The following is a 286,458-nucleotide window of genomic DNA, read 5'->3' as shown; positions in this document are numbered from 1 at the left end:
ACGCAGGCTACCATGAGTTTACATCAGGTTGCTGCTAGACTCGAGAAGCTCCAGGGAGCTCCATCAGGGTGTCCTGTCTTCCCAACTAGCAGGAGAGCTCTTCAAATTCATGGATAGATTCTTACATCCTGACTTTTCTCCATAGTCCCCAGGACCATGCTGACAGCATCTCCAACTGGAAACCCAGGAGGCAGCTCAAACTAACATGCCCAACACTGCATTTCTGAATTTCTCCCAAACTTTCTCTTCTCAAACATTTTTTCATCTCAGAAGAGGCAACTCCACCCTTTCAGTTGCTCATTCCAAAACTTCAGTATCATCATCGCTCTTCTCTTTGTTTCATTTGCCATGTTGGACCCAGCAGCGAATCCTGTTAGCCCTACTTTCAAAATGTATCTGGGGTCCACTTACTTCCTACCACCTCTGCTGCTGCACCCTGGTCTGAGCACCATTCTACCCGCCCAGGTCACAGCGATTGCAGCCTGCCTGGGGCCTCTCCTGCCCCTGCCCTGTACAGTCTGTGTCCACACAGCAGCCAGGTGCGTCTGTTAAAAGCAGTTAATTCCTCTGCTTCAACCCTTGCAATGGCTCCTAGTGACAGAGTAAAAGCCAGTCTTCACGGTGGCTTGCAAGGCTCTGTACCATCTGGCTCCCAGTTCCCCCACCTTCACGCCCTCACTGACCTAATTCTTCCCCTCTGCCCCTCACCCACTGCTATAGCCACACTGGCCGCCTCCACACGTCAGGCTCACTCCATTTTATTGCCTCTGGGCCCTCCCTCTGGAACCTCTTCCTTCAAAACCATCCGGGGCTCACTTCCTCACATCTTTTTTAAATTTAATTTTATTGATTGATCGATTTGAGAAAGAGCAAGTGAGAAAGAGATTTGTTGTTCCACTTACTTATGCACTCATTGGTTGACTCTTGTATGCGCCCTGACCGGAGACCAAGCCCGCAACCTTGGTGTATCGGGGTGATGCCCTGAGCCACCCGGCTGGGGCCCCCTCCCATCTTCAGGTTTTATCTCAAACATCACTTTCTTATCTCCCTATTTAACCCAGCAACTCTCACACCTCCCGATTTATTTTCTTCCCCTGCACTCCCCATGTGCCATTGTGAGTACATAGCTTGTTTATTTGTTTACTGTCTCCCCCTCGGGAATTTTTATTTTTATTTTTGTATTTTTCTGAAGTTGGAAACGGGGAGGCAGTCAGACAGACTCCTGCATGCGCCCGACCAGGATCCACCCAGCATGCCCACCAGGGGGCGATGTTCTGCCCATCTGGGGCGCTGCTCTGTTGCAACCAGAGCCATTCTAGCGCCTGAGGCAGAGGCCATAGAGCCATCCCCAGCGCCCGGGCCAACCTTGCTCCAATGGAGCCTTGGCTGCGGGAGGGGAAGAGAGAGACAGAGAGGAAAGAGAGGGGGAGGGGTGGAGAAGCAGATGGGCACTTCTCCTGTGTGCCCTGGCCGGGAATCGAACCCGGGACTCCTGCACGCCAGGCCGATGCTCTACCACTGAGCCAACAGGCCAGGGCTCTCCCTCGGGAATGTTAACTCAGTGAGAGCTGGGTTTCTTGTCTGTTTTGTTCACTCTCGTATCTCCAGAGCCTAGAGTGGTTGCTGGCAGGTACTCAGGAAATCTTGTGGAATGACTAGCAGATTCTCAAGAACAGTTTTTGAAAGAACCAAAGAAGGGTCATGATAGATCATGAACTATTTACCAGCTGTGTGGCAGTAAATGAGTCACCTCCCCTCTCTGAGCCCAGGTTCTACACGACCAGACGTCGTTGAGCCTATGGTTGTTAGACCAGCCTCGGGCTGTCTGGAGTCCCAGCTGTGGTGGCTTTGTCACTTGCCCTGTGAGACCTTGGGCAGGCTGCGGGTCTCCCCAGAGAGGAAAGTGTCTTGCCCTGCACGCTCCAAGTCTTTCTGCTCTGGTCATGGTACAACTGTGCACCCTAAGCTTTGGCTTCTGGGATTTTCCAAGACCTGGATCAAGATCTGTTATGTCTGCCAGTATTTTTCCACAGTGAAAAACCAGTCCCTCTGAGCTCTGTCCCCAAGAGTCAGGGAAAGCTGCACAAAGGCTCACAGGGGGGATTCTGTTAAGAGAGGAAGGAACTCGGAGGAGCCTTCACTTCGTGTGACTTGCAAGCTCTTGAGCAACAATCCCATCACCCACCTAGTAAATGGTCAAAATTATTCTTTCTATCTGGAGACACCTTAGAGATAAGTTTGTCCAGAGGCTGCAAACTGGCAGCCAAGTACTGGATGGGACTCAGGGACCAACTGTTCTGCTTGGCCTGAAACACATTTTGAAAGCAGAATCTGGTCTATGGCCATAACACCCTGAGCGCACCCGATCTCACCTGATCTCGGAAGCTAAGCAGGGTCGGGCCTGGTTAGCACTTGGATGGGAGAACAGAATCTGAATGCCTGTGAACAGTCCAGGGAAATCAAGGTCCAGAGACCCCACCACTCCCAGCTGCCCCACACCCAGCCACATTAGAATATATGCTTTGTTTGCCTGAACCCCTGAGTGAGCCATCTGGGCACGTCACAGGCAAGACTCTGGGACAAGCTGACTTCTTGAGAAATCATGTCAGCCTTCTGCTACCAGAATCATTTTGGATTCCTACCGAGTCAGCAGGCAGGCACACAATAGGCTGTGTCATTTAAAAGCATAAAGTCATTAGGCCTCTTCTCTTTGGTTCTTGATCTGTCCCCTTGTTGTTGTATACTCACCCCTAATCGTGTCCATTTGGCTGTGACCCCTCATTTGGCTGCTCCTTCTGCCAGGAACGTTTTCTCTCCATAGCCTGCCTCATTGGCATCTGCTTGCAGCCCTTGGTCCTGCGTCACCTCTCTTGAGGGGCCTTCCCGGATTCTCCCCCTGCCCTGCCCTGCCCTGGTTCCCACCAGCCCGCTCTGGTCATATCGGTGCCTGGACTGATGATGTCTCCCAGGGCCCATTCCCTCTGGGTTGCCCTGATTCCTTTATGAATCTGCCCCCCCACACACACCCCAGACTACGAGCTTCTCGGGGACCAGGGCTGTGAATTACTTAGCTTTGTGTACCTAGGGCTTGGCTGCTGTGGGTGCACAATACATGGATCTTGAAATTGTAATGAAAGAAAGAATAAATAGATGAAGGAAAGGAGGAGGGAGAGAAAGAAGGAAGGAAGAGATTCGTCGATTAAATTGCTCTTTGCCTCCCACACATCGGCCGGTCAGGGTCCTGCTATTGTAAGCACTCACCCCTGTCTGCTGGGAGGGTGTCACCCCCACAGAGAGGACCCCCAGGCCTAAGCCCGCTGTATATGACACTCATCGCACCCCACCCTGACCACAGCATCATCCCCAGTGTCTGCTCGTGCTTGTTGTTGTAAATTTTATGATATAATATACATGCCAAAAAGTACAAATAATCAGTGTACAGTTGGGTGAATTTTCACAATGTAAGCACTGCCCAGATCAGGGGAGAGAACACAAACAGTTCCCTTTGTGGCCTCCTCCGGTTACCGTCCTGCCCAAGTGTGACCATTACTCTGGCTCTTATCCCCAATTCCCGCCTTCTACTTTATCTAAATGTGACAATATATACTCTTTTGAGTCTGGCTTCTTTTACTTAATGCCCTGTTTGTGAGATCGATTCATCCTCATTGCTGTATAATAGTCCACGACATGCCTATGCCACAACTTATTCATTCTGCTGTCGAGGGACATTCGAATTGTTTTCAGTTTTGGGCTATTCAGACTAGTGCTCTTACGAGCATTCTTGACACGTCTTGGAGAGCACGTGCACCCTCTCACGCTGGGTACCACCTAGCTGTGGAATAGCTGGGCCATAGGGCAAGGTGTCTGATCTATTTTAGTAAATACTTGCCATTTCCCAAAGTGATTGTGGCCATTTTCACTCCCACTAGCAAGCAGGGCGTGAGAGTTTCGTTTGCCCCACATTCCCACTGATGCTTGGCCTTATCTGTCTTTCTTCATGCAGGTATTTTGGTGAGAGGGTTACTTCATTTTGACCACATATTCCATCGCACTGGCAGTCCACTCCAGCCCCGTCAGTGTGGGCGGGTTCCAGAGAAGCAGCTTCTCTTGTTCTTGACTTTTGCCCTGAGTTTTGGTCTATAGCTCGTGTTCACCCCTGCAGATCTATACCAGGCCTCTTAGCTGTGGTCAAGAACTCCCTTCCATGAGAGGTGCCCCATTGTCAGATAATAGCACCCCACAGAGTGTGATCCACCAGGGGTGAGGATGGGAAGGGGAGGAAAGGCATATGGAAACTTTTATTTAAAGCCCTAAAGGCTCTTCCATTGACCAGAGCTTACTTAGTTGGCCACCTGTGGACCCTTTCCAAGTGTTATCAAACTCAAAACATTGAGTAAGCATAAACATTAGTTGAATATAAGAGTTAAAACTATAAAACTCTTGGACCCTGGCTGGCTAGCTCAGCAGTAGAGTGTCGACCGGGTATGTGGAAGTCCCAGGTTTGATTCCCGGCCAGGGCACACAGGAGAAGCGCCCATCTGCTTCTCCACCCCTCCCCCTCTCCTTCCTCTCTGTCTCTCTCTTCCCCTCCCACAGCCAAGGTTCCATTGGAGCAAAGTTTGCCCGGGTGCTGAGGATGGCTCCATGGCCTCTGCCTCAGGCGCTAGAATGGCTCTGGTTACAGCCGAGCAATGCCCCAGATGGGCAGAGCATTGCCCTCTAGTGGGCATGCCGGGTGGATCCCAGTCAGGCACATGCAGGAGTCTGTCTCTTTGCCTCCCTGCTTCTCATTTCAGAAAAATAAAATATAAATAAATAAATAAATAAATATTAAACTCTTAGAAGGAAACATGGAATAAATCTTGATGACCTTGGATTTGGCAATGATTAGATGTGACACCAAAAGCACAAGCAATCTAAGAAAAAAGGTAAACTAGATTTTATCAAAATTAAAAACTTTTGTGCTTCAAAGGACACTATCAAGGGAGGAGAAAGACAACCCACAGAATAAAAAAAAATATTTGCAAACCATTTATTTGATAAAGGATTTGTATCTAAATATATATTTTTAAAAACTCCTAGAGCTTAATAACAAAAATACAGATAACTAATTTTAAAAATAGGAAATGAATGTGAATAGACATTCCTCCAAGGAAGCTATACAAATGGCCAAAAGGTACATAAAAAGATGCTTAACGCCTTAGTCAAAGGAAAATGCAAATCAGCACCACAATGAGATACTGCTTCACACCCACTAGGAAGGCAACAATGGAAATGGCAGATAACCGCAACTGTTGAGAAAGATGTGGAAGAATTGGAACCCTGATACTGCTGGTAGGAATATAAAATGGTGCAGCAACTTTAGGAAACAGCTCCTTAAAAAGTTAAACACAGTTATCATTTGATCCATCAATTCCATGTCTAGGTACATATCCAACAGAAATGAAAACATATGTCCATCCCTACAGAAACATGAATATGAATGTTTACAGCAACATTACTTATAATAGCCAAAAGGTAGAGACCACTCAAATGTCCATCAGCTGATGAGAAGATAAGCAAAATAGGATATATCCATAAATAGAATATTATTTATTTGTGTGAAATACTGAACCATGCTACAACACGAATGAACCTTGCAAACTCTACGCTTAAGTGAAAGAAACCATTCACAAAAGAGCACACGACTCAGCCCTGGCCGGGTAGCTCAGTTCGTTAGAGCAGTGTCCCAATACACCAAGGATGTGGGTTCTATCCCTAGTCAGGGCACATACAGGAATCAACCAATGCATGCAGAAGTAAGTGGAACAACAAATTAATGTTTCTCTTTCTTTCTCTGTCTCTATTTCTCTCTTCCTTCCTCTCTCTCTCTCTAAAAAAAAATCAATAATAAAAGAAAAAGAACACAATTCCATTTATATGAAATGTCCAGAATAAGTAAAGCTATAAAGAAAGCAAATAGCACAGTGGTTGCATAGGAAGGACTGGGGGAGATGGGAGCACTGAGGAGGACAGCTAAAGGGGACCAAAACCCATTCGGGGATGATGAAAATGTTCTAAAATTGTAATGAGGGTTGCACAACTCTGTGAATGTACTAAAAACTTGAATTTTACACTTTATATGTGTGAATTATGTGATACACAAATTACATCTCAGTAAAGCTATTTGAAAAAATAATTTAAAAGTTCTTGAGGCCCTGGTCGGTTGGCTCAGTGGTAGAGCATCGGCCCGGCATGTGGATGTCCCGGGTATGATTCCTGGTTGGGGCACATAGGAGAAGCACCCATCTGCTTCTCCATCCTTCTCCCTCTCCCTTATCTCTATCTCTCTCTTCCCCTCCCGCAGCCAAGGCTCCACTGGAGAAAGTTGGCCCGGGTGCTGAGGATGGCACCATGGCCTCACCTTAGGTGCTAAAATGGCTCTGGTTGCAATGGAGCAACAGCCCCAGATGGGCAGAGCATCGCCCCCTAGTGGGCTTGCAGGGTAGACCCTGGTGGGGTGCATGCAAGAGTCTGTCTCTCTGCCTCCCTGCTTCTCACTTAGAAAAATACAAAAAAAAAAAGTGATCGAATATTTATTATCCTTTGAAAAAATGCTGAAAGGAAATGCATTGGTTAAATCAGGGGCCCCCAAACTTTTTACACAGGGGGCCAGTTCACTGTCCCTCAGACCATTGGAGGGCCGGACTATAAAAAAAAAACTATGAACAAATCCCTATGCACACTGCACATATCTTATTTTAAAGTAAAAAAAAACAAAACAGGAACAAATACAATATTTAAAATCAAGAACAAGTAAATTTAAATCAACAAACTGACCAGTATTTCAATGGGAACTGTGCTCCTCTCACTGACCACCAGTGAAAGAGGTGCCCCTTCCGGAAGTGTGGCGGGCCGGATAAATGGCCTCAGGGGGCCGCATGCGGCCCGCGGGCCGTAGTTTGGGGACCCCTGGGTTAAATGGTGCTCCCCCCCATCCCAAATATGTCAACATCCTAATCCTTGGAATTTGTGATTGTAACCTGATTTGGAAAAAGGGTCTTTGTAGATGTACTTAAGATAAGAATCTCAAGATTAGATCATCCTGGATTATTTGAGTTGGCCCTAAATCTAATGACAAATGTCCTTATAAGAGAGATACAGCCACGAGCCAAGAACACCTAGAACCCTCAGAAACTGGAAGAAGCAGCACGAATTTTCCCTTAGAGTTTTGAAGGGAATGTGGCCTTACTAGCACCTTGATTTCAGACTTCTAGCCTCCAGACAGTGAGAAAATACATTTTGTTGTTTTAAGCCAAGTTGGTGGTCATTTGTTATTTTGGCTCTAGGAAACGAAGCTAGGAAATTACACTGATAAAGCAGCAAAACTTTAACAAGCTTGTTTCTTCAAGTGTCTCTCTCCTTCTCTGTCTTTTTATGTGTGACTTGTTATATCTCATCTCTTTTCTCTTTGTCCTTGCCCGTGTGGCAGCTGTCACCAGTCTTCCTGTCCCCTCCCTCCCAACTTCCCTGCTGAAATGACCTCGATTCCGCTTCTGCAGCCGCCTCCTCCTTCTGTTTCACCCCTTCCCCCTACTCTTCACCTTTCAGCACTTTCCATGGAAATCCAGCTCCCCAACCTGTCCCTAAAGCCCAGGACTTACACGGACTGAGCCAGACCTTTTCTTAGTTCTTGGCAGAGACTGGAGGAAAAGACCATGAATGTCCATCTTTGCTTTCCCTGTCTAAATTCTCCTGAGGAAACAGCTGCATGGTTCTCCCAGCTGCCCTTAATTCTTCCCTTTCCCTCACTCTCAACAATCTATCACAATTTTCCCGGCACTCTGTTTTGTGTCCAAACAACCCTGGAATCAGCCTACCTCTCTCCATCCCCTTTGCTTCTTCCGCTCAGGACACCAGCATCTCCCCCTGGACCACTTGCCACATTTTTTGTGTGCAGCCCCCTTGACTTATCCGTCTCAGTTTATCCAAGGTGACAGAACAAAAATACCATGGACTAGATGGCTTAAATAACAGACATTGATTTCTCATAGGTTTGTAGCCAGGGAAGTCCAAGATCAAGGTGCTGACAGATTCAGTGTCTGGGTTCAGAGATGGCCGTCTTCTCGCTGTGTTCTCACACGGTAGAAAGGTCCAGGTGCTCTGGGGTCTCATGTATAAGGCCACTAATCCCATTCATGAGGGCTCTGCCCTGAGATCTAATCCCTCCCAAAGGCTCTATCTCCTAATGCCATCACATTGGGAATTAGAATTTCAACATAGGGATTTGAGGTGGGACACAAACATTTGTTTGATAGCACTATTTTTAATTTTTATTTTTTTCCATTGACTTGAAAGAGAGAGAGTGGGGGAAGGGGTGATAGAGAGAGAGAAGCATCAACTCGCTGTTTCACTTAGTTGTCCCATTTAGTCGTGCACTCGTGGGTGGCTTCTTGTACATGCCCTGACTGGGGATTGCACACACAACCTCGGTGTGCCAGGACGATGCTCTGTCCACTGAGCAACCTGGCCAGGGTTACAGCACTGTCCTTTACACTTCAGCCAGGAAGAGGGTTCCAACAGTGCCAGTCTGAGCAAAGTCTTCGGCGTGGGTCATGAGGGCCTCCTCCAGCCTTCAAGCTTGGGCCCGCTCCTCTCAAACGAGGCTGACTTAGGTTCCTCAAATAGCTCCTGTGTTTGCAAAGGCCGTTTCCTCTTCCCTGAGCGCTCTCCCACCCCACCCCAGTTCCCAGAACTCCTCCTCTGCCTGCAGCCCCCAGCAGTCACTTTCTTGGAAAAGCTGCGTCTGATCCTCTAAGTCAGTGTCAGCTGCTTCTGTTTTGTCCTCACGGTACTTGCATTCATCTTATGGTAACCTTATCATATACTACATATAATCGCTGGGACTTCTTGAGAACAGTTTTTATGTCGCCATCTTTGATCATTACTGGACTACTACTTGCCCAGCTTGGGAACATACTAGGCAGTCAACAGATATTGCTAATTTAATTATTTAGTTATTTGGGGGAGCCATCTGGCAATTATTGATTCCCTGTTTAAATTTAGGAGAAGGGCAATATAGAACAAGAATAGATGATAGGATTAACTTCGCTGGGATAATATTAGCTGACATTTATTAAGACTCTTATAACCTTTAGGGGCTTTTAAACACATTCATTCATTTTACAAACCTTTGAGCAGTGACTATGGGTCAGCTACTAAGAACACTCATATGGATAAGATACAGTGCTTGTCTTCATAAAGCTCATAATATAAAGATCTGATTTTGCTGAGTCCTACAGTAACCTGCAAAAGGGAGTGTTATCAATCTAGGTTGGTTAGGACATTTTTGTTCCAAGTGACACAAAGCGCAACTCAAACAGGCTGGAGCCAAAAAGGGACTGAAAAGTTAGCGGAGCAGATTTGCTGCAGGCATGGTGGGAGTCTAGATTCAGCAGCGTCTCCCAGACCAGACTGCCCTGCGTCTCGGTTCTTCTGCATTTAGGTCGACACTATGTTGCCGCCCCAGTGACCCCAGGTCCTCCTCTCCCAGTCTCTGTATGGATGCAGGTTCACATCCCCGTGGCTCTAAGGCCAGCAGGAGAGCAAAGAGCTCTTCCGGGAGCTCCTGCCAAAGCCCAGTCATCCACCCTGATGACCAGCTCAGGTGACTGGTCTGTCCCTGAGCCTCTGACTCTACCAGAGGACAGTGTCCTTCCGGTTGAAGGTCCCACCAACTGCTCCATGTCCCATCCAGATATACCACCTAAATGAGGTGTGGGCTTCCCCAGGCCTCATGGACTGAGAGTAGAGGGGAGGGATGGACCCTCTTAAGTAACAATCAGGGGTGTTGTTGTAAGAAGGGGGAGTAGAAGCCAAATAAGAAAAAAAATTTAAATTTATTGATTTCAGCGAGAGAGGAAGGGGGAGAGAGAGAGAGACAGGAACACCAAGCTGTTCCTTTATGTGCGCTGACCAAGGATGGAGTCCACAACCTTTGCATATCGGAACCATGCAATTGTAATAACCTGGCCAGGGCTATTTTTTTTTTTTTTTTGTAAGAGAGACAGAGAGAGGAACAGACAGACAGGAAGGGAAAGAGATGAGAAGTATCAATTCTTCATTGTGGCACCTTAGTTGTTCATTGATTGCTTTCTCATATGTCCCTTGACTGAGGGGGCTACAGCAGAGCTAGTGACCCCTTGTTCAAGCCAGCAACTTTGGGCTCAAGCCAGCGACCAAGGGGTTGTGTCTATAATCCTGCACTCAAACTGGCAATCCTGTGCTCAAACCAGCGACCTTGTGGCCAAGCTGGTGACCTTGATGTTTCAAACGTGGGTCCTTCATGTCCCAAGTCAACACTATCCACTGCACCACCACCTGGCCAGGCTAATTTTTTCTTTAAATAACTACATTTATTTAAAGAAATAAAGAGAATCATTTTGTATAGTTAACAAGATATTTACCATTTCCACCATTCTTTATTCCTTCCTGAAGATTCAAATTAAAAAAAATTTTTTAAATTGATTTCAGAGAAAGAGAGAGAAAAGGAGAAACATCGATTTGTTGTTCCACTTGTTTATGCATTCATTGATTGACTCCCATATGTGCCCTGACCAGGGATGGAACCTGCAACCTTGGTGTATTGGGACGATGCTCTAATCAGCTGAACTACCTGGCCAGGGCTCACCTTCATTCTTAAAGGATAGTTTCACTAGATATAGAATTTTATACAGAAGTTCTTTATTATTTATCTATTTATTTATTTTTTAGAGAGAGAGAAGGACAGACAGACAGGTAGGGAGAGAGATGAGAAGCCTCAACTCATAGTTACAGCATCTTAGTTGTTCATTGATTGCTTTCTCATATGTGCCTTGACTGGGGGGCTATAGCCGAGTGAGTGACCCCTTGCTTGAGCCAGCAACCTTGGGCTTCAAGTCAGCAACCTTTGGGCTCAAGCCAGTGACCATGGGGTCATGTCTATGATCCCATGCTCAAGACGGTGACTCTGTGCTCAATCTGGTGAGCCTGCACTCAAGCTGGTGACCTCGGAGTTTTGAACCTGGGTCCTCTGTGTCCCAGGTCAACTCTCTATCCACTGTGCCACCACCTGGTTAAGGCTAGAATTTCTTCATCATTTTAAATATGTGGTTCCATCATCTTCTGACCTCCTCAGATTTTGATTCAGCAGTTAGTAGAATTCTTGCTGTGTGTACATAGTGGGTTTTTATATATTTTTTATTATCCTTTTAATGTCCATGGGGTTGGTATTAATGACTCCTCTTTCATTTCTGATATTAGTTCTCTTATGTGTACCCTTTATTTGTTAGTTAACCTGACTAGAGTTCTATAATTTTTTTTGATATTTTCAAAGAACAAGCTTTGAGTTTCATTTATTTTTTCTACTTATTTCCTGTTTTCAGTTTTATTGATTTCTGCTCTAATTTTTTATAATTTATATTATTTTTTTTCTTCAGCTTGTTTTAGGCTTATATTGACCATCTTTCTTCAGTTACCTATAGTGGAAACTTACATGATTTATTTTAGATTTTTTTTTGTAATATATACATTCAGTGCTATAAATTTCTCTCCAAGCATTGCTATTGCTACATCCAACAAATTTTGATAATCTGTATTTTTATTTTCATATTGTTCAAAATATTTAAAAATTTCTCCAGAAACTTCATAGACCTGTGTGTTATTTAAAAGTATGTTGCTTGATCTCCAAACACTTTGGAACTTTTCAGGTATTCTTCTGTTATTGACTTCTAGTTTGGTTTCATTGCGTTCTGAGAACATAAGCCCCGAGGAACAGGACTGTGGCCTAACAAAAGGCATGTTATGTTATGAGGGTTCTAAATTCTGTTATATTCTCAAAATGTGTTCATTTTTTTGTTTTATGAGGCAATTACCTTCAAACTCTGGCCTTGGATGGCAGCCCAAATCTCAGTTCTGTTTTTTGTTGTTGTTTGTTTTATTTCTGTCTTTGCTGAAGTCGTTTCCATGCGTGTGTGGTTCAGGGATCAGTCAGAGGTTTCAGTGGCATCTCTATACAGGACCTGGGGCTCTTCTTCCGTGCGTGTCTCCTTGCTGCCCACTCCCACCCTTTCCAGTTAATGAGGTTAATACGAATTTTGTCCTCTGTTTCTTCCAGCCAGAAAGGCTGAAGCTTTCCTATCTGTGTTGCGCTGACTGTGCTTTGAAGATTAAAGCCATAAAAATTGGGTAACTTCCCCCATGCTATTCTTTTTTTCCAAGTGTTAACTCCCATCCAGAGTCTACTTGCTTTTGTTCACTCTAGTGCCTTCAGGTTGCGTGCGTGTGTGTGCGCGTGCGTGTGTGTGTGTGTGTGTGTGTGTGTGCGCGCCCGCGCGCGCCTGCGCCCGCGCACATGGTCTATGGGAGCGTTAGTTCAGTAAAGTCTTACTTGGTTATACTGGAAGAGAGCAAAGCATAGAGAGGTAACATCCCCAGCTCATGGCCACCCAGCTAGCAAACAAGACCTGGCACTCAAACCAAGGCCTGACCAGCTCCAGCTGTTGCCTGTACTTTCTGTTTCTTTGATCTGTCTTCCCCTAGTCACCAACTGAGTCCCAGAACTTATTGTTTAGGTGACGATGATATGGTGGTGACTTCCAGAGTCTCTGACTTTTCCATTGCATAAAATCTGTTAAAATTAAGAAAGGGATTTTATTTATTGCCCCCCCCCCCCGTTTTTTTGGTCTGTACGTTTTCTGTCCTGAGAAAGGAGGGTGAGCAGAGTGCCTCAGCTTTGTAGCTAGAGATGTGTGTGTCCTAACCCTGCCGCTGATATACACGTAACCTGGACAAGTCATTTCAGTTTCCTCATCTGTCAAAGGTGGAGAAACAATGGTACAGACCTCAAAAGGTTGTGGTGAGGATTAAATGAGATACTTCATGTAAAGGTCAAAGCACAGTGTCTGAAGTATACAGTAAGTTCTCATAAATGAGAGGTTTTTCTACCCTGAGGTAAGGGTGGCCACCGCGACATATTACACAAGGTATTTTTCCCAGGGAAAGGACACACAGGGGCCTGAGTCCAGGTCACTGCTGACATTCCTGGTCGGGAGGGCTTCTGTTACCTCAGCCTGAGTGGCCTAAGAGCCTAGAGTGCAGTGGGTGGGTCGGCATTTGTGGGAAAAGACAGAAAGCCCGGAAGGATTCAGCTCTCACCTGAGAGCCATAGCAGAGTTGGGAGGTCAGACTAGCTTCCCAGCTCTGCTTCAAAAACCAGCGAAGTTCTCAGGCTGGTGAACACCACCCCAGCTGAGCCTGTGCACAGCGGGTGAGCAAGGGAGGCACACTGCCGGCCACACGTGGGAGTGCTTCTCCGCGTCAAGGAGCCCCTGAAGGGGCTCTGCCACAATAGGAAGGCATGAGGAAGAGGCTTCCGTTTTATTTTTCTCCAGGGGGCTGGAAGGTGTCTAGAAGAAATACAAAGAGAGGCGGGGAAGTCACTGAAGAAAGAAGGAGAGGAAGGGAGGGTAGGAGGAGGACTGGGGAGGGAGGAAGAGAACGAGAGACTGCTGCTTGGAAAGGGGCTTGCGGTTCTGATTCGGGCTTGGCTGTGGGCCAGCAGCCAGGCAGCAGCTGCCAGCCCCTCCTGGGGAGCTGGCACCGCACCGCACTGCCACAGGAAGAGACAGCAGAGGCATGTGCTGGGTTGGGAGGGTGAGTCTGCCCACCCACCCTTCCTGCCAAGGACATGCCCATGAATTGAGCACTGATCATGTTATGCCCATTACCCAGCTAAGTTATTATATTTACCTCTCAAAAAACTCTTCCTAGATAGCCTTAGGATCTCTTTTTCATAGAGATGAGGATCATGAAGCTTAAAGAAGTTAAATGAGAAGCCTGTAACTAGCAGAGCTGGGGTGCTCCGTGCCCTACACCAGTGGTCTCTGATATCCAGGCTGTGGCTTGGCCAGGTGTGGGAATGGTTGAGGACAACAGACCAAGGCCTTCTCGGTCGTGTGTGTGTGTGTGTGTGTGTGTGACAGAGATAGAGAAAGAGGGAGGGATAGATAGGGACAGACAGACAGGAAGGGAGAGAGAGAGATGAGAAGCATCAATTCTTTGTTATGGCACCTTAGTTGTTCATTGATTGCTTTCTTTTCTTTTTTTTTTTTTTTTGTATTTTTCTGAAGCTGGAAACGGGGGAGACAGTCAGACAGACTCCCGCATATGCCCGACCGGGATCCACCCGGCATGCCCACCAGGGGCGACGCTCTGCCCACCAGGGGGCGATGCTCTGCCCCTCCGGGGCGTCGCTCTGCTGCGACCAGAGCCACTCTAGCGCCTGGGGCAGAGGCCAAGGAGCCATCCCCAGCGCCCGGGCCATCTTTGCTCCAGTGGAGCCTTGGCTGCGGGAGGGGAAGAGAGAGACAGAGAGGAAGGAGGGGAGGGGGGTAGAGAAGCAAATGGGCGCTTCTCCTATGTGCCCTGGCCAGGAATCGAACCCGGGTCCCCCGCACACCAGGCCGACGCTCTACCGCTGAGCCAACCGGCCAGGGCCTGATTGCTTTCTCATATGTACCCTGACTGGGAGGGCTACAGCAGAGCAAGTGACCCCTTGCTCAAGCCAGCGACTTTGGGCTTAATCTGGTGAGTCTTGCTCAAACCAGATAAGCCCGCGCTCAAGCCAGCGACCTTGGGGTTTTGAACCTGGGTCCTCTGCATCCCAGTCTGATGCTCTATCCACTGTGCCACTGCCTGGTCAGGTTTCTTTCTTTCTTTCTTTCTTTCTTTTTTCTTTTCTTTTCTTTCTTTTTCTTTTTTTTTTTTTTTTTTTTTTTTTTTTGAGAGAGAGGCAGGAACATCTAGCTGCTCCTGTATGTGCCTTGACCAGGGACCAAACCGGCAACCTCTGTGCTCCAGGAGGACGCTCCAACCAACTGAGCTATCTGGCCGAGGCACGTTCCTCTGCTCACACCTGGCTGACTCTCCCTGAAAAACATTCTCTCTCAACATTTATGCATGCATCCATTCATTCCTGAGCATTCTAAGCCGTGTGTTAGATCCTACAGAGACCACCTGAACAAGCTAGACAGAGTCCTTCCTTCTCAGAGCTCATAGGCTGCTGGGGCCCCCAAGGAGACTCAGAGTGATTTGGAGTGCATTTTAAATTCACTCTCCTCTCCGCCCCCCCCCCCCTCCCGCAAACCTACATACACACACAGAGTCCACCTGTTCTTTGAGTGTAATGAGTAACATAACCCTTCACCTGGGCCAAGCAGTTGTCCTAGGCCAGCTGGCCACAAGGGGGCGCTGTAAGGGCAGCGAGCAGGAGTCCTCAGGCTGCCCCTTGTAGCCCTGCTAGTAATGGCCCTTAGCCAGCTCTGTTCTGCATGTCCTTCAGGGCTTTCTGGGCTCCCCAAATAAGCCACATGCTGACCTCTTGTGCCACCATTTTTCTCCCCTCCTGCTTCAGTCCTGTGGGGAGGGCCTATTCACCTTCACTATGTCTTGATGTTGCCAGAAAGCCACTTGGGGCCCGTGTGTCACCTGACAAGGAGGGCCTGGCCCTCAGCGCTCAGCTCTGTCCTGTGGGCCTCCACAGTCCCTCACATAGACACTCCCCGTCCCTCTCTCCTCAGAGGCCCGCGTTTCTGTGGTCACGGAGGCCTGAGCTGGGGCTGCTGTTGCCCTTTATTAATAGAGTAGCTTCAAGTCAAGCAGTTTGGCGGGGGGCGAGGGGGAGTCCCCAACCAAGGCCTTTTCCCTCAAGTCGATTCCCTTTTCAATGGCCAATCCTGTGAAAAGAGGAGGAAGTACAGATTCAGATCTTTTGGCTTTTGGTGGTCCAGGAATTGGTGTTTCGGGGAAGGTAAAAGGAATACAGACACAGCACTTCTCAGTCCTGACAGTGACCCTGCAGTGGGATTATCTTCTGTATTTTACAGGGTAAGAAATGGGGGCTCAGAGAGGTTAAATAACTTGTCCAAGAACACACAGCCAGGAAGCAGCAGACCTGGGATTTCAGCACCTGTGCTCCTGCGCCTTCACCGCGTGGCTTCTGGTCCTCTCACTCCCCTCTGACACTGCAGACAGCACAGTGCCCTTCTGCCCTCCCTTGACACTTCCATCACTGTACCTCACCCCCAAGCTATTGGCCACTGGTCCTCACCTTCTCCTCCACTTCCCAGTAGGCAGTCAGGGCTACTTCCCCCTTTAGTGAGAGACAAGCGCGGCACCTAGGGCCACCACCAGGCCAGGATCCCCTGCCCCGCCTGACTCCACAACAGAGTTCTTGGTATAGGTGAAATGATCTCTTATTGAACCATGTTGCCAAAGCTACGGAGATGCTGGATGGTGACCAGAGGGAGTCAAGGGAGGAGAAAGAAAGCCAAAGAGATAGTTTGGAAAATAAAAATGCTCTGATGGGAGCCAGGGACCTCTGGGGCTGCTCACGTGATGGCAGGCCAGATTTCTCACCGCCCATTCGGCCCAGCCCTGGCGACTCTAAGCCTGGGTTATAAATAGATGGGAATATAAATGTTGGGCAGAAAGAGCAGAGCCCAGCTTGCTCTCTGGCTGAGAAACATGGAGAGCAGTGGGGTGGGGTGGGGTCGGGGAACAGTGGCTGGTCTGGAACAAGACTTGCAGTTTGAAAGAAAGATGTTTCCTCTAGCAGCAGCTGTGAGACAGAGCTGGGTCTTGAGCTGCCTTGGGTGGAAGCCTCCACAGGACCCTGTACTTGGACCCCAAACATGCCTAACTCTATCCTAGATGACCATGGATACTTTGCTGGGGTCAGGGCGCTCTGAGGTCTGTGTAGATGGGGAGGAAACTCACATGCATTGAGCACCTACATCTCATAATGCCATCACTGAAATAAATGCGTTAATAGCAACCGCTTCTTGAGTAAATGTTATATCAGGAAACATGCTGATATAACAGTTTACAATTGTTTGTGTTCTGATTAATGTCAACAGTACCACAATACCAGTAACTTCGACTTCTTGAGCCCCTTTTATTGATCCAGCCAATAGCTTGGGCTTCACAGATCATCAACACCATCGGGCTGCTCTGCGTCTGCTTACAGCTGCTGTGTTTAGCATTCACTAAAGGCTCTCATTTGTCTCACTGAACTTAATAGTGAGGTAGCTATTCTTACCCCCATTTTGCAGATGAAAAAACTGAGGCACACCGGAATGAAATAACTTGCTCCAAGTCACATGGCTTATAAGTGGCAAGTGGGGATTTGAATTCAGTTCTCAGACTCCAAAGCCTTAGCTCTTCCCACCACATATTCCTTTCCAGAGTGATATGTTTCTTGGATGCTGAGAAATATTTCTTGGATGAATGAATGAATGAATGAATGAGCCAAAGAACATGTGTTTGTCGAAGATGACGGGTGGTTAAGCCAAACAGCAGCGAGGGAGGTAAGTTGTCAGTGTCAGCTTCCCTCGCAAATCTTCTTACTACTTGGAGGAGAAACAGCTCTTTTTGGCCACCGTTTTGCCCTTACTCATACCTAGGATGACAGTGGATTCCAATTTCCAGGCCTACTCATTTCCTACCCTTCAGGAAGCCTGGCAAGAGGCTCAGGCCTCGGCCCTGCCCCTCCCCTCCCCCAAGCCATAATCAGGGCAGCTGGCCAGCCAGGCACGGGAGAGTCATTTTATTATCTCTCCCTTTTCTTGAGGTCCTTCCAGCTGGAGTTCCTGCTGGGTGGGTTGATGTCTCCTGGGTTCTGAAGACCGGCTGGGCATCACTTCCCTATTCAAGCTTTCTGGGAAGTTTGCCACCGAGGGTCTGTGCAGTGGTGTGGGGACAGCTTTGTGGCCTTGGGCAAACCAAAGGCTCTTCGCCAGGTCTCAGTTTTTACTCATCCCCACATGGGGGCACTTGGCAGGGTGGCCTCCCGGTCTCACTCTGCTTCCTGGGCTCTTCCTAGATGAGCCTGCTGGGAAGCGTCTGTAGCTCGCCCAGCCTCCCTCTTGCTTGGAAGGGGAGGGGGCAGTGAAGGCATTGGGGCCTCCTTCCAGGCTCCCTGAAGGGTGGGAAATGAGTCGGCAAGGAAATGAGAATTTGCTGTTAATCCAAGCATGAGTAAGGGCAAAACAGTTGCCAAAAAAGAGATAGCTGCTGCTCCGAGTGAGGGAAACCGGCATGAGACCACAGATAGGACTCCCGACCACTGAGCCGCCCGCTCCTGCTCCTGGCCCACACCGTCCTCTCCTGGCCCTGTTCTCCTCAGGAACGGACCCCTCTTTCTCTTTAACTTTTTCAAAGAGTGTCCACAAGCTCTGCCTTTCCCTTCTCATCATTTACCCTTTCGCCTCTTGCAGCAGAGCTCCTGAACGCTGCTCTCCTGCCCCTTGTCTCGGAAACGCTGCTCTCCTGCCCCTTGTCTCGGAAACGCTGCTCTCCTGTCCCTTGTCTCGGAAACGCTGCTCTCCTGTCCCTTGTCTCGGGAAACGCTGCTCTCCTGCCCCTTGTCTCGGAAACGCTGCTCTCCTGCCCCTTGTCTCGGAAACGCTGCTCTCCTGCCCCTTGTCTCGGGAAACGCTGCTCTCCTGCCCCTTGCCTCAGGTCCCCCCCCCCCAATGCCGGCTCCATGACACTTCATCCTTCTGACTGTGCCATTATTGTCATACCCTACACTCCTGTCTTTCTCTGTTCTCTCTGGCCACATTCTCTCCACCCATTCCCACGAATTCACTCTTAAATAAAAGTGTTCTCCAGCCTGGCCAGTTGACTCAGCGGTAGTGCGTCAGCCCGGTGTGTGGAAGTCCTGGGTTCGATTTCCCATCAGGGCACACAGGAGGAGCAACCATTGGCTTCTCCATCCCTCCCCCTCTTCCTTCTCTCTCTTTCTCTCTCCCTCTATCCTCCCCTCCCTCAGCCATAGCTCCGATGGTTCGAGCAATTTTGCTCTGGGTGCTGACGACGGCTCCATGGCCTCTCCTCAGGCACTGAAATAACTTGGTTGCTGAGCAATGGAGCAGTGGCCCCAGATGGGGATGGCATCGATGTGTAGGAGGCTTGGTGGGTGGATCCCCTCTCAGGGCATATGTGGGAGTCTGTAGAGAGAGAGAGAGAAAAAAAGCAAAGCCTGACCAAGGCGGTGGCTTAGTGGATAGAGCATCGGACTGGGACACAGAAGACCCAGGTTCAAAACCCCAAGGTCACCAGCTTGAGCACAGGCTCATCTAGTTTGAGCAAAGCTCACCAGCTTGAGCCCAAGGTCGTTGGCTTGAGCAAGGGGACACTCGCTCTGCTGTAGCCCCCACCCCTAGTCAAGGCACATATGAGAAAGCAATCAATGAACAACTAAGGTACCGCTACGAAGAACTGATGCTTCTCATCTCTCTTCCTTTCTATTTGTGCCTCTCTCTGTCTCTCTATCTGTCTCTGTCACACACACACACACACAGAAGTCTTCTCCAAGATCGTGTTCCTAGCTCTTTCCTTTCATGTCCCACCCTCCCGGAGGCTCTCATCTTTCCCGAGGCCTCACTATGACTCCCCAGGATCTGTATTCAGCCTAGGTCTCTTTCCTGAGCCCTGGACCAATAACAACTCCCATTCCCAACATTTTTTCAGGACAATACACAGCATTTCAGGCTCAAGATGTCCCAGCCTGAGCTCATCCTCTTCCCCAACAAACCTGATTGCTTTCTGAAGACACTGTCATCCAACTGGTTGCTAAGGCAGAGACATGAGCAGCATTAGGCCCTTTCTCTGTGTCCCCCCCTTACCCCTGTCACTTCCCAGGCCCCTCACCCATCCATTCTAAGCTGTATTCAGAGCCTCTCTTACCACCCACATAGCCCTCTGCTCCAGCTCCGCCTTCTTCCTCAGCCAGGGCCTTCTTTTTTCTCACCAGATGACACCCCTGCTCCAAACCCTGTGTGGTCCCCATTGTCCTCCAGCACAGGCACAGCTCAGAACCAACTCCTTAACCTGGTTTACTGTCCCCTGAGCTAGTCTATCTTCAAACATAGTTTTGTGGAAGTATAATTTATGCGTGATAAAATTCAATTATTTTAGGTTTGTGTTTGGTGAGTTTTGGTGATTGTATACAGTTCCCACTGTCACCAGCCTTAACGTTTCCCGGAGTCCCTTTGCAGTGCATTTCCCAACCCCAGGCAACCATTGATTGGCACTGTATCATTATTATTTTGTCTGTTCCAGAATTTCATAGAAACAGAAGCCTATAGTTTGCAGTCTTTTGTGTTTGACTTATTTCATGGAGCATAATGTTTGTGAGGTTCATACATATTGTTGCATGTGTTAATATTTCACTTTTTCTTTGCTGAGGAGCATTCCTTTGTGGTAATATACTACAATTTGTTTATTCATTTACTGGTGGACATTTGAGTTGTATATAGTTTCTAGTTCATATAGATAATGATGCTGTGACCATTACAGTAACAGTCTTTGTATGTGCATACATTTAACTTACTCTGGGGTAAATATCTAGGCGTCTAATTGTTGGGTCATACGGTTAATGTGTGTTTAATTTTATAAGATACTGTTATATTGTTTTCCAATGTGGCTGTGGGATTTTGCCTTCCCATCAACAGCATAGGAATGTTCCAGTTGCTCCACATCCTCTCCAACATTTGATATTATCAGCTGTTTTACACTTCAGCCATTCTAATGGATGTGTAGTTATATTTCATTTCCCGATGAGTACTGACGTTAAGTGCCTTTTCATGTGCTTATTGGTCATTAATGTATCTTCTTTTGTGAGTGTGTGTTAAAATCTTTTGCCTGTTTTTTGAATTCTTCTTGATCTTGTTGTCCATTTTTCATTTTAAAAAATTGTATCAATATTTTATATGCTGAATACAGCTCTTTGACAGATATATGTTTTGCAAATATTTTCCCCAGTCTATAAGCTTAGTGGTTTTAAAACTTCAGATTATTATCTATGAATGAGTTATGAAATCAATTTAATGAGTCAAAACCAATATATATTTTTTGAACAAAGTAGATAGAAGAATCACTTACAGGAGGCATTGCACATTGTAAGGCAGAGCATTGCTTCACGCACTTTCAGTGGGGTCTGTGTAACACTGAATCGTGAATTAAGATGCATTACTTCCCCTGCTCATAATGTTTAAAAGCCTCTGCTCCAGACCCATAGGTGCTCAAACTATGTAAATTTAATGGTCAAAGAAGCAAATGAAGAGACTGGCAAAGGCCTGTCAAGTTTCCCAATCTGCTGGATTTCTCAGGATTAATGGCATTTTCAGCTCATCCAATAGTCCCTTCTGTGGCAGCAGTGGGAGATAGGGCTGGATTCTTTTTATAATCAATTTCCTTTCAGGAGAGATTCCATATTGGCAGTTTTTCTTCAGCCAAGTCACTGTTTTTCTATGTGTGCACCTTGACACAAAAATTCCTGGCATTCTCTGTGTGAAGGATTGTGAGGGAAGTCTAGATCGAGAAAAGATAAACACTTGACTTTATTACAGGACTTCTCAGAGCCTTAATGTGCTAAGGGATATTGTGAATCTCCAAGAGGGAGACAGAGGTAATCTCACTTCCTAAATTTATTTGAACACAAAACCTTTCCTTGCCTGACCAGGCGGTGGCACAGTGGATAGAGCATTGGACTAGGATGCGGAGGACCCAGGTTCGAGACCCGGAGGTCGCTAGCTTGAGCGCAGGCTCATCTGGTTTGAGCAAAGCTCACCAGTTTGGACCCAAGGTCGCTGGCTTGAGCAAGGGGTTACTCAGTCTGTTGAAGGCCCACGGTCAAGGCACATATGAGAAAGCAATCAATGAACAACTAAAGTGCCACAACGAAAAACTGATGATTCTCATCTCTCTCCGTTCCTGTCTGTCTGTCTCTATCTCTCTCTCTCTCTGACTCTCTCTCTGTCTCTGAAAAAGCAAAACCAAAAACAAAACCTTTCCTCAATCATAATAGCTAAAATGTAGAAATAACTCAGTTGTCCATCAACTGATAAATACATAATCAAAATGTGGTATATCCAAACAATGAAATATTATTTAGCCATAAAAAGAAACGAAATACTGACACATGCTACAAGATGCCTGAACTTTGCAAACACAGTTTGCAAAGTGTAGGCAAGTGAAGGAAGCCAGACAGAAAGTACCCATATTGTATAGGCAAATCTATAGGGACAGAAAGTAGAATAGTGGTTGCCTAGGGCTGGGGAGGTAGGAAATTAGAGGGTGATAGCTGAGAGGAACAGAGTATCTTATTGAAAATTTTTTTATTGATTGGTTTTAAAGAGAGGATTGATTTTAAAAGGAGAAAGAGACAGAAACATTGATCTGTTCCTGTATGTGCCCTGACTGGGGATCAAGCCCACAATCTTCATGTTTCAAGATGATACTCTAACCAACTGAGTTATCCAGCCAGAGCAGGAACAGAGTATCTTTTAGAAATGATAAAAATACTCTAAAATCGATTGCGATGTTTGCACAACCCTGTGAATATGCCAAAAACCATTGAATTGTACATTTTCAATGTGTGGATTGTATGGTATGTGAATTATATCTCAATAAAGCTGTTACAAAACACACACACACACACACACACACACACACACACACACAACCTTTTCTCAAGATGCTTATTGAATGATTTGTGTTCCAAGGAACTTACTTGGAAATGAAAGATCTAAGCCAGGCCAGCTGGGTCCCCCTAGTGGCCTGGAGGACAAGGTTCACCTGTAGATTTTGAACTTTTCCAAACGAAGTCAGTGTGGTTTTTTTCTTTGAGAGCCACAGCATGTAAATAACCGGCACAGTTACATTTCCTCCTAAGGGGGCAGAGACAGAGCCAGGGCTGGGCAAGCGTGTAGCGTGTTTTTCTCCCCTATACAACCTGGACAGGCGGAGGACAGCCCTTTGGTGCTCTCTACCAGTCTCACCTGGGAGCCAGCAGGCAGTGCCATGCCTCTCTGGTAGACGCCCTCTGTACTGGTATAGGAGCCAGCCCAGAATAGCACAAGCTGAGACACCAATTGGGAAAGCAGATGGGAATGTCTGGGGTTTGGGAAGGAGCAGATGTGGGTTTTGTTCCCAGTTCTGCTGCCTTTCTCTGTGACCTTGGGTGCAGCGTTCAGTCTGGGTCTGAGCTTTCCTATTCGGGAAGAGAGGAAATAAAGTTCTGCTCTTCTGTCTCAGTAAGGATTCTGAAGGAATCCAAGACAAAGACCATTAAGATCGGAAGGGACATTGGTGCTTGAATCTGCTCTCTATTCTCTCCACCAAGCCGAACTGCTTGAAGCCTTCTAGTGCCAGGGAGTTTACTGCCTTCCGTTTCATTGCTCAATAGCTGTGGGTGTGGCTGTGAGGAGCTCTTCTTTACATTGAAATGACTTCTGCAACCTTTTCCTGGTAGTCTTAGTTCTCTCCCGAGGGCAACATGGGATGTGACTAATGCTTCTGCTATGATGCCCAGCGGAGCGCACCTCATTGGGCTCTCTGACCTCCCTGGGTGCCAGGAGGCCACTCCCCACTCAGAGCCAGCTTGCACATTCCTGCCTTGCTCAGGGCCAATGTTCTGCTCCATCCCTCTTCCTTATCTCCCCGGCCTGGGCCACCTGTCCCAGGCTCCCTTCACTTCTCAGACCTGCTGTATGAGGCCTGGGCAGTTTCCCTTCCAGCTGCAGCTTCTACTTGCTGCTTGGATGAGCACTCCTCTTACCCTCTGCAAGGGACCTCAGCACCCGCCTGGCCCTGGAGGGCCCCGCCCCACCCCACTGATCCTGTGGCTGGCAGTCCAGCAGGATCGTTCGAGCCTCTGCAGATCATGAGCGTGGCCATCTGTCTCAGTGTGCTCATTCAGTGGTGAGCCCCAGGTCCACCCACCCCCTCTGTCTGCCCACCTCTCCAGGAATGCAGTGCCTCGAGGTGGCCGCAGGCTTTCTGCAAGCCTGACCAAGGCCAGGCAGGCAGAGCATCACCTGTCTCTCTTTCTCGAAGCCACCTGCTAGTAATGCCCAGATGTGTAATGTCACAGAGAGGGAAAACCCTTTGCATCTGGGAGTGCCATCCTCCTCCGGTGGATTGATGTACCCACATGGCATCATTGTCCCCTTGTTGCATGCCCTGCTGGTTGTGAAGTCCCATAGGATAAAGTTCCCAAGATGGTTCCCTCCCTCACTGTGTGACCTCACCAGCTCCTCCCCCTTGCTCTGCAGCAACTCCTGCACCAAGCCCTAGTTTTCCTTCTCTGTGCAGAGAGAAGTGAGGTTCCGCCACTAACAAGCTTCTCTGGCTCTGTGGGGCAGCCGATACCCTGGCCGTACTCACCCCTACATTGGACACCGCCAGTGGTGGGATTCAGCCGCTTCGCCCAGTTCAGCAGAACTGACATCTAAATTTTTTGTTGAGTTTGGCAGACCGGTGGTTAAAATGGCACTTGTCATCAGGGTTCTCTCTAAGGTGGGCGCAGAGGCAGCTGCCCAATGTGGAAATCACAAGTTTACATTCCTTACTCTTTTTTAACATTCATCTGCGCAACAGCGTATTCCGAGCGCGTAGGTGAAAAAAATTGCAAGTGAGGGCGCCAGTCAACAAGCAAAATGGGAATATCTTAATAGTTTTATTGGCTTTTGTTAGGTATTATTTAACGTATTTTCATTCACACTTTAAAACTCTTTCTTGTAACATAATCTAGTTTTGTGTACCTCTTTGATTGCTCTTATTTATGTATTAAACGCATGAAATAATAAACTACCTTTTGATATATCATTTTTATATACTTCAGATGGTCATTAGGGCAGAGAACCGGTCATTGAATTATTTGAACCCCGTCACTGGACATCTCTGCTGGTTGGGAGTCTCAGCCCACCTGGGTCCCTTGTCTGGCTGGCTGAGGGAGCCACGTCCCACACATGACTGCAGTCTCTGTGAGTCACGGCATCACGGCGTGTTTATTAGCACGGCACGGGGCTCATTTTGCCAACTTTGGAACCACGGGAACTGGCTAAGTTTAGAACAAGCCTTGAGCATGAGGACGCCGTGTTCCTTCTCCTTCTGGCAAAACACGAGTCTTGAGCTATTCTTTTCATCTTCATTCTCCCAGACAAGTCCTAAGCTTCATGTACCACTAGGTCTGTCTTCTTCCAATACAAACTTGTCTGTAATTAAGGGGAACCACCCCCAGTCATCTAAAGTTTGGAACACTTCAGAGCATTGGAATAGTTTAAGGAATATAACAAAAGCTCTGAAAAATAGGATGCTCAGATATTTAAAGCAGATGTCCTCAACCTAGTCCTTGTGGGTGGGATTTAAGGAATTTGGGACCCCCTAAATTCTCATGCGAATGTGTTTCTTCTCAGGAGGAAAACACCCATAGTTTTCCTCAGGTTGCCAAGGCATGTGTGACTCCTGCTGAAAACGACACATCTCAGATTTAGGGAAAGAGGACCACCTTGCGCTTGCACTGCAGAGCCCTCTCCACCCCAGGGTTTTCATTATTAGATATTGGATGACCGTTCGGGATCTGAACAGGAACAAAGCCCCTAGAATGTGCATCAGGCTGGGCATGCTGAAATAGCATTCCTGGGAGGAGAGTCAGGTCCAGGAGAGGGGGAGAGAGAGAGAGAGAGAGAGAAAGAGAGAGAAGTCTGGAGCATTTGATTTGGAGGGTAATTATCAGAGGAACTTGGGGAGTAAGCCAGATGGGTTAGGGAGAGTGATTCAGAATTAACAGGGCAGTAAGAGGAAGTCAGATGCCAGCTGGGTTGTGTTACAAGCTCAGTCAGACACTGAGACAGGTCCAATGTTAGCACTCACCTTCATTTATTCTACTCACAGCGATATGCCACTTTTCATTCTGGAGAATTTGCGGATTAGACTGTGGCACGTGTTTGTTCTCCTATTGGCTGCCTTCAGTCAGCTAAACTCCTCCCTTTCTCTAATCCCACTGTGTAAAATGGGAGAAGGGGAGTCTACTTGGCTGGTATCCATTAGTGGTCAGCAAATTAGTCCCTGTTCTAACACCACTGCCTTGCATTGTATAGTCTGGCATTTAACCAATGGCTGCTGTTCGCGTTAAGGGCCATTCGGGATAAAAAAACCAAGACTCAATACTGAGATCTGCTGCTTGAAGGGTGTTCCTGGGAAAATCACTAACCATTCAAAATGTTATTTTCTGAACTTAAAAAATGGGGGCAAGGATAAAGCCAAGCCTACAAACTCTAGGGAAGGGTTTGGAAGATAAAAGAATCCACATTTATTGATGACCGTGTCAGGCCTTATGTTTATTTTATAACCATTATCCTTTTTAAACTTTACAATCTCCAAAAATGTCCCAGGGTCGCTGTGAGACCCACAGAAACCAAATACTCAACAAATGTCTAGTGAGCACTTCATTCCATGGGCTGGGGATATAGCAGTAAACAAAATGGAGTCTCTGCCTCATGGAGCTGATATTCTGGTAGAGGAGACAGACAGTAAGCACCTGGCAGTGCCAGGTGGTGATGAAGGCAATGAAGAAAAATGAAACAGAGAGGAAAGAGAGAGAAAGAAGGGAGGACTTGTGTGCTGTTTTCTGATAAGGTGACATTTAAGCAGAGAACTGAGAAAGTGAAGGGGCAACCAGACTCTGGGAGAAGGGATTCAAGACAGAGAGAACAGCGAGTGCAAAGGCCCTGAGATGGGGGGCATGCTTGGCTTGTTTAAGGAATAGCAAGTGGTCAGTGGGGCTGGAGCTTAGGGACCCAGGGGAGGAACAGTAAGGAGAGAACTTGGTGAGAAAGTAGACACATGGATAAGGACTTTGGATACTGGGACCATGGATATAAAAACGTACTGCAAATAGTCAAGTACTATGCGTAATAGATGCATCTCTCCCTTCATCTGTCTTTCAGAACTTGGGAGTCTTTACATTAAAAAAAATTACATTCTTTTCCGTGTAGAGGTGCACTTTACATACAGGGAAACACCACAGATTTTTAAAGTACCATCCAATGCAACCACCATGCAAATCAAGATCTAAAACCTGTCCATCACCCCAGAAAGTTCCTTGGTGTCCTTTTCCAATCAACACATTACTCCCCAGAGGCAACCATTGTCCTGATGTCTGTACTGCTGATTCATTTGCCCTGTTCTTGAACACCATATCAATGAAGTGGAATCATACAGTGTGTACTCTTGTGTGAGGCTTCTTCCCCTAAGCATAATATGTTTTGGAGATTTATCCATGTTATCACATATATCTATGATTCATTACTCATTATTGTTGAGTACTATTCCATCCATCCAACAGTTGGAATAGTCTTTCTGCTTTGAGTCATTCCCAAGGATGTAAGGTTGTAACTCGTTGTGATGCTTGGACAAGTTGGGTGGACTGAGACGGTCTCACCTGGACGTGGAAATGTGGAGACGTTCAATTAGGACACAGCAGAGGACTGCTGACTGTGCAAATGGCCTCAGTGCTGGTCAACCATCTGGCCACAGACCAGCCTTCCTCAGCCCTTCTCTGATACTGGAATCATAGGTGCTTTTGGTATCTCAGTGCCCTAGGCCTAGGTAATACTAGTACCAACGTCTTTGAATATAAAGCTTCCATCACTCCATATTGAGATTATTTTCTTAAAACAGATTAGCAAGAAGAGGATTTACAGAGTCAACGGTTATATGCCTTCAAGTGAGTAAATTACTTTCCAAAGGTTAATAATTGAGTGTAATGTGAATTCAGTAGACAGCTGTTACCTTTATTTTTTCTATCTTGAGTCCTCTCCTTAAGGAAACTGCTGTTTTTCAGTTCACTGGATCCTGTTGGGCTGTCACTCTCACTGTCCATCCAGGCTTCCTGGGTCAGAAGTGGGCATACCACCCAAACTAACCAATCAGAGAACCTCAAGCCTTCGGACACAGTCACTGGTCTACAGTAGATATGTGACATAAGCTGAACCTATCGGAATCCTTTTTGGGATATATAAAACATTCAGGTGGAAATGACTTTAGATTTATAAAAAAGTTATAATACAAAGAAAAGTGTACAATACAAGGAAACTTCTTTTCTCTGAACTGAGAATAAGTTGATGACATGATGTCCTATCACCATGTATTTCTTACAAATAAGGACATTCTACTACATCAACTATCAGAACCAGAAAATCATTGCTGATACATTATTACCATCAAATCCTCAGATCCCATTCAAGTTTCACCAGCTGTCCCAATTAGATCCTTTATAGCAAAGGTATCAGTTCAAAATCACACATGGCATTTACTTGTCATGCCTCTTTAATTTCCTTCAATCTGAAGTTTTCCTTGATCTTTTAACTATCATGACCTTGACTCCTATGACGATTACCAGCCAGCTGTTTTGTAGAATGTCCTCCCTTTGGGTTTGTCTGATGTTGCTTTATGATTCGATTCCAATTGTACATCCTTGGCAGGAGGATTACAGAAGTTCAGCAGTGTTCTTTTCAGGGCATCCTATCAGGCGATGCAACTTTGTTTCACCCCATTACTGGTGATGTGCATTTTGTCACTTGATTATGGTAATGTCAGCCTAGCTTCTCCACTATGAAGATACTCTTTTCCACTTTGTGATTGATACGTATTTGGAGGGGATTTACTTTGAGACAATTTAAATACGCCATTTCTCACCAAGCATTCAATTTATTGGTTTAGTTATTTATTTCTATCACCGTGGGCTCCTTGCTTCCTACTTTATGTAGTGGGTTATTAATCTTTATTTTCATTGTTTATTTTGATGTCCAAATTGTCCCAGGTTTGGCTAGTGGGAGCTCCTCCAGTCAACTCTGTGTCTTTTTTACATGTTCCCTTTATTCTTTAATTGCTTCTTTGCCTTCTGATTTAATAAGATGTTTTAAGTTCACCTTGTACTTTTCCAGAATCAGCCTTGGAGTCAGTCATTCTCCTTACGGAGTTCTATTTCCATTTTAAGTGCAGAATGCATTTAAAAACCAAGCTCTGCACCCCAAGTGTGCTCGCTGGGATTGGGGGACACTCTCTTTATCTCTAAATATTAAACATGATGAGTTTACATCTTTTTGGAAGTTTTATCATGGACTCTGTAATGGAGAGTCTCTCTCTCTCTCTGGAATGACAACTTCTAAGACCATGTAAACCTAGAGCTACTAGGAGCCTGAGTAAGATCCCGCTGGGGAGTGAAGTCAGACAGAGGTGAGTGGATTTGAGAGGTAGGAGACATAGGGTCCCATGCCACTATTAGATCCAGCCATGCTTGAATTCCTTGAATGTCTTGGTTACATGAACCAATATACTTCTTTTTTGTCTAAAGCTAATACAAATCAGGTTCCTTGCAACTGATCAATATTCTAAGTAGCTTATGAGTGGCCAATATGTGTCTTTTTTTAAAAAAGATTTTATTGATTGATTTTAGAGAGAGGAGAGAGAGAGAGAGAGAGAGAAAGGGGAAGGAGCAGGAAGCATCAACTCGTAGTAGTTGCTTCTCATATGTGCCTTGACTGGGCAAGGCCAGGGTTTCAGACCAGTGACCTCAGTGTTCCAGGAAGATGCTCTATCCACTGCGCCACCACAGGACAGGCATCAGTCTGTGTCTTTATGTTTTTGGAATCTAGGCTTCAACTCTCAAGGCTTGTTCCCTGTATTACGGGGGAGAGAGGAGAGTTATCTTTCTGGTCCCTGGTCTATCAGTGCTTAAGACTATGACTACACAATTATCTGGCTCCCTAGAGTCTCTTTCCACTCGACACAGACCTCTGTCACCTTGCTGCTAGTTTCCCCTGAAATAAGGCCTCAACAAGAGACTATGGGGAAGGCCATCAGCCCCTCTGTGAGCCTGTCCCAAGCATAAACAGTGCTTACCCTTTAACATTCCACAACAAAGACCAGGTTGTACTGGTCAACGCGGTGTTACTGAAGGCTTGGTGATAGCAGGAGGGAACTGCAACGCTGGAAAAATAAACTTGAACCTGGAAGATAGCAATGGCTGCTCTGGCGAAACCTGGCCTAAGCCCCGCCCAGCCCCACTGCTGGCCTCCTTCACTCTCAGGACCCTCCCCTTTTCCTCTTCCCAGGGAGAGAGGTGCAACCTCTAACCTCTCTGCTTTGGATCTTTACCCTCTGCCCACAGATTTGCCCTTTTCTCGGGTGACAGACTGGTTGAGGGACTGGCTGGTTGTTAATGAGACAGGATAATAAGAAGCTAGGAAAATTCCTGGGCAAGTGGAATGGGGAAACTGAGGCAAGAGAATTAAACAAAGCCGAGCAATTTGACCAATTTACATCCAGGTAGTGAATTACAAGACCTTATCTTCCCTAGCCAAGGACACTTGAGGGCAAATGGTTTTTTACCTCTCCTCTCTGACCAAAGAACAAATAGCTTAAATCACCCTGGTCAGCGAGATACAGAGACCCAATTAGTTCCATTTGTGACAGCTAAACCCAAGGACGAGGAAGTCGGGGAACAAATAACAAAAACCTGATTAGAGTCAGATGACCCAGGATAAAAGTAAAGCATTGAAGCTGACCAGAGAATGATCCCGAACTCCCCTCTACACCCCTATTAATTCAGCAGCACATTAAAGAACGCACCTGGGAAGCTGATGAATATTCTACTGAAACCCTCCCCTAAAACCTCCCCGAAGATTCCTGCCCACAGAAAGAGCTAAAACCCTCAAGATAAAGAATGCCAGTGTGGGCTCTCTCTGGAGACACCCATGCCTTCCCTTCTCCTAACCTCTAAGGGCCCCTCGAGACTAGCAACTAGGGGAGCAGTGGGCAGCAGCTCACCTGGGGCTAACCCCCTGAACCTGTGCATAAGTGCTACTTTTCTCTGACTTCTCTAAACGCTACTTTTCTCTGACTTCTCAGTGAGCCGAAGCAGCCCTGCCTAGGCTCTCCCCTGTTGCTTCTTCTACCTAAGTCCTTCCTTTGTTTCACTGTCTCCAGCTTTAATTAACATGCTCTCAAAGTCACCTGGACTCATGTTGTGAAATCTTTCCTACATGAAGTCAAGAACCCAGACACTACAGGCCCACCTGAGGCAGACCCCCTCCAGGCCTGGTCCCGTTCTGGTGACGCTTCAAGAAATTAAACTCTATTCCCAAGACAAGCTCGGAGAATTCAGGTGTCTGCAATCATATATGACCAAAAGCCTAAGTGTTTCCTTCTCCTTCCAGAAGGACATCAGGGGGCTCAGCATAATAGTCCAGAGGGGGCTCAGCACTTGCTACCCAGTCCTGATGGCTTCTGTCGCCAACAGGAAATTAAGATGAGCCTCTGCATCTTGCTTGTGAATATGACCTTGATCCCCCGGGGACTCTACGAGGTAGAAAACACTCCCCCTGAAAACACACACATGCTCACACTTAACCATGCATACACGTTCTTCTCTCAAGAATGAATATTTTTACAAGCAGTGTGGTCCATATCTATATAAGAACCAGGATGGAGGTGGGGCTCTTGTTTCTAAAGATAACACCTTTGAGCACAATATTCATCTGTGCACATTTAAGGCAGCCCTTTCTGGCCATCTTGGGCCACTCCAGAATCAGATCTGTTCTACCCCTGATAAGCTAAGGCCCATAGAAGTGTTTGTCCCAAAACAAGAGGGACTTGTGCCCTGGAGGCTAATTTAAGACTTTCCTTCCCCCAACACTTAGAACAGGAAGTTTTGAAGTTAGTATTTATTTTTCCCCTAAACAAAACAGTTTCAAAACTCTCAGATAGCCTGACCTGTGGTGGCGCAGTGGATAAAATGTCGACCTGGAATGCTGAGGTCACTGGTTCAAAACCCTGGGCTTTCCTGGTCAAGGCACATATGGGAATTGATGCTTCCTGCTCCTTCCCCCTTCTCTCTTCCAAAATGAATAAATAAAAAAATCTTTAAAAAAACCCACAAAAAACCAAAACTCTCAGATAAGTGTTTTAGTGACTGGGCTTCAGGCCCTCTTCCCCTCTTTCCCCGCTAGGGGGGTCTCTGGAAGTAGAAAGTTGTCCCCAAGCCCAGCCCCACTTGGTAGGGGGGAGACAGGGGAGTAGGAGAGACTGCTGTTCTCTCCAAAGCAAACTCCAGCACGTAAGTTTTCAGCTCCTCTCGTTTTCCTATTATACCCACTCTGTGCCAGGCTTAGTAAAGGACTGTGCTGATTCTCAGATGCCAACGGAGCCTCTGAACAAAGTGACCTAGGGTCACACAGGGACAGGCAGAGCTGGGCTCCAACCAAGGGCTGGCTTACCCCACAGCCTAGAGCCCTTGTATTGAACGAGAAGCTTTTTTCACACAACTGCTCTCCATCCAGTCTGCATGTCTGCTCATCCATTCTGCCCACAGCTCCCTCGCTCTTGCCCCGAAAAAATCTTCCTCGTATCTACCCCAAGTCTCTCTTGCTGTCCCTCTTGCCTTATATCCCTAGCCCCAAGTGTGTGTGTGTGCACACGTAAGCACACTCTCCTCTGGCAGTCTCAGGCACTCCCAACCACAGCCATCTCTCACCTTCTCTCCTCCTTCCCCAAGAACTCCATCCTCAAAGGCAGGAGTTTCAGGTACAGCCTTTATTCCTAGTCTCTTCCTGCTATCACTTCTGGTTTCAACACCGGCTTCTTTCAGCCTCCTGCCCTTTCCCCTCCTTCCAGTTCCCTCCCCTCCCCCCAGTCCTCCTTAACGCCAGCCTGGTTGCTGCCATGCCTGTGCCTTCAGTGTGTCTTTCTCCTGCTTGTTAGCAATTACACATCCTTCATCCTCTAGTGTTTTCCATTTTATTTACATAAGTTGTGTAATTCAACCCCTTTCTGTTTGCTCTGTTCTAGCTTCCCCGCTGTGGGCTTGTCCTACAGAGGTGATGATTTCTGTCCGACTCGGGCAATGGCAAGAATGCACGTTCTCAGGCTTGTAGGATGTGCTTTGAATTCTGCCTTGGCCACTTACCAACTCTGGGGCTTTGAGGGAGTTTCTGACCCTCTATGAAAATGTTTCCTCGTCTCTCACTCTCTTCTCATTTGGACTCTTGTGAGGATTCACTGGGATAATTGTTCCATTCATTGCAAAAATGTGACCTTTGTGAGTGAGTGATATGCATTAAGTATCAAATGTTGCAACCCTACCTTCAGTTTAGTAACTTACAGTGAAGCAGGTAAGGCACCTAGTGGATGTGCCTGGCACACACTAGGTACTCAGCAAGTGTGTGGTCCCTCCTCTCTCTCCAGAATGGGAAAGATTTCTTTATATTTATTTCACTGGAAAATTTCCCATTTCTCTACCGTTTCCCCAGAACAAGCAGTCTCTGGGGTGGTTTTGCAAACCAGCAATTCCCTCTGCAGATGGCAGGCCTGATCAGAGAAGTACACCGTAGGTAAAAAGCACATGGCAGGGTGCTGGGTGGGTGACAAGGATGGTGCCAAATGGAGCTGGAAGACTGTTTTCTCCTGCTTCCCTGTCCCCTTTCTTCTTCTTCTTCTTCTTTTTTTTTTGTATTTTTTTCTGAAGCTGGAAACGGGGAGAGACAGTCAGACAGACTCCCGCATGTGCCCGACCGGGATCCACCCGGCACGCCCACCAGGGGCGACGCTCTGCCCACCAGGGGGCGATGCTCTGCCCCTCCGGGGCGTCACTCTGCTGTGACCAGAGCCACTCTAGCGCCTGGGGCAGAGGCCAAGGAGCCATCCCCAGTGCCCGGGCCATCTTTGCTCCAATGGAGCCTTGGCTGCGGGAGGGGAAGAGAGAGACAGAGAGGAAGGAGGGGGTGGGGGGTGGAGAAGCAAATGGGCGCTTCTCCTATGTGCCCTGGCCGGGAATCGAACCCGGGTCCCCCGCACGCCAGGCCGACGCTTTACCGCTGAGCCAACCAGCCAGGGCCGACCTGTCCCCTTTCATTTGCTGGATAGTTCCAGGCTTTGCTGAGCTCCCAGGCGCCCGCTTGTCTTCTCCATCCTGGTATGCCTACCTTACTCTAGCTTATACCTGCTCAAGTGAAAATGAGAATTGATTCATTTGTGCATCTGGGACATCCCAGGGCAATTTAGGCACCGGCTAGAGCCAAAGATCAACCTACGTCTTCAGGGTACTCCCCATTGTACATCTCTTTTCTGTTTCCCGTTCTCTGTTGGTTTGAGTCCACAGCTGACCTCTTCCATGTGGCAACAAAGATATCCCGTGGCAACCCAATTCTGTTTCCTACACACTTGGTAGGAAAGACTGTTTTTCTCAGTAGATTTGTTTGTTTGTTTATTTTAAGTGAGAGGAGGGGAGATAGTGAGATAGACTCTCACACGCACTCTGACTGGGATCCACCTGGCAACCCCGTCTGGGGCTGATGCTGGAGTCAATTGAGCTATTTTTAGTGCCTGAGGCTGATTGATACTCAGGCCAACCCAAGGCTGAGCTTGAAACAATTGAGCCACTGACTGTGGGAGGGGAAGAGTGAGAGAAGAGGGAGAGAAGCAGATGGTTACTTCTGTTGTGTGCCCTGACTGGGAATAAACCCGGGACATCCATATGCGGGACCAACACTCTATTCACTGAGCCGAATGGCCAGGGCCTCCCAGCAGATTTAGCACAAACATCCAGGGAAGGCCTCTGATTGGCCCTGCCTGAGTACACACTTATTCCAGAACTAGTAGCATGTTCTCATAGGGTGTGTGTCCTTTGGCAGGGTCAGCTCACCATAACCTTATAGAATGAATTTCCTACTGGAAAGAGGGATGGGTTGCCACAGAGGCGGAGGGCTGAGAGACAAAACAAAAATAGCAGGTATTGCCTGTCGAAGCCCTGGACTTCCAAAGCGCCAGTAGTGTACCCACAGCTTCTGACACAGTGCCTGTGCCTCTTACTCAGAGCAGCTACAAGGAGGAAAGGGTGTGGGTGTTGGGGTCAGGTGGATCTGGGTCCAGATTGAAGTGCTGTACCCAAAGCTGTGGACCTATGTGACACTAATAAAGCCCCCAATCTGTTGGAAACTCAGTTTCCTCATCTGTCAAATAGGGAGAACAGTTCCAGCCTCCCAGACTTTCAGATTTAAACAAGTCAACCATCAAGCCCAGTGATGGGCATGGAGGAGATCATTCTTCTACCTCTGATCTCCTTGCCTTTGGTTCCTGACCTCCAGCTTGGCTTCTGGGTCCCAACTCCTGGATCCAGAACAGGTCTGTCTGTAATGGGGGCCTCCCTGCTCCTTCTATCAAGACAGAGTTTGCAGAGGGGCTCACTCTGATCAAGTGGCTGAAGGTCTCAACGGGAGATGGCGCATGCGGTTTTGTGTCTTTGTCGTTTCCATCCTGATAATAAACATGCAGGTTTTACACAGTCTAGAACAAATAGAACCTTGTCATATGTGCCTCTACTCGTGTGCTTGATTTAATTAGCTAGGTTTCATGTTCTATCATCTTTTTGTTGTTGTTGATACATGAAATTTTATTAGAAAATAGCCATGTCCATTGGTTTGCAAATTTGCATTTGGTTACAATAGGGACATGGGGCTCTAAGATGCCGACTCTCTGGCCCTTTATGGAAGGCCTCTTCTGCCAGCCCCCCCACCCCCAACGAGGGCCCTGCTACCCCTCAGAGCATTGTCTTGCCCAGTCAAGGTGTCAGTGTTCTGCTTTGGGACTGATGACACCAATAACTGCACTTACCATGTTTATATATGCATGAAATTACTAACCACAGAGCCTTCGCTGTTCCACCTGTCATCCATTGCCGGTCACCCACATACAGCTGAAGTTCTGCTGCTTCAGCTCCTGTGTGGTGCTCACCACTATGGCCAGGAAAAACTTGTCCCTCATGTACTTTGTGGGAGGGAGATCAGGCCACCCTCATACAACAAGGCTCAGGACAACCAACTGCAGCAAAGGGAAAAAGAAGCGCCATCAAAACCATCCTGCAGCCAGAGTGAAGACCACGTGTCCCCCGACAAATACAAGCCATGAGGGTCACCAGGCACTTCCCAAAAGAAACACTTGAGTTTAGAGGAAAGGAAGAAGCCATTGGTGACAGATGTACATAGGATGTTCTTCTGCCCCGTGAGCATTTAGGCATATTTGAGCACATTGTTGAGCTTCAGACCTGCATACCGTTTGTGGAGTTCAAGCTGAGTTCAGCCTGGACCCTGCCTGTGTGCGCAACCTGGGGGACGGCAGAGTACTCGGGGCCTGGGCCCCTCGGGCGCATGGTGAGAGAGCTTCACCGGATTGCCCGGCGCAGGTCTGGTCATTTCAGTGACACCAGTGGATAGCCAGGTCCCCTCCTCGGGGGCTGACATGGAGACAACTGAAACCACCCAGGCATGGTGTCTCAGTGGGTGCTCTGATCCCTATGGGTACCTGGCAACCTCAAGGCACCCCTGATGGCACACCCGGCTCTGACGCTGTCTGTGGTTGTTATGACTGACAGCAGGGGTCACACCTCTCACTGCCAGTTCTCCCCAGCCTGCTGATGTCTATGCCCACCCCACCCCAGCTCTGTACCACTTCAGTGAGGCACAAGTCAGTCTCCTCTGCCATCCGTTCTGTGTTTCCTGCCTTCACCCCTTCGAGTTAAGGAATTGATGTTCTCTAAACCTCCTCTGGTTCCAGATCATCAGAACTCTGAGTTAGAGGATTCTCAAAGAAGGTCTAATCTAGCTCTTTCTGGGAACCCTCGAAAGGATTCCTGACAAGGTGCCATCCAACCTCTGTTTGCATGCTTCACCTTGCAAGGAGCTCACCCCTGACTATACTTGTAGCGCGGGCTTGGATGAAAAGCCCTTACTTAAGAAGAGAGGAGACGGCACCCATCTGCCTGTCTGTCTGGAAGTTATTTTGGCTAGCTCACCTTCATTACCATCTAAGCTCCCTTTTTAAAGTCCTCCCAAGATACATCAGGGGAGAGGCAGCTGCTTAGCTTCCCAGAGTCAAATCCATCTTCTTTACCCTCTGAAAGAAACCGTGTCTTCTACTGTACCAATCTAGGCCAAACCCGTCCCCTCCCCTACAAAGTCTGGTCCCCTCTCTTCTTCCATAAAGCCCTGCATCCCAGGAACTGGAACAGAGACAGGGATGACCTGGAAGTTATTGGGATGCTGTTCTAAGGACAAAGTGGAGGAGTCTGCCCATGGGACCAGCAGTTGGGGTAACCAGGGGTCTGTGGCCCTGGCCCATCTTCTGCCTGCTCACAGTGAGTTAGAGAAATACCCAGCCTCTGCCATGGCGTCGGCCTTCAGCCCCTCTCGTCTGCACATTTTTTTCTTTGGCCTCTAGGATGCAACCACACCATCCAGGGATGACTGCTCTGCCCCTGGGGAATAATTTGGGGATCACCCAGGGAACATTTGCTTTCTCAGAGGTCTTGTCACCACTGATTTCTTTGAAGGTGATTGCTGCTGAGGCAGACAGCCTGTATGGAAGGTTCTGTTCCTTTAAGTGACCATTTACTGGCAGAGAGCTTGCCATGTGCCAGGCCTGTGCCCAGCACCTGGGATGCAAGAGGAATGAGGCTGGGCCCCCACCTTCAAGGTGCTCACAGCTTGGGAGGTAACCTAAGTGGGAGATGACCAAACAGATGCCTACAGTGTCCTATGATAAGTGCTGTGAGGTGTGTAAGGTTCTGAGAGGCCAGAGGAGGAGCCTAACTCTGCCTAGGGAAGCAGGGAAGGCTTCCAGGAAGAGGTGTCCTTGGACCTGAGTTTGGGAGGATCACTAAGGGTAGGAGGAAAAAAGAGACACAGTCAGAGAACTGGGTTGAGCCAGAGAGAGTCTGGTACAATTGGGGAAGCACAAAGAGTTATGGAAAAGTCTAGGGCATAAAAGCAGCCCTGGGGTCTTGCTCTTTGCTTGCAGGCTGGAGATAGCAAGGTCTTCTTATGGAGGCACCAGGCTTCTTTTCTGGGCCTTCACTCATGTGCCCCCTTTCGCCCTGGGGCCTGCTGATCTCCCACCCTTCCTAAATCTAGGCTGAAAGAGTTTAGCCATTATGTGCAATTCAGCACTGAGGATGGGGAGAGGGGAGGGGAGGGAGAGGAAAGGGAGAGACTTACGACTATTAATGTCTGACCTGGGCCTGGAACCCAGGGCTCCTGACTCACAGCCCAGGAATCTCAAAGAAAAACAACAAGTGATTTTTGAAGGCTCATTCTTTAAAAAGAAAAGTACAGATAAGCACAGTAAAGAATCTGGATGATGTCACTAGTGGACAAAGCTGGGATTGTGGTTATTCTTCATTTTCTTTTTAAAATTTGCATTTTGTGAGTTCTGTGTAATTTGTTGGTTACTGCTTTTGTGATTAGAAACAGTACGGGCATAGGAAAAACTTCACAGTAAAAAGTAGGAAAATCAAACCCCATCTATAGTAGAATCCTAGCTTTTTAATAAAATATGCATAGAAAGAAGATGGAGAAGAAATATGCTAAACATTAATAGCGGTTGTCGCCGAGGGCTGGGTTATTAGGACACTTGCCTCTTCTACCTTTCTAACTTATGTATGTTCATATCCAGATTTTAATGTATTTTGTGAGCCTATCCATGGAATAGTCTCCAAATTGGTCCCCTCGCTTCCTTCCCTGAGCTATATAGTGGCTTTCCATGGCACCATGCTAGAGAACACATGTTGCCCCTGGAAAAAGCCCCATCCCCTGTGCTCAGTTAACCCTTGCTCACCCATCAGTACTTAAAATCCACCCCCATTTCTCTAGAGAAGACTTCTGGAGTGGGTACTGGGCATGTCACCCACAAGTCCCCTTCAGGAGCTGCTGAGAGGGTTGGTGGCTGGCAGTCACAGAGGAGTCTCTCTCTGGGATACACCCAGGCAGAAAGGAACCGCCTGTGGGCAGCCTACATCCATTGCCTCATTTGGGGGAGAAGAGGCACGGGTAATGGAGGCCCAGACCCCTGGCCTTAACTCAGAGCAACTCTCAGGGGTCATCTCCACTCCAGAGGCCCCTGTGGGCTGGCTGAGTCTTGTGCTGCTACTACAATACAGGGTTCTCTATCCAGTCCTGCCTCTTCACTCCCCCACAGGTGCTGATTCTGAGAGCAAGTCCCAAGAAATGTCTCCAACCAGTGATGCTATCCTTGACCTCCCAGGTTTCTTTTTTATTTATTTATTTATTTATTTATTTATTTATTTATTTATTTATTCATTTTTAGAGAGGGAGAGAGAGAGAGAGACAGAGAGAGAGAGAGAGAAGGGGGGAGGAGCTGGAAGCATCAACTCCCATATGTGCCTTGACCAGGCAAGCCCAGGGTTTCGAACCGGCGACCTCAGCATTTCCAGGTCGACGTTTTATCCACTCTACCACCACAGATCAGGACCTCCCAGGTTTCTTGATGATGTGTTCTCTCTGAGCGCAAGTCTCCTTGACAAGTTTGACATTCATTCATGTTATTCGGCTGCTGTCTGTCTCCTCCATTCCCTCACACTGACAAACGGTTGAGAAATATTTGTTGAGTATACAACTCTATTAATTATCTAATCTAAACCCTTAGGAGGCCATCAACTTTACTTAGGGCTGCAGAATGCCTCATTCATTTATTCATCCATTCAATAAATATTTACTAAGAAAAACAGGATCCCTATCTCTCAATACCAAAAGAATTCCAGATGCTCCAAAGATATTTACATGTAAGAATATAAAACAAATAAAGTTCTAGAAAGAAGATGAGTGAGTGTTAGAAAATAATTTTGGAATATTGATGGCCTTTATAAGTGTGATACACAAAACTTTTTTTGGGGGGGGAAGTTATTACATATGATTACATAAAATTCTAAACCTTTACAAGGAAAAAATAAAGATAAAAACAAATCAATAAAGAATATTTGTAACACCTAGATAAGATGGGAAGCTAATTCTTCTAATACACCAAGAACGTTTACAAGTCTAAAGGGAAAAAACACACACAGAAAAATGGGCAAAGAATATAAAGAATGATGAGAAACCTTATTTATATTCTAAGAAATGCAAATTAAAAACAATAATGAAATACCATCTTTCTATCAGAACGGACCAAGTTAGAATGTTTGACAATATCCAGTCTTGGCAAGAGAGTAGGTAAACAAGAATTTCATTCACATTTAGTGGCAAAAATTGTCGCGAGTTCTTTGGAAAGCAATTTGGCACTATCCATTAAAGCAAAAGTGGTCACCTCTTTTGACCTCACAATCCTACTTCTAGGAATATACTAACTAATCATGGTAAGGACATACGGTATTTCCCCATGTATAAGATGCACCCTTTTTTGAAAAATTTGGGGTCTAAAAACTGGGTGCGTCTTATACAGTGGTCGTGGCATTTCAAATGCCATAGATGGAACTAAGGATGAGGCCTTAATTCAGGGGTCTCAAACTCGCGGCCCGCCCACCAATTTTGTGCGGCCTGCAGACTAATCAAACTTCGTGGATTAGTCTGCGGGCCAGTCTGCAGGCCGCACAAAATTGGTGGGCGGGCCGCGAAGAGTTTGAGACCCCTGCGGACTTATATGAAGACAATGATTCATCATCAGACACAGGTGAGGACAAGCTAATGGATGGGAGTTTTGACAGTGATGAGGAGTTATATAAATTTTCTGATGAATAAAACTTGAGTTCAATAATTTTATGTAATACATTTTTTTTTTCTTCAAATTTTGGGTCCCAATATTAAGAAGCGTCTTATACATGGGGAAATACAGTAGGCGTCCTATGCGATTGGTCCGTTAGGGGAGGGTATTTGGCTTTCACTAGTTGGTCCTAAATTAGAAGGAGAGGGATGCTTGACCTGTGGTGGCACAGTGGATGGAGCGTCGACCTGGAGCGCTGGGGTTGCCGGTTCAAAACCCTGGGCTTGCCTGGTCGGGGCACATATGGGAATTGATGCTTCCTGCTCCTCCCCCTTCTCTCTCCTCTCTAAAATGAATAAATAAAGTATTTTTAAATTGGAAGGAGAGGCAAAGATTAGGGAAGCTGGCAGTTACGGTTCCAGTCCTGGCTTGTCTGTCAGAACTCTGGCCACTTGGGCTGATTGCTGCAGGGCTTGTGGTCTGGCTTCCTGGGCTGGTTGCTGCAGGTTGTGGGTCAGAGTTCTGTTTCTGTATGTGACCTGGCCATTGTCTGCTGTATACTCAGCCTCGCAAAGCGACCACCTGCTTTCTCACAGTAGACTCCTGTAGCCCCCGTCGGTCCTCCTTGCTTCTCTTTTCCCTTTTAAAGCCCACTCTGAGGCGGCTAAGCTGTAGAGAGCACCTCTAACCTTCTCACGGCCCTCCGATGGCCACCCGTGGGACTCAGAGGAAGCCATCTCCCATGTGTCCTATCTCCTGGCCTTCTGAGGAGTCCCCACGTGCCTAGTTTATTCGTGCCTTGGGGGCTGTGTGTGTGTTGTTTTCTCTGCCTGCCTGCTTCCTGAGCCCTGTCCACTCGGTGGCTTTCATCCTCCCAGACTTAGATCAAATGCCACCTAAATCGCCTGACCAGGTGGTGGCGCAGCGGAGAGAGCGTTGGACTGGGATGCGGAGGACCCAGGTTCAAAATCCCAAGGTTGCTTGACCTGTGGTGGCGCAGTGGATAAAGCGTCGACCTGGAATGCTGAGGTCGCTGGTTCGAAACCCCAGGCTTGCCTGGTCAAGGTACATATGGGAGTTGATGCTTCCTGCTCCTCCCCCTGTTCTCCCAGCATCACTGGCTTGAGCAAGGGGTCACTCGCTCTGCTGTAGCCTCCCTGCCCCCAGTCAAGGCACATTTGAGAAAGCAATCAATGAACAACTAAGGAGACAAAGGAGCTGCAACGAAGAATTGATGCTTCTCATCTCTCTTCCTTCCTGCCTGTCAGTCCCTATCTGTCCCTCTCTCTGTTTCTGTCACAAAAAATAAAAAAAGTGGCGCTGGGGATGGCTCCTTGGCCTCTGCCCCAGGTGCTAGAGTGGCTCTGGTCGCGGCAGAGTGACGCCCCGGAGGGGCAGAGCATCGCCCCCTGGTGGGCAGAGCATCGCCCCTGGTGGGCGTGCCGGGTGGATCCCGGTCAGGCGCATGTGGGAGTCTGTCTGACTGTCTCTCCCTGTTTCCAGCTTCAGAAAAAAAAAAAAATAATAATAATAAAATAAAAATAAAAATAAAAAAGCTACCTGAATCTACTAAATGGTTGCGCGTTCTTTTCTCCAAAGCACCTCTCCCTCTTAGAGGGTATCCTAGTACTTTGGTGTTTCCTTGTTTATTGCCCGTCCCCCACCAGAATGTTGTCTCCATAAGGGCAGGGACCATGTCTGTCCCTTTTTACACAGAGGCCCCAGTCCTTGTACTGAGATTGGACCACGCTAAATCCTTGTGTGTGTGTTTGTGTGTGTGTGTGTGTGTGTGTGTGAAAGAGAGAGAGAGAGAGAGAGAGAGAGAGAGAGAGAGTGTCTGGCTAACAGGATTTGCTAGTGCATTGAATGTGGGGAAGAAAGAGAAGAATCAAGAATGACTTGAATATTTTTGGCTGAACAAGCAGCAGTATGATGTTGCCATGGCGTGGGGGGGGGGGGTGTAAATCGCAGGAGCAGTGGGCTGGGGGCGGGTCAGGAGCTGTTTGGACACACTGATTTTGAATTTGTCTGTTAGAACTCTGTACGGAGATGTGGGGATGGAGATGTGGAGAGGCAGGTGGAGTCTGGAGCCCAGGGGCAAGGTCCGCTGACAGATGAGCTGGCTGGGTGAGCCCAAAGAGGAGTTGAGACCAAGGCCTGCCCCTGGCCTCTGCAGTTAGAAATTGGACAATGAAGGAGACCCAGCAAGGAAACTGAGAATGAGTACCCAGTGTGGTACCGTTAATCTTCCTAAACTTCGGTTTCCTTGTAGTAACCAGGGATTAGTGGTTAACAGTACTTCCCCCACAGGGTGGGTGTGAGGATACTGGGAAATGTATTAAAGGTGTTCAGAACAGTGTCTTGCACACTGTAAGTGCTCAGTACATGTTAGCTAAAGATAAGCGTTGTATCTGACCCTTCTAAAGAATTGCTAAACCTTGCATGCTGGTCTTCGCTGGGAGATGAGAGCCTCTAGGGGAGGGTTGGAGCCCATCTTGGCCAGGTTGTCCAAGCGCCTGACACCTAGAGCTGGCCGAGGCTCGTCGCCAACCCAGCAGGTACGTGCCACAGACTCGGCTCCCAAAGGGGAGGCTTAGACACCCTCTGGGGAGACCCTGGAGGGGAGGGAGTCTGAGCAGAAGGTGGTTGACCTCAGACTGGGACAGAATGCCTCTTCTTTGGTTACAGCAGGAGGAGAGGCAGGAAGCGTGGGCACAGGGCAGGGCGCTGGTAGATTTGGTCTGATGACTTTTAGTTTCTCAATGAAGGATGAGGAGTACAGGGTAGTTTGTAGAGATATAGGAATGTGTGAAATAGCCATCTCTCAGAACAGGAAAATGAACTTTCTAGGAAAGGCTGGCGGGCTTGCCAGGCGTGAGGAGTGCCAATTTGAGGTTTGTGGTCATGAATTTAAAGAACAAGCCATCAGCCGGGCTGTGTGCTTTTCTCTGGCATCATCCAGCTGCTCTGGCGCAGGCCTGGGGAAGCTCGAGGGGGTTCCACAGGGGCTGGGACTCAGCCAGGTGCATCTGATGGGAAAAGGGGCAAGTTTATGGAGGGGGTTAGCTATGGAGTGAAAGTCACGATGCAGCGTGGAATCGGGGAAGGGAAGGCCCTGAGCCCGTGGCAGCGGGAAAGGTGATAGTAACAATGAATGGAAGGTTTCTTACTGTTATTTTATAGGGGGTGGGGGTAGAGGGATACATGAGAAGCATCAACTCATAGTTGTGGCACCTTAATCATTGATTGCTTTCTTATATGTGACTTGACCAGGGGGCTCCAACTGAACCAGTGACCCCTTGCTCAAGCCAGCGACCTTCGGCTCAAGCCAGCGACCATGGGGTCATGTCTATGATCACAGGCTCAAGCCAACAAGCCTATGCTCAAGCTGGTGAGCCCACACTCAAGCTGGTGAGCCGATACTCAAGCTGGCGACCTTAGAGTTTCAAACCTGGGTCCTCAGTGTCCCGGGCTAATGCTCTAACCACTGTGCTACTGCCTGGTCAGGCAAGATGGAAGGTTTTGATGAAGTGTAGGGGTGGAGAGAAAGCTGGAGCCCACAGTGAAAGAGTTGAAGTGATTGGGAGATTGATATAAGACGCCACCAGATGAGGGAGCATGAGGTATGCCCTGATGGCTTCAGGGGGGCAAGACTTGAAAGTGGAGGAGAATAAATGATTTGAAAGAAGGACCTGGGAGCAGAGAGAGTGCCCATATCATGTCACAGCCTTCCCTGGACTGGTTTCCCTCTGCATCTCCCAAAGAAGTTCTCTCTTGCCCGTTTGCCTAAAGAAGCCCATGACAACATGGGTGTCTTCAGTTTTAGAGCCAAGAAGGCCATTTTTCAACTCAGCTCCTTCCTGTGACCTGAGCCAGAGCTAGTTCTGACCACACTGCACAGCTGGTGGTGATGTGTCTTTTAGAACGAGCAGCTAAGCCACATAGGGGTCATTATCCTTCGAGAGAGACCTGGTTTCATCACCTGTAAAATGCAATCCATCACTTGTTTATTGAAACACATGTTAAATTCTGTTGTGTCCCAGGCCTATCTATTCTATTTCCTTTATCCCATTCAGCCAACCTGGAGGGAGAGATGATAAAACTCATTTTTATAGATGAGGAAATATAAACTCAGAGAGGTAAAAACTTTTCCTAGATAAGATAGAGCAGTGCTTTTCAACCTTTTTATACTTGGGGACCGATGCAAATAGGAGAATTATTTCAGGGACCACTAAGGCAGAAATCAACTCTAAGCATAAGCAAATATGACTAAGATCATTGGGTCTGTAATCTTCATACAACATCAGGGTGGTTCACTCTTTTGTGGACCAGCACGAAATTTCTGGTGGTTGATATAGAGCCTGACCAGGCAGTGGTGCAGTGGCTAGAGCATTGGCCTGGAACACAGAGGACCCAGGCTCAAAACCCCAAGCTCGCCAGCTTGAGCACGGGGGGGCACTGGCTTGAGTGTGGGATCATAGATATAACCCCAAGGTCACTGCATTAGCAAGGGGTCACTGGCTCAACTGGACCCCCACCCCCAGTCAACTCACACGTGAAAAGCAATTAATGAACAACTATGGTGCTGCAACAAAGAATTGATACTTCTCATTTTCTTCCTTCCTGTCTGTCTGTCCTTATCTGTCCCTCTCTCTGTCTTTCTGTCTCTCTCGCTTTAAAAAAAAAAGAAAGCAAGAAAGAAAGACAGAGAGAGAGAGAGAGAGAGAAAAGAAAGAAAGAAAGAAAGAAAGAAAGAAAGAAAGAAAGAAAGAAAGAAAGAAAGAAAGAAAGAAAGAAAGAAAGAAAAGAAAGACGCTGATATAGACTCTATGTGAGTCCAAGAAGCTCACTGTACAGTTAGGGAAACAGGCATGGAGGAAATCAGTTCTCTGGGACGATGGAAGTTAGACTGATTCTGTTGAAGGTAGGGTGTGTGTGTGTGTGTGTGGGCATTTGAGCCAGATCCACAGGATGATTAGGAGTGAATGCGGGGAGGTGGAGAGGAAACAGGACAGGCAGAAGTGACGGCCTGAGCAAAGGCATGGAGACTCAACACTCCATAGTGCAGCCCAAGATTATTGATTAGAGACAGCAGGGATAGACAACAGTTAGGCAAGGTTCCTAATCTTGTCTACTGTTCTGGGGTTCATGGATACCCGGAAGGGAGCCCACAAACCCCTGAAGCTGTGTCAGAATTGTGAGTATGTGTCACTTTTCGTCAGATTTTTAAACTGAGACATGGATTTAAAAAAGCCTTGAGTAGCAAAGGAGCTTGGAGAGGTTGGTGGGCCCAGAGTGAAGGACCTCACAGGCCTTGTTCAGGAATTCCTACTTCCCTCTGAACCCGGGGGGTGTTCTAGCTGGGAGCAACATGAGAAGGGTCCTAGGAAGACAGCACAGGTTACTGTGAGCTCAAATTAAAGTCTTTTGTAAACTAGAAAGTGATGTACCGTTTGCTGCTCTAATCTCAGTCTAGCACAGTGCTGAGCACATATTGGGGGGTTCGTAAATGTTTGCTGAATGGAAGAGCACGGGTGTATGTAATAAAAATAAAGTGCCTCTCTCCAGGGTGACAATTTAACTGAAGGAGAAATCCTGGGCACCAAAGCTCCCCCTGCACTGCTTTAGGATCTTTCTAAGAGGAACTTGCCGAGTCCTGAGATGATGCTGGGGTGGAGATGGGAACTGGGGGACAATGACTGTGGCACGTGAGGGTGTGGCCACACCTGAGTGCAGGGTAGGGCTCCTCCCGCAGTGCTCTGCTTTATCTTTGGAGAAATAGTGGTGATACAGCCAGGATGGCTAAAATTATTTTTTTCCTCCTTCCATTTTCAACCCATTGGCTTGTCCTATTGACTCTGTCGCCAAAATGCGACCTCCACCCCCTTTCTTTCTCCATCACCTCCTCTCTCACCTGACCTACTCCTGCCCCTGCTCCTCACCTTGGCCACAGCAACAGTCTGAAAAACCAGGCCCCTGTTTCTGCCCTAACTCGCTACCATCCACTGTCCTCATGGTGGCCAGCAGGATCTTTTCAGAAAACACTTCCCTGGCAAGGAATGTAGCCTTCTTTCTACATACTTAGAGAGCTATGCTTCTAAAACTTTAACATATATTCAAGTCATAAGGGGATTTTGCTAAAATCCAGATTGTGATTCAATTGATCTGGGATGGAGCTCAAGACACCGCATTTCTAACAAGCTCCCAGGCAATGCAGTAATCATGGACCACATTAGAAGTAACAAAGACTTAGGGAAAAAAATCCAAACTTTCTGCCATGTCCTACTTTTTCTGGCCCTTGCCCAGCAATTCCACGTCATCTCCAACCTCTGTTCTCTCTCATCACACTGTAACCACACTGGCCTTCATTCTGTTCCGGGAGTGTGCCAAGTTGTTCCTGCCTCAGGGCCTTTGCACGTGATGTTCCCATTGCCTAGAATGCCCCATTCTGAGAGCTCCACATGGCTTGTTCTGTTTCTTTATTTAGATCTTACTTCAATAACCAGTCAGAGAGTACTTCTCTGACCACTTCATCTAATGAAATACCTTATCTCCTGGGAACTTGCTATCACTATTTGCCTTTTCCCCTTCACAGTACTTGTCACTCTCTGAATTGATTTTGGTACTGTATTTGTTGACTCATTAACTTTCCATCTCCACTTTCATGTTTGTTCCATGTGAATAGGACTTGCTTTCCTATACTCTGGGCCTCTCCCAGAGCCTGGCACATGGTAGGTAACCTTTTCATGTCTGTGAAGCATGACACATGAACATGAACATGCTTGCACGGCTTCTGTGGTATTGAGCTATGTGCAGGGGAGTCCACTCCAAGAAAACTTAGAGCAGTGATCCTGGAGGTGTCTGAGGCAGAGGGGGAGAAGGAGGGAAGGAGCAAATTGTCTGTACTGTGGCTGCCACACAGAGCCTCAAGGACCTGGAGCTGAAGTTGGACCTAAAAATCAGCACATAATGGGTGAATTCATCTAACTAGAAGAGACTCACTCTGGAAGGTGGGAAAGAAAAGTAATTAACATTAGTTCAATGAGTTAAGTAAGGTATTGGGAATAGTGCCCAGCTCATAGTAGGTGTTTATCAAATAAATAAAAAGAAATACGTCAAACTCTGACTCTGTGACCATTGCTTTGCATAATCATCTTTGTTCACCCTCAAACATATATATAATCTCTATCTTGCAAATGAGGAGCGGGAACTATGAGATTAAAAGGCTTGCCCAAGGTCAGACAGCCATTCAGGGACAGAGCTGAGTACCCCACTTTCTAAAACAGCTCTAATGAAAGTTGATAACACTGCATTTCCTGACCCCCCCACTTTATGCTCTGCCATAGCGCGTGCCATCACCTAATATCCTGTGCATTCTACGTATTTGTTTCTTTTCTGTCTTCTCACCATAATATAAATTCCTGGTTTTGTTCACTACTGTTTCTCAGAGCCCAGAACCCAGAGACCTGCCGCTCATATATGTAGATACGTAATGAATACTTATTGAATGATGAAAGGGGTTATTTAAAAATCTTCACTTTCTGCACCTCTAAGAAGCAGTTCTGCAAACGTGTGGCTGACAGGACACCAGAGAAGGCTGGGGTGCATCTGAGATGAAGAGGGCAGGAAAGCTGTACCTAACTGTGTGCCTTCAACAGATCAGAGGTAAGACTGTGTCCACAGAAGAGGGACTGGCTGCATGGAGGCCGGCAGGATTGCAGCCACGGAGCCGGGGTTTGTCCAGTCTCCAGCCCTGACACCATTGCCATGGTGGTACGGTAGGTGTCGATGCTACAGGCTGGCAGTTGTCCTCTCTGGATATGACTTCCCACAAAAAGGGGCCCTGGGGGAAAATATGTTGACCAGGCCCCTGTAGCAATGACCTGCCTGCTGTAAATGCACAAATAGGCACTTAATCAGGAAATCTCTTGTGAATTGAGTTAGAGTGAGTCAGTCGCTCAAGCCTGGCAGCTCTGGCTACTGAAACAAAGGAAGGCTCTAAACTAGCCAGGCTGCACTGTGGACCTACCTACCCGACCTTCCCCTGCACCAAGGCTTCTTACAGTTTGGCCTCCAGACCTGCAGCATCAGCATCACCTGAGAACTTGTTAGAGCACAAATTCTCCAGCCTTGTCCTCAATTTACTGAATGGAAAACTCTGTGGGTGGGGTTCGTCACTCTGTATTATGGAGCCCTCCAGGAGATTTTGATCTACTGTCACGTTTGAGAACTACTGTCAAGCAGTTATTACTCTGCTGCATGGGGGTGGGCGGGGTTAAGGGAACAGTCAGGGTTGGGGGGCTTCATAGATACAGCACAGAGAGTCCTGTAACAAATTAAGTGATGACTGGATCAGTTCTCCCTAGTGGGAAGGGTCAGGAATTGGGGAGGAATCGAGGAGGAAGACACTTGTGTTTCAGAAAATCTCCAGAGGACGGGTTGGTTTGCAAAAGCACATTTTATTATATTTTCTTTAAATTTTTTTATTTATTGAAATTTAGAGAGAGAAGAAGTGGAGGAAGAGAGAGAGAGACACAGAGAGAGAAACATTGATCTATTCCTGTATGTGCCCTCATGACTGGGGATCAAACTCACAAGCTTTGTGTATTGGGACAATACTTTAACCAACAGAGCTATCCAGCCAAGACTGCAAAAGCACATTTTAAAATTATCATGGTTTTGTTTTTCAAACCTAATATTTAATTTATTTTAAAATTTCAAATGACATTAAAGGAAGGTGTAATATAAACTGCCAGCCAGTACTGACTATATGTATAGTTTAGGTGGAAATAAAATGCTGAGATCCTACCTCTTGTTCAAACCTCATTCTGAAAAAAAGGGGGGGGGGTTGAAAAGAGCAGGAGCCTATTAAGCTGGATAGAAGAAGTAGAAACTCGGCATGCCTGAAGAACTCATTAAATGGGCTGCACAACTTATGGAGTTCCTACTGTGTGCTATGTACTGTATTTGGCTCTCTGAAGAGGATACAATGATAATTTAGCCAGCTGTTTGGGCAGCCAAGGAGCTTAGGAGAGAAATATTTCCTCTGGTTGGCAGACTTTGGGCAGACGTTGGAAGTATGGGTGTGTGGGGCCTTTGATCAATGTCTTGGCTTTTCAGTTTAGTCTGATAAATAGAGAATGTGTGACCTGGTAAGGGGTGGGAGGCATGGGTGGGAGGCATGTGTAGGGATGGGATGGGCCCTGGCCAGTTGGCTCAGTGGTAGAGCGTCGGCCTGGCAGTGTAGAAGTCCTGGGTTCGATTCCCTGCCAGGGCACACAGGAGAAGCGCCCATCTGCTTCTCCACCCCTCCCCCTCCCCCTCTCCTTCCTCTCTGTCTCTCTCTTCCCCTCCCGCAGCCGCAGCCGAGGCTCCATTGGAGCAAAGATAGCCCAGGCGCTGGGGATGGCTCCTTGGCCTCTGCCCCAGGCGCTAGAGTGGCTCTGGTCGAAGCAGAGCGACGCCCCGGAGGGGCAGAGCATCGCCCCCTGGTAGGCAGAGCGTTGTCCCCTGGTGGGCGAGCCGGGTGGATCCCGGTGGGGCGCATGCGGGAGTCTGTCTGACTGTCTCTCCCGGTTTCTAGCTTCAGAAAAATACAAAAAAAAAAAAAAAAAAAAAAGGGATGGGATGAAGTTTGAATGCTGGAGGCACAAAAAGGCTACTAGTCCAGGAGCCGTACTGCACCCATGCCCACTGCTCAGACCTATGAGCCACCTTTAAGAGATCTAAGGTTGGATGGTAATAACTGCTAACATTTTTCCAGTGATTACATGTGCAGCAATCAATCTACGTGCTGTACATACATGAACTCATTCTTCATGTGAACCCTTTGAGATAGGTACTGTTATCACTCCCGTTTTACTGATGGGGAAACTTGAACACTCAGCAACTCAGAGGTGAGTTAACTTTGCCCAAAGTCATAGAGCTAGGCTGTACTAGAGACTAAATTTGAAACCAGGCGTTGGCTCTGGAGCGCAGGACAAATCAATGTGCTGCCCCAAGGTCTGGGCTGTCCGGCTAGGCTGGGGTGGCAGAGGGATGGGACACTTATTTTGGTGGGTGAAAAGGGTCCAGAAGAATGCTCTCCTGTTTTTCTCTATGGCTAAGCATGTCCGTATTTCCTTTGGCATAGACAATCGGGAGTCCTGTGCTTTGCGAACCTGCCACAGGACAAGCACTTTAGGCCCCTTCCCACTAGATGGCGGCCCCTAAAACCCACAGAGAAATTCTGGAACCTCCACTGTCCCCATCTTCAAGGGTTTGGCTGCAGCTGAGGAATGGCAGGATACAAACGCTCCTCGGTTCCCAGGGGCACCCGGCCCCTGCCCCGCCCCATCCGGGGGTCGCGGGAAGCCCCTAGGCTGGAGGCGGGAGTGGGGGGACAGGGATGGGCGGGGAGACGAGGCTCCCAGGCTCTGGACGCCCGGGGGAGGAGTCGGCGCGGAGCAGCCACTCCCGGGACATAGAGGCCGTCGCTTCCGCACCGCCTGCGTCCACCGCGGAGAGGAAGGCCGGGACCCCGGGCAATAGGAGGAGGGCGCGGGCGAGGATTCCGAAGGCGCAAGCCGGGGGGCAGGTGCGCGGCGCCGACTACAAGTCCCAGCATGCCCAGCTGCCCTGACCCGGCCTCTGCTGCCACTTAAAGGCTCCGGGAGTCGCAGCCGTCGGGTAGCCGCGGCTTTCGCTTTGCTGCGGCGGCTGGGCGGGAGCAGCGGGCTGAGTCGCCGGCTCTGCTCGCGTCCCAGCTCCGGCAGCACCGAGGGGCGCTCTTCGTGCAGCCCGCCCGTCTCGGGGGTTTCCCTCCGAGTCCGCGCCCCCGGGCTCCCCGCCTCGGCCACCCCGCGGCCCCGATGCCGAGGCATGGATAGAGCGGCACGGCGCGCGGCAGCGATGGGAGAGAAGAAGGAGGGCGGCGGCGGGGGGGACGCGGCGGCCGCGGACGGGGGCGCCGGAGCCGCGGCCAGCCGGGCGCTGCAGCAGTGCAGGCAGCTCCAGAAGCTCATCGATATCTCCATCGGCAGCCTGCGCGGGCTGCGCACGAAGTGTGCGGTGTCCAACGACCTCACCCAGCAGGAGATCCGGACCCTGGAGGTAAGGCGGCCGGGCTGGGTGGGAGGACGCGGGGGTCGGCAGCCCGGGGAGCGGCCCCTCATATCCCTCTCCATACCTCTGTTCGCTCCTCTCCTAGTTACATCGTTGAACGCAGGTCGCCCCGTTTGAGGCTTCCTCTCCCTCCTTTAGGTGATGCGGCAGGTTGGGGACCTAGAACTAGCCCCTCACCTTGGGCGGGCTTTGGGGGGAAGGGCGGAGAGGAAACTGGGATGGAGGCTGGGGGAGCCTGCGGGAGGGGTGGGCTGCGCGCGGACATCCCCCGCCTCCTCACCTCCGCCCCAGCCCCATTTCCATCTTGCTTGGCTGCAAGGACTCATTCTACCACCGAGTCACACGCTGGACTTTTCCCCGTGTGCCTGAGCCAAGCATCCGTTTGCCCGGGTGACGGGGCGGGGGGAGGTCCCCTTGAAGTGTGAGCAGAGGCCTGTCGTTCTCTGCTTTCGCCTCATGCCCCAGACTGTCTGTCCCTTCCTTTCCTCTCCTCCAGGTTCTCGGGTGCGGCTTTTCAAAAAGTGTTTGCTGAAACTGCATTTTTGGTCTTCGGGCATTTGGTGCTTTTCCTTTCGCACTGCCACAGCGTCGTCTCCCCCCCCCCCCCGCCCCCCATTGGATTTTGGTTTAGCAAGGATTATGCCGGGGAACGAGCGTTTGGTGAGAAGATGACGCTAGTCAAGGGCTTCTGGTAGAGACAGCCTCCAGTGTAAAGAAGAAACAAGCTATGCCTGCCCTCCTCTCCGAAATTATAGCTGGGAAGTGCAGTATTAAAAGGATTTGGAAGAAGCAGCCGAAAGGGTTGTTGGGTTCTCAGAAGGGGGGAGTCTCCCCTCCCCCATACACAATAGAGGGAAACTAGTGTATTCCCAACTTGCTTTTGTTCAGAGGCTGAGAAGGCTGTGGAATCCAGAGACCAGTTAATAGCTAACTGTGACTTGAAGAAGGGGCTCCACCTTGCATGGCCACATCTGGCCTTCTGCAGATCTGGGGATGTTTTGTTTTATTAGAATCTTAATTTTTCATCTACCCCCCCCCCCCCTTTATTGCTCATTACCTCTGCCTACTGTCATAGGGCCAGTGGTGATTTGTCGTAATTATTACAAGACCCAATCCTCTGTGTACACCATAAACCTGAATTCCTATTTGATCCAAAGTGCTCAGGGGTGACTTCTTCCTTTTGTTTTATTTTCTTAAAAGCTGTAAAACCAGGGACATTGGAAGCATCCAATCAGTGCTGGTTATCATGATTTTTATTATAGTTGCTATAGCAGTACTGACCAGGGTTTTGCTTAAAAAAAAACCAACCAACAACACCCCGCACAACTGTCCCTTCTGCAAGCATGCTGCTGTTTTCCAAGTGGTGAGAGATACTGGTTTCTTGAACACGGCTGAGTGTGTTTTTGGCCAGCAAGGTTCAGTTTTTAAAGTGACACGGTAGGGGATCTATGTGGCTTAGTTTTGGGAGGGGAGGGGTCCTTGTCCGGTAGCATGTGTCTGGCTGGACTGCTGTGTTGTTGGGATGAGAGAATGTTCTCTGTGTTGGCCTCTCTCAGATTGTCCTCATGTTGCTCTGAAGTGCTCGTGGTTCACAGAGGAGAACCATTTGCTGTTTGTTCTCTGGAAATGGAGCTTTACCCCCTTGGTACCCTGACTTCCAGAGTCACTCATTTTAACCAAGGTGTGGCATCATGACACCCCAGAGCATCCAGCTATATTTTGTCTCTGAGCAGGTTTATTCAGTAGCCTTCCTCCTGAATATTTATTGGATGATCCAGCTAGGCAGCCAGAAACCATCCTAAGGCCTGAATGGGATTTGCATGGTAAACTGGAACCAAGATGGAACTCCCTGTCCTCTCCATTGTGTTGTGGATTCGTGTCCACCGTACTCCATTAAAAGGTGGGACCTCAGTTGTTTTGGGGGATAGGAATTTAGACCCAAGAAGCTGGTTTTATGGAATCACTTCAACCCAGAGACCTCAGCCTCCTCACCTGAACAGAGAGCTTGGAGTGGGTCTCTGTGGACTTCTTTGGTTTAGTGAAATGGTCTCAGTTGGTGAATCAGTGTTTATTATACAAACCGCAGTTTAAGAATATCCTTGTTTAGCCTGACCAGGTGGTGGCGCAGTAGATAGAGTGTCAGCCTGGGATGCTGAGAAGCCAGGTTTGAAACCCTGAGGTTGCCGGGCTTGAGTGTGGGCTCATCCAGCTTGAGCGCGGGGTTGCCAGCTTGAGTTTGGGATCATAGACATGACCCTGTGGTTGCTGGCCTGGGCCCAAAGGTTGTTGGCTTGAGCCCAAAGATCACTGGCTTGAAGCCCAAGGTCTCTGGCTGGAGCAAGGGGTTACTTGCTCTGCTTGAGTCCCCCCCCCACCCCCACCCCCAGTCAAGGCACATGTGAGAAAGCAATCAATGAACAACTAAGGTGCCGCAACGAAGAATTGATGCTTCTCATCTCTCTCCCTTCCTGTCTCTCTGCCCCTCTCTGCCTCTCTCGTGCATGAGCTCTCTTTTTCACTAAAAAAAAAAAAAAAGAAAACAAAAGAAACATTCCTGTTCAAAAACAAAAGACAAGACTCATAGATACAGAAAACAGAATGGTGGTTACCAAAGAGGAAGGGGGTGGGAGGAGGGCAAAAAGGGTAAGGGGGTCAAATTCAATGTGGCACTCTCGTAGTGAGCACATAATAGAGTATACAGATGTTGTATTACAAAGTTGTACAATTGAAATTCGTTATTAGCTAATAAATGTTACCCCAATAAATTTAACTTTTTACTAAGGCTACCAAGAAAAGGAAAAAACTCATTCCCTGCTTAAGAATGATTCTAAAGTCCAGATTTACTAAGCTGATAAAATAGGGGAGAAGTTTATTACTCTTTGAATCCTGATGATAGGGGCAGTGTGGCAAATGGGAAAGCCCAGGGTTTTGATTTTGGCCCAGTTTCTGTCTGTGTGACCTTGGACAGGTCTCAAGACTTCTGAATCTCAAGCTTTCCCATCTGTAAAACAGATATGAGACCACTTAAACCTGCAGTGTTGTTGTGAGTGTGTAAGTTCACATTCTTCCTAAGAGGTTCTGCTTATAAACGTTTCCTACTGAGAGTCCGTTGGCATTCATTCCACAGGTCACCTTTAGGGGAAGCTACTTCTATTGCTGGCTCTTATTTCCTAGAGGTGGGTGACATAGGCCCGGAAACCATCCCAGCAGCATGTGATGAGGTCACACAGGACAGTGGTGCTATCTACTCTGGTTTTCTTTCCTGTTCTGCAGTCTCCTCTCACATACCAGGGCAGGGCCCCCCAGAGGCAGTGCTTGCAACATTGGATTCCTGGCTTTTGAAGAAAGGGTTGACCAGAGGGCTTGGCTTACGCAACCCCGCCAGACTTCTCCCAGAATCTTAGCCCCAGCGCACTCTGGCCCTCATTAAATAAGCGCTCAGTGGGAGAACCAGCACGTGAGATGCCCCTGGAAGCCCCTGATGCTGATGAGCTCAGCTGCTGGGGCCTGAGACTGCACATCGTGACGGCCTGCAGGCCTCCGTGTGGCTGGCTGCTGGCGCTAACTTGCTCCATGTGGCGGTCCAGTTTGGATTCAGAAGAGTGGAAGGAACCAAGGTTTAATGTTTGCCTCCCTCCTGCCAGCCAGTGTGCCAGACCCTCCTCAGTCTGATGAGATTTCCTGGAAATCCACCAGTGTTTGTCACACATGGTTCTTTCTCTGCGTGGAAAGAGGAGGGAGATAAAATCTGAACCCGGTGTCTGAATCTGTAAACAGAAGTTGTGAGGCTACTTTATCCCAGCAGAACTTGGTGCCCCGGCTCCATCAGACCCTCCTGGGGGCTCTGAGAAATCTACCGAGGCAGGGTCGAATGTTCTCCTTCTGCAGGTGTGCTCTCGTAGGGACACCTAGCTGGCCTCGCAGCGAGGCCTGGAGCCCCACACCAGTTCATGCCCTGTTTGGGCCGAGTCTGTGTCGGCCACTCGGGAGAAAGTGGCACCTCACGAGGACTCGTGTTTGGTGGGCACTGCAGTTTTGCCCTTCCCTGTCCGCCTGCTTGTCCTCTGCAGGGACAGGCCTTGCCACACTGAGTCTCCCCACCTTCTGCTCTTCTGGAGGAAAATCCCTCCGAAAGAGGCTGACCTGGAGAAAGGGTCCCCAAAGGACCTTTCCGATTGGCCTTGCTGGTGAGGGGACACTGAGAAGCTGGCTACTTCCCCGCTGCCAGTGGGAAGACCGGGAAGGCTTGACCTTCGCTCAGGTCAGTTGTGACTGAGGTCAGAAACCTGCTGTGTGGAGGCCCTGAGCTCTTCCTGTGGCCTCCGCCATGTCCCCAGATCATCTGGATAGTGGAGCTGCTGGGCAGGGAAGGGGGTGCCATCTGTCCTCACAGATCAAGTCGCTGGGGCAGGGAAGGGGGTGCCATCAGTCCTCACAGATCAAGTCGCTGGGGCAGGGAAGGGGGTGCCATCAGTCCTCACAGATCAAGTCGCTGGGGCAGGGAAGGGGGTGCCATCTGTCCTCACAGATCAAGTCGCTGGGGCAGGGAAGGGGGTGCCATCAGTCCTCACAGATCAAGTCGCTGGGGCAGTCAGCGCGGTGCATTCACTTGGCAGACCTGCAGTTATTACTGATTAGCCGGCGCTGAGTTCCTAGCGACAGCCTCCCTGGCAAGGGTTCTGAGGTAGGTAGGATGCTGTCTAGGTCTTTGGGGACATTTTCAGTCTAATGGGGGAGCTGAGTAGGCAAACAGAAGCAACTCCAGTACCCTAGCTTGCTGGCTTGCTAAGAGTGCTTAGGAATTGGGAGTGGGACCGGATGGTTGGCCAGTCCCACCTCCTGGTTTTATGAGAAAAATTCCCAGTCTTGGTGGTGACTTGTCCCAAGTCTCAGGTCCCTGGCAGAACTGAGAGCGAAATCTGGTTTCCCTTTCCCCGCCCAGCCACTGCCTCCAGTGTGGCTTTTCTCTTCTTTCGCTCCATCACCACAGTTTTAACTGCCTGGTAGAGGTTTAATGTCTGCAATCCCTGAAGGGATGCAGAGCTGGGGCACTGTCCCCTTTGGTGTCACCTTTCACTTTGGCAACAACTATTTCCTTGATGAAATTTGCCACCAGCATACCTCCACCTGGAGGCGGCCTGGAGCTTCCCTGAGACTGCGGAGGGCTGGGTGGTGCTGGAGGGAGACCTTATCAGATCTGCAGCCCAGGTTAGCGAGTGCCGGGAGCCCAGGGACAGTGATGCGAATGCCTCCTTCTCCTCTGGGTTGGCTCATTCCCACCACAAGTATGCTGGACCTGCCTGCGGGCTGTGGTCTGGAGGACTGCAGAGACCACGGGCTTTGGTGGCAGTGTCTGCACTGGTGGGGGGAAGTAACAAAGTCTGTGGCCACGTCTCTAAGCTGTGCATTTTAATAAGGGCATCCTTTCTGAATAGGCTGGTTAGACTCTTTCCCTGCCTTCCATTCAGAAGGAAAGCAGCAGAGATGCCCTGGGGGTTATGGGAATGACTTTTGTGCATAGTGAGGGCAGATAAGGGACAGGAGACATTCTTAGTCACCTTCTGTGTTGAGTGCTTTGCTAGGCTCTTGGCATATGTTGCCCCGTTTAACATTCACAAGGACCCTAAGAGGTTTTAACCCCATTTTGCAGATAAGGACATTGTGGCTTAGAGGGATTAAGAGACTGAGTTGGTAGGTGGTTGAATTTGGGTTGACTGGTCTTCAAACCTTCTGTTCTGAACTTCCCAATTCCCTCTAGAAGCCATGATGGGGGATTCTGGTCAGGGTCATGGCTGCTGAGCCTAAGGAAGTGGCCAGTAACAAAAAGGGCCTGCTCAGGGGCGCTTGGCTCAATTCCAGATGCCGGGGCCTTCTGGTGGCCACCCCAGGCTGTGCAGCCTCTGAGCCCAGGCTCGGGGCTGCTTCTGGAAAGTGCATCCAGCACACTTTGAAAGACAGGTCTCTCGCAACAAAGCCATGAGGCTGCCTTGTGTTGGTCTCATTCTGAGAAATGAGAAGCTGCCTAGCGATCAGGTTGCTCATAATTTTTTTAATGGATCCCTGCCTTATTCTTTTTGAATAATTCCTCTGGTTAGCAGTATATACTTTCACTTTCTGCTTTTATGAAAAAATACATAACGATACATGTTTACCATAAAAAATAAAATAAAGATGAATAAAAGAAAATAAAATCACCCATAATGCCACCTCTCTGAGTTAATCTTTTTTCATGATAGCTAATATTTAATATGTTCCTGAGAAGTAACTATGTATATAACCTTAAGCTAGGTTTACAAAATATTTATCAATAGATCATCTGTACACTGTTACTCAAGATTCCTTTTTTTTAATGACAAGACATATTTGTTGACTGATGGACACAATGCAACAGAATGAAGTTCTTCAATCATTGTAAATTTGGGAATTTAATCCAGGTGTTTCCATTCTCAGTCCAAGGTTTAAGAATAGCAAAATAAAAGCTTGTTTCTCTCTCCTGTCACAGTCCAGTTTGCGGGTTGGGCATCTCTCTTGGTAGCCATCCTCCAGGCGGAGCCTTGGAGATGGGGACTCCTCCTACCTGTGGCTCTGCCCTCTGGGATCCTTCGTTTCCAACTGGTATAACCCTCCTCTATTGGAAAGATTTTAAACTTGCATCAAATGGGGTCTGACCTTTTTCTTTGGCTTCTCGGAGGTAATCTCTACATCTTCGGACTATCACACCTGATAGCAATCTCTCTGTTCTTCAGACTTAATTCTTATTAACACCTGTATTCTTCCAGTGTTTTTATTCTCTGCTTTGCATACAAATGTAGGTGCTTACCCTGTGCATTGTCTTATACATGTTTTCTGCCTCCCATCAGAAGAGAGATGTGCAGCATCACTGTTAGTGACTGCCTCTAGCGGTCGTACCACAGTCTCATTGAACCAGTTCCCCATAGTCAGCCCCTGAGGGTGTTGCTGTGTTGCAGTGATTGCATGAGTTCATGCCTGGAAGTGGAATTTGCTGGGTCAAAGTATGTGAACACATTTACCGGCAGTCCTATTCTTGAAGGTCTTTAGGGCCTCCTGTGTTCCCACCTGCCCGTCAGGAAGGCCAGAATTTATAAAAGATAGCCTCTGCGCACTTTCCCCTTTGCTGCTGCTTCGGTGTCTGCCCTGAGGTCAGGGAGTGTGAACAGGAGTTAGGACATGGCCCCCGTGGCTGAGGTGTCAAGGAATGAGGTGTCAAGGTTTCTAATTTTGTGGGGCCCCTGGATCACCCAATTAGGAGAGGGTCCCTTTCTTGCTCCAAGATAGCGGGGGAAGGGGAGGTAGATGTCAGGTCTCTCTGTGTCCAGGGACTGGTCCCGCCTGGGCGGGGCACAGCCATATGATGAGGTCTTCATCACTTGAGGCTAGGTTTCATTACCAACAATAAATATATTGATCAGACAGCTATTTGGGGTGTCTTGGCTTTGGGGTTGATTTAGTGGAATCCTAGATTTCTAAGAGGGCTACAAAGAATCTTGGGATTTCTATCAGGTTCAACCCTCTCTGCAGGTGAGGAAATGAAAGACCCAAAGGGGAGTGACTTATCAGGTACACATACTAGGGAATAACCTTAAGAAAGAATGGAGAAGAGACAGGTGGTCCATAAAGTTGCACTTATCTTGGAGTCAGACCTTAGGGCTCCCATTCCACTGATGGCAAGCAGCAGCCTACTGGTCTACCCTCCTGTGTTAAGGCATGGCCCTTGGCCTCAAGGAGTTTCCTACAAGAAGAAGCAGATGGGTTTGCTTTCCCAGCCCAATCTCAATGTTTTAGGGACCCTGTGGACTGGAGAAATTCTTGGAGATCAGTGTAGGGTGTCTTGTGAGTGAGGTCTTGTGTGTGTGTGTGTGTGTGTGTGTGTGTGTGTGAGAGAGAGAGAGAGAGAGAGAGAGACAGAGGGAGGGACAGATAGGGACAGGCAGGAAGGGAGAGAGATGAGAAGCATTAATTCTTCATTGCGGCGCCTTAGTTGTTCATTGATTGCTTTCTCATATGTACCTTGACCTGGGGGTGGGGGGCTTGAACAGATTGAGTGACCCCTTGCTCAAGCCAGCGACCTTGGGCTCGAGCTGGTGAGCCTTGCTCAAACCAGAGGAGCCCAGGCTCAAGCCAGCGACCTCAGGGTTTCGAACCTGGGTCCTCCACGTCTCAGTCCAACACTCTATCCACTGCGCCACCGCCTGGTCAGGCATGTAGGGTCTTTTTTGAAAGCTAGTCTGCCCAATGGGCTGGCTCAGCCTGAATGGACTCTCTGAGTCCTTGAACCAAACCTGACTGTGTACTTCCAAGGGCTTTTCATCTTTCCACGGAAAGATCCCCAGGGACTTGGGTGAGTGAACCTTTATTCCTATAGGGACCAGTGTTTGTCTTAAATTTGTGTAGGTTTTGCCTTCTATACTATGATACATTGTTGTTGGTTTTAATGTCAAGATAATGTTTTAAGTGGTTTACTGTTGGTTTTTTTTTTTTAGATTTTATTTCTTGATTTTTGGAGGGGGAGAGAAAGAGAAAGAGGGTGAGCAAGAGGGGGGAGAAGCGGGAACCATCTACTCGTAGTAGTTGTTTCCTGTATGTGCCTTGACCAGGCAAGCCCAGGGTTTCGAACAGGTGACCTCAGCATTCCAGGTTGATGCTTTATCCACTGTGCCACCACAGGTCTTGTTGCTTCTAGAAGATACAACCTTTTAATCTGGTGTCTTTGCATTCATCTTGGCTTGCTCCTCTATTCCAGACCCCAGGTGGAGACGCAGGGCATAGGCTGGGATCAAAATATTTTGTTGTTTCTTCCCAGGCATGACTGTTTCTCATCTGCATTGAAAAAGTCTTAATTCAAACTGCCACCATTTTGAATTAAAAGCTATATATTTATGTATATCTGTGTTTGTTGTCCTGGCTACTGTGGGCAGCACTGTGTTTTAACTGGGTGGGTTGCTTTTCAGTGTCCTAGAGCTGAAGCCATCCTGTTTGCTTGCTGTTTTTCTCCCTCTTTCCTGTTTCCACCTTCAGAATAGAGACAAGAATGAAATAAGGCTTGTATTTAAAATTTTAAAAAAAGGGAAAGAAAGCATAATGCAGTATGTGGAATAGCCCAGATATGGTTAGGACAAATAACTCTTCATACAGCATAAATTATAGACTTGGGTCTGCAGCATTGATCACGGGAGTTTTGCTTTGTGCAAAGCTGATGAGATAATCTGCTTATAGAGTGAAGGGGCTTTCTTCGGCAGGGCACCTGGAGGTTTTGAGTCCCAGTTTAGCCAGTTAAATTTGGTTTGGTTTTGATATGGATTAACAGGACCAGCTTCACTCATGGTGCACACAGAGTTTTGCTGTCCAAGAGAAATAAAAGATTACAAGTCCTATTTAAAAACAAACCTGAGCCTGACCAGGTGGTGGCACAGTGGATAGAGTGTTGGCCTGGGACTCCATGGGCCCAGGTTTGAAATCCCAAGGTTGTTGGCTTGAGCACGGGGGCGCTGGCTTGAGTGTGGGTTCATAGACAGTGGTGGGAATCAGCCACTTTGCATCTGTTTAGGAGAACCGATACCTAATTTTTTGTTGAGTTCAGTGAACTGGTTGTTAAAATGGCACTTGTAATCAGGGTTCTCTCTAAGATGGGCGCCTGGGCAGCTGCCTAATGTGGAAATCACAACTTTACATTCCTCACTCTTTTTTAATGTTCATCTGTGTAATAGCGTATTCTAAGCGCCCGTAGTTATGTTTATTCTGTCCATAGTTGAAAAAAATTCGATGGAACTATGCTTATAATATTTATTGATTGATTTCATAAAACTCACTATACCTTTGATGAAATACTACATTTTAATTCCCTTGTGTTTTTTATTTCAGTAGGAAGTGAGGACGCCAATCAAGAAGCAATATGGACATATCTTAACAGTTTTATTGTTTTTTGTTAGGTATTATTCAATGTTTTTTCATTAATATTTTAAAACTCTTCCTTATAACAATCTAGTTTTATATACCTCTTTCATTCTTATTTAAGTATTAAATACATGAAATAATAAACTACCTTTCAGTATATCATTTTTTATACTTAAAACGGTTAACAGTCAAGGGTTGTTAAATTATTTGAATCCCACTACTGCTCATAAGCATGACCTCATGGTCGCTGGCTTGAGCAAGGGGCCACTGGCTTGGCTGGAAACCCCCTCCTCCCCCCAAGTCCCCTTTCCCCTACCCCCCTTCCGTCAAGGCACATATGAGAAAGCAATCAATGAACAACTAAGGTGCCACAAGTATGAGTTGATGTTTCTTATCTCCCTTCCTGTCTGTCTGTCCCTGTCTCTCTCTTTCTCACTAAAAAATAAAATAAAATAAAAAGTGTTCTCATGCCGTAGGCACTATCTGGAGGATCCTCTCACCCCAGACTCAGACCCTTGAAAGGGCTTAGTGCACCTTTCCCATGCGGTCTTATGCAGGATGCTCTTGTGAAAGAGGGCCTCAGGTCATTGAGAATGTGCTGCCTCAGCCGTCTCGCTCCTGGAGACTCCTGAAGATGGAGACTAGTGTTCAAAAGGCCCTGAGAAGTCCTGCAGCGAGCGTTCCCAAACCTCTTTGTCCAAGGGAGCTTTTTCCCACCCGAACATAGTTGGGAAAAGATTGTCTGAAGAGGGAAAGAGACGAGAAATATTAGGCTTCGTTTCAGCTATTGTTTTTATGATACTGAGGTCGCATTTGAGGTTCCAGTTTAAATTGGGTGGATTGCGAAGAGGCTGGTGACCCTGTATGCTTACCCAGCAGTTCAAGGTTGCCTTTCCTTGAGGGAGGTGCTTTCCAAAGGGAGGCCGAGTATGCTCTGGGCACTACACTAGCTGTTAAAGACGCGTTTCACTCAGTCCTTTCAACAAGGTGAGGAAAACGTGCCCAGAGTGGTCTCAGTGCCTGTACACCCATGTGTGTCCTGCCCTCTCCTGGTCTTGTGTGCCAGTGAGCCTGGTACCAAGGGCATGCTCACTCAGGGTTGGCCAGGAGCCTCCTGACCCTGCTGGTGGGAAGAAAACAATCCAAGAGAAATGCAGATGTCCGTGGGTGTGTTTGAGCCTGGGGCTGCCCAGGGCAGGGGAAGGGCTGGGCTGTAGACAAGGAATGCTTTTTAAAACAAAAAAGGAAATGCTGGCTCAGAATGGAAAGGAAAGGAAGCAGCTTCCTGTTTCTGGTGCCGGCTTTTTGAAAGGAGGAGCTCTCCGTAGCCCCTCGGCCAGTGGAGGCCTGGGCTGGCTCGGCCACTCGGGTGCCCTAGATGTGTGTTCCCAGTTACTGCCTGAGGTCTCAGACATATTCCCAAGGTCACAGCTCCACCCCATTTTATTTTCCAGTGGAAATGCCAGCTCCATCCCTTTTTATTTTCTCCAGATAACTGATCAAGTAGATCTGTGGTTTCCAAAATGAATATTTATGGATGTTTACAAAATGAATGTGTCATAATAATTCACTTTTACTGCGAGCTTACTCCATGCCTGGGCCCCTTGTTTGGAGTTGATATGGCATTTACTTCTCACAACAACCTTGTGGGGAAGGGTCTATTGTTATCCCCATTTTATAGTTGAAGAAACTCAGGTGCAGAGAGGTTAAGTGATTTGCCCAGAGTCACACAGCTAAGGAGAGAGTAACTTGTGACTTGATGCCAGGCAACCCTGCCTGACTTGCATTTGTGAATTCATGTCCCAAGCTGGAAGATCTGTTAGCATAGAATACTTTTTTTTTTTTTTTTTTCATTTTTCTGAAGCTGGAAACAGGGAGAGACAGTCAGACAGACTCCCGCATGCACCCGACCGGGATCCACCCGGCACGCCCACCAGGGGCGGTGCTCTGCCCCCCAGGGGGCGATGCTCTGCCCATCCTGGGCGTCGCCATATTGCGACCAGAGCCACTCTAGCGCCTGAGGCAGAGGCCACAGAGCCATGCCCAGCGCCCGGGCCATGTTTGCTCCAATGGAGCCTTGGCTGCGGGAGGGGAAGAGAGAGACAGAGAGGAAAGCGCGGCGGAGGGGTGGAGAAGCAAATGGGCGCTTCTCCTATGTGCCCTGGCCGGGAATCGAACCCGGGTCCTCCGCACGCTAGGCCGACGCTCTACCGCTGAGCCAACCGGCCAGGGCTAGAATACTTTTTTTAAAGACTGGTGGCCTTTGTCTGGCTCCGTAGTGTAGACCCATAGCGTGGGCCGGGCCCTGGTGATTCTTAGGTGAAATGCCTAGGTATGGATTTACATTTTTTTAAAAGCGGTATTGTGGAAACATTTCAACATGTACAAAAGCAGAGAGCATCGTATGGAGCCCCTGTAGTGAACCCCTAGCTTCCTCAATAATCAGCTCTGGCCAGTCTTGGGTCATCCATGGTGTTTACACTCTGAGTAAGCCTGGTGGTTGAGGACGGTGGCGCTGGGCAGTTGGTTGTAAGGAGGCAGAGTGACCTGGGAAGGTCTAGTCCGGCTCTCTGCCTCCAGGCAGAGGTATATCTACTCTAGCAGACTGGGAGGAATCTACACGTTTTCCCATGAAAGACTGTTTCAGTTTCCTCCTGAAGTTTCCTTAGGCTTTGGGCAGCCTGTACATTACAGGAAGGCCATCTTGTTCTGTCAGCTGAATCTCCTGCTGCAGCTGGAACTGGTTCTCAGGTGGCAGAGTCACAGTATGGTGCACGACCGTCCTTATTCCCACAACCTCCCTGAGACAGACGCGTGGTTTTAATGGAGGCAGGCCCCTGGGCCCCGCAGGGTCATACTCTGCGGTCCCAATTTCCAGCCCACTCTTCTTTTGGCTCCTCTTCGACCTTCCTTGTTGTTTTACCCACATGTCATGAGTGTATTTCAGCCAGTGTGTATTGGGCGCCACTGTGTGTGTGCCCTGGGAGGAGAGTCTGAGTACAGGCAAACCCTTGCCCCAGGAGCTCCCCGCGAACCCCTGTCCCAGCGGGTCCGGCCTGGGAACGGGAGCCAGCATCCGCTAAGGGGCGTCCTTGCCCTTTTGTGGTTCTTCTTATGGTTCTGCTCTGTCCTTCCCGAAGTCTGACCTTGCTGACTGCTCTCTCTAATTTTGTATTTTCTGTGGACTCTTGCCGCCAGCAGAGGTAGTTTTCACTGTTGTTTTATTTTGCTTTTCACTGTACTTCTCACAAGTTTCTCAGGTGCAGGGTCACTTTTTGCTAGCTGCATCCAGTCTCTGCACTGGGCTTCCCAAACACAGTCATGATGTCACTGCGGGAAAGGATGGTCCCGAGCACTTAGTAGGACGCTGAGGGTGGCCGTGAGGACTTCAGGGTGTGCATTGGCTCTGGGTGGAGAAGGTCACATTCACATCCTGACTCTGTTCCTTGTTAGCTGTGACCTTGGGAAAGATTCGCAGCTTTCTGAAACTCAGTTTTCTTGTTAGGTAAACAGGGTAAGACTCTTGTGAGGAGTTGCTGAGATACGGAGGGTGTGCTGGACAGGGCCTGGAAAGTCAATATATTTTTTAACCCCCTCTCACTTAGTGTTATTCTAAGCCACTTGTCCATGTTTCTCTCTTATCCTACCTTCAGTTGTTTTAATTGCTGCGTGATACTCCATCCAGTGGATATGTTGTAACTTGCCAAAGCATTTCCCCTGTTAGTGGACATTTCGGTTGTTTCCAGATTTCTGCTGTTATAAACAACGTGACTGGACTCATCTTTCTACAGGCGCCTCTTTATTTTTGTTCCTGTTCTGAATTCATTTCCTTGGGATAATTCCCAGGAATGGAATTACTGGGTCAAAAAGCACGGATATTTTTTTGTGGTGGTGGTTGCTGAGGTAATCTCCATTTTATGCTTTTTGAATGACAGCTGTCTTAGAAATTGTACTCCTGGTCAGCGTTCGAAACCCCAGGCTTGCCTGGTCAAGGCATATACGAGAAGCAACTACTATAAGTTAATGCCCCTCCCCACACTTCTCTTGCTTTCTCTCCTCCCCCAAACAAAACAAAACAAACCAGGTTGTACTCCTGGGTGAATAGCTCATATTTTCTTTGCAGTCCATTTTGGCTTCTGTGACATTCTCCCCTCACCCCCCCCCATTTTTTGGCCTTGTTAAATCACCCCCCCCCTTTTAAAGCAGCTTTATTGAGATATAATTGCCAAATAAAATGATAAGATATTTAAAGTGTGCAAATCATTTCCCATCTCAAATTGGCTATTTATTTATCTCTTCTGTCCATTCATTCAATGACTATTTCTTGAGTATCTACTGTGTGCCAGGCACTGTTTTAGGCACTGGAAAAAAAAGAGCAGCGAGGAAGACAGAGGGAGCTTGGTTCCTTTAATGGAAAGAGAAAGATAAAAAAAACTAACAACCAGACAGAGAAAAGTGGCCTGAGAAAAAGAAAGCTATAAGTGAGTTAGAGCGAGGGGGGTGGGAAAAGGCGGCTACAGTACGTTGGGTGTTTAGGAAAGCCTCTTTTCCAGGGAGGGTGACCTTTGAACTGTCTTAAAGGGCGAGAAGATAGCAGCCTGGTAAAAACCTGGGTGAAGAAAGAGCATTACAGGCAGAGGGACCAGCACATGCAAGAGCCCTGAGGCAGAAATGAGCTTGGTGTGTCAGGGAAAGGAGGCCCGCATTGCCTGGAACACAGTGGGAGTGGTGTTCCATGAGGACTGTGGTGGGCCATGGGCTCGGAGAGGTAGGTGGGAGCTTGGGGCTGTTTCCCTAAAGTTGAGCCATGTTAAAGAATTAATGCTCCAATTCATCAAATAGTTGTTGCCCCCCAGTTTTGTACCAGATTCTGTTCTGGGCTGAAAGAGTGAATGAGAATGTCAGCTTAGCTGGGGAGTTTGTAGATGACTAAACCAATAGAAGGTACTGGTGAGGTGTGAATAAAGGCCCATTCGTGGCACACGGCTGACTCATCTCTACATCCTGAGGTGTGCAAGACCTCGGGAAATGTTTCTTGGTTTGAACCAAGTTGTGCTCTGCGCTGCCAGCTTTCATCGTGTTAACTGAAACTCAGTTCTGTCCCGAAATGCCTGGCAGCCTCAGCCTGCTAGGCAAGGGTACCCTGGGCCTCTGCCAGGGAAGGGGCCCTGAGAACTGAGGTTGTCAGCTCAGAAGTGGGGTGGCTGATACCAGGTATGAGTATCTGGGCATCATTTATGGGAAATAAGACTGAGAAATAGAAATGGGAAACCCCCTTCTTACTGAGCTGCTCTGCCCTGCCCCAGCCTTCCCTGACTCAGGACTCTGATTTGTGACTCTTGTTGGGAGCATAGGCTTGGGGACATTGTGATTTTCATCATTTTCTTCTCTTAGGGTAGGGCAAAGAGAGGGGATGTGAGGTCTGAGTAGATGCTTCTAGATTCTCAACTTTGGGACGGCCTAGAATGTCTTCATCTAGTGAGCTGTGACCCATGGCAGGTCCAGGAAAAGGGCCTGGTGGAAGACGTTGGCTACCATTTTGTGTGGAGGAGACTCACAAGCTACAGAGTAGTACCCTGGTGCCACTGAGGTGGGGGCCAGCTTTGGCCAGAGGTAACTGGCTTTTTGGGTTTTTTGCATGTGAGCTCATTGCCAAATGGGCAGGGAAGGCCAGAGCCTAAGAATACAATAATTTGGGCTCCCACGTCCTCTGCCCGCAGTTATGGCTGACTTGAGATAGACTTGCCCAGTTTTAACATATCAGACTTTTCTCAGGAGATCCCTTACTTGGCTCCTCAGTCATGATAACCTTATTAGCCCATTTTGTGGGTAAGGAAATAAGTCCCAAAGTCACAGTAATTGGTGGATCTCGGTTCCAAAATCTAGAATTGTCTGAATTCACATCTGTGTTCATTTCATTGCCCTTAGAAATCCGCTTGACCTTGGGTCTTGTCTGGGTAGAGAGAGATCAGAAAAGGATTTGGTTGCTCAGCATTTTGGAAGAAAGGATGCTGTGTGGAAAAGAGTCTGAAAATGCCTGCTTTTCTACAGCGTTTGTCCAGGATTACCTCAAAGTGGTCAACAGGATGAGACGCCCAGAGTATTGGAGTCCAGGTTAGCAGGTGATCATTTGCAGAAGAAAGGAGGTGAAGCGGGCGGAAGGCTGGTTGCTGAGACGGAAGATGGGGAGAGAAGCCTCCTTGGGTGGGGAGAGGGTTTGCTGGGTTCAGAGCAAAGGCCTTTTATCTGTTTCCATCTCCAATAACTTGGCTTCTGTTTTGAAGCACCCTGGTTAGAAAGACGCCGTAGTCCAACGTAGTAGCACTGGGGCCTGATGGAGACTGCTTGCAGGCTGGGTTGCATTTTAAATATCGGTGGTGAGTCTTAGGAGAAAGAAGGTGATAAGTCGTCCCTGAGGGGATTCCCCTTGGTGGCCCTGACTCACCCCGGCCAAGGGGACTGAACAGAGCAAGGAAGAATCCATCAGCAAATGGAAACTCGTCTTTTCAGGGGACAGGAAACTTTTTTTGTGTGGTTGGCTTGGTGGTTTATGAGGAGAGGTAAGCATTTGAGACAAAGTGCTGGGCCAGTCTTGCAACTGTGTCTTTGCGAATTGTTTTAAGAGGTATTAAAAAAAAAAGAAAAAAAAAGAAAAGAACCAAAGAAACCAAAGCCAATGACATCGTTCCTCGCAATACCTGTGTGTAGACAGCCATGTGGGCTATGATCTGCCATGTGACTAATGGAAACTGGCTCATCTCTACCAGTTCATTTCGCACCCTCCCCCACCCTGTGCCCCTAAACCAGAGGGCCTTTGGACTATTCTTAGAAAAAGACTTAGGTGGCCTTAAATGACCAGATCTTGTCTCGGGCATCTGACAGCTTAAACTAAACTTCCTCTCTGGCCCTGTTTGGTTTAAGCAGTTTCCTGGTCTGGCAGGATTTGTTTTCTTAGCACCCAGCTTGTCAAAGCACCAATCCCACTTGTCACGGTGAACTGGCCCCTGTCACCCTGTGGCTGCCAAACTAGGCTGTGCATGTGTTCTAAAAGTCAGACTTACTGTTCTTCAGGGGAAGTGGAACAGAAGCAGGCTCACAGGGTCAGTCCAGTGCGGGGCTCTCTGCTCTGGCCTCCTCTTCCCAATTTTGATCACAGAGTGGGTGCTTGGCCTTGCTTTGGAAAGCTCTGTGGGCTTATCAGCTGCTTCTCTATTTTGATGAAAGGCCAAGAGGGTGAGCAGACCCTGTTGTAGGTGAGAGTGCAGGTTCTGGGCCTTGAGGGGTTTCATACTCCCCGCTCTTCCTGGCTAAACTGGGTGTATCTTTGGGCAAGTTGCTTTATTTGTCTGAACAAGAGTTTCCTCATCTGTGAAATGGGGACTTTATTAGGATTGTTCATAGCTAGTGAGATGAGCCATGCCAAGCACAATGCCTGACACAGTAAGAATCTTTTTTTTTTTTTTACAGAGGCAGAGATAGACAGGGACAGACAGACAGGAATGGAGAGAGATGAGAAGCATCAATCATCAGTTTCTCGTTGCGCGTTGCGACTTTTTAGTTGTTCATTGATTGCTTTCTCACATGTGCCTTGACCGCGGGCCTTCAGCAGACCAAGTAACCGCCTGCTGGAGCCAGCGACCTTGGGTCTAAGCTGGTGAGCTCTTTGCTCAAGCCAGATGAGCCTGCGCTCAAGCTGGCGACCTCGGGGTCTCGAACCTGGGTCCTTCCGCATCCCAGTCTGACGCTCTATCCACAGCGCCACCACCTGGTCAGGCCAGTAAGAATCTTTTTATATATTATTACTGTTTGTTTTTCAACAAGTATTTAATTAGCATCCGCTGTGGTTGGCTACCCACTATTGGTGGGGCACTCTTCTGAATGTTGTTGATTTAAGTAATAGTGAACAGAATGGACAAAAACATGGGCCTTGTGGGTCTTAGGTTTTGGTGTTCAGACAGTAAGTGAATGAATACCATGTATTATTAAATGGTGAATGTGCTATGGAAACAATAAAAAGCAGGGAAGAGTGCCAGCGGCGAGGAGCGGTGTCATTTTAAATGAGGGGTCAGGACAGCTTTGCAGAGAAAGTAATATTGGGGTAAAGACCTCAAAAGGGGGGGGGGCGTTGGGAGCTGAGGACCAGCAAGCGCAGAGGCCTAAAGTGAGCGCAGAGGCCTAAAGTGAGCGCTGGGCCTGGGGGCACCAGGAGATTTCCCGGGTGAAACACTCAGGAGAGGCAACCCTCAGGTGCCCCCTGCACGCATGAGGCCCCGAACCGGAAGCCTTGGAGTGCGAAGGAAAGAGTGATGAGGACAGAAAATTGAGAGGTGTGTGGGCTTTTCAGCATTCCCTGCCTCCATCCGCTAGAGCCCAAAAGGGATTTTGAAACACAACCCTCATTTGTTATTAAAACATGGAGGTTGGGATGGGTCCACTCACCGACTTGCTGTGGAAAGCCCTGTTGCTGACTTCACCGAATGTGCACTTGGGAGTGAGACCTGTTGCTGACCACGTGGGCGGGTGGCAGAGCCCTGGCTGGGGCTAGCTGCGGCTCTCCACCAGAAGGGGCATCATGCGGGCGAGCTGCTTGTATTCATTCCAGGAACATTTACTGAGCTCCTGCGAGAGTGGATACTGCTGTGCCCCCTCATATTCCTCTCCTGATCTCTAATACCAGCATCGTGGCTACTCTTTGACTCTGTCCAGCCTTCCGAGGCTGCTTATCCTAAGGCAATCATTCAGTAAAAAAGAAAAGCAAAATTTATGAGGATATTTGCATGATCTGTAATACAGAAAGAAATGGAAAACAAGGTAGATATCCATTGGCAAGGGGATGGGTGTATTATACACAATGGGTTTTTGTGCACGCAGCTATTAATTGTGAAGACTGGGTAAAAATGTAACCATATTTATGATACCATGTTAAGTGAAAATATATAGAGTGCACACTCTGTGTGTAGCACACGTATGTAAATACATAAAATATGTCTGCAGATGGGAAAAACTAGAAGAGAAATGAGTTGTGTGGGGGGGACTGTTTTTGGAAAAATTCCTTTATTGATGTTATTGTTTCCACTCATTCATTTATTAAAGTAACGGATACGCAAGTGCCCGCCACACTGGAGGCACTGCACGGTGCTCAGGGAAGGTGGTGGACGGGACCAAAAAACCCGTGCCCTCAACGCCACGCTGGTCACCCAGCCCCAGCCCCTTCTCCGTGCTTACGGATCTAAGGCTAATGTTGGTGTGATGCAAAACTCAAATCTGGAGGCCCTGGCCAAGGTTGGCTCAGCAGTAGAGCGTTGGCCTGGCGTGCGGGGGACCCGGGTTCGATTCCCGGCCAGGGCACATGGGAGAGGCGCCCATTTGCTTCTCCAGCCCCCCCCCCCCTCCTTCCTCTCTGTCTCTCTCTTCCCCTCCCGCAACCACGGCTCCATTGGAGCAAGGATGGCCTGGGCGCTGGGGATGGCTCCTTGGCCTCTGCCCCAGGCGCTGGGGTGGCTCTGGTCGCTGCGGAGCAACGCCCCGGAGGGGCAGAGCACCGCCCCCTGGTGGGCGTGCCGGGTGGATCCCGGTCGGGCGCATGCGGGAGTCTGTCTGACTGTCTCTCCCCGTTTCCAGCTTCAGAAAAAAAAAAAAAAAAAATCTGGAATAAAAATGAGATTGGTCCTGCAGCTTCACCCAGGCTGTTCGAGCCTTTGTTGAGCCAGTGTTAGATTTGGTTGAGAAGCAGGGAAATTTCCAGAGCTGCTACCCCTCCTGAGGGAACTGCTATTTCTAGCACGTAGTCTGTGGGAGCAGAACCTGCCTGGTGCCAATGGGGCTCCCCAAATCTTGGCTGCCCGACTTGAGCAGCCCCGGGGCACCCCGTTAACAAGTTGGGACCCAGCAAGCCGTCCAAAGGAGCACCCCTGCCCTCTGGCCTCGAGGTCCTTTGCATGAGGGGCCAGCCCTGTAGGAGAACCGCTACTCCGGGCTCTGTGTCCTAGGTGCCAAACACTCACAGGGTAAACACGGCCCGTGGTGCTGCCCCAGGAAGCTGGGGTTGGCTCAGAGAGACTCGTGTGGAAATGTTGGACAAGCACGTATGGTTCCACTTATGGTTCTTGTTGCCCACACTCTGAGAAAAGTCCTGTGGGTTTTAGGGCAGTGGTGGTGGTGGTGGTGGTGAGGAGGAGGACATTTATGACTAGAGCAAACATTTCTTTTTCAAATTAAAAAAAATTTTTTTTTAATTTTTCTTTCATTAATTTTTTTAGAGAGGAGAGAGAGTGAGTGAGAGAGAAAGAGAGAGAGAGAGAGAAGGGGGAGGGAAGAGCAGGAAGCATCAACTCCCATATGTGCCTTGACCAGGCAAGCCCAGGGTTTTGAACTGGCGACCTCAGCGTTCCAGATTGGCGCTTTATCCACTGCACCACCACAGGTCAGGCCCCAATTTTTTTTTTTTCCATTTTTCCGAAGCTGGAAACGGGGAGGCAGTCAGACAGACTCCCGCATGCGCCCAACCAGGATCCACCCGGCATGCCCACCAGGGGGCAATGCTTTGCCCCTCTGGGGTGTCGCTCTGTTGTGTCCAGAGCCATTCTAGCGCCTGAGGCAGAGGCCACAGAGCCATCCCCAGTGCCCGGGCCAACTTTGCTCCAATGGAGCCTCGCTGCGGGAGGGGAAGAGAGAGACAGAGAGGAAGGAGAGGGGGAGGGGTGGAGAAGCAAATGGGCGCCTCTCCTGTGTGCCCTGGCCGGGAATTGAACCCAGGACTCCTGCACGCCAGGCCGACGCTCTACCGCTGAGCCAACTGGCCAGCGCCCAGGCCCAAATTTTTAAAAATTTTTATTGAATTGATTGGGGTGGCATAGTTAACAAAATTATATAGGTTGCAGGTGTACAATTCTAAAATACATTATCTGTATATTGTACTGTGTGTTCACCACCCCAAGGCAAGTCTCCTCCATCACCATTTACCCTCTGTGATATCCCCGCATTCCTCTTTTCCTCTGGTAATCACCGTAGTGTTGTTTGTGTCTAAGCTTCTCTTTTTTTTTGTTTTGCTTAATTAATCCCTTCACCTTTTCACCCAGCCTTGCAACCCCCACCCGTTCTGACAGCTGTCAGTCTGTTCTCTGTATCTCTGAGTCTGTTTCTATTTTGTTTGTTAGTTTATTTTGTTCATTAGAGCTCACATAGAAGTGGAATCATATGGTACTCATCTTTCTCTGACTGGCTGATTTCACTTAGCATGATGCTCTCCAGGTCCGCCCATGCTTTTGCATGAGGTAGCATTTCCTTTTCTACGGCCAGGTAGTAGTACTCCACTGTGTAAATGTCCCACTGCTTTTGTATCTACTCATCTATTGATGGGCACTTGGGCTGCTTCCAAATCTTGGCTATTGTAAATAACTCTGCAAAGGACCCAAATAGATAGACACTTCTCCAAAAAGGACATATAGACATATGAAAAGATGCTCAGCGTCATTAATCATCAGAAAAATGCAAATTAAAACCACAGTGAGATATCACCTTACACCCGTCAGAATGGCTGTCATCAGTAAATCAACAAACAAGTGTCGGCAAGGGTGTGGAGAAAAGGGAACCCTCCTGCACTGTTGGTGGGAATGCAGACTGGTGCAGCCACTATGGAAAACAGTATGGAGTTACCTCAAAAAAATTAAAAATGGAACTGCCTTTTGACCCAGCTATCCCACTTCTGCGAACAGTATATCCGAAGAAACAAAAACACTAATTCGAAAGAATATACGCACCCCTAGAGCAAACCCTTCCGAATGCTCTCTGTTCTGGGCTCTCGGATAGCTCTGAGAACACTGGACCTCACTGCTCCTTCCACCTGCCCTGGGAAGTTGGTGTCGTTCTCACCTCCATTGCACAGGAGGTAACTGAGGCCCAGAGAGGAGGTTTAGTCTCCCAATGTCACGGTGATGGTGACAGAGCTGAGACCCTGTGGGGTCTGGCTGATGACAGAGCCCACGCCTTTACAGTTTGTGAGTCACAGCATGCTCAGCCTTGGAGACGGGCCACATCTGGCTTCACAGAGTAGTGTTGTCAGTGGCTCCCTCTCTGTCCCCCACACTCACTCCCCACCCATCCCTCCCAGAATACCATTGCCTCTCCCCTTGGCACCCCCTCTACCTGCCACACCATGTGCTTTGGGAGAGTCTCATGTTCTCTAAGAAGGGTGACCAGGGAGCCCTTGTGCTATAAAAGAAGGACTTCCTGTCCCTTTAAGTACAAAGAGTATGTGTGACCTCTTTATTCAGAAGTTTCAGGGCCTAGTTTAGTGCTTGGCAGATAGTAAGTGCTGAGTAATTAATAGGGTGTATTGTAATCAGCGCTAAATTAACCTCTTGACATTTCTAGAGAAATAATCGAATCAATGGAAAGGACCATATAGGGCATGAGTTGAAAGTATGTCTTCTGGGGTCAGACACCCTGGGTTTGAATCTTGCCTGTGCTATTAATGGTTTCTAATCTTGGTCAAGTTAGTTTACTTTTCTGGGCATCAGTTTCTTCATCTATAAAATGGAGATGATCATAGTACCTCCCATTTAGGGCTGCTGTGTAGATTAAATGAATAAACATGCAAAGCTGGTGGAATAGAGCTTTGCACTTAACAAATGTGAGTTGTTTTTGCTATCGTTATTGTCATACACAAAGCTTAGGCACGCTGGTCTGTTAGGGAGACTGCAGCTCCCAGGTTTGGGTTCTTACCCTGTCTGTGGCTGCAGAGTCCAGACTGAATGCCACCAGCCCCTCTGACCTTCCTCTTCCATTGTCGTGGAGCTCTGTCCGTAGTGCAGAGGGGGGCGCTTAGCTGCCCAGGAAGACTGGATGCACGTGGAAGCTGGAAAGTCTTGGGCAGAGTCCCCTCGCCTTCAGGAGCCCATTTCCTAACGTGGGAAAGGAGACCCCTCGTAGTTACTACATGGGGTCATTCCTGGGATGAGAACGGGATCAATGCCGTAAGACACAGGGTGTCACCAGCACTCATCCTGGAAGGCAAGGGCCACTCTCCAAAAGACGTGCATTGCCCAGAGCCTGTAGCCGTGAGGGGAGGATGCGGGGACAGCTGGTTTCTCTTTCTAGCTGCAGCACCCAAAGCGGCACTGCCTTCCCCTTACCCACCTCTCTCTTTTTGTTCTTCCTTTTGTTCGTTCTGACGCAGGTACTGCAAGCTAAGGAAGGTGTCTTTCTTAGTGCAGGGGACAGAGGTGGGCCACTCTGGGCCACGCTGGCATTCCCCTGGCTTCCCCTGCTCAGACCCCACCCTCTTCCTCTCAAGAACTTCCATAGGACACGAATGACAGCGTTGGATTGTGGTTCAGGCTTCTTGTTAAAGGTGGTCACCCTGCACCAGTTTGAAACCCCAGGCTTGCCCGATCAAGGCACATGGGAGAAGCAACTACTATGAGTTGATGCTTCCTGCTCCTCCAACCCCCCTTTCTTGCTCTCCCCTCTCTAAAACTCAATAAATAAAATATTTTTTTCCTTCCTTTTTTTCCCAAGTGAGAGGAGGGGAGATAGATTCCCACATGCACCCACAGTGGGATCCATCTGGCAGCCTGCATCTGGGACTGATGCTTTGCCCATCTGGGGCCATGCTCGCAACTGTGCTATTTTTAGTGCCTGAGGCGGAGGCTCCACAGAGCCATCCTCAGTGCCAAGGGCCAATGTGCTCAAATCAATTGAGACATGGCTGTGGGAGAGGAAGAAAGAGAGAGAGAGAGAGAGAGAGAGAGAGAGAGAGAGAGAAAGGGGAGCAGGAGGGGTGCGGAAGCAGATGGTTGCTTCTCCTGTGTGCCCTGACTGGGAATTGAACCCAGGACTTCCACTAGCTGGGCCGACGCTCTGCCACTGAGCCAACTGGCCAGGGCTAACAAATCTTTAAAGGCAGTCACCCTGGACCTCTGCTGGGGGATTTCTCCTGCTAGGTCCCAAGGATGGAGGGTGGGTTCTGGTTGGAAGGGGGAAGGCTGTGAACAGCAAGTACAGGAGGAATCGCAACCATTGCTAGGTGTGAGGATCCCTTACTGATAAGGATGCGCTGAACCACATCAGCCCAGACTGATGGTTGGGGTTACAGCTGACAATAGTGGTGACCTGTGCTGCTGGGTATTGGGCTCAGAGGACATTTTCTGCAGGATGCTGGCCATGCTGACAGTGTGTGTGTGGAGGGGAGAGGTGGGCGTCCTGGAGAAGAATGCAGAGCATGGGACCCTTTTAGCCTACCTTCATGTATGTGTGTGCCAGCTCTGAACAGAAATGGGATCTTGGTAAAGTTCAGGGAAAGATTTAATGCTAAAGGGTTGTTTTAAGAACGTGAGTCAGCTCATGTCAGTCCTCTGCTGAGAACCCTCCAGTGACTCCCATCCCACTAAGTGTCAAAGTCAAGGGCCTGGTTTCTCTCCTCCCCATTCTCACCACGCCCCAGCTCCACTGGCCTCCTTCCTGTGCTTGGAACACACCAGGCACATCCAGTGTTCCCGCTTTGCAGCCTTTGTCGCTCCTGGAATGCGCTTCCCGCAGGTGTGCACAGGGCGCTCCCACTCTGTGAGGTCTCTGGCCACCACGTGTGAAAGGGAACCCTCCCTGCAGTCTAGCCCCTGCGTGACTCCGTTCTGCCCGCTCACTGTCTACTGCTACCACACACAGTGTGGTTCTACTTGGCTTGTTGATTTCCGTATCGCTTCGCTACAAGGAAAGTTCCAGAAGGGTAGGGTTTTTTAAATCTGTTTTATTCACTGATGCGTCTTCAACATCTGAATGGAGTTGACTCTTCAGTAACATTCAAATGAATGAAAGAGGAGAGTTACCTTACAAAAAAAACTGTCAACACCTAGTGTAGTTTAGCTGTCTGAGCCCAGTAAGACCCGTTGAGTAATTCTCCAAGTTTGGAAAATTGAAGTCATCATAACACCAGTCAAGACTCCAGTTGAGCCTGACCAGGCGGTGGCGCAGTGGATAGAGTGTCGGACTGGGACACGGAGGACCCAGGTTTAAAACCCCAAGGTAGCAGGCTTCAGCATGGGCTCATCTGGTTTGAGCAAGGCTCACCAAGGTTGCTGGTTTGAGCAAGGCGTCACTCAGTCTGCTGTAGCCCCCAGTCAAGGCACATATGAGAAAGCAATCAATGAACAACTAAGGTGTTGCAATGAAGAATTGATGCTTCTCATCTCTCTCCGTTCCTGTCTGTCCCTATCTGTCCCTCTCTGTTTCTCTCTATGTCTCTGTCACACACACACACACACACACACAAAGACTCCAGTGGATCTGGGCACGACCCATCTGTTAGGGGTGTGTGTGTGCGCGCCCGCGCGTGTGCTTTTTTTATGTCTGTCAGGGTAATGCTGGGTGTGTCCCAGACTTCTGTGGTTAAGGTTATAATAACCCTCTGATGTCAGTTTACAAAACTCAACAACCTTGGACTGAAACAGTTTATTACTTCTCTCCCCATTGTTGCTGACTTTATTTACATCTCTTGACCCTTTCGGAGCTGGGGCGGGGGGTGGGGTGGGGTCAGATGTACCAGAGATGTCGGACTGATCCCCGATCATAGACCTGTAAATTAGACACTCAGTTTTGTTTAAAAATTGAAGTATTTACTCAGCCATAAGAAATGATGACATTGGATCATTTACAGCAAAATGGTGGGATCTTGATAACATGATACGAAGCGAAATAAGTAAATCAGAAAAAACCAGGAACTGCATTATTCCATACGTAGGTGGGACATAAAAGTGAAACTAAGAGACATTGATAAGAGTGTGGTGGTTACGGGGGGGAGGGGGGAAAGGGAGAGGGAAAGGGGGAGGGGGAGGGGCACAAAGAAAACTAGATAGAAGGTGACAGAGGACAATCTGACTTTGGGTGATGGGTATGCAACATAATTGAATGACAAGATAACCTGGACTTGTTATCTTTGAATATATGTATACTGATTTATTGATGTCGCCCCATTAAAAAAATAAAATTATAAAAAAAAAAATTGAAGTATTTTCTTAAACTAGAAATTTTCTTTTGGGGTCTTTAACAGAATTCTCATGAGTTATGTGCTAAACATACTGCTGCGAGTTACATCTTAGACGACTGAGTTGGTAGAGTGCAGACCTGGTTCTGTGTTACTGGCTTTGTGACCCAGTGGCCTTGAGCTTCTGTTTCTCATCTGGGCAGTTGAGGGCCTTGGACTGGTTGATTTCCTCTGAATTCCCTCTAAATTCTCTACCTCTCATGAGCCAAATTAACAGAGATTGTTACTTGTTTGTAGCATATATGCAGCTTAATTTAGCCAATAAAGGCGTCTGCGCTGGGGTGTAATATGCAACTACGGGCTGTGGCCCCACAATCACAAATCAGCCTCATGCCTTTTTGTCAGTGTGCTTGGGGGCTGTGGAGCCCCCTGTCCTCCTGCTTGGCATCCTGATTGGTCAGTGTGATGTGCCGGGGCCACAGCATTTGCTAGCAGGTTCATGCCATCCACCCTAATGCTTCCACGGGGGAATTTAGCTTCGGTGTCCTGCCTTCATCAAAACTGTCAATTTTATCCCCAAAGTTGAAGTCCAATAACTTCAGACTTTGGAATTGATTAGGTTTGAATCTTGAGTGCAGTCATGCTAGCTGTGTGCATTCATTGAATTCCTTATGTTGACCCTCAGTTTTCTCATCCAGCAAAAGGATTCAGGAGTTTTTCTCAGAACAGTTTTGAGAGTTAAATGTAACAATGCATGAAAACTGCTGGGTAAAGAGCTTAAATATTTATTGTTGATGGTGTTGATGCTAAAACCTATCGGATGGGGGTAACGACTATCTTCAAAAGCTGACAAGAGACAATGGAATCTTGGGATATCTGTAACCTGTAAAACACATTTTTAATGTAAGAGATCTAGCATTAACTGTGTTCATGCTACTTGGTTATAAAGCAGGCCACAAGTCAGATGGGCTTCAGAGGAAACCTGGAGAAAGCCAGTGTTCAGTTGGGTCAGCAGGTGCCTCAGGGTATATGTAGCTGACGTGCAGGAAGACACTTGGTGTGGTCGGCTCCTCTGCCCATTTTGGGATTGCAGGAGCAGGTCCTGCTGTAGAACACAGCAGAGAGAAGGAAGGCCCATCTCTTAGTCGCCGAGGCCTAGCGTGGTCTGGGCACTTCCTTCTGTGCTGGTAGCTCAGTGCTACAGGCGTGAGGAACCTGTTTTTAGATTCCTAAGATGCAAATTTAGTAACAATAAGTGAATACAGACACTGGGATTTTGGGTTAAGGACCAACTAGGATTTCAAAAGAATTTGGTCCTGAAAGATAATTGCAGCATTATTTACACTGAGGGAGAATCGCAGATAACCTAAATATCCAGTATCCTAAGTATACAATACAACCTTGGATGATTGCATAAGGAAAATCAGAGCACAGTTAGATCTGTTGGCCTTTAAAAACAGCAAAAACTTGCTGTGAGGAATTACTGCTTGAAAAAGTGTTCATAATATCCCATTAACAGAAAAAAACAGGCCCAACAGTATGACTCTAATGAATTGTTAAGAGTGAAGTACATGGAGGAAAAGAAGGCTCTGTATATGCTTGTTAATGGGAAGTGGCTTGTCCCTAAACAGTGAGGTAATAATCAACTTATTTTCTTCTTGGTGCTTTTTTTTTTCTTTATCAGTTTTTCTTCAGCAGTCGTGCATTTCTCCTGTATGGCAGGGAAATCGTGTTATAAATATAAAAGTATTTTGGATGGATTTTCCTGTACTTTGAAATGTGACAGGCATTTCTCATGTTTTATTTTACACCCACCGTACAGTTTGAACCTCTTGATTACCCTGACTTTGTTCCCAATTTAATGAGAATATCTGCTCATGTGACGTGGCTAGAGTTTACAGATCACAAAATAGATTTTTTAAATGTGTGAAATAGGAGCTTGAGAATGATGAAGGATAAATGGAAAATTCACAGAGCAACTTGTTGACGGGGTTCTTTGAAGTGACATTATGTGTTCTTAAAAGGAATTTAAAACCAGGAAAGAGAATGTTAGATCCTATCAGCTCAGTTATGAGTGACATAAAAATAACAGACAAGTGCCTTTCCTCTGTGACGCTACGTGTCATTTCATGCTGAGGTCATTGGACTGATCCTCTGTTCTAGACCAAGTCCTCAAAAAGGCTGAACTGCACGCAAAGGCTGTGCAAAGGGGGCCCAAACCCCCTTTTGAATTCAGTCCCCTGTCCCAGCTGCCAAGAGCGTGGCTGCTGACAGCAACAGCTAAGTCCCTTCTCAGGCACTGCCTTCAGCTCAAGGGAGCTTCCTCTCCCGAGGTAATTGCCCCATCCATAGATGGGATATGGAGACGGGACCCCTTGCCTCCAGGGGACAGCTCTGACGGGCCATCCCAGCTCCAGAGTTCCCCATGGGTCAGACTGAGGCCTCTGTGGCAGCTGAGTCGTAGCCCAGCTGCTCCTCTGGCAGGCCTGCGTCCCTCTCGGCGGAGACTGCTCCTGCTTGCAGACCTCCATTTCTGAGTCTTATGGCAGGTAGGTTGTGGAGAAGAAAGGGGCTACTCTTCCCGAGCTCTGGCACTCCTGGCCGACGGGAGGAAGGAGATTGGCTGTCGGGAGCAGTCTGGTGTCTCCTTGGCCTCTTGCCCCTTTCAGAGAAAGGGGCTTAGGTTCTTGGGGTCCTCAGTGAACACTGAAGCCCGCAGACATGGGTGGGGACTGGTGAATCCGCTTACCTCTCCACCTGTGCCTCCCCTCACGTCTGCCTCCTCTGCCTACTTGTGGCTGACCCCAGGGACTGGCCCTGATGACTGGGGACAGGCTGCCACCACAAGCCCTGCCCGCCACGGTCCTGTGGATCTGCGCCTGAAGGTGAGTTCTGGTGGATTCCGTGCCCAGGATCTTTGGCAGCCCTGTGCGTGGGGCTGTCCAGGTACTGCTGCACAGCTCTTAAAATGTGACCAAATCAAGTGGCTTTTACTGACAAGTAAAGGGACACTTGCTCCTTAGCATTCAGTTGGGGGTCACTCCTCATGCCTGCAGGACAGTTCTGCCTCTTCAGTGTGACACTGTACTTGCCTCTCGAGTCTCCTGTGCAGCTAGCTGCCTGTCCCTACCCTTGAATCATAGTGCACAGCCACACTGACCTGGGCCCTCCCTGTGGCCTCGCTGTTTTTCGCTTTCAAGCCTCCTCTCCCTGGAATGCCTGGAATTCCCCCTTGTCTCGCTGGATGGCCCCCTCATCTGTTTCCTTTCCCTTTCCTGTCCTATCTTTCCCCGGCAGGGAGTGTGCTGGGCCCTGGCCCTGAGCATCTCCATTTCTGAGACCTCCCCTATCTCTGTTCCTTTGTGGCCCCTGCCCTGTGGACGCTGGGACCTCCCTTCTGCCCTTTCCTTGCTGTGTGGGCATGGTGCATTTCCTAGCTGGACCTCCAGTGTCCAAACTTGTGCTTGCATACCCACCAGTAAAGCAATTTTGATCATGGGTTTCCAACATAGGTATTTTCACTTACAAATTGTATACACATTCCGCTGTGCTCTAATAGCATGTGCATTATAATAATATATCTACAAAAGTAGACATTTGAAGGGATGAGATAAGGAAAGTTCTGTTTTCTTCAGGCACTCCCCCCACCCCAAGGGAATCTGGACTGAAATTCCTAGATTGAGAACTCCATGGGGGACGTTGGGGATTGCGTGTCCCCTGCCTCCTCAGTGCCTGGTACAGGCGAGGAGACTTTGCTTCCTGGAGGGAAGTTAGTCTTTGGGTGTGAGAAGTGTTTGCTGGGAAGCAGACAGTGCAGGGAGGTGTGGGTTTTGGTCAGTCTCAGTGTTGGAGGCCCCTGTGGGGATCCCCAGCCGAGGAATGTGCTATTCTGGTTACAAATTCCAGAGGGCGATAATGATAATACTCATACTTTTCATTTATTTGGTGAACATTTACTGTAGCACCTAATGTATGCCAGGCACTGTAGCACATATTGGGGGTACAGAAGGACACCACCCCAAGGAGCCCTGCCTGCAACAGAAACTGACCAGGAGATGCACAGCTCTTGGCCAGCATGGTGGGGGGGGGGTAGCTGCAGAGCACGCTGTCCCTGTGAGTGAAGAGTAAGGGTCTGGGACTGCTTTTAGAGGAGGCGGTGCTCAGTCTGAACCTTGACCCTGGCCAGTTGGAAGAGCGTAGAGGCCATTCCGGGCAGAGGGTGGGCCTCCTGGGAGCTGCCCAGTTCATGGCGGCTGTGGCCATGGTGTAGCGGGCGTGGGGCCTCTCATCTGTTAACATGTCTTGCATTCTCAAGATCTTTGAAGAAGTTGATGCGGCTGAGTTGCTTTAACAATACTCCCCTCCCTGTGGAGAGACTCTCTCCACTTTCACAGATGGAGAGACATCAGGGAGGTTTAGGTAATGTCCCAAAGACAGCTGATTAGAGCCAAGATGAAAACCTCCTCCCCAGCCCTTTGGCCTGCCCCTGCCTGCAGGTAGGGCTGGCTTGGCTCTCACACCAAGGTGAGTGGGGAGAGGGTTGGCGGCTCCCTTGGGCCATTGCAGAGCTGGCTGGCTGGCTGGCTGTTGGTGGGGGTGAGTGTGCCTGGTCTACTCTCACCTGAATCCTTCTCACCCAGGCTGTCACCTGCACTTGGTGTCAACATCTGGGTCACCAGGGCCCTCGGTCTGGAGCTGGAGCTCCAGGCAGTGTTATGGATGTATCCCGGGCTCTTGATTTATTTGGAACTCCTGGGGAAACGCTCCCACTTTGCAGTTTGGGAGGGGGTGGGAAGAAACAGGCCTGATTGGCCCCTTTTAGGAGGAGTAGATCTAGAAGAAGAGCTCCTGTTGATGGATGGGCGGGCTGTGTCTTGCTCAGTGGGTGGGGACTGGGTTTTGGAGCCAGACAGACCTCAGTTCGCCACTTGCTAGTTCTATAACCTTGGATAAGTTACTTCCAGTTAAAGCCTAGACTTCTCTGTCAAACGGGATAACAACAGACTGTCCACTGAGGTCTGCTGGGAGGGCTAAGTCAGGTAATGTGTGTGAAGAGCTTAGTAGCATATCTGGTATGTATTAAGCTTATATAGTAAGCGTTCTCCAAATGTTAGCTGTTCTAATTACTTTCCGTGCTCTCAGTGTGCCTGGCTCCCAGTGGGGTACAAAACACTATATGAACTCAGGTTTGTTAGCATTTGTTAAATAAGGAAGTATTAAAATTTGGATTGAGTTGTTTCTGGCCTCCAATAAATGAGGCAGGCATGGTAGATTTTAACTGCAGGAAAACTATCCAGTTTTCTTAACAACCCTCCCCTCCCCAGCTCTGAGGTTTTATGATTCTTCTGCACAGCCCTTAAGGATTTTCTTCAGTGTAAACACACTGACAAGGGTGGTATTTTACAACCGGAGTCTGGTTTGGCTCCTGGTGCCCACCCGCTGGCTCGCGTCTGGGATCTATGGCTAGTGAGCTGGTAGGGCTGGTGCTGGGCAGCTGGCACGAGGACATCAGGGTTAAGTGCTCGTTTCCCCCAGATGCGGTTATAACTGCAAAGTGGCCAGCATGTGGAGCTCCGCCAGTGGTTTTGCTGGGTGGTGGTTTGTCGGGAAGATGCCTGCTGAGGACACAGGAGTGGCCACGGAGCTGACAGTGCCTGGAGTGTCAGGGTGTGAGTTGGGAACCCTGAAGCCTGCCCGTCTTTGTGCCCACAGGCTGGAGGCAGCAGCCCAGGAGACATGGAGGTAGGGAAGCTCTGGAACTGGGGGCTTCTGTTGACTGTTGTCCCTCCCCCCCATTTCCCACTCTGGGACTTGTGGGCCGCTGCCCTGATTCTGTCTGTGACTGAGATGGGGTAGGGGCTGCAGGAGGGTTTGGCTAGGCCAGGTGGGTGGTCCTTGAGTTTGAGCAGCCTGGGAGCCCCTGGGTGAGATGTCAGGTGGAGCACACTGGCCTGCACCTGGAGACCTAGCTTCTCTTGCTGAGTCTGCCATTCAGTCTCTGTGTGACCATGGACAGGACACTCAGATGCTCTGGGCTGCAACTTCTTCAGCTGTAAAATGGGGAAACTGGCCCCTTGGGTACTTTCCCGATCTTTGATGCTGAAACACCCTGGAGAATTGCCAGTGACTGATTTGTTTTGTTTTGTTTTGTTTTTTGGACAGGCAATTCATATATGTGGTAAAATATATTGAAAGGTTATATGGTTATATGGTGAGTCAAAGTAAACCTACTTCTTATCTCACCCCACTGCCCTGCAGTTTCCCTTCTCAGGGGCATTCACTTTGAAGCTTTCAGAGATATTTCTGGCATATGCAACCATAAATGTACACACATGTCCCCACCTTTACAAATTTTAAGTTATGATGTATCATACATTCAAGAGCATGTACAAAACGTATGTACAGTTTAAAGAATGATAAACTGAACACTCGTGTACCCCCCAGCTCAGGTTGAGAAAGAAAATCCTCAGTGTCTTAGGTGGAAATCATTCCATTTCCTGTGTCCCTCATTCCATTTACTCAAATGAGCATGCATTTATGCTCTCCTGTACTTCAAACAAAAATATTGCTGTATCTTGCAGTTTGGCTGACACCAGGACATATAGCACTGTCTTGTTCTTTTTAATAGCTGCATAATAATTCCTCTGCATGCTGTGTCATTATTTTATTTAACCAATCCCCCCCTTGCTGGATATTTAGGGTGTTTCCAATTTTGCCATTACCAACAATGCTGCAATAATTTTTCTGGCTTCCAGGAACTGACATTAATCCAAATATGCTGTAAGAGGTCCTATTGCATCAGTCTCCCTGACCTGTCAATCATTTTCAGAACAACATGGAAACACAGCAGGAAAGCCCTGCATGGCTCTGGTCTAGTAACATGCATGTTCTGTGCCACTCCCCTTGTGCCTTCTTGGAGCCAGCATTGCCTGTCTAATACCACTCTTTCCTGGAAGCCCCGTGGGGCTGGGTCCCTGGGGGTGTGGGATCCCCAGCTGGGCGTGCACCGTGGCTGCTGGAGAAGTGCGCCGATGAGAACTCAGCTGCAGGCTTCTCTCCAAGCAGAAAAGTTCCTTTTCTTTTGATTATGCAACGTCCCTGCGAGGGGCCTGGGTCTGCTCTTCTGCTTTTCTGCATCTTGCTGCAGATGGCAGTGACGCAGGGGTCTGGTTTGGGGCTTGAAGCCCAGGACTCTTGTGTTTCTGAGATGGTCCTCCTCACTTTCCCTTTCCTGCTTTGTCTGCCTCTTCCCCATTTCCTCTCTCTCCCTGTTTGTTCTTTTTTTCTTTTTCTTCATCCCCACGCCTCCCCCTTTGGACTAAAATTCCTGGTAAGCTGGCTGGTTCCTCTATCCCCATGTGCAAAAGTTCTGGCTGTTCTTTCTCCCCTGGTTCTGAATGTGGGCAGACCCCAGCTTAGAAATCGTGGGGTTGTAGGTGCTGTGGTCAGAGGTCAGTGAATCGGGGGTCTTTTGCTTCTCTTTCTCCTGTCGAGCTCATCTTTCTTTACTTCCTCCTCCTGCAGGGTGTGTGGCTGTGAAATGGGGAGGACAGACCTGCCCAGGAGAAGGTCATGAAGGGTCAGCAGTAGGGATGATGGCCATTGGATTTGGAGGGTGACGGGCTGGGGAGTTGGCAGGGTCATTAGGGAGACAGGGAGGTACAGGTACCTTCTCAAAGTGACAATGTTCCCTTGGTTCGCCATCCTGAAAGGTGATGTCACAGTTCGTTCTGAGAGGCCAGTAGGCTAGATCTGGAGGTATTTTTATATTTGTGGGTCTGTGTGCTCAGTCCCCTCACCGGAAGGTCCGGAGGTGCTGAGCAAGGTGTGGACTCCTCCAGAATTGGGCTGCCTGGGTCGCTCCAGGTGCCGCATCTTATCAGCACATTGGAGAGGCCTTACAAAAATCGCTTTCTAAGTCTCAGTTCCCAGGTCTGTAAAATGGGGCTGTTGAAGCATTAAATGGGGTTATTCTTATAAAGTGTTAAGCACATAGTAAATGCTGCAGAAATGCTAGCAGTTACTAATATCTTTTAGGTGAATTTCAAACATATCAGGCAGAGTAAGCCGCCTTTCCTTCCCTGGTGAATCTTCTGTGGAAAGCCAGTGTAGAAAGGAGTTGAAGTTGTAGCCGCACTGGTTGGAAGGGGGGATAGCATTGGTTGGAGTGGGTGTGGGAGAATGTGGGTGGCAGAGGCCAAGGGCTCTTTTTGCTGGGTCCCTGAGCCTCCGTTCTGGTTTCAAGGGAGCAGTTTGCAACTCTTAGACACAATCGAGTTGTGCAAATTGGTACTGCCTTTTTGGATGGTACTTTGACAGTACTTATTAAAACTGAAAGTGTATATCCCTTAGAATTCAGCAATCCAACCCCTGGGAATCACACCTATAGAAATCACACACACACACACACACACACACACACACACACACACACACACACAGGTATATGCCCAAGGCTTTTTATTGTAGTATTGGGTATAGATTGGGTATAGAAGTAAAAGGTGAGACTCCTACGTGTTCACTGGTAAGGGAGAGATTGAATCAATTGTGAAATATACTATATGACTGTAAAATGGGCAATGTATAGACTGTCTTGGAATAATTGTCATGATATATTAAGTGAAAAATTCAGATTCAGAGCAAACAATATATACTGTGTATTTCTATTGTTAAAAGCATATGCATATCTATGCCCCCTTGTAAAGACACAGGTGCACAGAGCACTCCATCTCTCATTAGTACAGAAACCAATTGGTAGGGTACCGACTGAACTGCTAATGGGACTAGACTTTTGGGGGATGGAGGGGAAGCTAGCATTTTTTTTTTTAATTTTTTTTCTGAAGCTGGAAACGGGAAGAGACAGACAGACTCCCGCATGTGCCCGACCGGGATCCACCCGGCACGCCCACCAGGGGGCGACGCTCTGCCCCTCCGGGGTGTCGCTCTGTTGCGACCAGAGCCACTCGAGCGCCTGGGGCAGAGGCCAAGGAGCCATCCCCAGTGACCGGGCCATCTTTGCTCCAATGGAGCCTCGGCTGCGGGAGGGGAAGAGAGAGACAGAGAGGAAGGAGAGGGGGAGGGGTGGAGAAGCAGATGGGCGCTTCTCCTGTGTGCCCTGGCCGGGAATCGAACCCGAGACTTCTGCACGCCAGGCCGACGCTCTACCACTGAGCCAACCGGGGAAGCTGGCATTTCTTACTAAAGTTCTTCCTTGCCCCCCCAAAAGATTAGCACTTTGGGGTAATTTTGCTTTCTAGTTGGTGTTTTCCTCCAAATTAAAAAGAGGGAGATCATTTTAGAGGTAAGAAAACTGCTCCCTAGTGCGTGGTGGATTTGCCCAGGCTCCCACCAGTCTGCAGGAGCGGCTGTAGGTGCAGCTCTGCGTTATTAAAGCCAGCCTGCTAAACGGAGGCATCGCCTTGTTTTTCCCCTCAGCAGGCTGGCTCCGTGGGCTGCGTTCCTGATCCACTCTGCTTGCCATCTGTTGAGGAAGCAGTTGTTAGGCTGTTAGCGGTGCCACCCCCATGTCTAATTTAATAGGCCACCCTTCTCTCAATAGACCTCATGGAGGCTATGGGATCACCCTTTAATTATTTACAAGGGTCGGCCACCTGATAGAACTCCTTTGCTGGGGACAGACGGTCCTGACAAGCAAATTAGTTGCATGTGGGGAGGAGAGACGAGACTAGCAGGGAGTGTGCAACAGTTAAGAGTGGGTTAAAACAGAAATTCATGAAGCATCTAGGAAGGTAATTTTAGACACTAATAATCTCCAGTCTGTGGTTCACTGGGCGAACCGAGCTGTAGACAGCCTGCCCGGCACACGCAGGCAGGCTTTTCTTTCCTGTCAGTCTGGGGAGGGTGGAGTCTGCTTCACTCACCTTTGCATTGCTTTGAAATCTGTTCAGAGCTTTGCCTGCTTGTTCCTGTCACTGGCTTATTCCTCTAGGAACCATGGGGCATCCATTGGTTCTTCAGGGTCAGAACACCTGAGTCCAAATACCACCCGCCTCGGACCCATCACAAGCCACGTTCCTTTCCTTGGTCTGGGTTTCTTTTGTGTGTGTGTGTGACAGAGACAGAGAGAGGGACAGACAGACAGACAGGAAGGGAGGGAGATGAGAAGCATTATTAGTTCTTTGCTGCGGCACCTTAGTTGTTCATTGATTGCGTTCTCATATGTGCCTTGACGGGGGGCTACAGCAGACTGAGCGACCCCTTGCTCAAGCCGGCAACCTTGGGTTCAAGCTGGTGAGCTTTGCTCAAACCAGATGAACCCGTGCTCAAGCTAGTAATCTCAGGGTTTTGAACCTGGGTCCTTTGCATCTCAGTCTGACGCTCTATCCACTGCGTCACTGCCTGGTCAGGCGGTCTGGGTTTCTAACACTCCTAAATCAGTGAATCAGATGAGGCCAGGTCTGTGGTCTCTCATAGTTCTGGAACATTCTGTGGTAATATGCCCATATGTGCTGTTTGGAGGAAGAGAATCAACAGCTAGACAAATAGCCCAGAAGTCAAGGCCCCGTGCCTTAGTGCTTGCTGCCATTGGACCCGGGGTGCCTCCTGAGCTGTCATCTGTTAAGACTGGCACGCAATTGGGAGAAGGTAGGACATGGATTGAGCCTAGGTCTCCCAACTGTAAAACGGGACTAACAGTGCTGGCCTTGCGGGATAATGTGGATTTGTGGAAATAAACGGTTACATTCCTGAGACATTGTAGGTGCTCATTAAATAGTATTATACATTTAGTACTTGGCATTTTCAACCCTGCTTTTTGTCTTAGCTGGAAAACATATTCCATGAAGGAAGGGAAGCGGGCATTATCTTGCTTTATAGATACCTCTTGGTAGAAAGCATTGGCCCTGGCACTTACTGACCAAAGCAAGTGTGTTCTTTCACCATTCTGATTATGGTTAACATTCATTGAGCATTTGTTATATATGGTGCTCGTGACACCTCTGAGCTCCTTGAATCCTTGAGGTCCCTATGAAGTAGTAGGGACTCTTGTCTCCATTTTATCAATTAAGAAATGGAGGGTCTGGGAAGTTATGTGACATGCCCAAGGTCACACAGTCCGTAAATGGTGAAGCTGGGATGGAGCTACATCCTTCAGATCTTAGAGTCCTTGGCATTAACCATTATGTGTACTCTTCAGCACAAGTGGCGGGGGGGGGGGGGGGGCAAGAAAAGCTCTTGGACAAACAGGAAATCATGCACTTGAGTTCCTTAATGTGGTAGATTTTCTAAGTCACAGCCGTTTAATAGTGAGCTCCACACAGTGCTTGGGGCTTGTCAGACCCTGCGAGGTGGTAGAGCCCCACAGCATACATGGGCCAGATGATTCAGTTTTCTGTCTTGTTTATTGCAAGTGACCTTGAATTACCTAAAACCCAGGGAAATGTGTTCTTAATTTGTCTTGTTAACAATGCTGATCCCCCTCCCCCCGCCCCAACTCAGATGAAAATAACCATTCCTTCTGCGTTGTCATGTGTTTGAAAAGAAGCATCATAAAAAAATCCCAACCCTCAATTCCCTGTAATTACGGGGTACAGTGGAGAGGGAGGGGCCCTGAATAGGAAATGGTGGGATCGTCAGAGCGTTCTAAGTGGCACTGGTTATATTCAGTAGCAGGGTTGAAGGCTATGCCTGTTGCTGGGAAAGTTAAAAAGCAAAACAGCCCGTTTCAGCCAAGAGGTTCGGCTGTTGAGTTTATTCCTTTTAATTTGGGGCACCTGAGGTTCCCATTCTGTGGTGAGATTGGCTGGATTCTCACCGCCTCTTCCTCTGCCTGGCTTAGAGAGAAACTTGTGGCCCCTGAGGTGGCTTGGTTTCAAGGCAGCTGCCATCAATATTGGCCTTTGATGTCTGCCAGGGTTCGGAGCAGAGGCCCGGAAACGCTCGTGGGTCACTGTGAACTGGAAACACGGCTCCTTCTCCCCCTCCCCTTCTGACAGCAGGGGAAAAAGTACAAAGAGCTTCCCGGAACAAGAGAGGGATGTTTTTTTAAGGTTCTTCATAAAAGACTTGAACTTTGGGAGTGAAATTGCCATGGGGTTTTGTGCAGGGAGTATACAAGATTATTCCTGGGGAGGAGACAGGCACTTGTGGGGACAGGAAACGAGGAAGTGCATTTTGCCTGGCAGGTGAGCATTGTAGGCCTGTCCAGAAGGGGAAAAGGAGAGGCAACAGCAGAAGGCAGTAACCGGGAAGCTCACCTTGGAGTGATGCTAACTATGTAGAATGCATCTATCTGAGATGTTAACGCGTGCGACAGGGATGGGTTTCACCTGCCTGGGGGAACTGTCTGCTCAGTGCCTTCCCTGGACCCAGGAGTGGGGTCCCTGCCATGCGACGGTCCAGCCTGCCTCAACTCTACAGGGTTAATGTTTTCTTAGGGGACCGATATTTTGGATTCCTGTTCCATGAGTGAACAGGTCCTTTAATTTACATTTAAAAGCAATAAAGAGCAGGAAGGAGACTTCTGGCATTTGTGCCATTTAAAAACCAACCAGATTTAAGAAAAAAAAAGATCCTATTTCCTGATCGGGCAGGCAGCCGTCTCCAAGTTGTTGTCCTCATAACAGAGGCTCCTTCTCTGAGAACACCATTGGGCAGCGCCCCTTTCAAGTCCTCCAGGAAGCTGATTTTGGACCCTGGCCGCTGACTCAGTGTGGCCTGCTGGGTGGCTCCCACGCTTGGGAGGTGGCTCTGGCAGTGTCACTGCGTCCAGCCCATGAGCAGGGGCCCCAGGTGATCCTGCTCTACTGCCGCAGCCCGGGCCTCCGGAGAGACAGAGAGAAGGGGCTCCCCAGCCGTGCAGGTCTGAGATGCCGAGTCAGTGGGGCGGCTGGGCGGGGAGCCAGGGACGGCTTCCTCAGGTGAAGGCCTCAGGTGTTTGTAGTGGGCGTGACTTCTGCTCAGAGACAGAGGCCGGCTGGGGCTGGGGTTGTTCTCCGGCTGTTTGTTGCTTTTCCCCATTGGGCAGGGAAAGAAGCTGGGAAAGGTGAGCTTGGTGTTGGAGACAGTGTCTGTGGGAAGCTTGGTCTCTGTAAGGCATTATTAGCTTGCAGGCTTTTGAGAAGAATGTGCACCGTAGGGGCTGAGGGGATGGGGGACGTATTCAGGAGCCGCTTCTGTTCCTTGCCTTCCCCCCAGGCATCTCCATCCCCTAGCCTCGTCTATGGTCTTGGTTGGTAAAGAAGCACTTAATATGTAGTTAATGATTAAGGTTAATGATAAGTCCTTGCGTGACTGTGTGTGCCTATGTTTGTGTCTGAGTGTGTTTCTCTAACTTAAGAAAGGACCACGGTATCCCTCCTAGAGGGGGCGAGGTGTGGCGGACAGCTTGAACCAGGAGTTGGAGGATGTGGGGCCTGGGGTCTGCCTGATGATGACTTAGGCCTAATTCCTTGGTCTCACTGGGACACAGCCCCCCCCCCAATTGCCCCCCAAGGGTGGAGATGGGCACTTTGGGGAGGGGGCTTGGTGATCGTTTCTAACGCACCTTCCAGCTCGGAAATCCTATGAGCAGTGTTGTCCAGTAAGACTGTCTCTACCAGGTAACACATGACTGCCAAGTGGGTATTTTAATCACTGCGATTTCAGAATAACAGGACCAGTTCTCACAGAGGGTTCATTGCTCTGTCGATCATGCAGTCCCTGTGGAATCTGAGGTAAGGGTGGTCTGCGGTCCTTTGTTTTCCTGGAGCTGCCACTAATCAGACACAGATATTCTGTTCAAAGTCTAGAACCCCCCATTTTTTTAAGTGGGATCATAATTTGTCCATTATGATTGATAAATTTTGTTTCCCAGTGTTGGCCCTGAGAGCCCAGAGAGAACAGTTTGGAAAATGCATCCCTTTTGGAATGGGACGGTATTGCCTGTATGCCTAATTTATGACTGGGTCTTATGTGGTAGATGGTAAATGTTTCTGGAATCTTCTGGGTTTTTCCCACTGCCCTGTGAGGAGCCCTAGGCTTTGGCTTGTCAGCACCTCATTGGCCAGTGGTCAGGCTTGGAATTTTGAATCCACACTAGCCAAGCTCCTAGCATAGGCCTGCCTCTCCATCAGTAAGGACAATGTAAACAAGTCTGATTCCTTTTAAGAGACCACAGCCCAGGACTGTGTTTTATGTTTGCCTAAGGGGATGCCTCATCTCCAACCACCTAAATATGACTGGAAAGAGACAGCCATGATACTTCTTTTGTTTGTTTTCAATTATGTGTAATAACATGGGAGCAGAAGGATGCATATAAGAAATACTTCTAAGGCTCTGGCCGGTTTGCTCAGTGGCAGTGTTGACCCGGTGTGGAAGTCCCAGGTTTGATTCCCGGTCAGGGCACACAGAAGAGGTGACTATCTGCTCTTTCCCTTCCCCTTCTCTCTCTTTCTCTTTCTTTCCTTCCCGTAGCCATGGCTCGATTGATTTGAGAACAGCTGCAAGGGCTCTGAGGATGGCTCCCTTGAGGCTCTGCCTCAGGCGCTAAAAATAGCGCGATTGTGAGCATGGCCCCCAGATGGGCAGAGCATCGGCCCCAGACAGGGGTGCCAAGTAGATCTTGGTCAAGGTGCATGCAGGAAGCAGTCTGTTTCTCTATCTTCCCTCCTCTGACTTAAATAAAAATAAATAAATAAATAAATAAATAAAAGAGATACTTCTAGTTAATGAAACCCTAGTTTCTTCTAAAATTAGAACCCCTGAGATTTATGAATTGAATAGAAAAACCCGGATAACTTGCTTCCTTCTTTCTCTGTTTTCTCCAGCCTTGTGACTGATTCTGCCTGATTTTAAGTCTTTGATATCTGTCATAGCCACATTTCTGGTCCTCTTTCTTTGCCTCCCTGGACAGAGGGGAGGCCGTGGGCCTTTGGTTGAGAAGGGCCTGAGAGCCAAAATCCGGTTTGAGAACCTCAAGGGTGCCATGGTAATCAGCAAGCAAGGCTTGGGGACCTTAGATTAATGATTAAGCCCTTCATGCCATTTCAGATGAATCAATGGCCCTTAGGATTCTCAACCCCCAGCCAAACTTGGGCTCCATTTACTTCTGTTAGTCTTTCGAGCATAGTGAAGATAGAAAATGTCTTAGAGGGATACTGAAGGGCTAGCACGGGGAGGCTGGAACCTGGCTGGCCGAGGGGCTGGTAAATTTGCTTGTGACTGCAGCCAAGTGTTGTCGTCTTCTACGGACAAGAATTTAGGCAGGCATCTGAGAACAGAGGACGAGGCCACCAGGCCTGCTCTGAAGCTCAGCTTTTGTTTTAGATAGTTTTAAAAGCCCATGTTTGTTTTTCATTTATATGTAAACAGGAAGCATCAGATTCTAAACGATCTGGTATTTCTGAGGGGGGCAACCATAAGTGGTCTTTTCCTCCTTCTCATAATGTCAGCAGATGAGCAGAGATTGATTTGGTCTTCAGCTCTTTCAGTTTTGCATGGGGACAGCAGACACTCATTCACGCGGGACTTGCTGTGTGGGTTACTAATAATCCCACTCCCCCTTAACATCTCCATGAGGATGAAGAGCCATCGGCCCCCTGCAGAGACGCGCCATGCTGGGGGGTGTTGAGTAAGTAAGGTTAGGCGGTGGGCAGCTCTGGCAAGTTGGTGGGCTTTGTCCTCTTGTTACCTTAGGGCCAACAATCCTGGTGTCTTTCACTTCTTAGTATTACTGTCCTTTCTAGAAAACTCAGCTAAGGACAAAGTGCCGGTGGGCACCCCAGGCAATTTCAGGTGATGCCCGGATATGGCATCAATCACCTGAAATCCCATAGCGAACAAGCAGTCTCCTTCAGCCCCCTTCCTGTCCTGCAGTGGCCTCTGGGAGAGGGTCTGAATGCCATCTCCCTTTTTGAAAAACAAGGAGCAGGATCAGCAGGAAACAGGCCTCAGGATCCCAGGCTTCCGTGGGCAACAGGGTCCGCTAGATTTAATAACATCTTGTTCCAGTTATGCTTGTTTTTATGGAAATCCTGGTCTGATACAGACGAAGAATGGTGTCCTCTTTGTGACAATGATGTTAAGTTAATTTTCTTAAAAAATGAGCAGGTTTAAGAAAAAATATTAAATAATAGTGCTGGTGGCCTATGACCAGTGTGAACAGCCACCATCTGAGAAACGTGCCTGGCTGTAGCAAGGCGAATGCCATGGGAGGCTCAGCAAGGGCCCCAGCGGGAAACGCGCCTCTTGGGAAAGTCTGGCAGAGGCGACGCATGCGTGTACACAGAAGACTGTCAGGGTGGCAGCTCTCTCCGGGACAGGCCGACAAGTTTGTACAGGTTTTGCTGCACAGGTGGGGAGTCTCTGTGCGTGTGTATGTGCACGTGTGCGCTGTTTATCCCTCAGCAGTGCTGTTGTTCCCCCTTAACCTGCGGGGCCTGCGTTCCAAGAGCCCCCCCCCCCCCATTGTGGATGCTGGAAACCGTGGATAGTGCCAATCGCCAGACACCCTGTTTTTTCCTACACATGCATAACAAAATGATGTTAAATGGATAAATTAGGCATAGTAAGAGAATAACAACTTATAATAACATAGAACAATTATAGTAATATATGGGATGGGGCAAAAGCAGGTTTACAGTTGTATGTGAGAGTTCATTCTTGCATTTATTTATTGTATTTCTTTTTCCATAGAAACAGCTGTAAACCGACTTTTGCCCCACACTGTAACTGTAGGAAAGCTATATGAATGGGGTCTCTCTCTCGGTATATCTTACTGTACAGCACTGACCCTTCTGGTGATGATATGAGATGGTACAGTGTCTACATGATGAGACGAAGTGAGGTGAATGACTTAGGGGACAGTGGAGATTATATCACACTACTCAGAACAGCGTGCAACTTAAAACTTATGAATTATTTATTTCTGGAATTTTTCATTTAATATTTCTGGACTGAGGCTGGCTGTGGCTGTGGTTAACCGGGACCACAGATTAGGGAGGGCTACCATAGGAATACTTCGCCCCTATGCATGACAGGCTCTACTTACATCCAACTTGGTTTGACAATTCTGTTTAAGTAATTTTAACCATAGAGAAGTGGCTCAGGAGTTGTCAAGGGAAAAGCCTGATTGGCCATATCCCTTTTAAAAACAGTGTCTGATGTCCTGCTTTCCAGACGGTCAAGTGGTTCTCAAACTTCAGTCATTCCCTGAATCACCTAGGGACAAAGGCTCAGGACCTGCCCCACCCCACCTAGTGGGGCATCTGGGTGCCCCTGGTGATCCCAGTATATGCCAGAGCTTGAGCTCATGGTCTAGGTCACCGGCCCCAGAGTCAGCTGGAGAACTGTCGGGAGATACGAGCCCTGGACCACACTCCAGGATAGCCTAACCAGAATGCGCTGGGGCGGGACCTGTCATCGGGTTTTCTGAATGCTCCCCAGGCGCTTCTGTTGTGTGGGCTGGTGGAGACCCACTGGCTTTGATAGAGACTTTTGGAGAAACGTTAACCACGCTTCGGAATGTTCACCATGAAAAAGCAAAGGGACTCCTGAGGCATTGAAAGAAGTTAGTATGGCTGCAGAGGAAACGTGCAGGTCTGAGTTCAGGTTTCAGAGGACTTCTGTGAAAAAGTGGAGATAGAAGGCAGGTAACCCAGGGTGAGTGGCAGAGCAGCACCAACCTGTAAGAGCTGGGTCAGGAGAGTTAACAGCTTCAAAAACAGTGCTGAGGGCATCAAGAGGGCTCTTGAAGATTTGTTCAGAGCCAGAAGAACAGGGTGATACACGTGAGTCCCGCTCAGGCCATGCAGAGGGAGCCCTGGCAGGAGGAGGGAAGCAGGCTAGTAGCTTATGCGGCCTCTCTCTGAGGACCCTGAGCAGAAAGGTAACCCAACCAGAAGCATGACAACTGGGGCAGAGCAGGCCAGAGAGCCCCCCACTGCTTTAAAAGAGGCCACCCCGTCTCATCCACAGGACTGACTTCCCGGGCCCCTGGGAACTCGGTCATTCCATTGTTGCTGATCAGTTAGAGGAACTATGAAGGGAGAACCAGGCTCCAAAAGTTGTCCCTGCTTTAAGAAGTTAGAAAAAAGTGAATTCCAGAAACCATGATCTGCTGAGCTTAGGCTCTATTTCCAAGAAGTTTCTAGAAAACATTACTAAGCAGCTGTTTGTGAGCAGGTATAGAGCACAATCTGGGTCAAGGTTATGGCCACTTACTTTTTTCAGAACAAACTAACTTTTCTTGTTCTGGTAGGTAGCTGAGTGCCAGATCAGGGAGTGCCTGAGGCCTCCTGGCAAAGGGTTTGGCAGAGCATTTGTGATGTCTTCTTCACAGGCTCTGCAGAGTGCAGCGAGGCCTGGCTCAGGCACTCACTGCGTCTGTGCAACTCCTCACGGAAAGATACAGCACTAGGGACTGGATGGGATACAGCCAGGTGGCTTCAGAGTGAACTCAGCAGCTACTGTTACAGCAGAGGGAGCCTTGAAATTGGATGTGGAGTTGGGGGGGGGGGTCTATCCACCTGGGCCAGCCAGGCCCCATCTGCATGTTCACGTTCTGTTCTGGGTACCATTTCTTTAACTTATTTGGTTAAATTAGAAACTAATGTTTTAAAAAGAATATTTTAAAGTTCTAAAAGAAACATTACAGCAACCAAAAATTGAGGGAAAATTGGGGGCTACAATTTGGAAGGGACTTTGACAGACCTGTGGGTGATTCTGGTACAGAAGTGACAAGCGGGAAGAGAAGGACTGTAAAGGGCAGATGGCGATCTCCACTTTCAAGGATCTAGATCAGTGGTTTCAACCGCCAATCTGCCGGCCGCTGCTGGTCTACCAGCAGTTTCATGCTGGTCTTAATACAACAAAGGGTGGTAACTCTTTTGTGAACTGACGGTTGAAAATCAATGATCGAGAGTTCTTCTTGGAAAAAGAGGGCAAAGGGGGACTGCCAGGTCCTGGCTCCATCCCTACCAGGGTTGGCTCAGCCCCTTCACATATGGTAACTAAAGGGTGTGAAAGTACTGTAATAGTGGCTGACACTTTTTGAGCCTTTCCTATGTGCCGAGCATAGTTTTAAGATTACACTAGTGTGAGCTCCACAATGCAGAACTCAGACTAAGACCGCGTTAAGTCTTTGATAATAATTGTTGAATTATTATGCTGTTGAATAGAAAATGCTGTCTATTGAGTCCTTCCTTATTATGTTAAGCTTCTCCCGTACATTACTTCATTTAATCCTCATTGCAGCCCCCACGAGGCATCATTTAGATTTCTTCTGGTTGCTTGGGAAGCAGGACACTGACCAACCATATAAATTAAGTTATTATCATCAGGAGTAATTGTAATTTTCATCGCAATGATCACTGAGCATTTTCTCCATGCCAGGCACGTATAAACACGTTGCATGCATTGTTATTAATTTTCATAATCACTCTGTGGAGATATGGGGATTATTATCCCTATTTCGAGGTAGAGGAATTGAGGATCTGGAGTGCAGATTTCATGGAAATTACTAAAAGGTGTCCCTCAAGTGGACCAGGCCAGGGTGCCGGATTTGGTGAGGATTGTGTAGGCCAGTTTCCTGCCACCACACCGGCCTCCTGGACTGGCACCCTAATGCCGGAGGTACTGCGTAGTTGTTGTGGAAGCCCTGAAGACGAGCGTGGCCAAAGAACTTGGCAGAGCAGCACAGTGAGGAAATGGCAGGGCTGGAATTCCAAGCCAGCTCTGCTGATTCTACAGCTGGTGCTGCTAACCAGCAGTGAGTAAGGGAACCATGCACTCATCAGAGCCTTCCAGGGTGGACCGGACCGTCCTGGGGCTGGCCCTTAAAGTCCTATGAGACAGGTGGCTGTCTCTCAGGGGCTGTGGTCCAAGTAAGGCATCTTTAAAAACTTAATGTCTTGCCTGACCTATGGTGGCACAGTAGATAAAGTGTTGACCTGGAATGCTGAAGTTGCCAATTCAAAATCCTGGGCTTGCCCAGTTAGGGTACCTATGAGCTTACAAGTAGATGCGTCCCCCTCCCCCACTTCTCTCTCTCTCTCTCTCTCTCTCTCATAAATTCAGTGAGAGGCAGGGTGGCAGAGAGGCAGATTCCCGCATGTGCCCTGACCAAGGCAAGCCCACCAGGGGACAATGCTGTTCATCTGGGGTGTTGCTCCATTGCTCAACAACCAAGCTCTTCTTAGTACCTAAGGCAGAGGCCATGAAGCCATCCTCAGCTCCTGGGGCCAACTTGCTCCAATTGAGCCATGGCTGCAGGAGGGGAAAAGAGAGAGAAAGAAGCAAGAGCTGGGGAGGGGTAGAGAAGCAGATGGGCACTTCTCCTAGGTGCCCTGACCAGGAATCATCCCCAGGGCATCCATAGGCCGGGCCAACACTCTACCATTGAGCCAGCTGGCCAGGGCTCCCCCTTCTCTCTCTCAATCAATAAATAAAATATTTTTTAAAAAAAACTTAACGTCTTGGCCCTGGCTGGTTGGTTCAGTGGCAGAGCGTCGGCCTGGCGTGCAGGAGTCCCAGGTTCGATTCCCGGCCAGGGCACACAGAAGAAGCGCCCATCTGCTTCTCCACCCCTCACCCTCTCCTTCCTCTCTGTCTCTCTCTTCCCCTCCCGCAGCCGAGGCTCCATTGGAGCAAAGATGGCCCGGGCGCTGGGGATGGCTCCTTGGCCTCTGCCCCAGGCGCTAGAGTGGCTCTGGTCGAGACAGAGCGACGCCCTGGAGGGGCAGAGCATCGCCCCCTGGTGGGTGTGCCGGGTGGATCCCGGTCGGGCGCATGCGGGAGTCTGTCTGACTGCCTTCCTGTTTCCAGCTTCAGAAAAATACAAAAAAAAAACTTAACATCTTAAAATCTGACACTTTCTTCTCCATGTTCCTTTCTTTTCCTTTTGCTAATTTAAAATCAAGTCCCTCCTCCCCTCCCGCCCCTCTCCAGCCATGGGTGAAAGGCACGTGACTCCCATGCAGGCCGAGGAGGAGGGTGGACGCTGGGAGGGGTGCAGCCATCCATAGCCTCACAGATGGTTGCTGGTCAGGAGCCTTTCTCTGGGCAGACACTCGTTTGTCATTCTGGTGTGCTTGCCCACACTTGAGTGTCAGCACATTCTACCTTGACCGTCTGGCAAGATTATGACACAGATGTTGTCTGACTTTAGGCGTTGGTGGCTGGAGTGTAATGGCAGGAATTCTGTAGCAGCCTCCCAGCCTTGGACTCCTGCCGGGGGACAGGGATGACCTTGGGCCCAGTGAGTGGCTCTTCTGGTATCTCATGAAGGGATCTGTACTGTTCCCAGGTCTTCTCCCAGACAGCGATACTAGCAGCGGCCTTGGGGTGATGGTAACACAGCGAGTCTTTATTACTTGTAGGCAGTGTCATTGCAGGCTACCTGTGCCCAGCCCTGTGCTGAGCGCCTTATGAGTATTTGCTGTTTTAATTGTCACAATAACCCTTTGAGGTGGGTGCAATGATTATTTCTGTATTGTAGTTGAGAATGCTATCTCTTAAGGTAGTTCTGAGTAGGGTGTCTTGAGGGAGGAGGATGCTATTATTTTTTTTCTTTTTAAGAGAGATTATGCTTCTTGTAAGTTTAACAAGCAAACTTGACTCGAAGAAACTGCTGAACTAAAGCCAGCCCTCTTCTTGTAAGTTTAAAGCAGAGGATCTCAACTGGGGACCATTTTGACTTCCAGCAGACACTTGGCAATGTCACAATTTGTTTGTCACAGTTTGGGGTGGACTTCATGATAGTCATCTTGTGGGTAGAGAACAAGATGCTGCTAAGTATCCCTGCCAAGCACAGGACAGCCGCCACCTCCACCCCCCACTGATAATTATCCATCCCCGAGTGTCAATAGTGGGAGGCTGAAAAACGTGGGCCTAAAGAGAATAGAAACAATACTGAACTTTTCACCCAGTCTGATATTATTAACTTCTACTCAAACCCTGCTTGTGGTCATGGGTGCAGCTCATCATCTATTTCTGCTTCTCCCACTGAACACATGATGGGATTGCACTTTTCCTGTCTTCTTCAAGTTAGGTAGACATGTGACTTGTGTTGGCCAATGAACTGTGAGCAGGAAGTAACATGAAACTTGGAGGTGGAAAACTAAGAGTTCAGGTGCAGTTTGCCCCACTCCTTTCCCCTTGCTGTGACTGTCAATGCTCCCAGATGGTGAGGCTCCATCTGCCAGTGTGAGGTGGCCCAGGGTAGAGCTCCTGGTCAACTCACTTGGCCTCCTGTATGATTGAGAAATACCCTTTGTTATGTAAACTACTGAGATTTTAGGTTACTTGTTACCGTGGATAGCCCGTCTGATCCTGATGGGTGTATTCTAACTGGAACAAAAATGAGAAGTTCTAGGATTGGGATTAGGCGGGCAGTATGTGTTTCTGTATCTATCTGAATACTGCCCGGAAAAGCTCACATCCCCACTCTGGAGAAGCCCTTGTGCTCGGCACTGTGGGAGGTTAAATGCTGCTGGATTGCTTCATGGAAGAAACGGATGCGTGATTGAGTCTGTTAGGTCATCTAGACCACTCTGAGATCTAAAGAAGTTAAGTGACTTAACCACCTGTGAGTCCCGTGTGGGGATTCAGAAACCCCATTCAGACTGCAGCTCTGTGAAGCCCCTGCTCACCCAGCTCAGTGAGTGGTTTTAAATCAGTTACTGGTCTGTGACTGCTTGTGAGGGCAAAGTCCATCCTTACCTGCCTGGGGCCGGTAAGAGGTTGCGGCATCTGGCACAGTAATGTTTATGGAATGAGTTGCGGTCAGGGGGACCGGGTAGATAGTGACCGGATGGGGTGCAGCTGGGGGGCCTTGAGGGAAGAGGTGACTTGAGGTGGCCGGCCAGGAACACCAGAGCCTGCTGTCAAAGGGGAATGCCAAGTGGATCGGGGTCTGGGCATGGAGGCAGGAGGGGTGGGCATTTCTCACTCGTGTCTGGGTTTCAGATGTGCAGGAAGCACCCCAATCTCAGGGTGTCCGTGCAGGAGTATTGCAGGGCGGGATGCCCTCTGGCCAACCCTGGAGAGGGTCTCTGGTCTGCCTGGCTCTGCATGAGCAGGTGCAGCCTCACCTGAGCAGCTTGTGCCCTGGCAGGGGCTGTCACTGTACAGGAATTGCTCTGAAGGCTCAGTAACTGTGCTCATCTTCTTCAGAGGCCTGGAGAAGGATCAGTTAGTGCCAGGAGCAGGCTTATCCTGGCACAGGGCCAGCGCCCTTCCCAGCAGCACAGAACGAAGTCAGCTTGGCTTATGCTCTCAGGCGCCTCAGTGTGCCCGTCGACAAAAGGGGCATAATTGGGAGATCTCACCCTATCTGCCTTTTGCTGAGACAGTCATGTCAGAGGGCTTTGTCCTATAAAGCCAGGGACTTAATGTTCTTATAGGTCAGAATGGAAGAAATGATGAATCAGTTTCTTTTTTCTTATTTTTAAAAAAATTTATTGATTGATTGTAGAGAGATAGGAAGGGAGAGAGACAGAAACATTGATCTGTTTCTGCATGTGCCCTGATTGGAGATTGAACCAGCAATCCTTGCATATTGGGATGATGCTCCAACCAACTGAGCTAGCCGGCCAGGGCCAGGGCTCAGTTTCTTGCCACTCAGTTCAGGTCTTCAAGGAACTCTTGCCAAGAGGGAGACAAGATGGTGAGCCTTGGGACAACCCAGACAGCACCTGCCTTATGGGCACCTGCTGGCTGTGAACAGGCACTGTGCTAGGACCATCCATCAGTAGGGTTGACCATTTATTATAGATCCTTTGGTTGCTGGCCGGAGGAGTCTGTCCTTCTGCCTCCTGCAGCCTTGGCTTCCCTGTTCTAGGTGCTCCTATTCTCAGGGGTTGACCCTAGCTCGTGTGGGCTCCACCTTGCCCCCCGCTTTCCCAGTAAGACTACCTTTCCCACAGTGTGTGCAAGTCTGTCTGCAGGTGCATGAGCGTGCTTCCTGTAAACCGGCCCCTCCCCCTTCTACCACCCTCACTAATCCAGGAGATAGTCTTCCTTAATCCAAGAAGGTGCCAACAGTTTCCACCTCAGCTGGGTGATTCACACAGATTCAGGCAGCAGAGGCTTTTTTTATTGTTAGAAGAGAAGCAGTATAGCTCCGAGGCTCAGTTCTGTACTCTGGAGCCAGACTGCCAGCTTTGAATCCCAGCCTCTCCATTCGCTAGCTGTGTTTCTGGAACTATAGTAGTTATTAATCTGTCTGTGATTCAGTTGCCTTATCAATAAAATGGGAGGGATTCTATTGCCTATCTCAATAGGGTTGTGTGGTTTAAATGCTGGTACACCATAAATAAGTGAGCTGTTTAATATTTTTGATGCTGTCTCTCCCATTTTGTGCCAGGTATTGGTGTCACCAAGGGGCTGCCACCAGCCACACCTCCACTCAGTCCTTTGGTGTGTTTCCAGTCTCACTGGAAGCACCATGCTAGCAGAGTGGAAGTCTCAGCCCCACTTGCTGTGGGGTGTGGGACTTAAGACCTTGCGGGTGACCAGGACGGCTTCGGATATGCTTAGTGTTCTTAGTACTGCTCTCATTTTCTCTCTTCCCAGAAGGGAGCCACCTTTAAAAAATGATTCATTGTATATAATATTTAAAAAACAATTGGCTTACTGCCCCTGACCGAACCCAAACTGTTTTTGTATTTCCATGCTTCCCTCTTGTCCTGTCTGCGGGCAGATGTGCATCTAATAATGCATATTATAATCAAAGCCACTTTTTGACAATATTACCCCCCCACACACCCAAATAAAACACACCAGAAGATCCACGTGTCTTTGGCCCTTCCTGGCTGGGCCACGTTGGCAAATTAATTTGACTTGGGGGAGCCTTGTTCTCCTCTTTGTTAGTATGGGAATAATATGGTTCAAACTCATGACTTTGCAATAATGAAAAGTGGTAGTGTAGATAAAAATTCAAGCTTAGTGTGGTTGTTTAACAAAGCATACTTTTTATCAGAGAAGTCATGCGTGCTCATTGTAGAGTTTCTAATACGTAGCTCCCTGATACTCAGTCATGTGGATGTGGCCAGATTTATCCAACCTGGCTGTGGGGTTGGACGTTTTGATTATTTCCACCTCCCTTCCCTCTTGGTCATCTTTATGGAGGGAATGACTTTGGGGGCTGGCAGCTAGGAACCCCAGGAGTCAAACCCTCCCCTTTGTAATTGATAACTTGGTGTTCTCAGGGGGTTGTCCAGCCAGGAAGCTGTCTAGAGCCCCGCTGAGGGTCAGCCTTTATCTTCTGTCTCCACCCCGGGCCCCTCCAGCCCCCCAGCCCAACCCTCAGACTGGACTTTTCTCTTCTGTGGTCTTGCTCTTGGTTCAGCTCCCTGGGGAACAGTGCTTTGGCTTCTGCAGGTGTTGTGGAAACCCCCCAGCCCTGCCCAGGCCCGAGGCAGAAGGAGGGGGAAACTTCTTTGTAGCCAGACAAACAGGTATTTTCTGTCAAGTCCCCAGCTGTTGGAGAAATCATTCCTCTTGGTAATTCGAAGGAGGAGCCCCACCCATGCCACTTTCCATCCCCCCAAAGGCCAGAAACTCCCAGGAGATGACGAAAAGGGGACAACTGCAATGTCTATAAGAACTTTCTGCGATAACGGGAATGTTCATTCTGCTCTTTCCAATGCGGTAGCCGTTAGGGCCATTGAGCCCTAAAAACGGGGTTAGTTTGAATTGGGATGTATTCTAACTAAAAATATGCAGCAGATTTAAAAGACAATATGAACAAAAAAATGTAAAACATCTCAATAATTTTCAGTATTGATTTTGTATATTTTATAACGTGCTGCAAGGGTATTTTGAATACATTCGGTTAAATATAATCTAGCACTGAAATTGATACCATCTGTTTCTTTTTATTAATGTGGCACTAGGAAATATAAAATTTCGTAAGAGGCTAGCATTATACTTTTACTGGACAGTGCTGTTCTAGAACGTAGATTGGCAGCTGCTGTCTTGCCCGTATGAGTGGCTGACGGCTTGGAGAGGAGAGAAGTGAAACCCACGTGGGCACCAGGGCTCCCCCGTGTGCCGCAGGGCCAGCTGCCCCAGTCCTGACGTCCCGGCAGATCCCCTGCAGAGCGAGGGAAAACCCAGGTGACTGCGTTTCAGGCGTCTGGGCACAGCCTAGCTCCCTAGGCCAAGTGCCTTTTAAACACTGAATAAATATTGGTTAAAGAGGCTAGCATCTCCATTAGGTATGTGTTGGGGGGGGGGGGGGGGGGCGAGACCCAGACTTGGCCTCAACTTCCTTTTTCAGGGCGGGGGGGGGGGGTGAGCAGATGTGGCTCACAGGTAATGGGGGTCCTTGCATAATCTAGCTTGGTGCCTGCAGAGGCCAGCACCTGCTGCCCCCTTCCTCTTAGCGTGCAAGGGAATAGGGAAGTTTCTGTTCGCATCAGTCCTCCTGGGCTTCTTCCTCTGCATTCGTTACACTCTGACCTGACATGACCTTTGCAGGTTTCCCTTTTTCCATGGACTTCTTATCCTTTCTCCCGAGCGCCGTGAATCGTGGTAGGACTGGCAATTCAGGAGAACCCCTCCTGATCAGCCTTCTGTTCTTGATCTCCGATCTTGCGCGTGTCACTTCACTCTGAGCCTCGGTTTCCTCAGTTCCGAAAGGGGAATATCGGTGATAGTAAGACACGCCCTGAAGAGTTGTGAGGATCCAGTGAGAATATGGAAGAGGGCTTGGGGAAACCTGGCACCCGTGTGAGGGTCATTTTGTAGTAGTGTCATGGACATATTTCAGACAAGATGGAATTAGAAAGAACCTGAGAGCTGGAGAAATCTGAGCCCTTACACTGAATAACTGAGTGGCTTTAGCTTACGGTAATAAGGTAGCTTAACCTCCCAAGCCCTTGTCTGTAAAATAGGGTTGTTGAGATTGAAACAGGCTCTGTGTGCCTAGCGTGTGCACAGTGGATGCTCAGTTGCTTCTTTCTGAATGCTTGGGTAGTGCTGTGGTCTGTTTGGCTGCAGGCTGTCAGGAGAATGCTTGCCTCACTTCTTTTTAAAATATACAAATACTCCTGACTGGTGGTGGCACAGTGTGTAAAGTGTCGACCTGGGATACTGAGGTCCCAGGTTCAAAACCCCAAGGTTGCCCACTTGAGTGCAGGATCACTGGCTTGAGCAAGGAGTTACTAGTTTGGCTAAAGCCCCCGTCAAAGCACATATGAGAAGGAATCAGTGAATAAAGTGAAGTAACTATGAGTTGATGCTTCTTATCTCTCTCCCTTCCTCTCTCTCTCTCTCTCTCTCTCTCTCTCTCTCTCTCTCTTACTTAAAAATAAAATAAAATGAGCCTGACCAGGCAGTGGTGCAGTGGATAGAGCATCAGACTGGGATGCAGAGGACCCAGGTTTGAAACCCTGAGGTCGCTGGCTTGAGTGCAGACTCATCCAGCTTGAGCATGGGCTCACCAGCTTGAGTGCGGGATCGCTGGCTTGAGCGTGGGATCGTAGACATGAACCCATGGTTGCTAGCTTGAGCCTAGGGTTGCTGGCTTGAGCAAGGGGTCACTCACCTTGCTCTAGCCGCCCCCCAAAAAAGCACATATGAGAAAGCAATCAGTGAATAACTAAGGTGCCACAACGAAGAATTGATGCTTCTCATCTCTCTCCCTTCCTGTCTGTCTGTCCCACTCTCTGTCTCTGTCAAAAAATAAAAATAAATAAAAAATAAAAAGAAATAAAATAAAATAAAAAGAAATATACAAATACCATTTCCTGGCTCAATTATTTGCTGCGAATGAGTTTTCATTCTCCTTTGAGCATCCCCTTGTACCCCCTAGGCTAGGGCCTAGACACATGTCTGGGCCAGCATTATCTCAGTACTGACAGCTGCTCTGCTCCTGTAATGATTTGAAGTGCTTTCATGTTCCCGATCTCACATCTGTCCTGACAGTGAGCAGGACAGCCCTCGTCCCCATCTTGGATGTCAGAAGGTAAGGGTGAGCACACCTTGGAAAAACAATCTAGAAGCTCTAAAAAACCTTGCCAACAGCTTCTTTGTTGGTCACTTCTTAGAGAAAAAGTGACAGGTGGGCAAGAGATTTTAGTTAACTTTGCTCTTGCAGAATAGTTGGCAGTGAAGAGGGAACAGAAAGCATGAGGTGGGAATAGCTGGCTGTGGGTGCAAACTTGTCATCGATAAACCCCTGGCTCCCGACGGGGAGCTGACTGTTGGGTGTAGACACCATCGTGATGACTCGGAGCCGGGAAGGGTCTCGGTTCTTATTTTCCTCCTGATCTGAATGCTTGAGGATTCTGGGAGGCGGCAGGGGAGCCCCTGGGGCGGCTTTACTGCTGGCGGGGAACGGAGGGTGTGCCAGGGACGACAGGCTGCTTATGCTTTCCCGGGAAGAAACTTAATACCCACCAGTGGGTGGGGATATCAGCGGGCACTTGGGGACTGAATTCTGAAAGGAGGGACCATAGCCTGCCCTCTGGTGCCGTCTGACTTCTTTCGTGAGGGTCCTGTGGCGGGTGGGGGAGAGTTTCCTGCAGGACCCCTGGGACCCCCTGGCCAGCAGGGGTTGGAGCTGCTCAGTTGGGGTATCTCTGTAGATAGAACGTGTGATTTAAAAGCAGCCTGGTCAGCCATGGAAGCTTAGGAAAAGGAAGGGGTCCTGAACCCAACTTTGGCAGTGCCTAAGCAAGGTTGCCCAGGGCAGAGGGCACCTAGCCGTTAGACTTCTGTGCACTCTCCCACTGTGGTTAGCTGCCAGCATCCAGGTTGGGGTTTGGAAGGCAGCTATGCTAACCACTATACCACCAACACTGCGACTAGGTTTTGTTGTAGTTGTTTTTTATTCAATGCCACCAAACATGGCAGTTCTCAAACTAGGTGTTAGAGAAGTATAAACTCACCTAGAGACAGCTTACCAGGGGAGAATACACTGATGTATGCAAACTTCTAGGGTAGTAGAACTGGAGATGGCAGTTTCTCACCATAAAATAATAAGGTGGCTTTGTGCAGTCTTAGCGGTCTTGTGTGGGTTCAGTTATCTTGGGCCTACTCTTGACCCCTGCCTCCTTATTGAGGTTCTGACCACTGACTGGGCTCTAACCTTCGCTCTGATGATGCAGCAAAGTGTCTATTTCCTCCTGTAGTGACTTTTCTAGTGCTTTCTGAGTTTCTGTCTTGAATATCCATCACTAACCTATGGAATAAATGTATGTGTCTGAAATGGTTTCCTGCCTCTGAGGATCTTATAATTCTGGTTTTGGGAGATAGAAATGAATATACTTGGAACATCCAGGGAAGGTTGACAGTTTCTGACCCCAAATGTGAGCGCCCCTCCCTCTCTGAAGAGAAATCTAAGTTATATAGACATAGCATGCCTTTTTCCTTTTTATTTTTAACTGTTCGTGTTGCAAAATATAACGTAGGTTCAGAAAAGCACACACAACATAAATGTAAAGCTTGATGAATTTTCACAAAGTGAACACCCTTGAAACCACTTGCCAAATCGAGAAACAGACCCTGTCGACACAGAGAAGTCTCCTTGGTTGTAACTCCTTCCCTTTCTACCAAGAGTGGCACTGGCCTGACTCATACTAGTTAACTTTCTTGCTTCTTAAAACAATGATTTCATCACTAATACACATTCCTAACCACTGCAAGGTGGGTTTTTTTGGCCTGGTTTTTGAACTTTCTCTAAAGAGAACTATTCTGTATGTGTATTCTTTAATGTCTGGTTTCCTTTACTCAACATTGTGAAATCCATGCATTTTTGTTGTTTGTGGCTGCTGTTTATTCACTTTCATTGCTGTGTGACTCCATTGAATGATTAATGGGAGTTTTGTATCCATTCTCCTGTTGCTGGACATTTGGTTTGTTTACAGTTTGAGAATGTTACTAGAAAATGCTGCTGTGATTATTGTTAGATGTGTTTCCTGGTAAGCCGGTGCGTGTGCACATGTCCACGTGCTTTCTGTTGGGGGAACTGGCAGTGGTATCGTGGCGTCTCATTCTGTCTTCACGATGGCCTTGTTAGCACCTAGGGAGGGTTGACTTAGATCAGCAAGTGTGGGGAGCTTGCTCAGTGTCCTGCCTCTGTATCCCTTGGGTTGTCTCTGTGCTCCTATGGGGGCCACATCACCTTTCCAGGTATGGGAATTAGAGTCCTAAAGCTTGTGTGCCATGCACGGATGACTCTGGGGGGGGCAGTCTGTGAGGGCTGTGCAGGAAACTGGTCAGAAGGCTGTCCCGGCAGTGTTGGGGCACAGCCTGTTCATCACAGTCCTCCAGGTGGACCTGACTGCCCAGCCCCTTTCTGTGTCGGTGTCTGCCTGCAGCCTCTTCCCCCCAGCAGCTCTGGCACCCGTAGAGCATATTGAGTAGAGGATGGTCAGGAAAGCTGAGGCCTCAGCCGAGTCTCCTGGCCGCTGCTTTTGGTGCAGCTAAGCTCTTAATGTGTTTTTATAATCAAGCAGAAAGGCCCCATTGTGGCACTAACGCCTTTGCCATAAAGCGCTTTTTGTTTCTTCACAACATTCCAAGTTGCAAAAGCAAGTCAGCTTAGCAAAGACACAATGCCAGTTAATGGCCATTTGCCACTGGCTGCAGCTAGGCAGGCTCCTCGTAAGTAATGGTTAGCCAGTCTGTGTTCAATTGGGGCACCCGGAGCACAAAAATACTTTTCAGGCTACTTGGGGCAGGGATAGTAGGAGTCATTTTCATCACCCTGGAATTATAATCTGATATTAATGTGTCAGTTAGGGTTCATTTGGCTCCATGTTTAGAAAATCCAAATAACACTGGCTTAAACAAGGAAGGGAGTTATTTTCTCATGAAACAAGAAATCCAGAGGCAGCCTGACCAGGCAGCAGCATAGTGGAGAGAGCGTTGGCCTGAGATGCAGAGGACCCAGGTTTGAAACTCCGACGTTGCTGGCTTGAGCGCGGGCTCATCTGGCCTGAGTGTGGGGTCACTCACTGGCTTGGGCATGGGATCACAGACATGACCCCATGGTTGCTGGCTTGAAGCCCAAGGTCGCTGGCTTGATCAAGGGCTCACTTGCTCTATAGGATCCCCCATTCCCCATCAAGGCACATATGAGAAAGCAATCAATGAACAACTAATGTGCCACAACAAAGAATTGATGTTTCCTGCCTGTCCCTATCTGTCCCTCTCTCTATCTCTCTCGCTTAAAAAAAACCCCCAAAAACCCAGAGGCAGGCTGTCCTGGGGCTCCATGTTGAGCCCTATCTTTTTTCTTTGTCATCCTCAGCACGAGTGTCGCCCTCATGCTCTCAAAATGACTGCTGTATCTTCAGGCGTTCACATCTGCGTTCTAGGCAGGAAGAAGGGCTTTTTCCAGCTGACTCTTCCCCATTTTAAGGATGGAAAGTCACTTCCTGGAGAGTAGGTAATAAGTGTTCCTGTACATTTCATTGGCTAGAGCTGGATCACGTGGCAACCACTGGCTACTGGTTGCAAAGGAACCTGGGAGCTGCACACATTATTACTCAGAACAAAGTCAGGACTCCCCAAAGTTCAGGAAGAAGGGGAGAATGGACATGGGAAGGCAGCTAACAGCAGACTCCATGATTTACTAGATAGCACGGGGAACAAGTCATTTCACATAAAGTGAGTTGCCTTGGTAGCCGACTTATTTCTGGGAGCCTGAAAATGTATTTTAATCATTATAAATGGTTCAGAAAGGCACATGCGTGTTACTTGAAACAATGTACTGACATTTTTTTCTGCTGTCGCTGGAAGTTTCAGTACCTCCATTGAGGTGTGGTTTGCCCCCTCATATAATGGTCCCAGAAAAGTGCCCTTTTTGAATCTTGGGTCTGCTTTGTAGTTTTTTCCAGTTCCTCTATTCTTGCTATCACACCTGGGCTCTGGGTACTCACCTCTAGATAAAGCAGGTCCTCAAATAATGTCACTTTGCTCAATGTTGTTTCATTATAATGATGGATGCCATAGGAACTTAACTCTTTTATTATTATTAAATTTATTGGGATGACAACTCCTGTGGTAAAATTGGTTTTATTATAGTCATTTTGCTTAAAGTTGCAGAACCTATCTACAATGTTAAGTGAGGACTTACTGTGTTGTGGTTCTCCTCACCTTCAAATTTTCAGCCTTTTATAATCTATGAATGGGAAACAGCAGGTAACCAATGGTGCACGTGGGCAGAGGGAGGGGGTGCTGGGGGAAAGCATGAGGACTCCAGGTTAGATAGAGCCTTTTTAAGTAAGCCGTGGAGTCTGTTCTGTCAGCTTAGAGGCGTTGATCTCTTCTGGCCTACCAGATAACAGAACTAATTATTATACTTAAGGAAAGAACATGAGGAGTTTCCAATCATATCCTTCAATCAAGGTGGTATCGGTCAATTGTTATTTATTTATTTTTTTAATTACAGTTTACAGTTAATATTATTCTGTATCAGTTTCAGACATATAGCGTAATGGTTAGACACCATATACTTTACAGCAGGGGTCCCCTGACACTTCAAAAACTCACCTGGCCCCCTACGTAGTTACCACAGCACCACTGACTATATTCTCTATGCTGTAATTTCCATCTCTGTGACTGTTCTGTAACTACCAATTTGTACTCCTTAATCCCTTCACCTTTTCCACTCAGTCCCCCAATGAACAGTTGATTTTAGGTGGTTGACTTAATGCTAATTTTCCTATCACCACTCAAAATAAACTCCCTTCTACCTCGCCTAACCTGTCCCTGGAAATGTAAAGCCCCATGTTATAAGTATGACATATATAATACCTGGTTTTGTCTAAAAGAGATCACATACAGGCAGTAACCAAAGGAGAAAATCAGGAAAAGGCAGCTGCACGACTTTGAGACAGTTACCTAATTTCTCTGTGTCTATTTCCTCATCTGTAAAAGAGAGATAATAATAGCTGCCTCAGAGTCATTGTAAGACACAAATTAGAATGAGTTAAAAAAATGGGGTGGTGCCTACCACATGATAAATGCTCAATAAAAATTAATATTCTTAATATCGTCGTCATTATCATAGATGGCAATGTGTTCCTTACGGGATTGGGCCACCCTGGGAAAGTATTTGGAAAGATACCTGAGCCATATTTATCTGATGACAGAGATAAATATATTGTTGGGACAACACTGAGGAACCAAGGATAGATGTCTTAGTGTCTCCTTGGCCTTGTTCCCTTCCTGCGACAGTGCAGAGTGGACTTTCTTCCTTCTAATAATAATTTTTATATCTGATTATAAAACTAACATATGCTCGTTGTGGAAAATTTGAGAAACAAAAGCATAAAAGAGAAGTTTAAATCACTCTTAAAAAACGTATACATGTGTCCAGGGAGGTGGGGGAGAGAACCAGCTTTAAAAAGGTGGGTCCAGCCCTGGCCGGTTGGCTCAGTGGTAGAGCGTCGGCCTGGCGTGCAGAAGTCCCAGGTTCGATTCCTGGCCAGGGCACACAGGAGAAGCGCCCATCTGCTTCTCCACCCCTCCCCCTCTCCTTCCTCTCTGTCTCTCTCTTCCCCTCCCGCAGCGAGGCTCCATTGGAGCAAAGATGGCCCGGGCGCTGGGGATGGCTCCTTGGCCTCTGCCCCAGGTGCTCGAGTGGCTCTGGTTGCAACAGAGCGATGCCCCGGAGGGGCAGAGCATCGCCCCCTGGTGGGCGTGCCGGGTGGATCCCGGTCGGGCGCATGTGGGAGTCTGTCTGACTGTCTCTCCCTATTTCCAGCTTCAGAAAAATACAAAAAAAAAAAAAAAAAAAAAGGTGGATCCATCCCTTGCTTCCTGCTCTGTGAGCGCCTTCGCTTTCATGGCACAGCAAATCATGAGTGAACTCTCATGTGCTAAGTGCAGCTGTGTAGCATTCCATGGGGAGGATTTTTACCTGGAGTTGGGAGGGACCTCTGAGAACAAATATTGACTCGCTTTCCTGGGTGATTTTTAGGGAGAACTTCTTTGACCCACTTCCATGTTGTGAAACCTGCTTTTGTGCAGCTTAAGGAACTGAATGATTTGCAGTTGGGTCCCTGTGTTCTGTAATTGTGGATGTGGTACGCTAAGGTTTGGGGCCTGAAATGATTTCAAATATAGGCAGTAGCATAATGAAGGAAGAGGAACCATGGTAAACGAAAAACAGTTCAAGCTGTTTATTCACTGAGTCGTTGTTAAGGACCTGCCATGTGCCACCACATCAGGCTAGACGTTCTTGATACAGAAGCAAACGAGACGGGGCCTGGGGCTCCAGGACCTTCCGTTCTTAGACACAGTCACAGTCTCTGGTTGAAGACTTAAAATCAGTTGGTGAACAGGTCATTAGGGATGCTGTCCCCAAAGGGAGCCCCAAGGAGGGAGGCATCAGTCTTCCCTAGGGGACAGGAAGGTGGGTTTTTTGGGGGGTGGTGTTTGGAGCCCAAAGGCTTTGAAAGGGGAGGGTATTCCAAGCAAGGGAGACTTGTGTGCAAGACCCAGAGGTGTGAAACAGCTTGCATGGATTAGGTTACCAGAGCAGCTACATGAAGCAATAGCTACATCTTTTCATTTCTCAAAGGATTTAATACTAGGTGGGGAAGCTGCACTTGTGAAATTTGACATGTCTTTAATATCCTCAAAGTCAAAAGAAAAAGCCAAAGTTACTTATTTTAAAAGCACCTGAATGTTTTCTTTCTGTACTTGTTTTGGGAAGTGTGGATCTCCTCCCAAAACATCATAAAAGTAGCTTCTAGTAACTGGTTTTTGCAGCCCACTCGTCCACCCACCTCTCCACCATCCCAGTGCCTACTTGACTAGGTTGGGGACCCAGAGCCTGCCCTTCCTGAGTGAGCTCTGACAGTGTGTCAAGGGAGGCGGACATCTACATTAACAATTGCTGTTCTGTGCTGACAAATTCTATGGAAAAGTAGAGGTGAGATCAAGAATTCTGTGTGCAGGAGGGAAAGCTTGAGACTGGGAGGCTCAACGGGGAAGAAAAGTGTACCAGACGCCCTTCTCCTCCGCCATCCCTCCAGAAGGGCACAGTAGCTCCGGGAAAGTCCCACACCCCTCAGTTGTGCTGCAGCGACAAAGAGACTGAAAAGAGCCTTGGGGGGAACAGACGTTCCCTGGGCCGGCACTGGCCGCCCACTGTGATGCGCCACATGTACCGTTAACCCTGTGCAGTGTTTTATTTTTTAAAAAAAAGGGTTTTTTTATTAAAAATTTTAATTTATTGTGTTAACATGGATTCAAGTGTCCCACTCAATAGAACACCGTCACCCCCCAACAACGTGCCCCCATTACACCGCCTTGGCCTCCGCCTGTGCAGTGTTTTAGAGTGAGGAGATTGGGCCGCCGACGTCGGGTGATTTGTCTGGGTCACGTTGCCGAGAAGTGGCCGGGCTGGACTTGACTCAGGCTTACCTGACCCTGAAACCTCGAGCTGCAGAACTTGCTTCTGGGCCTTGACAGCTGCTGAGAGGTGGAGGTGGTGGTGGTGGTGGTGGTGAGGGGAGCAGCGCCTGACCAGAGGCCTCCTGACGTAATGGCTTGTGGTCAGTAAGTAGAAACCCTGGCTGTGGTTCCTGTGCAGAAGGCCAGCCCTGATGACTTGGGAGTGAGACTTGTTTATTCAGAATAGTAGATTACCTGGGTAGCCCCACCCCTTAATAATTCCCAGTAGCTCCACACCCCTCCAACGTGGGAGCCTGGGGCTGCTGCCCTCGTGGGCTCGGTGGCTCCCCCACTCTGCCCGCGCAGGCCTGGGCCTGCTCCGTGGCTCCAGTGTGGGGCAGTGTTGGGTTGAATCAGTTACTCCCAGAGGGCTTCCAGGGGCAGGAGGACAGGAAACCCCCTCAGGGTTTTTAGTTCAGCAGCCTCCTCCCCACACCTGTTTTACAGTTGAGGAAACTGAGGCTCGCTGAACCCCAAGCGTTTGGCTTCTGTGGTGTCAGCATGATTTCCTCTCTGACTTCCTGGCTGAGGCAGGTTTGATGCCAAGAATACATAACCGAGATGATGACGTTTGGTCGGTGCCACACTGCAAGTCACAGGACTCCTGCTGTCCCTGGAGTGAGACCTCCCTCTGCATGGCCTTACCTCGGACACCTGACCATGGCGGGAACCGAGGTTCCTGCTGTGTGGCGCCTGCAATGTGAGCGTCTTGAGCAGCCCGGTTGGGGTGGGGGGGATTTTGACACCGCTAAAACCCAGCTGAACGAATGAAACAGGACGGCAGGAGTGCTACTAAGCTTTACGATCGTTTAAAGCCTGGACCTGAGCTGGGGGGTGGGGGGACAGCGGTAAGGGATTCAGAATCAAGGACCAAAGGAAAGTTTGTGGCACGGTGTTTGAGCCTGGGCTCCAGCACCTTGAGAGAAGCTTTTCCTCCAGTGGAGCCTCAGTTTCCCCATCTGGAAATGGGGATAGTAACACTGAGCTTCTCTGGGCTGCTGCAGGGTAATGGGGGTTGTGGCAGCGATGACACTTTGCAGAAGGAGAAGGGAATGAACCCATAGCTGACTCCAGGCCCTTTGCCCAGCTTTTTTACCCCAATTGGTTCATTTCAGCCCTCACACCTCCTCTGAGGTGGGGGGCACTGTTCCCACTTACAGACAAGGAGATGAGGTTCTGGGAAGCTGCCAGACGTGTTCAAGCTCACATAGCACGCTTGGCTCCCACATTCTTTCCACCTCAACACGACAGAAGAGGTTAGCTGTCCACAAACTGCAGCAAAGGGATGCACGTCACACCCTGGGATGCATTCTAGATCCAAGTGGTGTCTGTACCTTGTTACGGGCCAGGCAATAGCAGAAGGCAGTAAGTAAATATCGTCCTTTGGCGGTTCATGTGCCTGTGGCTGAGGGTGAATTGGATTCTACTCCTCCCTGGACATTAACTTTAGAAAGCTTAAACCTCTGAATATTTTGGCCAACAGTGTTATCAGAACTCAGTGAGTTCATGTTTGGAAGAGCTTTGGGCTTTGCCCTGTAAGTGTGTGTTCAATAAAAATGAACGTGTATAAATAAATAAAATGCTAATAGGACCTCCACCAGCCCTAGAGTCTCCTTGTCTCTGCTGGCTTTTCCATGCCGAGCATGTACAATGGAGCTTTGTTCTTCTGCCCCTTTGTCTGAAAGCGGCCCCTCCATGGCTGACTCACGGGCAGGAGGCCGGGCTGTGCCCGCCCAAGCTTCCCAGGCCCTGCCGCCTCCCACTCCTGCTGTTTTCCACCAGCGGCTCCCCAGAGGGGAAGGTGACCCCTGTTAGTGACTGGAGGGCATGCTACCTTCACCTTGTGGTTACCCACTTCTCCTAAAGGACAAAGGAGAGAGTAAGACCCTTCCCGAGGAGGGGCACCCAGCTGGCTGAGAGCAGGTAGAGATGGGGAGAGCTTTGGATATGGTGTGATTCCCTGTTTGCCTGTCTTTGTTGCTGGGTTCTTAGAGAATTTGGGCTTAAATCATCACATCCCTGTAACAAGAGAGCCAGCAGGTATGGGCTGTGTGGCCTCTGCTTCTTGGCTTGGGTAGGTTCTGGATCAGTTTATGAAATAGAAGGCTGGACCTTCAGGCACTGGGAGCGTCGTTTCCAACAGTGGTTCTTAACTCTCTTTTGTTTGAATCACCTGGAGTGCTTTTAAAACATGCTGATGTTGGGGGCACAGCCTCTGATCCATATCTCCAGGCTGGGTCCATTTCTGGGCATCCCCCTTCCTGTAGCCCCTCCCAGTGACTCGGATACACTGTGAGGGGTGAGAAAAATCGGGTTAAAGTGCTGGAGCTGAGAGGTCTGTCCCACATCATTACTTGTTCCACACTTTGGTTTGCCCATGAGGAGGATGAAGAGTTAGAGCAGAGGATACTCAGGAATTGGATTAGAACCGGATCCCTGTTAGGGAACTCCGGGCTTTCCCCCTGAACACTGCTGCCTTGTCACTCCTTCGGTTCATGGTTGGGGGGAAGGAAAACAGTTGTTGAGGAATAATGTTGGTAATAAAATGTCTACTCCTCACCCATGCTAGCAGGGAGACCAAGCTTAACGTCACCTCATCCAGGAAGACCTGCCAGATGCTCGCAGTTAGTGTTTAATCTTTCTATTCTCCATGTTCCTTTTAACTCACACAGTATTTACCATTGCATCTTTTCACAGAGCATCAGTTATTTATTTTGTAGGCTGTGAGCTCCTTGGGGCGGGTTCTGGGTTATAGCCATTGTTAGCAACTAGTTCCTGGACAGAGCAGGTGTTCAGTCAGTGTTTGGAGTGGGAGGTGTGGATTCCCATCCAGGAGTGTTCTGTAGCTCCTCTGAGCCCCTGGATTAAGTGGAGTAAGGTGCCACCCTCTGCATTTGGGGCAAGGCCAGTTGAAAAATGCATGGCCAGGCAGAATCGGGAAAAACAGGACTGGGAAGGGGCTATGTATTTGATTTGGGAAGGACTTGCTTACCTAAAAATAAACAACCCCAGCTCCTCCTGGGCAGCCCTCGTCTTGCCCCCGCCCAGCTCCCTCTCCAATGTACGTGTCACAGCTGGAATCTGGCTTGTGTTTGGAAATAAACAAGTTGGCCCCTCTCTCTGCCTGGGACTTTCCTTTATCAGGAGACATTCATAAGCCACCACCCAAGATGACATGTTTCTGTCCTGCAGCCGGTGAACTCCGGGGAAGAGAGGGAGGGTTTGTGGTGGGTCAGACAACGATAAATTGTTCTATTCTGTCTTCACATTGGTATTTGGGGGTGGACACAGAGGACTTTTTAATTTTATTTTTTCAGATGCTGTGGGAGGGAAAAGAGCCTGTATCCATCTTGAGGGAGATGTGATACAGGGAGAATGGTGCGTGCACCCACTCTGCACTGGCTCGGCTGCAGGGTGGCCTCCTCACATAGCAGCCAGGCAGCCTTCTGGGGAGAGAGGCTCAGGCTGAAGGTCTTCCTAGGTTTCTGCCGTAGCTTACTCAGAGTGTTAAGGTGAAAGGGAGAGAATATGAATGAATTTATGAGGAAATGTCCCATCATCAGCATGTTAGGTAGGAACTGGTGGTTCAAAAATAAATATGGTGCCTGACCAGGCCGTGGTGCAGTGAATAGAGTGTTTTACTGGGACACAGAGGACCCAGGTTTGAAATTCAGAGGTCACTGGTTTGAGCGTGGGCTCATCTGGCTTGAGCGTGGGGTTGCTGCCTTGAGCGTGGGATCATAGACATGACCCCATGGTCACTGGCTTGAGCCCAAAGGTCGCAGGCTTAAAGCCCAAGGTCACTAGCTTGAGCCTAAGGTTGCTGGCTTGAGGAAGAGGTCACTTGCTCTGCTACAGCCTCCTGGTCAAGGCACATGTGAGAAAGTAGTCAACGAACAAGTAAGGAATCAAAGGAGATGCAATGAAGAATTGATGCTTTTCATCTCTCTCCCTTTTTGTCTGTCCCTCTCTCTGTCTCTGTCACACAGAAAAGAGAATAAATAAATAAATAAGGCATGGCAGGGGAAAGGCCCCCCTCTCACACAGGGCTGGGGGAGGGGTAGTATAAAGTGGTAGAGCTGCTCTCAAGACTGAGTTGACTGTATCTGGTAAAGTTAAGGATGCACATGCCCTTACAACCAGAAATTTTCCTTTTGTTAGCTATACTAGAAAACCACTCCATAGCCACTCAAGGAGTAGATAGTGCTGTGCACTGTAGCATTTTTTGCTTGTGAAGAGCTGGGTGCAACCTAAATGCCTATCAGCAGGGAAATATATCAATAAATGATGGTATGTTTAAATAATGTAGTCAGAGGTTAAATCTGATGTACTGCATCAGCCTGGCAACACTTGAGAAAAAGATTGGTGGAGTCAGGTTGCAGAATATGTGTAATGATAACCATTTCTGAAATTTAAAACCATCAAAACCCTGTAGCAAAGGTATAAAATCCTAGACAAGAAGGTTACCCAGCAGCTTCCCATAGCGGCCTCCTCTGGGGAGGGAGAGGAAGGCAAAGGCTCTGAGAGAAGTATTAGGGCATTTTAACCTTATTTATAATGTTTCTTTATTTATTATTTTAAAAAATGTCTGGAGCAAATGTGATAAAATGTTGACATTTATGAAATCTGGAGGTGAATGTATACTATATTGCTCTCTCTCTCTTTTTTTAAGATAGACAGCCAGGAATGAAGAGAGATGAGAAGCGTCAACTCATAGTCACTTTAGTTGTTCATCGATTGCTTCTCATACGTGCCTTGACCAGGGGTTTTAAGCCGAGCCAGCAACTTTTGGGCTCAAGCCAGTGACCATGGGATCATGTTGATGATCCCACATTCAAGCTGGTGACCCTGAGCTCAAGCCAGCAACCTCAGGATTTTGAACCTGGGACCTCAGCATTGCTCTATCCACTGTGCCACCACCAGTCAGGCTCTTTTTTTTTTTTTTTTTTTAATTTTTTTTTTTTTCATTTTTCTGAAGCTGGAAATGGGGAGAGACAGTCAGACAGACTCCCGCATGCGCCCGACCGGGATCCACCCGGCACGCCCACCATGGGGCGACGCTCTGCCCACCAGGGGGCGATGCTCTGCCCATCCTGGGCGTCGCCATGTTGCGACCAGAGCCACTCTAGCGCCTGAGGCAGAGGCCACAGAGCCATCCCCAGCGCCCGGGCCATCTTTGCTCCAATGGAGCCTTGGCTGCGGGAGGGGAAGAGAGAGACAGAGAGGAAAGTGCGGCGGAGGGGTGGAGAAGCAAATGGGCGCTTCTCCTGTGTGCCCTGGCCGGGAATCGAACCCGGGTCCTCCGCACGCTAGGCCGACGCTCTACCGCTGAGCCAACCGGCCAGGGCCAGGCTCTTTTTTTAAAACATATATTTGAAATATTTTATTTAAAAAGTGAGAGACAGCCTGACCAGGCGGTGGTGCAGAGGATAGAGTGTCGGACTGGGGTGTGAAGGACCCAGGTTCGAGACCCCAAGGTCGCTAGCTTGAGCGCGGGCTCATCGTTTTGAGCAAGGCTCACCAGCTTGAGCCCAAGGTTGCTGGCTCGAGCAAGGAGTCACTCGGTCTGCTGTAGCCCTGCGGTCAAGGCAAATATGAGAAAGAATTCAATGAACAACTAAGGAGCCACAAAAAAGAATTGATGTTTTTCATCTCTCTCCCTTCCCGTCTGTCTGTCCCTCTCTCTGACTCTCTCTATCTCTGCCACACACACACACACACACACACACACACACAAAAGTGAGAGACATGTTCCTGTTACTTAGTTGCTTGTAATCTAATGGGGGGGAAAAAGGCAAATAAATAGCCAAGGGGTCCCAGATACAAATATTGATATTATTGATCAAGATAAGGAATGTTAAGAGGAGATTGCCTTGGATGAAATATTAGTTAAAATTAAATTTGGCTTCATTTACAACGTCAGCAAAGTAAAATACCAGGACTCAAACAAGTTAAATTTTCTTACACATAAAAAGGTATAGAGGTAAGTATCCCATGGTTGGTGTAGTGGGTCCACAGATTCATAACGAAGGTTTTTTCTAGTTTATTCCTCTGCTGTTCCTTTTCCTCCTGTTCTAAGATAGCTGCCAGGGCCCCGGCTATCACATCAATCCAGGCAGTGGATGGATGAAGGGCTGGAGGAAAGATTTATTCTTTAAATATTCTTTCTGAAATTACCACATGACACTTCCATTTGAATGTCATTGGCCAGATGTTAGTCATCCAGCTACACCTAGCTGCAAGGGAGGATAGAAATGGGCCAACTACACATCAGCATTCTGTTAAGAAGAATGGAGATAGGGAAGTGGGAGGCAACTACAATAGATGATGAAAGGCAGGAGAGAATTAGGTTGGCTCAGATCTGTTCAGTGTGAGGTACCTCTGGGCCATGCCAGCAGGCCATCCATTTGGGAATTGGGTAGATGATTTTGGAGCTTGTGAGGGCGTGGGGTTCAGAGTTTCTGGTTTAGGAGACATCAATGTATAAGTGGTGGTGGAGTCCTGGGAAGAAAACTCCTGAGCTGTCAGAGATGGAAGACAACTGGAAAGCCAGGGGCAGGCTCTTGTGGGAGGAGGAGAGACTCCCTGTGCTGATGCCCCGGCGAGGTCAAGCAGGACGGGCTAGCTGGAAGTGTTAGTCTGGGCTTTCTGCAAGAGCCGTTTCAGTGAAGTGGAGAGACGCAGATAGAGGGAGAAGTAAGTGAAGAAGTGAACGGCCGAGAGAATGTTCTAAGACCTTTGGGCCTAAGGGGAAGGAGAGAGAAGGTGGCACGAAAGTGTTTTCTTAAGGCCAGAAAGACTTGAATGAAAGTTTGGAGGCTGAAGGACAGTTAGACACCCTGCCCTAACCCCCAGCTGCCTTCAGAAGGAAGGAGGTGACCTTGGGAGGTGATGAGTTCCTAGGGGGAGGGAGGAGAGGCCAGTCAAGGGAGTTCAGGTCAGTGGCCTTACTGTCTCTGCACAGGGGCTTGTAGAGTGCCAAACCAGCGAGACCCGGAAACTGGGAAAGAGCAAGCAGGCAGGAGCAAGTGAGAACTGCTAAGCCATAGGAAGGTTAAAACCCCAAACTTTATACGGCCTCAACCTACCTCACATTCCGTTTTCTCCAATAGCGGTTACCAAAGCAGAGAAATACCGATTATCCAGGATAGGGATGCAGAGGCTGGGTGTCAGGAAAAGGCAAGGGGCTGGGGTCCCCACGTGCAGGGTAGAGGTAATGCTGTGGGGTTGAACTATATTTGCTGCACTCTGTCCTAAGTGACAGAGAAGGATGGAGCACATTTCAGAAATAAGGCATACCTCATTTTATTGCACTTAGAGCTTTATTGCACTTCACAGTTATTGCCTTTGGTACAAATCCAAGGCAAGACCCTCTACCAGTAAAAAGATTATAGCTTGCCTGGTTGCAGTGGTCTGGAATCAAACCCTCAATATCTGAGACACGCCTGTGTTTCCATTTGAAATGATGAGAATGCTAAAAAGCCTTGACCCATGCAGTTGTAAATGTCAGAGCATTTTCCCATTGTTGCTGAAAATTTCATCATCTTAGACACACAGAACCGGTGCTCTCAGTCACCCGAGTCAGTGCCTCTGTCCACCTTGGCTTGCATTAATTTGCAGGCCACTTACTGAATATTAAACTATACTGACTTGTTACTTGGGAGTCAGGCGGGCCGGGTTCAAATCTCAGCTGTGCCTCTTACTACAATAGCTGGATGATTTTGGATGGGATAGCGTCCAGTCAGCAGCTTGTGCACTGCACAGGGGGTGGATGCTTAAATCCAGACTTTCCCATTTGCCAGGCGTGTGTCCTGTCTGTGACTGTGTTGCGCCCCCCAGAGGAAGGGGCACCCTCCTCCATCTTGCACGAAGGCATGTGTGGGCTGGTTCTAGTGCTGACCTTGGGCAAGTTATTTAACCTCTCTGTGCATGTTTCTTTGTTGCAAGGATAGATGAGTGACCACATGGAAAGCTCTCAGAACTGTGCCTGGCACGTGCTGAGAACCATGCAAGGATTAGCTGCTGTGATTGTGTGTGTGTGGGAGTGAGCTGAATCTCCGTATCTGAAGGCTTATCTTGGGTGAGTTTACTAAAGCCTGGCATTTGAGAGGCGTTGGGACTCTTGATTGCTTATAGTTTAGTCACTGAGATTGCATTTCTTTCCAAACCTTAAGCTTTTCCAGGGTGCAGCTGCTTATTTTTAAGTCAGCCTACCTGGGCATTACTTGGCTTTCTTCATCTGAAAGAGGATGGGGTCATTGGGGCCAAGGACACCCCAGGTAGGCTGCTGAGACTGGTTCAGAATTCTGCCTAAATTCTCTTTGCAGATGTCAGACTGGAGAAATGGAAGGGGGCTCCAGGGAGAATGAGAATAGCACTCTTCAATCCAGAACCGTGTCCCTGGAAGGCGGGGCCTTACCCCTACGGTGTGCGGGTCTGCATAGGAGCCGAAACCTGGCTTCTTATCCACTTCTTCATTTTGGACACAAATTAGACCTTATAAGAAGCATGAGAACAACATTAATGTCTTAGATTATGACCAAATGCTTCATGTGATCATGACCATCACCATCATTAGAAGAGAAAAATTTCCATCTTTTCTTGATTTTAGGACAGATATCTTTTCATAGTTTAATTAGTTCTGATATTGAAATGCATGTACATTGGCTTTAATGTAACACTTGTTTTCCCAAAATGCTCTTTTTATATTGATGGTGTTGTCTTGTAAATGAGTGAGTATGCCTGCTTCACCTGTGTGAGTCCAGGCAGATCTGGTTTTCTAAAGGGCTCTAACTTTTGTTAACTTCCAAGAGAGAGGGAGAGAGAGAGAGAGAGAGAGAGAGAGAGGCGGGGGTGGGGGGGTGGGCGGGGAGTTGATGGGGCCCCTGACCAGAAACTGAAGCCCAGGAGTGGTTCAGTAATTTGTTAAAGGTCACGCAGCTAGAAAGGATGGGAGCCAGGACTGAGCCCAGCTCTGTCTGGTTCTGAAGCCCGGCCGTTCGCCTCCACAGACAGACTTGCACTTCCTTCTGCCTCCTGCTGTTGTCTGAGTCTCTGATGACCCTTTCTCCTTCCATTGAAATTCCTGTGGTTCTTTCCATTGAACCACCTATGGTTCTTTCATTTTGAATAACATTATTTTGTGATTTTTTTAAAAGGACACACAGTCTTTGTAAGAGATACAAAAAAAGTAAAAAATGTTAAAATCAGATCCTATATTTCCAGTGTATCAATTTTGATGTATTTATTTTCCTATAAAATATAAATTGCCCTCAGTAAAGCTGAAAGAAGAAAAAGAATCCTTTGAAATAAAAAAAGGGTACATTGGGCTTAGACTGTACATGTGGTTTTCTTAGCTTCAGTTGTTAACTTGCTATAATATCATGGCCATGTCCCACTTCATTAAATATTCTGTGAAAATGGGATTTTTCACTAGTGTCATAGTCTTCTGCTAAGTAGACACACCAGAATTTAGTTACCCATTTCCCCACGGTTGGCTATTTTAAGTCACACTTCCACCAATAGCCTTACGCGCACACTTAATTGTTTCTGTAGGATAAATGCCCAGAAGTGGCATCTCTGGCTCGAAGGGGCGCCCTTTTGTAAAGCGGAAGCCGCAGTGACTGCCTGCCATGAAGGTGGCACCCCAGCGCACCCACCGCAGCCCAGACCAGGGACATCTGGTGTGGCTCTACCAGCATCACCAAAACCCCCGTTTGTTTTCGTTTTGCATTTCCTTGCTCATTATTAAGGTGGCGAGATTTGTTATGATTGCTTGTGTCTGTAACTTTCCTTTGAGATAAGTGTGTATATTTCCTTGGCCTGTTTTGCTGACCTGTTTTATGACTCCCACTCTTTTTCTTCAAGACCAAATTCAAAGTCCACCTTTGCCATGAGCCCTTTCTTGCTACCTGTTGTTTCTCTGAAGCTGAATTCTCACAGCAGCTTGTGTCTGAAAGCAGCTTGTCAAATACCCCTTTGCACTGTGACTTGATAGCCTCTACTGCAATCTAGTCTTTAGGATGGGGAATGGGTCTTACTCATTTCTTTATTAACTGTGGGGCCCTAGCCCAGTGCTGGGTAACCAACTAGATACTGTTCTTGGATGGATGGATGGACGGATGGACAGATGGATGGACACACGCTGTTGTAAAAATAAAATTGGCAAAATTAATCTAGTGCCATCTTATCAAGTTGTTTCCTTTCTTTCCTCCTCTTTCCCTTCAGAATCAGAGAGGTTTTGCTCTATCCAGAAGCCAGCAGGGCAGGTGGGGTAACCAGCCATGCCGGGTGTTGTGGGAAGGCTAGGCATGGCAGCATGAAGCAGGGCTCCACTTCAAATAGGAAGGACTTCGACATTGGCTACCTGTCTAGACTTTTCTCCTCTTGCTGGAAGAGAAGCATCTCCAACCTCCATCTTCCTCTTGATTATTTATTTATTTGTATTTAGAAAATTTAATTTGCCTGACGAGGTGGTGGTGTAGTGTATAGAGCAGGGGTAGTCAACCTTTTCATACCTACCGCCCACTTTTGTATCTCTGTTAGTAGTAAAATTTTCTAACCACCCACCGGTTCCACAGTAATGGTGATTTATAAAGTAGGGAAGTAACTTTACTTTATAAAATTTATAAAGCAGAGTTACAGCAAGTTAAAGCATGTAATAATAATTACTTACTAAATACTTTATGTTGGATTTTCGCTAAGTTTGGCAGAATAAATCTTTACAACTTACTATAGTTAAATCTATCTTTTTATTTATACTTTGGTTGCTCCGCTACCACCCACCATGAAAGCTGGAACGCCCACTAGTGGGCAGTAGGGACCAGGTTGACTACCACTGGTATAGAGTATCAGCCTGCGATGCTTGAGTACCCATGTTTGAAACCCCGAGGTCGCCAGCTTGAGCCCAAAGGTCACTGGTTTGAGTCCGAGGTCATTGGCTTGAGCAAGGGGTCATTCGCTCTGCTGGAGCCCCCTGGTCAAGGCACATATGAGAAAGCAGTCAATGAACAACTAAAGTGCTGCAACAAAGAATTGGTCTTTCTCATCTCTCTCCCTTCCAGCCTGTCTGTCCCTGTCTGTGACTACCCCCCCCCCAAAAAAATATATATTTTTTCCAGTAAACATTTCTATAACATTTGAACTGTTGATTGTGTTGTGTGCCCATCACCTAAAGTCATATCATTTTTCATCTTTTGACAATTTAAAATGCATTATTATTGCTAATCACCTTATAAAATCAATCCATGGTAATTATGGAACGTTTGGAAAAGAGAAACATAGGAGGAAGACCATGATTACCTATAGCTTTCCCACTCACACTTAACTCATTGATGTTGACATTTTTGCTGTTTTCCTTTAGTTGCTTTTCTAGGCAAAAATGTGTTAAGTTTTTTCCTCCATAGAGTAGCATGCAGTTCCTTCATCCTGCCTTTGTCACACAACAGAATAACACAGAAATACCTCCATGTTCTGGTTAACTTGTCCAATGGTTCTGTAATATTTTACATGGTTTTACCATAACCTAGGCAGCCCTGGTTTTATTGTAGGGTCTGTGTTACTCTCATGAACAGGGATGGACCAGGTTGTGCACCTTGTTTCCTGTCGTTTCTGTAGCTACACTGCAGGCCTCTGGACCCACGCCAGCCCTCCCCCTCGTTCTCCGACCTCTTAGGCTGGTGCCCCGCTGGCCTCTTGGTTTGTGTTTCTCAGTATCTGTGTGTAGCAACATATTGAGTAATGGCTTCCTTTTTTCAAGAAGAAAACTCAAGTGCTGGAGCCCCAGAGCCTGGATGAGGCCACACCAGGGTGCATGATCATGCCCCGGGGGCTTTGGGCCTCGGTGAGGTTGCAGAGGGTGCAGGAGAGGGGAGGCTGAGCCTTTGGAGGGGCCACAGGCCTTAGACTTGGCAAAGCTGCTCTCCTCAACAGTAAGGTCTGGTCACGCTCTCCAGGTCCCCCGTAGGAGTCTATAGTCCATTTAATAGCTGGCCGCAGACGTGGATCCTGCATGGCAGACCTGCTCCCTGATTCCCTGGGCATGTCCTGTTCTACAGCAGCTGCTGGGTTCGGACTTCAGCCCCATTCTTCCAAAGAGCTGGTCAGGGAATGCCATTGAGCTCCTATAGCTAACTGTCCCCACAAGGGACTGCAGTTACGAAGGCAGCATGGCCCAACAGTCCAGGGCTTCTAGTGTGGAGCAATGCTGCCTGGGTTCACATCCTGCCCCTGGCCGTTACCTTATCTGTCTTTCATCCCCACATGGGGGTAATAATAACACCTCTCTCCTCCGATGAATGAGTGAGCATTTAGAAACTTCTTTAAATAAAAATAGGGGACCAGAGGCCCAGCTAAGCTTCTTGCTCATGCAGCAGGTTGAAGCCAGGCCCTCTGCCGTCCGGCATGAGAAGAAGAGCACTGGAGAGGAGCTCGGGTCTGTCCTGACATTGCAAGGCTTTCTTTGTGACTTGGACCACGGCATGCCCTGCCCTGGGCCTTAGTTTCGTAGGTGATTTATTAAATGTGTGAGATGACCTTGAAGGCCCTTCTCATCTTGGAACATTCTAGGATTTTGTGATTTAAAGGTATTTCAGATATCTTAAGAAGGGTTCAGTGCTGCCAGTAGCTCCTCCTGGTTGGCATGGTCCTCAGTCAGGGCCGACCGCAAAGACGTGTGGCAAGAAATCCGGAACCCTTTGTCAGGATTCTTCTCTATGCAGGTGAGCTCTCCTCCACCTGGGGGCTGAATGAGAGTATCTGGGTCACCTAGGAGTGGCTGTGGGAGAGCCAGCCTCCTTGGGGATGTGAGAGGTGTGCTGTCCCACACAGCAGAGCAGGGCCTGAGGTGTGGGCTGCCGGCACGCCTGCTCCGTGGACCACAGAGCGCCCGGCCCACAGAGCTCGCCGAGGTCTTTCTGTGAGCAAAACTGGGCTGTATGCAAGGGCCTTTGTGTAGCTCTGCTTGGCGCTGTTACACCAGAAGGCAAAATACTCAGAGTTCATGCGATCAAGGTCGATTCTTTCTGCGGACAGGTAGGATGGAGTAGGATGTGGCTGGCAGGCCCCCAGGGAGGAGAGTGCTGTGTGCTGAGGAAGGGGGCTGAGGCCGGGGGATTCTGAGTGGGTTCCTCTGGCAGGTGGCAGAGACTCCCTGGGTTTGTGCATTGTGTCAGCAATGTGTCAGTCGGAAGGGTCCTTGTCTGAATGGTGGGTTTGGGGTCAGTTGTCCTAATATAGGGCCAAGCCCAGTGCCTGGTGTGGGAAGGTGAAGCATGGGTCAGACCCTCCTGGCTTGAGGTTGGCCCTGGCATGGACCAGTTGGTGAGCCTGGGTTGCCTCCCTGAGCCTCCGGATCCTCCTTTGTACGTAAGGCTCCCCATACCAAGATGCCCAGCACTCATCTGACTCACACTGGGTGTTCCAAGTATCTCAGTCACTCAAGAAGGTAATATAGACTGGTTTGTGTATGAAATCAGCAGCTAACCCACCTGGGTTCACATTCTCACCCTGCCATAACTAGTTGTGTCACTTAGAACTGCTCCTTGTCCTCATTTTCTTCCTCTGTAAAATGGGAATAGTGTTAGGGCCTCTCTCACAGATTTGTTATGAGGACTGCGTGACTTAATATATAGAGAGAGCACTTAAAGCAACGCCTGTCGTATAGTTCATGCCTTGTCAGTGGTAGCTGTTACCTCGTATCTTCAGTAAGTTGTGTTCAGTTGATTTCTTGGGAGATTGGCAGTCCACCTGTTCTGTTTATTTTGAAATGGAGCTCCTCTCTGTTCAGCCAGAATTTATCCAGATTGGCAGGCGTGTGCGCATTCTTGCATATTTGTGTGAGTGTGCCTGTCTGTCTGTCTGTCTTTGAGCTGTGCCGCCCCTGCCCCAGGCCTGGAGAACAGCTCCTGTTACAGCTTGTGTGCTAGGCCTGGAGCCCGACTCTCCCAGGCTCTGCTCAGCTTGCTTCCTCAGGTTGCGTGCATCTTAATAGCGGTCTTGTTTGCCTTGCTGCTCTGCCCGGTCCACTGGCAGTGGTTTCTGTTGCACGATCTGGCTGGTGTATTGACCTGCTCTTGACCTCCCAGGAATAAAACTAGGTTTAAGATGGCCATCCTCTGAGGTGAGTGTTCCAGCCTGGGCTGGCCTCCTCCACGCCTGCCCCTTTTCAAAGAGCACATCAGAGCAGCATGGGATTTGCCATGTAAATGGCCTCATTCAGGAAGAATCTTAAAGCAATAAACAAGTCAGAATTTAACTGCTTTCAAAGATAACAAGGTACTGGAATTTTCATGATAATAAATGCTGATGGTGCGTGTTGACATTCTGGTGCTGAGCACTTTACATCTTCCCATGAAGATAGTACTAGTCCTCCCCACCCCCATTTTACAGACAAGAAAACTGAGGCGTAGAAGGTTAACTTAATCCACGTTAAGGCAACTGGACATCGTAGAGCTGGGATTTGAGCCCGGGTCTGTGGGACTGTAGGTCTGAGCACCTGACCGCCCCGCCTTGCACCGCCTCTGGCTGGCATTCCTGGAATAGCTCACCAGTGACATTCTGTTATCTGAGCCCTCTGTCCCTCTCCCAATACATCATCCCAATACAGCTGTGTAAACTGAGGTGCCCTGGGCTCAGGGGGAGAAACTCTAGTCTTTTGGCCTCCACGTGTTAGAGAGGGTGGTCCTGCTCTCCTCTCCCCAAGTTGACATCCCCTTGACCCCCCCTGCGGTTTCGTTCCTGAACCCCGTATTTCCTTGCCTTCCTCTGCCCAGCTAAAACGGCCCCTTAAAGAGAGAGCTTGGAAGATTTTATAATGAAGGAAGTCGTGGGTAATCGAATGGCCTTCCCAGATCCCTATGTAAAGGGGCATGGCTGCCCTTTCACGCTGCCCCCAGAGGCTCTGTTCCCTCAGAAGCGTCTGAGGGGCTCCCCGCTGGGAGTGGCCCCAGTGGGACTCACCCCAGTGGGGCTCAGTGTTTCAGGAGTGCTATGTTTTAATCTAGTAACCTAAAATCACACTGTCCACTCCGGGGCTAGGGTAGGAGAATAGGTCATTCTCAGCATTGTTTGTTTCTATAAGCTGGTGGTTCTCCTTGTTCCATGGGGAGCCTCAGACATGTCAACAGATCGATACTCGACACCTGCATTCGGACACCCTCCCTGTCAGCTGTCAAAGCCCTGGCCTTTCCCACGATGAAGGCCACAGAGAAGGGAAGTGGCTGCAGAGATCTGCTGGGCGCCCAGCAGGACTACTGCTGGGTACGGATCGTATCATTCCGTGTTCAGTGATCGTCTGAGGCCGATCCTTCCCCTCGTTTACAACGGAGAGAATGCAGGCTCAGAGGCATTCTGTCAGCTGCCCACAGTTCCATAGCTGGTAGGAGGTGGGGGTGAGAGTTGAACTTGGGTTTGTTTGTTTTTTTAATTTATTGATTTTCAGAGAGAGAGGAAGTGGAGGAGAGAGAGAGAGAGAGAGAGAGCAAGAAACATCCATTTGTTGTTCCTCTTACTGATGTATTCACTGGTTGTTTCTGGTATGTGCCCTGACTGGGGATCAAACCTGCAACCTTGGCCTATCAGGATGACACTCCGACCAACTGAGCTAAGCTACCTGGCCAGGGCCGAACTTGGATCTTTTGATTAATTCCCACGATCTCTCTGATTAAGATAGGGAGAGCCCTCTCTCTCTTTCTTTCTCCCTTTCTCTCTCATACATACACACACACATACACTGCCTGGGCCTGGGCTAGCATGTTTCCTGTACATATCGGTTAGAGAGGACTGGAAAGAACCAGTAGCCCCATGCTGGCTGGAGAAGACTCCTTCTGGGTCCGGCGGCTCTGGCAAGCGCTGCCTTCCTCCAGCCCGCACCTCTGGGGCTGCCGGGAAGAGTTGGAGGTGGAACTGATGGAGCAGTGGCTTTTGCTCTTGGCAGGTGCAGGGTTCCCCTCTGCCTGGCGAGGGGGAGGGGCAGAGCTCACGGGTGGCGAGACACCTGGGCTGGAAGCTAGCTGCCTGTGGGCTGAGGTGCCTTTGCCAAGTTGGACCTTCAGCTGAGGACTTCTGACACATAGACCCTCTCCGCCACGAGGCGCCGAGTTTTAGTAAATGGGACAGACGATCCCTGCCCTGTTGGCTCATGTGCTGGAGAAACAGCTCTGCAGTTTCCTGCATTCCAGGGTGCTGGTATGTCAGAAATTCCCTGGACAAGCAAGCAGGGAAGTCTTGTCTTTATAGTAAAAATACTAATAAAACATCTCTAGAATCTGCTCCTTCCTTTCCACCCACACTGCCACTGACTAAATTACCTTTTGTTCTCATCTTTTGCTAAATTGCGGTAGCTTCTTAACTGATACTCCCGTCTCCGGGTTCCCCACACCCACTTCAGTCTGTCCTCCACATGGCTTCCAGAATGATGATTGTTCAGAAATGCAAATCTGATCGTGTTGCTTCCTTTGCTTTCCTCCCCACTCCTGCAAGATTGAGTGCAGATGCCTTAGTGTGGCTTTCTAGGGCCTTCCAGAACCTTCCGGGATCTGCAAGGGCTGGCCCTGCCCCCTGGCTGACTGCTCCATCTTCCCTGTTCTCTCTGTTTTCCAGCTACTTGCTCTACCCTAAGAAAAGGAGAGGTTCTTTTGTGACTCTGCTCTTTACTCCTGCTGTGTCCCCACCCTGAGCCCCTTACGTTCTGTCTGTGTGCCTTACCCCCTGCCTCACACCATTTAGGGATTACCTCTTCTTTGATGACTGCCTAGGATCTCAGCCACCCCATTCCAGTCCCCTTGGGTCTCACAGCGAGGACACAGCCTCTGTTGAGGCACTGAGGCGGCATGTTGCACGTGGCATCAGCTGTCCTGGTCTGGAGGTCCCACCCACATGTCTGGCACCTTGTTGGGATGGCTGGGCAGCTGGACTAAGCTGGCCTGCCCTCGCTGTCCATGGATGCTCAGGGCCTCTCCACCTGGTCTGTTCATCAGAGTTGTCAGGCTCCATAAGAATCTTCCACTGTCCTGTTGGTCAGAGCAGCCACAGTCCAGCCCAGGTTTAAAGGGAGAGGAAATAGACCTTCCATTGGAGGAGTGTGAAATTCCTGGTCACCACCTTTAATTGCTGTGGTGCCCTGCCCTTGTGTCATAGCCTTGAATGATCCTATGACTGTCACATTGGGAAGAGCAGCTCTCCCCACCCACTGTCAAGAGCAGGGGCTTTCCTACCCGTTCCTTTTCTCTAGAAATGCAGGATGCTGCACATCTACTCCCCCCGCCCCCACTGTGTCCACTCCGGGAAACTGTCATCTGTCGTCCCCACCCCCACTGTGTCCACTCCGGGAAACTGTCATCTGTCGTCCCCACCCCCACTGTGTCCACTCCGGGAAACTGTCATCTGTCGTCCCCATCCCCACTGTGTCCACTCCGGGAAACTGTCATCTGTCGTCTTCCTGGGAGTAGGGGTGCCGCTGGAGGTTGTATTCCCAAACACTCAGCGTCAGCTACAGAAGGCAGGTTGTTAGAACAGCAAGGAAGCCACTTCTCTCTCCTCCCTGGTCCGGTTCAATGTCTAGTTGTACTTTAGGTTCTGTCTAATGACGTGCAGGAACCATCAGGTATTATTATACATGTATTAGAGTACACTTACTTTTTCAAGTATATGTACCTGTAAGCCTCAGTTTCCTCATTTGTAAAATGAGATAATAATGGTCCCTATCAGAGTATTCCATGAGATGATACACATACAATACATACCACAATGCCTGGCACGAAGGAATGTCCAATTAAAAGACAAACACACGTTGCCCTGGCTGGGAAGCTCGGTTGGTTAGAACAGTGTCCCAAAGCAGCACAGAGGTTGCTGGTTTGACTCCTAGTCAGGGCATTTTTAGGAACAGATTGATATTCCTCTCTCTCTTTCTCTCTCTCTCTCTCTCTCTCTCTCTTTTTCTCTCTTTCTCCCTCCCTCCCTCCCTCCCTCCCTCTTCCTCCCTACCCTTCCTCTCTAACTAAACCAATAAATAAAAATAAAAACAACAACAACAACACACAGTTGTGTTTTTATATGCAGTAGTGGTAAAAAAAGAAAGTCCTGAAATACAAAAATTACTGCAAAGTGGATCACAGACCTAAATAAAAAAGATTAAACTGTAGAATTTGTAGAACATAGGAGAACGTCTTTGTGAATGTGGGTTTGGCAAGGATTCCTTAGATAGGAGATAAAAAGCACCAACCAACAAAGAAAGAGGTTGATAAATCAGACTTCGTAAAAAAGTAGCTGCTCCTGGTAATTTGGAAGGACTTTTGGAGGATGCTTTTGGATGACGCATCATCCCAAGAAGAATCGTTTTCTTTTTGAAGGTTCTTTGGAGGCCCATAGGAAGCCTTAGCCTTAGAAACATGAGCCTTAGGAGGTGTCGAAGGTTTGAAATACTGCAGGCTTAATAAGTGTTAGCAGAGAGAACTGCTTTCGGTTGCAGGTGACAGAAAGTGTGACTTCAACAAATAAATAGGCCATTATGTTTCTCTGCTATAATGAGATGTTTGGAGCCCAGCCACTCACATGTTGGTTCAGCAACAGAACCAGGCTGGCCTCTCTGGTTCTCTCTGGACAGCTCTTGGCAATTCTAATCTAAGAAGCAGGAAGGGGGGCTGTGGGCGCTCCTGAGACACTGTCCCGTTTGTGAGGAAAGCAGGCACGTTCCCAGCAGTTCCAGTGGACACAGCCTTGTGTCCCGCTGACCAGAACCGTCACACATAGCTAGCGTCAGGGATGCTGGCAGCGGGGTCTGGATCATTGCAGTAGCCATTCTGGACCCCATCCCAGGACAGTTACATGGATGAGAAGTCAGCGTTGAGAACCACGGGCTCGGATCAATTAATTGCTGGGCATAGTGGTGTCCCAAACAGAATCAGAATCAGTCTGTGAATGAAGAATAGATTAGGAATAGATATCAGGTGGATAATGACAGCACCTAACACAGCACCCATCATTTCAGGGGAGTTTGCCATAGTTCACCTGCCCCCTGTCCCTTGTCCCTGCACACAGCTCTTTTTTTTTTTTTCTGTGATGGCCTGAGTTGCTAGGCAAACAGCCATATTTTTGTTTGTTTTTTTGTTTTTTGTTTTTTTTTTATTTTTATTTTTTATTCATTTTAGAAAGGAGAGAGAGAAGGGGGGAGGAGCAGGAAGCATCAACTCCCATATGTGCCTTGACCAGGCAAGCCCAGGGTTTCAAACCGGCGACCTCAGCATTTCCAGGTCGATGCTTTATCCACTGTGCCACCACAGGTCAGGCAAACAGCCATATTTTTGAAAAGGAGGACCTTCTACTCCTCAGCATTGCCATAAGCTCCTGCTCATAGCAGGTGCTTTCAGATCAGAGTTTAAAATACCTCATTGTCCCCCACCCCTCCTTTCTGGTGGCTCTCAAGGGACCAGGTCTTGAGGAGAGGTCAGAGAGTAGGCTCATCAGCAGGAATCCATCTTTGCCATTAAATGGTACGACTCTGCCTTTTTTTCCCTAGTTCTCCACCTGGTAATTCACACCCAGATCCCTTCTAGTGCGCAGTGTCAGGAATTCTTTGGGATTACCTCTTGTCATTGAGGGGTGGAGGGCTAAGCCGTGCCCCGTGGGCCTGGAGAACTACAGGTGGGCGCATGGAATGAGGATTTGGACCGAAACAAAGGCCGTGTCAATTAAGGATCTGGTTTGGGGGTGACACCACCCACGTGGCTCCTGACCCCTGCTCTCCCCTCAGTTCCCCAGCAGGAGCACTGAGCACTGGGGCGGTCAGTGACGCTCGGAGGGCGGCCCCCTTTACTCCTCTGGCCAGGTCTGTCTGTGGCTATTGAGTTCCTCAAGCTTATGCACCAAGTGGCTTGTGACCACGCTGCAGCGCCTCTCACAGCGCCTGACGTCAGGAAGATGTTGACCTACCGGTCATTGAATAAATGGAGAGTGGATAGAGGTTCTCCTTCCTTGTACAGTCACTTCAGACCCAGGGCAGATGGAGGAGTGTGGGGATGTCCTGCTTTCTCATAATTTAGTCCCCTTTGTTCCCACGGCCCAAGGAATGCTAGTTCTAAAAAAAAAAAAAAAAAAAAAATCACATGAGGTGTTGAGAACTAAGCACTGAAATAAAGGCAAGAAGCAAAACTGGAAAGGCAGCCCTGAGTCGGTCCTTCGCCAGCTTTTCGCGTCAAGATGGCTTTCCAGTAAGCACGATTATTTCCCTCGCCCTTGGTTCTCAAGTGGGAGCTGTCTGAGGATATTTCAGTCTGGGAAATGCCTTCCTCTCAAAACCTTTCCTGCGGAGTCTCACGACCTCAGCGGAGCCTGAGGTGGGACACAGGTGTCTCCGAGACAGTTTGGGTCCTTGGCTGTCCACCTTGGCCCAGCTCACGCTCCACCTGGCCCAGGAAGCTTCGTCCGTGCTTCGAAGTCCCATCAGCCTCTCCTTGCCCTGCCCTCTCCTTGCCCTGCCCTCTCCTTGCCCTGCCCTCTCCTTGCCATGCTCAGTACCAGAGCAGATAGAATGGGCGATGGTAACTTCTAGGAGTACTAACCGCATGAAGTTAACTCTGCAGTGCTCTGGGCAGCGTCTCCTGCACCCGCTGCTGTGCTGGTCCTGGGAGGCACTCATACCCATCGCCCTGCCCAAAGACTAGTCCTGTTTTGTCCCCGCCTGAGTTTGAACCTCTCATCGGCAGCCTGTTCTCAGGCTCGGAGTCTGCAGCCTCCGTGGAGCCGGGGAAGGGCGGGAAGCCCAAGCTCCCAGCTGTGGCCCTCTCACCCTGGCCTCCTTGGGCACGGCTCCACTTGTGGTCTGAGGCAGACTTGTTTGTTTGTGTTTGAAGTTTCCCGACTCTTGAGTTTGACGTCAGGGCAGGGCTGCTGATGGGAGCCTTGGCGGGGAGATTGTCTCTGCACAAATGCACACGTCTGGCGGTTTCCCCAGGGGAGCCTGGGCGCGGGATCGAGACAGACGGGCGAAGGATGGTTGGTTACGAAATGCCCGGCTTGGGGATTGAGTTTACTTTCTCCTCTCCTCGTCCCACTCTCCCTGGTGCTCTTGCTTGCTCTGTCCCTGCCCCTGTAATGGCAGCCCTACCCTCCAGACCTCTGCAAGGCTTAGCAGTGTGAGGGGTGGAGGGCTAGGCTTTGTTTGTACCTGCATGTGGCGCTGTTAGCTGCACGGTGACCTCCGGAGGCCTCCTTGCATTCTCAGAAATCATTTTGCAATACGTTGCTCATGGCAACCAGACCAGACTGCACAGCTGCCTGGACTCACAGGAAGTTTCCCGAAACATACTCCAGCTTTGCAGAGGAGGTAGGAGAAGTGAGGGGACCATCCCTGAGGCCTGGGCAGAGCCCACCGTGCTGGGGAAGCTTCAGGGACCATCGAGGGAAGGCTGGAGTTAAGTCACAAGAGCTTTGGTGACTTTCTCAAGTTTGGGATGGGGTAGACAGGGATCTGGCACTAGCAAAGCCTGCTGGGGACATCCTCTCTTAAGAATCTAGGGCTGCCCACCTGGGAGGAGGGAGGCAGGGTCCCATAGGTGTTGGTGACCTGGAGGCTGGTCCAGAAATCGCACCTGCTGGCTGGAGGACTGGCTAAACCGAGGGGAAGGGGATGGAAGTGTGGAGTGGTCATCTAAGGTGCCTCAGCTCATTCTGCAAGCGTGCTGGGACCTTCTTGAAAGGGGCAGCCCCAGGTACCAGGCAGTTTGGTGGCTAGTTTGGGTGATTTTAGAGCTGGGTTGGAGCCAGGGATTGGGTATAGCCCAGAGGGTAGGTTATCGCAAGTCAGGACCAGAGGCAGTGGACTGCTGTGACCGGACATCCTTGGGGAGTGTGTGGGAGTCTGCAGCCTTGATTCAGAAGATGCACCGCTCGGAAGTCTCGCTATTGCTGGAGTTGGGGCTTTGGGCCCCAGGATAGGTAGCCCTGCCCACTGCCATCCTGCTTGTGCCTGTCAGGACAGCGTGGAGGAGCTAAGGGGGTGGATAGCAGGAGTCAGTTGGGGGGATGGGATGGTACCATTGGATCGAGGCCTGGATCCCTTCGTGATCTGAGAAACTTACAAAGCTCTTGGTGCCTCTGTTTTCTCACTTATAAAATGGGATGAGAAAATACACCTGTAAGTCTCATGAGTTTAGCATGTGTGGTTTTCCCATTTGTGAGTGACCCTAAGTGATGAGACGTACTTGTCCTTGTGCGGAGGCTGCACTCAGAATAATTGCGCGTCACCGTTTGCAGGCCAGGCGGGCATCTCCTAGCCAGTGAGTGAGCCGGGCGGGCTGCCCAGTACTGACATCTTGACGTAGTTCTGTTTTCCTCCACTTGATGTGGAGTGCACACTACTTCCCATCAAAAGTCTGAAGGGATCTGTAATGTTTTCAGGCATATGTCACTGTTTTGTGGGAAGAGTGACACACTCAGTGACATTGCCAGCTTTGGGGTTGTGTGAGGGTTGGGCTGTCACTCTTGAGCTGTCAGGTATCTACTGCAGTTTCTACCTCCTGGGATTTTCATTGAGAATCCGGGGAAAGATGGTGATCAGATGCTACATAAGTAGAAGACATCATCATTACTACAAGGGTCGATCATTGAGTGTGGGCGTGGTTTCCATAATTGAGAGAGGCTGCTGCTGTCCATGAGAATCCGGTGTCCATCTCTCTGCCTGTCCCTGGGGTTCACCTGTCCATCTACATTTTAACATCTGTCACATCTGTCCTCATGACTGAACTGCCTGCCCTGCTTGAGATGTGGATACTTCCCTGCTCAAGACCTGGGATACTGAGAAGAGTTCCGATCTGCTCAGGGTTCTGCAGCAGCCAACATCAGAGTCAGGGTTAAGGAGACAGCTGTCATGGCATCTGGCCACTTCCCTAGCCTGGATCATGGATTTGGGGGTCACCCACAAAAAGGACCTCCTTATCCCAGGCACTGAAGTTTTAGGATGCAGTGGATTTTGTTTGTAGTCAGTTTTCTGGAAAGATGTGTTTTCTGCAAAGGTGCAGAAGCTTAGATAAGATACAATTCAAATAGCCCTGATGGCCTGACCTGTGGTGGCGCAGTGGATAAAAGCGTCGACCTGGAAATGCTGAGGTCGCTGGTTTGAAACCCTGGGCTTGCCTGGTCAAGGCACATATGGGAGTTGATGCTTCCAGCTCCTCCCCCTTCTATCTCGCTCTCTCTCCCCACCCCCTCTCTAAAATGAATAAATGAAATAAAAAAAAAATTAAAAAAAAAACAAAACAAATAGCCCTGGCTGACCGTCTTTACCCTCCTGCTCATCAAGGTGCTACTTGACTGATAGTAACAGTATCCCGTTAGTGAGTGCTGCTTAATGTACTGTGCATACATGAATCCCGCAGTGAATTTTCAGCTTGAAGTGTATATTATTTTCTTCATTTTACAGATGAGGAAATTATGATAAAATACACTGGTCACTGCCACACAGCTGGTGAGGGATAGATAGCACCAGGGGTAGAACTTACATCTGCCCAGCTGCCAGGCCTGTTTCCCACTAGGGGTCGTGGAACAGTTAACTAATGGTAGGCAGGGCCCCCCGATCAGTCAGAACAGCTGCTGATGGTAAACAGGGGGCACGGCAACACCTGTGCACTGGGTGGGATGTTTGCCTGGTTGTTACCACTGCACTGCCCGGCCAGTTTGGCACAATGGCTGGCCCCTGTCTAGCCACTTTGGGAAGCCTGCGAGAGGTTTCTGCAAGGATGACCATGTAAGCCAGCACTGTCCTCTCTCTTGGGAGCAGCTACCATTCCAGCACACTGGCTGCCTCCATAGGACTTCAGTTTTGCGGCTACAGGAGAGCCTTGTGTCTCATCTCAGATCAGCCTGGCCTGTGGGTCCCCCGTGGTACGCTCAGAAAGGCGAACCTGGAATTTGCGGTGTCAGCTATAGGGAGGCAGGTTTGGGCCCCGTGTATAGGAGGAATAATGAGAGCCTTCCCCAGGAGAGGCTGCGGTCCCTGCACTTGGCCGCTCTGAGCAGAGCAGACGGGTGAGGCCTCTCGTGTTTCCATGTTCCTTGCAGTTCTGGGAGCTACTTCCTTTTCCTGCAGAAGTCTCTCTCATTCTGTGGACCGTGTTTTGGGAAATCTGACAGGTGTCTGCTCTTCAGGGATGTCCAGCAGGCCTCACTGTCATGGAAGTGATGCTCGTGGAAGCTTCTGTTTGGGAGTTACACTGGAGTAGCTAGAGGTGGCAGATTACGTTGGAGATTGATCAGGATGCCAGGTTAGGGGCACAGGTGCTCGTCTGGGCAGGGCCTTCCTGGAGTTGATGCAGCTGCACTCTGGCCATGGCCTCTGGTGCTGATGGTGGAGGTGTGAGCATGTTGAGGAAAGTGGTGAGCTGAGCCTTGGTCCTCATGCCTTTAAAATAAATGTACCTTCTCTGTGAATTCTACCAGCATTGTCCTAAAGGCCAAGCCAGCTTGCCGGGTCTTTAGCTCTGTCTCTGAAATGGGCGTGATCCCAGCCACATCTTCCCGATTGCCTGGGGTGGGGGGTGGGAGTTATAAGAGAACCTGAAGACTTAGCTTGGTGAGGGTGCCACCCACTGCAGCGACCACTCAGTGGGTGAACATTGATATCCATATTCTCTCATGTAAATCTTCTCAGCAGCCCTTTGAAACGGATCAGCCCCATTTTACAGGTGGGGAAACTGAGGCCAAAAGTGTCCTGCTGAGGGAGTGTGGTGGCGAGGGGCTCTGAGGCTGGGTTTGTCTGTCTCGAGAACTGGAGTTCTTCCTCGCAGATCTGTGCTTTCTCTTGGTCGTGGCTGGAGGAACCAACAGTAACATGGTAGGACATGGATGTATTTTTTTTTTCCTTCTTTCAAGCACTTTTATATTAGTTACTTTGGCCCCACCCTTTGTATAGGTGGTGAGACTGAAGCTGAGCTTAGGGGGATTTCCCCAAGAGCCTTATCTAAATGTCAGAGTTGGGACCAGAGCCCAGCAAGAGCTTTTAGCCTAGGACACCCAGTGAGCACCTGCTGTGTGCTGTGTATCAGTAATACCCACCACTTGTGGGCTGACTGGATGCTCTTCTGCTCTTTCTGTAAACCAGGCTAAATGTCAGGGCAGGAGCAGGGCACACACCCATGAAGGAAAGAATACTGGGGTGAGACTTCGGTTCCAGGCCAGAGTGCTAATGAATTGCCCTCCCATTGCTGATTCTATCACTGAAACCCCAGGTGCTTTGCTATTCCGGAAAATTTATATCTTGCGGTTTTGTGGTTAAGAGAAAATGACTCTACCCATGAAAGGTCCCCTTGCTGGCCCCCAGGATGGGCCGGTAAGCCCCACTGTGGTTTGTCTGGGAAAGTAGTCCCTGGGTGCTTCTGTCACTGTGACCAACTTTCCAAAAAGTGACACGCTCAGATGTGAGCTGATGCACCCTGGGCAACCCCATCCTTTATGAATGAGGATAGCTTTGCTCCTTTAGCAGAACCCCCACATCTACAGGTGTCCTTTCTCCTGTACGAGCTCCAGGAGATAGCAGCCAACAGGACACCAGACCTGCTGGCCAGTGGGTCACAGCACTCCACCCACCAGGTTTATTGGTTGTTAACTGAGCACAGTGAGGAATCATTTCAAGTTCTGCGCAGCCCTACCCACAGGCCTACTTTGGGCTGTCTACTGGGGCTCTCTCACAGCCCTTAAACAAAGAAACTGCTCACTCCTCTGGGGAACTTGCCCTGGTTTTTGAGACTCTCGGGCTCCTGAGTCATCACTTGCCCAATGGAATTTATTTTCCGTTATCATTTTGGTAAATGTGTATGCCTGTTGGGCTACAAAAATGTATTGTGTTTATTTATTTATTCAACAAAGGTTTTACAATAGTGCTATGCTTATTCCTGGGGAGTCCAGCAGTGAGCAAGAACACAGAGCAGGCTCCTGGCCTCATGGAATTGACAGTCTAAAGACGCAATCAGACAAGGAAAATATTAGAACTTACAGTGTGAGAGCTGATGGAGGAGAGAGCAGGGGACTAAGGAGAGGGCTGAAAGGCTTGGAAGGCTTCCTGGAGGAATGGATATCTAAGCTGAGTTGTGGAGGCTGAAGGGCAACGGGAAGAACCTTCTTGGTGGAGGGCAGAAGGCTTGATGGCTGAAAAGGGCTGGACACACTAGAGGGAGCAGAACTAGAGAGAGCCCCAAGTGCTAGCTCGTTACTGAGGCCAGATTGGCCGATCTCGATGTTGACCTTTGATGGCCAAAGTCTTATGCAGAATGGTGTGTTATTAATCAGCTCCCAGGGATACGGCCCTGGAAACTCGCATGCCAGTGACAATGGCCTTCGCTGCTGCTGCTTCCCATGCCAGCAGCCCGAGCTCTTTGGTTAATGTGGAAAAGAACGGTGTTGACTTGGCAAGTTATTTGAGTTACTGCCCTGTCTTTGGTCAGCTCTTTGAAGCTGTGGTTTGAGAGCAGTTTGGAGTGGAGGGAAGGACGGGCTGGGAGAAATGTGTGAACGTGAGGATAAGACCAGTGTGTTCCCTTGCCTCCTTCCTTCCTTGGGATGTTTGAGCACATGTTAGGTGCCATGTGCAGTAATAGGCATGCTGTGACAGTCACAAAGAGGTAGACTCGGCCCCTGCCCTGATGTATATAATAAGAGGGAGACTAACCTAGTCTTGCGGGGGGGGGGGGGGTTCCATACAGTTCAGTCCTCCCAGTAGAGACCGTGAGTGAGCTGGACAATATCATTCCTCTTGTGCAGCTGAGAGAACCAAGGCTCAGAAAAATTAATGAACTTCCCTCAAGGTCACATAACTGGTAAACGGCAGAACCTAGCTTTGAACCCAGATTCTGTTAAATTCCAAAGCCTGTCCTGTGTCTGCTGCCCTAGAAGCTCGTTTCTGTTGGGGGAAAACCATGTCAGAGGCTTGACTCCGGCCGGCTGTGCTGGAGGCTGCCACAGAGACACAGGCAGCATGCTCAGCAGGGGAGACAGGAACTCCTGTCAGGCCTGGGAAGTCTTGCCCAGGCCAAGGACACTGGCTGGAGGAGAGAGGGACCTCTGGCGGAGCAGGCAGTAGGAGCAGAGGCCCAGGGGTAGGGAAGGATAGGACACATTTGAGGAATATTTCCGAGGTGAGCGTGTGCCTAGAGGGCAGGGTAGGCTTGGGGTGGAGTGGGGAGGATCCTGGAAAAGAAGGTGGGGGCCTGATTCTGGAAGTGGCCTCTGGTCACACTGGGAGGGATGGATCGGAGAGGGGTGAGCCCGGGTGAGGAGCATGCGTGCTTCTGATTAGCCCTTCAGAATACAAGAGGCATTTGTGTCGTCACATTTGTGAGCTTCAGGCTCTGGAGATGTTCCCAGGGGCTTAGGTTCCATAATAAGACAGGAGATATACTTCTTGTATGGCAACCTGGGAGTTGCCAGCCTCAGCAGAGAATGTCTGATCAGTTAGTCCTGTCTCTCTCTGGGTCCCCAGGGGCACGTGGTGCGGGCTCGCCATGGCTTTGCCTGTCTAGGTTCCACTGAAGGTAGAAGCTGTACAGCTGAGTGGCATTATTTTTGCTCTCACTCAGTGTTCCCTCTCTGGCAGTTGTCCTCACCGGCCACTGAGCCCTGGGAAGATAGCAGGACTTAACAGCTCCCATGAGCGAGCCCGGGCCCCTGAGTCTGGCGGCCTGGGAGCTAGCTGGGGACCAGACAAGTTTGTGGGGGAGCTTTCAGAAAGGCGGCTCTAGCCGTGGTTCTGTTGTCATTTTGGTTTCATTTCACGCCTCACATCCCTCCAGCTACAAGGGTTGTTTACCCGGAGTCTGTGGAGAGAATTCTGAGGGTTTGTGAATCTGGAGAGGAAAGACGTTACCTTCATTTTCATTAACGTTGCCTGGGACTTAGTCTGTCGTTCGATCTGGATGAAGGCAACAAGGCACAGTTGTCTCAGCAAATATGTGACTCGGTCACCAGGAGGAATCACAGCTGTTTTCATATCATGTGACAGTTAGGGAGCTGCCTGAAAAAAGCACAGCTTCCAAGTTATGATCGCTGTGAGCCCCACGCTAGACATGATTTCAAGCTTTAATAAAGAAGCTTGTAGTCCCCATCACTGTTTTAAGACCTGTTTTGATAAATGTATTTACATGTAATTGATTTCCTTTATTATCCTAAGCGTTTTGTTGCATTCGCTCAGAAGCATTATTCTTAGAGATATGGACATCCCCAGGCTGCCAAAGGGGTGCGTGGTGCGCAGGTGGTCAAGAACTTCTTTGGAAGTTGGGAACCCTCTTAGACACTGGCAATTTTAACTTATAATTATCATTAGTAATTTTTTGGTATTGTGACTGCTGTTTAGAGAAATACACTGAGATATGTACAGATGAAAGAGAAAGGAATGTATTAACAACAAAACCCTCTGAGGGGTAGTAGGACAGGGAGGTGGCTCCAATGGCAGGGTTTTTGAACAGGACTTTGAAGGTGGTGCTTGCCTTCTGGGAAAGCTAGAACGTCTCTAATGTGAGGCCGTTGGAGTTTGTTCAGCATCTCGGTAGCTCTCACTGGGTCCCAGGATCACTTGGCCTCAGCCGAGCCAGGACCCTGGTCTCCTTCAGATTATGCGCTCATTTCCATCCGTGGGAGCCGCTGCCTTCTTTTCCGTCAGCCCCGGGCTGTGCCCGTCTGCATTCCCGCGTATAGTGCAGGCCACCCAGACGGAGCCCAGTCTTCGTTAAAGAGAACGTCACGCCGACCTTATTTAAATAGATTTCATTTGAAGTTTTAGGCGTTTGAAAGCTGTGGACACTCTTCTCCTGGAAAATGCACAGACTCACGTGTTTGAAATTTGCATACCTTTCAGGGTTAGGGTTAGGAAGCCTGTCGCTGGACCTGAGTCAGGGACCCTCGCTAGGACTGCTGTAGCCCCGTAGGCATGGCCAGCACGCCTGGGCCAGGCACGCACTGAATGTTTTATTTTTTCTCACCCTCCCTGAGAGGGAGGTTCTATTATTATCCCCATTTTCTGGAGGGAGAATCTGAGGCCTTTCTGGGGGTGGGGCGTTAAGTAACTTGTCTAAGGTCACAGGGCTAGGGTGTGCCTGAGCCCCCAGGTCCCAACCCAGGCAGTCTGATTCCAGGCTGGACGCGTCTTTAAACCCCCGTATCTTCCACATTATCAATTACTAACCTCCTCCACCCCAGCAGGAAGTCCTTCTTGTGTTTTAACTGTGCTCTGTTCTGACCAGTCTTGCCTGTTCTCTCTGAGGCTCGTGGTCTTGAGGAGGAGGCAGAGTCAGCCGTCCCTGGGTGGGGTAGCAGTTAGGGGTGGCTCTCCAGATGGCCTGCTGACTCTCCCCGACACCTCTCCTCTCTTCCCTCCCTCTGTTCTGCTTCAGCGCTGTCGGCACGGCAGCAAAGGGCTCCTGTTTGCCAGAGCTCCCCTATAGCGTGCTCAGGGCGGCCACATGTGTATGCCCTGGATGAACCACCTTTTCTTTTCTTTTCTGGGCTCCTTGCAGGCAAAGCTTGTCCGGTATATCTGCAAGCAACGGCAGTGCAAGCTGAGCGTGGCTCCTGATGACAGGACCTCGGAGCTCAACAGCTACCCTCACTTCAGTGACTGGCTGTACACCTTCAACGTGAGGCCAGAGGTGGTGCAGGTACGCGGGCCGTGGGGCTTGGGTCAGGGGCTGGGGCTGGGGCTGGGGTGGGTCAAGCAAAGGGACCACATGCAAACCCAAGCACAGCTCTACTGTGGCTAGGAATGCGAGGCAATGCGGTCTACTCTCAGCAAGGGGATATTTGGGGGGCAGCAGCAGGAGGGATCCAGGGTAAATGTGGCTCTAGCATGTGTCCTGGCCGCCATTGCTTTATGAGCCAGAGATCCTGACCACACCGGTCACTTATTGGTTTGCCGTAAGGACAGCAGCCAACGTTTCTGGAAACCTTGGCTGTGCGAGAGACACCATGTTAAATACTTTCCAGAAATAATGTCACTTAATTCTCACAAAACCGTGTGAAGGAGTTACTGTCACTATTGCCATTTTATACTTGGGAAAATTAAAGCACAGAATGGTTAAATTATTTGTTTAAAATTATACAGCTAGTAAGTGATAGCTTTGGGATTTGAAAACAAGGGTCTGAATTTACTTTTCCTTTGTAACTGTTATAATATACTGTCTCCCTCCTTTGATCCCTCTTCCCATCCATTCAACCAACCTACCCACACACCAACTAACCAGCTCATCAAGCAGTACGCGTGGAGACCCCCTGCGAGGTGTTGGGTACAGGGCAGCTCTTGTGGGGCATACATAAATCAATGCTTGGCAGGTGCAGTTCACCCAGTCAGGCCTTTTAAATCCCTTACTTCTAAAATTGACTCTTGCTATTGTTTTAAAAGTTATATGAATTCATTGTATGTAAACCCTTTAAAAAACAAAAAAGAGGAAGGAAAAATCACATTCCTATTTTCACTACCAGAGACAATCGATGATCATTAAGATTTTGATATTTCTTTCTAGTCTTTTAAAAATTTCTAATGAGGCCTGACCAGGCGGTGGCACAGTGGATAGAGTGTCGGACTGGGATATGGAGGACCCAGGTTCGAGACTCTGAGGTCGCCAGCTTGAGCACGGGCTCATCTGTTTTGAGCAAGGCTCACCAGCTTGAACCCAAGGTCACTGGCTTGAGCAAGGGGTCACTCAGTCTGCTGTACGCCTCGGTCAAGGCACATATGAGAAATCAATCAATGAACAACTAAGGAGCCGCGTGCTCTATATGCATTTATTATTATTGTTGTTGTTATTATTATTATTATTATTATTATTATTAAGTGAGAAGAGGGGAGGCAGAGAGACAGACTCCTGCATGTGCCCTGTCTGGGATCCACCTGACAAGCCTCCTACCTGGCAATGCTCTGCCCATCTGAGGCTGCTGCTCCATTGCTCAACAACTGAGCCATTTCAGCACCTGAGGCAAGGCCATGGAACCATCCTCAGTGCCCAGGGCCAACTTGCTTACACCATTCGAGCCATGCCTGCAGGAGAAGAGAGAGAGAAGGGGGAGGGGGAGGGTGGAGAAGCAGATGGTCGCTTCTCCTGTGTGTCCTGACAGGGAATTGAACCCGGGACTTCCACATGCTGGGCCAATGCTCTACCACTGAGCCAACCGGCCAGGGTGCATTGTTTCATCAGATTGTCCCAGCACCCCTGGGACCGGGTACTGTTTCTGTCATTTCACAGTGGAGAAAGCCAGGGCCCCACAGGGTGCACTCGCTTGCCTAGGATCGCAGAGCCATGAGGAGTAGAGCTGGGCACTTCTCCATTCCTGACTCTCAGTCCTCGCCCTCAGCCACTTCTCTCCCCTTCCTCCTGGGAATGCTTGGTTCTTGACCTGGTTCTGTGAACCTGGCCAAATTGTTTATCTCCCTGAGCCTCAGTTTTCTTCTCTTGTAAAATGGGAGGATCCCCATGTGCTTGCTGAGGCAGTTGTAGGGTCAATGCTTAGAGGCACTGTAGTGTTTGCTGGGATGGGAGAAGGAACATGAAGGCAGTTCTCCCCCTTCTCTTCCTTGGCTGCTGTTACTCCCTGGCGGGAGCCAGAGCCCACAGAGAGCACTGGGGACTTTCACACGGGGCAGTTCTAAATAGCCATGAAGAGGGAGCGCAGGTGGAAGCCTGGGAGCCGACTGGTGAGAGGCAGCCTTCTGAATCAAGAGGCAGTGGGATTCGTCCCAGGGCTGAAGGCAGAGCGTGGCACCTAGGACCAACTGGAGCTAGGCCAAGGGCCACACCAAAGCACCCTCGCCATCCACACCAGTGGGAGGGGGTGGGGAGCAGGAGGAAGGTGGGCCGGCTGCCTGCGGGTTCCTGGGCGGCAGCCGGCAGCTTTCCTCCTGGGATTTAAGAACCACAAGGAATCGTTGCCTGGGAATAGCACCCTTTTCCCCAAACTCCCAGCCCCTTTTCTAAAGATGGCTCCTCAGTGTCTTCCTCTCAAACCTCCCCTTGGTGCTTGGGCCCTGGGCCAGGGTATTGAAGGATGGAGAGCTGTCCCCCTGGTCACCCAGCCCCTGCTTACCGGCACCCGGGAGGGGCTGCCTTCGCCTGGCTCTGCTCCGTGTCTGTGTTTCTCCTTGCACACGGCTGTGAGCACGGCAGTGGGGCCTAGGGTCAGAGGGCTCCTGGGCACAGGCCTCAAGGCCGGCCCCAGGGTGTGGTTCTGTTTTATTCTGTTTTTCAACCCAGATGGTTGTTTGGACTCTGACTGACCCACCCCGCCCCACTCACCCAAGGCCCAGATGGATCCTGTGTGCGTTTAGTAAAAATTGGTTCTGCCCATCAAAGTTAGGTGCGAATTTTATAAACTGAGGTTCCAAATAGCCAAAAAAAAATCTCATGTTTTTCCAAAGTTGACCTCAGAGATAGAACCCTCAGACTTCTGAACAGAAGTCTAAGCCATTGTTTCTTTTTTATTTATTTATTTATTTATTTATTTATTTATTTATTTATTTATTTATTTATTTTGGTGGCAGAGACAGAGAGAGTCAGAGAGAGGGACAGGTAGACAGGAAGGGAGAGAGATGAGAAACATCAATTCTTTGTTGCGGCTTCTTAGTTGTTCATTGATTGCTTTCTCATATGTGCCTTGACCGGGGGCTACAGCAGACCAAGTGACCCCTTGCTCAAGCCAGCAACCTTAGGCTCAAGCTGGTGAGCTTTGCTCAAACCAGATGAGTCTGCGCTCAAGCTGGTGACCTCGGGGTCTCGAACCTGGGTCCTCCGCATCCCAGTCCAACGCTCTATCCACTGTGCCACCGCCTGGTCAGGCCGTTGTTTGTTTTCTTAAATAACCATTTTGTTTTGGGAAAGTTTTAGGTTTATAGGAAGGTTGCAGAGATAGTACAGAATTCCCATATAAACCCTTCACCTTCATCCAGTTTCCCATCGTTAGCGTCAGACATTACCACTGCACATTTGTCAAAGCTAAGGAAACAACACTGATACATTACTATTAACCAAACTCTAAAATCTATTTGGATTTCACCAGTTTTTCCATTTAATGTCCTCTTTCTGTTCCAGGATCCAATCTAGGGAGTCACATTGTTTTTATTTACATATAAATTCATTTCCCGTTTTTTTGTTACAGTTGCTAAAATGGGATCGTAGAATATATGTATATCATTCTGCAGGTTTCAGTCTTAACCTCATCTCTGCGTTAGTCCACAGGCATCCATCTTGTTCTTCTGTGACAGTAGTCTAGTAAGAGGTGAGGCTTCTTCAGGTTGTCTTAGGAATGACTGTTTGAGGGGTGCGCTCCTGCGTACATAGAGGCCCATGTGTAAGGCATCGGCCTATGCCCAGAAGAGGCCGTGTGCCTAGCAGCACGGCCCCTGGCCTTTGGGGAGCCCTTGGCAAGTACTTGCTGGGTGAAGGAGTGACTGAAAGTCGCCATGGAATGGAAGATGGCGATGCCAGACTTTAAAACAGGGTCTCTTATCTGTCTCTTCTTCGGTTTTATGGGGAAGGTGTCCAAATGCAGGGAGTCTGACCTTTTCCTTTTTCTGCGTTCTCAGTGCTGAAGGGCCCCAGAATTGGCGCTTTACCCCCGGGCTGCTCCCCAAGGTCCCCAGGGATGGTCGCCATGTACTGGGATTTGTCCTCTTGGCCTCTTTGATGAGTTCCCTGCTGGTCTTGACCCCTCGTGGCTTCCTGATTTTTCTCCCTGGAAAGCACACACATTATACATCTGTGTAGCCAGATGTGTATGTATAATCTCCTTCTTCCTTTTCAGTGTTGCCTTCCTGGGGTCCGTTTCTCTAGGGTTATCTAAATATTATTTCAGCTTTTGGCTCTAGATTATGGTCACTGGTTTGTGGTCATAAAGTTTCCAGGAAATAACACCTTTCTGCCGGTGAAAGAAAGGGGACGGACGTGGAAGTGGCCCCAGGATGGCGCTTGTACGTTCCAGTTTCTGGGGGATGAAGGGACTCTATCTACACTCTTGACTCCCTTCACACCGAGTCAGACTCAGCCTGCTGCAGTGCTTCCGACATGTGTGACCCATGATTCCTCCTTCAGTCCCTCTTCCGGGGATGTTGGAGACAGATAAGCATATGCTTGCCCAGCTATCAGACCTTGATCTAGAGTGGCACTGTCTGATAGAACTTTCTAGAAACGGTCTGTAATGTTCTGTCCAGCATAGTAGCCACCAGCCACATGTGGCCATAGAGCACTTGAAATCGCATATTGTGACTGAGAAACTAAAATTTCATCTTAATGAATTTACTTTAAATAAACATGGCTGTTGCTGTATTGGGCTGTGCAGGTCTGGAGCCTGCCCTGGTGGGGCCCTGGGCTGAGACCTTAGATGCCAAAGACACTCTGCCCGGTCCCAGGAGCTCACAGGCTCGAGTGAAACATGCATGGGCACTGACACCAAGTGCCCGGATGGAAGCCAGCCTGGGCTCTGTGGGAGCAAGCAGGCGGAGTTGGCCCGGGGAAGTCAGAAAAGGACCAATACCAGGGATGGCTTTCCTAGAGCCGGAGCCAGCCTGGCGGGAAGGGTAAGAGAACACCAGACAGAGGGAACAGTACCTGCAAAGACCCCCAAGGACTGAGTGAGCTGGTGCCGACCTCACAGGAAGGGTTTGAAAGGGCCTGGTCTGGAAGGAGGCTGGTGAGGTCACAGGGTGGGTTCACAGAAAGCATGGGGTTGGGTTTTATATGGCATGTCACTGAAGTGTGCGTGTATGAGAGAGAGAGAGGAGAACATTAGAATTATTATATTTTAGGGAAAAATCAAACTCCTAGGGGTGAGAGAGCTAATTCATCACGGGGACGGGCGTGGGGATAAGGAGCATCAGCACGGAGGGTTGGACGGCCTGAGGGATAAGGAGTGTGCAGGAAGTGTGCGTGGAGGCAGGGCGCCTGCTCCTCCCTAGACATCTAGAGTCACACACTGACTGTTTCCACCACCCACCGCACCCCCTCCCACAGGTTAAAAACTAAAACTTGCAACTTGGAGTTCTGGTTGCAGCTGGGGAAATGATTACAGAGCCTGCTGGCATGGGGCCATATTTTTTTTCTTTAGCAATTTCCCTGTTGGAAGTTGTTAAAGGAAGTGGCTAGTGCTGGCTAGCATCATTTCTGGCAGGCAGAGGTGGGTGCTGCAGAGGCTGGCGTTCCAGGGCCAGAGCCCAGGCTGCTGGGTCCCCTGAACCAGCTCTCACTGGTGACGTTTTTTGTAGTAGAAGATGGTGGTAGTTCCGGGAAGGGATTTTTGTTGTGGCCCTGACTGGGCAAATTTCTCTTTCCCTTTTTTTTCTATCCTTGCATTCCCATGTTTAAAATCAGGCCCTCTTTTGGGGATGGGGAAAAATCCTACCTGACCTCTGCCACCATCTTGGTCTGCCATTGTCTGGGAGCGGTCATTGCGCTGTGTGGGCCCCGAATGTAGGCTGTGTGAAGCAGAAGCTATGTAACATTAAAACAGAAAAGTGGCATTGGACTACAGAGGATGGGGAGATGCAGGGCTGGGCACTGGACTGGCATGTGGGTGTAACCCACCCAGCCAGGAGAAGAGCTGAGGTTGGGATATAGAAAGCAGAGGGCAAACTTCAAGGTGGTATATGTCATCTTGTATAATCCTTATGTCTGGGGTGGGGGTGGGGAAGACACTATAATCCCCATTTTATAGCTAAGCAAACTGAGGCTCAGAGATGTTGAGTGACATTAGCATTGAGCAGCTAGCTAATAGCTGGACTGGAATTCAAACTTACGTCCTTGTGACTCCAATGCCAGGCTCATCTTCCTACATGATTTTGTCATCTGACCTCGTACTCAGAATAGCCGAGCATGGGGCTACCATATATAGATGTATAATTGAACTGAACTTTCTTCTCATCTCCCCTTCCTCTCCTCATTCTCCTTTCCTTCACCCTCCCTTGTTTCCCCCTTCCTCATTCATCCTTCCTCTCTCTCTTCCTCCCTCTGTCCTTCTTTTCTTTCCTTACTCCTCTCCTTTCTTCTTTCCTTGAACTATTTATTCTAGAACCATTGATCACGTGCCTTGGATCCAGATTAATTCTATTAGGGTGTTAATTAGGAACAAAATACAGTCTTCCCTGGGGAAACCGGGCGGACCAGGGTGATGAGATGTACACATGCTCGAATGACCACAGTGCGAAGCACACTGCCTGGCCCCGAGGGAGGAAAGGATGAGATGTGGCAAGATGCAGAATCCTGTTTTTTCCTATTGGTCCAGTCAGGCACTTACTCAATGTCTTGACTGCCTTCTGTGTGCCAGGTACTATTCTAGGCGTTGCACCTGACTTCCTGTCCTTCTGGAATGTGCATATATCACTCTGTCTAATTAGTGAAGTGGTTTATTTTTCTGATTCTGAGCCAAAGTGTCCTTTTGTAAGCCCCTGGTTTCTAGAAATCTGAAAAATCACATGCATGGCTGTTCTGCTTAGCCCTGTCCTGGCCGGCTAAGCGGGTGAGCCCATCTCCTCACTCCTTGAATTTCTGAGTTGCCCGGTCCAGTGAAAATTTATGATGCTAGAAGCACCACACAGGCAGGGACTTGGTTGTTGTGTTCACTGCTTTGGCATAGAGTAGGTGTTCTTATTGAATGAATGACTGAACTCAAATAAGATCATCCAAAGAGATAGGTGTCTTGGGCCGAGGTGTCTCGGGAGGTCCCATCTGGGGCTGTGGAGGTGGAATTGCAGGACCGGTGGGGGTAGGTCTTAGGGCTGCCAATGACCTGCTGAAGCCTACGTTCCTCTGGTTTCTGTTGGTGATGGTCTGGACTTGAGCAAGGCTGTGAGCCTGTGGCCCTGCTGTGATGTGAGATGGCTTTGGCTTAGTGTGCACGTGAACCTCCTCTAGGACCACCTCGCTTCTGGGCTGTCATTGTGTTCTGTCCCTCCTCCTGCAGGGACTGCCCGACTCAAAGGCAAGATTGCTCTAGAACAGATCTGACCAGCTAGATATTAGGGAATTTGGGTGTCAACGCCATGCTGTTTTAATTATTATAAAGCAAAAGTCTCTTTGCTTATTGCTCTTCTTTTCTTAAAAAATAGCATATAAATACCACTGGCCCTTACTTCCAGATGCACACCTTTTGGGGGGCAGCAAGACTGGAAAATAAGATTGCTTAAGAGCATGACCCCTGGAATTTTGGGAGGCAAAGTCTTAACTTTGCCACTTCCAGTGGTGTGATCTTGGACAAGTCCCTTGCCTCTCTGAGTCTGTTTACTCTTCTGTCAGATGCTCTAGCTAGAAACTCAGGAGTCATTTCTGATTCCTTCTGCTTCCTCAGCCTCCCATTCAATTGACTGGCAAATCCCGTGAGCTCTCTTTCTGAATATATATCCCAAGCCTATGTCTCCTTTTACCCACTGCTACCTCCCTAATCCTAGCCACTGCACAGACTTGTGCAGTAGCACCTACATTACTCTCTGTGTCCACTCTTGCCCTCTCCTTTATTTTTCCATGAGCCAAGAGTGATTCCTCTTAAAATCCGGATTGGATCATCATCTCACTTTTCTGAGTACAGTCTTTCACTGGTGTCTTGTTGCACTCAGCACAAAACTCAGACCCCACCTCTGCCCCTCCTCTCTCTTCCCCTCATATAAGAACACATCAGATTGTTTCCTGTCATAACCCAGGGCCTTTGTATGTTCTTTTTCCTCTGCCTGGAAATTTCTATATCCTCATGGCTAGCGCCTTCTCCCTCTAACAGGAGCTTGGAAGTCACCTCTTCAGAGAGGCCCCCTGTCTAAAATTAGATGCTGCTTATACCCCTCACTCTATCTAGGCATGCTGATTTCCTTTTTCACGCTTATTCACAAATTTTGATGACATTTTAGTTATTTTGATTGGTTTTTTATTCTGTTTTCTATTGGAATGTAAACTCCCTAAGGAAGAAGACTGTGTTTTGTTCACTGTTGTAGCCCAATGCTAAGTAAAGTTCCTGGCACACAGCTGGTGTTTAGTGACTGTCTGTTGATGGATGGATGGATAAACAGATGGGGATGACATATATGACTTACTAAGTAAAGTATGACTTAACTCGCATAGTATGACATACTAAGTAAAAGCTATTATATTCTTCTACTAGTTAGAACTTCTTCATATCAAGTTCTAATATCAGCTGGCCTAAGCCAACCAAGCCTTTTATCAGTTTAGGTAACAGACATCCAGGGAAGTCTGGATACATGGGTTCAGATGATACTATTAGAGTATACTTCTCAGATAGACCCCTTCCATGTGGCAGTCATGAAGGGCAGCTGCCACCAAGCCTCACTTCCTGCCAGCATAGTAATGGTAGTGCTTGCCTATGGAGAGCTTTTCCCCCTAGAACTGTAGCTGAAAAATGCCAGGGAAGGCCCTGATTGGCTTGGCTTTGGTCATGTGCTCATATAGAACCAATCATAGGACCAGGAAATGGAGAACTTGTCAGCCCAAACTGGGTCATGGTCTCAGAGCTTTGGAGCGTGGTAGAAGGTCTGAAGGGTCAGGGACACCTGTGCTCGGGAAATGAGTTCCTGGAGGAAAGCCAGCCCTGCTGATAGAAGAAGAGGCATACACAAATTCTCTCTCTCTCAGACAGCAGTAACAGTTGCTACTGCAGCACCCACCCTTAGCCTCCCCACGGCTCTCCCTAGGGATGGACCTCCTGGCTTTCCCCTGGGGGCTTCAGGAGTGACCCTTGTGCCCCATTTCCCATCAGTGAGCAGAACTTGTGCGTCTGTGTGGGAGGGAGGCTCAGAGATGGTTGTCAAAGGCCTAGCCCCTGGAGTTGGTCTGCAGAGATCATGTTTCCAGAATATAACAGGTGAACCTATCTCTCAGTTTTTGTTTTTAATAACATTCTTCATTTTTTTCACTATGAAAATAATACATACTTATTTTAGAAAATATGGAAAAGCAAAGAAAAGTGATCTATAATCCTGTACAGAAATAATCATTGCTTCTTGACTTTTATTTTTTTTTCCCTTAGCATCCAGTAATTTACACATAATAATTCCTTTTCAAGATGTGAAAAGTGGCCCTGGCCGGTTGGCTCAGCAGTAGAGCATCGGCCTGGTGTGCGGGGGACCCGGGTTCGATTCCTGGCCAGGGCACATAGGAGAAGCGCCCATTTGCTTCTCCACCCCCCCCCCCTCCTTCCTCTCTGTCTCTCTCTTCCCCTCCCACAGCGAGGCTCCATTGGAGCAAGGATGGCCCGGGCGCTGGGGATGGCTCCTTGGCCTCTGCCCCAGGCGCTAGAGTGGCTCTGGTCGCGGCAGAGTGACGCCCTGGAGGGGCAGAGCATCGCCCCCTGGTGGGCAGAGCGTCGCCCCTGGTGGGCGTGCCGGGTGGATCCCGGTCGGGCGCATGCGGGAGTCTGTCTGACTGTCTCTCCCCGTTTCCAGCTTCAGAAAAATACAAAAAAAAAAAAGATGTGAAAAGTATAGCAATTAAAGAAAACAGTAATACTACTGTTTACTGATAGTTTATCCCATAATCTTATTACTCAGAAGAAATGCTATACGCCTTATTTGTTGGTTTGGGGTTTCTTTTTTCTTTTTTTTATGTAGTTTATTCTTGAATTGTGCTATTAATTCTTTAGTGAGTATTCCCAAAGGGCCTGGGACGGAGCTGTGAGCTCCTCGTTCAGTCCTCCCAATAACCCTGTGAGGAAGCGTCTTAGTCCCTCAGGCTGCTATAACAGAAAGACCACAGACTGCGTGGCTTATAAACAACAGAAATGTATTTCTCCCAGTTCTGAAGGCTGAGTTCAGAATCAAGGTGCTAGCAGATTTGGTGTCTGGTGCTGACCTAGTTCCCGGTTCATCGGTGGCCATCTTCCTGCCATGTTTTCGCATGGTGGGAGGGACCAGGCAGCTCTCTGGAGTTGCTTTTCCCAGAGCACTAATCCCATTCCTGAGGGCTCCACCTCCCACAGGCATGCCTTCAAATACAGTACCATCACACTGGGATTAGGTTTCAACACGTGAAATTTGTAGAGATACAAATGTTTAGCCCATAGCAGGAGGCAATGCTTTTATCCCCCGTTTACAGTAGAGAGAGAGAAAGTATCACTGTCTCTTACCTGAGGTCCCCTGGATGGTAAGTGAGTAGAGTCAGGAGTCATATCTAGGAAGTCTGGCTCCAAAGCTGAGGTCACGAAACACATTGCACGCGCGTGCACGCTCTCTCTCCCTTTCTCTCTCTCTTTCTCTCACTTTAAATTCCCACAGATAGGACCAGGTTGCACATTCCCTCTGTGATGCCTGAAACAGCTTTCCTTTTTAAAAAATTTTTTTTAAAGTGACATTTTGTACATCTAATTACAAATGTTGCCCTGGCCGGTTGGCTCAGTGGTAGAGCGTCAGCCTGGCGTGCGGGGGACCCGGGTTCGATTCCCGGCCAGGCACATAGGAGAAGCGCCCATTTGCTTCTCCACCCCAGCCCCCCCCCCTTCCTCTCTGTCTCTCTCTTCCCCTCCCGCAGCCAAGGCTCCATTGGAGCAAAAGATGGCCCGGGCGCTGGGGATGGCTCCTTGGCCTCTGCCCCAGGCGCTAGAGTGGCTCTGGTCGCGGCAGAGTGACGCCCTGGAGGGGCAGAGCGTCGCCCCTGGTGGGCGTGCTGGGTGGATCCCGGTCGGGCGCATGCGGGAGTCTGTCTGACTGTCTCTCCCCGTTTCCAGCTTCAGAAAAATACAAAAAACAAACAAACAAAAAACAAAAACAAAAAACAAACAAATGTTCATTGCAGAAGAATTAGAAAATATTAAAAAGTTTTAAAAAAAATCCTACCACCACAATCCCACCAGCCTTTGGTAGCCAGCCCCTTAACCTTTTACATTGTTTTGTTTTTTAATTTACGTATAGTAAATTTAACTGTTTTTTGGTGTACAGTTCTGTGAGTTTTGAAAACTGGTGGTTTATATGGCTCTGCCTATGAGTGTCCAAACCACCCGGTCCCAAATGTGTGAGAGCTGCAGGGGACTTGGGGGCCGTTCGAGTTCCTGTGGGGGTGGGGTTCCCCAGATGATTCACTGGGAGGAAGGAGCTGATCATGCTCCTTGTTGACTCAGGTCAGACTTTTTGGAGGGGACAGTGAGGCAGGGAAAACCCTCTCTGTTTGTGGCCTGGTATCCTGGGCGCCTGGGTCCCTGGCCCCCTGCAGTGAGGCCCGCTGGAGCCTGCGCAACTCACACCCAGCACCTGCTCCGGGAGGTATGTGCTGACTCCCCAGCTCCCGGGCACAGACTATTTTTGGCTACAGTGACTGTTCACTACAGTCATGAAAACAAAAACTCTCCCTGTCTCGTCCTTCCCTGAGATACTACACAAGGGGCCGGGGCTGCCAGAGACCCTGGGCTCGGGCCCCTCATCATGCATTGCCTGTGGAGCTGGGTGACAACCAAGACAGCAAGGGGCACAGGGGCCCCGCCGCCCGTGGTGCTGCGAGAAGCACGAGGCCTGGACCAGCCCCGGCCGGAGGGCGGCGAGGTAGGCGCTGGGCTCTGGGTTCAGCCAGCCTTCCCGTGAGTCCCTGAAACGGGCGTACGTACTTGTCTGCTCTCTGAATGAGTCCTTGCTTTGCTAACTGGAACACGCCTGGAGAAATCTGCATTGGTTTCTCCAGAATGTGACTTCCATTTCACTGTCTCACCCCCTTCCTTGTGATCAAGTGTCTGGGGAACTAGTAGAATCTTTCTGAAATAGATCTTCCCCATCCTCTAGTGAATGGTTTTTGGCCTGTCCATACTTTTGGTTTGAACAGGGCACACATTTATTTTGAGCCCGCTCCTTCTACAGGGAGCTGAAGAAACTGAGGTTGTGCCGGCAGACCCGGCCCTGCCTCTCGGTGCTTCTGGTCAACCAGGCCGGGGAAGCCCGGCTGTAGAGGCGGGAGTGCTGACTTCGGAGTTTCACGGACCAGGCTCCAATCCAGGCACCATCGTTCACTTGCTGTGACTTCAGGCAGAACGTAATCCCTCTGCATCTCACTTTCCTTAGCTACTAAGCAGTTGTGTCCAGGTCACTTCAGGGGTTGCAGTGGTACTTGTAGTTGTTATTTTTATGATTTTATGGTTGTGAAAGATGAAGCATGTGGAAAAGCTGAGTAAGAATCAGGGTGCCATGGGCCGGGATGGTCCTTGCCTTGTCTCAGAACCTGGTGGTTTGGGTGTAGCTGCTGCTGTGGGGTTTGCTGCTTCTTTTCAAAAAGAAGTGTGTGTACTGTCACCACGGGTATGAGCAGGGCTAGGCAAGGAAGTGGAGTTGAGAATTTTTGCCCACCCATCATCTTTTGAGCCACCAGCACTTTAGGGACTTGCCGAGGCTCCGAGTGAGACCATGAGCCCAGAAGCCCATTGCTTCCAGGTTGCACGGGACTCTGTGCCCACGAGCCAAGCACATGGCTTGGCATCCCTTGGGCCAGCACCTTTGGAGGTGATTCTCAGGGCAGATCTCGGGGGGGGGGGGGTCTTCCCCTGGCTCATCTCTTAGGCAGCTCAGGAAACGTGGCAAGAATAAACTCTTGACATCGGGATAAGAGATACTCACCATGGAAAACAGTAGACTCTCCAGGGATAGGATATGTCCTGCTATTGGTCACTGGCAGGGCCCTGGTTCTGGTACTGTTGTTCTGGGTGACCAGGCAGGTCCCCTCCCTCTCTGGACCTTATTTTCCTCCTCTGTAAAATGAGTGTTAGACTAGATTGTCTCTAAGGTGCCTTCGAACTCTGCTTTGACCTTGGCAGAGGAAGGGTTTCCCTCCGGTTGGTTCATGAATATCTGTTGGCTCCTTTCATACCCTCAGACCCTGGGGACTCTGGCGATGGCCACCTGGCTTGCGTCCTGGCCATCCACTCAGGGCTCCATTGGGCTTCTTCAGCTCCTGTGGGGTGGGAATTGTTGATAGTATTTCAGAGAGGGGCTGCCTACCTCTAGGAACTCCTGAGAAATCTTGGTCACCTAGTTGGACACCTGTGGGCTAGCTGTGAAGTAATGGGGGTCCCTGTCGTCAGGTGGAGCAGCCTAGGTCTTGGGTCTCCAGCTCTGGTCCCACTTCCTATGGCCCAGTGCATCCTCAGCCTAGAGAGACAAACAGCCCAAAAGGACAGACCACATGCTGAGCCCTAGGACATGCCCCTTTGGTGGATGAATCTGTGATTTGGCTCCTGGTCCCAATGGGGGTCCTCCAGACCCCAGCATTGGGGCCAGGCATTGCTCTAAGCAGTGTTGCTGTGTCTGAGGCCTGTTGGCCAGTCTGCTCACTCTCTGGTGGGAGGGCCTCACTGCTAAACTCAGAGTTTTCGCTCTGCGGACATGGAAGAGGCAGGAGAGGGAGACCGAGTTGACTTGTCTGGGAACCGTATCTTAAATGGTATGTTTGAACAGGGGAGAGTTGGAAAGGGAGAAGTTAGGGGCCGGCCAGCCACAGGCATGGTCACATGTAGCGCCCCTGTTTTTTTCTGTCAGTGCCTTTACACTCAGGAGAGCTGAGGCTCCCAGGGTGACATACATTTCAAGCCAAACCCCCATCCTCTGCACCCTCTGCACAGGATTATCAGGCCTCCTGTTTGCCAGAGACAGTCCCGGTTTAGGGTTACCGTCCCAGGGCAGTTACTCACAGCTCCCCCTTTCCCTCTGGAGTGTCCCTGTTGGGGCACAGCAGACCCCCACCTCCCTCTGGAACCCCTCCCCTTCACGCACCTGCCGGCCTGGCCCGTGTCCCACTGCCACACTGCTCATCTTCCTCTCACCTGCTGCGCCAACCGGGCACTCCGTGGTGGGGGTGCAGCAGGGCCGGCGGCTCTGACCCCCCTGCTCACTGAGCTCCGGCCTCTGCCCCGCCTTGCTGGTGCAGGGAGGGACCTTCCCACTTGCCAGTGCCCCAGAAGCCAGGCGTCACCCGAGGGTTCGTGTTGCTCTTTGGCTGCTGCTAAACCCTCCACCCATGCTACCCTCACCCCAATCTTTTTTGTTTGTTTGTTTTAAAGTATCCCATTTTTGACTTGAGTTTTACTGTGGAGTCTAGTGAACAAGAGCGGGTTTTCCCCCCACAATCATCAAACATCCTGGGTGTAGAGAACCCACTGTAGAAGCCCACCCAGCTCCTCTCTTCATTTTGGGTAGCATGTATTGGGGGAAGCATGTAGCCCCCAGACTGGTGTGTGTGTGTCTGTCCAATGCTGGAATTGTCGGTCATTTTCAGATAGCAGCCAGGAGCAGCACTATTGGAAATGTGTGTAGATGACGCAGAGAAAGGTGACAGATGTGGGCCTGCCTCGCAGCTGCTTCCTCTGTGTCCCCCTTCTGCTCATCGTGTGCTGGGAGTCAGAGGGGGTGAAGACATGTCAGCACGGCGGGAGGTTGGGGGGGAAGGAGCGATGAGCCCCAAGGCCACCAGGAGATGGAGCCCAACGTAGGTGATGTGTGTGTTGAGTGGCTGGATGACCCACTAGCCAGGGGTCGCCAAATTGTGGCCCCTGGGCCAAATCCAGACCACCACTGGTTTTTTTTTGTACAGCTTTGTGAACTGAGAACAGTTTTCACATTTTCAACTTGTAAGGAACAAAAGAGAAGATTTTCATGACATGTGAAAATCAAGTGAAATTTAAGTTTCAGCATTGTCAGTACTAGAAGTTTTACTGGAACCCAGCTGCGCCCAGTCTGTTGATACACTGTCTGTGGCTGTTTGGGTGCTCTGCCGGCAGATTGTGACAGAGACCCCATGGCCTGCAAAGCTGAAAACACTCTCTGGCCTGTAAAGAGAAACAATTCCTGCTAATTCCTACACTAGATACCTCAGGAATTATAGGAGAAAGAATGGGGCCCAGGAGGCAGCCACAACAAGACCGCCTGGGGTGATGGAGCTGGCTGTGGGGATAGCAGGTGCTGTCAGGACCGGAGAGCTGATCTCAGGCAGAGGCAGAAGGCGCCCATCTCCGCCAGGGGGCAGGAGGGAAACTGCGGGGGCACCAGCAGGCCTGCCCAGGGGGTTGAGAAAGAATGCAGAGGAGACCCCCTGAGAGGCTTGCAGCTGCTTTTAACCCCACAGCTGGAGCTCACCCCAGCTGTGTGGGGTAGGGCAGGATATGAAAAGGAGAGCCAGATGTCACCTGTGATGCCAGGTGGGCTCTGCCCTGGGAAAATGACCTCATTTTATAGAGCAAAGAAGTGGGCATCCATTTGGGCAGGGACAGATAGGACTTGATAGAGATGGCCATACCTCAGCCTCACCATTTGGGCTGTGTGGCCTTAAGTGAGTTACCTGCCCTCTCTGAGCTTTATCACCATTCTCAGGATCTTATATGCATCTAGCAGAGTACCTGGCACCCAGGAAATACACAATAGATGCTTGTCAATCACCTCTTAGGCCCCTCCTCATCTCCTCCCTTTAACCTGCATCCCTCAACCTCCACACCCCATCTCACCACTGCACCGTCTTCCTGAGGCTCTCAAGCCCAGACATACCAATACATAAGCCAGACAGCCACTCCCAGAAGATCCCAGCTAGGCTCCTGACTCTGTGAGCGCCTACCCTGCTTTGCAGGAGGGAGGGAGGCACTGGTGTACAAGAGGGGAAGTCTCCTGGGATGTCTGTGTGCTTGGGCTGGGCTTGGGTTGAGTTGAGGGGGTGTGAGCCTCCTTAGAGGACTAGCAGGAAGTCAAGCCCCAGAGCACAGCCTGCCCCAGTCAGACCCACCCTCTGAACTGGGTTAATTGGCCAGACTTAAGACCCAGCAGCCTACCTGGCCTTGTGGTGGGCACCCCCAAAAATTCTGATTTGATTGGTTTGAGGTGGGGCACAGGCAGCAGGATTTTTTTAAAGCCCTTCATGTAATTCCAGGTGCCACCAGAGTGGAGAGCCACAGATCTGATCTAGCCAGACCCACTCGTTTTATAGATGATGAAATCAAAGCCCAGAGAGGAGCAGGGACTGGCCCAGAGTCAAGGAGGTTCCAAGGACCAAATCGACCCTTCCTTCACTGTGCTGGCCGTGTGGGAGCTGTGGAGAGGAGGCCTCCCGGAAGCGGAAGTGGCTGGTTTTTCCCAGGAAGGTCTTTCCCTCGTTTCCCGGGGCTGGGGTTATAAAGAGGTGGGGTGCAGACCCATTTACCAGCAAAGCCAGTGTCCCCAGGCTGCCTGCTGATCTCCATAGAGAAGCCCAGGAGGCCGCCTGACCTAGGCCCTCAGCACCTCAGCCTCTGCTGTGCTTCCCAGAACAGCCAACCATTATCCAAGTCCCACCCCTCCCTCTCCTTCAGCCCCAGGAGTGGGGAGCAGGAAGGGTAGACCATCTTGCTAACTGTAGGCACATAGACTCCCAGCCTGGGCTGCCATAGAAAGCTCCCTGCTTTTCTCTCTTTTTTTTTTTTTTTAAATTTTTTTATTTATTCACTTTAGAGAGGAGAGACAGAGAGAGAGATGGGGGGAGGGCAGTGGGAGCAGTAAGCATCAACTCTCATATGTGCCTTGACCAGCCAAGCCCAGGGTTTCAAACTGGCAACCTCAGCATTCCAGGTCGATGCTTTATCCACTGCACCACCACAGGTCAGGCCTCCCTGCTTTTCTCTTTGTCCTTTCCCAACCCCCTTGGGCTCTGGCCTCAGAGGGATGTGCGGGGTTTTACATAAAAACATCCACAGGGTTCTGGGAGTCTACTCCTGGCCTCTGATGTGACCGGTTCCCAGAGAAGCATCTGTGGTGAAGGATCCTGGCCCTTTAATTAACCCCCAGCCAGAGAAGCTGGAGGAGGCCTTTGCCCACACAGTGCAGAAATCCCTTCTGCTGATGGACCTTGAATGCTGGCAGCACTGGTTGGGACGGTTACTGCCTTTACTGATCCAGCCTAGAACGTTAAACATACACGAAGTTCGGGTTTGCTTCTTGGTCTTTCTTCGACCCGGCATTCACCTGAATGCCGGCTTAAGCTGTCACGTGGCTCATACACAGGCTTTGAAGTACCTCTGGCACCTCCACTGTCCCCCTGACTGACCACAGCGAGTGCAGAGGGCTCTCGCTGCAATCCGGCACAGGTTTCTAAGTATAGACCCCAGGCAGCCCCGTGGCTGCCGGTAAGTCCCAGGATACCATTTGATACCCCGCCTGGCCTGTGACACCAGCCATCGCCAGCTATGGAGGGGAGGGGACAGCCTACCCCACATTCTTCTGTGGAGAACAGAACCAGCAATTTAATTGTCACAGGCTGGGGGTGACTTCAGTGCTCAACTGACCCTGCTATCTAATTTTTATCAGAAAAAAGGACTTGTCACTCATGGGAGAATAGACAGTCTTGAGAGGACGGCAGAGGCCAGAGCCAGTGTCCCCTGGAGCTCTTGTTCTGTCCCGCGTGCTCACCCGAGGCCCCCAGGAGCTAGGGTAGCTCCCCAAATGGGCTGGGCAGCTGGGCCCTCCTTCTTGGTTTCTAGTTCATAATTTCTTCTTGACACGGAACTGGGAGTGGGGTGGGCAGTGATTCTCCTCGAAGTATGCAGACTCTTTGCCTTCACCCCTTCCTGGAACTCCAGGGTATGGGCCCTCGCTTTGAGACCAGTTGGCATGTCCCGTGTGCCTGCAGGAGGTGGAGGCTCTCTTGAGGCCTGCAGACCTGAGAGGGTTTCAGAGCTACCTGTGAGTTCACCTTTAGCAGGTGGTTATACTGATTGCCTGACTTGCTTTAGGTAGAGAGATTATCCAGAGAATTTGTATGTGAATTACTCGGGTTTGAAATAACTTTCTAACTCAGACTTGGCTTTGCCTAACACCGTGGGTGGGCAAGTCTCATCCATGTGTGAGGTTTGGGGGTGCCAAGTTGCTGAGGGGCATTGCTTGAGTCGTGGTAGGAAGGAGAGCGGGGCTGCTCCGGAGGCCTGCACAGCCACGAGCCCAGCCTAACTGTTGTCTAGCTGGAGGCCCAGGCAAAAGCAGGGGCTGCTGGTTCCAGCATGCCTGCCTCATGCTCTCTGCCCTCTTGATTGAAATAACTTCGGGTCCAAAGCCACTCATAGGATTTGGAAGGCTGGGCCCTTTGTTTCTATGTCTGGGTCCTCAAGCCAGGGTGGGGACCTTACTGAGAAGGCCTGGCCACCCTGTGGTATGTTGCCAAGGGCACTTGCTGCTGGGCCACCATCCTTCCCCACTGGCCTACAGAAAGACGGCTTTGGAAGTCAGATTCTTCATATAGGGTCTGTATTCGGGGCTCTGGGGGCACCATGTAACCAATAATACAATTGTTTGGTCTGCGTGGATTTGCTACCATGTAGCATTTTTATTTTAAAATAAAAATTCAGATTTCTTTAAAACCAGGAAAACTGGCACCCCTCCCATAGTCACCCCTCTTACCCCAACTCTGAAGGCAGAGGGTGAGTTTCTGCTTAGCGTCGCCCTCGCTGCTCCTGGATTTGTTGTCCAGTCGAGGCAAGAGAAGTGTTTCTAATACATGTTTCCATTAAAGATAGATCCAGGGGGCCTCATCCCCTCGGATCTCATGTCTTCCAAGGGTCTGGCCCCGAGGCTGTGTTTGAGACCCTCACTGCTGAGTGGCCTAATAGCTTCACTGACTACTGCTTTTAGGTAGAAAGTAGTGGGCCCTCTCCCCAGCTCAGTGGTCCAACCCTGCAGTGAGGAGAGATAAGAGAGTGGAAGGGACAGTCAGAAATCAGGGTGACAGCGGTGTGCTGAGCACTCTGCTTTCGCTGGTGGACTTATAGACTTCACACTCCAGGGCGATGCTTCCCCTGGGAGAGGCCAGGGCAGCTCTAGTTTAAGTGGATCCCTGGATTGGAGTAATTGCAGGAGTTTGGAAATGGCATACTTGGGTTTTAGCTCTGGCCCTGCCATTTATTGAGTAGCCTTGTGTGAGGTCTCTGAGCCTCAATAAAATGGGCTTAACAGCCTCTTGTGCTGAATTCTTTTGAATGCAGATAGTATATGGAGTACTGGGCATACTGTACTGGTAAATAGTCTGTAATCATAAATGTAGTTATTATGTTTGAAAAACAGAAACTTGGTGTGCGCGGGGAAGAGAGGAACAGTCCCTATTGCGTTTTAGTTAGATTGGGTTTCTAGGCTTGTTGGTTTCCATGTCATTGCCTCCTCCCCACCCCCACCCCCCCGTAAAAAATCAGGCAGATACAGGATTCTTCTCTTGGGAACCTGCTGAGTCATCACAACCTCAGGGAAAGGCAGGAGAACTGAATGTCGGGGAGAGGTGGAGGGTTGTTTCTGCACTTGTGTAAAGGTCAGCATCACTGTCACTTGTTTGTCTCCTGACAATATTGCCAACTTGCTTTTCATAGTAAAATGAGGGGAAAAGATATCACAATAAAGGAAAATAAATACGCTGATGAACAAAAGTTTCTGCCCCGGGACCATTATCTAATTGGCCCCTTTTCTGTGCTGTTCTTACCATTGTCCTGTGACGCTCTGTCTAGTTTTATCTTCTGGAAGGATTTCTGACAACCATGGGTTTGTCCAAAGAGTGAAGAGCTTCTTGGTACTTTTACTTGTGTGCTTGTTTCTAATTATTGGTGTGAATCATTCTAAACAGCTACAAGATTATTGTCCTTGACTAGAGAATGGACAGGCAAGACACAAAGGTGGGGACGTCAGGACATGGCCACACCCCAGAGGCCACACACCAGGCCTCAGCTGGGGCCCCCACCCCCAGGCAGCACAGAGAGCCCCCACACTCTTCTCGCCCCAATAACTTATAGCCAGTATTTCCATCAGGTTCGGTTTTGACACTTAAGCCTAAGATTTACAACAGATTGGATAGACTGACAATAACATGACTCTTTTAAAATAAAATTAGACACAGCTTGCTAAAATCAATGAAACTCGGATTCTCAGGAACGGTGAGCTCTATATGAATCGTTTAATGGGAGTGTCTGCCTTCTCTGTTATAGGAAATCTGGAAAATCTAGAAAAGGACCAAAGCAGCAAAACGACAGATCTTACCACTGATCCTGTGACCCTTGAGCTTTCTCTGTGCTCGGCCGTATCTCACTGCACTGCAGCGACTGTTTTCATGGCAGTCACCCTGCAGGCCACTTGAGGCCGGGGACACGTCCCACGGTTCTGTGCGTCTGCTCCAAGCTGGGTGTCGCATGTGGCTCAAAGTAATTAGAACCAGAGGGGTTTCTTCCCTCCGTGATGAGGGCAAAGAGCACAAGCTTCGAAGTGCTAACCCTAACCCTAACCCTAACCTTGGTTAGGCCTTGGTTCAAATACTCTTTGTATTAGTTTTCTGCTGCTGCGTAACCAGTCACCGCAAACTCAGCGGCTTTGAACACCCCCACTTGTTAGCTCCCGGTGCTGAAGGAAGAGGACCAGATGGAGGGGTCCAGGCGGGCTCAGCCGGTGCCTGCCTAGGGTCTCACCAAGCAGAAGCTGAGGTGACAGCCAGCCTTGCCTCTTACCTGGAAGCTTTGGGGAAGAGGCACGCCCAGGGGCATCCAGGTGGTTGGCAGAGTCCTGCTCCGGGTGCCACAGGTCTGAGGTGCCCTCTCCTTGCTGGTCTCTGAGGTGAGGAGGGTCTCTTCCCTAGAGGCCGCCCACGTTCCTTCTCCTGTGTCCCTCCAGCACCCAAGTCTGCACCGTGTCCTGGTCACACTTCAGATCTCTCACTTCCTCCCTGCTGCCTCGAACCCTGGAAAGGCCTTGACAGAGAATGAAACAAAGCAGGGTGGTGAGTGCCCACACGGCGCCTGCTGAGCCTCCACTCGCTGGGGCAGTGTACTCTGAAGCCTTGTCTGGTTCGGATCCAGGGCAGCAGATCTGTAAAGGGCTATCTTTATCCCAGGTGCCTGTCTTTCTAGACAGTCGTGATTCATCATTTTTCTGGCCACAGGAATAAAAAGAAACAAGAGGGGTGACAGGTCCTGATGAAACTTTTCAGGTTTCGCCCCCGCCCCCCAAGCCTAGGCCTCTGGACTTCAGCTGCCGTCTCCCTGAGCGCGGGGCGTTGTGGCGAGAGCCGGCTGCCTGCGTCCTCAGACAAGTGGCGGCCTCGGGTCCGGTGGGAGGCCGGCCCACCAGCTGGCCCCTGCCACTCAGCAGCGGCCGGCCGAGGGGAGCGGGGAGAACGAGGAGGGCCTCGGGGCCGCGCGGGTGCTCACGGGCCCTCTGCCTGTCCCTCTTGCTTCCTCAGGAGATCCTCCGCGAGCTCACGCTGGATGCCCTGCTGGACATGAACGAGGCCAAGGCGAAGGAGAGGCTGCGGCGCTGCGGGGCCAGCGCGGAGGAGTGCGGCCACCTGCAGTACGCCCTCACCTGCCTGCGGAAGGTGACAGGCCTGGGTAGGTAGGGCCTGCCTCCCCGGCCCCGTCGGCTCCCTGTCCCTCCACCTTGGTCTGGACGCCCGCCTGCTCTCCCCAGGCCCAGCCTGGGTCCCTGGGCCGCGGCCTCTGCTGAGGCAGATGACGGGGCGGGTGTGGCCCAGGGTTTCTGGGCTGCTTGGAAAGGCTAGTGTAGACATCCAGAAAGTGTGTGATGGACGTGATCTGAGACAGGCTCTCCCGAGGCGGAGGGCTCCGACCTAGGCTGGTGTGGCCAGTACGACCCAACCGGGGAGAGCTTTAGCTGTAGTCAGAAACCCCGGGCAGGTCTGCTGGGCGGGCCCAGTATGACATCCCCTCTTTGGAGAAACCCCGGGCAGGTCTGCTGGGCGGGCCCAGTATGACACCCCCTCTTTGGAGAGACCCCGGGCAGGTCTGCTGGGCGGGCCCAGTATGACATCCCCTCTTTGGAGAGACCCCGGGCAGGTCTGCTGGGCGGGCCCAGTATGACACCCCCTCTTTGGAGAGACCCCGGGCAGGTCTGCTGGGCGGGCCCAGTATGACATCCCCTCTGTGGAGAAACCCCGGGCAGGTCTGCTGGGCGGGCCCAGTATGACACCCCCTCTTTGGAGAAACCCCGGGCAGGTCTGCTGGGCGGGCCCAGTATGACACCCCCTCTTTGGAGAAACCCCGGGCAGGTCTGCTGGGTGGGCCCAGTATGACACCCCCTCTTTGGAGAAACCCCGGCAGGTCTGCTAGGCGGGCCCAGTATGACATCCCCTTTGTGGAGAAACCCCGGCAGGTCTGCTGGGCGGGCCCAGTATGACATCCCCTCTTTGGAGAGCATTTGTTAGGCTCTGGGAGTCCTCCAGCAGCTCTCCCCACCCACCCCAGCTCATCCCCACTCCCCCCTTCTCCTGCCCTCATCTGCTGGCGGGCTGTGTGCTCGCTCAGAGGCACACACCGATGTAGGCTCAGCCGGAGCCAAGCAGGATTTGAGAGCTTGTGTGGGGTTTCAGCCCTGAGTATGTTCATGGCTGCCCCGGGCAAAGGCTATAATCCTGGCATTTGAAGAGTTCCTGGGGAATTATTTGCTGGCTTTCTAAATCTTGCCTTGGAAACAGCTTCATATACCCTGACTTAATGCTCCCACTACCAACCACACAGATAAGGCTTTGAAATGAGCCTAATGAGCGGAATTAGCCCTGTTTTTTAATTGTCTGAGCCACTTGTCTTATCTCTGGCTGCCTGAGGCTTAAGGAAGGCTCTGAGGTTTGTATTCTGCTTAATTTTTTTCTCAGGGAAGGTTGAACTTAATTTCTTCCCCAGCCCCATCGTACCAAGTCCTCCTCTGAACATGGGGCGCTGTGGAGAGCTTCACTCAGTTCAGAAAACCTCGGCATGCCAGGCCTCCTGGCAGGTGCCAAAAAACAAACCTGACAGAGATGTGGTCAGTTTTCTGGTCCCTGTACTTTACAGAGGAGGAGATTGAGCCCGAAGAGGGGAGGCCAAGGACACCTAGCAATTGGTAGCAGAGAGGGGATTTAAGCCTCGGTCTTTGATGATGGTGGGTTTGTTCCCATGTTGTAGAAATTGGAAGGCACTTGCCACCCAAGCTGGAATCTGGGGTAACTTGTCAGCCCTCCCTCTGTATGCCTGAATCGTAAAGAACTGTGGAGGAGCCAGCTGTCAAGTGAGTGTGGCCCATTTCTGTTAGGAAGGCTGCTCTCTGCCCGTCCTTGATGCCAAGATAGGAACTCACTAACTTATTCAGCACTAATTTATTAAGCCAGGCACTTGACACACATGTGGCAACACCCTTTTAGGAAGTGGCAGTGTAAAGCCAGTAGTCTGGGCCAGCACCACTATCACAGCAGCCCAGCCCTTGCAGGTTCGCATTGGATTCGGACAGTCGGTAAAGAAACAACGGAGCCAAGAACTGATGGGCTGTCATCTTTAATTCTAGCTTGTACCTGGCGGGCAAGTAAAAACACACACTGGGCTCCAAAACCCACTCACATTCAGTGCTCACAAAGCTACTGACTTATCCAAGTTTCCTAGAATCAAAGGTTTCTAGCTTACCAGACTTATTCACCACTGTTCCCCATCTCCTTCCTTCTCCAGCGTCAAACTGCACAAACTGGCCTCTCACTCAATACTCCGCCATCTTGGCTGCTTCTCCTGGCCACATGGCCTCTTTCTGCTCTCTGCTCTGCTCCCTCTGCTCTCTCATGCTAATCATCCCAGGAACCAAGAGAGCAAGCTACCTACCGTTCTGCCCCCATTTTATAGTGTAGAAATCCAAACCTTTAATCCGATATACAAAACAGGGAAGTCTCTAATACAGACACTTCTCTGAGGCATGATTGGATTGTACCACCCCACATCAAAACGGGTGGGAAAGGCCTAATCCCAAAACCAAGCCCCAGGCTACAAGGATTCTACCTGCCCCCAGAGACACACATTAATATCACCTGGGCGATGGCCTCCTCGTGGGCAGCGCTGTCTTTAACAAGGTGAGCATAATATATTTTATCTGCCCAACAGGCAGTAAGCGTCTTGAGTAGCTAGAGCATCAGACACGTTGGGCAAGTCGTCTGGGTTCCCACACCTGCACGGAGCAGAGCTGAGCTTGGAACTCAGGGTTCTTCCCCAGAGGGTGCTTTTTTCTTTATTCCCTGGAGGAGGTCTTGTCCAGGTCCTTCTTAACATTCAGTCTCAGCCTAGGGTGTCCCAGCGTCCCCAAAGGGTCCTGGGTACACCCCCCCCAACAGGTCTGCCCACTGGTGGCCACACTTCAAGGGCACCTGCTGGACTGGGCGGTACCAGTGATGGCCCTGTCTCTTGGATCCTGCAGGCAGAGTCTTGCACCCAGCCGGGCTTGGGGAGAGCAGCCTAGCTGCAGCGAGCTCAGCCATTTACAACCTGCAGGAGCTGGGTCGGTTATTTCACCCTACTGTGCCTCAGTTTCCTCACCTGTAAAATGGAAGTAGTAACCACCTCTTTCATAAGGTCGTGAGGATGAAATGAGTTATGGTTGAGTGCTTAGAACAGAGCCTGTGACCTATTAGGTACTCTTTTCAGTGTTAGGCTGTTGTATGATGGAAAATGTTGAAGTCCTTTCTCAGTGGTCTCTGATATTAAGGTGAGTGAAGGATGGTTCTCTCTGCCAGTGCCGGGTAAACAGGAATATCATGCCTGCTGATACTCCCTCTTCATTATCCGTATCACACATTACTAGTCATTCCCAAGCTCTTCTTACTGAGTGACTCCAGGGTCATTCTCAAGAGCCACTGCCAACTGACTGGTGTTGGCGTGCACAGGGAGACCCACCTGTCCTCCCTGAGCTGGCTCAAAACAGAGGCCGTAGCCAGTAGGCAATCTGGAGAATTGGGGGCTTGTTTCCTTTGGTGGTAGAATTACCCATGGATTCCTGGAACTCACTCTTTTATCCCCTGAGCAAGAAACATGTCAGTGCCACCTGCAGGTTAGTATATAAGCGGAGGTGTAAGTCTCGGCTGCAGTTCCAAAGGAGCAAGCACGAGGAACACTCAGACTGCATAACTTGGGGGTCCCCACACTTTTTACACAAGGGGCCAGTTCACTGTCCCTCAGACCGTTGGAGAGCTGGACTATAAAAAAACTATGAACAAATCCCTATACATACTGCACATATCTTATTTTAAAATAAAAAAACAAAACGGGAACAAATACAATATTTAAAATAAAGAACAAGTAAATTTAAATCAACAAACTGACCAGTATTTCAATGGGAACTATGGGCCTGCTTTTGGCTAATGAGATGGTCAATGTCCAGTTCCATATTTGTCACTGCTAGCCATAACAAGTGATATGACGTGCTTCCAGAGCCGTGACGCATGCATCCCGTGTCACCAGAAGTAGCACTGTACGTGAGCGATGCCGCACTTCACTGACCACCAATGAAAGAGGTGCCCCTTCCGGAAGTGCGGTGGGGGCCAGATAAACGGCCTCAGGGGGCCACATGCGGGCCATAGTTTGGGGACCCCTGGCATAACTCATTCTGCCAAGTGGATTCATGAGTAGAGAGTCAGCCTGCAAGGAAGTAGGAGGAAGGGCGTTTGAGGAGGGGATGGAATGCACAAAGAAACCTAAGAATTGTAAAGGCTAATCTCTCCACCGTACCTGACAAATGCTTTGTGGGCTAGGCTTGACTACCTCTGATGACGGAGAGCTCATTGCCTCCCAAGGCTGTGCCATGGTAGGTTATTCGGAACTGATACCCTTGTGGGAGGAGGCCAGTGCTGTGGTCGGGACAGCAGGCTCAGTTCCCATCCCACCTCTTGCTTAGCTGTCTGACCTCAGCAGTGTACGTGGCCTCCCTGAATCACAGCAACCTCACATGCTGAGAGACAGGGTACAGAGCACAGAGTGGAAGGAGTCCAGGTTAGATGTTCCTTTTGTCTTGAGTCACTTTCCTGTACTTTCTCATTGATAATATGAGGAGGGAGGTATCTTCCTCTTCCCCATGACAGGGTCTGTAGATGGGTTCCTTGCTCCCTGCCCCCACCCCTTTCTATCTATCTTCCCATCTCCTCTGAGATCAAACCTAATGCCCTTAGCAAGGCATCCAAGATCCCTCCTGAGCTGGCCCCAGGTAGACTGACCCTCCAACTTCATCTCTTATGTCCCTGGCTTGTCCTGACCTCTCAAGGCGCATGGAAGGCTTAGTGGTTACCAGAAGGTGCCGTGTGCTCCCTACCTTTGCAGGTGCTGTTTCCTCTGCCTGGCACACGTGCCCCATCCACATCTTCCCTCGCTCATACCAGGTGCTATCTCCCCTGGGGAGCCCCTGATCCCCAAGCTATTTAGAGTCCTCGTCCTGGGCTCCCTCAGACCCCTCCATCTCTGGGTCAGCACACAGCTAGCTCACTGTGTCGAGTGTCTGTCACCCTGATTGGACTCTTCAGGCTCAGTAGATGTATCTTTTTATGCCTTAGTACCTGGTGTCTGGCATATGCTTGGATGGATGGCCAGACTGCGCCATTGAGTTGGAGCCCCCCAGAACCTCGAGGTCTCAGGGGCCTCAGGCAGAGAGAGAGAGAGAGAGAGAGAGAGAGTGTCACTGTGGGGCCAGCCGAAAGTCACCTGCGGGCTCCTCTCAGAAGTAGGTGGCTGTTGATTCCTTTCTGGCTGGATCTCTTTTCTAGCAAATTCCCCGGGCAATTTGCTGTTGGAAGGTTGGTGGAGCCCCTTCTCCTGACATTTGAATTTTTGCGAAGTGGAGTTATCCCTTTATACCCCCCGGCTTCTCTTTCCTGACTCTTAAAAGGTCAGACCACTTCCCTCTCTGAAGTTGCCCACTTTGGGCTGGCTTTGCTGGCTTGATCCCCACAGACCTGCCAGCATGAGCCCTGCACAAGCCAGTCCCTCTCTGGACCTCACTTTTCCCTCCGTACATGCTGGCCGTCTCACGGTCAGCGAGAAAAGGTGCGAGAAAATGCACGTGTGCCAGGCCTTTGTAAGCCAGGTAAGGGCTGGTGGATGAAGCCTTCCATTAAGGGATGACTGTGCAACCTTGGACAGGTGTTTCACCTTTCTGGGCCCTGGCCACCTCACCTGTAAATTCCTTTAGCCCCAGCCTTCTGTGACTCGACTTCTTGGCCCACAGGAGGGGAGTACAAAGTGGACTCGGGCTGGAGTTCATTGGATGCCCGGCGGGAAAGTGGCTCAGGGCCTTCCACAGACGTCCTCTTACCAGCCGGCCTGCCCTGGCCCCCGGGGAGCTCCCAGCTGGGCAGGATGGGCAGCAGTGCCCAGGGCCCGTGCTCTGTCTCCGTGTCAGCTCTGCCCACCTCGGACTTCCCAACCCCTGGCCCCAGCGAGGGCCTCACGGACACCTGTATCCCCCTGCATGCCAGTGGCCGGCTGACCCCCCGTGCCCTACATAGCTTCATCACCCCCCCAACCACGCCCCAGCTGCGACGACACACCAAACTGAAGCCACCGAGGACGCCACCCCCACCCAACCGCAAGGTCTTTCAGCTGCTACCCAGCTTCCCCACGCTCACCCGGAGCAAGTCCCACGAGTCTCAGCTGGGGAACCGCATTGACGAGGTCTCCCCACTGAGGTAAGTGCTCCTGTCAGACAGGCGGAGTTGGTCGTCCACTGAACGTTTTGACGACAGTTTTCTCATTGTAAAGGTAACACAGGCCCAGTTTTTAAAAGGATGGAGAGCCAATTAATATAGAGAATATGCACAGTAAAAATGGAAAGGCGCCCCTACCTCTCAGTCCGCTCCTCAGGCTCCCTTAACAGTTTGGGCTGGATCCTACTGGATTTTCTTTGCAAGAGTGCGCCCACACAGACACACGCACGCGCATCCACGCACACAAATGAAGCGATGCCGTGTGTCAGTCAGGATCAGACTGGCTGTGCTGCAGTGACAGATAACCCCCGGATCTCTGGGTCTTACACAAAGATGCATCTCTTGCTCATGCTCCCTGTCCCTCGTCGATCAGCCTCATTCCAGGTTCCAGGCTGATAGGACAGCCGCTGTCTGGGCCGTTCCCCTGTGGCAGAGGAAAAAAGATTTTCAGATGTGACATACTAGCAATCAAACACTCTTTCCTGAAAGTTCCACTCACCATGCATGATCCTGCCGAAACAAAGGGTACCCTGAAGAGAATGGAATATCTGGCTGAAACCTCTTAATGATGATCAAAAACCATGTACTTGGATCTATAACCTATTTTTTTCACCTTGCCTTGATATCGCTGAGAACTTCATGTTAGTACATCTTTTTTTTTTTAATTCTTTTTAGAGAGGGGGGTCGAGAGAGAGAGAGAGAAAGAGAGAGAGAGAGAGAGAAGGGGGAGGAGCAGGAAGCATCAACTCCCATATGTGCCTTGACCAGGCAAGCCAGGGTTTTGAACCGGCAACCTCAGTGTTTCCAGGTTGATGCTTTATCCACTGCGCCACCACAGGTCAGGCAGTATATCTTAAAATACATTATTTTTTTTTAATTTCTTATTATGTACTTTAAATAGGTGATAACAGTCACATAGTCCAAAATGCAAACACTTCGTAGCTCATGTAGTTCATCTTTGAAAGGATGCATAGTATAAAGTGACCCCCTCACCATTTTTCCTTAGTCACCCAGTTCCCCCTTCGAAAGCAACCAGGTTTTAGTTTTGTATTTGTTTATAATTATTAAAATACCTCATCTTTTTCACATTTTCATATTATTCTATTACATAGTTTAACTCCTCCCCTCTTGATGGACATTGAGTTCATTGTCGTTTCTGTTATTACAAAAATTGCCCATATTGATACATCCTTGTGGGCAGGGCAGAGAAGGAGAGAGCATTCTTTGGGTACCTGTTAACTTTTTTATACTTCTGAGAGTTGGCTTTTTTCCTGGCATGAGCACCCCTTTTCTGATCTTGGATGGACTTGTTCCCTTGTCCCAGTGCAGGCTGTCTATCTTTGGTTCCTTATGGCAGTGGTCCCCAACCCCTGGGCCGCAGACCAGTACCGGTCCGTGAGCCGTTTGGTACCGGTCCGCAGAGAAAGAATAAATAACTTACATTATTTCTGTTTTATTTATATTTAAGTCTGAATGATGTTTTATTTTTTAAAAATGACCAGATTCCCTCTGTTACATCCGTCTAAGACTCACTCTTGACACTTGTCTTGGTCACGTGATACATTTATCCATTCCACCCTAAAGGCCAGTCCATGAAAATATTTTCTGACATTAAACCAGTCTGTGGCCCAAAATGGGTTGGGGACCACTGGGTTATGGGATGGATCCTGGACATCACTGGTGGTTCTGCATGTGTCACCCAAGGAGAGAAACCCTGATCAGGCTGTCCTGCTGGGGCCTGGGCCCCTGCTCCTCTAAAAGGGACTGCAGCCTGCCTCTCCCTCTGGATCCTCTTGTCTCAGAGAGCACAGAGATAACTTCTGTGTGGACACGTGGGCGTGGGTGAATCAGAAGGCATCTCGGTGGCAAGACCCAGGGCATCTGCCTCATATTCTCCCGAAAAGAGCATTCAGAGGGCTCTGGTCTCATTCCGGCTTCAGGCAGAGAACAGAGCCCCGGACAGATGACATTGCCTCAGACCCCGCAGCTGGTGAGCGGGGCCTTGGACCCTAGGGTTCTGAGCTGCATCTCCACGGAGCTACCAGAACTAGCAGTGGCATGGATGCTTAGGCGACACAGCTGCCCTCAGCCCCGAGGGCAGTCCAAGTGGCCTAGGTTTCCCCAGCAGTCTTTGTCCCTGTGACAGCATCGCTCAGGGCATGTCCTCACCTGGCCCTGCGTGGAGGTCACCTTACTGCTCTCCCAGCTGTTCTCCCTGCCCTCCTGCCCCAGCGTTCCTCTCCAGCAGACTGGCCCCTTCTCCTGCCTGGACCCTGAGCACACTCCTTCTCCCTGGGCTCTGGGTGGGGCTCCCCCCACACACACACCTGGGCACGTGACCTCGGGAGACTGAGCCTCTGTTTCTTCAGCTGTGAAATGGAGGGTACTCTAGTGACCGCTGGGTGGCTGGCAAGGCTCAGACAAGCTGATGTATTAGAGGACACAGGTGCAGCTTCAGAGCCCACTTCAGGGAGGGTACTTCCAGCCCTTCCCATCGAGGAAACGTCCGCATTCACTCAGCCACACGAGTCCCACACCTTCCCAAGTCCTCGCACCTCGCCCACTTCCTCCCAAGGGATGGTGTTCTGGGGGAGCACGCCCAGCCAGCGTGGTGACCTGACCCTGCTTTCTCTCTCTCTTTTGTCTTTTCCAGATTTGGTAAGAGTGATTCATTTCTGTTCCCTCCGCCACCGGGAGCTGTGTTTGTGTCGCTGTCCCCATCGGGGGTGGATTTCTTTGACCCTCTCTAAGACTACTGGGCCCTTCCATAGTCCAGAAGCAGAGGTGCTGGGAGCTGCCTCAGGAAATAACTCTAGGACAGGTGGCCTTCACATGATGAGGTGGCCTCAGCCCAGCCAGCAGCTTTTCTTTGTGAAGCAGAGACCTTGAGATGCCACAGCGGGTGGGCAGTCCCCCATGGCAGGCTCTTTGCACCTTCCCTTCCCCAAGAGTGCGTCTGGCAGGGAGTGTTTACCTGCTGCGCTGCCATGGGAACCCGGCAGCCCTGAGAGGGAGGTACTACCTGTCTGGTGTAGGTGGGCTTAGCCATCCACAGACCCCAGCTGACTTCTCAGGACCTTTCCCTTCAGAAGAGGGATGTTGGAAGGAGGAGGATGGGCGTCTCTGAATAAGGCTGAGATCTGCCCCCTTGGACGGGGAGGAGGAAGCCCAGGAAGCCCTCCCCTCTGGTCCACACTTCCATCCCCAGGGTCAGGAGAGGTTCATGCACTGGCTATGTTGTGGGGCTTCTCTCTCCTGAGTCTAAGCAGAGGGAGACAGCATGCCTGGAGGCTGCTTTTAATTGTCCAGGTGGAGAGCAGAGATACCTGGTGTTTGCCTGAGCAAAGGAGCAGTTTGTTTTGTTCTGTCCTGAGCTGTCTAGCAGAGCGGTGGGAGGGGATATCAGGTGCTGTCTTAGCTGGTGAAGCCAGCTGCAGGACCACGGGGAGGCGTAGGGTGGGAAGGAGGGCTGCACTTCCCTCTCCCGGGGCATGGCGGTAGGCGGGGCTCGGGGGACAATTCCAGGGCCCTCACAGAGCCTCGGAGGAGAACCCAGCACCTGCATCCCTAGGACAGCCTTGGCCCTGTTATCCTCCTGGCCGCTGTAGTGATGCAGGGTCCACACCAGTGAGGCTGCCTCTTCAGCTTGCCAGGAAGGCAGGATGAGGCCCACAGGGCCAATATTGCGTCTAATGAGGGACAGTCAGTGCTGGCACATGTGCCCTCTCACCTCTCTTGTCCCATACCTGTGGCAGACAGTACAAGTTGGTTACAAGTTGCGCTCAGAGACAGCTGGCTGAAACCTCCCTTTCCTGTGGTCTGTTTCTCTGAGACTGCGGACTAACCCGTTTTAGATTTGTGTGCTTGGATGGCCGTGGCTGCTGAGTGGGGGGAGACCCCGACGGAGTTGGGAAGTCAGCCCTGTGGCAGACGTGCCGGAGAGCTGCAGGTGGTGCAGTGTGGGTTCCTGGTCACCCTCAGGGCAGCAGAGGGCCTTGGAGTCCTGGTCAAACTCCCCTTGGTGTGGAAGGAGTCAGTACCTCCACCACGCCCTTCTCCTTGTGGTTGGATATGGTACTCGACCTGAGGGAACCAGCACCCAGTGAGGACCAGCTGTGTGCCAGGCTAGCACTCGGGGACCTGGGAGGGTGCAGTGGCCTTCTAGGAGTGGTAGGAAAAGGGCTGCTGACTCAGAGGACACGAGATGGCCAAGATCCTTCCAGCACTGTGTTCCTGACCTTTCTGGGTCATAGGTCTCTGAAAATTGGGAGCAATCTAGATCGTCTTTCCAAGGAAAAGCCTACGACTTTCTGCTCACCAGTCCAGAGGGTTCCCAGACCCTCTGTTCAGTTGAGACCCCCTGTTCCAGGAGGAGATAGGCAGTGCTGAGTGTGGGGAGGAAGGGGTGTCAGAGGAGGGGAGGGAGGGGGAGTTGGATGTGCAGGCTGCCCGAGGGTGAGGGCTTGCTTTCGGCTGTTTCTCTACCACCCACCTGTGATGCTGTAAGCACTGGGGAAGCCAGGATTAGGAGGGGAGCTCAGGGTGCCCTCTAGGAAGGCGGGCAGAAGGGGCATCTTCAAGCCCGTGGACTGAGACCTCCTCAGAGACTCGCTCAGACTGAGTGCCAGGTGGGGCTGGGCCACACGGGAGCATGGTCAAGCTTCACGTGGTCCTCTTTCTGCCTGCCTAGGTCTGAGCGGTTGTTCTCGGCCACATTCTGAAAGCTAGGGAGCTACTGGAAGTGCCGCATGGCTGACCAGCTTCAAACCCTCTGCCAAGGGTCACACAGCTTCCACCCACTTAACAAGAAGTGACCAGAATTAAGCCCTCGCACACTGGTGACCTGTGGGTGCCTCCCTGAGAGAGCAGGAGGTGGAGGGTGTGTTAGGCCTCTGCCCTCACACACTTTGCCTTCTGCCTCAAGCTGGCCTTCCACCAAGGCCAGAAACCGCGTAAAGACAGTTTCCGAATGGTCTGCAGCGGCCAGGCAGTCATGTTCATTACAGAAGCAGGCCAGGTGTGAAGGTGACCAGGCTGCCCCTTTGGTCCAGCCTGTCCTGTCCCTGTTTTGATAGACATGGGTTCGGGGATGTTTCTCTGCTGTTTAGTAAGTTTTGGTGCCAGCTAGTCTGTGGTCTCTGACCTAGAAGGTCACAGGCACAAGCCGCCCCTGCAGGGCTTCCTCAGCCTGCCCAACCTGGCCCCTTTCCCTGCAGATCTCCCGCACGGGTCCCCACAGATGGTACGGAGGGACATCGGGCTCTCGGTGACCCACAGGTAAGCCCCGCTGGACGAGGACCCACACATGCCAAGGCTGTTGTTCGTCATAGTGGGGTCTGTCCTGATCCTTGTTTCCCAGGGCTCTTTGTCTCTGTTCTGTCTCCGTCACCCCTGTGGACACAGCCCCACTTCTCTGGATCCTCTGCCGGTCCTCCACTGCCCTGTGGACTTGTTGGGCCCTGCCCTGCACCTCCCTGAATCTCTTCCTCAGTGTGCTGAGGGACAGCACGGGTCCCAGAAGAAACAGGGTCACGGTCTTGGGGAGGAAGAGCTAAGAGCTTCTTCTGAGTCCAGCTTTATCTCATGTGGATCTTACAGTTGTCCACATATCAGTGCCACACCCTGGGCCCCGTCCCTGAGGTTCTAGGCCTGACATCTGGGTTTCCAACAACTTCCAGTGACTGGTGCCCATGTGTGTTGGGGAGGGCTGATGTGGGCCTGCCGACAGCAAAACAGCACCGTGGGTGCCTTGTTCCGGCTGCCCTGGTCAGGGCTGTCGTGGACACAGCGGCATGCTTGTCAAGAGCTTTGCAGCCTGCTTGGGCTTTCCATTTCTCCCTGGAGTATGAGCTGCTCTCCAGTGCGTGCAGGAGCTGGCCTGGAATTCTCACCCAGAGAGGGACCCCTGAGGGGTGGAGCAATATGCCTGAGGTCACACAGCCTGTAAGACAGTCCCTGAGGCCTGTGGCTGGTGCCCAGGCACCCATGTGCAGCTTTGTGGGTGCTGGGGTGCCCAGCACCACAGACAACCAGGCTGGCCTTCCGAGTGGGGATTTGAGCGCTGCTGAGAGCAGGGCCTTTCAAGTCCAAACTCCACTCACTTCTCCTCCATGAGCTGCACACCTGTGGTCAGTAACCTCTCTGAGCCTCGGTTTCTCCCTCTGCAAATGGAACTGCCTCCAAGTCCTGTCATGAGGATAAAATGGGACGATGTGCATCTGAGTCTCACGTGTCCAGAAGTGGGGGGCACTTAGTGTTTAACCTCTGGCTGTCGCCAAGAGAGGCCAGCATTATTTAAGGGACACCAGGGTCAGCAGGTTGCTTCTTTTTCCTTTTTGCCTTGGCTGTACCTGATTTCCCAGAGGATTTGAGGCTCCAACAACTTGTCCCCAAGTCTATCCCAGACTGCTGCTTCCCTCCACCTGTGGCAGCCCCTCTTGTCTGGCATTGCCAGGCCGCCCCATCCCACCCGTCCCAGGGTCTGGGATCGGGTAGGTGCCGTCACAGTGATACCCTGTTGGTTTGTTATTTATTTATTTATTTTTGTATTTTTCTGAAGCTGGAAACGGGGAGAGACAGACTCCCGCATGTGCCTGACTGGGATCCACCCGGCACGCCCACCAGGGGCGACACTCTGTCCGCCTGGGGCAGAGGCCAAGGAGCCATCCCCAGTGCCTGGGCCATCCTTGCTCCAATGGAGCCTCGGCTGCGGGAGGGGAAGAGAGAGACAGAGAGGAAGGAGGGGGGGAGGGGTGGAGAAGCAGATGGGCGCTTCTCTTGTGTGCCCTGGCCGGGAATCGAACCCGGGACCTCCGCACGCCAGGCCGATGAAGGTCTAAAGGTCTTTGATTAAATCATAGGGGAACAAACTGTCCCACGACCCTTCCTGGGACTCAAGGCTTTTACCTCATCCTCCCCCCCACCTCCCCAGTACCTGCCCCTTCTCAGGCCCAGACCCAGCTGTTAGTCTCGAGCTATTTTCAGGATTTCCTAGTGGAGGTCAGATGCCGCTCAGCAGCTGCTCTTCCCCTGGTGTTGACACGAGACAGATTAAAGCACAGAGGGCGAGAGACAGTGGGTCCCAGGGAGGCTCGATCAGGCCTCTGTAAAAGGCACTGACTCTAAGGTGGTAGATGTCCTTGTCCTAGCCCCCAGGAGCTCCCTCTTGGCTGGGTGGAGACAGTAACATGTACACGCCTCCTCCGTAGTCCAGACGCTCCATATTCACACAGCACACCTGTGATCGATCCTCCCCAGGTTGCTGTGAGGAGCGAGTGTGGGCCGGTTTGCAGAGGCTCCGAGGCAAACCACAGCCAGCAGTTGACGGGACTCACGCCCAGTGCAGTCCGATCCTGGAGCCACGCGCTTTCCCTCCCACTCTGCCCAGTGGTCTCACATGGAGAAGCCTTGCAGCTCTGAGTTCAGAGACCCGGGGTCTGACCCCCACTGCACAGCATCCCAACTCTGTGACCTCAGGAAAGTCACCTGACTCTCCAAGCTGGTTCCTTGCCTCTGTACTAAGAGTCCTGGAGCTGCCTAACTCCCAGGCGTGGTTGTACGAAATGAGTGAGCTAATGCTCATGGGTGCGTTACAAGCTGCTGCTGAAACCCTGTTGCTGTCCGGTCTGCTGTTCCTGGAATAGGCTGGGCTTTCAAAAATCTGTTCCTCCAGACGGCGAGTTCTTTCTGCCCTTCGGCCTCGCCACCCTGTGGGCTGGCTGCAGGCTTCTCTCTGGAGGGTACCACCCCCTCAGCCCCCGTCCTTCCTCCCAGTCTAGCTCTTGTGCTTTTAATTTTTTTAATTTTGATTTGTTTGCATTGAAATACATCCATACATTCAAAATGCATGTAAAGATAGATACCTAAAAAGGTATTGATACAGAAAGGCCCTCCTACTCATGTCTCCTGTCCCCCTGTTCCCCCTGTAGGCTGATCTTGGTGTTACTTGTGTCCTCTAGAGATACTTTTATACAAGCAAGGACATAAAGTAGATTCTTCTGCCTCTTTTTCGTTGCCACACAAATACTACATCTATTATACACACTGTTCTATGCTTTGCCTTACTTTCCTGTTTAAACTGAGGCATAATTTATACAGAGCTAAGTACACAAACAAACGAACTTTTACGTACATATACACCTATATACGCCACCACACGGAGGGAGATTCAGAGCGTTCCCCAGAATGTGATCTTTAGCTCTTCCCAGGTGACAGCGCTACCACCCAGAGGTGACTGTTCACACCTGACATCATAAAGTAGTGTTTCTTTTACTTAAACTTTGTCTAAATGGAATCATATAGCATTGCACCTTACATTTTTCCCTGATAGCGTAATTTGGAGGTTATTCCATATTTGCTCAAAAAGAGCATCTTTGCCTTATTTTCCGGCTGCCTGGAACTCAGTTCCATGGACGGTTGTGCTTTCTCTGGTCTGTCGCTGGTACACCTAAACAGCATGGGGAATTTCCAGTCTTTCGCTGCTGCAAACATGCTGCACCCACTCACCTTATCTACACATCCTTTGACATCGCTGGGAGTATCTGTTACATCAAGTCCTGGGACTGGAATTGCTGGGTTAGGGGTTCTGCACACCTTGTCAGTTTGGTTGCTGTTGCTGGTGCTAGTTGTCTGCTCAAGAGCTGGCCTGAGTGACCATACCAGCTTTGGGATTTTGACAATGTTGACTTCATGGCTGGGAAATCTAGGGGGGCAGGGGCAGGAGGCAGTGGACCCTGGGTGTCCCTGTCCTCCCACGGAGAGGGTGCCTGCGGCTCTGGGTTGGAACTAAGCCTCTTGGTTTTCCTGGGCTGTTTGGGAACCCTTCTTTGTCCAGGCCTGGTCCTGGCCCATGTGAGCATTTCTATGTGACCACCCCCTGCAGGTTCTCCACCAAGTCCTGGCTGTCGCAGGTCTGCCACGTGTGCCAGAAGAGCATGATGTTCGGAGTGAAGTGCAAGCATTGCAGGTGACGGGCGGGGGGCGGGAGGGGAGCACGCCTCACACTTGTACTTTAGTAACAGTCCTGCTCCTCGATGACTGGCCTTAGGTCAGGTCAGAGTTCACTATTCATAATCCTGCTCAGTGCACCAAGGAGGGGCCAGCCCTCTCCAGGAAGATTAAGGAGGCATCAAGCAAAGCACTCCCAGGAGAAGGGACTATGTGAGATGGGCTTTAAAGGATGAAGAGAAGTTTGCCAGGTGGACCAAGAGGGGAAAGTGAGTTCCAGGCCCGGGGAGTATCTTGCGCAGAGATAGAGAGGAACTGTTCTGGAAACTGTAAGGAGACTGTTCTGGAAACTGTTCTAGAGACTATTCTGGACTATTCCAGAGACTGTTCTGGAAACTGTTCTAGAGACTATTCTGGATTATTCCAGAGACTATTCTGGAAACTGTAGGAGTTCTGAAATTAGCCTTATATTTTAGCACACAAGGGATAGGAAACGGGCAGGCAGTGGTAAAAACAGAGATGGCTCATAGTGCTTATAGAAGGAAAGAATACAGAGTGCACAAACCCAGCATTTTTTATAACATTGTGGTTTCTCACAGGAAAGGACAAGGATAGGGAATGGTGTGGTGTGAGCAGTCTGTCCCCCGCATTGCTGTGTGGTTTGGGGCAAGCTGCTTGCCCTTTGCGGCCCCATTTTTGTCATTTATACATCTAGGAAGATGATTCCAGGCCTCTGTCCATCAGGAGTGCTCCAAGAATCTGAAAGCACTTGGGTTTCCACGAGACTGTAGATCAGGGTCCCCCAAACTTTTTACACAGGGGGCCAGTTCACTGTCCCTCAGACCGTTGGAGGGCCGGACTATAAAAAAAACTATGAACAAATCCCTATGCACACTGCACATATCTTATTTTAAAGTAAAAAAAACAAAACAGGAACAAATACAATATTTAAAATAAAGAACAAGTAAATTTAAATCAACAAACTTACCAGTATTCCAATGGGAACTATGCTCCTCTCACTGACCACCAATGAAAGAGATGCCCCTTCCAAAAGTGCGGCGGGGGCTGGATAAATGGCCTCAGGGGGCCACATGCGGCCCGCGGGCCGTAGTTTGGGGACCCCTGCTGTAGGTGATAGGTCTCCTCCATGTCAGCTGGATAAATTGTACTTTCCTGATGACTCTCCTTACCACCGAGGAGATGCCAGAGCTTTCTCTCCAGTCTAGCTCTGCTGTGGCTTCCGGCCATTTGGCTTTCAATTGGGGACCTCCAGCTCCATTTCAAGTAATGCCTTTTATGTGGGGAGGGTGACTCCTGTGCCCAGCGCTGCAGTTGCAGTGTGAGGTCGGTGGTGCAGCGGTGGGCTCATTTGACGGGTGAGAATCCCAGCGCACAGTGCAGCAAGGCAAGACCAAAACGGGAACCCAGCCCTCCCCACTCCTGTCCAGGCCTGACCCTCCAGCCGCGGGGCTCATGCTGCACCCCTGGGGTATCCTTCGGTGGTGCAGGCAGTCTCCCGGAGTTTTCTGAACGTGGGGGGAGGGTCTTCTTTTTTCTAGAAAAAGGGAAACGTGTGACCACATGGGACAAGTTAAAATGGGGATAATCAAACCTGCTTTGCTCTGAGGACCGGGCAGACAACAGCGGGCATGTGGTAGTAGCTGCTAGCACTGCGTATTAACATCAGTTTTACGTTTCTGAGCTAATGTTGAGGACTTTGTGGAAATTGAGGCAGTCATGAGAGAGTTGCACGGGCCTTGCCCCAGGAACCCCTGTGGCTCTCCATGCACTGACCCCTGCCTTCTTTACCAGGTTGAAGTGTCATAACAAGTGTACAAAAGAAGCCCCTGCCTGTAGAATATCCTTCCTTCCAAGTGAGTATTCCGTCCTTTCCCGCCTCTGCTGTCTGAACTGCGGGCAAGTCTCTCCTGAGCTCAGTCTGTTCCCTGCTGATGGTTCTCCCCTCTTCAGTAGCCAGGATTCGGAGGACAGAATCTGTCCCTTCGGACATCAACAACCCAGTGGACAGAGCAGCTGCAGCTGAACCCCATTTTGGAACCCTCCCCAAAGCACTGACAAAGAAGGTAAGCTGGACAGTAGCCCGAGGGTCTGTTGCTCCTGCCGGGAGAACCCCCCACCCTGGGATTCCTCTCCGTAAAGCCTCCCGAGGGCGGAGGTCCAACGTGACTATGCAGTTGGATCTGTGGCCAGAGGCTGGCCTCCTGGGACCCTATCTTTAGCCATTTAGTAAACTTCACATTTATAGCTACATGCCTGTAATCACCCCCTTCCCTTTTTGAGCTAATATTTTATTGACTGTGAGTCAGGAACCTTTTCCATTGGATTCCTTTGACCCTCAGAGTAGTTCTGAGAGGCATGTGCTGATGCTACCTCCATTTGAGAGATGGGAAACTGAGCGCTGGGTCCCCTGTGAGTGATGGACAGGCCCAGCCCCTGAGCCTGCACCTTAGTCACGGTGCAACAAACGGCCCTTCAAAAGTAATACATAGAAGTGCCTTCTTTACATAACCTGGGATCAGGCTTCACTACGAATGCAAGCAGACCTGTCATGGGCCCTGTGCACAGGCGTGCGTGGTGTCTCTGAGGTACCCTTGCTGATGACTTCTGACAGCCACTCCTATCCTAGTGACCACAGAGTGGGTAGCCGCCCCTAAGCTGCTGTGGGTGTGACTGTGTTTCAAGTATGTTATATTCCAGCCCCCAACCAGGGCTTTACATCAACTTGCCTCCCTACTGAGGGGCCAGGTGACTGGCTGCTCTATGGCTCTGTCTCGTTCAGTGGCTCAGGCCCACCTGGGTAGATGTTTGGGCAGAGGGAAGAGGCAGGTGGTGTGGCCAGTTTAACAGTGGGGACCCTGAAGATAGAGCTTGGGGGGCTGCTCTGGGAGAGGCCGGGGCCAGCTGTTAGTTGTCCAACAAAGGAGGCCAGCTGCTCCAGACCTAATGTCTCTCCTGCCTCTCTCTATCCGGAGTCACGTTTTCCCTCTGATGATGGCATTCCCACCAGGAATGGAGAGGGGAGTGGAAAGAGGTTAGGATCCACAGTCCTGGGTTCGAGTCCTGACGGATTCACGTTTATTTTGTGGCTTAGAGTGAATTTATTTTCCTTTCTGAGCCTCAGTTTTCCTATTTTGTAAAGTGGGGGTAATCTTTATTCACAGGATGTTGTAAGGATAACAAGATAGTACTCATGACCTTGTCGGGAGCAGCACCGTCAGCCACCAGTGTCTGTCTTCCAGCCTGTTACAGATGGGTGCAGTGCCTCAGTGGGGTGCCAGGCCCCCTGATCTGCCACTCCCCATCTTGCCAGCCTTGTTTCTGCACCTCCCTCTCCAGCTACACGGAGTGCAGCCCCCTCCTCACATTGTTGGCACAGCCCTCACCCACCTCATGTCCATTCACACCTTGGCACGTGCATATCTGCACTTCTACCCACCTGGACACCCACCCCTCGCCCTCCTGTCAGTTCCCCAAACCCACTCAAGGTCCCTCCTCCACGAGCCCCTCCTTATCCAGAGCAGAACTGGGTCTCGTCTCAGAGCGGTGACTGGGTATCCGCCTTCCCATGTCCGGTATTGATGGCCACTATCAGAACACGAGGTTGCAGTTGCTGAGTTCTCCCTCGGCGCCGGGTGTTGTGCTCTGGGCCGTGTGTTTATCCCACTTATCTCACGAGCACCGTCCTGTCTCTCTGACCTTTTCTCTAGCTGCCCTCCCCCACTGTGCTCTGACAGGCTCTGTGCATTCCCGCCTCGGGGCTTCTGCGACCCTGAGACGTTCTTCCCAGCATCTAGGCCACTCAAATCCTCAGGGAAGCCTTGCCTGGACATGGCCTAAGGCCCAGGGCCCCTGGCTGCACCACTGCCTTCCCAGCGTTCCTCCCGGCCTGACATGGCTCGGTGCGGTCCCTGCTGGGAGCTCTGGGAGCAGGGGCACCAGGCACACAGCAGGCAGCAGGGAGATGCTTGTATTGAATGTTGAGTCAATGAACAGCCCCGTGAGACATCAGCCGGCCCCCACTTTGATAGCTGACTCACTGGCTCCGAAAGGTGGGGTGCTTAGTCCAGGGTCACGCAGGTGCTGTGTGGAGGAGCTGGATGCAAATGTGCCCCGTAGCCATGCCCCCTGGCCTGGCTGCCCGGCCCAGACGCGTAACTGGGGTGGGTTTCAGAGTCCACGGTGCATTCTACAGCTTTTAGGGTGTGCAGAAGAGAAGCCTGTTGAATTGAGCATGTAATTCAACTTGGCCTCACCTTTTTTTAAAATTGATTTTGAAAGAGAGGGAGAAAGAGAGAGAGAATGAAAAAAACCCATCGATTTGTTGTTCTGCTTATCCATGCATTCATTGGTTGACTCTTGTATGTGCCCTGACCAGGGATCCAATCTGCAACCTTGGCATATTGGGATGACACTCCAACCAACTGAGCTACCCAGCCAGGGCCAGCCCCAACTTTTTTGACCAAGGAATACCTCTCCCACCTGCTGATGTTTGGGTCGGGGAAACAATGGCCACATCAAATAGAATCAATCCCTCTATATCCCTTACTCAGGTGGTCCTTTGGCCTTGCTAGAGCCCAGACCACTGGGTAGCCTAGCTCACAGGTCAGCAGAAGAGAGGAGGGAGTACTATTAGGCACTTGCTGTGTACCTCATACTAAACAAATACTTGTTAAAGGCTGAATTTGATTCATTAAATAACCTTACTATGTGCTGGCCCAGGGCCAGGCACTGGGTGTCTAATGAGCAGGCATGGTCCCTGCCTACCCCTCACAGGACACCGTGGTGGGAGAGGCAGTGTTTGGAAACCCAGCCAAGATAACCTACAGTTAACAAACCATAAATCAGGTGCCCTGATGAAAAGTGCTGGGAGCTATGGAGGATGAAGAGGGGGAGCATGGTCACAGCCAGGGCTCAGGAAAGTATGTTTGAGCCGAAATAAGAGGAGCAGGAGTCCTCCTCTAGGGGGTGGGCACTGAGGTAAGGCTCTCCCTGTGCTATTCCTCGTTCAAATATTATTAGGCCTGACCAGGCGGTGGCGTAGTGGATAAAGCATCGAACTGGGATGTGGAGAACCCGGGTTCGAGACCCCGAGGTCGCCAGCTTGAGCGTGGGCTCATCTGGTTTGACCCAAGGTCGCTGGCTCCAGCAAGGGGTTACTCGGTCTGCTGAAGGCCCACAGTCAAGGCACATATGAGAAAGCAATCAATGAACAACTAAGGTGTCGCAATGCACAACGAAAAACTAATGATTGATGCTTCTCATCTCTCCGTTCCTGTCTGTCTGTCCCTGTCTATCCCTCTCTCTGACTCTCTCTGTCTCTGAAAAAAAAAAAAAAAAAAAGATAAAAAAAAATATTATTAGACCTGTAAAATCAGAATGCCCTGGGCTGACCTCTTTGTTTTCATATGGGGAAGGGAGGGTCCAGGCCAGGGTGTGGGAGGCAGGCTGGGCAGGGCAGGGGCAGGGCCTGCCCACTTCCCATGTCTCTGGTCCTGCAGGAGCACCCTCCAGCCATGAACCACCTGGACTCCAGCAGCAATCCGTCCTCCACCACGTCCTCCACACCCTCCTCACCGGCTCCCTTCCCAACGTCGTCCAACCCGTCTAGTGCCACTACGCCTCCCAACCCCTCCCCCGGCCAGCGGGACAGCAGGTTCAACTTCCCAGGTACCACACCTCCGGGCTTTTTGGGGCTCTTAGTTTGGGGGTTGCATGCCCCTTCTCAGCACACCCCAGCAGGCTCCAGGTCAAACAATACAGCCACTAAGAGCACTGGCGGAGAGCCGGGCCCTCGGCCAAGCTCAATTACATTACTGTTTTTAAATTTTATAAAAGCTCTGAGGTAGATGTTGTTATTACACCCATTTTATAGATGGGGACACTGAGGTTCAGAGAGAGAAAGTGGCTTGCCCCATGCTATATAAGCGATAGATAAGGATCAAAGCCAAGCCTGTCTGACATGAACCTTGTGTTCTTGACAAGTCCCCATGCTGCCCTCCTGCACACACCTGGCTTCTACTGGACAGGACTTGCTCGGGCCTTCTGAGCCCCCGGGAAGCATGGCAGGCAGCACAGGGAGCCAGGGCAGGTCTGGAAGGCCTGGGAGAGGGGATCCCGGCCTCTTGTCACTTACCTGCTCTTGAGATCTGGACAAGCTACTTAAACAGAAGTGTTTGTTCCATTTTCCATAAAACAGAGGCCCCATGTGTAGACGAGGACACTTGGGACCCAAAGGGGTGTGCGTGCTGGAGCAGACCAGACCAGAGCCGACCTCTGACTCGACCACAGTCCAGGCTGCCGTGGGATCTGTGGAACCAGGACCCCTCCTCTCGGCCAGGCCTGGGGCGTCCCACCTCCCCAGGGAGAGGGGCAAAGGCCATTTGTCCGTTTGAGGACTGAGCCTCGGCCGTGGCCTCCCTGGCAGCTCCTAGCAGCAGGTCTTGGCCGTTAGCATATTTCAGTTGGCAGCCTGGAGGAAGGAGGGCGGCTGGGATGCTCCAGTTTGCTCTCGGTCCAGCTCAGGTCCCACCTGTCGTTGGCCCCTGAGGCTCCAGGCCCCAGGAGGACAGGTACAGCTCTTCTGTGCCAAGGGACCCCCAGCTGGGGCCACTCGCAGCCAGCAGGAGGCCTGGCAGCCTCTCTGGGCCCACCTCAGCAGGGGCCTAGGGACTTACTTCACTGGAGATTTTGTAGGAGTCCTTTTTCTCTTTTGCTATCCCTTTACCTTAATACGCACATGGCTGGATATCTCCTGACGTTAGTGCACCATCCTGATTATACCCCTCCCCTTCCTGTGATTGAGCGATGACCTATTTGATTAACCTCCTCTTCCATTCTGCTTTGTCATTAATATGCTCTGAAACGGGGCCTTTTGCTAAACCTCCTAGTTTGGGTTTTTCTAAAATGAAGAGCCAGTTTGAAAAACAACAGCCACAGAGAAAGTCTTTTTTGTCATTTGAGCCAAAGCGTTTCAGCTTTCCCTGATGTCCCTAGGCTGGGCCCTCATTGTCCCCTGCACAGAGCCCTCACTCTCTCCAGGCTGTTATCTGTGCGGTCATGGCTGTCTCCGGGGCTGGGCTGGCCGGGCCAGGTGGTTAATCTGGGAAAGGCGCTTCTGCCATCCACCCGCTCCGCTGGGCAGGAGCATTTCGGCTTATCTTCAAGGATAAACCTGGGGGAAGGTTATTTATACCCCCTTTTACAGTACAACTGGAGAGATTAACCAACTTCTCAAGGTCCCAGAGCCTTGTAAGCGGCAGAACTGGGGTAAGAAGCACGATGTGTCAGAGTTCAGATCCCCAGCAAGTCCTTCCCATTTGTCCTTGAGAGGGGATTTCTTTTTTTTTTCTAGATAGTGAAGTTGATTTGCTGAAGCCTCAGCACCACTGTTAAATGTTTTCTGAATCATTGTTTTTTTTCCCCCATGTATTTTACCCTCCTGGGCTCGTGCAGATTTCACACAGAAGCACGAACTGCCAGAGCCCGGCGGCCGGGTGGCCGCAGAGACGGACTCTGAACCCCAGCCCTCCAGCGCAGGTCCCTTCACTTCTGGGGCCTCCTGCCAACACCTGTTTCCTCCCAGAAATTTTCCTCCTTCCTGCATGGGTCACCCTGTCTTGGCCCAGGCCCACCAACCCGAAACCGGTCCCCGCCTCCCAAGCCCATGCCGGTGACCCCTTCCCCTTCGCTTCATTTGCTGTCCTGTGTGTGACTCACCTCCTCTTCTGTTTAAAGCTGCCTACTTCATTCATCATAGACAGCAGTTTATCTTTCCAGGTGAGTCCTTTGCATGGTTCCATTAACTGCCCTTCGTCCTGGCCCCTCTGTCCAGCCCACCTGGGTGCCCACGTCCTGGGCACCTTGCAGGTGCTCGAGTCTCACACCGCCTGTTTTGAGAGCTGCCTCTCTTTTGAGGCTGGAAAAGGGGTAGGGTGAGTAGTAGCTTTCACAGGGGGCAGTGCCTTCCTGGAAGGGACCTTGACATCCATCCTGTCTAGCCTCTTGCACAGAGACTGCAGGCAACTTGCCCAGAGTCACACAGCCAGGAGGTGGCAGAAACTCAGTTTGCATAATAAGGGGAGAAGACTTTTTGCTGGTGCTTTATGAGCATCTGGCATATCTTCCTCTGCACAATGATGAGGAAACTGCTACTCTATTTTACAGATGGGAAAGGCATCTATTTTACAGTTTGGGAAGGCCTGCAGGCTTCATTTACTCCAGTGGTAGTCAACCTGGTCCCTACCGCCCACTAGTGGGCGTTCTAGCTTTCATGGTGGGCTGTAGCGGAGCAACCAAAGTAGAAGTAAAAAGATACGATAGAATTAACTATAGTAAGTTGTTTTATAAAGATTTATTCTGCCAAACTTAGTGAAAATCTGACATAAAGTACTTGGTAAGTAATTATTATATGCTTTAACTTGCTGTAACTCTGCTTTATAAATTTTATAAAGTAAAGTTACTTCCCTACTTTATAAATCACCATTACTGTGGAACTGGTGGACGGTTAGAAAATTTTACTACTAATAGATACATAAGTGGGAGGTAGGTATAAAAAGGTTGACTACCCCTGATTTACTCATTGGGCTTTACCTTCCAGAGCCTTGTCGCATAGCACCATCTGGTGGCCATTTGTTGGAAATGCTTCCTTAGTGCAGAAAGTTTAAAGGAAGGATTTTTTTTGTTTTTGTTTTTGTTTTTAGAGTGGGGGACAGATAGGGACAGACAGACAAGAAGGGAGAGAGATGAGAAGCATCAACTCATAGTTGCGTCACCTTAGTTGCTCATTGATTGCTTTCTCGTATGTGTCTTGACTGGTGGGCTCCAATGGAGTCAGGGACCCCTTGCTTAAGCCAGTGACCCTGTGCTCAAGCCGGATGAGCCTGTGCTCAAGCTGGCGACCTTGGGTTTCGAACCTGGGTTCAGTGTCCCAGGCTGAGGCCCTAATCACTGCGCCACCACCTGGTCAGGCTAACGGAAGAACTCTTAATTCAGTAAGATAATCTCATTGATTCCCTTCCACAGAAATTGTTTTGTGCACCTACTGCATGCTAGTCTTTGCATTTGACCATATGCCTGCCCCTAAGTCATTTATGTGATTAGTTATTTGTCCAGCTGAAAGTAACAAGCATTATTATAAGTAATCTGCAACTTTAATTCTTAATTTAGCTCTGTGAAGGTCTACTTATAGCTAATTTATTTTTTTGTAGGTTAAACAGATCTTCCTGAGGCCATGGTATTTTGGTTATTCCAGGCTTTTCTATACCTGAACCCAGCTCTATTAATGGAGTGAATTGGAGGATTTGTTCTTACAAGATTGTCCGTATGGGCCTGACCAGGCGGTGGCGCAGTGGATAGAGTGTTGGACTGGGATGTGGAGGACCCAGGTTCGAGATTCTGAGGTCGCCAGCTTGAGCACAGGCTCATCTGGCTTGAGCAAAAGCTCACCAGCTTGGACCCAAGGTCGCTGGCTCGAGCAAGGGGTTACTCGGTCTGCTGAAGGCCCGCGGTCAAGACACATATGAGAAAGCAATCAATGAACAACTAAGGTGTCACAACACGCAACGAAAAACTAATAATAGATGCTTCTCATCTCTCTTTGTTCCTGTCTGTCTGTTCCTATCTATCCCTCTCTCTGACTCTCTGTCACTGTAAAAAATAAAAAAACAAAAAAGAACAAATGTGGATACATTTTGGAGCAGAATACAAAGTATACTCTTTCATGTTTAAGGAAAAGTATGGGGATTCAGAGACATTCGCCCTCCTACCTGGGGTGCTGTTTCTCCCTGAACACCCCCACCCCCACCCCCATGCGTGATTTCCTTTGGGGAAACATCGGAGCAGTGTTACATGAGTAGAGACACCAGCCACCCCGCAGTCTGCAGACACAGGGAGTGGTGTGTGAGGAGGTTTTCACAGAGGCTTCAGGGTCCAGCACCCCCAGAAACTATGCACAGGGTGTTGGTGCATGTGTGCATTTTCGTTCCTTTTTTTTTTTTTTTTTTTTAATTTACTTTTATTTATTTTTGACAGAGACAGAGACAGAGAGAGGGATAGATAGGGACAGACAGACAGGAACAGAGAGAGATGAGAAGCATCAATCATCAGTTTTTCGTTGCGACACCTTAGTTGTTCATTGATTGCTCTCTCATATGTGCCTTGACCGTGAGCCTTCAGTAGACCGAGTAACCCCTTACTTGAGCCAGCGACCTTGGGTCCAAGCTGGTGAGCTTTGCTCAAACCAGATGAGCCCACGCTCAACCCTGCAACCTCAAGGTCTCGAACCTGGGTTCTCCGCATCCCAGTCTGACGCTCTATCCGCTGTGCCACCACCTCCTGGTCAGGCAGTGTGTGCATGGTCTCTGAGGTTCTTGAGAGGTTGAGAACCTGTGGTTCATATGACCTTCAGGGATAGTCTTGGAGAAAGCTCTAGAACAGGGGTCTCAAACTCAACTCAGCATGTGGGCCGCAGAGCAAGATCACAGCCGTTTGGCGGGCCGCACTAGGTCTACAAAAGGCAACTGTTACGCAACACTTTTCTCACTGCAGTTGAAAACAAAAAAAAATCAGTACAACAAGCACAATCGTACATGCAGTTTACTCAGTGTCACAAAACGACCAGAAACTGTAGTTCACATCACAACTGCTGTTAACTAAGCTAATATCTAGCTAGGATGCTAGAGAAATGAAAAATACAAGTAGGCCCCTAGGCTTACTTAATTTTATCCAAAATATTTTGAACTTCGTGGATTAGTCTGTGGGCCGCACAAAATTGTTCGGCGGGCCGCATGTGGCCCGCGAGTTTGAGACCCCTGCTCTAGAAGGAGGTTGAGAGAGGTTTGATGGCTGATGGGAGGCTCTTTGTCCTAGAAGGCAGGGAGAGGCCACTGGTTAGCCTGAGCCACTGCTACCTCCAGTCTATCTCCTTTTGGTGATAAAAGGAGGGAGTCAGGGGCCCGCCCAGCCTCCCCGAGGGCTGGTAGAGGGCTGGAGAGACGGAAAGAGGCAGGCAGCAGAAGCAGCTATGAAGAGTTTGGCCTGTGACGCATTGGTTTCACCCTGGGGTGACCGTCTGTCTAGTGTTTCCTGTGCAACTTTCATTGCTAAAACTGGGGAAGCGCCAGGCTCAGGGGTCAGCCTGAGCTGATGTGTGGGTTGTGCATTTCTTCCTCCCCCTGACAGCTGTTCACCAGCAGACCAAACCTGGAAGCCTGGGGGGGGGGGGGCGGTGCTCCAGCTTCCACTACAAATTCCCAGCAACTGTACCAGGCGCCAGGTGTCCCTAACGAGCACCTGTGAGTCCTACCTTCTGCCTCTGCCGGCCTGAGTGAAGGAGTCTCTACTTTCAAGGGTTCTTGCCACCAACCCAGCCTCCAAGCAGAGCGGGAAGGTCTGGCCCACATCCAGTAAATACTAGCCCAGTTTGCTTTCACCACTGGCTTATAAGAGGCGGTTTGACCACGGGGCAATGGCAGTGGGGGTGTTACAGAGAACTCTCAACCTCCTTGCCCCCCGGGACTCCCCTCCTGGAACAAGCCAAGTCTGCAGAGGCTGCGTTCATGTCCAGTTTTAGGAAAAGCACAAGTTGGCCCAAGTGGAAAGGGCCCGGAGACCCCCTGTAGGGGCTGCTGGGGGAGTGGGAATGTGGTCTCATGCTTCGTGTTTGCTTTTGTCTCCTCCAGACATTTCAGCGTTTCCGCCGGCCGCCCCGCCCTCCGAAGCAGCGGACAGTCCCCGGTAGGCGTTCCTGTGCCATGTCCCCCCTCTCTTCCATGGGGACTTGTGACAGCTGACCATCTCTCTCCTGCCCCTTAAGTTTCTTACCTCCCACTCTGCACATTGCCATCTACCTGGCCAGCCAGATGGCAAACTCCTTGGGTTAGTTCATCATCTAGACCCGTGAACTCAGCCAGACCAGTTTTATTAGCCTCTTATCGGTGAAGCCAGCATTGGGTGGGGCTGTACACCTGACCCAGAAGAGGGGGGCAAAGGGCACTCAGAGTTACATAAACCTACTAAAAATAGCCCCTGCTTATGGAGCCCTTTCTTAGTGTCGGTGTGCTGAGCACCTGACTCGTGTTCCCGAGTAGGTGTTGAAGTAGTTGTCATCCTCAGTGTATAGATGGGAAAGCCAGCTCAGAGAAGTTAAGAAATTGTGCAAAGTCACACAGCTAGGATATGGCAGAACCAATTCTCCAGTAGGATTTCAAGTTCTGTGCTTGTGCTCAGAAGCTCCATACTGGTTCTCAGACGTTAAAGGGCCTGGTGTGCTGCCTGCCACTCTCAGGTTGGTCTGGAGAGGCCGAGGCTAGAGCAGGGAATTGGGACCTGTGCTCGGCCTCCTGTTTCCACAGCATCTAGACCGCCTCTCCCATAGCCAAGTGGGTCAACGTAAGGATCCAGCCCGGTGGCCTTTTCTCAGACCTCACATGGGGAGTCCCCTGCCCAGCTGAGAGCAGAGTAGCCGACCCTCAGGGTCTCTTTGACAAACCCTGTTTTACTCTTAGGCTCGATGACCAGCCCAAAGCAGATGTGTTGGAGGATCATGACGTGGAGGTGAGCCACAGATAGGCCTCTCTGTCCTCTCCTCCCCCTCCCCAGCCCATGGTTAGGCAGCGCACGGCCGCTGGGCCCTGGCGAGGGCCGTCCCAGGTGCCTGCTGCAACAGATGTGGGCAGGTATGTCTGGCCGGGAAGAATGATGAGAAATGCAAGGAAGCAAGCTTCCGTTTGCTTTTCTGTTCTGGAGGCTAAAGTAAGCTCTTGATTCCCATGGTTCCCACCCCTAACCCTGGTGGCGGCTTCAGTCCGTCCTGGGCGGGGCGGGCATCTGTTGTCAGAGCTCCCCAGGTGACTCTGATCATAGCCAGGGCCAGGACCACCGCCTCAACCCTTGAACCACAGTGTCAGCTGAGCCTGGCTCCCTACAATGAGGTGTGTCTTACAGAAGGTTAGCAGACTGACTCCTGCCCAGGGGAGAGTCAGAAACTCTATTTAAACAAAAGGAGGCCCAGAAAGAATGAATGCAGTTTTAAATTCTTCATGCCAGGGGATGTCAACACTCTTCCTGAGTGATCACATGTCACTCATAGGTAGATCTCAGAGTGTTACGGGGAGAAGGGCCTCGGGGCCCACCTGGGCCAAGGCCCATATTTTGTGGATGAGGACACTGAGGCTCTGTGGTGCTAAGTGACCTGCTTATTGTCCGCAACAGAACAGTGCCGGGCTGGGACTAGAACCCCGGCCTCCTGACCCCACGCCTACCCTCCCTTACCTGGTTGGGGTTCTGGGGAAGGGGAGGCCGCTGAGCCCAGATCTGCTGCCCCTCTCTACCCCTTCCTCCTGTCCTTCCAGGCTGAGGAGCCGGAGGCGGGCAAGTCAGAGGCAGAGGACGACGAGGACGAGGTGGACGACCTGCCCAGCTACCGCCGGCCCTGGCGGGGCCCCATCTCTCGCAAGGCCAGCCAGACCAGCGTGTACCTGCAGGAGTGGGACATCCCCTTCGAGCAGGTGGAGCTGGGCGAGCCCATCGGGCAGGGCCGCTGGGGCCGTGTGCACCGTGGCCGCTGGCACGGCGAGGTGGCCATCCGCCTGCTGGAGATGGACGGCCACAACCAGGACCACCTGAAGCTGTTCAAGAAAGAGGTGATGAACTACCGGCAGACGCGGCATGAGAACGTGGTGCTCTTCATGGGGGCCTGCATGAACCCGCCCCACCTGGCCATCATCACCAGGTAACCCGACCCCTGGCCCTCGCTGCGGGGGCCGCCTCCGCCTCCCCTTCCCCAGGGGCCCTGTTATTTGTGTGGAAGCCCTGGAGGGTGTGCAAGGTTGTTGTTTTTCCTCTTATAGTTGATTTACAATACCATACTAGTTTAAGGTGTATAAGATAGTGATTCGACATTTATACACCTTACAAAGTGGTTGTGATTAAGTCTAGTACCCATCTGGCACTGTACATAGTTATTAAGATATTGACTATAGGCCCTGGCCGGTTGGCTCAGCGGTAGAGCGTCGGCCTGGTGTGCAGGAGTCCCGGGTTCGATTCCCGGCCAGGGCACACAGGAGAAGCGCCCGTCTGCTTCTCCACCCCTCCCCCTCTCCTTCCTCTCTGTCTCTCTCTTCCCCTCCCGCAGCCAAGGCTCCACTGGAGCAAAGTTGGCCCGGGTGCTGAGGATGGCTCTGTGGCCTCTGCCTCAGGCGCTAGAGTGGCTCTGGATGCAACAGAGCGACGCCCCAGATGGGCAGAGCATCGCCCCCTGGTGGGCATGCCGGGTGGATCCCGGTCGGGCGCATGCGGGAGTCTGTCTGACTGCCTCCCCGTTTCCAGCTTCGGAAAAATGAAAAAAAAACAAACCAAAAAAACAAACCAAGATATTGACTATATTTCCTATGCCATCCGTATATTATATTCCTGTGACTGTTTATATAACAGCAATTTGTATTTCTCTCTTCCTTTCTTTCCTCCCTCCCTCCCTCACTCCCTCCCTTCCTTCCTTCCTTTCTTCCTTTCTTTCTTAGATAATGTGAGAAAGGAACAGACAGGCAGGAAGGAAGAGAGATAAGAAGCATCAATTCTTTGTTGTGGCACCTTAGTTGTTCATTGACTGCTTCTCATATGTGCCTTGACTGGGGGCTCCAGCTGAGCCAGTGACCCCTTGCTCAAGCCAGTGACCTTGGACTAAAGCCGATAACCATGGGATCATAAAAGATCTGAGTCTGCTTAAAGGGAATACATATAATAACATAGCAAAGCATTTGTTAGCAAAAGTTTAACATGTTTTAGAATAGTCGGAAGGTACGAGGCCAGAGATAAGAAACTATCAGCCAATATTCCAGACCCCTCATCCGGTTCTCAGGGTTCCTGAGGCTCCCGGAATCTTATCTCTTGGAGACTTTTCCTAAAATCTAGCCACTTCCTCAGGTAGCTTAAGTCACCTTCTCCCTGGAACAGTAGAATGAGCCACATGTTCTTTCTGGGTCCTTCCTCACCTCAGGTTGTCGGGTCAGTGTAGATGGAGACCCTAACATGCAGGCCCTTATCCAGTAATCACTCTGACACCCCTGGCAGCCGCCTCCACCCCTTTCCCCATCTCCCACGCTTCTTTATATTGTGATGATATCTCTGCGGTCAGAAAACAATAGAAACCAGCCTGCCCAGGCAGTGGTGCAGCGGAAAGAGCATCAGCAGGGACTCTGTGGACCCAGGTTCAAAACCCTGAGGTCATCTGCTTGAGTGCAGGCTCACCAGCTTGAGCACAGGGTCAGTGGCTTTAGCGTGGGATCATAGACATGACCCCATGGTCGCTGGCTTGAGTCCAAGGTCACTGGCTTGAGCAAGGGGTCGCTGGTTCTGTTTGAGCCCCCCTGGTCAAGGCACGTATGAGAAGCAATCAGTGAACAACTAAGGTGCCACAACAAGTGGATGCTTCTCATCTCTCTCCCTTTCTTTCTGTCCCTGAAGGAGAGAGAGATAGAGAGAGACAGAGAGAGAGAGAGAGAGAGAGAAAACAATGGGAATGATCCTGAAAATAATTACAGTGAGCCCAGAGCCCCAGCATTGCCCGGTTATAACCCTAACAGGCCAGATTCCTCCCGGTCTGAGTCTGAGTGGGCACGTTCCTGCCTTGAACCCCCGAGGGTGGACTGCTGTGGAGCACTAGGAGCCTGAGTGAACTGCGTTTTCTGTTCGAGGGTGGACAGGTCCTGGGCCTCAGGAGTGGGGTGCGTGTGAATGTTTGTGTCCAGGCCACGCCCCAGAAGGAATGGGCCACCAGTTAGGTTAATAACAAGGATTCTGGCACCCACAGTCCAGGGGTTGGAGAGAGCCCCCCAGAGGTGGGCGGACACAGGTCTCCCCACGGCTGCTCCCGGGCTCCACAAGGGCTGGGGCCAGGCTGCTTCGGCCCCGACCTCTGCCTGACCCCACCACTCTCGACAGCTTCTGCAAGGGGCGGACGTTACACTCATTTGTGAGGGACCCCAAGACGCCACTGGACATCAACAAGACCAGGCAGATCGCTCAGGAGATCATCAAGGTAGAGGGCGTTCGCTGGGTCTGCCTGTGTCGGGTGGTGGTGGAGGCCTCGAGGGTGGGGCCCCGTCTCGTCCCCTCCATCTGTTTCTTGCCCACGTGGAGCCATGAGCTGGAAGCTAGGTTAGCTGTGATGGATTTGAATCGGTAGAGGAAGAGCGCAGCAGGCTTTGAAAGACAGATGGCCTGAGTTCGAATCCTGTTCACACCCGCTGTGTGACTTCGGGCAGGTCCTTTAGCTTCTCTGAGCCTTGGCTTCCTCCCCTATAAAAAAGGGGATACGAGTAAAACCTCCCCCAGTGGATTGGTACGAGGATCCCACGGGGCCATCTACAGAGAGAGCCCGGGCACCGGAGCAGCTCTGGGTGAGAGCCTGTTGGCATTGTGGCGGGTGCTGGGGGAAGCACACACTCTGGAAGTTGCCAAATCCAGGTTTCATGAGGGTAGGCCCTCCAGCTCAACCCGAGCAGCCTTTTTTTCTTTCTTTCATCCTTTTAACTAGTTAAATGAGAATGAAAGAAAAGCTTATTGCTGCTTTATTTAGTAGCACGTTCCGATGAAAACGAGAACCTGCAGTCTAGGGTTATTCTTTCCTTGTTTCTGCCGAGACGCTTTCTCAGCCGTGCCACCCACATTTAGGTCCCATTTCTCTTCTGCCTTCACTCTGCCCCCTTTCCTTCCTCTCCCTCTCTTGGGTGTGACTTTAAAAGGAAAAAAATCAAAGTCACAGTGACTTCTAGGGGACAAAGCCAAGATTTCCACGTGACAGTTTTCATGTGGCTGAGCTAATGGGTTAAATTTTTGAAGCCCTCAAACCAGAATATCCCGTTTGGGCCTTCTTCTCTAAGTCTCACTGCAGAGCAGTGGGAAGAGAGCTGCAGAATGCCACACCCCCTCCACGTTGTCCCCAGGCTTGCTGGGCCCGGCTCCCCTTCTGTTTTTCCCAAACTGTTATTGCTCCATATTGTCAGAACATTGAGTCTTCTGGAAGGTTCCAGGGCAGAAGAGTTGCTCAAAAGTTTTGTAGCTGCAGAGCTGGGAGCCGCCTGTGCTGGCTGTTTTGATGTTCATCCTGCTGAAAACTGTCCCCTGCCCTTTCACCTTCTGCTGGGACCTTCTAAGCCACTTCCTTTTGTACTCGTCTCTGGTATCTTGAGGCTCTAAATACGATTCCAGGGGCCCTGACCTCGGTTAGAGGGTTTTTAGTGGAATTTCAGGGGAAACACTGAAACTATGGGAAGGAGAAGAGTTCGTGTCCCAAGACGCAGGCGCTGTATATCTTGTCTCTTAAACTGGCCTTTTGGGTTGGTGGCACCTGTTTTATAAACAAGGCTCAGAGAGGTACAATGCCTTGTCTGTCACATAGCTGGTCCCTGTTCAGTACAGGGTGGGGTCGTTGGCTCTCAGGCCACTGAGAAAGGTGTGTGCACTTGCCTTGGTTTGGGAAGCGGCAGATATTTTAAGAAGGATTGTTTTGCATTCAGGACAATGTAGGGAGGAGCAGGTCACTCTTTCTAGGACCTCCCTGCTTCTGTGGCACGATGACAGCTCTCAGCAGGCCTGAAGGAAGTGGTCACAGTAAACCCTGTGCCCTTCTGTCTCTCAGAAGAGCATCTGCCTTGTGTAAATTCTCAACGTTCTCCAGACCCACGTGACCGAGCTCTGGCCTCAGCTGAGTTCTGTCTGGTTCTGCCTCACACTCATTCTACTTCCTAAACAGAGCTTATTTACCTTTCTACCCTTGACCCCAAGGAACTCTGCAGCCAGAGAGATTCTGTATGTATGGTGCTCCCTTGAGTGGGAGACTGGGAATTAGGTTTATATTTGCCTGTTTCTGAGCTGGCAGGGATGGGCATGGCAGTAACAACGTCTCATTCCTGTTCCCAAGGGCATCAGGGTACATGGGCGTCCTGCGTTTGGCCTTAGAAGACAGATTTGACCTTGAATGAGATCATGGCTGTCAGGTCACTGATGAACCATATGCCTGGCCAGTCAGTGTTCAGTCCAAATAGAGCGTTGGCTAGAAATCACCCACCTCTGCCCTTTCACTTGACAGATGAGGAAACTGAGGCTCAGAGAAGATGAGCATCCAGGCCACACAGCAAATTAGAGCCCGCACTGGGAAGGAACTTGGACCCTGGATTTCAGCCCTTGGTCCAGGACTCCTAGGACAGCACAGCTATTGGGACCTCCCAAACTCGGGACTCCTTTGGTGGGAATTCCTCTCTGTTCCCCTGCCTGAGCCCTTGCCCAGCCTGACGGTAGAGGCCGGCTGGTTAAAGTCTGCTAGAGACCCCAGATCACACAGGTCTTTTAATGACCTCATGTAGACGGTATCGTCACGCTGTCTATGCTTCCTGACACCCCAGCTTTCTGCTCACCCCCCTCTCCTCACGTCCCACGTTATCTAAGTCTGAGTTGGATGCTGGACAGCACAGACGTATGGGAAGAGCATGGACTAGCCCGTGACCAGATTGCAGCTGTGTGGCCTGGAGCCGGTGAACCCTCTCTGGGCCTGGTTTCCTCCTCTATAAAATGAAGACAGGTACACCGCATAAGATCGTGAAGATTACATGAGGGGGTTGGGTAAGGCATCCAGCTCAGTGCCTGGCCCAGGTGGACACTAAGTCATCGTCGCTCATCTTATCTTCCCTCCTCTGATGTGAAGCTCGCTGTTTTCCAGGGCATGGGATACCTGCATGCCAAGGGCATCGTGCACAAAGATCTCAAATCCAAGAATGTCTTCTATGACAATGGCAAAGTGGTCATCACCGACTTTGGGCTGTTCGGGATGTCGGGTGTGGTCCGTGAGGGGCGGTGAGTTGGCCCTGGGCATCTGGACGGAGCAGGGAGGAAGAGGGCAGTGCTGGGTGGGCCCACGTCCCGCTGAGGTCTGGGGACTCTTGCTGCTTGTTGCTGGGAACAGCCCTCCCTGAGGGAAGTCAGACTGGGGTGACATGTAGGTCCCTCATAGACTTGATTCTCAGGCCCCGTGCAGGCTGGGTCCTCTCACTCGTATTTACTAACTTGGGCAGAGGACCAGGGTTCAAATCCCCAGTATGAGGAAGGGCATCAGGTTTTATTTCCCCAAATCTTGAAGGAGTAAGGGTAGAAAGAAAGGCTCTTCTCCAAGCATCTGGGGGTCCCCAGGAGGCCGAGTGGCAGCCTGGCTGGAGGGCCAGCCCCAGGCCAGGTCGTGAGATGTGCAGGCAGATCTGATTACTACATAGAGACATACTCCATTCTCCCAGAGAATCAGGCATCTTCGAGTGCAGCTCTCTGCTTTCCTAGACCCTGGTCATCACCCTTCTGTAACGTTCCCCAAAAGCACCGGTGCCTTTGGGACCCGCAGTGAGCGTGCGGGTTCTCTGGGCCGTGGGTGGGTGGTGCGCTGGCCCTGGGGCAGGTGTGCGCCAGGCAGGCCTCTTTGCTGACTACTGAAAGGCCCTGTGTCCCTGCCCTGGCTCCTCGGCCTCCAGGCGTGAGAACCAGTTGAAGCTGTCCCACGACTGGCTGTGCTACTTGGCTCCTGAGATCGTTCGGGAGATGACTCCCGGGAAGGACGAGGATCAGCTGCCCTTCTCCAAAGCTGCCGATGTCTATGCGTTTGGGTGAGAAAGGCCCTCCTCCTGGGGCTCTGAGGCCAAGTGTGGCCAAAGGAGAGGGCCCTGCTGGCCGTGGGGGGCGGGGCAGGTGTGCTTTGAGCCCTGGCTCTGCTGCTTGTTGGGTGAGTGACCACATTACTGACCTTTCCTTTCCCGGCCTGTAAAATGGGATAATAAAGGCACCTTCCCCATTGGGTTGTTTCATAAGGACTAAGTTAGGAGATTTCTGGTCTCACCCATTGCCCCGTGAGTGAGAATGCATAGACACTAAGAAGTGTCCCTCTGGGCGACCCAGGTCGTCCGCCAGCCAGCCTCTCGTGCCCCAGAAGCTGACCTAAAGAAAAAGAGAGGACACGGGGCAGGGCAGAAGTAGGCATACAGTTGTAAGAACATGAAACACAGAGATTATTCTTGTATTATTATTTATTAATTGTTGTATTATTTTCCATACAAACAACTGTAAACCTCCCTTTGCCTCACCCTGTATAATGTATGTCAGATATATAAAGTTTTCTCTTAGCCGCATTAAAATCAGTTTTAGTAATACATTTTATTTAAGTCAATATATCCAATATATCATTTCAACGTGTAATCAAATTAAAATGTAAGGAGAGACTGTGCCCTGCAAAGTTTTCAAACACCTGCAGTGCACTCCGTCCCCTCTCCACAGTGCAGCTGCTCAGCGGCCCCACGTTAGACGGTGTGGGTCTACGAGAAGGTTTCTGTCCCTATAAGTCGGGAAAGGCTAGGGGACTCAGAGAGGCTGGGTGAGGTCTCACCCTGCAATCTCTCGGGTCTCCTTCCTGCGGTGGTCTCTTCCCCCCGTGACCATATCATTTCCGGAGCATCTGTTGTGCCAGGCTCTAGGCTTGGCACTTTAGCTCCTCAGACAACCTTGGATGTCGGCATCAGCCCCCCTGAGGTTGACAGTTATACCAGGATCTCTGTTCAGAGCCTGTGCTGCCCCAGACTTTCCAGCACAATGGGAACTCGGGCCACAGATCCGCTAGTACCTGGCAGGAGCCTCCAGGACCTGGTCATGGCATTCCCGGAAGCCTGACAGGAGAGGAGGGCTGGAGAGGGATCCTGGGGCCTCTGGCTGGGCTCCTGGCATGGTGGCAGCAGGGGCCCCGGGCGTGAGCTGTGCTGGGCAGCCCAGGAGCTCATGTTGCCTGGATGGTCTCCACAGGACCGTCTGGTATGAGCTGCAAGCAAGAGACTGGCCCTTTAAGAACCAAGCTGCAGAAGCCTTGATCTGGCAGATTGGAAGTGGAGAGGGAATGAAGCGTGTCCTGGCCTCCATCAGTCTGGGGAAGGAAGTCACTGTGAGTAGCCACCTGTTCTAGGAAAGGGAAGAAGGGTGAGAGGGCAGGGTATGGGCCTGTGCCACGGCTGCGCTTCACTCTCACACCTGAGAAGTGGGACCTGGAGGCAGCAGGTGTGTGCCAGACCGGCCCCTTTGCTGCTGCCTAACAGGCCTCTGTCCTTGACTACCCCACGGTTAACCTCTGTCTTTAAAACAAAACAAAAAAATCTTAAAAAAAAAATAGACTAACCTGACCAGCAGTGGCGCAGTGGACAGAGCATCAGCCTGGGACGCTGAGAACCCAGGTTTGCAACCCCAAGGTCGCTGGCTTGAGCGCAGGCTCATCCAGCTTGAGCACAGGGTCGCTGGCTTGAGTGTGGGATCATAGACATGACCCTATGGTCGCTGGCTTGAGCCCAGGGTCACTGGTTTCAGCAAGGGGTCACTGGCTTGGCTGCAGCTTCCTGGTCAAGGCACATATGAGAAAGTAATCAATGAATAACTAAGGTGCCACTACTATGAGCTGACGCCTTTTCTTATCTCTCTCCTTTCCTAACTGTCTGTCCCCCATCCCCACCTAAAAATAAATGATGAGTGACTCCAGCAGGTATCTGGGCAGCATAACAATGGGAGGGTCTGAAGGGAAATGCCTGGTGCTTGTCCAGGTTGAGACTTTCTTGTTGAAGTCGTGCCCATCGGCAGGGTCGCCTCCTGCAAACTCTGGGACAGGCAGAGCAGTTGATTCATCTTCCACCTCGATCTTAACAAATCTTAATATTTTCCTCCTCTGACTGGTAGCCAGCAGCTTGGGCATTTCTGAAAGACTCATTTATGACAGTATATTTGGGGTATTTTATTCTGTAATAGTACGTGTCACCTGGCTGAAGCGCAGAATATTTGTACAGGTAGGCACCCCCAAGAAGCCTAGTCCGGAGCCAACACCAGGCTCGTCTTTGGCCAACTGATTCCGTTTCATCTGGGGCCTGGGGCCAAGGGGCGGGTGCTGAGCGCCTCCCCAGCGCTCTTGGGTTCCTGCTTCTTGGCTTCATGGGCTAGAGCCATCCTCACCATAGTGCGGTCTTGGGTACCTTAGGAAGGTAGTGATGGGCTTAAAGTGGGGGAGTTGGGCTCCTGCTGGTTTGGCAACTCAGCAGCTGAAGTAGCTATTGCATTTGAGTCATTTTAAAATAACTTTTTTTTTAGATATATTCTTTAACAAAGTCACGGTCATTACATATAGCTGATTTTTATAATTGTGACTTTTTCCACGTGGCATTTTATTATGCTCATTATCCCAAGTCATTGACTGGACCTTGTTTTAAAGCCTGTCTGCCTTTCTGTCTTATGGCTACGTCATAATGTAATGGCTTCTCCATTGTTGGGCATTTAGGTTATTTCCAATATTACCTTTTGCAATCAAGTTATAAAGGACCCCTTTTTAAACCAGAGTACATGAGTATGTTTACTTTGTCTGAAAGAAAAGAATATTCTTAGTAAGTTGCCCTCCTGGCAACAATGTCAGCTATCTCTCTGACACTTAGTCTTGGCGTAGAGAGCAGTAAGTGCTGTCTTCAAGGACCGGGGCACCTGGGGAACCCCGGAGCACAGAGCCACAGAGGCTGCGAGGGAGTCCTGCTCAGCGCTGGCCACGAGTCAGAGTCATCCAGGAGCTTTTTTAAAAATACATGTAGTCAGGGCCTCCGTCACAGATAACAATTTTATTGACCTTGGTTATTCATCACTTTTTTTTTTCTTTTTCTTTTCTGAAGCTGGAAACGGGGAGAGACAGTCAGACAGACTCCCGTATGCGCCCAACCGGGATCCACCCGGCACGCCCACCAGGGGCAACGCTCTGCCCACCAGGGGGTGATGCTCTGCCCCTCCGGGGCGTCACTCTGTTGCGACCAGAGCCACTCTAGCTCCTGGGGCAGAGGCCAAGGAGCCATCCCCAGCGCCCGGGCCATCTTTGCTCCAATGGAGCCTTGGCTGCCGGAGGGGAAGAGAGAGACAGAGAGGAAGGAGGGGAGGGAGGTGGAGGAGCAAATGGGCGCTTCTCCTATGTGCCCTGGCCGGGAATCGAACCCGGGTCCCCCGCACGCCAGGCCGATGCTCTACCGCTGAGCCAATCGGCCAGGGCTATTCATCATTTTTAAATAAAGCACAAGTAATTCTAATATATTCCAGTGTTCTAAACTAATTGAAAGGATTTCTTACAGGGTAGGGTCCTGGGTCTTTTGAAGCCTTTTGATAATGAATTAGGGGCAGAGATAGGACAGTGGGGACAAAGAGAAAATGTTCCAGCAGCTGGCTTCTGGCTCACTAGAATTGTCTTTCCGGTCATGTCTTTTCTCTTTTTTAACACATTGCTGTTGCAGGGTGAAGTGGGTGTTAACTAATGGCAATAAAAATTTATTTTGAATCATAATCAAAAGCAGGGAGTACCCTCTAAGGGGCACCTTTCTCGGTCCCTCTAGTCACACAGCTGTAAGTTGGATTCTGGGTACTGCTTTGTGTACAGAGGCAGCCACAGTGAGTTAGTGTGGACAGGAGGACATCAAAAGGGGGCCCTGGCCGGTTGGCTCAGTGGTAGAGCGTCGGCCTGGCGTGCAGGAGTCCCGGGTTCGATTCCCGGCCAGGGCACACAGGAGAGGCGCCCATCTGCTTCTCCACCCCTCCCCCTCTCCTTCCTCTCTGTCTCTCTCTTCCCCTCCCGCAGCAGGGGCTCCATTGGAGCAAAGGTGGCCCAGGCGCTGAGGATGGCTCCATGGCCTCTGCCCCAGGCACTAGAATGGCTCTGGTCGCAACAGAGCAACACCCCGGATGGGCAGAGCATCGCACCCTGGTGGGCGTGCCGGGTGGATCCCGGTTGGGCGCATGTGGGAGTCTGTCTGACTGCCTCCCCGTTTCTGGCTTTGGAAAAATACAAAAAAAAAAAAAAGGTTAGAAGGTTCTTCATGAAAACCATCAGTTCCTTACCCAGGTCACTCTCCAAAAGACCAATTCTTGTTCCATCAGCTCTTCATTCCCGTCCCTCTGCTCCTTCCTGTGCTCAGCTGCCATCAGCTTTCCCTGTGTGTTTTTATCATATCGATTGATTTTGGGTGGCCATGATTGAATCTCCCATACTGTGTCTATGGCTTAAGGCTAAGAGCAAGAGAAGCAGTGGGTGTAATATTATAGTAGATTGTAATTGCCATTAGCTGCTGATGAGGTGGTTCACTGGGATTGCATTTTCTTCTTTGTGGATCCCTCTCTTCCCTTCCATCAGTTACTCAAAGGCTTACCACAATTTTGTTGGCTTTACATTTGGACTGTGGTTTTTTAATGTAATTTTAGCTTTTTCCTGTAGTTTTTAATTACCTTTCTTTTCTTTCTTGTTAAAGAGAAGAAACGATACCTTTGCTGTATTTCCGGGGTCTTGCAGCTCCTAGGTTGTGTGTATATTGAACGGAACCTCTTTCATTCTTTCCAGAGATTTCTTATCCTTTGAATCAGTGGGATTTGGGGCCTGCTGTAGTGCCGTCATCCTGTTCCTTTTCATTCATTCCTGGGTCAGTTGCAGAATTTCTTTGTATCTTGTGTCTTCCCATTTCTTTACTTGCACTCTAGGAAAATGAGAGAAACCTAAAGAAACTACCTCCCAGTGGATGCAGAGGAGATAATTTTGAAATCCTCGCATTCCTGAAAGGGTCCTTATTTTGTCCTCACACCAGAAAGAGAATTCTAAGTTCACAAGAATTTTCCCTCAGAACATAAAGATTTTTCTCTGCTGTGTACTAAGTATCCTGAGTGTTGTAGAGAGATCTGGTATCGTCTAATTCTCAACCCTTTTGTAAATGCCCTGTATTATTCTCTCTGAAAACTCCTAGAATCTTCCCTTTATCCTTGTTAGTAAAATTGCATAAAAATGTGCCTGAGAATGGGCTTGTGAAAGCTGACCCCTGAACGGTCAGTCCTCTGCATGCACAGATTGCCACCCACGGGGCTGATCCTTGAATGATGTGGCCTTGAACTGCATGTGTCAATTGAACTGTGGTCAACTGAAAACCAAAATCCATGTATAACTGGATTCAGGCAATTCAAACGGCTTTGTCCAAAGGTCACCTGTCACTTTTTTTTCTTTTCTCAGTGAGGTCCCTTTATTGACCTAGGCAGCCGAAGATTCCTATTTCCCTCAAGTTTCTGAGACTTGTTCTTTTATTATGGCTTTCATCATTTCCTGCCCTACTGTTTCTGCCTTCTTTGTGGAAGCTTCCATTAGACAGAATTTGGTCCTCCCAGTGACTTTTCCATGTCTTTTACCTTCCTTCCTTTTTCCCATTCTTACCTAAAACTGGCTCCACATTCTGGGGAGTTCTGTTGACTTTATTTTCTAGTCCTTCCTGATGTTTTGTTCTGGAGGTTACATTATTAATTGCTAGCCCTTTTTCACTGTGTTGCTATCTTTTCTCATGGCACCCTGGTCTTGTTTTATGGCTAGAGCAGCTTCTTCACCTGCACACACGCACCGTTTCCTCCGGTTGGTGTTTTGGTCCATTTATCTTTGGTCTCTTGTTTTCTTAACCTGACGGGCAACCCCATGGGCTCCGGTCACATTTAAGAACAGAAACCCGAGTTGCCGAGTCTAAGTGGCTGTGCACGCTCTGCTGTCACGTGGGCACTTCTGCCTGCCCGTGTGTGCGGGCCTGTCTCCTAATAGGTGGTTCTCCTGGATCCACAGCCTGCAGGGGTGTGCTGTGTACACACGTGGGTCCCCAGGGCGGGAAGCAGATTGCCAAAGTGAAGAGGGCTGTACTCTGGGGACCTTGGGACTGCTGCGCTGCCTGCTCTGAGCTGCTGCCCTGTCTTTGGTCCTTGTCACCGCCAGCCTCCGCTCTGGCAGCACTGTGGCTCCCAGGTGTCACCACCCCACCGCACACATTTAGAGCACCTTGCATTTCACCTGCCTTCCACTTTCCATTCGAAGAATTGGTGACTTCATTTCTGATGTCTTTTCTGTTACTTGTTTTCCCAGTTGGTTACTGTGGCCTGAGGAGAAAGGAGGGAGAGGTTTATACGCTTCCTTTTGAACTGGAAGCAGGAGAGCTCTTCTGAAATGCAGTTGTTTCCCAGCCCGACCCCAGCAATGGCAGCAGATGTCCGGGGGAGCACCAGCTGGGGTACCGAGAGCATGAAGGGACCCAGTGCAGAGGGCCCCAGTGCAGAGGGCCCCAGTGGGGCCTTCCTCCCCTCGGCCCGCTCTCACACCCGCTAATGCCGACTCTGCTCGCAGGAGATCCTGTCTGCCTGCTGGGCTTTTGACCTGCAGGAGAGGCCCAGCTTCACGCTGCTGATGGACATGCTGGAGAAACTGCCCAAGCTGAACCGGCGGCTCTCACACCCCGGGCACTTCTGGAAGTCTGCTGAGTAAGTACCCCTTCGGTGGCCAGACCGGCCCGCCAGGCCTTGGTGGCTCCATCCAGGATCTCAGAGGGCACCGTCTGCCCTCTCTGCCCAGGATTGTGGGGGTGACTCACGGCAGGTTAGCCAGAGCGACTCTTCCCTCACCGGTGGTACCAGGACCTCATGCACTACGTTTATTCCGGAGACGCCTGTAGACAGGTGAACGTCTCTCATTCTCCACTATGACAACTTCCAGGTCACTGTTCCCAGAGCAGTCCTGACGCTGGGCCCAGGCCAGGCCCAGATGAGAAAATCCTGCCTGCGACAGGGCCAGATGGGACCATTGGAGATCGGAGCAGCTTGGATACAGGGCATCACCAAAATCTGCAGAGTGGCCACGGCTTAAAATATTGCAGACCCAGGACAGCTGTCTAGTCCCCAAATCAGCCACCTGCCTGGGTCTATGTGGAACTCTGGTGCTAGCTGCTCAGCCCAGCTTCTGCTTAATCTCACACTCTTTGCACCCCGTGGGGCAGGGCTGGCTTCCCCCAGGCGGTGGAAACCTCTCCATCTCTTCTCAGTTCTGTCTCATTCCCTTTTCCCTTTGTCCCTCTGCCCCGCTCTGCCCGGACACAAACGCAGACCTCTGCCCCGCCGCGAACACTTTGTGAGGATCTGGGCAGTCCTTCCTTGGTGCAAGCCTCAATTTCCAGAGCTTTCAAAGTGGGGGCTGGGCGAGATAGGGGGGCACCCACACTTGTGAAAGGCCACATGGGAAATATGGTAGGCTTCATGAGCTAAGAGGGACGTTGGAGTTACAGCTCCTGGCGCTGGGATGGTGGCGCGCCAGCAGCAGTTGGGCACAGTGGCCCCACCACATACAGTCTCCGTCCCAACCACTCAGCTCTGCCCTTCTGTGTGGGAGCAGGCTGGCTGGGCTCCAGGCAAGCTCTGTGGACACTGAAACGTGAATTTCATGGAATTCTTACATGTCATGAAATTTGCTTTTGATTTGCCTCCCCGCCCCCACCCTTTAGAAAGGTCAGATCATTCTGAGCTTGTGGGTGGTACGGGAACATGTTGTGGGCCATCTGTGTCTGGACCCCTGGACAAGGTCTGTGGTTTTAGACTTACTTTAAGGCAAATGGCACTCTCTGAAACTGAAATCTGTGTATAAACAGACAAAGTGCAGCTGCTCTTGACAGATGAGAGCAGAGCCTGTGGGCCCCACCCCCTGGGGGGCCCGAGGCACCTGCTGCCGTGCACCTGTGTGGGCACCTGCGGGCACCCACAGCCCTGGAGCTGCCCCGGGTGTGTGCAGCAGCGCTCCTCTTAATCTAGAAAGGGCCGGAGAGTACATGTCTGTGGGTCTTGGTCACATGCTCTTAGCTATTGGCTTGGGATTTTTTTTTTAAACAGCTCTTTAAAACAGTTAGAACCCTACCCTGGCCGGTTTGCTCAGTGGTAGAGCGTCAGCCTGGTGTGCAGGAGTCCTAGGTTCGATTCCCGGCCAGGGCACACAGGAGAAGCGCCCATCTGCTTCTCCACCCCTCCCCCTCTCCTTCCTCTCTGTCTCTCTCTTCCCCTCCCGCAGCCAAGGCTCCATTGGAGCAAAGATGGCCCGGGCGCTGAGGATGGCTCTGTGGCCTCTGTCTCAGGCGCTAGAATGGCTCTGGTTACAACAGAGCAACGCCCCAGATGGGCAGAGCATCTCCCCCTGGTGGGCATGCCAGGTGGATCCCGGTCGGGCACATGCAGGAGTCTGTCTAACTGCCTCCCTGTTTCCAACTTCAGAAAAATAAAAAAAATAAAAAAATAAAAATAAATGAAACAGTTAGAACCTTTTTGAGGTCAGATTTGGCTTATGTATAGTTTGCTAGCCCCAGTTTTGAAAACAAACCAAACCAGCTTCAAGTTGCAGATGAAGGAGTCCCAGAATGGGTGGCCTAACCAGAGGATACAAGTAGGGGAATCGGAGAAATATGGTAAACTTACCTGACCAGGCAGTGGTGCAGTGGATAGAGCATCGGCCTGGGACACAGAGGAGCCAGGTTCAAAACCCCAAGGTTGCCAGCTTGAACGTGGGATCATAGACATGACCCCATGGCCGCTGGCTTGAGCAAGGGGTCACTGGCTCGGCTATAGAGAGTCATATGAGAAAGCAATCAATAAACAACTAAGGTGCCACAACAAAGAACTGATGCCTCTCATCTCTCTCCCTTCCCGTCTTCTGTCCCTGTCTGTCTGTCTCTTTCTCTTTCCCTCTCTCTCTCTCTCTCTCTCTCTAAAAACAAAAGAAATATGGTAAACTTTGCCAATTGGGCCAGTTGCAGGGATATTCTAGAAGAAGGACAGTTTGTGGCTAAGGAGTACCGTATTTCATGATACAATATTAGATTGACTGTTTTGTTCTTAAGATGGGTCAGAGTCCAATACAAATCAGAGGTAATAGAATACTGCTATTAGTGGTGGTGTGGTTTTTACTCAGCCATTGCAGAGTACCTGCTGTGTACCTGGGGAGACAGAAGGCCACTGTGGGCCGTGGCCGGAGAGGAGTTTACAGTCTAACTGGGGATAAAGACAAGCACACATACACTGTAAGTTTACACAGCTGGACTGTTTTGTCACCTCTATTCCTAGCTCCTAGCACAGTCCCAGGAACATAGTAGTTGCTCAGTAAACATTTGATAGGTGAGTGAATGAGTGAGGGAAAGATTACTACATGCTGAGTGCTATAAAAAAAGCATAGCCTCTGTGGGAATATGGACGGGGCCCTCTGTCCACCCAGGGAACTTAAGGAAGGGTCACTAGAAGGGGTTGTTGGAGGTGGGTTTTGAACAGGAATTGTCCCAGCAGAGACCAAGTAGCCTGGGGTTCTCTTGAACTTGCAAGAAGTTCAAGGATCTGGCTTGTCAGACCTCAGGCATCTCATTAAACAATATGGGCCCTGGGCCTGACCAGGCAGTGGCACAGTGGATAGTGTTGGTCTGGGACGCTAGAGGACTGAGGTTTGAAAACACGAGGTCGCCGGCTTGAGCATGGGAACACAGAGATGACCCCATGGCTCTGCTGGAGGCCCCTGGTCAAGGCACGTATGAGAAAGCAGTCAATGAACAACTGAGGTGCCACAACGAAGAATTAATGCTTCTCATCGCTGTCTTTTCCTGTCTGTCCCTACCTGTCCCTCTCTCTGTCTCTCTCTCTTGCTTAAAAAAAAAAGAAAAAAGAAAAGAAAAAAAAAAAAGCCTGACCTGTGGTGGTAGAGTGGATAAAAATGCTGAGGTCGCTAGTTTGAAATCCTGGGCTTGCCTGGTCAAGACACAAACAGGAAGCAACTACTATGAGTTGATGCTTCCTGCCTCTTCCTTCTCTCTCTCTTTCATTCTCTCTCTCTCTCCTCTCTCTAAAAATTAATAAATAAATAAATAAATTTAAAGTAACATTTAGCTTGATCAGGCAGTGGCACAGTGGATAGAGCGTCAGACTGGGATGCGGAAAGACCGAGGTTCGAGACCCCGAGGTCGCCAGCTTGAGCGCGGGCTCATCTGGTTTGAGCAAAAGCCCACCAGCTTGAATTCAAGGTCGCTGGCTCCAGCAAGGGGTTACTCGGTCTGCTGAAGGCCCGCGGTCAAGGCACATATGAGAAAGCAATCAATGAACAACTAAGGTGTCACAACGAAAAACTGATGATTGCTGCTTCTCATCTCTCTCCGTTCCTGTCTGTCTGTCCCTATCTATCCCTCTCTCTGACTCTCTCTGTCTCTAAAAAAAAAAAGGTAACATTTAAAATAAAAACAGAATGGGCCCTGGCTTTCTCATCCACAAAAGGTAAAGCTGTGCTAGGTGCCCACTGCACTCAGGAGCTGGCTCCAGACTCCCTAAGGACCATAGAGAGCCCCCCTTCTCATTTCACAGATGGAAACTGAGTCTCAGAAGGGGGCTGTTTCTGGCCCAGCACAATTAGTTTTTGCCTCTTAAAGAAAAGAATGCCACCCTGGCTGGCTGGAGTAGTGGTAGAGCATCGGCCCAGCGTGTGGATGTCCCAGGTTTGATTCCCAGTCAGGGCACACAGGAGAAGTGCTCATCTGCTTCCCCACCCTTCGCCCTCTCCTTCCTCTCTATCTCTCTCTTCCCCTCCCACAGCCAAGGCTCCACTGGAGCAAAGATGGCCCGGGCACTGAGGATGGCTCTATGGCCTCTGCCTCAGGCGCTAGACTGGCTCTGGATGCAACAGAGCGACGCCCCAGATGGGCAGAGCATCGCCCCTTGGTGGACATGCCGGGTGGATTCGGGTCAGGCGCATGCGGGAGTCTGTCTGCCTCTCCCCCGCTTCTAACTTTGGAAAAATAAAAAATATATATATATTTTTTAAAGAAAAGAATGCCAACATACCTGAATGAGTCTGTGTCAAAGCTTCCTATTCAGAACTTTTGTTTCTGCACACTCAGCCTCTAATTCTCGTTTTGTTTTTCTTTTCCATCGGTTTTGTTGTCTTTTTTTATTTTCGGGGGGTGGCTGATGTGATGGCCTGTCCTGTCATCTCCCCTTCTCCTTGCATCATGATTCCTGTGGCTCCTCCTCCACCTGTCCACCTGGGGGCCTGGCTCCACCACCTGCTGGACTTCGCTGTTCTCACACCTGGCACAATGATCACGGGGCGCTCCCAGTCGCTGGCGAAGCCGATACTACGGGAAAGGACGTTACGGTCACCCTGACTTTAAGAACTCCTGTCCAGTTCTGGAGGAATAGTGTGTCTTCTGTTACTTCCTGCACTTTCTGCCTGTTTGCAGTTACCCCTTGGCACAACCTGCTTTCTGTTCTGTCTGCATCCAGCTACCTCATCTTTGCTTGTTTTTTCCTCATGAACCAAAGTGATGAACCAAAGAGAGCTCTGCAGGATTGTATTTCTCTCGCTGCGGCGGGAGAAGACCCACAGCGTGTGTCAGGGCCTCTGTCCGCACACTGTGGCAGAGCATGGCTTGTCCCGGGTGGGAGAGACCTGGCATCATTGTCTGAGTCCCCGGATGCCTTCTGGCCAGAGCTTAAAGAAGGGAATGGAATGCAGGGAGCGGAAATAGTGAACTCCAAGAAGTCTATTTTGATAGTCAAGGGCCAAGGGGCAGTGGGCGCACTGCCCAGCCTCTGTATAAAATCCTGGGGAGGTTCTTTGTGTTAGGCTCCCTTCTGCGTTCATTCTGCTGCCCAGCCTGGAATGGAACAGGGGCGTTCCTTTCTCTCTCTGCAGGGAGAGAAGGTCCCCTGACCTGGCCGGGCTTCGGCTGCACCCCCCCCCCCCCCCGCACCCTCTGGAGCTCTGTTCTTACGCTGCTCTCCCCTTCTCTTTCCTCCCGTAGGTTATAGGCCTGGCTGCCTCGCATGTGCCTGGGGCTTTCTTCCTCCTAACCGTTGCTCGGCACCAAGACTTCCGCTCAAACGCAAACTGAGATGCAGGCACTAACCCCGGGGACGCCATCTCTGCTGTTCCAGTCTTCTCTCCGGAGACTTCTTTTGCTTTGTTTGATTTTAAACCTGGCCCCTCCGTCTCTGCGGCCTGTGTGTGCCTAAATGACTGATCTCACGGAGGACCCCCTAACAAGTCCCCCCAGAACTGGCTCCCCAGATGCGACTTCATTCTCTCTGGCCCTTCCTCTGCGGGGTGGTGGTGTTTTTTTCGTTTGGGTGCTCCTGTCTCCCTACTAACAGCTCAGTGAGATCTACTCCCTCCCCACCACCCTGCCAACCAGCACGTTTCCAACCGGGATGTTGGCCTTTCAGTATCTGGGTCCAGAGCACAGGGGGAGGGGTTTTGCTTGGCTGTTAATCCATCGGGATCTCTTCCCAACAAGGAGTGGGATGATTTCAGAGCTGCCCAGGGTCAGTCCCCTCTGTGGGCTGGCGGTGGTGGACACCATGAGTTCTGTTGCCATAAAAGACACCAGCTGGGAAAGACTGTGTACTCCGCAGCACACTCAGGAATGTCATCCTAAAGCTGGGCTGGGGGGGGGGGGCTGTTTTCAAACAGTTTCACTAATGAATACAAAACCCCTGTCGCTTTCCACCCGTCACTCCTTTTACATCTGCCCAGTGCAGATGGAAAGCACCAAACCAAGAGGGCGTTCATCAGGAGTGTGGCCGACAAGGCACACACAGAGTGCCTCCACTGCTGGCCAAGCGCACGCTCCTGGGGCCCCAGACCTGCATCCGGGCCTCTGGAAGCAGGCCCTGACAACCCGCATTTCAGCCTGCTTCCCAGATGGTTCTGATGTACTCCAGTGTGTGAGGACCACTTCTAGAAGGAGCATGTGATGTCACCTTTGGTACTGGGGGCCAGGCTTCTGTTCTCCCCCAATTCCACTTCGAGCAAGAACTTTCCTGGGCTCTTTCCTGGGCTGCAAGTGAGACGGCAGTTCAGACAAGCCCACAGCAATCCCTGGGCACGCTGGGTGCCGGGTCTCTGCGACAGACACGCCCCTGCCCTCTAGGAGGAGAGTGTGGCTGAGGTGTGGGTCCCCCAGCCGGGTAGGACCAGGAGCAGCTCTGCCGTAACGCGGCTGCTGGCCGTGTAATCATTCTCACTCCTTGGTGGGCTGGGTCCTCTGCGGTGCTTCTGGAGCTGGCCCGATTCTTAGCTTATGTTATCCTGATTCTGATTGAGACCACTGGGGCCATAACCCTTGTTTTTGTTCCTTTTTGCAGCATTAACAGCAGCAAGGTTGTGCCCCGGTTTGAAAGGTTTGGCTTGGGCGTCCTGGAGTCCAGTAATCCAAAGATGTAGCCAACTGTGCAGTTTTTTTTCACCGATCCTTTTCTTTCTTAAATGTGTTTCTGAAACATCCAAACCACCACCACAACAAGAGGCAGCACTCTTCGAAGCGTCCGCCACTCTCCTGAGTGCCGCAGGTCGGGAGCGTGAGTCCTCGATTCTGACTGTTTGTTCACAAAAGACATTTTGGTCCTAGAGATGGAGCCGCACCTGCTGTTTCTTAAAATGACGTCACCAACAACCAAACCTGTCCTGACAGGCAGCAAATGTTTACATGCACGCTTCTGTGGAGTGAACTTGATGTTTTACAATAGGTAATAATAAAAACGGGCTGTGTGGGGTGCCCTGGCACCGTCGGCCAGGACAGCGGAAGTGACTGGCCCCTCTGGAGAGCCATGTAGGCAGTGAGCCCAGACTGGGCCCAGAGGAAGAAAAACATCAGGACTGTAGATGCTCTCGGGACAGGACGGGGGTGGTGGGGCCACAAGAGTTGACCTGCCCTCTGCCCTGGCCCTAAGCCCTCTCGGCAGGCACGGAATCTCCCTCTGCAGGGGTCTCCGCTTGTGCTAACAAAAGGGCACTGTCCCTTCCTCCTCTTGCAGAGGAAACCCTGGCTAGGAACCGAGCTGGATCATGAGGGTCTTCGGTTCCCAGAGAGCCGGGGTCCACCTCCGACCCCTGCAATTCAGCCCATACCAGCCGCAAACATAGAAACAGATAAAATCCAAATAACATCTGCACTGATCCAGTGGTTCCTAACCAGGGCTTTCACTGTCGGTAGAGATGTTTCCTTCATGAAGGCCCCAGGGAGGCACCAAGGAGGTGGGATGCTTTTCAGACACATCCCAGCCCCTGACTGACATTGGACCCCAGAGCTAAGGCTGTGCATGTCACAAAGGCTCTGTGAGAACAAGGAAGGTTGGGGAGGAAGTAGCAGTAGTGGGTCCCCGAGCCCCCGCCCCTCCCAGCCACAGGGTACCCTGATCGGCCCCTTGGAAACCCCAAGGTCCTGCTCCTCCAGTCCTGTGAACCCTTCAGCCCACTCCTGGCTCCTCCAGGCTCCTCTGCTGTCCATGTTCAGAGCGAAGGTGGGAGGCAGTGTCCCCCTTTCATTTAGAGCCACCTAGCGAGCCCCCACCCCTGCCCCCCAGTCTTCCGAGCCTTCCCAAGGACCTAGCCAGGCCCTCTGCTTGTCAGGCCTCCCTTTGAACTGGAAGGGAAGGCTAGATTTGGGGAAGTCCGTGATGTGAGAGCATCCTGCCTGTCTTCATTAGAAGCTGTCGCCTAAAAAAAGTTCCAAGTGGGAAAGAAGCCTCTCACTGGACGTATGTCATTTTAGGCTCCAAAACCAGAAATGACCAAGGGTGAGGAGGATGGCCGTGTGGCTGGATTCAGACCCAGAACCTGTGTCTGCTCTGAGCCAAGACGCAGGGCGGGGCACGTGGTCCCCCCACCCGTCTCATCTAGCAGAGCTCCCGACCCTCAGAGCCCTGCCCGGAGTCTAGCCAAAATGTCATGTGAAACAGACCACTGTCCAGAAGCTGAGAGGTAGTCCACGCAAGGTACTCGGGGCTCCCGCTGCCCATCAACGCTCCAGACATGAGCGCCTTGCCCCTTTCCCATTTAGGGCGTGGGGAGGAAGCTGGAGGAGCTGGAAATCAGTGGGGCTCAACTCCATGTGGGTCTGTCCTCTGTGGGACTGTCCGTTTCTCCCCATCATGCCTTTGACCTCCCCTGTCAGCCCTCTACATGGTCACCCCCCCCCCAGAGCCACACAGTGTGTGACCATTGCTTCTGGCTAAGATAGCCGCCCCCCACACATGTGGCTATGCCTTACCAGAGGTCAAAGTTCATGTGTCTCCAGCCTCAACCTTCCCCTCCTGGCCGTGGTCGTGCCGATGAGCCCAGGAGTTGGACAGCAACTGAGCAAGTCGGGCTCAGCGCCTCCTCAGCCCACAGGAAGTCTTGAGTTCTGTTTTTTCTCATGAGTGCCATACTCGTGGGTCAATTCAAGCTTTCTTTGAGCACCTCTGTGTCTTGCACAAGTGCTGGGGGCCTGGTGACAGGAGCGGTTGCAGTCCCACCCTTCAGGAACTGACGATCTACCAGGAACCCCCCAGAGTGTAGCTGAGGTTCTGGGGACACCCCCTTCCTCTCTAAGGCCCTGGGCAGCCCCCCACTCAGCTTAAACCTCTGCACTCCCTGTCATAAGAATAACACCGGAGGAATCCCCCCCCCTCCACGTGGTGTCCTTCTCCCTCTCTCTATTTAAGTGACTGTGAACGAGGTTAGGAAGACACGCTCACCCTTCCGTGTGCTCTCCCTGTCCGCCCAGGAAACACATGAAGGACAGCAGATACTGTGAATTCAGCCCTCATGGCCAACTGTGAAGGGGATGGGGAAGCTGGGAGGGCCCGGTTGGTGAGAGTTCTGGGAGCTGCAGAGGTCCCCACCGGGGTCAGAGAGGAGCCCTCCGGGGCACCGCCAGTTCCCAGCCTCACCGCCAGGACCCTAGGGTCTGTGTCCCTGCTGCCTTTAGCCACCAGAGTCACAGCCAACTTGAGGTCTTGAATCCTAGCGAGTTCCCTGTTAGTCGTGAGCAGTGTGTAGCAAAATTGGCCTCTCATGTCACCAAATCAAAGATGTGTGCAGGGCCCTGGAGCCCGTCCCCTTGTGGTGTTTCTTGTGATCTTGGAGGGGAGTGGCACACCCTGTAAGCCTGTATTCTGTTGATTTGGGGACCAGCGGAGACATAAATGTGAAGCCCAGTAGGGAGCTTGTGCGATTCTGCAGCGTTGACCAGGATGTCACCTGGGTGTGCAAGCCCAGCGTCTCCTGTGGCCACAAGGCACACACTTGCTTTTTTCGAATGTGATGTAAAATTTGTACAGTAAAAGTTTTTATATTTTCTATCAACTGCATTTGTCTTCCAGAAAGGCTATTAATTTAAATTAAAATGATTAGTATTAACGAATGTGCTGTATCACTTTTTGCCACTGGCAAGAACACACTCAGCCAGGCCACGCCTGGATATCTGGAGTTCAAATAAAATTGTACCAAGGTGTCTGGGGCTGGTGTCTGCTTGGGTCAGTCAGACGCGTATGGGGGACTGCTCAGATGGTTGGTTGGCTTGGGAAAACGGGAATGGAGGGGTCAGGGTGTTTGGAGCCCCTCTGGATGCGCCTTCCAGAGGAAAGAGAAGTTATGCATGAACCTCAAAGGCAGATGTTTCCAAACAGCTGGAGAGATGGAGAAGGAACAGCAGCAAAGGCCTGTGATGCACAGAGGAAGGTCATCCAGCCCCCAGCATGCCAGCTGGTGGTCAATGTCTCCGTGCCTGGTGGCGCTTTTGCCTTGTGGAAGCCTGGCGAAGGCGGGGCCAGGGTGGGGGGAATGGTCATGTATCTAAATCTTATCCCTAGGACCCTCTCCTTGACAGCAACAGAGGTGCTTTGGAGATTGGGGTAAGCAAAACTGATGGAGATGAGGAACAAATATTTGTAGGACCCCTACTCTGAGCCAGGGAGATGCTTTCTATAGATCATCTCACCTTTCCTTAACCCTGACAACAACATGGGTCAGGAACTGTTGTGGTGTTCCAGCTGAGGAAACTGAGACATGGAGAGGTTAAGGTATTCACCTAACGTGACATAGCTGGGAGGTGGCCAGTCCAGAACCCAGACTCCAGAATCTCACCAGGAATTGGGGGAGTTAAGATCAGACATTTATTGAGCACCTACTATGTTCAAACAATGGGACTAAGTGCCGGAACACAGATAAAAAGGTAGTGCTCTTGCCTTCAGCCATGAACCAGTGAGTGGCCCAAGGAAGGGGTACCTCAGCCTGTCTGGCAGGCTTCAGGGAGGAGGTGGCCTTGGAGCTGACTTGGAAGGTGTGTAATATGCTGCATGCATGTGAGCAAAAGGAGGGCATTCTACCCTGCATGAATGGCATATGCAGAGACTTAGAGGTCTGTGAATACATGGTGGGCTTGGGAAATAAATGGGTATCTCAGCTATTGTAGAATGAATCTGCAGAAGATGCTATAGATGCTGAGCCACTGAGTTTAAGCTTTAATGTGACATCCCTGGGGAGCCATTGAAAATTTTTAAGTAGGGGAGAACCCTAATCAAATTTATGTTTTAGGCCTGACCTGTGGTGGCGCAGTGGATAAAGCGTTGACCTGGAATGCTGAGGTCGCCAGTTTGAAACCCTGGGCTTGCCTGGTCAAGGCACATATGGGAGTTGATGCTTCCTGCTCCTCCCCCTGTTCTCTCTCTATCTCTCCCTCTCTCTCTCTCCCCTCTCTCTCTAATAAAAATGAATAAATAAATTCTAAAAAAGTAAAAAAAAATTATGTTTTAGCTGTATAGGATGGATTTGGGTGGGGCTAAACAAGAAGCAGGGGAGATAACGAACAGCTTTGAATGGATACGAGGGAGAGATGAGCATTCAGGATAATTCCCCAAACGTCTGCCTTTGTGACTGATGGAGTTCTTCTTGGGAAGGTGACCCTACGGATGAGGGTCGTGCTTTGGCGGCATCCGGGTGAGATGTGGAAAGAAGGATACTGCCAGGAGGTGGAGCCTGGGAGACTGGGCTGGGAGGTGCTCAGACCCTGCCTCGTGTGCTTTGCTGTGAGCACAAGCAGAAGGGGGAGATAACCAGTGAGCGCCACCTGGAGGGAGGGGTGGTGCACAGTGGCTCTCCTGCAGTGCGGAGGGAGTGGGGAGAGAAGTGTGAGTCGGGTGAGGAGGTCAGAGGAGAGCTTAGGGTACATGGGTTGTGGTGGGGAGAGGCTACAGGGTAAAGCACAGAGGGCAGGGTGAAGTCTACCCAGGGCTCCCAGTCTGAGGCCCAGCGCACTCCTTCCCTCCACCACCATTGAAGACCGCACACCATAAGCAGAGAGAAGGGACACTGGGAGGAGCAGCAGGCTGGCATGAGACTGTCATGAGATGGGCGTAGGTATTTGTACCATTAAGTGTGAACCGATTAACACTGCTGTCTCCTTCCCCTCCCTCCGTCACACTTTCTCTTTCGTCAGGTAGTGTTGGAGAGGCCATATGCATTTTGGGGATCTGGTTAAGGGGGCGTTGAATTGGGTATGTATCTATTCTGAGTTTAGTGGGATATGTTTTTACACGGGTAATTCAGTTATTTTCAGCTGTCTCAGCTTGGGAATGGCTTCTGAAATATTCCTCCTGCCCACTGTGCCAACTCACCTGGGTCAGATACGAAGATACAGGGCCAGAGGTGAGCCATGAAGGAGCATGTCCCACATTGCCTGGGAACCAAAGGCCGCCAGCAGTGGAGAAGACGCAGACCATTAGTGTTAGGTTTAGTTTCAGGGCTCCTTTAAATCCAGAGCCCCTTTAAAACTCAAATGCCCCTCCTCACCCACTTCCCACTAGCCTCAAAACAGAGCTTTCTCATCCCCCCCCCCCACTGTGAGGTTGTGATAGATCAGCTCTCATCCCTGGGGCAGTGCAAACCTGTGGGAGGAGGGGGGCTGGCTTGCTTGAAGTCCCGGCCTGGGACCTTTGAGCCAGCCTAGGTCTTTTTATATTTTTACAGCTGATGCTGATAATAGTCAAGCCGAAATTTGGAGGAGCCTGACCAGGCAGTGGCCCAGTGGATAGAGTGCTGGAACGGGACGCAGAGGACCCAGGTTCGAAACACTGAGATTACCGGCTTGAGCGTAGGTTCACCTGGCTTGAGTGCAGGCTTACCAGTTTGAGCATGGGACCATAGACATGACCCCATGGTCCCTGGCTTGAGCCCAAATGTCGCTGGCTTGAAGCCCAAGGTCACTGGCTCAAGCAAGGGTCACTCAGTCTGCTGTAGCCCCCCCCCCCCGTCAAGGCACATATGAGAAAGCAATCAATGAACAACTAAGGAGCTGCAATGAAGAACTGATGCTTCCCTTTCCTGTCTGTCCCTCTCTCTGTCTCTATCACAAAACAAACAAACAAACAAACAAACAAACAAACAAAAACTGGAGGAGCTGTGGTCCCACGCCAATCCACATACAAAGAAATGTTACCTTGTACTAATAGAGGCAGCAACATCAGCCACTTGTTCCAAGACACCCCCCCCCCCCACTAACCTATATAAACCCTGCTCCATCCCACCCTCGGGGCCGACACAGCTTAGTCTGTCTCAGCCAGCCTGCACTTAGGCATTTTAAATAAATTTTCCTTTTGGAACATACTGGTCTTGTGTTTTCGATTAGGCTTTCCCCAGTATCCACCCATAGACCTGGGGAGGGGTTGAGCTTGTCAGCTGTCTCATCCGGGATGAGGGAGTCCAGCTGGAGTTCTCTCCAGGCCTGACCTAGTCGGGGGTTTATCCTGACCTGCCGGTTGTGAAGGGAGACTGAAAATAGGCTTTTTCCCCTCCCCAGTGGACTAGCCCCCAGTTTCAACCTTTCAGTTAGAAAGACAGACAATCTATCTACTTTCTGTACAAAATATGTATCAAATCCTTATCACCCGAAGAAGCAGAGTGTGCAGCCAAAAAAAGGGGGGAAATATTTTAGCACCAGGAAATTAATTAATAAAAGATTTATTTTTGTCTGAATTCTATGATGTTTGTGCTATTTGTCAACTACTACGGTCCAAAGTTTGTGACCTGCCAAAATTCACATGACCACCTTTTTATCCATTATGATCACAACATCAATGACATAAAATTTGCTTAAAAAAAAAAAATAGATGACGTCAGAATAATGGCGCAGTAGGAAGCAATACCGATAAATCTCCCCCAAAACTCAACAAGATCTTCAACCAGAAACAGAAAAACCTATCCTTGGAGCCTCCAGATGTTTCGCAATACACCCAAAGGTATGGTCGAGCAAAAAATTGGCTAAATATATAATCAAATCCCGAAGGAAATAGGGAGTAAGAAATGCTCCACTTTCCTCACTAACCTAAACAGGGCGGCTTTCACTGGGAACAGAAAATATAGAAACTAAGGCGGGCAAAGGGGGTGAATAGATCCAGGCCGCGGCACAAACGGCCGAACCAGGCTGTGGCACAGAGATCCAAGCCGAGGAAAAACTGTTCCTGTGGCAACCCGGGCAATACAAGCTAACACTCGCGCCAAACCCAGACAAAGAAAGACAAGTGGGGCAGCCATTTTCCCCGATCCCCTGGTCGGTGCGCGCAGATAGTGGGCGAGAGATTCCTTCCAAAGCCCTGGGAGTGGGCGCCCATGTTGTCCCACAGAGAGGCAGAGTCAGAGGCCTTTGTGTGCGCTGAAGGCGGAATCTCCGGACCGCCCTAGTGCCCTGGGAAAGCCACGCACGGGAAGGGAGTGAGAGCCAATTCCAACACTGGAACTTTTCCGTGCGGGAGGGGTTTTCACTCAGAGGGTGAGGTGGCCGGCCTGATATCCTGGTCTGCGCGCGCAGATAGTGAGCGAGAGAGTCCTCTGAGTGCCTCGGCACTGTGCGCCCCTGTTATCCCACAGAGGAGCAGAGTCAGGGGCCTTTGTGTGGGCCAAAAGCGGAATCTCGGGCCGCCCCAGTGCCTTGAAAAAGCCGCACACAGGGACGGAGCGAGAGCCAATTCCAACGCTGGAACTTTTCCATGCGGGTGGGGGTTTCACTCAGAGTGAGAGGCGGCCAGCCTGATATCCTGGTCTGCGCGCGCAGATAGTGGGCGAGAGATTCCTCCAAGTGCCTCAGCAGTGCGCGCCCGTGTTATCCCACAGAGTGGCAGAGCCAGAGGTCTTTGAGTGGGCAGAAGCCCCGCTGATTATGCTAGCAGCTCTGACTGACTGAGCCTTACCCAGAGCCCTGAGGTAAGGCTGAGTGGGAATAGAGTGGGGAGTTGCCAACTCTTTGAGCCTCTTACTATCCAGGCAGAGGCAGCAGCAACCCCATAGCTGGATTATCAGGCTACTAATTGAGGAAGGAAAGACTAGGAGAAAGGCTCCAGGAACACGGACTCTCTCACTTGCGGAGCCTATAAATGCTAATGAGCCTCGACTGCCAACAAGACTAAAGCACAATACATGACATCGCCATAGAGACTTATCAACTGCAAACCTCTACCTAAGCGTGCCAAAGGAGCAGAACCCAGGGTACAGAGTCACCGACCAGGAAGAGGGAGAGAAAAGAAAAAGCAAGAAGATAACCTCTCAAAATCAAGAATAATCTGCAGACTTTATAACCTATCCCATTTTATTATATTTGTTCGTTTGTTTCTCTTATCTTCATTTTGATTTTTTTTTTTCTCCTCCAATTTGGTCGTTTAACTCTTTGCCGGTCTTACTCTCTCCTCTCCTTGAACTACACTACCCAAAAGTGTTACATCTCCCATTATCTTTTCTTTCCTCTTCCTTTCTCTCTATGAGGGTTGCACTCCAAAACCCTTAACTCTCTCTCTCTCTCTTCTCCTTTTTCTTTTTTCTTCTTTTAATGGTTCCCTCTTTTTTTTCTCTCTCTCTCTTTCTTTTCTCCCTCTATATTAGTTTCTTCCTTTCTCCTTTATATCTCCTCTCATTCAAACCTCAATAACGAACAATATCTTATCTGGGACTCAAACTTATGTTTGTGGCATTTTGGGGGGTTTTTACTTCACCTTTTTAACACACTAGCAGTGCTCCCATCCCTGGCTCTCCATTTTATCTAGTTCTTGTTCCACTAAATATAATAATAATTTTTTAATTTGTCCTCCCATTTTCCTGTTTCCCTCTTATTCCTCTCATCATAACTCTTAGCCAACACCTAAAAGCAAATCATTTTATTCTTGACGCAAATCTTTTTCTTATTTGCTTTTGTGGGTCCATACCCCTTTTTTCTTCTTTTTTTGCCCCTTTATTACTTCTCCCCAATTCAGGCCCTCCATTACAGGCATTGTTTGTTCTATTTAGTACAATATAATTCACAGTTCACCACAAGATTTTCTCAAGAAAGAGGGGAGAGGAGAGGAGAGGAAAAAAGGTGGGGGGGGGAATTTCCTTTTTTAAAAAATTTTAATTTTATTTATTTTCTTTCTATCATTATTAATTTTTTTTTAAAAAAACAACTCTTTTCGATTTTTTATTTTTTTAACTTTTTATTCTTTATTAAATCTCATTAATACTATCAACAAAGCCACCCTCAGATGCCATTAAGGAAGAGAAAATCGAATATCATGAAATACAAAAGAAAGAGAGGTAACACAGCTAGATGAGGAAAAATCTATGGAGAAAAAATTTAATATATTGGAAACCTTGGAGCTAAATGACAGAGAATTTAAGATAGAAATCCTAAAAATCCTCCGAGATATACAAGAAAACACAGAAAGGCAATTTAGGGAGCTCAGAAAACAACTCAACGAACACAAAGGATATATTTCCAAGGAAATTGAAACTATAAAAACAAATCAAACAGAGATGAAAAACTCAATTCACAAGTGAAAAACGAGGTAACAAGCTTAGCTAATAGAACAGGCCAGATAGAAGAGAGGATTAGTGAAATAGAAGACAAGCAACTTGAGGCACAACAGAGAGAAGAAGAAAGAGACTCAAAAATTAAAAAAATGAGATAGCCCTACAAGAATTATCTGACTCCATCAAAAAGAATAACATAAGAATAATAGGTATATCAGAGGGAGAAGAGAGAGAAAATGGAATGGAGAACATACTCAAACAAATAATAGATGAGAACTTCCCAAGCCTGTGGAAAGAACTAAAGCCTCAAATTCAAGAAGCAAACAGAACTCCGAGTTTTCTTAACCCCAACAAACCTACTCCAAGGCACATCATAATGAAATTGGCACAAACCAACGGCAAAGAAAAAATTCTTAAGGCAGACAGGGAAAAGAAAAATACAACATATAAAGGAAGGCCCATTAGATTATCATCAGATTTCTCAGCAGAAACTCTACAAGCTAGAAGAGAGTGGACCCCAATATTTAAAGTCCTGAAAGAGATGAACTTTCAGCCACGAATACTATACCCATCAAAGCTATCCTTTAAATATGAAGGAGAAATAAAAACATTCACAGATACAGAAAAGATGAGGGAATTTATCATCAGAAAACCCCCACTCCAGGAATTACTAAAGGGGGTTCTCCAATCAGATACAAAGAACAAAAAAAAAAAACAACAAAGCCACAAGTAAAAGCTCCAAGAAGGACACAATAAAACCAAATTTAAACTGTGACAACAACAAAAAGAAAGGGGGGGAGAGGATGGAGATTAACAGTAGCAAAGGACGATGGAGTGCAAAAGTACTCACAAAATAGTGCACTACAATGTACAGGGTAGGAACCCTTTTCATTACTTAAAGGTAACCACCATTGAAAAAACCACCACAGAAGCACATGATTTAAAAAAGATAGCAACAGAGGAAAGATGTATGAAATACAACCAAATAAAAACAAAAGGTAGAAAAATGAAAGAGAAGGATCAAACAAGACACAAAACTAACAGAAAGCAATATATAAAATGGCAATAGGGAACTCACAAGTGTCAATAATTACACTAAATGTAAACGGATTAAACTCACCAATAAAAAGGCACAGAGTAGCAGAATGGATTAAAAAAGAAAATCCAACTGTATGCTGCCTACAGGAAACTCATCTAAGTAACAAGGATAAAAACAAATTCAAAGTGAAAGGCTGGAAAACAATACTCCAAGCAAATAACATCCAAAAAAAAAGCAGGCGTAGCAATACTCATATCTGATAATGCTGACTACAAGACAGCAAAAGTACTCAGAGACAAAAATGGCCATTTCATAATGGCTAAGGGGACACTGAATTAAGAAAACATAACAATTCTTAATATATATGCACCAAACCAAGGAGCACCAAAATATATAAGACAGCTACTTATTGACCTTAAAACAAAAACTGACAAAAATACAATCATACTTGGAGACCTCAATACACCGCTGACAGCTCTAGATCGGTCATCCAAACAGAGAATCAACAAAGACATAGTGGCCTTAAACAAAACACTAGAGCACCTGGATATGATAGACATCTACAGGACATTTCATCCCAAAGTGACTGAGTATACATTTTTCTCCAGTGTACATGGATCATTCTCAAGAATTGACCATATGTTGGGCCACAAAAACAACATCAGCAAATTCAGAAAAATTGAAGTTGTACCAAGCATATTTTCTGATCATAAAGCCTTGAAACTAGAATTCAACTGCAAAAAAGAGGAAAAAAATCCCACAAAATGTGGAAACTAAACAACATACTTTTAAAAAATGAATGAGTCAAGGAAGAAATAAGTGCAGAGATCAAAAGATATATACAGACTAATGAAAATGACAATACGACATATCAGAATCTATGGGATGCAGCAAAAGCAGTGATAAGAGGGAAGTTCATATCACTTCATGCATATATGAACAAACAAGAGAGAGCCCAAGTGAACCACTTAACTTCACACCTTAAGGAACTAGAAAAAGAAGAACAAAGACAACCCAAAACCAGCTGAAGAAAGGAGATAATAAAAATCAGAGCAGAAATAAATGAAATAGAGAACAGAAAGACTATAGAAAAAATTAATAGAACAAGGAGCTGGTTCTTTGAAAAGATCAACAATATTGACAAACCCTTAGCAAGACTTACCAAGGAAAAAAGAGAAAGGACTCATATAAAAGAAATCCAAAATGAAAGAGAAGAAATCACCACAGACACCATAGATATACAAAGAATTATTGTAGAATACTATGAAAAACTTTATGTCACTAAATTCAACAACCTAGAAGAAATGGATAAAATCCTAGAACAATACAACCTTCCTAGACTGAGTCAAGAAGAAGCAGAAAGTCTAAACAGACCTATTAGTAGAGAAGAAATAGAAAAAACCATTAAAAACCTTCCCAAAAATAAAAGTCCAGGCCCTGACGGCTATACCAGCGAATTTTATCAAACATTCAAAGAAGACTTGGTTCCTATTCTACTGAAAGTCTTCCAAAAAATTGAAGAAGAAGCAATACTTCCAAACACATTTTATGAGGCCAACATAACCCTCATACCAAAACAAGGCAAGGATGGCACAAAAAAAGAAAACTACAGACCAATATCTCTAATGAATACAGATGCTAAAATACTAAACAAAATACTAGCAACTCGAATACAACAACATATTAAAAAAATAATACGCCCTGGCCGGTTGGCTCAGCAGTAGAGCGTCGGCTTGGCGTGCAGGAAACCCGGGTTCGATTCCCGGTCAGGGCACATAGGAGAAGCGCCCAGTTGCTTCTCCACCCCCCCCTCCTTCCTCTCTGTCTCTCTCTTCCCCTCCCACAGCCAAGGCTCCATTGGAGCAAAGATGCCCGGGCGCTGGGGATGGCTCCTTGGTCTCTGCCCCAGGCGCTAGAGTGGCTCTGGTCGCAACAGAGCAACGCCCTGGAGGGGCAGAGCATCGCCCCCTGGTGGGCAGAGCGTCACCCCTGGTGGGCGTGCTGGGTGGATCCCGGTCAGGCGCATGCGGGAGTCTGTCTGGCTGTCTCTCCCCGTTTCCATCTTCAGAAAAAATAATAATAATAATAATAATAATAATAATAATAATAATACATCATGATCAAGTGGGATTCATCCCAGAATCTCAAGGATGGTTCAACATACGTAAAACGGTTAACGTAAGACACCATATCAACAAAACAAAGAACAAAAACCACATGATCTTATCAATAGATGCAGAAAAGGCTTTCGATAAAATACAACACAATTTTATGTTTAAGACTCTCAACAAAATGAGTATAGAAGGAAAATATCTCAACATGATAAAGGCCATATATGATAAACCATCAGCTAACATCATATTAAATGGCACTAAACTGAAGGCTTTCCCCCTTAAATCAGGAACAAGACAGGGTTGTCCACTCTCTCCACTCTTATTTAATGTGGTACTAGAGGTTCTAGCCAGAGCAATCAGACAAGACAAAGAAATAAAAGGCACCATATTAGAAAAGAAGAAGTAAAGGTATCACTTTTTGCAGATGATATGATCCTATACATAGAAAACCCCAAAGAATCCACAAAAAGACTACTAGAAACAATAAGCCAATACAGTAAGGTCACAGGATACAAAATTAACATACAGAAGTCAATAGCCTTTCTATATGCCAACAATGAAACATTTGAGAACGAACTCAAAAGAATAATCCCCTTCACGATTGCAACAAAAAAAATAAAATACTTAGCAATAAACATAACAAAGAATGTAAAGGACTTATATAATGAAAACTATAAACCATTGTTAAGGGAAATCGAAAAAGATATAATGAGATGGAAGAATATACCTTGTTCTTGGTTAGGAAGAATAAATATAATCAAGATGGCCATATTACCCAAAGCAATATACAAATTTAATGCAATTCCCATCAAAATTCCAATGACATTTTTTAAATAAATGGAGCAAAAAATCATCAGATTTATTTGGAACTATAAAAAACCCCGAATAGCCAAAGCAATCCTAAAGAAAAAGAATGAAGCTGGGGGCATTACAATACCTGACTTCAAACTATATTATAGGGCCACGACAATCAAAACAGCATGGTATTGGCAGAAAAATAGACACTCAGACCAATGGAACAGAATAGAAAACCCAGAAATAAAACCACATATATATATAGTCAAATAATTTTTGATAAAGGGGCCAACAACACACAATGGAGAAAAGAAAGACTCTTCAATAAATGGTGCTGGGAAAACTGGAAAGCCAACATGCAAAAGAATGAAACTGGACTACAGTCTGTCCCCCTGTCCTAAAATTAACTCAAAATGGATCAAAGATCTAAACATAAGACCTGAAACAATTAAGTACATAGAAGAAGATATAGGTACTAAACTCATGGACCTGGGTTTTAAAGAGCATTTTATGAATTTGACTCCAAAAGCAAGAGAAGTGAAGGCAAAAATTAATGAATGGGACTACATCAGACTAAGAAGTTTTTGCTCAGCAAGAGAAACTGATAACAAAATAAACAGACAGCCAACTAAATGGGAAATGATATTTTCAAACAACAGCTCAGATAAGGGCCTAATATCCAAAATATACAAAGAACTCATAAAACTCAACAACAAACAAACAAACAATCCAATAAAAAAATGGGAAGAGGACATGAACAGACACTTGTCCCAGGAAGAAATACAAATGGCCAACAGATATATGAAAAGATGCTCATCTTTGTTAGTTATTAGAGAAATGCAAATCAAAACTGCAATGAGATACCACCTCACACCTGTTAGATTAGCTATTATTAACAAGACAGGTAATAGCAAATGTTGGAGAGGCTGTGGAGAAAAAGGAACCCTCATACACTGTTGGTGGGAATGTAAAATAGTACAAGCATTATGGAAGAAAGTATGGTGGTTCCTCAAAAAACTGAAAATAGAATTACCTTATGACCCAGAAATCCCTCTACTGGGTATATACCCCCAAAACTCAGAAACATTGATACGTAAAGACACATGCAGCCCCATGTTCATTGCAGCATTGTTCACAGTGGCCAGGACATGGAAACAACCAAAAAGCCCTTCAATAGAAGACTGGATAAAGAAGATGTGGCACATATACACTATGGAATATTACTCAGCCATAAGAAATGATGACATCGGATCATTTACAGCAAAATGGTGGGATCTTGATAACATTATACGAAGTGAAATAAGTAAATCAGAAAAAACCAGGAACTGCATTATTCCATACGTAGGTGGGACATAAAAGTGAAACTAAGAGACATTGATAAGAGTGTGGTGGTTACGGGGGGAGGGGGGAGAGGGAGAGGGAAAGGGGGAGGGGGAGGGGCACAAAGAAAACTAGATAGAAGGTGACAGAGGACAATCTGACTTTGGGTGATGGGTATGCAACATAAGTGAAGAACAAGATAACCTGGACTTGTTATCTTTGAATATATGTATCCTGATTTATTGATGTCGCCCCATTATAAATAAAATTATTAAAAAAATAATAATTAGAATTAAATAAATAAATAAATGCAGATAAGTTTATTTAAAGGAAATTGGTAAGTAAGGCTAGGCCCAGGCTAGTCACGCCAGGACTGAAGGCAGAGGCAGCTGTGTGTTTGGATAACTGATAGGCTACTAATCCTTTGAACCTGTGTTACTAAATGTTTCCTAACATGGGTTCCTCAGTGAGGAAGTGTGAGCAGTGACGCTGTGTGCTGATTCCATTGAGTGGCATGCTCTTCTACTCCTGTTCCTGCCATCGGTGGAAGAGATACCACAATCCTTCAAGACTCAGCTCAGGCCCTGGCCGGGTGGCTCTGTGTATAGAGCACCATCTCAGCACACCGACCTCACGAGTTCTGTCCCCGGTGAGAACACATACAAGAAGCAACCATGAGTGCACAACTAAATGGGACAAATAAGTGGAACAAGTTGATGCTTCTCTTTTTATCTTTCCCTTGACCTCCCCCTCTCTCAAATCATTGGGGGGGGGGGGGAATAATCCAAAGGTCATCTCCTCTCTTTTCCTCTCTGATCTCTATCCTAGCCTCACCATCCACAAATGAGATGTGTGAAAACAGACATAATTCATGGAGTTTCCTCTCTGCCAGGCATTGACTTAGTCTTAGTGCCTTACGAGTATTAGTTTCTTCATCCTCACAATAACCTTATGAAAAGGCCTCTGATTAGTTCTACCTCACAGATGAGGAAACTGAGGCTTAGAGAGTTAAAGTAACCTTCCAGGCTTCATGCAGCTGCTGTGCCCACTGAAAGCAGAAGACCCTTACTTCATAACCCTTTGATACATTTAATAATTCATATCATCACCAGTCCTAATGATTTATGAAACGTTGGACAAACCAGTGTGTTAGGCTTGCTTGCTTGCAGTTTGCCTGGTTTGTGCATGAGCTCGGGGCAGCACCACATGTGTGTATAGTCTTTGTAAGGCTACAGGTGTTTGCCCTCAAGGAGGCAGATTGTAGATTGCAAATTGCCTGCCGCCATTGGGAGGGGCCATTTTTTTTGCTATTGTTTGCCAGAGAAAGAAGGTGTCTCCCTCCCCAGCCTGTTTTGCTTGTCAGCCCTGAGAGAAGTGGTCTTCCCTGCCTGTTTGCTCGTCCACTGTTGCGAGACTCTAATAAACGGAATGGCCCACGTAAAGCCAGCAGCCAGGGCCACCATCATGGCCATTCACATGCAGGTTCGCATTGGATTCGGACAGTCAGTAAAGAAACAATGGAGCCAAAAACTGATGAGCTATCATTTTTAATCCTAGCTTGTACCCGGTGGGCAAGTAAAAACACACACTGGGCTCCAAAACCCACTCACATTCAGTGCTCACAAAGCTACTGACTTATCCGAGTTTCCTAGAATCAAAGGTTTCTAGCTCACCAGACTTAATCACCTCTGTTCCCCATCTTCTTCCTTCTCCCTGCACAAACTCTGCACAAACTGGCTTCTCACTCAACACTCCGCCATCTTGGCTGCTTCTCCTGGCCTCCTCCACGTGGCCTTTCTCTGCTCTCAGCTGTCTCCTCTAATGTTAATCTCAGGAACCAAGAGAGCAAGCTCCCGTTCTGCCCCTATTTTATACTGTAGAAATTCAAACCTTTAATCCAATATACAAAATAAGGAAGTCTCTAATACAAAGTCACTTATCTGGGGCATGATGGGATTGTACCACCCCACATCTAAAAAGGGTGGGAAAGGCTTAATCCCAAAACCAAGCCCCAGGCTACAAGGATTCTGCCTGCCCACAGCCCACAGAGACACACATTAATATCACCTGGGCAACCGCCTCCACGTGGGCAGCACCATCTTTAACAAAGTGAGCACAGTATATTTTACCTGCCCAACAGCCCACTATCCTCCGGCTTCACAGTTCCTTTACCATCTGCCTGAATCCAATGGGAACCTGCATGGCCATGACCACCGGCCTTACATGAAATTTTACAGGGAAAGGACCTAACTTCTTGGTCTGTGGTCCCCAGAGCCAAGGTCAGGGTTAGGCATCCAGCAGGTACTCAGGAAATGCTTGTAAACAAACTGCTGGTCTGTGCTTCTGAAGGAGGAGAAACCAGAAGAACGCAGAGAGGGAGGCCTGCAATGTCTGGAGTCTTACACTCCAGCCTGTGACCTCAGTGAACAAGGCCAGACAGAAATGTTTAAAAAATAACAAACCACGGGTGTGGACCTTGCTGGTTATCAGTTCCTTGAAATAAACTGCAGCTCTAGTAAGAAGAATGAGTGATAAGATTATGAAGGACAACCCTCCGGCTACCTCTCTCCTCCCCCTCCCTAAGACACAAAAGTCACTTGGCCTGCAAACAAGTCATAGAAATCAGGCATTTGTCACGTGAAAGGTAAAGCTGTAAAGGTGTATAAGATGTGAGAAATCTAATTTTGGAGAGCACGTGTTTGTTTGCCTCTTCTGGGGTCATACAGCTCTGGTGGCTAAATACATCCTACTTGTTGGTCAAATAAGTTTGTAAATATGATATATGTTTGCTCGCTTATAGTTTGCATTGGGTGTAGGGGACAGGCTGTAAGCAGGCAGGGTTGTTCTAGCCTAAGGTTTAGTTTTAAGACTAAGCTTTGCCCCACAACCTTGACTAATTGCATGATGTGGGGTGGTACACTCTCATGAGGAATCCAAATATGCCTCAGATAAGTGACTTTGTATCAGAGACTTCCTTGTGTGTATATTGAATTAAAGGTTTTAATTTCTACACTATAAAGTGGGGCAGTCCAGGAGCTTGCTCTCTAAGTTCCTGAGATTAACATTAGAGAGGAGAGCAGATAAAAGTCATGTGGAGGAGAGGAGAAGTAGCCAAGATGGCGGACTAAAAAAGGAGAAGCCAGTTTGTGCAGAGAGAAGGAGATGGGGAACAGAGGTGGATAAGGCTAGTGAGCTAGAAACCTTTGATTCTAGGAAACTCGGATAAGTCAATAGCTTTGTGAGCACTGAATGAGTGGGTTTTGGAGCCCAGTGTGTGTTTTTACTTGCCCACCGGGTGCAAGCTAGGATTAAAGGTAATGGCCCACCAGTTTTTGGCTCCATTGTTTCATTACCGTCTGTCCGAATCTAATGAGAACCTGCATGGGCCAGGCGGCTGTGATGGTGGCCACGGCTACTGGCTTTACACTACTTCATCAAGTTGTCTGGGCGTTTTTGTCCTCCTCTGATGCCCGCAGTTACTTCCTGCAGGCTCAGGCTGCAGGGCCCCTCATGTGTGTGGACCCTGGGCAGGGCTCTAGCAACCAGTTTTCATCTATTTTAATAAAGTAAGACATTCCTTTTCTTAAAGATGCCCCCAAATTTGTAATTTGGGTTCTGCAAAACCTTCATGGGGTGTTTGTTGAAAATGAAGATATCATCTGACCTGTGGTGGTGCGGTGGATGAAGCATCGACCTGGAACACCGAGATCGGCAGTTTGAGACTCTGGGCTCGCCCAGTCAAGGCACATATGAGAAGCAACTACTATGAGTTGATGCCTTCCTGCTCCTCCACCCCTTTCTCTCTTTCCTCCCTGTAAAAAAATCAGTAAATAAAAGCTAAAGAAAGAAAGAGAAAGAGGAAGGAAGGAAGGAAGGAAGGAGAGAAAGAAAGAAAGAAAGAAAGAAAGAAAGAAAGAAAGAAAGAAAGAAGGAAGGAAGGAAGGAAGGAAGGAAGGAAGGAAGGAAGGAAGGAAGGAAGGAAGGAAAGAAAGAAAGAAAGGAAAGAAAGAAAGAAAGAAAGAAAGAAAGAAAGAAAGAAAGAAAGAAAGAAAGAAAGAAAGAAAGAAAGAAAGAAGAAAGAAGGGAGGGAGGGAGGGAGGGAGGAAGGAAGGAAGGAAGGAAGGAAGGAAGGAAGGAAGGAAGGAAGGAAGGAAGGAAGGAAGGGAGGAAGGAAGGGAGGGAGGGAGGGAGGGAGGGAGGGAGGGAGGGAGGGAGGAAGGAAGGAAGGAAGGAAAGTATGGATGAAAATGGGGCCACATGCTGAACCTGACAAGCTCAGGGAAAGCCTGTACGGTGGCCTTACAGACTCTGAGACCTGAAGTAAACACACAGGATGATCTGAAATGCAATATTTTTTTTACTAATGTGATGAGGTGCCAAGGAACTGTAAAACTTAGTATTAGCAACGCCATTTTAAAGAGGAAAGTCAGCTGAGGTCGCCGGTTTGAAAACCTGGGCTTGCCTGGTCAAGGCACATATGGGAGTTGATGCTTCCAGCTCCTCCCTCCCTTCTCTCTCTCTTTCTCTCTCTCTCTCTGTCTCTCCCTCTCCTCTCTAAAATGAATAAATTAAAAAAAAAAGTTAAAGAGGAAAAGTCAGGCCTTTCCCCCCTCCTTTCTGTGGAGAAAGGAAGGAGGAGAGTGTAGGAGGAAGGACTTGCAAGGGCAACTGGGTCAGATAAGTTATAATTTAACTACAGAGCAAGGAAGATGGAGCTTATCTGAGAACCCCTTCACTTCTCTTTTCTTAAAAGCCTTTAGGGTGTAGCAATGTTCTCCTTATAAATGTTGTAACAAGGCAGTAAAATTCAATGAGCTTGTTAATGAGATTAATGACTTTCCTGCCATGCTCCCCCTCCTCCCAAGCCCAGCCAGTGTGTAATTGTAAGGTGACCAACTTTTTTACAATGAAAAGGACAAAAATAAATTGAAGAAAACAATATTGTAAATAAAAGAAACATTTTATTCATTGCAACAATAATATACTATAATATGATAAATGCATAATAAAAACTTCAGTAATATTTTATATTGTAATTATGCTTACATGCCTATTAATTTTTAATAATAATTGTAAGAAAAAGGTACTCATTTAGATACAAATACGTCACATCACACGCAATGGATCAACTCTGCATCTGTTGGGCAGATAAAATGTATTATGCTCACTTTGTTAAAGATAACACGAGGAGGCCGTCGCCCAGGTGATATTAATGTGTGTTGGGGTGGGCTAAAGGCAGGCAGAATCCTTGTAGCCTGAGGCTTGGTTTTGGGATTAAGCCTTTCCTACCCTTTTTGATGTGGGGTGGTATAATCCAATCATGTCTCAGAAAGTGACTTTGTATTAGAGACTTCCCTATTTTGTATATTGGATTAAGGGTTTGGATTTCTACACTATAAAATGGGGACGAAGCGGGAGCTTGTGCTCTTGGTTCCTGAGATTATCATTAGAAGAGAGAGCAGAGGAGAGCAGAGAAAGGCCACGTGAAGGAGAGGAGAAGCAGCCAAGATGGTGGAGTGCTGAGTGAGATGCCAGTTTGTGTAGAGTTTGTATTTGGGATAAGGAAGGAGATGGGGAACAGAGGTGAATTAGTCTGGTGAGCTAGAAACCTTTGATTCTAGGAAACTCGGATAAGTCAGTGGCTTTGTGAGCACTGAATGTGATTGGGTTTTGGAGCCCAGTGTGTATTTTTACTTGCCCGCCGGGTGCAAGCTAGAATTAAAGACTATGGCCCATCAGTTTTTGGCTCCGTTGTTTCTTTACCGACTGTCCGAATCCAATGCGAACCTGCATAGGCCAGAAGGCTGCTGTGATAGTGGCCCTGGCCTTGGCTTCTGGCTTTACAGCATCAATTGAATACAGACATTTACAGATTAGTCTTCCAATATCAAAAAGGAGGACATGTAGGAGGACATTTTTTGAGGGAGGATGGAACTTACAAAAGAAGGACTGTCCTCCCTGTAAAGCCAGTATCCATGGCCAGTGCCACTATCACAGCAGCCTGGCCAGTGCAGGTTCGCATTGGATTCGGACAGTCGGTAAAGAAACAACAGAGCCAAGAATTGGTGGGCCATAGTCTTTAATCCTAGCTTGCACCCGGCGGGCAAGTAAAAATACACACTGGGCTCCAAAACCCACTCACATTCAGTGCTCACAAAGCTACTGACTTATCCGAGTTTCCTAGAATCAAAGGTTTCTAGCTCACCAGCCTTATTCTCCTCAGTTCCCCATCTCCTTCCTTCTCCCTGCATAAACTGCACACAAACTGGCATCTCACTCAGCACTCCGCCATCTTGGCTGCTTCTCCTGGCCACATGGCCTCTTTCTGCTGCTCTCTGCTCTACTCCCTCTGCTCTCTCATGCTAATCATCCCAGGAACCAAGAGAGCAAGCTCCCGTTCTGCCCCTATTTTATAGTGTAGATTCAAAACCTTTAATCCAATATACAAAATAGGGAAGTCTCTAATACAAAGTCACTTTCTGAGGCATGATTGGATTGTACCACCCCACATCAAAAAGGGTGGGAAAGGCTTAATCCCAAAACCAAGCCCCAGGCTACAAGGATTCTCAACACACATTAATATCACCTGGGCAACGGCCTTACATGGACAGCACCATCTTTAATAAAGTGAGCATAATATATTTTATCTGCCCAACACTCCCTAAAGGAGGAAGATTGGTCACCTTAGTAATTGAGTCTATAAAAAGGGGCCTCTGAACTGTAGGGGGGCTGCAGGATTTGGGTTTGTCTTACCCCCCTGTAGTTGCAGGACAATAAACTTGTCCCAGTAGAGCCCAAGCTCTACTCGATCAGGCATCCCTGATTCGACTTCCCCATGCAGTGAGACAGTCCTGCTGCTTATCAGCAGGGCTGGCAGCCTCTTCCAGACTACTCTTAAAGTGGCTATGAGGATGCTACTAATTAGTGCTGACTCAAACTGTCACCGGAGGAAAGACACAACTGACACACAGAGTTGGTTGCAAGAATCACACAGGCAATTTATTACTCACAAATCCTTTTGGCCTGCCTGGGTACAGCTTAAGGAGACCCTGTCCGGCGAGCTCCTCTCTGCTGTCTTTGGTCAGCGTTCAGAGCCGTGTGGAGACAGTTCACGTTCATGTTGCATTTTATAGTGTAGAAATCAAAACCTTTAAGCCAATATACAAATAAGGAAGTCTCTGATACAAAGTCACTTATCTGAGGCATAAATGGGATTTCTCATAAGAGTGTACCACCCCACATCATGCAACAGTCAAGGGTGTAGAGAAAAGCTTAGTGTTGAGAAGATCTTAGTATTAAAAGGGCAGGAAAGGCTTAGTCTTAAAACTAAGCCTTAGGCTATAATGACTTTGCTGGCTTAGAGCCTGTCTCCCACACCCAATGCAAACTACAAGCGAGTAAACATATATATCATATTTACAAAGTTATCTGAACGACAGCCTTCTAACAGGTGTCAATCTACAGGATTATCACCTCAAACCACCTTTTTGGAAGTTCCTTGCAGGGAACCCCTTTTATGTTAATCTACTGAAATGTTACATCAAACCACTTTTTAAGATGTTCTTATTTACGTTAACTTACAAATTATGACATCAAGCGACTTCTTATCTATGTATAACTTCACACACATACTAACTGGGCCCTGCTCAAAAGTCAGAGTCTGTTTATCACATCTGCACCCACTATATTAATTCCTATCCAGATGGCATAACTTTAATTTCCTTAATTATTTTTAATATTATATCTTAATTACTTTTATATATCTTCCATATTTTTGTTTTTTTATATTTTTATATATTTAATTACTATAACGTTATATTACTATGACAAAACTCCTCAAAAATTTATCTGGGCTTGGTGTCTTTGGGGAACTTGCTGGTTACATACAACATTAAAAGCCTTTTTTTTTCTGGCAGAGACAGAGAGAGTCAGAGAGAGAAGGACAGATAGGGACAGACAGATAGAAAGGAAGAGAGATGAGAAACATCAATTCTTCCTTGTGGCTCTTTAGTTGTTCATTGTAAAAGCCTTTTATGGTGGGTAGTTATGTCCTAGGGAGCTATTCTCTCTCTGAATAAAGGTCAATGTTTGCTTTGAAGCCAGTCTGTTGCCTTTTACATCTGCAATAATGTACCTGATAACAGGCCTTTGAGGTGTGGGGGTAATCTTCTTTTTCTGCCCCCTCAGGGCAAGCATCCTACCAGAGCAGGGACCAACAAACCCTTTTGTTATTATTGTTGGAATCCATGGGAGTCCGAAAAGACCAGAGTAACAGGCTTTATTGAAAGGAAGAAAGGAACCCTACTGGGCACTTCTCCCCGGGGAGAAGGGCACAGGTTACAGGCTATGAGTGAATTTTATAGTGCTTGGGAGAGCCTGAGGGGGTACTGAGTCAAAAGTTCTGATATGGGCCCTGGCCGGTTGGCTCAGTGGTAGAGCGTCAGCCAGGCATGCAGGAGTCCCGGGTTTGATTCCTGGCCAGGGCACAAAGGAGAAGTGCCCATCTGCTTCTCCACCCCTCCCCCTCTCCTTCCTCTCTGTCTCTCTCTTCCCCTCCCATAGCCGAGGCTCCATTGGAGCAAAGTTGGCCCAGGCGCTGAGGATGGTTCCATGGCCTCTGCCTCAGGTGCTAGAATGCCTCTGGTTGCAACGGAGCAACGCCCCAGATGGGCAGAGCATCGCCCCCTGGTGGGCATGCCAGGTGGATCCCGGTCGGGCGCATGCGGGAGTCTGTCTGACTGCCCCCCCTCCCATTTCCAACTTAAGAAAAATACAAATAAAAAAAGTTTTGGTATGTTCCCTTTTACGGTTTTAGGATGTCAGCTTTCTGGAATGCTCCTTCTTGGGGCAGGTTGGTCAGCTTTCTTGTACTCTTCTGCCTCAGGGGCAATTATCCAGTAAGTAAGGGTGAGGTCAGGCAGCCAGGTGGAACAACAAAAGGGCAGTTGGAGTTTCATATATCTACCATTTCTCAACTCTGTGGTATGATGAAAAGGAAAAGAGGTGGGGGAAGGAAAGGGTATGGGATTCAGGAAGGAGGTTTGTCTCGGACCGGCCATCCTCTGGAGCTACTTCCTGCTGCTATCCCTACTGGGGGACTCCTTTGTGAGCCTCTCTGGGGCAGTTGGAGTGGGGGTTGTAAAAGCATTTGATTGTAGGTAATTCTGGAGATTTCTCTCATTCAAGTCTGCAGGAACTTAATAAAGAAAGGGGCAAGCATTAATATTAGGCACAAAATTAGGAGTGGTCCTACAATTGGTGCTAGCATTGAGAATAAGGGTTTTTTCCACCATTGTTTGGAGTAGGGGTGTTTTTATAGGGTTCCAGATTTTTCTGTTGTGCGAGGGCAGGTTTCAGAGTTGGTGTGTAGGGTTAGGTAGATTATTCCACGTTTCTGATTGGTGAAGGTCTGCATGCGGTTCTATAAGAAACTAGTGAACAAACTTAAAAGGCAGGGTTCAAAAGTTAGAAAAATAAATAGGAGAGTGAGTGGACCAATGGAAGGCAATAGTCAAGACACCCAGTTTGTGTGAAACCACTGATTCCATGTTTACAAATTCACTGGGCTTCAGAGAGAGAGAGAGAGAGAGAGAGAGAGAGAGAGAGAGAGTAGGAATAAGACAGGGAAGTGGCCAGTCCCCCTGCCCCTAGACCTACTTTTATAGAAATTTTTAAAGCAACAAGGAGAGGAATTACCTGTACAGCTTGTTTGGTCCTTAGATTGACGGGTAGTGTACTAGGAACTAGAAGAGACTCATGGGGTGGGATTAGGTTGATATTTGGGGTGAGATAGATTCGGGTACAGGTTTCTGTCTAATTAGTAGGGAGACACATATAGGTGTTGGTCCCACACGAGTAGAAAGCCCCTGATTGGGTAAGGCAGGCTGAGAGGTGAATCAAGAATATAAGGACAAGGGGTTGGTTTTGTTTCTCTGTTTCTGAGCTCCAGATGGTCAGGGTGGAGGAAAGAGTCATCCCAATAAATGAGGAGAGTAAAGGATTGTTAGTTAGGCTGAGTAATTAAACATTCTTTGAAAAACCTGTTTTCTGACTGTTCCAATTCTTTTTTCTCTGTACAAACCTCATACAACCTGCACAAACCTTCTACAATTTACATAAACCCTCAGCTTTCATGCACTTTCTTATCCAGAAATAACTGGCTTTCATAACAACTTGCTTTTCCTTTCTCTTTCAAAAATATTTTTATATGTTATACCTTCTATTATTAAAACCATACAATTCTTTTCTAGTCAGAACTCTTGATTAAATTTTTTTTAACTTTTAATGATGTTGGGCAGATAAAATATATTATGCTCACTTTGTTAAAGATGGCGCTGCCCACGTAGAAGCCTATCGCCCTGATGATATTAGTTGCCCTTCTTGCTTGGAATGGGCGTGATTATATTGGAACAGGCTGTGGGCACGCAGGATCCTTGTAGCCTGGGACTTGGTTTTAGGACTAAGCCTTTCCCACCCTTTTTGATGTGGGGTGGGAAATCCCATCATGCCTCAGCTAAGTGACTTTGTATCAGAGACTTCCTTATTTGTATATTGGATTAAAGGTTTTGATTTCTGCACTATAAAGTGGGGAAGACCGGGAGCTTGCTCTCTCAGTTCCTGAGATTAATATAAGAGAGGAGAGCAGAGAGGAGAGCAGAGAAAGACCACGTAGTGGAGGCTAGGAGAAGCAGCCAAGATGGTGGAGTGCTGAGTGACAGGCCAGTTTGTGCAGAGTTTGTGCAGGGAGAAGGAAGAAGATGGGGAACAGAGGTGAATAAGTCTGGTGAGCTAGAAACCTTTGATCCTAGGAAAACTCGGATAAGTCAGTAGCTTTTTGAGCTCTAAATGAGTGAGTTTTGGAGCCCAGTGTGTGTTTTACTTGCCTGCTGGGTGCAAGCTAGGATTAAAGATGATAGCCCACCAGTTTTTGGCTCCATTGTTTCATTATCGACTGTATGAATCTTATGCGAACCTGCTTGTGAATGGCCATGATGGTGGCTCCTGGCCTTACAAGTGACAATTAAGTTGACTTTCTTTTTACCCTAATTTTTCTTTTTCCAAAGTCTGATTAAAAGAGTCCTTGGTTTTTTATATATTCGCCATACATAGACCAACCAGCTTCAGGTTTGTGGTTGGAGTAAGGCATGCCATTTTCTACTTTAGCAGCAGTGGAGTTGTCAAGATTATGGTGTGTGTGGATCTGTCCACGTGAAAGTCAGTACTTGGGTGATGTAGTGCTGGAAGCGCCTTTTGGACAGTCTTTGAACAGTTTGCTGAGTAACCTGTAAATTCTGCAAGTGCTTAGGGAAAGAGTGGTTACATTTATACACTTTGAAGTTAGGGTTTAAGTCCTAGTGACCACTGCTTCTAGCTGGAATTAGCAGCAGGTCCCAGCCTACAATAGGCATGGGGCATTGAGATAAGAGAAATAAAGGAGTAAATAAAGCAACAAAGTCAGACTGTCAATATCCATAGTAGAGATGTTTGAGGGATAAATAAAACTCAAATATTCAGACAAGGCATAGTACATGGCCCATGTGTTCACAAGAAATGAGATGAGCTTATCTGCTACTTGGAAGAAATACCTTAGGCTCTTGAATGATGTCCCTGGGCCTTCAGTGGCAATTTCCAGCATGCTGGGCAAGGTCTGGTCACAGGTAGCTGGAGCAGGACTAGAAGAGACTGAACCTTCCCTCCATGGAGCAAGAGGGAAGCTTACCTTCTCATGTCCCTCTTTCCATAGCAATGATGTGTCCCTTGATGAGACCGGGAAGCCTGGCAGGCTTCAGTTCAATGACTTTTCTTTCCACTCTAGAGCAGGGCCCTGATGGAATCCTAGGAAGCACTTTAGGGTGCTGGAGCCTTTAAGAGTTTATGCCAAAAGCTGGTATTTCCTGACTTCTTTTGGGCCTTATTTGCCTTTTATGTTACTTCCTTGGCCATTATAGACCTTAAAAGCCATGCTCAAAAGATTTGACTGAGAGGCTTAACAAAGAGAGTAAAATTGGGAATCCAGTGCTAAAGAAGCCTATTAGACCAAGGAAAGAAAGGATTTGATTTGCAGTGGTAGGTGGTTTGAGACTGCGGAGGGTCTGAGTTTGATCTAGGGTGAGACTTCAGGTGGTGGGGGTTAAGGCGATGCCTAGATAGACTACAGACTAGGAGTGAAGTTAAGCCTTAGCAAAGAAGATACGATATCTCTTCATGGTGAGGAAGTTAAGAAGGGTGGAAGTGTGTCTCCTTGAGGTAGGCAGGGAGGGCTGCAGAGGAGTACGTTATTTACATATTGTAAGAGAGTACTAGTTTTGAGATTGCATGCTGCTAAATCCTGAGCTAGTGCCTGCCCAAACAGGTGTGGGCTGTTTTTGATCCCTTGGGGTCATGTAAGTTGCTGGGCTGCATTAGTGTCCAGGTAAAGGCAAACAGAAAGTAAGAGTCAGGATGTAGAGGAACGGTAAAGAAGGCATTCTTGAGGTCTAGGACCATGAAGTGAGTGGTGTTTGAGGGAATGTGTGACAGTAATTTGTAGAGATTAGGACTACTGGATGGAGGGGAACTATCGCCTTATTGATTAGGTGTAAGTCTTGTATGAGGCAATAAGCCCCTGAGGGTTTTTAAATAGGAAGGATGGGGTTATTGCAGAGAGAATCCATGGGGATGAGTAAGCCTTGATTTAAGAGGTGGAGAATTATTGGTTTAAGGCCTTAGAAACAGACACAGTTACACATTAAACAAAGACTTCACATATAAATTATAAATTAAGAAATTTAAATGAGCACACTTTACTTGTTTCAATTAAAATTATACTAGAGATATTTTCTGACAAACAAAGAGATAAAACATTATTCACTCACATACTCAATAGACAACTCTGCTTTTTTAAGTTTTTCGAGATGGCAGGGAGTTGTCAGCATAGAGGGGAGGAAGGGAGAAAGGAGATGGATGGACAGTGTGAATAGCTGGATGGGAAGAAGGAGGGTCAGAATTTGCAGAAGGAGGGGAAGGAGGGCATAGCTGTAGTTGAAGCCGGTGGGAGGGGTTGAAGAAGAGAGACAGGCACCACAGCCAGAGCCACAGCTTTTAAGGAGGGAGAAGGGGACTAAGAACACAGTGGAGAAGGGAGGGGCCCCTGACTGACAGGGGAGGAGAAAGAGAGAGTCATAATTGCAGGTGAATGAGAAACAGGATCCTGTGAAGGGAGGGGGCTTTCTGGAGGGAAGAGACTTGAGCGCAGAGATTTGTAGAGGGACCAGAGAGAGGTCCCAAGAAATGGGTGCCCCCGGGGTCAGGCAGGAGGGAGAGAGAGCTGGGAGTCTGCGGAGAAGGAGAAATTAGGAGCGGGGGTTTTAGGTGAGGTTTCTTCGGCCAAAAATGGCCTGCATGTAGAATCAGCGGCACAGAAATTAAGGACCAGAGCGAAAGTAAAAGGAAGCCTGAATGTAAGGAATTTCTGATGCCTTCCCCGTCTGGTGGCAGAAATTGTCAAGATCTCTTAGAATATTGTAATCTAATGTCCCATTTTTAGGCCAATGGGAGTCATTGCCTAATTGTATTGGGGCCCTGCTGTGTTACAGAAGAAACATTTTTTGGCTTAAGGTCAGAGAGGCCCAACTTAGTGAGGTTTTTATGAGACATTCTAGAGGGGTCTGGTCAGAAGGAAGACTCTGAGGAGCCCATAGTGGAGACAGGTGAGCAAGAGGGGGGCATCCCCACCTTTTGTCACTGTCCCAAGAGGAGAAAATCTGTGTGTGGGGGAGTCGTCCCTGATAGTGGTCATCACCACCTGTCAGAAAGTTCCGAGAGAGAGAGTGGAGAGGTTTGGCTAGGTGTCTAGTCTTTCGTGCAGTCCACTGGGACTGAAAGTCAAACCCCTCAAAACGTGAGGCATGTCAGAGAAAACCGTCCGACCAAAGAAAATTTTGTGGAAAAGAGAAGCAGACCAGGGAAGGAGAAGAGTGATACTCCTTAACTTCTGGTCCAGCAGGGGTTCAGGACAGGGTTAGACTGCCGGCCAATCAACCTACAATTACATGTCCAAACAGAATCAGGGAGTAAGCCCGGGATGAGCTGCCACTGCCCATTGCTTCCCTAATTGTAAGTTTGGACAGCAAAGAGGGATCATCCAGGCAGTTAATACCCTGTCCCGGGTTTTGGCACCAAATGTTGGAATCCATGGGAGTCCGAGAAGACCAGAGTAACAGGCTTTATTGCAAGGAAGAAAGGAACCCTACCGGTCACTTATCCAGGGGAGAAGAGCACTGGTTACAGGCTATGAGCAAATTTTATAGTGCTTGGGAGAACCTGAGGGGGTACTGAGTCAAAAGTTATGGTATGTTCCCTTTTACGGTTTTAGGATTTCAGCTTTCTGGAATGCTCCTTCTTGGGGCAGGTCAATCAGCTTTCTTGCACTCTTCTGCCTCAGGGGCAATTATCCAGTAAGTAAGGGTGAGGTCAGGTAGCCAGGTGGGACAACAAAAGGGCAGTTGGAGTATCATATATCTATCAATTATTATCATGTTAATTAACCTGTCTTGTGCCTCCCTATGTAAAAGAGGGTTTCCAAGAAGCTGGCAAGCCGCCCCAAGGAGGAGCATTCTGGACATACCAGGACTTTTGATTCAACACCCACTTGCTCGAAACTCTCCCTTTACCCTATAAAATTTGTCCCCCTAGCTTGTACTGGTGCCCTTCTCCCCGGAGAAGTGCCCGGCAGGGTTCCTTTCTTCCTTTCAATAAAACCTGTTACTCTGGTCTTTTCGGACTCCCATGGATTCCAACAGGAAAGAAGAAAGCAAGGGAAGGAGGGAGGGAGGGAGGGAGGGAGGAAAGAAAACAAAGATATTTTACCTCACTGCTATGCCAGCCAATCCCAGGCTCTGGAAGAGATTCTTGGCTGAGTGAGGTTAGTATCACTATGCTGAAAAGCTTTTCCCTTTGCCCTCTGCTGGGCTACTTGCTTTATGGATCAAAATAGAGTCATTGCCTGGAGGTATCTGCACCTTCCCTTTACCCCCCTCCATTTTTCATGAAAATGGAAATATCCCAAGCTCTGAATAGTTTCAATTTCTGTGCAGCCAGGCTTTGCTAGGAGAGTTCAGCTGGAGGGAGGAGGGAGATAGGCCTGGGGGCTGAACTACCCAGAAACCTGCAACTCTGCCCCTCCACAGGCCCTTCTTAGACTCATAAAGGGTCCTTATCAACTTCTCCTTTCAAGCCAAGCCTCTGCCCTCTTACCCCACGTTTTCCAAGGAAGTGTTCAGTTTCGATTCCTGCTGGCATAAAAGAGTGGCTCTGGCTGCCGGCCCTGAGGGGAATGTCGGGTCTGGGGATGCAGACAGAGCTCTTCCCTGGGTTTCCCAGAGTCACTCCCAGGAAACATTGGGCCTGAGCCATGTGAGCCTTCGCTCAGACAAGACTAAGAGAAAGAGTGTGAGAGGAGGGACTTCACTGAGGCAGTGGAGACATTTTGCTGATGGAGGTCGTGATCTTCTCAAAGCTTGTTGATGCTGCCCCTTGACATTGCCAGGACAGTGAAGGAGTCAGCTGTTGGTCAAATGAGTTTGTAAATATGATATATGTGTTTGCTCACTTGTGATTTGTGTTGGGTATGGGGGACGGACTGTGGGCAGGCAGGGTCGTTGTAGCCTAGGGTTTGGTTTTGAGACTGGGCTTTTCCCCACACCCTTGACTGATTGTATGATCTGGGTGGTGCACTCTCATGAGGAATCCAATTATGCCTCTGATAAGTGGCTTTGTATCAGAGACTTCCTTGTTTGTATATTGGATTAAGGGATTTTGGTTTTCTACACTATAAAGTGGGACAGACCAGGAGCTGGCTCACACAGTTCCTGCTATCACAATTGCAGGGGCTTCCCTGATCCCTTGCCCTTCATGGGAAAAGCTGGTTTTCTGTTTTTCCCTTGTCTTCTTTTGTGGTTTGCCTGTCTTGGTGAGACACCAATAAATAGGATGGCCCACCATCCTCCGACTCCGCTATTTCTTTATCGTCTGCCCGAATCCAATGGAAACCTGCATGTGAATGGCCACGATGGCAGTTCCTGGCCTTACATCAGCCTTGAGAGGGGAGAAACCAGGAGAATGCAGGAGAGAGAGGGTCTGCCGTGTCTTTGATCTTATGTTCAAGCCATTGACCTCAGGGTTTCAAACTGGGGAAGTGTAAAGCCAGTAGCCACGGCCACCATCAGAGCCGCCTGGCCCGGGCAGGTTCACATTTGATTCAGACAGATGGTAATGAAACAACAGAGCCAAGAACTGGTGGGCCATTAGCTTTAATCCTAGCTTGCACTTGGCAGGCAAGAAATACACACAGTAGGAAAACACTTCCCTTTCCAGTCAGGGTTCCCAAAGTCACTGACTTATCCGAGTTTTCCTAGAATCAAAGGCCCCACCAGCCTTATTCACCTCTGTTCCCCATTTCCTTCTCCCTGCACAAACTCTGCACAAACTAGCTTCTCCTTCAGCACTCTGCCACCTTGGCTGCCTCTTTTCTGCAATGCTGATAGCAGGAACCGAGAAAGAGTGAGAGAGAGAGAAACCCCGGTCTGCTTTATTTTATAGTGTAGAAAATTAAAGTCTTTAGCCAATATACAAATAAGGAAGTCTCTGATACAAAACCACTCATCTGAAGCATAAATGGGATTCCTCATAAGAGTAGAGTCCTCCCTCCCCCATCATGCAACAGTCAAGGGTGTGGGGAAAAGCTTAATGTTGAGAAGATCTTAGTATTAAAAGGGTGGGAAAGGCTTAGTCTTAAAACTAAGCCTTTGGCTATAAGGACTTAGCCAGCTTACAGCCTGTCTCCCACACCCAATGCAAACTATAAGCACGCAAACATATACATCATATTTACAAACTTATTTGACCAACAGGGAGGAAGGGCTGACTGAAAAGGTTTGAAAACAAGCCACAGCTGTAGCATCTTTATCAGTTCCCTGAAATAAACTTGTAGCACCAGCAAGAAAAATGGGATATGTGAATAGTCAAGGACAGACAGTCCAAACCTGCCCCCTCCTACCCCCTCCCCTCCCCTCCCAGAGACACAAAAGTCACGTAGGTCTGCAAAGAAGTCAAAGAAATTAGGCATTTGTCATGTGAAAACTAAAACGGTAAAGGTATATAAGATTGAGAAAAACTAAGTTTGGAGAGCTCGTGCTTTGGTGCTACTAGTCTCACATGCTCCGTGTAAGGCCAGGAGCCACCACCGTGGCCATTCACATGCAGGTTCCCATTGGATTCAGGCAGACGATAAAGAAATGGAGGAGTCAGAGGACGGGGGGCCATCCTATTTATTGGTGTCTCACCAAGACAGGCAAACCACAAAAGAAGACAAGGGAAAAGCAGAAAACCAGCTCTTCCCATGAAGGGCAAGGGATCAGGGAAGTCCCTGCAATTGTGATAGCAGGAACTGTGTGTCCAAGCTCCTGGTCTGTCCCACTTTATAGTGTAGAAAACCAAAATCCCTTAATCCAATATACAAACAAGGAAGTCTCTGATACAAAGTCACTTATCCAAGGCATAATTGGATTCCTCATGAGAGTGCACCACCCAGATCATACAATCAGTCAAGGGTGTGGGGAAAAGCTTAGTCCCAAAACCAAACCTTAGGCCACAACGACCTGGCCGGCTTATAGCCTGTCCCCCACACCCAATATAAGTCACAAGCGAGCAAACATATATATCACATTTACAAACTCATTTGACCAACATTCCACCCCTTTTGCTCGCTTTACAATCTAAACCACAGGCATCTTCCATGATGGTCACTGTGCAAGGAGTAGGATACATTACATAAACAGAAATAGTACCAACTACAGCAATAGGATTAACAGATCAAAAACTATGGGCGAAATGAGAGAGCTGTCAGTGGCACAAAGAGAGGCAAATCTTTTCCCTCTGGCAGAATACAGGCCAGAGTTTTGTCTGCAGACAGCAGCGTAGCTGGCACCAGAGGCCGCCCTGAGCGGGCATACCAAACCTTATTGGCCAATACACCAGCATCTGCTGGTTCTATGTGTAGTAAAATAGGGGAACTCATTATTGGCCATAAAGAAATTACAAAGGTGCCCTCCTGACTTTGGTAAGGGTCCAATGATGTCTATCTGCCATCGTGTCAGTGGGACATGACCCCTCTGGATCTGTCCAGGTGACACCAGTGGTCTCCGAGGGTGTTCCTTGGAACATACTGCACATTGCTCACAGGCTGCAAGTACCTCTGCATAGGACACAGGCAAGTTCCAAGCCTTAACCGTAGCCCACATAGTTTTCTGTCCTGCATGGAGCAGGCGCCGGTGGAGCCACTGTGCCACATCACCTGCAGGTGCAGTCTCCAACCATCGCACCCTTGCCAACGTATCTGCCTCATCGTTCCCAGGATGGGCTAGAGGGGCATGCCCTGTGACATGATATACTGTCACCTGCTTCTGGTGTCCTATTTCCCATAAGTCCTGCCACATGGCCTGACCCCATAATGGACGGTGCATTACCATCCACTGGTTAATGTGCCAAGTAGCAATCCAAAGAGTCAGTCCACGATAGACAGCCCAACTGTCAGTACAGATCACCAGAGGTGAAGGTTCATTATGGGCAACTAGCCAAACAGCTCTTAATTCTGCCCATTGGCTGCTTTGGCCTGTACCCATGTCCATCCAAATAGTCTCAGTGGCCAGATGGAAGGCGATAGCCGTCCATTTGGCAGGTTGGCCCCTGCTGGAACCATCAGTATACCAGTTGTAATACTCTCAGTTGCCAGGAGGGCAGCATACACAGCTGCCAGCTGCTTCTCTACTAATGAGTAACGAACTTCAGCACCTTTCCACAATTGGGACCAAAATCCAATAGGTTGCCGTAGGCGCTCTGTCCGCTGCCACAAGCCCCATCCAAACCCCTCCGAGGTTACATGAACATCCAGCTCACAGGGCCTGGCAGGATCAAACACATTCAAGGCCTGTGCCACCTTGACAGCTCTCTTAGCAGCTGAAAATGAACCTTGCGCCTGCTCAGTCCAATCCCAGCGAACCCCCTTTCAAATAAGGTTGTACAAGGGGCGTAATAACTGAGCCAAATGCGGTATAAATGCTCGCCAATACCCCAACAAACCTAAGAATTCCTGTAACTGTTTTACCGTAGTGGGCACGGGGTATGCTTGAATCTTATCTATAACTGCGTCAGGGATAACTTTTGTCTTACCCGACCAGACAACTCCCAAGAATTTAACAGATAACCCAGGTCCTTGTAATTTGTTCTCGTGAACTGCCCAGCCACATGCTTTCAAATGGGATAGCAGGGTAGGGACTGCTTGCTCCAATTCTGAAAGAGAATCACTAGTTAGCATAATATCATCAATATAATGGTACATGCGGACTACCTCTGGCTGTTTCCATTTAGCCAGGTCAGCAGCCACCAGCCCATGGCACAAGGTGGGGCTATGCAAATAGCCCTGGGATAACACTGTAAAGGTCCATTGTCTCCCTTCCCAACTGAAGGCAAATTGGTCTTGACTCTCTGCGGCTATATCAATAGAGAAAAAAGCATTGGCCAAGTCTGCCACAAAGTGGTATGTCCCCAACTCATGGCTTAGCCGATCCATCATGTTAGCTATCGAAGGAACAGCAGCGTGCAAAGGGGGAACAACTTTATTAAGTTCCCTGTAATCTACTGTCATTCTCCAGGTTCCATCTGCTTTGCGCACAGGCCATACTGTGGAGTTGTAAGGACTGTGTGCTGGCCGGATGATCCCCACCTTTTCTAGTTCAAGGATTGTCCCTGTGACTTCTTCATAACCACCTGGCAGGCGGTACTGCTTGGTGTTAGTCACACGCCGAGGGACGGGTAATTGCAAAGGGGAATGTGATGCATGTCCCCGCAATACTGCCATCACAACCCTGATCCGCAGCCGGAACTCCCCAGCTGTAGTTTCCAACCACAGTCCTTGCAAGACATCTACCCCCAAAATATATTCAGGAATAGGAGATACATACACCTTATATGGCTTAGGAGGCAGTCTCCCTATCCTCAATGGAATAGTTATTGGCTTCACTTGAACAGTTTGGCCCCCATAACCGTCAATGGCCACTGGGGTCCCAGTAAACCGCTCTGGGTTTCCATAGAGAAGGGAACATTCTGCCCCTGTATCCACCAAGGCCAACACCTGTTGTACATTGGAAGGGGACCAGTGGATAGCCAGTTCCACATGTGGCCTCCGGTCCCCGCCCATCCCCGTTAGATGGTCCCTCGGCCTTTTTCCTATTCAAACTGGTACAGTGGGTCTTGGGAGTTCCCCTTTCCCTCGGCCATCTCTATCATATAATCTTGTAACCGAGCTGTGCGCGCACCAAACGTTTTATTGGTAGCTGCTGGGGCCTTTCGTCTCAGTGGCTGGAACTTCTGTTCTGGTTTAAGCTGCCGCCAAAGCTCCAAAAGAATTTTATTAGACTGGCCATCCAATTTCCCCTTATCTGCTCCAGCCGCAATCAAGTCTACCCACATCTGCGTTCGGGTAACCTTTACAGGCCCGTTTCCCTTGTTAGTTGGGGGGGAAACATAGGCAGCAGCCCTCACTGCTTTATGACCCGAGCAGCCTCCAGCTCTCCCAAATCTGCTACCATCTGTGTAACTGCATTGATGGGCTGCCCCACATAGGGGCTCAAGATAGCCACAAGTGACCCAAAAAGGTCTGACGGGGCGCTAGCAAGGACAAATTCCCTCATTTTGGCTGTAAACACTTCCTCGTCTGGCCCACGAGACCCAGGGTTGAAAACAGCATTCTTCATACCTAGTTCTCGAAGGACCTTTACTAACTCACTGTAGCACTGCCACTGACTCATTGCCCCCGGCAGTTCTCCAGCATTCTGCCAGACCATACGAATGGCAGCCATCACCCATTCTAATAGGGTATGGTCTCCTGGGTTGCCATGGCAGTTCTGAAGACGCTGCCTCAAGGAAGAGTGTGTGGTAATGGCGGCCAATTTCTCCATCTCTGTTCCGGAGAGCATGATGCCATCCACCCCTATATCCCATAATCGTAGTAACCAGGCTACCAAGGATTCAGTAGGTTTCTGCCTAAATTGTGCCCCCAACTCCATCAGCTCTGCCTGGGTATAGGGCCGGACCACAGAGTGTTCCATTACCTGGGCTGGAGGCTGTGGCTGCCCCTGAGGGACTCTTTGTTGCTGGGTTTTTACCTTCTTGGCGACAACTGGTCGGGCTCTCAGTGTGCGTATGGCAGCTTCAGCCTGAGCCTTCTCATCCTCAGAAGAGGAGTCGCAAGCGCCTGCTCCCGCTGACTCAAAGCCAATCCACCGGCACGGATGCTGCTGCTCCTTTGGTGACCGTTTAGGCTCCTGTGGCTGCTGGCTTTTGGCCAGAAGCTGAGACTCGAGCTCTTGAATCCGCAGTTGTTTCTCCAACAACTGCCAGTGAACACGTTCAACTTCCAGGGTAAACTGCAACTCGCGAACCCGTAATTCCTTCTCCAGTGCTCGCTCCAATTCCAGCCTTTTCTGCCGTTCTATTTTCAATTCATACTGAAGCTTTTGACCTCGGGCAGTTTCCTCTTGAGTAAAAAACATGTAGCCCATGGCCCCTAAAAGGACAGCCATGGGGAGCCAGAGCAGCAACCAGTACTCTATCCCACCCATCAAGGGTGGTAGCTCCATACCAATCTCTGAATCCTGCCGGAAACTACACCAGTTGTAAGGCCAGGAGCCGCCATCGTGGCCATTCACATGCAGGTTCCCATTGGATTCGGGCAGACGATAAAGAAATGGCGGAGTCAGAGGACGGGGGGCCATCCTATTTATTGGTGTCTGTTGGGCAGATAAAATGTATTATGCTCACTTTGTTGAGGATTACGCTGCCCACAAGGGGGCTGTCGCCCAGGTGATATTAATGTGTGTTCAGAATCCTTGTAGCCTGAGGCTTGGTTTTGGGATTAAGCCTTTCCTACCCTTTTTGATGTGGGGTGGTACAATCCAATCATGCCTCAGAAAGTGACTTTGTATTAGAGACTTCCCTATTTTGTATATTGGATTAAGGGTTTGGATTTCTACACTATAAAATAGGGACGGAGCGGGAGTTTGGGCTCTTGGTTCCTGGGATGATTAGAGGAGAGAGCAGAGCAGAGAGCAGAAGGAGGCCATGTGGAGTAGGCCAGGAGAAGCAGCCAAGATGGCGGAGTGCTGAGTGAGATGCCAGTTTGTGTAGAGTTTGTATCTGGGATAAGGAAGGAGATGGGGAACTGAGGAGAATAAGGCTGGTGAGCTAGAAACCTTTGATTGTAGGAAACTCGGATAAGTCAGTGGCTTTATGAGCACTGAATGTGATTGGGTTTTGGAGCCCAGTGTGTGTTTTTACTTGCCCGCCGGGTGCAAGCTAGGATTAAAGACTATGGCCCACCAGTTTGTGGCTCCATTGTTTCTTTACCGACTGTCCGAATCCAATGGGAACCTGCATGGGCCAGGAGGCTGCTGTGATAGTGGCCCTGGCCTTGGCCGCTGGCTTTACAGTGTCTCACCAAGACAGGCAAACCACAAAAGAAGACAAGGGAAAAGCAGAAAACCAGCTCTTCCCATGAAGGGCAAGGGATCAGGGAAGCCCCTGCAATTGTGATAGCAGGAACTGTGTGTCCAAGCTCCTGGTCTGTCCCACTTTATAGTGTAGAAAACCAAAATCCCTTAATCCAATATACAAACAAGGAAGTCTCTGATACAAAGTCACTTATCCAAGGCATAATTGGATTCCTCATGAGAGTGCACCACCCAGATCATACAATCAGTCAAGGGTGTGGGGAAAAGCTTAGTCCCAAAACCAAACCTTAGGCTACAACGACCTGGCCGGTTTATAGCCTGTCCCCCACACCCAATATAAGTCACAAGCGAGCAAACATATATATCACATTTACAAACTCATTTGACCAACACTCTGCCAGCTACTAATAAATTCTTCTTCCTCCATCAAGTTGTCTATATATTGCAGGAATCAAAGGAGGACAAAAATGCCCAGACAACTTGCTGAAGGAAGTAGGATATATTAAAGGCGGCTGAGCACGTGGGGCTTCTAGCTCCAAAACACAGGCTCCCCGAAGTTGACTTTTGTTGGGCAGATAAAATATATTATGTACTTTGTTAAAGATGGTGCTGCCCATGTGGAAGCCATTGCCCAGGTGATATTAATGTGTGTTGGGGGCGGGCAGAATCTTTGTAGCCTGGGGCTTGGTTTTAGGACTAAGCCTTTCCCACCCTTTTTGATGTGGGGTGGTACAATCCAATCATGCCTCAGAGAAGTGACTTTGTATCAGAGACTTCCTTATTTTGTATATTGGATTAAAGGTTTTGATTTCTACACTATAAAATGGGGGCAGAACAGGAGCTTGCTCTCTTGGTTCCTGAGATTAGCATTAGAGGAGAGAGCAGAGAGGAGAGCAGAGAAAGGCCACGTGGAGGAGGCCAGGAGAAGCAGCCAAGATGGCAGAGTGTTGAGTGAGAAGCCAGTTTGTGCAGAGTTTGTGCAGGGAGAAGAAAGGAGATGGGGAACAGAGGTGAATAAAGTCTGGTGAGCTAGAAACCTTTGATTCTAGGAAGCCAGGGCCACTATCACAGCAGCCTGGCCCATGCAGGTTCGCATTGAATTCGGACAGTCGGTAAAGAAACAATGGAGCCAAAAACTGGTGGGCCATCACCTTTAATCCTAGCTTGCACCCGGCGGGCAAGTAAAAACACACACTGGGCTCCAAAACCCACTCACATTCAGTGCTCACAAAGCTACTGACTTATCCGAGTTTCCTAGAATCAAAGGTTTCTAGCTCACCAGACTTATTCACCTCTGTTCCCCATCTCCTTCCTTCTCCCTGCACAAACTTTGCACAAACTGGCTTCTCACTCAACACTCCACCATCTTGGCTGCTTCTCCTGGCCACGTGGCCTTTCTCCCCTCTGCTCTCTGCTCTCTAATGCTAATCTCAGGAACCAAGAGAGCAAGGTCCCGTTCTGCCCCTATTTTATAGTGTAGAAATCCAAACCTTTAATCCAATATACAAAATAGGGAAGTCTTTAATACAAAGTAACTTATCAGAGACATGATGGGATTGCACCACCCCACATCAAAAAGGGTGGGAAAGGCTTAATCCCAAAACCAACCCCCAGGTTACAAGGATTCTGCCTGCCCACAGCCCGCCCCCAACACACATTAATATCACCTGGGTGACGGCCTCCACGTGGGCAGTGCTATCTTTAACAAAGTGAGCATAATATATTTTATCTGCCCAACAGTGGCCCTGGCTACTGGCAATACAACTTTCTTACAGGTTATATATCTTTGCAGTATCTAAGCAATGGGCATGTGCTTTCTTTGTTTAAGGTTTCCCAGAACTCAAGGAGAGGAGAGGGAAAGTTTTGGTGTGGTCAGCAAGGGGGAAGGAGTTTCTCGATCACTGGTTAGTGACATACAGATCCTGCTATTCTTGCTTTGTATTGTAACTATGGGATATAGTTAATTTATCACTGGCTGACTCGGTGACCCCAGCTGGCTCCTTCCCTTGTATTCTTTTCATTTCTTCCTTCTCAGGGAAGAAGGGGCCTGCCCCTCTTTCCTCCCCCCTCCCCCCTTTGAGACTTTAGAATGTCTTTTATACTGGAGTCTCACATTCTTTACCTGATCCTAAGGGGAAGGTCTGATAGTAGTGGGTAAAGTATACATGGGCCATTGTTCATTGCTGTACTGTGGCCTCTATCATGTTCCTCATGCTGTTTATTAATAGTGACAATAAACACGGACCTGTTAAGCAAATTCCTAGGAGTAGTAAGACTGCTCCTATTAGGGTTTTAAACTTCCTAAAGGCTGAGAACTATTCCCTAAAAAAGGCTACTAGGATTTCCTTTAACTTTGGTCTGGGCTATTGTTGGTCCTTCTATCTATTCCCTCTATTCTCCTGATGCTATTTTTACTTTAAGTATTGTTGTAGTAGGAGGATCTGTAGGATTATAACAGACATTGGGCTGGTTATCCCCTGGGTCACATACTGAATATTTAGTCTGATTATAGGTACAGGTTCCTTTCTGAGTTCCCTCACACTCATAGAAGCTATAGAAAAGCAAGGTGGTAGCCTGACCTGTGGTGGCGCAGTGGATAAAGCATTGACCTGGAATGCTGAGGTCACTGGTTCAAAACCCCTGGCTTGCCTGGTCAAGGCACATATGGGAGTTGATGCTTCCTGCTCCTTCCCCCTTCTCTCACTCCTCTCTCTCTCTAAAAATGAATAGATAAATAAAAATTTTTTAAAAAGCAAGGTGGTAGAGACCTTTTGGCCTTCCTTGGTGACATGGTGTAAAGCCAGCAGACAGGGCTACCATCACAACAGCCCAGCCCATGCAGGTTCACATTGGATTCGGACAGTCGGTAAAGAAACAATGGAGCCAAAAACTGGTGGGCCATAGTCTTTAATCCTAGCTTGCACCCAGCAGGCAAGGTAAAACATACACTGGGCTCCAAAATCCACTCACATTCAGTGCTCACAAAGCCACTGACTTATCCGAGTTTCCTACAATCAAAGGTTTCTAGCTCACCAGACTTATTCTCCTCAGTTCCCCATCTCCTTCCTTATCCCAGATACAAAATCTGCACAAACTGGCTTCTCACTCAACACTCCGCCATCTTGGCTGCTTCTCCTGGCCACATGGCCTCTTTCTGCTCTCTGCTCTGCTCCCTGTGCTCTCTCATGCTAATCATCCCAGGAACCAAGAGAGCAAGCTCCTGTTCTGCCCCCATTTTATAGTGTAGATTCAAAACCTTTAATCCAATATACAAAATAGGAAAGTCTCTAATACAAAGTCACTTCTCTGAGGCATGATTGGATTGTACCACCCCACATCAAAAAGGGTGGGAAAGGCTTAATCCCAAAACCAAGCCCCAGGCTACAATGATCCTGCCTGCCCCAACACACATTAATATCACCTGGGCAATAGCCTCCACGTGGGCAGCGTTATCTTTTACAAAGTGAGCATAATATACTTTATCTGCCCAACACATGGATACACAGTTCACAGTGCTCTGCCCTAGTTCCCCTCCCTCCTCAGAGTCCAATTATAAGGAGCCCCACTGTAAGAATGAGACGGCACTCAAACACCAGGTGTGCAGGCTTTATTAGAGGAGAAAGACCTGCCGGAAACAGACTCTGAGGAAAACATTTATTAAGGTGGGGAGAGCTTTGAGCAAGTGTGCACTGAGTCAGCAATTCTGGTATGCTCCCTTCGGCAGTCCTACGATTTCGGCTTCCTGGAACGCTTCTCCTTGGGGCAGCTGACCAGCTTCCTAGAACTTTTCTGCTTCAGGGGTGATAGTAAGTTAGCAAGGGTGGGGTCAGATAGACAAGTGGAACAGCACAAGGGCAGTTGGAAGTTCTGATAAATTCATGTATCCATCATTTCTCAACTCTGTGGTATGATAAAAGAAAAAAGAGGAAGAGGTGGGGGAAGGAAAGGGTATGGGGTTCAGGAAGGAGGTTTGTCTCCGACCAGCTATCTTCTGGAGCTACTTCCTGCTGTTATCCCTATTGAGGGCTCCTTTGTGAGCCTCTTCCTGGGGCAGTTGGAGTAGAAGTGTTTTTATAGGGCTCCAGATTTTTTTGTTTTGTGAGGGCAGGTTTTAGGGTTGGTGTGTAGGGTTAGGTAGATTATTCCAATTTTCTGATTGGCGAAGGTCTGCATGCGGTTTTGTAAGAAACTAGTGAACAAACATAAGAGGCAGGGTTCAAAAGTTAGAAAAATAAATAGGAGAGTGAGTGGACCAATGAAAGGCAATAGTCAAGACATCCAGTTTGTGTGAAACCACTGATTCCATGTTTACAAATTCACTGGGCTTCAGAGAGAGAGAGTAGGAATAAGACAGGGAAGTAGCCAGTCTCACTGCCCCTAGACCCACTTTTGTAGATTTCTAAAGCAACAAGAAGAGGGATTACCTGTACAGCTTGTTTGGTCCTTAGATTGACGGGTAGTCTACTAGGAACTAGAAGAGACTCATGGGGTGGGATTAGGTTGATATTTGGGGTGAGATAGATTCGGGTACAGGTTTCTTCTAATTAGTAGGGAGACACATATAGGTGTTGGTCTTACACGAGTAGAAAGCACCTGATTGGGTGAGGTAGGTTGAGAGGTGAATAGAGAATAGATGGACAAGTGGTCAGTTTTGTTTCTCTGTTTCTGAGCTCCAGATGGTCAGGGTGAAGGAAAGAGCTGCCCTTAGCAGCAGTGGGAGTTGTCAGGATCACGGTGGGTGGACCTGTCCATGTGAAAGTGAGTCCTTGGGTGATGTAATGCTGGAAGCACCTCTTGGACAGTCTTTGAACGGTTTTCTGAGTAACCTGTAAATTCTGCAAGTACTTAGGGAAAGGGTAGTTACATTTCTATACTTTGTAGTTAGAGTTTAAATCCTAGTGACCACTGCTTCTAGCTGGAATTAGGTCCCAGACTACAATAGCTATGGGGCATTGAGACAAGAGGAATAAAGGAGATATTATACATTAAATAAAGTAACAAAATCAGACTGTCAATAGCCACAGTAGAGATCTTAGATGGATAAATAAAACTCAAATATTCAGGCAAGGCATAGTAGATGGCCCTTGTGTTTACAAGAAATGAGATTAGTTTATCTGTTACTTGGAAGAAATACTTTAGGCTCGTGAATGATGTCCTTGGGCCTTCAGTGGCAATTCCCAGTGTTGGGCAGATAAAATATATTATGCTCACTTTGTTAAATATGGTGCTGCCCACATGGAAGCCTGTCGCCCAGGTGATATTAATGTGTCTTGGGGGCGGGCTGTGGGCAAGCAGGATCCTTGTAGCCTGGGGCTTGATTTTAGGACTAAGCCTTTCCCATCCTTTTTTTTTTTTTTTTTTTTTTAATTCATTTTAGAGAGGAGAGGGAGAGACAGAGAGAGAGAAGGGGGAGGAGCTGGAAGCATCAACTCCCATATGTGCCTTGACCAGGCAAGCCCAGGGTTTCGAACAGGCGACCTCAGCATTTCCAGGTCGACGCTTGATCCACTGCGCCACCACAGGTCAGGCTCCCATCCTTTTTGATGTGAGGTGGTACAATCCAATTATGCCTCAGAGAAGTGACTTTGTATCAGAGACTTCCTTATTTTGTATATTGGATTAAAGGTTTTGATTTCTACACTATAAAATGGGGGCAGAACAGGAGCTTGCTCTCTTGGTTCCTGAGATTAGCATTACAGGAGAGAGCAGAGAGGAGAGCAGAGAAAGGCCACGTGGAGGAGGCCAGGAGAAGCAGCCAAGATGGCAGAGTGTTGAGTGAGAAGCTAGTTTGTGCAGAGTTTGTGTAGGGAGAAGGAAGGAGATGGGGAACAGAGGTGAATAAGTCTGGTGAGCTAGAAGCCTTTGATTCTAGGTGTTGGGCAGATAAAATATATTATGCTCACTTTGTTAAACATGGCGCTGCCCACGTGGAGGTCGTTGCCCAGGTGATATTAATGTGTGTTGGGGGCTGGCTGTGGGCAGGCAGGATCCTTGTAGCCTGGGGCTTGGTTTTGGGATTAAGCCTTTCCCACCCTTTTTGATGTGGGGTGGTGCAATCCCATCATGTCTGATAAGTGACTTTGTATTAAAGACTTCCCTATTTTGTATATTGGATTAAAGGTCTAGTTTCTACACTATAAAATGGGAGCAGAATGCGATCTTGCTCTCTTGGTTCCTGGGATGATTAGCATGAGAGAGCAGAGAAAGGCCACGTGGAGGAGGCCAGAAGAAGCAGCCAAGATGGTAGAGTGTTGAGTGAGAAGCCAGTTTGTGCAGAGTTTGTGCAGGGAGAAGAAAGGAGATGGGGAACAGAGGTGAATAAAGTCTGGTGAGCTAGAAACCTTTGATTCTAGGAAACTCGGATAAGTCAGTGGCTTTGTGAGCACTGAATGTGAGTGAGTTTTGGAGCCCAGTGTGTGTTTTTGCTTGCCCGCTGGGTGCAAGCTAGGATTAAAGGTGATGGCCCACCAGTTTTTGGCTCCTTTGTTTCTTTACCGACTGTCCGAATCCAATGTGAACCTGCATGGGCCAGGTGGCTGCTGTGATGGTGGCCCTGGCCGTGACTACTGCCTTTGAAACTCAGATAAGTCAGTAGCTTTGTGAGCACTGAATGAGTGGGTTTTGGAGCCCAGTGTGTGTTTTTACTTGCCCGCCAGGTGCAAGCTAGGATTAAAGATGATGGCCAAACAGTCTTTGGCTCTGTTGTTCCTTTACCGACTGTTCGAATCCAATGCGAACTTGCATGGGCCAGGCTGCTGTGATGGTGGCCGTGGATACTGGCTTTACACCCAGCATGCTTGACAAGGTCAGGTCATAGGTAGCTGGAGCAGGGCTAGAAGAGACTGAACCCTCTCTCCATGGAGCAAGGGGGCAGCTTACCTTCTCATGTCCCTCTTTCCACAGCACAGATGTGTCAACCGCTGGGGCTGGGAAGCCTGGCAGGCTTCAGTTCAATGACCTTTCTTTCCACTCTGGAGCAGGGCCCTGATGGAATCCTATGAAGCTTTTTAGGCACTGGCATCTTTAAGAGTGTATGCCGAAAGCTGGTATTTCCTGACTTCTTTTGGGCCTTATTTGCCTTTTCTGTTACTTCCTTGGCCATTATAGACCTTACAAGTCATGTTCACAAGATCTCACTGAGGGGCTTGATTAAGAGAGCAAAATTGGGAATTCAGTGTTTAAAGAAGCCTATTAGACTGAGGAAAGAAAAGATTTGATCTCCGGTGGTACGTGGTTGGAGACTGCGGAGGGTCTGAGTTTGATTTAGGGTGAGACCTCAGGTGGTGGGGGTTAAGGCAATGCCTAGATAGACTAGGGACTGAGAATGAAGTTGAGTCTTAGCAGAGAAGACACAATATCTCTTCATGGTGAGGAAGTTAAGGAGGGTGGAAGTGTGTCTCCTTGAGGCAGGCAGGGAGGGGTTGCAGAGGAGTAGGTCATCTACATATTATAAGAGAGTACTAGTTTTGAGATTGCATGCTGTTAAATCCTGAGCTAGTGTCTGCCCACACAGGTGTGGGCTGTTTTTGATCCCCTGGGGTAAGACAGTCCACATAAGTTGCTGGGCTGCATTAGTGTCCGAATCAATCCAAGTGAATGCAAACAGAAAGTAAGAGTCAGGGTGGAGAGGAATGGTAAAGAAGGCATTTTTGAGGTTTAAGATTGTGAAGTGAATGGTGTTTGAGGGAATGTGTGACAGTAACCTGTAGAGATTAGGGCTACTGGATGGAGGGGAACTACTGCCTAATTGATTAGGTGTAAGTCTGGTATGAGGTGATAAGCCCCTGAAGGTTTTTGAACAGGAAGGATGGGGGTATTGCAGGGAGGGTCCGTGGGGATGAGTAAGCCTGGTTTAAGAGGTGGGTAATTATTGGTTTAAGGCCTTAGAAACAGACACAGTTACACATTAAACAAAAATTTTATATAAAATTTATGAATTAAGGAATTTAATACACTTTATTTATTTTTTATTTTTTTTACAGGGACAAAGAGAGAGTCAGAGAGAGGGACAGACAGACAGGAACAGAGAAAGATGAGAAGCATCGATCATCAGTTTTTCGTTGCGACACCTTAGTTGTTCATTGATTGCTTTCTCATATGTGCCTTGACGGCGGGCCTTCAGCAAACCAAGTAACCCCTTGCTTGAGCCAATGACCCTAGGTCCAAGCTGGTGAGCTTTTTGCTCAAACCAGATGAGCCCACACTCAAACTGGTGACCTCGGGGTCTTGAACCTGGGTCCTCCACATCCTAGTCAGACTTTCCATTCACTGTGCTACCACTTGGTCAGGCTGAATTAAGGAATTTAAATGAGCACACTTTACTTGTTTCAAATCAAATTATACTAGAGATGTTTTCTGACAAACAGAGACAAGACTGATTACTTACTCACAAAGCTTAATAGACAATTCTGTTTTTTTTTTAACTCTTTCGAGGTGGCAGGGAGTTGCCAGCAAAGAGGGGAGGAAGAGAGAAAGCAGACGGATGGACAGTGTGAGCAGCTGGATGGAAAAAAAGGAGGGTCAGAATCTGCAGAAGGAGGAGGTGGAGGCTAAAGTATTTGTGTGGCGCCACGTGGTCAGAGGAGTCAGAAAAGATTTAGAGCTTTGAGGAGAGGGGAGGGGGTGAAGGGTAGTGGAAGGCACAGTCAGTCTCTGAGGAGGGGGAAGGATGGGGCAAAGAAGGAAAAGAGACAGAGCCGCCCATCTGTAAGGAGGGAGGAAGAGTTTAAGAACACAGTGGAGAAGGGAGGGGCCCTGGCCAGCAGGGGAGGAGAAAGACTGGATTTGCAGGTGAAGGAGAAAACAGGTTTCTGTGAAGGGAGAGGGCTTTCTGGAGGGGTGAGAGAGATTTGAGTGGAAAAAATTTGCAGAGGGACCAAAGAGGGATCCCGAGAGAGGGGTGCCCCTGGGGGTCAGGCATGAAGGGAGAGAGTTGGGAGTCCACGGAGAAGGAGAGATTAGGAGCGGAGGTTTTAGGTGAGGTTTCTCTGGCCAAAAACAGCCTGAGTGTAGAACAGAAGGCACAGAAATTAGGGACAGGAAAAAAGGGAGAAGAAAAGCCTGCACGTAAGGAATTTCTGATGCCCTCCCCATCCAGTGGCAGAAATTGTAAAGATCTCTTAAGATATTGTAATCAAGGGTTCCATTCTCTGGCCAGTGGGAGTCGTTGTCTAATTTATATTGAGGCCAGGCTGTATTACAGAGGAAGATGAGTTTTTTTTGGTTTGAGGTCAGACAGGCCAAGTTTGGCGAGATTTTTGAGGACACAGCCAAGGAGAGTCTGGCCGAACAGTTTGGATTGAGAGGAGCCCATAGTAGAGGAGACTGGTGAGAGAAGGGGGCATCTCCACCTTCAGTCACAGTTCTGAGAGGAGAAAATCTCCGTAGAAAGAGTCTCAGACAAGAGGTCGTCACCCCAAGGCTGAGATCCTGAGAGGTGGGAGAGTGGCCTGGCTAGGCACGCCTAGACTTTCGTAGAAGTCCAGTAGAGGAGTAGAGGCAGACTACCCGTAGATATGGGGTCCGAAGTCAAAACCGTCCAACCAGAAAGGGGTGTTTTTAGAGAGAAATTTGGAGGCCAAGTGGGGAAGGGGAGGGGAGAAACTCCTTACCTTTCTGGTCCAGCAGGGTTCAGGACAGGGTTAGACTGCCGGCTAGCCTGACCAGGCGGTGGCACAGTGGATAGAGCATCGGACTGGGATGCAGAGGACCCAGGTTTGAGACCCCGAGGTTGCCAGCTTGAGTGCAGGCTCATCTGGCTTGAGCAAAAAGCTCACCAGTGTGGACCCAACGTCGCAGGCTTGAGCAAGGGGTTATTCGGTCTGCTGAAGGCCCACAGTCAAGACAAATATAAGAAAGCAATCAATGAACAACTAAGGTGTTACAACGAAAAACTGATGATTGATGCTTTTCATCTCTCTTCGTTCCTGTCTGTCCGTCCCTATCTATCCCTCTCTCTGACTCTCTCTCTGTCCCTGTAAAAGATAAATAAATAAAAATAAAATAAAATATCCTAGACTGCCAGCCAATCGACCTACAATTACACGTCCAAACAGTATCAGGGAGTAAGCCCGGGATGAGCTGCCGCTGCCCATTGCTTCCCTGGTTGTAAGTTTGGACGGCAAAGAGGGATCGTCCAGATAGTTAGTACCCTGTCCCGGGTTTCGGCACCAGATGTAAGAATGAGATGGCACTTGAACACTAGATGTGCAGACTTTATTAGAGGAGAAAGACCTGCCGGGGCACTCCTCCAGGAGAAGTGCACTGAAACAGACTCTGAGGCAAACATTTATTAAGGTGGGGAGAGCTTTGAGCAAGTGTGCACTGAGTCAGCAATTCTGGTATGCTCCCTTCGGCAGTCCTACGATTTCGGCTTCCTGGAACGCTTCTCCTCGGGGCAGCTGACCAGCTTCCTAGAACTTTTCTGTTTCAGGGGTGATAGTAAGTAAGCAAGGGTGGGGTCAGATAGACAAGTGGAACAGCACAAGGGCAGTTGGATGTTCTGGTTAATTCATGTATCCATCACCCACGATGAGGGTCCTCAAGCTTCAGTTGTGCGTGGACCAGCTAGCTCCTGGCTTGTGGCTGGAGCAGGGCATGTTGTCCTTCTCAGGATCAACTTACAAGGGTTGGCAAGGTTAGTCTCTGCTGTCTATGATGGTATCTCCACTGGGGCCACAGGATTCAGGCGGCTACGGTGAATCCAGGCAGGTATGCCTTGGCAGCAGTGGGAGTGATCAGGACCATGGTGTAGGGTCCCCTCCACCTGGGTTGGAGGGGAGCTGGATTCTAATCCTTGACCTACACCTAGTCTTCTGGGGAAAAGGAACGGGCAGGGGCAAACAAACTGATTGGCCCTGTCTAGCACCCACTTGGATAGGGTACTGGCCATCTTACCTAAAGCTTCTAATTGCCTATGTAGTTCTGTTTCTCCTAATTCTCAGGGAGTCCCTGGCCGGCTACGTAATATTGGGGGAGGCGTATTGTATAATACCTCATAAGGTGAATACCCAGTGTTCTTGGAGGGGGTGCACCGAACCTTAAACAATATTAGAGGCAAAGCTTGTACCTGTCTGAGACCTGTTTCATGATGTAATTTGCTAAGCCCTAACTTCAGAGTCCTATCCATGCATTCCACCTTCCCTGAGCTCTGAGGTCTGTATGCTGCGTGAAGCTTCCAGGCGGTGTCTAATGCTTGAGCTGTTTCTTGTACTACCTTAGCCACAAAGGCTGGGCCATGGTTGGAGCATATCTGAAGTGGCAATCTAAACCTTGGAATTACTTTCTCTGAGTAATGCCCTTGTTATTTCTCTGGCCTTTTCAGTCTGGATGGGATAGGCTTCTACCTATCCTGCTTTCTGGTGTCCTTGGCAGTGGATTACTGCTATCTGTTTTGGCATCTAGACTGCTTCCAACAGCTGAAGAATTTCTCCTGAATATTTGAGGTCCTTGCCCTAGCTGTCAAAAACCCACTTTCTGGCTCTATGGACTTGCAGAGTAAGAAAGGCAAAGCAGAAATCAGTACATACCCTGCTTGCCTTTCCCCTGGTGAGTTGACAGAGCTGCTTCTATCTATATACAGCTCCTAATCTGGGTCTCTGATGGGTTGATCTAGCAAGTCCAGCCGCCTGGAGTATACTGCATCAAGTACTTCTAAGCAACTGTGTTGTGGCTTTCCTTTATTCACTGGGAGCAGTGTTGCTGGATTTGGAGTGGTACACACCTCTATTACTAGTCTGGGGTTTTCACATAATAAATTCTAGTACTTAGTGAGGCAGGCATTAGTGAGCCAGTGATGTCCTTTGACATTCATCAGAGTCACTATTGCATGTGGCATCTGCACTTCCAGGTCTTGTCCTAGAGTTAGTTTGTCTGCCTCTTGCACCAGCATGGCAGTGGCTGCTAGGGCTCCCAAGCATGGTGGCCAGCCCTTTGCAACCCCGTCTAGTTGCTTGGAGAGGTAGGCTACCGGTCAAGGCCATGACCCCAAATCCTGGGTAAATACACCCACTGCTGTCTTGCTCCTCTCTGAGACACACAGCACAAAAGGTTTTGCTAGGTTAGGAAGACCTAGCACTGAGGCAACTTGTAATTCCTTTTTTTTTTTTTTTTTTTTTTTTTTTTACAGAGACAGAGAGAGTCAGAGAGAGGGACAGACAGGAACAGACAGCAGACAGACAGGAATGGAGAGATGAGAAGCATCAATCACCAGCCCCTTGCCGCAACACCGCAGCCGCCCATTGACTGCTCTCCCACATGTGCCCTGACCGCGGGCCTTCAGCAGACCGAGCAACCCCCTGCCTGAGCCAGCAACCTTGGGTCCAAGCTGGCGAGCCTTTTGCTCAAACCAGATGAGCCCATGCTCAAGCTGGTGACCCCAGGATCTCGAACCCGGGTCCTCCGCATCCCAGTCCGATGCTCCATTCACTGTGCCAGGCTGTAATTCCTTTTTAAGAGTCTGAAAGGCACAGTCCTGTTCTGGCCCCCAGTCCACGGGCTCTTTTTCTCCCCCCTTTGTGACTTTATAGAGGGGTTTTGGCCAGTACTGGGGATTTATAAACGGCAGAATCCTGCTGCACCCAGGAACTCTCTAACTTGTCTGCTTGTGGTGAGGACTGGGATGTTCTGAATAATGTTTCCATTCTACCCCTAGCCTCCTCTCCCCCTGCTGGAGAATGAATCCCAAGTATATATTTTACTTGCCTTTGGCAAATCTGGGCTTTCTTCTTCAAGACCTTGTATCCATTCTTCTCCAGGTGGTGTAGAAGCTCATCTCTTCCTCGAGCACATCCTTGGAGAGTCTCATGACCTAGCAACAGGTCATCCACATACTGAAGGAGGACACATCCTATGTCCTGTGCCGGAAACCTCTGGAGGTCCCGAGCAAAGGCCTCCCTAAAGATGGTAGGGAGTTCGTGAACCCTTGCGGGAGCCTAGTCCAGGTGAACTGCACCTTAGCCCCTGTAGCCGGGTCCTCCCATTGGAAGGCAAACAGCTTCTGGTTTTCAAGAGCATCTTATACTAAAGAAGGCATCTTTTAAGTCTAAGCAAATGAACCATGAGACGTGAGCAGGGAGGAGGCTTAGGAGTGTATAAGGATTTGGTACTGCTGGGTGCAGAGTCACTGCTGCCTCGTTTACGACCCTCAAGTCCTGTACTGGCCGATAATCATTGGTCCCCGGTTTTCTGACAGAGGGCAAAGGAGTATTCCAGGGTGACTGGCACAGCTCCTTGAGCCTGTGTAAATGCACCTGGATTCATTCCTAGGCCTCCCTAGGAATCGGGTGTTGTTTCTGGCTGACAGGCAGTGCCCCAGGTTTTAACTCTTTCCGTTCTAGCATTTAGTTTATTGCCAGCCCGGGGGGTGGGGGGGTTCTTCAGCCCAGACTCCAGGGTATTTTTTTTTCTTTTTTTTTTTTTATAAATAAAATTTTATTTTAATGGGGTGACATCAATAAATCAGGGTACATATATTCAAAGAAAACATGTCCAGGTTATCTTGTCATTCAATTCTATTGCATACCCATCACCCAAAGAGAGATTGTCCTCCGTCACCGTCTATCTAGTTTTCTTTGTACCCCTTCCCTCCCCTTCCCCCTCTCCCTCCTTCCCTCCCCCTGCCCCCCGTAACCACCACACTCTTGTCCATGTCTCATAGTCTTGGTTTTATGTCCCACCAATGTATGGAATCCTGCAGTTCTTGTTTTTTTTTTCTGATTTAACTTCAGGGTATTTTTGAATTAGTCTTTTTGGCTTGGAGGCTCCCAGATGAGGCAGCAAAAATCCTCCACTCCTCCTCTCTGAGGACGGTTAGAGTTAGAACAAGCCTAGGCTTAGGCACCAGTTGTAACCTCCCAGCTAGAGGAGGAGAGCCTGGGCCTGATTCTGGCGGTGCAGTGGGAGTCACCTCGGGCTCGGGCTCCGACGAGCTTATGCTGGGATCTGATAAATCTGAGGATGACAGGCCTGAGTCAGTGGCACTCTCTGGAGTGGACAGAGAGTCAGGTATGGACAGGTAGAGCCTTGCCGGAATGTAAGGCGGATAAGCCAAAGTTTCTGCTTCTTCTGGTTCACTAGGGGTTAAAATTTCCGGCTTTGGCTGCTGCAGCGGCTGTCTGGGTCTGGTGGAACACTTCCTGGCCTTAGCTACCAGTACTGTAGAAGCCTGACCTCTAAGCCAAGTGTCTCTGTAGGGAAACTGGGCGGGTGGCCTGGATCTCTAGTGGCTACCTGCTACACCTTCTGTACCACAGACTTATCCAAGCTTCCTTCTGAGAGCCACCCTAACCGAGAAGTGGGCCATTCTAATTCACACAAGGTCTTCAGTTTCCCTGGGGACATAGTAACCCTGTAATCCCCTGAGAATTCTTTCTTAAAATTCTTGACCATCGTGGCTAAAGGAGTAGGTTTTCCCTGTGAACCTCCCATACCCCCATGACAGACAACAGTCAGGCCACAAGAAGGAGTGGGGGAGGGGGAGGGGAAACTTGGTGGAGACTCCACCTGCTTCAGTCTGTCACCAGCCACTCCCCTCGTGGGAATGGCGGGCCCTCTTGGCTTATGGCAGGCTGATATAAACCATCAGCACGCAATTCTGCCTCTTAGCCATATGAAGCGCCCTGCAGAACCACAGTTCAGAACCCAACACTCGCTTTGGCCCTGTGGGAGAGAGTCGGAACCCTCTCCCGGTGTTCACTCTGCACTCACTCTCTTTCACACAACCTCCCCCACACCAGTGGAGGGTGACGAGTCACCACTCCTAACCCTGTGGGGTCTGTTCCCCACAACCTGTGGAGGGTGACGAGTCACCACTCCTGTGGGGACCATTCCCCAAACCTATGAAGAGTGCACAGTCACCGCTCCTAACCCACGGAGGGCGATTAATGACTCTCCAGAGAATGATCAGGCCTCCCTTCTGCCCAGTGGGGCAGGACCCTAGGTAGCTTCCCTTGCCTGGTTTTCCTTAGTGTGGCTCTGACACGCCCTGTTTCCTCATTTCTTCATTGTCTGGTCCTTGCTGGGACCTGTGAAGGGGATTCCTCCACTCTGTCCTACAGAGCTGTCTACACAGGAAATCCCTGGTGTACACTCAGTAGGAGGGTCTGCAGGGCAGCTGGGGCCTCCCCAGCGGGGTGCCCAAAGTCCGCCAATTGCGGGCATCCTTCCTTCTTGGTTTCCTGGCCAATGCACCATATATTGCAGGAATCAGGGGAGGACAAAAACGCCCAGACAACTTGATGAAGGAAGTAGGATTTATTAAAGCTGGTGGAGCACTTGGGGATTGTGGCTCCAAAACATGGCTCCTCAAAGTTGTCTTTCTTACAGGTTATATACCTTTACAGCATCTAAGTAATGGGCATGTGCTTTCTTTGTTTAAGGTTTCTCAGGACTCAAAGAGAGGGGAGGGAAAGTTTTGGTGTGGTCAGCAAGGGGGAAGGAGTTTCTAGATCACTGGTTAGTTACATACAGATCTTGCTTTCCTTGTTTCTTTTTTTTTTTTTTTTTTTTTTTTTATTTATTTATTCATTTTAGAGAGGAGAGGGAGAGACAGAGAGAGAGAAGGGGGGGAGGAGCTGGAAGCATCAACTCTCATATGTGCCTTGACCAGGCAAGCCCAGGATTTCTTTTTTTTTTTTTTTTTTTTTTCCTTTTCATTTTTCTGAAGCTGGAAACGGGGAGAGACAGTCAGACAGACTCCCGCATGCGCCCGACCGGGATCCACCCGGCACGCCCACCATGGGGTGAAGCTCTGCCCACCAGGGGGCGATGCTCTGCCCATCCTGGGCGTCGCCATATTGCGACCAGAGCCACTCTAGCGCCTGGGGCAGAGGCCACAGAGCCATCCCCAGCGCCCGAAGCCCAGGATTTCGAACCGGCGACCTCAGCATTTCCAGGTCGATGCTTTATCCACTGCGCCACCACAGGTCAGGCCGCTTTCCTTGTTTCTTATTGTAACTATGGGATATAATAGATAATTAATCACTGGCTGACCTGGTGACCCCAGCTGGCTCCTTTCCCTTGTATTCTTTTCATTTCGTCCTTCTCAGGGAAGAGGGGGCCTGCCTCTCCTTCCTCATAGACATCCATTATCCTCCATTTGCGGGCCATTTCCTGCTGCAACCTAGGCTGGAGGTGCCCTGTCTAGGCTGGAGATGATCTATGGGACTTCACATTGAATGGTTTCTTCACAGGGATACATAGTGTTTTGGGGTCTTCACTGTCCCTCCTGATGACATGTAGCTGGGCCTGGTTTTTGCTTTTTTTTAAATTTTGAAATGCATACTGTATGACCAGTAGCCACAGCCACCATCACAGCCGCCTGGCCCATGTAGGTTTGCATTTGATTCGGACAGATGGTAATGAAACAACGAAGCCAAGAACTGGTGGGCCATTACCTTTAATCCTAGCTTGCACCTGGTGAGCGAGAAATACACAGAGTGGTAAAACACTTCCCTTTCCATTCAGGACTCCAAAAGCTACCGACTCATCCGAGTTTCCTAGAATCAAAGGTTTCTACCTCACCAGCCTTATTCACCTCTGTTCCCCATCTCCTTCTCTCTGCACAAACTCTACAGACTGGCTTCTCTTTCAGCACTCTGCCATCTTGGCTGCCTCTCCTTGCAATGCTAATTTCAGGAACTGAGAGAGCAAGCCACCAGTCTGCCCCATTTTATAGTGTAGAAATCCAAACTTTTAAGCCAATATACAAATAAGGAAGTCTCTGATACAAAGCCACTTATCTGAGGCATAAATGGGATTTCTCATAAGAGTGCACCACCCCACATCATGCAACAGTCAAGGGTGTGGGGAAAAGCTTAGTGTTGAGAAGATCTTAGTATTAAAAGGGTGGAAAAGGCTTAGTCTTAAAACTAAGCCTTAAGCTATAAGGATCCTGCCTGCTTACAGCCTGTCTCCCACACCCAATGCAAAGTATAAGCGAGCAAACATATATATCATATTTACAAACTTATTTGACCAACAGCCTACATCCAGATAACCCTTGCTCTTATTAAGATAGAGAATACTTCTGTTACCCCAGGGAGATCCCTCCTGCTCCTTCCCAAGCAACTCCTGCTCCTTCCAGTGGCAACTGCTGTTTGATTTCTTCCATCACAGATTATTATGACGGTTCTACAACTTCATATAAATGGAAGCATTTAATGTTTACATGTTGTGTTTGCCTTCTTTTTCTTAGTATCTGTCGGTCAAATAATTTTGTAAATATGATATATTTGTTTGCTCGCTATAGTTTGCATTGGGTGTGGGGACAGGCTCTAAGCCAGCAAAGTCATAGCCTAAGGCTTAGTTTTAAGACTAAGCCTTTCCCGCCCTTTAAATACTAAGATCTTCTCAACACTAAGCTTTTCTCCACACCCTTGACTGTTGCATGATGTGGGGTGATGTACTCTTATGAGAAATCCCATTTATGCCTCAGATAAGTGACTTTGTATCAGAGACTTCCTTATTTGTATATTGGCTTAAAGATTTCAATTTTTACACTATAAAATGGAGACGGATCAGGGGCTCTCTCTCTCTCTCTCTCTCTCTCTCTCGCTCGGTTTCTGAAATTAGCATTGGAGAGGAAAAGCAGCCAAGATGGCGGAGTGCTGAAGGAGAAGCCAGTTTGTAGAGTTTGTGCAGAGAGAAGGAGATGGGGAACAGAGATAAATAAGGCTGGTGAGGTAGAAAACCTTTGATTCTAGGAAACTTGGATGAGTCAGTGGCTTTGGGAGCCCTGAATGGAAAAGGAAGTGTTTTCCCACTGTGTGTATTTCTCGCTCACCAGGTGCAAGCTAGAATTAAAGGTAATGGCCCACCAGTTCTTGGCTTTGTTGTTTCATTACATTCTGTCTGAATCAAATGCAAACCTGCACTGGCCAGGTGGCTGTATTGGTGGATGTGGTTACTGGCTTTACAGCATCATATATTTTTTTTAGACTTTATTTATTAATTTTAGATGAGAGAGAGAGAGAGAGAAGGGAGGAGCAGGAAGCATCAAATCCCATATGTGCGCTGATCAGGCAAGCCCAGGGTTTTTTGTTGTTTTTATAAAAATTTTATTTATTTATTTATTTTTTTTTTACAGAGACTGAGAGTGAGTCCGAGAGAGGGATAGACAGGAACAGACAGACAGGAACGGAGAGAGATGAGAAGCATCAATCATTAGTTTTTTGTTGTGCGTTGCAACACCTTAGTTGTTCATTGATTGCTTTCTCATATGTGCCTTGACTGCAGGCCTTTAGCAGACCGAGTAACCCCTTGCTGGAGCCAGCGACCTTGGGTTTAAGCTGGTGGCCTTTTGCTCAAACCAGATGAGCCCACGCTCAAGCTGGCGACCTCAGGGTCTCGAACCTGAGTCCTCTGCATCCCAGTTCGACGCTCTATCCACTGCGCCACCGCCTGGTCAGGCAAGCCTAGGGTTTTGAACTGGCGACCTCAGCATTCCAGGTCGATGCTTTATCCACTGTGCCACCACAGGTCAGGCATATATATATAATTTTTTTTTTTTTTTTTTTTTTTTTACAGAGACAGAGAGAGAGTAAGAGAGAGGGATAGACAGGGACAGACAGACAGGAACAGAGAGATGAGAAGCATCAATCATTAGTTTTTTGTTGCACATTGCGACATCATGGTTGTTCATTGATTACTCTCTCATATGCTCTCTCATATGAAGGCCTTGACCGTGGGCCTTCAGCAGACCGAGTAACCCCTTGCTCGAGCCAGCGACCTTGGGTCCAAGCTGGTGAGCTTTAGCTCAAACCAGATGAGCCCGCAATCAAGCTGGCGACCTCGGGGTCTCGAACCTGGGTTTTCTGCATCCCAGTCCGATGCTCTATCTACTGCACCACCGCCTGGTCAGGCATCAGTAGCTTTTATTACCATATTGTATTCTATTGTTGTATGGCTATATTGTGTGTTTACCCACAAGCATTTGGGTAGAGATAGGACCTTATTTACTTGGAATAAATGCTTAGAAGGTAAATTTCTAGGTCAAAAAGTAGGTATGTTTAACTTTACAAGAAACCACTAGAGCCCTAGCTGGATAGCTTCGTTGATTAGAGCATTGTCTTGAAGCACAGAGGTTGCTGGGTCAATCCCCGGTCAGGGCACATACAGAAACAAATCTGTTTCTGTCTCTCTCTCTGCCGGGGTCCAGCCCTGGGGGGAATCCAGGGGTCCCACAGGAAGAGATGGTGTCAGCGCAAATCGAGTGAGAGAGCCGAATTCTTTTCTTTCTCTTTATTCTCTCATTAGCATTTACTGCCAGGCATCTCTGCCAATGGCTGGTCTAACTTTACTTTTATACATACACACTAAGTTACCATCACATGGTATTCTGAATACATTGATTAATTATTGTTTTTGTTTCACTATGGTTACATATTTCTAGGCAACAGTTAATTCATTTCTATAAGCTATAAATCAGGTGATAAGTCATTCAAAGTACAGTTATACAATAACTTGAATAGCAATAACAATATTGGTACAAACTTCTAAAAGGTCAGTACTGATTAATAACTCTACCTTACCTAAGATCCTATTGTCTAGTCAAATTTTATTTATTTACTATATTCATACACTAGTTAAGTTCTAACTTTATTTTTCTCAGAGTGTTCCACCACCTGCAGGTCAGGTATGCAAGAAGAAAGGAAAGTTTCTCTACTCTATCACATGAAAAGGCTAGGGAGGTAAAGTGATAAATTAAGTGAAGGCTGAAAGGTGCTTCTGTGTATAGTTACTGTTTCCTACCTATTCATAAGTCACAATCTATTTTTCTAACATGATTAATAAGAAGAAATTCTCCTACAAACTTAACCCTTTACAAGGGATATCATAGCCAGCCTCTTATGTCTATGAGCCCAGATTCAAGGGGCTTACAGGCTTTTCTGTGGAACTCACACCCTCTGGCTCATTTCCAAAGAAATTACTACGAGTCTACAGGGAAAGCACGGTACTATTATCCCTGTGCCATAAATGATAGCACACACCCAGAAAAAGGGGGCATATAAGGCCAAATTAATTCAAAAGGTCAAAGGGGGAAGTATCGTTGTGCCTTTCCTCTGTGGTGACTTTGTCAACCCGCAGCCATTGGTCTTCACTGCAGTGACTTTATCAACCAGCAGCCATTGATCTTCTGCTGTGACCTTGTCAGCCAGCAGTTGTGGATCTTCTCCTGCTGTGACCTTGTCAGCCAGCAGTTGTTGATCGGCTCCCGACATCTCTCTTTTATAAATAAACATTAAAAAAAAAGAAAGAAACTACTAGAACAATTTCCAGTGTGATTTACCATTGCACCCTCTCACCAACAAACAGAGACAAAACAGATTACTCACTCACACAGCTCAATAGACAACTCTGCCTTTTTTTAAGCTGTTTGAGATGGCAGGGAGTTGTCAGCAGAGAGGGGAGGAAGAGAGAAGACAGACGGATGGACAGTGTGAACAGCTAGATGGAAAGGAGGGTCAGAATCTGCAGGAGGAGGAGGAGATTAAAGTGCTGATGGTGGCGCCATGTGGTCAGAGGAGTAAAAAAGATTAGAGCTTGTACGGAGAAGGGAGGGGATGAGGGGAAGAAAGCCCCGCCCCCCACCGCAGCCTGTAAGGAGGGAGGAGGGGTTTAAGAAAACAGTGGAGAAGGAAGGGGCCCCTCGCCAGCAGGGGAGAAAGAGAGACTGGTATTTTCAAATGAATGAGAAAGAGGATTCAGCGAAGAAAGAGAAGGGGGCTTTCTGGAGGGAAGAGACTCGAGCAGAAGAGGTCTTCAGAGGGACCAGAGAGGGGTCTCGAGAGACGAGCATCCCCAGTGGTCAGGCAGGAAGGGAAGAAAGTTGGGAGTCCGTGGAGAAGGAAAGATTAGAAGCGGAGGTTTTAGGTGAGGTTTCTCTGACTAGAAATGGCCTGCGTGTAGAACAAGCGGCACAGAAATTAAGGTCAGGAGTGAAGGGAGAAGAAAGCCTGCATGTAAGGAATCTCTGATGCCCTCCCTGTCCAGTGGCAGAAATGGTCAAGATCTCTTAGGATATTGTAATAGTAGTAGAAAGCAACCTGGTTAGGTGCCTAGACTTTCGCGGAAGTCCTTAGAAGCAGGCTGCTTGGAGTGGAAACCTCCCAAACTGTGAACCTCAGAGAGTAGAGTAAGGATGACACAGTATCCCAAAGGAGTAGTCCCGAAGGAGTAGAGGAGTAAGTAGTCTCTGAGGCCTGAGATTGGGAGGAGCCCATGTTCCGAGGGGAGCCTGGCTGGACGGTTTGGACTGGGAGGAGCCCACAGTAGAGGATACTGGTGAGAGAAGGTGGCGTCCTCGCCTTCAGTCACAGATCCGAGCAGAGAAGTTCTCCGTAGAAAGAGAGTCTCAGACAGGAAGTCGTCACCCCAAGGCTGAGATCCCGAGACGTAGGAGAGGGGCCTGGCTAGATGCACCTAGACTTTCAAAGAAGTCCATAAAGGCGTAGAGGCAGACCACTTATAGATATGGGGTCTGAAGTCAAAACCATCTGACCAGGAAGGGGTGCTTTTAGAGAGAAATTTGGAGGCCAACCAGGAAAGAGGAGGGAGAAACTCCTTACCTTTCTGGTCTAGCGGGGGTTTGGGACAGGAACAGATCGCTGGCCAATCAACCTACAATTACACGTCCAAACAGAATCAGGGAGTAAGCCCAGGACGAGCTGCCACTGCCCATTGCTTCCCTGGTTGTAAGTTTGGATGGCAAAGAGGAATCGTCCAAGCAGTTAGTACCCTGTCCCGGGTTTTGGCACCAAATGTTGAAATCCATGAGAGTCCGAAAAGACCAGGGTAACAGGCTTTATTGAAAGGAAGAAAAGAACCCTGCTGGGCACTTCTCCAGGGAGAAGGGCACCAGTACAGACTAAAGGGTGAATTTTATAGGATTTGGGAGAACCTGAGGAGATACTGAGTCAGAAGTTCTGGGCCCTGGCCCATTGGCTCAGTGGTAGAGCATCGGCCTAGTGTTCAGAAGTCCCGGGTTCGATTCCCGGCCAGGGCACACAGGAGAGGCGCCCATCTGCTTCTCCACCCCTCCCCCTCTCCTTCCTCTCTGTCTCTCTCTTCCCCTCCCGCAGCCGAGGCTCCATTGGAGCAAAGATGGCCCGGGCACTGGGAATGGCTCCTTGGCCTCTGCCCCAGGCACTAGAGTGGCTCTGGTCGCAACAGAGCGACACACGGGAGGGGCAGAGCATCGACCCCTGGTGGGCAGAACGTCGCCCCCTGGTGGGCGTGCCGGGTGGATCCTGGTCGGGTGCATGCGGGAGTCTGTCTGACTGTCTCTCCCCGTTTCCAGCTTCAGGAAAAAAAAAAAAAAAGTTCTGGTATGTTCCCTGTAAGGTCGGTGGATAATGGGGGATGGTCACGTGGGGAACCCAGACCCGCGAACTTTGGCTGGAACCGCCCACAACCAAGCGCACCAAAAGAGGCTTCACAGGAACCCTTTGGAAAAAATCAACCGTCTGCCAGCCAGTGAGATTTCACCACGTCATATTAGCTTGACCACCCTAGGGACCCTTTAAATATCTCCCACATGGGTCACCACTTGCGACTTCCCTGGCCTCCATTTTTCCTCGGGGCCGGGGAACCTCGTCGGGCAGGATGCACTCTGTACTAAATAAAACCTTTTGTTATTCCACACTTTGCGGCTCTGGCCCCCTTCCTTCCTTCTTGGTGGGGAAAAATACCTTACATTTTGGTGCTGAAACCCAGGAGTTTGAAGTCCACAAGGACCGCTCCTCTTTTTGTCTTCTCCAAGAAAGAACCAGGACCTTCCACCCACTTCGGCACACTGTGCAGTAATTCCCCTGCCTCTAGCCTTCCCCTCAGTTCTTTCCGCCAAGACTCCCTGTCCGAAACCATAGCTACGTCAGGGAAGTCTTTCCATTCTGAGTGCATGTGTGCCCGTGGAGACGTCCCGAGCACATCCACTTTACCTTATTCGTCCGCGGCCAGAGCTTGAGTTTTGGGACACTGATACTCAAATCTGACCACTCCGAAGACTGAGGGTGGCTGTGGAGGCACAGGAATCTCCCTCCCTAAAGAAGAAGAAACTGTTCTCTTCTCCACTGTGGCCAGGCCACAGAACCCACTGAATTAGCCTCCTGAAGGACTTTCGGTTTTAACACCCTCACCAATTTAACTATCGCCAAAAAAGCTGGGAACTGATTGGAGATCTCTTACATACACGGCTTTTAATTATTTGCGCACCTGTCCTTGATCTCTGTGCCGCCTGTTCCACTGCGCAGGCCTTTTTCTGGCCAAAGAAACCTCACCTAAATCCTCCACTCCTGATCCTTTTTTCTCTGCGGACTCCCAACTCTCTCTCTCTCCTGCCTGACCCCCGGGGTTGCCTCTCTCTCTCGGGACTTCTCTCGTTCCTCTGTGGACCTCTTTTGTGCTCGGGTCTCTTCCCTCTGAGAGCCCCCCCCTTCACAAAATTCTATTTCTTATTCACCACTACCACTCTCTTTCTCCTCCCCTGCTGGCCAGGGGCCCCCTCCCTTCGCTACTGTGTTTTTAAGCCCCTCCTCTGTCAGGCCATTCTCAGCCTGGCATTGGCTCTTACACTGGTTTGCAGGACCCCAATGCCCAACCCCAATTTTCTTACAGGAAGTTCTGGCCCTGTCCTGCCTCTGGCTCCAGCGTTTCCTGCTGTATCTGGGTGCCAGGCTCCCCACGAGCCCCCCTCCTCTTATTCTCAACCCCCAAACCCCTATCCAGAACCTGTGAACATGGCATTTAAAGTTTTTAGTGGTCCCAACTAGTAATAACAGGCCAAGGCTGTTAGCCAGGCCTGCATGCAGCAGAAGGTAACTCTCCAAACCCAGACTCTTGTGGCAACCCTGAGGCAAGGCACAGGAAGTGCCCGACCCAAATCCAAGCCACTAGCAGCTTGCTTTAAGTGTGGCAAGCAGGGTCATTGGTCCCGGCAGGGCCCCTGCCCACAGCTGCCCACTGAGCTCTGCCCTGACTGCAAGCAGCCCAATCACTGGCAGAGCGATTGCCCCTTTGGGCAACAGGTTTTTCCTCAGCGCCTCTACGTGGAGGACAAGCTGCCCGAATGGGAAGGCCAATCCAGCCAGGTGGGTGCATTGCTCAAACTCCTAGGACACGGCCTGGACTTGGAGAACCCAGGGTATGCTGCAACGAGTGGGTAAGTCCATCTCATTTCTTGTGGACACGGGGGCTACCTTCTCTGTTTTGCCATCACACTCTGGACCCCTAATTCCCTCACAGGTCTCGGTTATGGAAACGAATGGGACCCTTTTCTTTCCCCTTTTTATTCCACTCCTGACATGCAGTTTTGCCTCAAGCTTGCCTCCATACAGGACCACTGACAGTTGGAACCACTGGACTCCATCCATCTCCAGCTCACCAAAAGGCTGGACCCTGCAAATCCCCCTATTACTCCTCTTTTTTTTAAATCCTTACAGGACCACATCCGTGAAGTTTCTCCAGTCACTGCCAAACAGATGTTCTTCCTGACACCCCTCAAAGCCACCACCTTCTGATATCCCCCTCCCCACGACACCCCTATTCAGCAGGAAGTAGCCAGATGAATAAATGGCACCCCTTTTCTATTTAACACAAAAGGTCAGAATGTAAGGTCGGTGGATAATGGGGGATGGTCACGTGGGGAACCCAGACCTGCAAACTTTGGCTGGGACCGCCCACAACCAAGCGCACCAAAAGAGGCTTCACAGGAACCCTTTGGAAAAAATCAACCGTCCGCCAGCCAGTGAGATTTCACCACATCATATTAGCTCGACCACCCTAGGGACCCTTTAAATATCTCCCACGCGGGTCACCACTTGTGACTTCCCTGGCCTCCATCTTTCCTCGGGGCCAGGGAACCTCATCGGGCGGGATGCACTCTGAACTCAATAAAACCTTTTGTTTTTCCACACTTTGTGGCTCGGACCCTTTCCTTCCTTCTCGGTGGGGAAAAATACCTTACATTCCCTTTTATGGTTTTAGGATTTTAGCTTTCTGGAATGCTCCTCCTTGGGGCGGTTGATCAGCTTTCTGGAACTCTTTTGCCTCAGGGGCAATTTTCCAGAAAGTAAGGGTAAGGTCAGGCAGCCAGGCAGAACAACCAAAGGGCAGTTGGAATTTCTGGTAAATTCATATATCTATCAATGAGAAGCATCAATTCTTTGTTACAGCACCTTAGTTGTTCATTGATTGCTTTCTCATATGTGCCTTGACCGGCGGGTACAGCTGATTGAGTGATCCATGGCTCAAGCTGGTGACCTTGGGCTCAAGCCAGCAACCCTGTGCTCAAGCTGGTGAACCTGTGCTCAAGCCAGATGAGCCTACGTTCAAGCCAGCAACCTCGGGGTTTCGGACCTAGATCCTCAGCATCCCAGACTGACATTCTATCTACTGCACCACCACTGGGTCATGCCTAAAAGCTTTATAGTTTTGGTTTTCCATTTACATCTATGATCTATTTCTAATTTATTTTCTGTATATGATGTGAGGTATAGATCAAGGGTTATTTTTTCCATATACACAGCTAATTTGTCTAACACCATTTGCTAAGAAAGATTTGCTTTCCACATTGAATTGCTCTGGTGCCTTTGTTGAAAATCAATTGACCAGCCTGACCAGGCGGTGGCGCAGTGGATAGAGGGTTGGACTGGGGTGCAGAAGACCCAGGTTTGAAACCCCGAGGTCTTCAGCTTGAGTGTGGACTCATCCAGCTTGAGCGTGAGGTGGCTGGCTTGGGCATGGGATCATAGACATGACCCCATCGTCTCTGGCTTGAGCCCAAAGGTCGCTGGCTTGCAGCCCAAGGTCGCAAGGGGTCACTCACTCTAATGTCAAGGCACATATGAAAAAGTCATCAATGAACAGCGAAGGAGTGGCAACAAAGAATTGATGCTTCTCATCTCTCTTTTCCTGCCTGTCTGTCCCTATCTGTCTGTCTCTCTCTGTCTCTGTCACAAAAAAAAGAGAAAAAAGAAAAAGAAAATCAATTGACCAAATAAGTGTGGGTCTGTTTTGGGACTTTCTATTCTTTCTGACATATTTGTGTATCTTTACAACAACACTTTACTGTCCTGATTTATATTAGTGTTGGGAAGGGGAAAATACCCCTCTTCTTTTCTTGATTCTCATTATTGCCAGAAGAATAAGATTCTTCCACAGTATTGTAGGAAATTCATTTCAGGTATACCCACGTAGGAGATTTGAGCTATGGTGGCAAGATTTATTGGAACAATACAAAGCAGGGGTCGAGAACCTTTTTGGCTGAGAGAGCCATGAACACCACATATTTTAAAATGTAATTCCGTGAGAGCCATACAACGACCCGTGTATGTTACGCATTATTCGTTGTCCCAGAGGACAGCTGTGATTGGCTCCAGCCACCCGCAACCATGAACATGAGCAGTAGGAAATGAATGGATTGTAATACATGAGAATGTTTTATATTTTTAACGTTATTATTATTATTTTTATTAAAGATTTGTCTGCGAGCCAGATGCAGCCATCAAAAGAGCCACATCTGGCTCGAGCCATAGGTTCCAACCCCTGATACAAAGGAAGGGCTTAGGTGATGCCTTATCCACAACCAGGTGGCTCAGCTCTGTCTTGCTGTGGAAGAAGTCCAGTCTCTGGGACTGCAGGCCTGCACTTGTCCCCACCAAGCTCAGGAGGAGGTCCAGGACCCTGAGCTAGATGTCACTACCTGGCATCTGAGACTTCTGCCCATGATTGACACCATGTTTTAGCCCATGTGGGTGCTGAAGAGAGAAAAAGCCTCAGGCCTTTGTTAGGCTTTGATTATATTTATATTTCCTTGGGTTTGGGAAGGGATAAGCTTTTCTTTTTTTTCTCTTCTTTTCTCCCTTCCTTTCTTTCTTTCTTTCTTTCTTTCTTTCTTTCTTTCTTTCTTTCTTTCTTTCTTTCTTTCTTTCTTTCTTTCTTTCTTTCTTTCTTTCTTCCAGTGTAAAGTTCTTTTCAAACTATCCAATCTCATTCCTAGATGTTCCCCGCTATGCAGGTGCCTCCCCCATCCAGTCCCTTTCCTGGATTTTCTGGGGTTTCATGCCCTTATCCTGTCTGATCTTTCCCCCAGATCTTCCCAAGCTAGACTTCTTTTTATTGTCACCATTTTTACTCCTACTGCGCATGCCTCATAGTTTTGTTTTGTCATCTGGCTTCTACTACTCATGCCTCAGCAGAGGAGTTTTCCCCTGGATGTTTAGCCCTCCCTCACCTTCTCCTCCACCCACCCCCAATTGATTAATCTGGGGGAATGGGCTGGCCGTTCCCTGGGGAGATGGAAAAGCCAGTTTTCCTGCCATATTGCGTATTAGCACTTGGCGAAGAATGTGACTCTTTCATGGAGTGTCTGAAGCTTCTCCTTCCTGGTTAATCTGGCTTAATTAGATGTCTGTTTTTTGTTTGTTTGCTTGCTTTTATTTTAGAGAGAAAGGGAGAGACAGACAAACAGAAATACTGATCTGTTCCTGTATGTGCCCTGACTAGGAATCAAACCCACCAACCTTTGTTGATATTGGGTCGATGTTCTAACAAACAAAATTATCTGGTTTTTGTTTTGTTTTGTTTTTAATTTTTAATTCATTAATTGATTTTAGAGAAAGAGGAAGTGAGAGAGAGCAACATTGATGTGTTGTTCTACTTATTTATGCATTCATTAGTTGACTCTAGTATGTGCCCTGAGGATTGAACCTGCAACCTTGGTATATCAGGACAATGCTCTAACCAATTGTGATGTCTGGCTCCCTTCTCTTTCATTAATATCTAACTAGCTGCCTACGGCAACATTATGACTGGTCAAATAATTAAAATGATATAAGGCAGATGTAAAGCCAGTAGCCAGGGCTGCCATCACAGCAGCCTGGCCCATGCAGGTTCGCATTGGATTCGGACAGTCGGTAAAGAAACAACGGAGCCAAAAACTGGTGGGCCATCATCTTTAATCCTAGGTTGCACCCGGCAGGCAAGTAAAAACACACAACTGGGCTCCAAAACTGTTGGGCAGATAAAATGTATTATGCTCACTTTGTTAAAGATGGTGCTGCCCACGTGAGGCCGTCACCCAGGTGATATTAATGTGTGTTGGGGATCGTTGTAGCCTGGGGCTTGGTTTTGGGATTAAGCCTTTCCCACCCTTTTTGATGTGGGGTGGTACAATCCAATCATGCCTCAGAGAAGTGACTTTGTAGTAGAGACTTCCCTATTTTGTATATTGGATTAGAGGTTGTGAAGCTACAATATAAAATGGGAGCGGAACGAGAGTTTGCCCTCTTGGTTCCTGGGATGATTAGAGGAGAGAGCAGAGCAGAGAGCAGAAGGAGGCCACGTGGAGGAGGCCAGGAGAAGCAGCCAAGATGGCAGAGTGCAGAGTGAGATGCCAGTTTGTGCAGAGTTTGTATCTGGGATAAGGAAGGAGATGGGGAACTGAGGAGAATAAGGCTGGTGAGCTAGAAACCTTTGATTCTAGGAAACTCGGATAAGTCAGTGGCTTTGTGAGCACTGAATGTGAGTGGGTTTTGGAGCCCAGTGTGTGTTTTTTACTTGCCTGCTGGGTACAAGCTAGAATTAAAGATGACAGCCCATCAGTTTTTGGCTCCATTGTTTCTTTGCCGACTGTCCGAATCCAATGCGAACCTGCATGGGCTGGGCTGCTCTGATGGTAGCTTTGGCTTCTGGCTTTACAAAAACCCACTCACATTCAGTGCTCACAAAGCTACTGACTTATCTGAGTTTTCTAGAATCAAAGGTTTCTAGCTCACCAGACTTTATTCCCCTCTGTTTTCCATCTCCTTCCTTCTCCTTGCACAAACTGACTTCTCACTCAACACTCCGCCATCTTGGCTGCTTCTCCTGGCCTCCTCCACGTGGCCTATTTCTGCTCTCCTCTCTGCTCTCTGTTCTAACGTTAATCTCAGGAACCAAGAGAGCAAGCTCCTGTTCTGCCCCCATTTTATAGTGTAGAAATCCAAACCTTTAATCCAATATACAAAATAGGGAAGTCTCTAATACAAAGTCACTTATCAGAGACATGATGGGATTGCACCACCCCACATCAAAAGGGTGGGAAAGGCTTAATCCCAAAACCAAGCCCCAGGCTATAAGGATCCTGCCTGCCCACAGCCCACCCCAACACACATTAATATCACCCGGGTGACGGCCTCCACGTGGGCAGCGCCATCTTTAACAAAGTAAGCATAATATATTTTATCTGCCCAACAGCAGATTAACAGGAGAAAATTTAAAACTCTGTTCTCCTCATAATGGAACACAATTATGTTACAAGTATACATTTGTGTGTCAGAGTTTTCATGTAAGGAAAGGTTTTGTTGTAAGGTACCAAAAAGCTGCAAATTAATATTAATATTCTGGGAGAAAAGGTCAGGCTTTCCCGTCCTTTCTTTGGAAAATGGAGGAAAAAGAATATAGAAGTCTCCTGACTTACAAGGACAACTAGGGTCATTTGGTTTTAAGTTATCTGAAAGGATTAAGGTTATCTGAAGAACTCCCTTTCTCCTTTAATAAGAGACAAAATTAACGTACCACACTACACTGATTTTAGCTCTCCCTCCCTTCCTGGAATCCTAAGATTAACGTGTACCTCTAGGGCAGTGGTCCCCAACTTTTTTGGGCCATGGACTGGTTTAATGTCAGAAAATATTTTCACAGACCGGCCTTTAGGGTGGGATGGATAAATGTATCACATGACCGAGACAAGCGTCAAGAGTGAGTCTTAGACAGATGTAAAAGAGGGAATCTGGTCATTTTTAAAAAATGAAACATCGTTCAGACTTAAATATAAATCAAACGGAAATAATGTAAGTTATTTATTCTTTCTCTGCAGACCGGTATGAAATGGCCCACGGACCACTACCAGTCCATGGCCTAGGGGTTGGGGACCACTGCTCTAGGTAAAGGAGAAGAGATAGATACTAAAAGGATTTGTGAATGTCTTTGATTATATTACCTTGAAAGTTAATGTTTCTTGTAAATTTCTTTTCTTTTTTTTTTTTTTTGTAACAGAGACAGAGAGAGGAACAGATAGGGACAGACAGGAAGGGAGAGAGATGAGAAGCATCAACTTGTAATTGTGGCACCTTAGTTGTTCTTTTTTTTTTTTTTTTTCTTTTTTTTTCTGAAGTTGGAAACTGGGAGGCAGTCAGACAGACTCCTGCATGTGCCCGACCAAGATCCACCTGGCACGCCCACCAGGGGGTGATGCTCTGCCCATCTGGGGCGTCGCTCTGTTGCAACCAGAGCCATTCTAGCACCGGAGGCAGAGGCCACAGAGCCACCCTCAGCGCCCAGGCCAACTTTGCTCCAATGGAGCCTTGGCTGCAGGAGGGGAAGAGAGAGACAGAGAAGAAAGAGGGGGGAGGGGTGGAGAAGCAGATGGGCGCTTCTCCTGTGTGCCCTGGCCGGGAATCGAACCTGGGACTCCTTCACACCAGGCCGACGCTCTACCACTGAGCCAACCAGCCAGGGCCCCTTAGTTTTTCTTTGATTGCTTTCTCATATGTGCCTTGATCAGAGGACTCGAGCAGAGTTAGTGACCCCTTGCTCAAGCCAGCAACCTTGAGCTTCAAGCCAGCAACCTTTGGGCTCAGGCCAGCAACCATGGGGCCATGTCTATGACCCCAAACTCAAGCTGGCAACCCCACGTTCGAGCTAAATGAGCCCACATTCAAGCTGGCAACCTCAGGGTTTTAAACCTGGGTCCTCTGCATTCCAGGCTGACGCTCTATCCACTGCACCACCGCCTAGTCAGGCTCAAGAAGTTTTTTTTTTTACCTTTCCCTTAACTGCCTAAAAGAACTTAGGTAGGGAGCTTGTACCAGGAAGAGAGCTATTACCAAAGATAGCTTCTGTTTACATTAGAAAGACTTTTTGTGTGTGGCATGGCAAACATTTGTTAACCAAACATATTCATATTCTTCCCATCTTTCTATGAATTGTTTCCTTCCCTTTGAACCAGGCCCCCTCCCCCTTCTTCTTAGCTCAGGATGGCATAGAAGCCTCCATTGTCTGACTGCCTGTTGCCTCATGTTCCATGGAGCCCTCGTACATAGAAAATTAAATTTGGTTTTTCTCCTGTTAATCTGTTCCACATCAATTTACCTGTTAGACCAACCAGCCAGAAGAACTTGGACTGATAGAAGAAATTTTTTTTTCCTTTCTGACACATCACCATCATCCATCCACAGAACATTTTTTAACTTGCAAAACTGAAACTCTGTAGCCCCACTAAACAACTCACTTTCCACTCCCCAACTCCTGGAAACCACTATTCTACTTTCTTTTCCATAAATTTGACAACTTTAGGAACCTAATACAAGGGGAACCATACAGTATTTGTTGTCTTTCGTGTCTGGCTTACTTTACTTAGCAGAATGTCCTCAAGGTTCATCCAGGTTGTAGCATGAGTCATAATTTCTTTCCTTTTTTGGAAACCCAAATGGGCAAAGAGAGCGAAGCCAGTCAAGTAAGTGCAGAGCTGCAAAGGTACATGAGAAGGACGTCCTGCTGGGTATAGACAATTGCAGACAAACCAGTTTGTTTGTTTGTTATTTATTTATTTAGAGAGAGGGAGGGGGAACAAAGAGAAAGAAAGACTGGAAGGAAGAGAGATGAGAAGCATCAACTTGTAGTTGTGACACTTTAGTTGTTCATTGATTGCTTTCTTATATATGCCTTGATGGAAAGTGGGGTAGGGGGCTCCAGCCAACCTAGTCACCCCATGACCCCAGTGACCATGGGGTCATGTCTATGATCCCCCACTCAAGCCAGTGACCCTGCACTCAAGCTGGAAGAGCCCGCACTCAAGCTGGCGAGCCCATGCTCAAGCCAGTGACCTTAGCGTTTTGAACCTGGGTCCTCTAGCATCGCAAGTCAATGCTCTATCCACTGCAGACAAACCAGTTTTAAAATGTTACAGTTGATATCATATCTACTGAAGATGTGGGCATCTTTGATGCAGATCTGAATTCCTGGGTATTGAGATGGAAAAGTTGCAGCTCAACATTTAGGATTTACTTGAGATGCAATGTTACAGTAATATAATGCTATAGTAATTAAATATATAGAAATATAGAAAAATATAGAAAATATATAGAAATAAGTTAGGATATAATATTGAAAACCATCTAGGCAATTAAATAAGGCTATGCCCTCTGGGCAGGAGCTAATGTAGTGTGTAGAAATGTGATAGGCAAGGCCATGCCCTCTGGGCAGGGCCCAGTTAGTGTGTGTGTGAAATGATATGTAGATAAAAAGAGCTCTCTGCAAGGAAATCCCTAAAAATGGCTTGATGTGGTAATCCTGTAGATTAACAGCTGTTAGAAGGTGTATGCCAGAAAAGGTACTTAAGCCAACGGGGCCCCGGCTGCAGTCAGTCATCCAGACTCCGACGTTGAACGTGATTGTCTCCACGCCACTCTGAGCAAGGACAGCCGAGAGGAGCATGCTGACAGGGCCTCATTAAGATGTACCCGGACACGCCATAGGATCTATGAGTAATAAACTGCCTGTGATTCTTGCAACAAACTTGTGTGTCATTCATGTTTTCCTCTGATGGCAGTTGGTCTCAATACCCATAAGTAGTATCCTCACAGCCGACTCAAGAGTAGTCTCAAAGAGGCTGCCAGCCCTGCGGTTAAGCAGGAGTGTCCCACTGCGCGGGAAGTCAAATTGGGGATATCTGATTGATGGAGAGCTCGGGCTCTATTGGGACATGCGGTCTGAAGGAGTAGCTGTAATAAAGACATTGATAAGGTTCAAGTGGATGTAAACCTCTTCCTATACCTGCTGAACAAGAAACCCTATGGCAAATGAAGTGTCTGAAGAAATTTTATGGATTCTGTATCACCTGGATTAAGAAATGAATCTGTTTAGTATTTTTGTTTTTAAACATGATTGAAATCATTGTTTATAAACTTATTTTTTTTAAAAGACAAAAACTGTTGCAAAGAATGTACCCATTGTGCCTTTTTGCTCATTTGATACTGCAGTAGAATGATACATAAATGAATTGATGTAAACACTTCTAGATATACTATATATACTACATATCCTATACATTCATTTTTTTTTTTTTTTTACAGGGACCAGGGAGAGAGTCAGAGAGAGGGACAGACAGACAGGAAGAGAGAGAGATGAGAAGCAGCAATCATCAGTTTTTCGTTGCGACACCTTAGTTGTTCATTGATTGCTTTCTCATATGTGCCTTGACTACGGGTCTTCAGCAAACCAAGTAACCCCTTGCTCAAGCCAGCGACCTTGGGTCCAAGCTGGTGAGCTTTGCTCAAACCAGATGAACCCACGCTCAAGCTGGCAACCTCGGGGTCTCGAATCTGGGTCCTCCGCATCCCAGTCTGATGCTCTATCCACTGCGCCACTGCCTGGTCAGGCCATATCCTATACATTCTATAGGTACAGTGGTGGGATTCAGCCGGTTCGCACTGATTCAACAAAACCAATACCTAATTTTTTGAGTTTAGTGAACCGGTTGTTAAAATGACACTTGTAATCAGGGTTCTCTCTAAGGTGGGCACTTGGGCAGCCGCCCAATATGGACATCACAAATTTACATTCCATGGGTGAAAAAAATTTGATGGAACTATACTTGTAATATTTATTTATTCATTTCATAAAACTCATATCTTTGATGAAACACTACATTTTAATTCCCTCATGTTTGTTACTTCAGTAAACAAACATACAATGTACAGAGAAAAAGTGCCAAGCAACCAAGGGGTGACAATTTGTATTGTTTTTTGTCAGGTATTGTTTAATATTTTTTCATTAATATTTAAAATTTTTTTATAACACTCTAGTTTTGTGTACCTCTTTTATTGTTCTTAAGTATTAAATGCATGAAATAATAAATCACCTTTCAGTATTTTCAGTATATCATTTTTTATATTTTCAATGGTCATTAAGGCAGAGAGCCAGTTGTTAAATTACATATTTGAATCCTACCACTGAATAGGTGCTCTGATTTAACACTTTGAACATTTTGTGATTTATTTTAAAGTAGGGAGAAAATAAATTTAGCTGACTAGGGACAAATGTGTAAGGCTATTTTCCTATAAAAAAATTTTAAGTATCCTATTTAATTTTTTTTTATTGATTAGAGAGAGAGAAAGAGAGAGAGAGGAAGGGGAGAGTGGAGTAGAGAGATGAAAAGCATCAACTTATAGATGCTTCACTTTAGTTGTTCAGTAATTGCTTCCAGTGATCCTGTGCTCAAGCCGGTGAGCCCATGTTCAAGCTGAACGAGCCTAGGGTGACGCCTCTATCCACTGAACCACCATTGGTCAAGCCCTTCATTCAATTCTTTAGGATATAAATCCAGAAGTGAAATTGCTGGATAATATGGTTATTCTATGCTTAGCTTTTTTTTCTTTTTTTTTTTTCTTTGTATTTTTCTGAAGTCAGAAGCGGGGAGGCAGTCAGACAGACTCCTGCATGTGCCCCACTGGGATCCACCTGGCATGCCCATCAGGGGGCAATGCTCTGCCCATCTGCGGTGTTTCTCCATTGTGACAGGAGCCATTCTATGGCCTGAGGTGGAGGCCCTGGAGCCATCCTCAGCGCCCGGGCCAACTTTGCTCCAATGGAGCCTTGGCTGTGGAAGGGGAAGAGAGAGACAGAGAGGAAGGAGAGGGGAAAGGGTGGAGAAGCACATGGGTGCTTCTCTTATGTGCCCTGACCGGGAATCAAACCCAGGACTTCCACACTCTGGGCAGACGCTCTACCGCTGAGCCAACCTGCTAGGGCCATATGCTTAGCTTTTAAAGGAACTACCATGCTGTTTTGTTGCACAGGCTTTATCACTAGAAATGGCCTGGAGCGCTCACCTGGCCCCATCCTACCTGTGGTGAGCCCCCACAGACATTTCCCCAACTGGAGCCAATGCTGTGACTGAACCAACCCTTGTGGTTCTGATTGTAAGATGCACCTCAGCAACAAGCATCGGGGGACTTTGACAACATGAAGTTTATTACTGACAAGTCCTGGAGGCCACACAGCATACCTGGGGCCACACAGCAATGCTGCAGGAAGAGAGAGAGACACACAAAGAGACAGACAGACAGAGATCAGGGACCTGGGGTTCTGTCTTTATTGGGGTCCAAGGGAGCACTGGCTAGGTGGAAATTAGGGTGAGGACGGTAAAAGTAAGGGTCACTCACCCTGGCTGGATAGCTTGGTTGGTTAGAGCATTCTCCCCTGGTCAGGGCACATACAGGAACAGATTGATGTTTCTGTCTGTCTGTCTCTGTCTCTTCCTCTCTCTCTAAAATCAATCAATAAAAACATTTTTTTTTAGAAAGTGGGGGTCACTCATGTGGGCAGTTATCTAGGTTACCCAAGGCTTTCTAAGGGAAGAACTTAATGGGTAGGGGCAGCCTGGGTGCTCATCTGTTTATCTAGAAGCTCTTACATGATTGGCAATATACAGCTAGTGCTCGACTTACAACCACGATTGGTTCTGACAGACTGGTCGTAACACGATTTGGTCGTAAGTTGAATAGGCTGTATGTACAGTACTGTGAAATGATGTTATAAAAATCTTTAATTCAAAGACAAAGACAATTTCCTCTTGGTAGACATCTTGGGAGGGGTTTGATGAAAAATATCCAACACACAAAACACAAATTGCTGTACCGAGTCTGGGATAACAGTTGAAATGGTGCACGCAGAGATGGTAGTGCTGCCGGAAGCTGGTCCGCACTGTCGTACGCCCAGCTGGGCAACGCTTGCGCTGCCAGACGCGGAGCAGTCGTGGCTAGCGATTGTGGTCGTAAAGTCGAATGGTCGTAAGTTGCCTAGGTCGTAAGTCGATCAATACCTGTATATATTTGAGATGGATATCTTTGAAATGGATGCCTTCATGTCAGGCACTTATGGTACACTATATTTTTCATAGCAGTGCCGCCCTGTCCCCTATTTTACGTGTCCACCCACAGTGCACAGGGCTGTTCCTCCACATCATGGTCAACACCTGTCATTTTCTGTTTTTTTTTATAGTGGCCATCCTAATGGGTGTGAAGTGGCAGGCTCACATTTCAAACAGCTCTTTCCATCTACAGTCCAGAGAACAGAAAACAAAAAGACAGTCTCCGGTCATTGTCTGGGATTCTGAAGAACACAGCTCTGAGGAGGAACTTTAGCTCGGGCTGCCCCTTGCCTCATTAAGATTGGAGCTGGCTGCGGGGAGTGGGCCACTGTGACCGCACAGTGATGGTGCCAAGCTGCGCAGGTCCAGCTGCCCTGGCGCTGTGACAGGGGGATGCCTCCCTACTGTCTTAACTAGCCTGGGAACGTCCCGCCCTGCTGAGGGCCCTGGGGCTCTCTTTTTTGGGCTGGACTCACTGTGACTCACCTCCAACACACCCATGATACCTTTGAGCTTATTTCTTAGCTGTTCCTGTGTCTCCTTGGGACACTCTGGGTTCTGGGAGTTTTTTTTGGGGGGGGGGGGCTTCCATAGCATTTTATTGAGATAGTGTTCACATAGAGTGAAATACACAGATCCTGGTCTGCTGGATGAGTTTTTATGATACATAAGTAAAACAGCTGTGCAGCCACCATCCCGATCATGTTCCAGAATATTTCCAGCATCTAGAAGACTCCTTTGCGACCTCCCAGCCAGTGTCCTCCAAGGTTCATTGTTCAGCTCTGAGGTTCACAGGTTTCCTATATCACAGTTCCTTTTTATTGTTGCGGCCATTCCGTTGTGTGGACACCATCAATTGTTTCTTCTTTCCCTTGTTGGTGCACATCTGTTTGTAGCTGTGGTGAGTAAAGCGATCGTGAGCATATGTGTAGGTTTTTACCTCTCTTGAGTTGTTTCCCAAAGTTGAATTATTTAAACTCCAATCTTCTACTTGTTCCATGTCCCAATCAATGATGAAATTGTCCCTGGTGTTGGAGAAGATTGCAGAGAAACTCCCTTCCTTTCCCTCCTTTCTGCTCCAACGGTGCTGTCTGTCTCTTACATCGACTAAATTCTAGCTGATACAGGAATACAGGGGATGGAGGGTGGGCCAG

At 49.0% G+C, this 286,458-nt stretch overlaps 1 protein-coding gene across 4 annotated transcripts; it reads left to right on the top strand.

Moving 5' to 3' along the window:
* The first annotated feature begins 50,982 nt into the window (after positions 1-50,982).
* Positions 50,983-215,173, top strand: KSR1 (kinase suppressor of ras 1). Of its 4 annotated transcripts, XM_066363751.1 has the most exons (21): positions 50,983-51,501; positions 142,252-142,392; positions 163,897-164,044; positions 169,674-170,133; positions 172,805-172,809; positions 175,368-175,428; positions 179,033-179,116; positions 180,910-180,971; positions 181,069-181,181; positions 184,617-184,785; positions 186,853-186,894; positions 190,797-190,851; positions 191,622-191,670; positions 192,468-192,847; positions 195,055-195,151; positions 197,831-197,964; positions 198,627-198,758; positions 199,942-200,077; positions 205,331-205,464; positions 210,108-210,188; positions 212,137-215,173. In XM_066363751.1, the coding sequence occupies exons 1-21, from the start codon at positions 51,271-51,273 to the stop codon at positions 212,213-212,215; spliced, it is 2,793 nt and encodes a 930-aa protein (XP_066219848.1). In that variant the 5' UTR covers positions 50,983-51,270; the 3' UTR covers positions 212,216-215,173. The 4 variants fall into 4 exon arrangements, with proteins under 4 accessions (XP_066219848.1, XP_066219849.1, XP_066219846.1 ...); XM_066363752.1 differs by lacking the exon at positions 210,108-210,188 and having other exon boundaries at positions 50,984-51,501; XM_066363749.1 differs by lacking the exons at positions 50,983-51,501; positions 142,252-142,392; positions 163,897-164,044; ... (1 more) ...; positions 172,805-172,809; positions 210,108-210,188 and having other exon boundaries at positions 175,296-175,428.
* Positions 215,174-286,458: the final 71,285 nt, after the last annotated feature.

The sequence above is a fragment of the Saccopteryx leptura genome, chromosome 2, assembly GCF_036850995.1.
Source record: "Saccopteryx leptura isolate mSacLep1 chromosome 2, mSacLep1_pri_phased_curated, whole genome shotgun sequence".
In the NCBI taxonomy this organism is placed as follows: Eukaryota; Metazoa; Chordata; class Mammalia; order Chiroptera; family Emballonuridae; genus Saccopteryx; species Saccopteryx leptura.
This window is presented reverse-complemented; position numbering and strand designations above follow the sequence as displayed.

Excerpts from the sequence above, each read along its gene's own strand:
- KSR1 (XM_066363751.1), top strand. The coding sequence starts at position 51,271 with ATGGATAGAGCGGCACGGCGCGCGGCAGCGATGGGAGAGAAGAAGGAG. Across the intron at positions 164,045-169,673 it reads GCGGAAGGTGACAGGCCTGG|GAGGGGAGTACAAAGTGGAC; the intron begins GTAGGTAGGGCC and ends CTTGGCCCACAG. Across the intron at positions 198,759-199,941 it reads GCCGATGTCTATGCGTTTGG|GACCGTCTGGTATGAGCTGC; the intron begins GTGAGAAAGGCC and ends TGGTCTCCACAG.